Source organism: Strix uralensis, chromosome 3 (assembly GCF_047716275.1).
Source record: "Strix uralensis isolate ZFMK-TIS-50842 chromosome 3, bStrUra1, whole genome shotgun sequence".
In the NCBI taxonomy this organism is placed as follows: Eukaryota; Metazoa; Chordata; class Aves; order Strigiformes; family Strigidae; genus Strix; species Strix uralensis.
Window position 1 is genome coordinate 55,371,278 of NC_133974.1, and position 288,358 is coordinate 55,659,635.

Genomic DNA, 288,358 nt, shown 5'->3' on the forward strand with positions numbered 1-288,358 from the left:
AATAATACAGTGCAATATGCTTTGCTTTTCTTTAATAGTGTATATTGCACAATCAGCTTAACCAAAGAGTGTTTTTTACAAATTCAGCAGCAACTGCTTGTTCTGAAATGCTTTATCATTGTCTTCTCTAAAGACATGAACAATTGTCAGAATATGATAAAAACTTCAGACATTTCTTCTTCTTTTTTTTATTTGAAGAGTAGTTTTGTGAATAATCTTCAAGGCTCAACTTTTTTTTTAACTTTAGAAAAAGAACAGAAAAAACTTATCTCTCAGCATATCTTAAGCCTCTTTCACTCTGTGGGAATTTTAACCTTCCTGTAATAATATTGATAAAGAACTTGGGGAGGGGGAAGAAATAAAGAAGTTGTTGTATACCTGCCTTCTCACATATCTGCCTAATAGCAGAGTTTATACTGGTGAAAATAGTAGTGGGAGCCAAGGTACAATTTCTATCACATTTTTCAGTCCTAATGATATTTAGATCCAGGAATTGGCTAAAATTCATTTCTAGGATACAGTATGCTTCAAATGTACATTTTTATTTTCTCTATACCAAAATAAGGAAGGATTGAATTCTTCAGCACAGTGTAGCTGTGAAGATTAAAATGCCAAAGTACTTTTCAGTGATTTCCCCAGCTTGCTTATACATGTCATTGATTTTTTTCTTCTGTATTAGTCATTCCTGAGAAGCCTGAGAATGAAAAAATAAATTACATGGACTTGCTAATAGTAAGCGTGGATAGAATGAACTCTTTTTCACAGACCCTGGTTCAGTATTTTGTTCGAGCATATGCAGAGATTTTCCGAGCAAACTTTTGCAGCAGGTGACTGAGGCAGGCATCTGTCACACACTGGAGAACACATCTGGCCCAGATGTTGATGAAACAGAATGGAAGCCACACAGCTTTCCATAAAAACATACCACACATCTGTATGTCCTTGAGCACAGTGGCACAACTCCGATGTGCAGCATTTTTATCTTCTCCAAGATCCATGCTCTACAAACAGCTGACCAGTGAGTCGCAATGACCATGGGAGCACTGAGTGGGCATGATACTACAGCACTTTTTAAAGGCGTGAAACAGAAGCACATAGGAGAGCATAAGGAGCCATCACCTGAATGAGTCATATGCTCCATTTCTAGGCACTAATAGTTTGTTGAGCCTGAACCACAATAAAATAATGCACTCTGCTGGTTCAGTTCCTTGCATGCTATAAGTTACAAATCTACACAAAGAAAATTGCTGCTCATAGTCAAGTCATTCAGAGAGCAAGTACAAGATATAATGGACCAAAAACAGAAAGCACTACAAGTGATAGAAGGTTCCCTGTTGCCCTATCACGTGTTTAGTATCCCTGCATGTGTTCTTGAATACAGATTGAGCAAAGGTTCTCCAATAGGAGTCAAAAATAAACACTAGGGACTTCCTAACACTTACAGTTCAATTGCATTGCTCCATAACTTCCTGAAGAATGAAGAGTTTAAGAAAAATAGAGGTTATTTCTTTCTGGTTGGACATTTTCAAGTTATCTTTTGTAAGACCACATAAAATGATTTAGTTCTCAAAGAATAACTGAATTACATAAATAAAACATTACATAAAAGACGTCTCAGTACAATTTATGTGAAGTGAATTTCACAAGGACTGGTCTATTGTAGAAAACTCAACTTATCTCTTCCTGATCCTTTTATTCTATCTAAACATAGAAATTTATGTCAGTTCAAAAAAATCTATTACTGTTTCTCATAACTGAATCCATTATTTTCCCTCCATGATCCATCAGGTAAAAACAAGTGCAATAGATAGCTCTAGCAGAACCTTGAACATAAAAGGCCTCAAGAATAGAATGAGATAAGTTAAACCCATCTCGCTGTGCACTATAACTGGAAATGATAACCCTGATGTTTAATTTAAAACAAGTCATAGCAAAGACTTCTCAATATAATTGTTATCTGTCATATAAATAAAATTATTATAAAATGGAATTGGACTTGGAAAGGTATAGTTTTGCTTGTTGCATTGCCTGTAAGCAAATTGAACTCTGTGAAGGTTTATCACCCTTTGCTGCCTTCTTCCTCCAATCTTTCTCGGTAATGGATCCATTTGACTGCAAAAATATGGAGAGAAAGAGCTGAGAACAAATGATTAATCTTCCACATTTCTCTCTACTTCCAGAGCTTTGCTGATTCCTTTGTATTGCTGATTTTTCTCTCTCTTGTTCCCCTGCCAGCCCAGGGAAAAAGAGACCCTAAGTTAGAGCTCAAATGAAAGTGGCAGCACTTTCATTGGTATAACAGCAGTTTACGGACAGGCAAAATAAGGGAGTGAGGGCAAGTGCATGGATTTAAGCCAGAAAGAGGAACCACTGGATCTCATAGCAGCATCTATGGTTTCCAAGCTTGGCCTCAGCTGGATTGTTGATAGTGGCAAAGGGCCTCTACCAGGCACCAGACTTTCTCAGAGCAACCCAGTGCAAGATGAATGTCTGGGCCCCATCACCTACCTGCCTTCCTCCCTTTCCTTGCTTTGCACTTCTGCTAAGAAAAGAGGGTGCACTGGGTGCAGGACACATGGCAATGAGGTGGAGATGGTGTTCAGGCATGGAAAACAAAGGCTGACTGAACCTCTTCACCTACAGTACATCGCCTTGGGGAGGCCAAATATGCATATGCTACCTCAAAGATGAAGACAAATAAACTAATTTATTTGATGCAGTGCCTATAATGAGACACACCAAAGTAAATCTACCTCCTGCTTTAGCCAAAGCTGCTGCTTATCTCCCACCCTGGGCAGCACATACCAGAGACAGCTGGCAGATACAAACTCCATTAACTAGCTGCGGCTGTGCAAGCATTCAAAGAGAAAGCACAAGAGATAAAATGGCAGGATGCAGCAGCAGGGGAACATGCCTGCCGGCAGCAGCCTGGTGTGCCAGGCCACATCACCTGGAGGATATCACATGCGGGTGCCTGCTCCTCACAGAGCTCAGCAGGGTACAGCTCACTTGCAGCTTCTGCTCCTATCAGCTAAAGGTGGTTCCTGAGGTCACACTTGGTAGAGGGAGCTTGAAATAACTAATTTCAGTTTGCGCACACCCCTCAACAAAGAGTCTCATCTCTCCTGGATACCTTCACAGCATCAAACAGAAAGAAGCCCATCAGGAGTGCTTCAGAGGAGAAATGCAATTTTGACACGCTGATTCACCATCTCAAGGAGCCCTTCTCTCTCCTTTGACTATAGGAGAAGTTAAGGAGCAAGGTATCCAATTTAGCTGAATGAACAGATCTTCTATTCCCTATATGTTAGTTTAGGGAGATATTTATTGTATAGGTCTGCTTTCTTCAGAATTACTGCTGTCAATTCAGTGGAGTCCTACAAGATCCTGCTAGCTTCCACCCAAGGGCAGTGGCCAGCACACAGGAGCTTGGACCAGTTGGTATAATGCGGAATTCGGAAAATTGTTATTTCCCTGCTGTCAATTTTTTTATTTTTCCTGGCAAGTCATCTCCTGTGAACTGCATGCATCTGTGCTCTTTAAGACTATATTTCTTTTATCAACAGTTTTTTTGAGCTGGGCAAACTCAATTTTTATTTGCAACATTCTCAATGTTTTAAGTCTGAAACATCATGTTAGAAATAGTGCTTGAACACCAAGACTGCAAGTTTGACGCAGAGATCTTCCCAGATAACAGCATTCCTATTCTTATTAAATAAACCTACTCTGTGGGATTTGCTAACCTCATACTGTAACAGTGTTAAACACAGCTCCCAGCCAGATGGGAGATGCATGGATTGATGGAGGTTTGATAATCATAAATAAAATCTTGTTGGGGCCATGAGCCAGTAGCTAGCATGAGTTTCAAAACAAATATGGATGGAGGACAGTAGGAGACTTTGCCTGGGAGTCTCCCAGTTCCTTCCATGCCAATTCTTATCATGATGTGTTTGGCAAACCCATCTAACATCTTCTTTTAGAGTGGATGACTACTTTCCAAAATTGCATGGATGCTATGACAGCTAATTAATTATCGCTGTGTTGTGCTTTAGAAATGTAATTAGTATAAAGAGGGTTAGTAAGGAGAAACACTGCACAGAAAATGAAGGTGAACAGAGACAGAATGTTAGAAAGACTCTAAGTGTAGTAAGATAGAAAGAGAAGAATATATAAAGAAAGGAGTTTTGAATAGCAAGTACATAAGAGATGTGTATGAAAGAAAAAGGTGTGCTGCCTTCCAAAAGTAGAGGAGGGGAAAAGGAAATTAAAAATTAGAAGCAAGGCACTGAGATGAATGGATTTAAAGTATAAAGAGAAGAAAAGAAAATGAAAAAGATGTAATAAAAGCCACCCAGCCTTTAAAGTAATGAATCTTTTCATTTATTTATACCTTTTTGATATTAGAGGAAAATGGTAGCACACTTACACTGAGCTCACACTATGTTAACACAGTACAGCTCTTAATTCATGGATTATGTTGCTAAATAATTAACTGATGAATCATAAGTAAATAATTAAAACTTGGTTCTCTAAGCCTCACAATTAAGAACATAAAACTGTCACAGTGATATCAGATTTTAGCAGAACTACTATTGTAGTTAATTAGAAAAACTGCAAAAAAAATTGTAAAATCTGTAGCTGTAAAGACTGCTAGCAGAAGCACCTGGGTTCCATTTCCCCATAGAACAAAATAAAATGGATCATCTATTATTTAAATCTCCCATATTAAAGTTACATCTGGAGAAGATGGAAACATGGATTGTTACCTCCTCTGAAAAATACCTAGACCTGCCCTGGGCCTTGTCCTTTTCGAGTGGATCTATGATCTGGGCAGCAGGATAGGAAAGGGTGTCACTCTAAAAGACTAAGACATTAGACTAAGACCTGTCAGTCTGACCTCAGTGCCAGGGAAGGTCATGGAGCAGGTCATCTCGAGTGCCATGAAGAGTCATATAATGGACAACCAGGGGATCAGGCCCAGTCAGCATGCGTTTATGAAATGCAGGTCCTGCCTGACAAACCTGATCTCCTTCTATGACAGGACGACCTGCTTATCGGATGAGGGAAAGGCTGTGGATGTTGTCTACTTTGACTTTAGTAAGGCCTTTGACACCATTTCCCACAGCATTCTCCTGGCAAAACTGGCTACTTGTGGCTTGGATGGGCACACGCTTTGCTGGGTAAAAAACTGGCTGGATGGCCGGGCCCAAAGAGTTGTGGTGAACGGAGTTAAATCCAGTTGGCGGCCAGTCATGAGTGGTGTCCCACAGGGCTCGGTTTTGGGGCCACTCTTGTTTAACATCTTTATTGATGATCTAGACGAGGGGATCGAGTACACCCTCAGTAAGTTTGCAGATAACACCAAGTTGGGTGGGAGTGTTGATCTGCTCGAGGGTAGGGAGGCTCTGCAGAGAGATCTGGACAGGCTGGAGCGATGGGCTAAGGCCAACTGGATGTGTTTCAATAAGGCTAAATGCTGGGTTCTTCACTTTGACCACAACAACCCCCAGCAGCGCTACAGGCTTGGGGAGGAGTGGCTGGAGAGCTGCCAGTCGGAGAGGGACCTGGGGGTGTTGATTGACAGCCGGCTGAACATGAGCCAGCAGTGTGCCCAGGTGGCCAAGAAGGACAATGGCATCCTGGCTTGCATTAGAAATAGTGTGGCCAGCAGGGACAGGGAAGTGACCTTACCCCTGTACTCGGCACTGGTGAGGTCGCACCTCGATTCCTGTGTTCAGTTTTGGGCCCCTCACTACAAAAAGGACATTGAATTACTCGAGCGTGTCCAAAGAAGGGCAACGAAGCTGGTGAAGGGTCTGGAGCACAGGTCTTATGAGGAGCGTCTGAGGGAACTGGGGTTGTTTAGTCTGGAGAAGAGGAGGCTGAGGGGAGACCTCATTGCCCTCTACAACTACCTGAAAGGAGGTTGCAGAGAGATGGGGATGAGGCTCTTTAACGAAGTAACAAGTCATAGGACAAGAGGGAATGGCCTCAAGTTGCACCAGGAAAGGTTTAGACTAGATATTAGGCAGCATTTTTTTACAGAACGGGTTGTTGGGCGTCGGAATGGGCTGCCCAGGGCAGTGGTGGAGTCCCCATCCCTGGGGGTGTTTAAGAGTCGGGTTGACATAGCACTGAGGGATGTGGTGTAGTTGGGAACTGTCACTGCTAGGTTGATGGTTGGACTGGATGATCTTCAAGGTCTTCTCCAACCTAGACGATTCTGTGATTCTGTGATTATTGAGTTCATGTTAAAATACCTTTTTCTCCAATATCCCTAAGATTAAGAACTATAAAACAAAACCTTACACTTCAACGGACAATAACTCATCAGTTCTGTGGCAGTATTTAACAACATTAAGAACAAACAGCCTCAAAAAACTAGTAATTTGTTTATTCTTGTAGAAAAGGAAGAGTAGACAAACTAAAAAAAAAAGATCACTCTTTACATCCACCAAATAAAATAATTCCTTTTCTCCCATGAACATCTGTTTTATTTTCCGATATAGCAAAAGCACGTGTACTTCAAGTCTAAGCAAGGCAATTAATCTCGATTCTGCCATCATCATAGTCACAGTTATTTTTTTTTACAGTAAGAGGAGTCTGGAAGCACAGATCCTGCTGTGCAGAGCCATCACATTCCTTCATGGCATCAACCTGGTAGAAATCAAAAATCTAAGGAAGAGCAGATAATTATTCCAATAAAGAAATTACAAAATGCTACAATGGTTATTGAACAACACTCATTTAATTTGTTCATTCTTGTGATCTGTTCTTTAAAAAATAAATAGAAGACTTTTTATTTTTCAGAAGCATGCAGCCTTCCAGCTTCCTGATGCTTAGTCTTGTGGAAGACTTGCCAGCAGCAAAAATTTTTAGTGTCTTTGAGTATCTGCGTGGGGATGAAAATGTAGCAGAATTTCTCAGCACCCCCTAATAACCTCCACACCTGAGGTTAGGCTGATTTCACAGGCCCCCACCCTTCAGCCATGTTGGCTAGCATCTGCCCCCAGACCCAGCCTGGGGGTTCATTTCACCACGGCCTGAGCGTGAGCATAGGAGGAGGAGTCGGTCTCGAAGTAGCACTCCAGCTGTCCGCAGAGGGCCTCAAAGGTGGGCCGCCCGCCCGCCTCCGCGCTCCAGCACTGCAGCATCAGTTGGTAGAGTGGTGCCGGGCAGGTCTCTGGCTGAGGAAGTCTGTACCCCTTGTCCAGCATCTGGATCACCTGGTGTCCTGGCATACCTGCAAGCCAAAAGGAGTTCATCAGGATACTCGGGGTCTATTAAGTGACACTGTGTGTCCCTATCTCTTACCAAGAGGATGTAATGGGATGCTCCCCTGCGAGGTGCAAGTGCAGGCTGAGGGCAGAGCTGGCCTCAGCAGGCCCCCTTCGATGGCAACAGCCCACGGGAGTCACCAGAGGACCCCAAACCAGCAGTTACAAACCACATGCAGCATTTCCCAGCCCCCTCACCTCGACTGCACCACATGAGCAGCATAGCAAATGGGTTCATCTGGGTGTGAGGCTTTTCCTCCACCACCTGGGTTTGCCAGAATTTTTCTGACATCTATTTCCCTTAAATTGTTCCTAAATCTCTTTAGTTTCAGCGACTCCAAAATCTCCCAAGAAAATCTGTCCTGCTGCTGAATTTTCCTCACATTTAGAAAGTTTTCCCTAATCTCAGCCCTAAGTTTCCTCTGGTGCAGCTATGTAATGGCATTCTGCCTGCTCTGTCACCATAAGTCGTGTAGAAGAATCCATTTCCCTACCTTTGCTATACCTTTATATATTAAGACTATTGTTCTGTTCTCTTTCAATTTTCTACTCTGTAAATTAAATCTTGAATTGTGTCATCTTTACTTCTTTTCCCAAATCTCTGAATGGTGTTTCCTCTGTACATTACCCACTGCCACCGTAACCTCTTCTCCTAAGTGATTACCAAGGACAAACTCCTGAAAGTAATACCAAATAAGCAAATACCCATGGCAAAAGGATATTTTCGACTGTAAAGTTACAGATAAGCTATGCCTTTGCAAAGGAATAATGCTGAACATACTTTCAGACAATATCAAGAATCATAGTGTTACATACCATTTATACTTGAATAGCTTATTTATGCACGTGTGTGTGCTTATGCACACACCTATAGCTTATATTAGAAAGAGCTGATGATTTTTTGCTTTGGTTTTTTTTTTTTTTTTTCAGAACAGTTTCACAGGAGGTAAGGGTGGCAATCAAAAAGCAAGATCAATTTTTCCTTTTACAGGAAATACCAGTTTGGGACCCTGTGAAATGTAGTTTATGGTGAATGCAACACCCCTCAGGCCTGTACAGATGCAGCATAACTTTTTTTTGCTTTAGTCCTTCCCTTGTGTTCTCCTCACCAGCACAAAATGAGTCACAGTCAATCATCTCACTGATACCTCGTGTTATTGGAGCCACAGTTCCTTGAGCATTTCTCACAGAGCTAGGAATAATAGCTCCTCTCATACCATTAAATCTGCTTTTGAGGTTGGTGACATTCCTAATTCTTGTGATCTTTCTCTTTATGAAGACTCCACTGCAATAGTCAAATATGAAGGAAGGGGGTAAAAACACCCTGATTCGTTTTTCAAACACCTTCTTCCTGAAGTGCCTGTACAGCACTTGACACATAATAATCTGTTCTTCCATGAGATATCCTCAAAAAGATAAATTAAAAAAAAAAAAAAAACAAGGGCAGAACGGGGGACAGAAAAACCTTCCCTTTTTACACATTCCAAAACTTGGCATCTTTGATCTGATGCTGGAGGGAAATAGCCAGTTGGCTTAGGTGTCTGTGCAATGCATGTTGACTCCATTGAAGGGAAGCTTGAATGGCTGCTAATCACAGCCTTTGGAAAGCTTCCATGGAGCCTGGGGCAGCCAGAAGGTCTGACCCATTAAATGGACCTCAACTGAACAGCCTTCTTTCTGTATTTACAGTTTTAACCCTTTAACATGCCTGTAGTACAGGCATTTAACATTTTTGTGTGCCATTCTTAAAGCAAGAAAACATTAGACATCATTCTTTAGGTAAAAGCACTTACCAGCATAAGGCATCTTTCCATAGGTGATTATTTCAAACAGAAGTATTCCAAATGACCAGACATCTGACTTGACGCTGAATTTGTTGTAGCGGATTGCCTCTGGGGCTGTCCATTTCACTGGGAGTTTTGTTTCATGCCTAGCTTCATATACATTTTCATTTTCTACCTGTCATGGGTAAAACGAAGCAAGCCTGATTTCAGATCTGCTTCAGCAAAGCACTTAAGCACCTGACTAAGCTAAGCATGTGCTTAATCTTATCCTCTTTTAGCCAAGCAGTTGCCTTTCATGGTATTAAAGCACGCACTTTCTGAAGTTTATTGTTGAATTGGGCTTCACAGTTGAGAAATGCTACAATTCATCAGAGGCTTTTCTAAAGCATTTATCATTTCAAGAGAGCACACAGCGTTGGAGTGGCTTGTGATTAATTATGACCTGCTACTGTGAATTCTGGACCTGGCATGAAAGATTTCAAAAGTCTGTCAGGAGTGGCAGTGTAAGCATCCTGCTGACACTAGAGACCAAATGGCTCCACGTTTGGTCTTCAGTAAACAGAGAAGGCAAGAGCAAGAGCTAATGAATTTCAGAACCTTTCTTCTGTGATTTATTGCGGTGTTGAAGGGCCATTGACTTTTATAACAATCACTTAAGCAGCTTTCGGGGACCAAAGAACAAACTCTAAGTGATTCCAATTAACATACTAGCTTACAGTGGGTCCAATTAATTCAAGTAAAGTGAAGATGAAAGACTGAAAGACGTGAAGAAAAATTATTTACTTGCAAATTTGTAGAATCACATCCTTGAAGTTTTATAGCACAGACATCTAAATTTTGTGAACATTTATTCTCTCTTTAATTCCTAAATGTAATTTAGTGTACATCATTCACATCCAACCCTTGGTCAGGTTTTTCACATGCAAATCCAGGCAAAGCTGTACAAGATTTTGTTTGTTTGATTGTTTTTAATACAGAATGTACTTTTCCCAGCTGTAATCCCCTATAGTTTTGAAAAGACTGGTTCTTAGTTTGTATCTACATACTGATACAAGTTGGCATCTTGACCATGTTCATCTCTGAAAACAAGAAATTATTTCATTATGCTAATTAACGCACACAGAAATGCGGATTTCATTTCTCACACCTACTTCTTTGGGATCTTTGCATGTGACCATGTTAGTGCTTTGGCTTAGGAGACAGAATATTCCTAAGAATGTCTGCCAAGATGGCTCTATGACAGAGTGTTTTAGTAAAGTTCAGTTTTAACAAGAAATGTCAACAGCTGTAAATTATTACCCTCTCTAGTGAGGACAGAGGAGAAATATCCATTGTAAGCATTGTTCATTTAAAAATATATATTTTTCATGTTAAAAAATATGCAATCTGAACTTATGCATAACTAGAAGAATCAAAATTAAGCAAAAAGCACTTTCAAAGTCCCTTGATGCCATTGTCAAGCCATTATTCTATACCTCAGTATGTAATAAATCCAACTCTCTTATGAACTTCAATTTCTGCTGCTTGAATGGAAAAAAAACCAAACAAGAAGCAGAAGGCTTTTTAGTCTGTTTTTCCCTCTCAGTGCAAGAACATAAATCAATAAAAACAATAATAAGACCTCAGAAATTATGGATTACATATTGAAATCCATAAAATATGGCAAATCAAATCCTTCCAACCCTGATCAAATCATTTTCTGAGGTAGAAAATCTCATTTCTAAACCACAGCTCTTTACTTGGGCGATCTTGGTCAGCATTTCTTGGCATTCCATGTCCTCAAGGGCTAGAGAAAAAAACCAGTGCAATGGCAAAAAACTTGCAACTGCATCCGATTTAAAGCTCTGAGAGCTCACTTTATGAACTCCACTGTTAGTCATGGAGAGACATAAGGACCTTTTAAGATTGCTACCTGCACTCCCAAACATCATGGAGGCAATGGGGAAGTGAACAAGGAGAGAATAGCTGTCAATACATTTTTATAAGCCTTCCCTTACAGGCTCAGGAATATAATTTTGCCGTCATTCCTGTGATCTCACTCCATGTGGCAGACACTAGTGCTGTGGATAAAGGTTGTGCAGCAAAGGATATTGCTTGCCAGGCTCCTTCCTTGGTGGCTGAGTGGGAAGCAGACACCAGGATGCCATCTTCAGACTGACACCAACACACAGGCCAGCTTCTAACTTTGCATGGGATAATGCAGGTAGAGGTTACAAGTGAACAAGTTAGGGGTCCTTTTCTCCCTGGGCATGCCTTTCGCCATAACCCAGCAATCCAGAGGCTACAGTTCATCCTTTAGTTGACCTCTTCCACCTTGTTCCCCAGAGTTAAAGTAAATGCAATTGACCCTCTCACAACCCACCTTAAAAACTCTTGCAAGTCCAAAGTCTGCCACTTTGTAAACACTGTGTTCACCAACAAGAACATTCCTGGCTGCCAGATCCCGATGAATATAGTTCTGAGATTCAAGGTAAGCCATCCCGGAAGCCACCTGAGCAGCCATGTCTACTTGATGTGGCAGAAAGATTTGGGAGCCTGCATCTTCTGTTTAAAAAGAAGATGACAAGGATAACATAATATTTACAGTATTCAGATATAAATAACATAACAGCTGGATGGTTCAAATAGACAACACAAATCAACAAAACCATGCAATACAGTAATGTAACAGCCCAACCAAATGACAGAGGTTAGTGAATGACACTACTTAAAGTCATTCAGCTAGTTTCACGATAACTGAGTAACAGTGCTTGTCCCATCTTCTCTAAAGGAGTATATACTAAATGCAGCACTTGATCTAGGCCTGGAAAGAGCTTCTGACACAGTCCAAAGAAAAAGACATTTATCTACCGATAGTAATGCAGATGTTTGCCTTTCTGACAAGTACATATCCTGTTCCAAACTGTGAGTAAGAGTTAATGTCAGTACTCGCTGGGTGTAGCCAAAGCTGACTAAAGATGGAAAAGCACAAAATCATGCTGGTTCCCTGTTCTCCAATGATTCTTGCTAGGAAATATACCATCTGCTGTCAAGTGTAACTCTCATTTTCACTTTCCAGTCCACTTGACTGCTTCATGCTGTTATCTCTGTTGCTACTACTCAACAGCAGGACTCCTTGAGCTGCTTTCAAGCTGCCTGCTCCTCTTGTAGAACTTTCTGAAGCAATGTGCATGCCGTTCCCACAACTGTAAGATCAGCAAGTCCCAGAAATAGAGATTTGGCAATCAAAGATTGGCTGTTCAAACAAAGTAGTAGAAGAAGTTTGAGCAGAGGAACTTGCCTCCACAAATGAAGCAAAGACCCTTAGGCCATGAAAAACTGCAGCTAAAAATAGTAAGACAGGTACTCAGAAAACAGTCATTGGGCTGTAACACATTAGAATTCAAATTCAGGGTCTTTGTGGCATGTTGGGGACAGTTGACCTCATCATAGCAAAGAATTTGTACCGCAAGGTAATCTGGATAAGCCAAATCAGTGTTATAGGCAAGCACCACGGTCACCCAAACCCAAATACTGCAACACTGAAGAATGAGTGTCTACCACCGTGGCCTCTAATACTCAAAACGGTTTCTGTTTCAGAAACCTAACAATATCAAAAAGCTGAGTGCTTGCTGCTACATTTATTGGTAGTTCTCCTTTCTCATTGAGGATGGTGACTTTTTCTTACTGCCTCTGAGTTAAGGAAATAAAACATTTTGTAGCTGGCAGTTTTCTGTTCCTTATTTTGAATTGATTCATAATGAAAGTGTGTCTTAGCATTGTTTTGCATAGCCTGCTCCAGTTCTGGCATTTTATCTGACCTAACCTTGCAATCATTCCTTATGAAGAGTGTGAAATTTTAATTTACTAATCTAATTCTAGTTTACTAATCTATTCTGCAATCTCCAGGCCTCGAATTTCCTGCTTATCTGGATGTTCTGAGAGGCATAGGTAAAAGAAATGAATTTTAAATTATTACATTTGCCCTGTATGTGTATTGTCTTACTTCCTTTTTGAAGATAAACTCATTGTTATGATAATCCAGCACTAAGATTATTTACTTCTATTGTTGACTCAGAAAGTCTTTTCCTCTCCCACACATACGTTTAATAGCTGCCTTGACCTTTTAAAGAGAGAGGAAGAAAAATGAGGCTATATGAAAATCTATGGTTTAACCATCAAGAAAACCCATCACCAGGCCACAGACTAATATAATACTTTGAAGTTTTGCAGTTCTGATAACTGGCAGACATCAATATTTATTATTCATCTTACTGGACAAAGATATAAATCCTCATATGACACTTATGTTGTATTTCATCAGAAAATAACTACATATGTACAAGTACTTTGCATGAGTACCTGGGTTTTGGAAACTAGCTTATGTGACTGAGTTTAAAATCCCTCTCTCTGTGTTTCCTCTCACACTGCTCCTTCAGCTGCATAGGCTGCTGAAAGCAGACAAGGACGCAGACAGATTTGAGCACAGGTTTGTCATTGCTCTGCTGATGCTCCAGGCTGGCCTGACATAAGCTTGCTCCAAGAGGCAGAACACAGCAATGTCGCGGCAAAAAAAAAGGATGACTCATAAGCCTCTTGTTTAATGAGATGCCTCAGTACAGAATAGGAGTTAGAGCTGCTAAACCCTTCCTGTCTTATTCCCTGCAGGACACATAGGTGGACTGTGTTAAAGGACAAGGACAAGATCCACCTCTAATGGTGGAGTTGCAGCTGAAGACTATTTCTTCCCCTGGGGCCTGTTTGGGATCCCAGATCAGGCTGATCTGCATTTAGCATGTGGGCTGAGGGAGGGGAAGAGGCCATCATTGCCCTGGCTGCTGCAGTATTTCTTGGAGGGTTTCTCTCTGTGAGCTGGTTCTGCACTGCTGCTCTTATGGAGCTAAAGAAGGGCAAGCTGTAAGGAGGAACCTCAGCTGATCAGGAGCTGCAAACTGTGCACAAAGATGAAGCATGATCTGAAGTGCACAGAAGTGCAAATCATGTATGGTTGTTTCATAAAGATTTCTGACTATATCTCCAAAATCTGTTAGGCCAGTCAAAGCATGCAAGTTCAAGTATGGCACTGTGTTAGTACAACTACAGAGGTTTCCAGGCTAGCTCCTATCTGGCTGGTTGAGAGCAGGTTGGAAGAGTTTCCAGCTGTATTCATATGGGTATACATGTGCTTTAGTCTGTTTTAAAGTGTTTTAAAGAAGGAAAAACTACAACAACAAAAAAAAGTTAATATAACTTCCACACTCAAAACCTGGCACTACCAGTGAATTTATAAAACCTTCCCATGGGTTATTCTTTATCCTATGAAGAAAATGTAGTGCCTCCATGTCCTTTTTTTACTAATATTTTTTGACAAAACTATCACCCTTATATGAAAAATTTATTAGAGAAAATATTAAAGCAGGCTTAGGGTCTGCACCCTGTTCTAAGCAATCAATTACAACATCTCATATAGGAAAGACAGGAAAATATTCTCATTGACAGATGTCTGACAATAAATAAATAAATAAATAAATAAGCAGCACTTTCCCCAGTTGAGAGCATTGCCTCTGTAATAATTCACTGAACTTCAAGACTACATCCCTGCCAAAACAAACCCCAGGTCTATCAGAATTGATAAAAACACTCATACGTTTATGACAATTTCATTCACATCCAATAACAAAGAAAAGTTTTCAGTTGCATTTTTCTCATACTGGTGGCAGCTCAATAACTCTGCATAGCAGTGTTCATCAAGAAGTGTCCCAAAGTACATTCACAGGGTGCACAGGGAATTCACATGCCCATCATTATTAAGTTGCTGTCATTATGGTGGAATGTGATAGTCATTATGCATTAAATATTAGGGATTTTTAAAGATGGGAAAAACATACTATGCATTTCTAGAAAGGGAAATTCAACCAAAGAATGATCTCTGGACTTCCCCTCTGTTCCAGTTTGCCATATTTACCCATAGTGCACACAGAGACAGCAGCCTTTTGGAAATGTTTTCCTGGTTCCTGCAGTGGCTGAGTCTCAAGAATGCTTATCAGGAACTGTGCACTGATCGCCAGTCGATACAGATCACTTCCAGTCACAGAGCTCTACACAAACTTTAAATCACTTTCCTTATTACACTGATGGTAATGACTTTTCTCTGAGCAATACCTTTCAAAACACCTGGATCTCTGCTTCCACCTCCTAGTTCTGTTTATCCCCCTGTACATAGGCCATCAGACATGGGGATATACCACCAGGCTGTGTTTCAACTGGCCATTTTTATGGTTATCTTGACAGGTGCCTGGAAACCAACTGACCTTCCACAGTCTCTCTGATGCAGGACTACAGGAATGAGCACTTAGGCAAAGACCAGGCTGCACACGTGCTGCTCACAGCAAGGGGCAGCTGCTGTGCATATGCTGGCAACTGACTCACACACAGGCTACAGTGCTGATGTGTCCTGGACACGTTGTGCTCCGTGCACAAAAAGGCCAGTTTTCACCTCTGCAATAGCTGTGACTCATCCTGGCTTTCTCAAAGATATTTCTCCTGTGCAATAAACATTTTCATGCACAGCAATCATTTCCTGATCTGCCAGGCTTTAATCAGATAAACAGCAATCTGCACACAAAGGCACCAAAGATGAGAATTTAAAGGAAATTTGTGCTTTGCTATCTCTGGCCACTAAATGTCTACAAAACTGTAGATGATCTGGCCCAAGATTGTTGCAGCCCCTCTCTGCACAGTTCCTGGTGGGGCTGTCCGTCTACCAGAGATTTCTTTAGCTGCGATTGTCCCTGGACTGAGCCTCACTTTAAAAATGGTTCCACAGAGAAGATGGGGGAAGGCATGTGTCATGGTAAATGCTGTCTGTGGTACTTCACAGGGCTTTGCCTTATGGGCTGGAGACAGACAAGGAATTTAGCAAGATGATCACAGTGAACATTTTGTCTTCAAGAGATCATTACAGCTTTAGAGACATTTGGCATCTCAGAGACATCTACTAAACTGAAAATGGGTAACAACACTAGAATCAAGCATTTCTCAATAGCAGGGGTGAACTTAAAGTGCAATCATTATGCTAGTCTGTTCCAGGCTGTACAACTTTATTTTTAATTATTATTTGCCTTCAAAAGAGCACTTTGAAGTGCTGCTGAGATAAAAGCCCTGATGTGATAGGCAAGGGACAAATTCACAGTGAAAGGTTATCCCTGCCTAGTAATAGATTTCAAAGCTGTTAAGTATGTTTTGTGGAAGTGCCTCTATTTCATGTCAAATATGATGACCCATCCTTCTGGATGCTTATATTTTTATTCTGTCGGTGTATCTTCCCATCTACTCATAGAAATGGATGGAAAAATGTGGGTCGTTATAAGGCAAGAATCAAACTGTGAATGTGATTCTCTCCTACTTCTCAAATACTTTGGCACGTCAAAAATTCATAAACCTCTTTCTTCCCTCTTTTCTCATCCTCATATGTGACAAATAATGTAGCTTTTATATTAAACCAGAGTGCTGTACTTCTATACTTTATGTTAGTGTATTTACTAAACTGACAGCTGTGGCACCCCTTGAAATGAGTTTATAGTCATTTGCTTACTTTGAAGGTATTCTAGAAGACTTCCATATCTCATCAGCTCAGTAATAATATAAATTGGGTCCTCCAAAGTACAGACAGCATAAAGCTGTATAAGCTTCGGATGTCTCAAGTTCTTCATTATTTGTGCTTCCCTCAGAAAGTCCTTTGGATCCATTGAACCTGAAACAACAGCATATAACAAAACAAAAGCTGAGGTTATTAAAGGCCTTCCTGCCAGCCTGGCAGTCTTAAGGGAATAACTGAGATTGTTTTCTGTCTTTCAAAGTACATTAGCATCTCAAATCTTCACAGTTCCCACAGAAAACAGACAGTGCAGCTGAAATAAACAGTTAATGAGTGAAACATGCCAGTTGCACAGGGACAGAGAACATATGTGTTCCAGTCACCAGAAATATAAAGGGTAAAATTAACTGCCCCCAGGCCTCCCCCAAACAGAAAAAAGTGAGGCTACAATGTTAAATGATATAATTTAAGCAAACAATTTTGTTACAGCTGGTTAACGAAATGACCAGAAACTGAGGCAAGAGTGCCTAGGTAATGAGCATAAAATTTCTGACAGAAAAATGGTGCTGCAATTTGTTGTACTGTTTTTTCAGCTTCAGCAATCTAAACCTGAAAGCATTGAAATCACTTTAGCATATAAGGAGTAGATGTGTGCATTTTATATACATAAATACAAATAACTATTTATAATGTTCACATAATAGCAACCTTATTAGAAATACCAATGTATGCACAGATGTAGCAGTAATTTTACATTTCCTTAAATGCAGAAGTATCTTAACAGCTAACGATCCCAAATTTTAAGTGTTACATAAAGTCATAATATCTCTAGTTCTATTCATATACACAGTGAGCCAGTGCATAAACTATGTCAAAGAAACAATACAGAAATGACACACGGCGCTAGAGTCAGTGGCAAATTTAGGATTAGAGCTCATATGTCCTGAAAAGGGGATTTATTAGGAACAACATGCACAAATGCACAAAGTTTCATTAAGAAAAGATTACAATAAAGGTTGGGGGGAAAAAAATCTACCCATCTAGTCTGCTCTATGCCATGTTTAAAAACAAACTCTTTTCTTAGTGTAAGCAGACTGAGTCATTTGAGAAGCCAAGGCTGCACGAGTAAGAATCTTTATTTTATGTTTTCTTAACATTAGGTAAATGACAAGGTTCATTGGGAGTTTGGCTCTCTTCCAAACATGGATGTTTAAATGAAGTGAAATGCTGGGAGGATGCTAAGTGGCTCAGCAATAAAACTGCACCAGAAAATCTGTTCTACAGAATGAACTGGCAAATCAGCCTGGGCCACCTTCACCCAACACCTACCTTGAATGTCACCTCCTGAAAAGTGCTCCAGCCTATTTCTCAAAACATAGCAATGATGTGTGATTTCATATCCTTGCATCAATGCGGGAGGAATGACTCAGAAATGCTTCTGACATAGACTTTATGAAAAAAGAGCCACTTGACATTGCAACTTGTGAGAGCAAAGATTATTGCAAGGGACAGTTACCCCTTTCCCCCATGTCTTCATACTTTCCTTGTCAATCCCATGGGGTCCAATTTGACAGTACTTTATAGGATGCCATTAGGAGGGATGGTGAAAGTTAATGGATTTCCATGCCATCAATAAATGGATAGCAGCCAATAATACATCTACTCAACAGGTACAGGCTATACCCATTTCCTTCTGTCACTGTCAGAGGAAAGTGGGGGCCTGCATGAAAAGTAAATGACTCATACTTGGTCTGGATAAAGCAGAGATTATGACAGTCAGGTGGGGGAAAAAAAAATATCTGTAATGCTAACGTTATGTCCTTTTCCTGTTTAGAGCAACATAATATTTACAAATTTATTTGAACTTTCCACCAATCATAGACTTCAAAAAACAAAGCCTAGGGTTGTCTTTATAGGGTTTAGACTCACTTTGATACTCAGGTCCATTTGCTTACTCTTTTCAAGATAGATGCATTTGTTGTTGAAATCATCCTAAAGTCTACAGAGAAGCTGCATGGTGTGAAATATTCTACCTCCAAAGGTAAATGCATAAGCATGACTAGTGATTTAGCATTGCTGCCAAAATCAGACAAGTCGATCCTAAAAATGGTAAATTTGCTAACTTGGGGTCTACCAAATCACCTGTCCTCTGGATCATTATACAGGATTTCTTCACAGAAAATAACAATATCTAATTTGTTCCCATCATCAAAGTTTATCTACAAGGAAACTCGCAGTTTAATCATGCTCTAAACTTCTTCCAACAAACTGAAACCAAGCAAAATGTTTTTCAAATATGACAACTTCCAATAAATTGACCAGGAAGGAAGTATCCTATTAGCTGAATAGCAGCAAATCCTTCTTTACACTGTAAAAGTAATTAATAATAATGATAACAAATCAGTGACAAAGATCAATAAGAATTTCCTGTATATTTTAAAGAGCATATGTAACCTTCAGTTTTACTTAGTTTATATCTTTAAATAGCACAAGTAGCAGATAGTGCTCAAAACCGGCCCAGAGCCCTGTAGCTCTTATACTGTAGTTAGTAAGTGGATTGTATGCTAACTGAAAAAAAATAAAAAGTGTCTTTATCAGTGTTTTGTCTAAGATTAGGTTTGAGCAACTAGATAAACAAAGTAAAAACTGCCTCTAAAAACAATCTTGCTGCAAATTAGTTAGGTAAATCCTGTCACAACAGTGGCAAAAATGTTACAATACATTTCTTCGAGGAAGTTCATATAAATGAAATATATAAAATATATGCCACAGAGTTTCAAATAACTGGGATTTTTTAGTCTGTAGTTGAATTACATGTGTTTTCAATGAAAACTTACATTTTCAGCTGTAAGTGGTAAAAACAGTATGAAGAGCAGATTACTGTAAGTAGAAACAACTTGATCAAAAACCAACTAGTTAACAGAAGCCTTTACTGAAATAAGTGTCCCTTCTGTAAGACACCAGTTTGGGAGTAGATTGATCAGTACCTGAAGAAAATACAGTTTTGATAATTTGTTTCTTGAATGAAAAAAGGTTTTGTAAATGTCAAAGTCCTTCTTAAGAATAAAATGTAGTATGTTTCTTTGATGTGTTCTGTGATGTGCTGCTTTGACAGAAACTACCTCTAATTTAAGCCTACTTAAAGCAGGTATATCAGTTCTGATTACTTTCTGAAAATATTTTGTTCTAGAATTGAGGAAGCTTCACATTGTAAGATAAACACTGATAATTTGAAAATGAGTTATAGAGAAAGGTCAGGTTTTTTCCAGTTTCCACTGGCCTAAGTGTAAGTGGCCCTTAAATATTTGATAAACCCCTCCAGAGACCCTTTGCAACTTTCAATAAACCTTCCCAAAGGGCTTCAAAGTAACCTTGTACTTCAGAGCAACCTTGTCTTCTGAATATGTTTATACAAAATGAACTTATGTACAGAGTACATTGAGCATATACTGTGATCTTCTGAATAAGTTTATGCATAATAAAGAAGTAATATTAAAAAGACCAAGTTTTTGGTAACACAAGAGACTGAGTGTAAACTATTCACATTAACAGGAGAATGAGATAGGTATCTGACAATTCTCAAGCAGCTTTCTCACCTACAGCAATGAACTTACAAGTTAGTGTAAGGTTATGTACTGAACTAAAAGGAAAAAAATAATTTCTTTGTTCAGGGAAATTGGGAGACTTTCCTGAGTGCAAAGCTTTTTGCACTGCATATGCACTAAAGACCTGACATACTAAAGAACTGAAAATATTGTTAAAACCTCCACTGACAATACCAACCCAGAGATTATTTTAAGAAAGCCTCCTGAAAAAAAATCTTGCTCAGGCAGCTTCCATGCAAATAGAGAAGCTTGGGAGATGCTTTACAATATGATAATGACAAATGCATCTGTCAACTTGAACAGGCATGAGGAACTTTCTCAGATACGATTAATTGGTGATGATAGATGTCTGCTTTACATGCTGACAGTTGGAGAAGCAAGCTAGCCCAGACAATAGGTTCTAGAGAATCCATCACACTCAGCACAGGACAAAGTGCAAATCCCTGCTGCAATGATTTCCACTTAAATAGAAAAAACAATGTCTCAGTGAAGAAATAAAAACAGAAATGTGAAATGACATGTTCAGGGACCTACAGCAAGAGAGTGCTGTCCAGAGTCAAGAATAGCAATTGCTGGCTTCTGGACCATTTTTCTATCTGCTGATCCCTACACCCCTTTGATGACCATGGGTCAACAACTCAAAAGTCAGAGATGTTCCTTAAGGTAAAGATGTTCTTGTGTTTTGTTTTTTCATTCACACATCCGTCACTATGTTTTTGGCTGGTAAAATATCACATATGTCTCCAAAGCAGAATAAAACACCAGTGAACAAATAAGAGAATTATCTGAATGAAGGCATCACATTACTACTGCTTTTTGTTTATAGTCACAGTGATCAACAAATTGTAGTAAGAATGAGGAGAGGTAATGGGTAAAACATGGACCGAACAATGTTAAAGAATGAAGAACGGAATGATCGTGGGGAATTTTGACTATTGTAACTGTGACAATGGGTGAATTGTGTGTAAATTGTCCACTTTGGTGTTATGATGATGTTTTTCTGATTTTGGTGTGAGGAATTATTTTTGTTCATGTGACTGAAGTTTGTGTGATGGCTGTGGATTTTAACAATAACTCTTAAAATATGTGATTCACAGAGGTGAGGGGTGGAATGTATTGGGTTCGTGTGGCATGGTTTTGGTAGCAGGGGGGCTACAGGTGAGGCTACAGGCTTATTCTGTGAGAAGCTGCTAGAAGCTATATCCAATGGACCCAATGCCATCAGCTCTAAGAAGGACCTGCCGCTGGCCAAGGATGAGTGGTAGTGGTAGTACTTTCTGGGATAATGTATTGAAGTAGGGGAAAAAGTTGCTGCACAACAGCAACTGCTGCCAGAGAGAGGAGTGAGAATATGTGAGAGAAACAACTCTGCAGACACCAAGGCCAGTGAAGAGGAGGTGGAGAAGGTGGTCCAGGCGCTGGTGCAGAGATTCCCCTGCAGCCCATGGTGCAGACCATGGTGAGGCAGGCTGTGCCCCTGCAGCCCATGGAGGTTAGCAGTGGAGCAGATCTCCACCTGCAGCCTATGGAGGGCCCCATGCTGGAGCAGGTGGATGTGCCTGAAGGAGGCTGTGACCCCGTGGGAAGCCCACGCTGGAGTGGCTCTGGGCAGGAACTGTGTCCCCATGGAGAGAGGAGCCCACACTGGAGCAGGTTTGCTGGCAGGACTTGTGACCCTATGGGGGACCCACACTGGAGGAGACTGTTCCTGAAGGACTGCACCCCATGGGAGGGACCCACACTGGAGCAGTTCGTGAAGGACTGTCTCTTGTGGGAGGGACCCTACACTGGAGCAGGAGAAGAGTGTGAAGAGTCTTCCCCCTGAGGAGGAAGGAGTGGTAGAGACGTTGTGTGATGAACTGACCTCAACCCCCATTCCCGGGAGCAAAGATGAGCCCGGGAAGAAGGGAGGGGTGGGAGGGAGGTGTTTTAAGGCTTAGTTTCTATTTCTCATTACCCTATTCTGATTTGACTGGTAATAAACTGATTTCCCCAAGTCGAGTCTGTTTTGCCTATGACGGTAATTGGTGAGTGATCCCTCCCTGTCCTTATCTCAACCCATGAGCCTTTCGTTATATTTTCTCTTCCCTATTCAGCTGAGGAGGGAAGCGATAGAGTGGCTTTGGTGGGTACCTGGCATCCAGCCAGGGTCAACCCACCACACCAAAGGACTCTAGTTTAATTATGAGTCCCGTGACTCTTCCTGCAAGGTTAATAGAAATATTGTATAAATATAAAGATCACAGACTAATCCTTCTGACATTTTGAAGGTCTTCATAATCCACCACTGCCTCTGAAAAAAGTCTCCAAAGAGTCAGGGGAAAACATAGTTCTGGATCAATAGATTTAATCTTCTGATATTTTTGATAGTGAAGTATTGAACATTCTGTTAAGAGACGAACAACAAATGCTAGCAGAAACAGGAATTCATTGAGAAAGGATGGTTCATTGAATCTGAAAACATCTCTGGTTGAGTTGTTTATCCTGCAAAATCTGCCATATGGTCCATAAGGGCTGTATGTGGAGCCCTTTTGTCCATAGCCAGTGGACATACACTAGATACTCCATAATCACAAAGGTAGAGGGTAACCCACCATCAGGTTCATCAGAAGGTGGACATTTCGTATGGCCTCCTTAGCAACCCCAATCTTTCTGCAGTTCTTGGTCAGAGGGCTCCCAGGCTGACCAGTTTAAGATCTCATAGGCTCCACCAGTTTAATATTTTCCTTAGTTTTGTAACTGTTCTAAATTCTGTGGAATTACAGAATACTGCAGGTAGCTGAATTCACCTTCTCCAACTGTAGGCAATTATTCAGGCGTGTAGATCTAAATTAGTTGTCCAGACTTTACAATCAATGGAAAGAAACATGCTTTAATAGCATGTTATTCTCTCATTGTAATGTACATTTCTAACCTACAGTATGATTTATCTGACATGCAAATTCTTATTTCTTCCCACTAATTATTAAAAAAGCCTGATATATATAAGATGTTAGATGCCTAAAAATAGGAAAAATGTAGCTAGTATGCTACACATCAATGTTTCTGAAAGAAACACTTATGAAATTTTCAGTTTGTGTGCAATATCTGAAAAATTGGCTTTTGCTCCAAATTGGAATGGAAACAGATTTCTGAATACCCTAATTACTCACAAGTCAGGAATCACACATTTGCATCAAGGGAGAACTGGCTCTGGGAAAAAATCCATCACTGCTATCTCACCAGAATTCTGGGAGTTTTATTCTTCCTACAGGTTGGAAGGTCATCTACCTAAACACAATGATTTTAAGACTTTTAGCAGCAATAGCTAGAATTAGTGTAAGTTCAGGAAAAGTATTTGAGAAAAGACAAGAGTACCATATAACAGGAAACTATATTTAGCCTTTCTAAAGACAATTGAAAATTGGTTTAACTTGCTCTGTATGTACCTCCAGAATGGAAAGAAAAAATAATGCATACAAGGAGGCTTTTATTTTATTACAGGAAGACATAGCAAGAGTTTAAGAGAAGACATCAGGTAAATCCAGATGAGAAATTAGCCCACGTTCTTACAGATATAGTGATATGCCATTAATAGAAACTGTCAAAGATAGCAGAGGCAACTTCTCTCTGTGTCTTCATCTCAGGACTAGAAGACTTCTAGTTATTATCTAGTCAAAAGCAAGCTGTCTTTTGATTAAATATAAATATGCTATCTCAGCAGAGGGGTGAAATCTAATGACATATAACAGCAAAGTATTTAGACTATACATGATCTAGGACAGGTGTACACTGTAAAACAACGCTCAACAGAAAAACTCAAACTAGCAGAAATCCCTTCTGGCCTTCAGGCCTATAAATCTATGACAAACTGATTGCATTACGCTCTTCTATATTGTTTGCTATGTGATTACCTTACTTGATTAACCTGCTCCTGCTTGGTAATGAGAGCATGGTTCCATGTCACAATTTCTCTGGTGGTAAAGCCATTTTAACAGAACCCTCTCTATCTCAATCCCCTGTATTTAGCAGATCACTTCCAGTTTATCACGCTTCTCTACTGTTTTGATGACTTCTCCAGTGGGTCTACACTGTGAAGTATCTTAGCAAAAAGACTTTGATTTAAAATATGCCCCCTCCTCCCCCAGTGTAGACAACTTATTTAGATCTTTGAGACAAGCAAAAATTGTGCTGGGTCCTGCACTTGGGTCACAACAACCCCATGCAACACTACAGGTTTGGGGAAGAGTGGCTGGAAAGCTGTCTGGTGGAAAAGGACCTGGGGGTGTTGGTCAACAGCCGGCTGAATATGAGGCAGCAGTGTGCCCAGGTGGCCATGAAGGCCAAGAGCATCCTGGCTTGTATCAGAAACAGTGTGGTCAGCAGGACTAGGGAAGTGATCATCCCCCTGTACTTGGCACTGGGGAGGCCATACCTCAAACACAGTACTCAGTTTTGGGCTCCTCACTACAAGGATATTGAGGTGCTAGAGCATGTCCAAAGGCCAATGAAGCTGATAAAGGGTCTAAAGTGCAAGTCTTATGAGGAGTGGCTGAGGGAACTGGGATTGTTTAGCCTGGAGAAAAGAAGGTTCAAGGGAGACCTTATCACTTTCTACAGCTACCTGAAAGGTAGTGAGAGAAAGAAAGCGAGATGGGTGTTGGTCTCTTCTTCCAAGTAACAAGCAACAGGACAAGAGGAAATGGCCTCAAGTTGTGCCAGGGGAGGTTTAGATTGGCTATTAGGAAAAAATTCTTCACTGAAAGTGTTGTCAAGCATTGGAACAGGCTGCCCAGGGAAGTGATTGAGTCACCATCCCTGAAGATATTTAAAAGACGTGTAGATGTGGCACTTAAGAGACATGGTTTAGTGGTGGAATTGGCAGTGTTAGGTTAACAGTTGGACTCAATGATCTTAAAGGTCTTTTCCAACCTAAATGATTCTATGATTCTAACAGGAGAGGATCGTTTTATAGTGTGTTACACTCAAAGCCTGAAATATTGCCTATGTGAATATTGGAAGCTTCAATCTTGACATGATGTATTTCTTGATTATTCATGAACTACTATGTTTTCCATTCATTTATCTTTATATTATGATGAATGAAGTTACCAGACCTAGCCTTTGTTGTAATTTTATTAGTACCAACCTAAGCATTTATTACTCAGATTAGGGTAAGAGTATTGGGGGTTTTTGTTAATTATTGAAATGTTATTCCTCATGAGTAATGATGAGAACAAGCTATGGAAAACCAGTATGCTAGCTGATTACAGTAAGGCACTCCAAATGGTGAAAAACATTGTGGAGAAGAGGGTAATTCCCTAGAGAAGTATATGACAAGGTTAAATACTTCCATTTGAGACTGAACTGTTTTTGTAGATTGAGATAGTTCACAAAGTACAGTGATAAGAGATTCAGTATTACTTATATAATTTATCAAGATGGCTTTGAGAATCAAATTCTTCATTCTGAGCATCACTAAGTGCAATGTATGACTTTCTTATCACAGTATCAGATCACAAACTCTCTGCTATCCAAGCATCGCATCCAGGTGGGGCTTGTGTCTGCCCTAACTCAATATAACCCACTGTGAAATCAATGAAACTACTACTGTTGACCTTAACAGGAATCAGACTAGAGTGAAAAAAACAGAGATAGAAAAAGTATTGATTAATAAAGCCTTTTTTCACAGCCAAACTATGATATTACAAAAAGTATCACAATGGAAGGCATTTATTCCACTGTACTGTGCTAGTCTGTATGTAATAACGAGTTTGTAGTGAATATTATGTTTATTCCAGTGTAAAATTTAATTTTTAGCTAACAAACCTATTGAAGAAGTTTATGTGATCACTTTTTATTGTTTTATAGTCTTCTGTATGTGCATTCTTAGGACACCCTATTATTATAGAAACCAAAAAAACCTTCTTTTCCTGCTCACATCACTCTAGAAGTCTTGTGTTCTCTGTGTGCTTTATCAGCAAGATATTAAAAGGATACTGAGTTGAACAAAGAACAGATCTCCATAGATCAGTTTGGCCTTAAACACATAAAAATCTGTTTCAGATATAAAATTAACTAACTTTTCCATTTCTTCAGGTGGAGTATTAGTAGCAGTCATTCAGCTAATCAGCATCAAAAAAGAAAAAAAAAAGAAAAGAGAAAAAAAAAAAGAAGGCAAATTGAAGCTGGAACTTGCTGCTAGTGTTTCACATATTTCTGGGTAGTCTTGTCATTCTGATTGAATCCATTATTAAAACAGAAGTTTGTTTCACAAAGAACTGATAATATGTACTGTCCCTATTATACAGAAGAAAAAGCTGAATTGGAGTTTTGTAATGAGTTATTAAGAGGAGATGAGACATGATTAAGATAGCTTCCCATTTTTGCATATGCCATACCAGATAAATGTCAGCTCCACCTACCCACTAAAGAAAATAAGTAGAAATGTGTGCACTGCAATTTGTTCAAAATCTAATTATTTAGTTTGATGAGAAACAAGTTTTTTCCTAGGGTGCTAATTGCCACATATTTTCTTAAAGAGGAAAGCAAAAGACAATTTCTAAAAGGAAACTTAATATAAAAATTTAAGATAGTTTACTCTTGTTCTTCATTCCAGCTTCATTTATTTCCTTCTTTAAATATCATTTAAGAGATTTCGCACTTTAGTAAGGACCCTTCAGTCTTCTGCAATAAAACAGAATTGTCCAGATGTTGCATTAAATCATTAAAGGAAAGTAAACTCAGACGGACAAATTAGGTTCTTGACTTATGGAGAAGAAAGTCAAGTATCATACTGGCCTGTTTAAACAGAGGTCTAGCATGACAGAAATGTGAAGCAAATATATTTCTTTACACATCTAGACTTGTTCTTCCTTTTAGCATCATTCTTGGAAAAAATATGGTTACCACCTCGAAACAGCCCAGTAAAGATCTTCTGAAAACAGTGGAACATCTAAAATATTTGAGCTACACAAAGAATCTGGTTGAGCTGTTTAACCTAAAGAAGAGAAGACCAAAAAGGAACTTGATAATAGTTTTCTAGTATGTATAACACTGCGTAAAGAGGAAGAAAATAATATATCCTCTTTAGTCATGGTGTATAAGACAAGAGGTAATGGACTTGTACTGCAGAATGAAAGATTCAGTTCAGACACAAGGAGAAAAAGACTGATTGCAGACTTGTGGTTTCAGAAGTCAATAAAAATAGGCATAGGGATCCCTGTCACAAAAGCTATAGGCTTAGTGGATACTGTCTTAGGAAAGGGAAATGGACAAAGAGATTTCAAGATGGTTTCTGTGTTTACTGGGTCACAAGGGAGATGTATCAGTTCACTGAAAAAAGTATGCTTTCACATGAATTATAGAAGGCCCTTAGTCTGAACAGTTTTTCTAATTTCAGTTAAGCAGAGAAAAAAAGGTGCTTATTTGCTTTCAATTTGCAAGTCCCAAAACACAGACGATATCCTGATACAAGATAGCCCTAAAACACATGCTTAAATTCCTCCCTGTTCAGGAGACCATTCAAGCAGGACTCAAGCATATTGTTGTTATTCTGAATCAAAGATCTGAATCTGTTCTGCTTCCTGAAACATGATCACTAATGCCCAACACAAGCTTTTTCAATTAACCACAACTCATTATACTGATATTTCTTTTTAAAAAACATGTATATCATCCAGGCTACCTTTCTTATCTACATGGTTCTTGCCATCTGCTGGTGGATACTTTATGTTGTCAACTTAAAATGTACAAATTACTTGAAGTTAATGAAAAATAATCAAGAAAAATGTTTAAAGCTGTATTAGTAACAAGCCTGTATTATATGCAAATACTGGATGTTAATGTTGTGTATCAAAAACTTTGAGAAATTTTATTCAATCAATATTAAGATTAAAGCACTTCTTAAATACAAGCTTAACATTGTACATATTCTATATTACCAATGAATCATTACAATATAGCATCTAATCACTAGAAGAAATTCTAGAGATGACAAACCAGTATTAAACCGATTACTTCACCTACAGATGAAATGTAGTCATTCAATTCCACACAAGCATTATTGTACAAATAGATGTCCTTGCTGGAGCTGCCTTTTTATGTAATATAGATGTTGAATGAGTTCAGCTCATATGGAAACAGAAGACTGTATAAAATTGTAATTCAAAATACCAAAGAATATCTGGATCTTGAGCTTTACTAACCTTCATGTTTAAGTGCATGGATTTTAAGAATGATTGCATATATGTGTAGGCTCTCTTTTCATTAGCATTTAAGAAATAAAGGAGCACCCTTGCTAACATTTCACTTTATTAACATTTCAGAGTAATTCACATACCTGGTTTTAATGTTTTGATTGCCACGGGGGTGGTGTTATTCCACAGTCCTTCCCATACCTCACCAAACTGACCAGATCCTAATTTTTTCAATAATTTCAGAGATTGTCGGTCTATCTCCCATTGATCGACAGTTTTATATGACAAATCAAAAGTAGTAGGACTTTGTATCTTGTAAAAGAAAATAAATAATACAGTAATTGAGACTTCTAGTATTTTTTCAACAGCATATACAAGTAATTGTTAACTACGTCAGGTAAAGTTACAACCGATATAAATAATGTTTCCTTAGAGTACACACATGTCATAAAGTGAGATGAGAATGTAAAATACAGACCACATCCAGAGTATTTTTTTTTTAGAAATAAGAAATACTCTAAGGAAAATATCCTGCCATTAAAACTAAAAATTAGAAATCATCTTTCTAGCAAGCTTTTTGAACAGTGACGTAGTGCTTGCCTGAACCTTGTGGTTTTGTCTCAGTAATTACTTCTGGACAGCTAGAGTTATGAAGTTGGAGATTTCATCTCAATATACATTTATAAAAAGGTATTCATAAATCATGATTTGGCATATTTTCTCCTCCAGCGACATGATGATTTGTTAAAAATGGCACACTATTTAATTATTAACATGTCAGCTTCAAGAATGAAACCGTAGCGCTACCCAGAACTTCCTGAAAATAAGCAGATCATCAACATTTTGAAATGGTAGAAGCAGATATGGGGTTTACATCTTCTGACTGATATCTAATGAGTTAGCGTACAAAAAATAGTGCACAGCATAGCATCCACTCTTACCTTTAGGCATGGCTTTCCGAGCACCACACAGAGGCCATCACTGTTCTTACTGTAATAGTCAACAAACTCATTCAGAGTTTTGAAAGTTTTCCTTCTGCTTAGGAAAAATCCTCCTTCATCGAGCTTTCTGATCCTGTAGTGCTTCACAGATACACCATCAAAAACTAAGAAAATTTAAATATATTAAATTTCCATGAATTATAGCAGTGGTACAGTATAGCTTATGACCAATTTTGAGGTTCTTAAATGAGGACCTTAAAATAAATTATTTTAGATTCAAAGATGACAACTATAAAAAATCTCTTTCAAACTAAAGCCCACTACTTAGATAGCTTAACACATCTAGTCTATCAGTCTTCAAACATTCACGTTTGGAGATTCTTGCTTGCACCATAAGAACTGACGTAAAAATACATAAATACATCTTCCGTGAGGTAGCTCATATGTTCCATCTTTTAGAACACCAAAAACAGCCAGGAGCATCTAATTCACAGTAATCATTTAATCAGTTTTTAATATTTCATTTATCAGCATTAACATTCCAAACAGCAGCTGCTGGGCTGCCAGGCATTTTAAAGCAAACAGATATACCCTCCACATGGCCATGACTCTCTGAAAAGCACTCACATCTTCCATGGGTTTCACAGAGTTTTGTGCATGTTTAGAAAATGTAAAATTCAGGCCAATAATGTTCTGTTTCGAGTAGCCGATGACTCCCTTTCCACTAAAATGTGTTTTATTTTAATCTGTTGTTTCCTAATCAACAAGACTTTTCTCTCCTCACCTCCTGTAGGCTATTTACCTTCATGTCATGATACCCAGTGTCCTTCTCTGTGACCATCAGAGCACTCTTTAGAGATGTCAGAAAGAAGGCTGGGGCTAGACCTGGACCAGCAGCAGACCAGAGATGGACAAAAAATGCACTATCACTCACCTAGTGCATTATTTAAGGAATATTAGGCTGTAATTGCCATTTCTCACATCTCCATCATACATGGCTTAGAGCAGTGGTCTCCAAAGCAGAGTGTGCAACTCAGGGAGTGCGCAAGACAATCCATTAGGGTGTGGGAAAAAGTATTTTTTGTACCATTAATAAGTAAAATAAATATTTTTAAAATACTGTTTATTTCATCTTTATGTCATCCATTTTTATTTTTTTTTGTTTATGTTTGTGGTGGTTTAGGCCCTGCCAGGATCCGAGACCACGTTGTCACTGCCCCCCCCCCCCTCCAACCGGATGGGGCAGAGTGAAATACAAACCGCCGGGGCTGAGATAAGGAGAGGTTTAATACAGCAGTGCAACAGCAACAAACTGAACAACAACAAGAACAGTAACAATAGCAGTAATAGTAATAACAATAAACAGAACAAAAAATGTACCAATACAGCAGTGAGGAGAGTGACCGTATAACACGCGTGTTCACCGATTCTCCCACGCTTGGGCGTCCGGAGGTGACGTCAGCATGGTATTGAATAACCCGGCTAGAGCTTTCCCCCACTGCTGGGGAAACTTAACCCTATGCTAGCTGAACCAGGACAATGTTCTACAATGTACATAATTTATCAGTACAGTATATATACGTATATAGACTACAAACAAATAAATAAATAAACATATATTGAGGGTGAATGCTCAAAAATCTTTTTACTTGTGGGAGTGCACAATCAAAAAAGTTTGGAGACAACTAGCTTAGAGATCTCCTTTATAAAGAAATATCAGTAGTAGCAATGGCAGGCTGAGCATCAGCAGAGAGGGCAGTTCCGAAGAGCTGGAAAGGGATTTAGTCAATTATGTGGGGTGTCATTTAGCATGACACTCCATGACTGAGACAGAATCACAGAATCATCTAGGTTGGAAAAGACCTTGAAGATCATCCAGTCCAACCATTAACCTAGCACTGACAGTTCCCAACTACACCATATCCCTCAGCGCTATGTCAACCCGACTCTTAAACACCTCCAGGGATGGGGACTCCACCACCTCCCTGGGCAGCCCATTCCAACACCTAACAACCCGTTCTGTAAAGAAATACTTCCTAATATCCAGTCTAAACCTTCCCTGGTGCAACTTGAGGCCATTACCTCTTGTCCTATTGCTTATTACTTGGTTAAAGAGACTCATCCCCAGTTCTCTGCAACCTCCTTTCAGGTAGTTGTAGAGGGCGATGAGACATCACTGTCCATTTCCAATGGGCAATGGAGAGTTTGTTACATACTAAAGGGTAACTGATTTAGCTCCTATCAATGACACAAATGTTAATTCTAATATTAACAGTGTTGCACAATGAACCTAGCTGGCAATGAGGAATTCTGACCATATAAAGCATAACTTAAGAGGGAAGATGTTTAAGTAGTAGGATCAATTTTCTGCATCTCAGAAGATACATACATCAGTGGAAAAAGGTTTTCTGATAGGAATTTCAGGTGGAAACATGCTCAGAGCTCAAGGAGTGGTACCAAGCTGTAAGGAGATTAAGTGAGGGGCAAGTATTTGAAAGTATAGACATGTGTTTTCGCCACCTGTTAGAGATAGTGTGGGAGCAAGGTGAAGGGACACAGGCTGACCAGTTAGGGTGGGGGCCAGTGAAATTCAGAATTGAGCCAAAAAGGAGAATGGGAAACATCTAGTGAGTCTGGGGAATGGTCAGAAGGAGAAACACTGGAGCAGTAGTAAATATGAAGCACCACATTTTGGAAAAAGACAAGTGGCAATAGGTAAAAAAAGGGGAGAAAAATCAGAGGGATATCCCACCCTGCATTTAATGAAGTAACACAGTGCTTTTCCATAACAAGCGGAGAGAGATCTCAAGAGGAGGAGTATGCTCCAGTTGCCATCCTGGTCCTCATCACCCAACATTACATCTTTCCAATAGGCCAGGTGGCTCCTTCCACACCCATCGATTTAGGAAATTACCATTGTCCCCTTCTTAGGATCCTCGTGCAAGACAAAAGCCTGAAAAGCAAAAGGGAGGCATAGGGGAAAGGCCTTCTGCTGTTTACTTCTAGTGTACCTTTTAGTAGTCAAAATTCCAGCAAACATAGTCAATTTGATCACGCTGACTAGTGGGTACTCTTAATTAAATAATTTAATGGAAATATTTTTCAATCCTAGAAGCAGTCTCAGTCTGTTACATTTGAAAATCTAATTATCAAAAAAATTGTTATGGCTCTCCTCTGGAGACATTATAGCTGGTAAATCCTTGATACTGTAACACTGCATGAATTTTGGCAATCACTTTGGTCATAATAACAGAAAAATATGCAGCTACATATTGTATGTAGAAAAAATATAGAAAAATTTTAGTTGCATGCAATTAAAAAATCTGATGTAAAGTATAATTTCTCTCACCATTTAAGTGATTAAGTTAAAACGGAAAATCTCTCCTTTCTGAAGTACTGTCATGTATGATCAAATATTTTTCTACTGTACTGTGCGATTGTCATCCCAGGCCACCAGAGGGCATATAGGAGCTGTTGAAAGTATTAGGGGATTTTATATCTGCCACAGGCAATATTTTTAGAGAGGTGAGAACTTACAATTCTGCATCAGGATCAGAAATAAGAATATTTGTAAATATAACTCCAGAGTATAAAGATAATAATGTCACACTTTTCAAATGACATTTCTTTTTAATTTAAGAACCATAATTGGTAATTTTAAATTATAAAATGCATGTATATTTTTGTGATGTATCATTTGGAAATGGGGCTGAAGCAAAATGAAGGAAAGAGCAATTCAGTAATAACAGACTGAAAATATAATGACTTCCAAAGTTCACAGGAAAGTGCATGTGGCCAAATGAATTGCTATTTATGATGCATTGAATAAAAGGCCAGCAGGATGACTGTGTTAATCCAGTCTCAGTTGTATATCACAAGTGATAGTAGTTTGACTACCTGCTTTATCTATTAGCAGTATTATAATTATTACTTGTGAAGCAGCTAATGTTAATGCAAGAGTTGGTTTGAAGGATGTGCTCTAATTTCATAAATGAGCCTTGTATGAAGCCTTATGATTGGCAATATCCAGGTCAGATGGTGATGTGAGTGGAGAAGCTGGAGAAAATTTCTGTGCTGTTACCATTTCTTCTTGTGATAAGCAGCTGAGATTAGTACAGTATTTGATAGGGGGCTGTTTGCTTGTATCCCAGGGCTGAGTCTGGCTGTACAGGTTCCACACCACATACCCACAGTGCTGCAACATGGTGCTGCTCTTCTGTCCAACACGACACAGAGCATGTGTCACTCAGGGAAGAGCTAGTCATAACCCCCTCAGAGCTTTCAGTCATCCCAGTCTACACCAGACTGCTAAATAGGACAGGATCGCAACTTCAGCTTCACACAGCTTGACAGCAGCTGGGTTTGAAGACTGCAGTGGTTTTCTCCCCAACTTGCTCTTCACAGAAGAATCACAGCTCCCCATTAGATTTCTTCATGGTTTCAGTTTAACAGAAGCATTCTCCTCTCTCTGTTTCCCATCTTCATAATGCTGGGCCACATAGAAGTAGATTTTGCCACCCCAAGGATGAGAATAAAATAATTTCTGCTCCTTCCCCGGGGCAGCAAAATTTATGGTGGCATCATGAGAGTCAACATCTTCATCAAATGAATCATGGAGACACTAAGGCACCATTAGGGTTGTCAGCAGTCCTCCCCCAACACTGGCAGTGCAGCGCTGTTGGCAGGAGCTGTGCTCAGTCCCCATGCCCAGGATGGATGTGGGAGGAGGGTGGCTTATGGGATTACCCTCACCAGCACAGAACGGGTGCAGGGGCTGATCTAAAATCGTTCTCCTGCTCTGGCCATGATTTTGCCACTCCTATCAGTCTGCTGCCTTAAACAATTACCTATTTTTCCCTATGCTGAAAGCCAATCTGGCCCAGAGGAAACCACACAATCTTTTTTAGGACCATGGAAAAAAACTTGAAGAAAACACAAACCATTTACATTGTCATTTAATGCAATCAGTCTTTCAGATACCCCTATTCAGTGAGGGGGGAAGTAGAGAGCCTCCTGCTATCATTGGCAATGACACTCAATTAAGCTGAGCACATCTAAATTATGGCTTTTAATTAAAAAGAGGCAATGTCTAAGATGGTACCAACATGTTTAAAATTTAATACATTTCACACCAGATGCTGGAGTCATCAACATAAAAATCTGTCAACAACATGTGCATTTTTGAAATGGGAAAACCTATTTTTAAAATGTCAAACACTTTAAAATGATAGCAACACATCTCAGTGGCCTATTTGGTTTGATGAGCTTTCCATTTAACCATTCACAGATGAGAAAAACCTTTCTGAACATGACTTTTTATTTTTAATTTAAATAGTCATTTATCTTCTAAATCTTACAAATTGTGAGTTTTCCCATCAAGGCAAGTTAGAAGTGAAAAGTGTCATTTTAATGAAAGGTAGGGTTGTTTTTTTTTTTTCTTTTTTTCCTCCTAAGAAGCTCCATTTATCTCCCTCGTTAACATTAAGTCTCTTACACATTGCCCATATGAGTACGAAATCAAGCATGAAAGTCATAAAATCAGTTTATGGGTACTTGGGTAAAAATCTATCTTCCTTTTCTAGTTCTTTTCCTTTTTAGCTTTATTACACTTAAATGTTAGGCTGGATACAGAATTACAATATTTTCTTAAAGACCTTAATTCTGAAAGCCAGGTTGTCACTCTTCCAGCCATTATCATCTACTCTGGAATGAAACCAAAACAGCGATAGAAGGTAGAGCAAACCCAACCACTTCTACAGAGAATGGGAGTTGGGGGGGGTCTATTCTTTCTGCACTGGAAAAAAATGAAACAGAAATTAGGGACATATTCCAAAATATCAGGTTGTGACTTCTCCCCTGTCAGTGTATCAGCTACCATGGAGATAGAAGCCATCCAAGACCTTTTAAAATAAATAGTTCTGAACCACTATTCCTCAAGAAAATACTGCTTTTCTGCCTCAGCTTTGAGCGTCTTCTGATGGAACAAAGAGAAGAGAGTCAGAAAAACTTCTCCATAGCATCTGGTGGACTAAACAACCTTCCTTCTAATTAATACTCCCTACAGTACAACCCACTTCATCATTTGCTTTAGAATGCACTAGCTCTCCCAAAAGTAGACATAAGTAATGAGATTATGGACATACAACGTCTAGACCATTATGACTACTATTAGGTTGGAAGCAAAAGAGCTTGCATAACACAAATAGACGTGATCCAGTCAAGCCAATTCAGTAAGCAGCAAATAATATTTAGCTCTTCAGGATGAAGTAGCATGTCGAGGCTAAATTACATTCAAGTCTGGGAAGCTGCTAAAAGATCTAACAGCACTGGTAAATCATGTCATTAATACTCACTGTCTACAGAGTGCTTCAGAGTTTACTCTCTTTCTTTGCCTAAAAGAGCACAAATGTTTAATGAATCTGAGATGACACATATACATGCATATATGCTAAGAGGACAACCCATGTTTGTGCATGAAGGAGGGCTGGCTCCTGTAGCTGAAGCCTTGCCTCTGCCTTGTGTATTACGTTCTTCAGCACCACTGTTCCCTTGCTTCATTAAACAAACCAGCATGGAAGAAATCCACACTGATGGTTTCATATCTTGCTGTTATCAACCATCATCAAACCTCCTGTTCCCAAATAAGCTTATACAGAAACCTGAAAAATGTCTACCACAAGCTTTTATAATTAAATCAAATATACTAAATCAGATAGAATATAGTTTCTATCCATGATTTGTAAGGAAAAAATTAAACAGCAGCATCAAAGGATGACCTCATCCTACCACCAATGCTGGTCTAATATTTATTTTCATTCTCTTCGATTTTTCTCTGCAGTACTTCATAGTTTAAATACAGTACTGCTGCCTTCCTGTTAGAGAAATAGTCAGGATGCAGGGTAAGGAATTAAGATTTTTAATCTTTCCTAGAAGGCTACACTTGGAGAATAATAAAAAGAAATTGCATTTCCACCCCTAGGTGCACAAGCACAATCTTTTCCATTGATTTTTAGTAAGGTGTCGTGTATTCAAATGCCAGTATTAAGCAGATAATACAGGCCTAACTATCCTTCCCTGCATTACACCACACTGTTATGGGTCTAGCCCAGTCTTTGGATTAAATCAGTTCACTGATGAAGAACACTTAAAGGAAGCTGAAACCATGTAAGACAGGGCTAAGCTGGCATATAGAGGGAAAGCATTTTGAAAGGTCTGCGGCTATAATACAGTCTTTGAATAAAAGGGTACACACACGGGGGTCATTTCTGTCACAGTCCAGAAGCAGTCTGATTCCTTGCAGTTAGTTTTCTTATCAGTGCTTCTTGGCAAGAGCAAACTTCCTTAAGGGCAAACTGAAGACTATGGAATGAGCTCTCCCAGAACTGTAAATATCATTTATTTCATAAACTTCCCTGTATTTCACTCCACAGGCAACATATATTTCTTTGTCTTGGCAATAAAAAGGAACCCTCCCATTACCACAAGACATTTCAAGTATATATTCTTTCCTCATGATTTGGAAAGAGAAACCAAGAATGTGTCAGAGGTTCATTAAGCTGTTTAATGTGTCTCTGTGTAATGCTTAGAAGGTGACTGACACATAAACATTCAGGCAGAAGAGTATCAAAGAATCTGGTTATGCACAAAGTGCCTCTCATTTCACTGACATAATGCTGCACGTGACAACTTATGGTTTATTCACAAACATCAAGCGTCTTTACTGACATACGGAGTTATACAGGTAGAGCACATTAGGAAGTTTGGGAGTATAGCCCTGTTGTCTCTGGGACAACATTATTCTCATCTCACACTTTGTAACAAGTTTGATAGAAAATGTTCATGGTAAACAACCACTGAACAATCACATTTACTATCTAACATGGCAAATATCTATGGCATGAAAAGATGACATGTACATATATGTAAGTAAAATTATTATCAAATAATGATCCTTACGTGATAGTCTTTCAGATTCAAATAAAGGACTTTAAGTAAATTTCAAAACCCACCATCATCATAAATCTAACTTTTTACTGATGTTTACAACTAATTTTTCAATGAAATATGACTGATTCTAAAGCACAGTTTTGAAGATCTTCCTATCGTTTTGCCTCTGAAAACAAATAAATATAAACCTAAGGGTCTGCTCTAGCAGAAATCTCATTTTGTTAAACTGCAGGTATCTGCCAACATGATTTAATTTTTATTCTGCGTACTAATCAGAAGAGTAGTGTACAACTGTAATGTATTTTTTGGCATTTTAATCATGAAAATAGTTTTTATTTTAAGGCGGCTGGCACACTGGAAGTACTAAGCATAAGAAAGTTAATTTCTGCACATATTAATAAAAAGTGCCTATAAAATAAATGTTAGTAAAAGCTCAAACCTTGCCAAGTTTTCTTTATACATCTCCTGGGAAAGAAATATTATTATGAACTTAATTTCATTTTCATGCCCACCGTTTATCGTTCTCAAAAATGAAAAAGTCCAGGTCACCTGAGAAATTTTTAAAACATTGCTTAAGATTAAATACTAGAATATACCTGAAAGTGAATATTCGCCTTTTAGACTTTCACTTTCTCGGATTAGGAAGGCTCCTGCCTGGTTTCCAGGGTATGACAGTTGTCTCTCGGCATCTGCTCGTTTGATTGGGCCAAAAAACCATCTGAACAAATAAAAACCATTAATTTTACCGGTCAGTGAAACATACCAAGAAGACAATTTAGCTTTTATAAACATGCTGCATATTTACTAAAAGATAATCTGTGCTATGTTAATTAAATTCCAATAGCATAAGGAAAAAAAGCCAACAAGAATTACACAACAAATTTATTGCTAGAAAATATTGCTTACACAGTTGAGTGAAATCTGGATTTTACTGCTGATGGAAAGTCCTACTGATTTCAAGGGAACAAGAATTCAGAAGTGACAGACTGGTCCTGTCCCAGGAAAAATTCACCAAGAAATTTTGCCAAGGCTACTGTGGCAGAAACTGATGCCAAGTCCATTGATGCCACTTGAACTACGTGGAGGTGCAGGTATGTGCTAACATCCTGACATTTTAAAAGTCAAAAGATCCCCAAAACTGCAGAAGGGCTCTCAGTAAGATGTAAACCACCCTGCAGCCTTCCGCATTCCACTGCCACATCAATAGCTCACGAGTTACTGGCAATTTTTCAGCTGTGCTGCTGTCAGACAAACAAAACCACTATGTCCCTCAAGTCACTGCAAACCTCTCAACATCCTTGTTCTGTGAAAACCTACTCCTATCTATGCCTTTTAAAACATATTTTCACTCTCTCACTAAACTCTGTAATTTACAAGGACTTGTTCATGCAATAGTTTTAGTTTGCTCCTCTGACAGTACTATTTAGCTCTTTTGCTGCTTTGTGCTTAGTGTAAATTAAATGGAAATAAGACTGAGATGAGTCAGCATTTTCAACTGGGGCAGCATTCAGCTTCCATCCAACAAACATACAAAGCTCTTTCCAAGATTAGCTCCACCCCTTATTTGAAGCAAATGGTGATAGATACTTATGAGAAATATGGCATATACTTATGGGAGAACTTTTAAACTAATCATAGCTAAACCTATTATGCAAACTTTTAAGATAAATCAGTGTAACACACCACACGTAAGTTGCCTATTCAGTTAACTACTTGATTTGCCAGTTACTAGTGAAAAGTACAGAAGGAGTCATCAACAAACTACTTTACTATCTGGAAGGCTTGTAATCATCAAGAGGAATGGAGAAAATAAATGAGAACATTGGGTGACACCTTGGCTGAGCAAGCATGAGGAATGAAAAATGGTTTTGTATGAATAAAGAGGAAATAAAAAGAGGCAAATACAGATGGTGATAACCCACACTGAATATGGTTTGTTAGCAAAAGAAAATTAAATCCAGATATTCTGGACTGCATTCCTGTCCTCTGACTTGAAGATGATTTGGATAAAATAGGCCTTGATACATATTTGGCAAGGAAAGGAATCTCATTAGAAAGCCGGAATGTGTTAGTAATCATTTTAATTAGTTAAATGTGTTCATTAATTCAACTAATTAATTAAATTAATTCATTAATTAGATTGTAGAAAACCAAGTAATCGATAAATGTTCAAATCCTCGACTGAGGTTCTTGTCAAAAGAATGAGGATAGAGTATAAGTTCAACTCTATTCAAGTCCCAAACAAAATTTGTCTGCCTTAAAAAATGAATTAGAATCTTTCTGAAATGTCTAAATACACCTGCTCTGGGAATAATATCTGGAAACTAATGAACTACATGATCTGAAAAAAATTTCAACTGGTATTTTTCTCCTTGAGGTATGAGATATCACTTAGTAATGTCCAAAGTGACTGATTCTCATCAGTGTATAGAGGTGTTTAATTTTGTGTCTCCTTTCTTCATGGCTTAAGAGGGTATGAAGTCTCTCAAAAGGGTTTAATTTTGTACCAGAGCCAAAAGAGCTTCCAACGCATTGTTAGCAAGGTTGAATTTTATGTTAAGGATAGTCAAAAATATAGTCTTTGTACATACACTGCTAGTAATATAAATTGCTACAACTGAAAACATGAGCCGTAATATAATGTATGCAACAAGAGGAAACTGTTGGTTTATTTGGGAAATAAAATTTAAAATAGTATTACACATGTGTATGTAAAATCATGTCTACAATATAGACTACAGTTTTGGAAAAAATACATAAATGCATATTGTATTTAGGCATATGTATCTGTTCCTTTGACTTCAAAATATTTCAAATCATATATTTATTTTTATTAGGTTGGAAAAACTTCATTTAAATCAATATGAATTTAGCATTAAAGGTTATATGGAGGATGTGTAATATGTAGGTTCTGACTCCAGATAAAATTACCAGTTAAAAAGATCCTGACTTGCAAAAGAAGATAATTAGAGCAACAGTATTTGAGAAGGTAAGTGTAAGTGAAGCAATTATTATGGAGAGTGAAAAGTGGACACGTATTGTATATTGCTTTATTTGTCTCACTTTATATGATCCGATTAAAATGTTTCAGAAAAATATAATGAAAATTACTTTTAATAGCACTTGAATATGGGATTCTTAGTTCAAAGTCATCAGGTTTGCAATAATAATCATACAGTACCAAAAGCAATACTGATTGTGAAAAATAACCCCTTAACCTCAAAGCAAATAATTTAATTTGTTATTCACTTTTTTTAGAAAAAGCACATCTGACTTTAAAGTACTATTTTCATTACAAATGGAAGCTTAAATTCCTTTTATAATGCATGAAAGGCTTATTTCAATTTCTAGCGATTGAACTTATGCTTCAAAAGGCTTAATATTTTACTTCATCCAAAAGTGTGTATCTATCTTAGAGGAAAAAGTATTCTAAAGAGTAATAATGAATCAAAGTAATTGCTCACCATGAGATATGGTTCTGCAGCATAGGAAGGTCAGACCAAAACAACACCCAATCCTTAGTAAATCTATTTGTGTCTTATAGCTCAAAGATAGATTAAGGTTTTGAAACAGAATACTTGGAAAAACAGAACTAAACCATCAAGCACTATCCATTGCACAGGTTACTTAACCAGCACTTTCTCTGACTTCAGCGTGCTATATTGGTTCAGGAGAAGGTTGAATTAGCAATTCATACACAGTTTCACTCTGACCTTCAGCTCACAGACAGATCACTTTGGGTTACAGTTGTCAATGCAGGATCAGTAGACTACCAGGTATGGCACAAATGAGCGCATTCAGACTTGGGCATAAGTTTCCATTTCTAGAAGGAGTTGACTAGTTAGCACAGCAATAGTGTTCTTCTGTCAGTGAGACCCAGGAACATGCTTCCTTGGCCAGAATGAACCCAACACCCCAACTCCCTTTTCAGTGTAGGATGACAGATCTGCATTTTGGGGATTGTTTCTAGCACCTTCCTCAAAATCCCTTGTTTCCACCATCATTCATAGCTCTCAGGAATCCCTTCATTAAAAATTCCAGGCTACTTCCAGGTCACTTCTGGCCACCACATATATGAGGACTTTGGGGACAGAAAATATGACCTTCATGTAGGTCCATAACAAACACAATCCTTACCTGGTGCAGATGATGCCCAATACTAGAATACCAGTGAGGTTTGTTGTGGTTATTCAGATCATAGTAATCCCATCTCTATTGACCATCAATTCCATTGGCAGATTTTTGATCACAGGATCATCATCATGGATCACAGGAGGCTTTGTCATGGGATGTTCCCTGACTGTTATAGTATCACTGCTGAGACCCATACTCCTATTCTATGAACCTTTTCTTCCATCAAAGGGTAGATCTTATCAAGTTGAATGCTGGTGGTTATATATGAAGGGCAAATGTTTTAAGAAACAGCGATCATGTCACTCCTGCCTCCCCATTCAGTTCAGCTTGAATTAAAATGGAGTCATCAGTTCAGCAGAAGTTGGTGGTGTTACCTGGCTCCATCACCACCTTTTCCCAGAAGCCCTCTGTCCTCCAAGGTGCAATGCACTGCTGATCTCTGTCTAAATGTCAAAGCCCCATTTACCTGGCTCTGCTTTGTGCCTGTGCTTTACCACACAAAAATCCATTAAAATAAATAGTTACTTCTACTTCTGCACATTTTTTCTTATAGCAGGAAGATATGGCAGGAACTTTTAACCTGGAAAATACAAGACAGGAAGAGTAACATGGGCCAAGGGTTGTCACATGCTGCATAGCCACTGACAGAATCACTAAAGCAAGGAAAGATAGAGAGGCAAAGTTCTGCAATGCTATACCACTGGTAAAGTTTCCAGTGCCTGGCAACATGCTTAGAAGACAAAACCTCGATGTAAAAACAAAAACCACAAATATCCCCATCCAAAAAAAGAGCATGCAAAATGAGTTTTCTTCCCTCTGTTCCCTCCTATTAATGCAATATCCCCTTCTGATTGTGTCAGTGCAGTGCACTCATTTGAGGTAGAGACTGAAGATTTAACAGATCTCAACTAACCTGGGAACTACAGGCCCTTTTTCTCTCCTGAAATTAACTCTATCCAACACTCAAAGTTAAACCCAAACAAAAGGATTCCAAGCCACGGTCCAGATGAAAAAGCTCTCAGGGGAAAGATCTCTTTGGCAGCCTACCATTCCTTGGACAGCCTTTTACAGCTCCCTGCCCCGCCCCCCCCGCCCCCTTACACTGGTACACTGGAGCTCTATGCTTGGTCTTTCCTAAATCTCTAACACGCTAACTCCTGACTAATGCAAGGTATGTGCTGAGCCTTAGCCAAAGCCCCCCAGTCATGGGCCAGACAAAATACTTCTTGGGAAACAAGTCTTTTCTTGGGCAGAACTGTGCAGCTTTATTCAACCTGGAGCTCTAGGGTTTGTCATCCTCCTAACCCTAAAACTAACCCAAGACCTAACACCTGGTTTGAGCCTTAGCCAAAAACCTGCTTTCTGCAGCTTTGATCTTCCTCAGGCAGTCCCTCAGCAGCTGTAGTCACAGTGGAACTCTAGTATCCATCTCTCTCCTTATCCTTATCCTGGGCATGGGCTGACCTCTGCCGAAGATCTTCAGTCATGCCAAATGAACAAGCAACACAGCATGTGACCCCTTGGCACAGGCCAGAAACAAAAGTCCTAAGGAACCTTTCTCTAGCCCCAACCTTCCTTGCATGGCCACTGTGCCACCCCCCTCCAGCAGGAGCTCTTTTTCTTTCTCTGAACCCAGCCTCTCGCTTTTGCATTGGAGGAACCACAGACAAAGATCCCCAGCCATAGTCCAGGTGAAAAATTTGTTACTGGAGAAACATACCCTTTCCTTGGGCAGCCCCTTTGCAGCCATACTCCAACAGAAACTCTAAACTCATGATTAAGGACTCTGTGTGCATTCTCCTTTGGGATGTGGGTAAGATCTTTATCACCGAGCCAACAACCAACTCTGAATTAACAGCTATGATCTTTGTCTTACTTGGAAATTTCAGCAGATCTCCCACTGTTCTTTTGTTATCCACACTGAAGACCAGCAGAGAAAATGATGTGGAAGTTCTGACTATGTCATACATTTCCATTAGGGCTCACCAGAGCACAGCTTCCCACCTTTATCCTCTACCTTTATTTAGATTTAATATGTAGAGGAGCCATCAGCCAGAATGAGCTCCACATCATATCTGAAGTCACTGAATTTGCTTTAATAACTAGGTGTAGCCGGGATAAGGAGGGATTATTTCAGATTCTCATTCAAGTGGCAGGACACTGGAGGTAAGATAAGGCTAAAGGCAGAGGTCTGAGACATACTCTGAATTTTGTGAATGTCCAACTGAAAGGGAAAATCCTGAGGCCTGAGTCAGCACTAAGGTACAACCACATATAGAATCCATGATCATTACAAAAGGAATGAGGAGGGAGGAGAGGGAGGAAAAATTGACGAGGACTACATGGCAAGGTCATTCAAAGAGCATGGAGACATAACAGAAGACATAGCAGGAAATCAGTCACGTGAAATTTATTTTCAAAAATAACTGAAGACATTAAAATGGACAGCATGATCCTATCCTGGATCAACACTTTGTGGCATGAGGGCATCTCACTTCTCATTTTTCGTAAGTGCTTGCAACTGGGATCTACCCTCTCATGTTAGGGTAAATCTCATGAGACCGCTAAATCTCATCAGCTGGGAGGGTTTGTTGAGATTCCTGTGGTTCCCAACCAGAAGTCTCCAGAAGAAATAATAATGACAAACAGATTAGCTGGCCCTCCAGAAGATTGACTGGAGTGTATTAACTGTGTCTGTAGTACGAGGCTATGAGGATAAGAAAAGATTTCTTAGACTGAGAAGAGCAAAGAATTACTGCAATTAGAGTAAAAGCCTTGGGTGAGGACAATGAAAAATAGATACTATATATATTGAAACCAAATATATCACAGTTTCTTCTGGAATTCAGAAAGCTTATGCAATACTAAAACAAATAAAGAAAAGCTTCACCACTATATAAAGATTTAATTTTAAATGCCTCAAAATCTACAGTCATAGAAAGCTGTAACTGCAAAGTCAGAAACACCAAAGGTAGGAGATGCCAATGTTAATATTGCTTTCATGGCATCAACTCAGCCATTTTCAGGAAAATCCAGTATGATACCATCTTTAATTACATGGCCACATCCAGTGCTTCCTACAGTGTTAATATGAATGCTGCTCACTAAATAGTTAGCCTTTATTTTGTTTTGTCATTGCGTAGATAGAGTTTATTTACTGTACATTGTTTAGTCTCTGCTCTCAATACAAGTTATAAAATTACATGAATGGCTAATTTCCTAGCAGCCTCTATTATAGTGTTCATGACTCTAATATCTGAATGCTTTACGAACATTCATTAATTTCTTTTTGTGGCACTTCAGCTTGTAAAATATTTTTTACAGTGGAGAAACATCACAGAAAGCGGACTAAAGCAACAAGATGTTATTATAAGCATTTTCTACTAATTTTGGATGACCAATTTGAAATGCCTAGGGCCTACCTTTCAGGGAATTTAGCACTGTGCAGTATGTTGTAGTTTATTTGGAGAGCAATAGCTGCTAACTTCTGTGTCACAGAAGACAAGGAAAGATGCATTGAAAGTTAAAGAGACAGAGAAACAGAGTGATCCTCCAGGGTCTTATTCAATTACTTACATCATATGACCATCCTGTGATCACTGTCCTTACTCAGCACATGGAAGCCTGAACAGGCTTGCGTGTGCCACTCTTCACTGCCATCATCCGTGCAGGACAGAGGGCTGCTGAGCCAGCTTTTAATGCATGCCAGGTTTGCAGTCTGGTGTGGGTAAACAGTAGTGCAGAAGCAGTTCAGTTTAGCAAGGATGCCACAAGCATGTCCTCTCTGTGCTGAGAGGAAGGCTCCAAACACTGGCTGGGTTTCCCAAAATAAAAGAAAATATAGAATGGAGCTGTCAAATTCTAATGAATATATTATTCTAATGAAGTTACCACATATAAAGTACAATTTTATTTTCAAAGGTTCTGTTAGTTTGAAGCAAAGTTTTCTTAGATAGCTAAAAAGCACACACTTTTAATATAGCAATCTCTCCTACCAAATAGCAAGCCCTTCCTCCAAAGTACATGCCCAAAGGATTTCTCAAATTGTTCTGAGATACTTTTTTTGCTTTCAGGGAGAGAAAAAGGCAGCCTGTGCCTGGTATCAGCCCTGGAAAATTCACATCCAATCAGGTAAAGCCTGGAAAAATTATAAGCAACTAAACAAAGCTCTTCTGATAGAAAATATTAGGCTGCCTTAATTATAAGACTAATGAAAATATATAATAAAAATATAATTTCTCCAAGAGCTGACGTTTCAAGAAATTAGGAAATATCACTGCAAAGATGAAAGCCTTCCAAATATAACAAATTATGAATGGCATGCAAGAAGGAGAGCGTGGGAGATGAGCACTGGCTGCTTCAATTTTCCGTTTATAGTCTACAGTGAACCTGATGATGGCATTGGGAAAAAAAAAAAAAAAAAAAAAGAAAAATCTGTAGTCAGGCTAAACTGTGAAGACGAAAACTTGCAAAAGATTCCTTTCATGAGCATTTTCAAAAACACAAGCCTTCCCAGATCTGGCACAAGAATCTACGGAGTGAAAGGTCCAGGATTACTCAAGGGCTTGCAAACTTTCACTGTGCAGAGGCTGGAAAACCTAAGGTTTAGTTTCAGGCCCTTTGGGAACTTCATTACTTCCTTCTACAGGCTTGACTGGGATTGGTTATAATGCTCTGTGTCTGTCATTGTCATTTATTATCAGATACTGAAGGATGCATGGGACAAGGACAAAATTTAAGCAGAAGGAATTTAAAGCTAATGATAAAGGAATGCATAGGACACTGCAGGAGGGAAGAACAAAACAAGACAGTAAAAATTCAAAGCAGAGAGACAGTAGAATATTACCAAGCAGATGGAGAGAGAAGGGAGAAAGTCAGAGCTAACAGGCAACAATGAAGAGAAAATAAAGACAAGACAAAACTGAGGACTGCATTTATTGCCCAAGGGCTATAACCTGCTGCTGCCTGAGCTGCTGCACCTGCTCAGCAAATGCTGGTTTCCAGCTTATCCTGCTCCCACAGGGCATGTGTCTTTGGCAGCGATTTCTGTCTTACTTGGGGAAATAATTTCACAGACTAACTCTCTCTGTAAGGATTGCTCTCTGCACATCTTTTCCTCCTCCCTTTTGTAGTTCATCACACCACTCATGTCTGTACTTGCCAAGAGAATACTTTAACATTCATTTTCATCATATATTTATTGTCTAGAGGTCACTGCTAAAGGTACTGGTTTAAACTTTACCCACCAAAGTACCATCAGCAACAAGTCAGTCAGGCAAAGTCTTTAAAAAAACGTTTAGGTAACAACAGCCTTCTGTATCTACGTAAGTAAATCAGTTAAAATCTTAACACACTGCAAGTACCTGACTTGGGCAATACATGAAGTAAAATATCAGTTAAACTGTACTTGTATAGTGACACAGCTCAGTTCTGATTACTTATTTACTGTAATCAGAAACTAGTTTCCTCCAAGGGAAACTAGAAATTCAGGTTTTCAGGGATGGTTATGTAGGGCAGCACACTTAACCTTTCGCAAGCACAATGAATTTGCTTCATACGTAAAGATCTGAGTCATGTATATTGCTCAGATCCTTGTTGTTGAATAACTTATCACAAACTAAAATGAAGACTATCTGGATGCATTATGTGTGGGACCTGGAGTTTCTGAGTCTTTTCACAATGACAGTGGATGGAATAAATCTGTTTTTCTTTCCATGGGAGAAAACATAGAACATGTGAACAGCTATGAAAAATTAAAGGCTCATTTCTACACTATATAAGTGTCAGAGATCTATCAAAATGACAGAGCAGCACTAGTTTATGTTATGTATGTATGTATGTAATAGTCTGCCTGTATGTTTGAAAGTGAGAGTCTGTAGCAACACACTGTAAGTTCCACTGTATTTTCTGTATTTCGAGATCAACAATGTGATTTTTCTTTAAATAACCATTAAAATGCAAAATACAGTTTTGGAAAACCCCATTTTGCTCTTGGATTTTGGATAACATTTTGCTAATGTTCTTGTCAACAGATTATAGGTGACTGGTTAGCATTTTTCTGCAAATACTAAATTTATGTTAGACTTTAGAGAGTTTTATCGGTGAGATGGCAGAATATAAGCAGTGATAACAGAAGAGACAGAGAAGCAAAAAAAAGGGAATTAAAATTAAGTTATCCTTCTCTATATATTTTCTAATCAAAATATTATAGTTTAACTTGTGAAGGTAATCAATTTGAAAAATTTTCAAATTTAAAGGGTTTTTTATTTCTGTTTTCAAATGGAGTTTCCATCAAAATATTAGCATTTCTTCTTTTAATTTTATTCAGAAAGGATTAACTTATCCGAAAACAAGATACAACCAAACAATACCCTTCATTTTGTTTCAGGCCATGTTAAGTATTTTGATTTGATACAAAACTAAATCACTGCTTCTTTCTTCCAGGAGAGGGGAACCATGTTTCCTTTCTCTCTTCCCATACTTATTTGATCATGAACATGAGCACTAGGACACAAGTGATACATTCATCCACAGAACAGGGCATCTTTAGTTAAAATGAGGCAATTTAAACCTATTCTCTAACATACCCTATTCACTGTTTTGCTGGAATATACAACATGCACAGGTGCTTACATATAGCATTTGGAGAACGTACCACTGTTACAATAGAGGTAATCCTTTAGGGACTGAACGTATATTAGCTACCACCAAAACTAGGCAGAACCTTTGCTACCATTTCTTTTTAGCAAGATGGGAAATTGCAGGTTATTGCCAGAAAAAAAAGCTTTATACTTCTAGACTCAAAGACCAGATTCACCACACTTACATTGCATAGTGCCTTTAAAAAAAAAAAAAAAAAAAAAAGGTTGTCATTTCATAACTTGTCGAAAACTTGCCTCTAATGTTGAACAGTATCATACTCCACAAAATCCCAATGACCGCAATGTAACCATAGAAAATATGTGAAACACCTACCTGGTAGACTGACCTGGTGTATGTATACCTGACCCAAAAGGAGCCCCAGGTTGCACTAACAAATCACTGGGGAAGCCCAGGTGAAGAAACTGCTAGAGATTATAAACTTGTAAGAAGAGGGCAGATGTGTCAAGAAGGACTCTAAGCCTCTAAAGTTGGTGTTTTGGCCTAAGAAATATCTTTGTTTTGTGTTACTCTGTTGTTTTTGTTAGAAATAATAAGTTGTGCCCTAAAGAAATGGCCTGCCAGGGCTTCAGGGACTTTTACAGTAAGTACCTGTGTGGGATTGTTTGGATAAGGTAATCAACAGTGAGTAAGTGTGGTAAAACCCACCACAGAGGTAGGCATTTCCTCTGACAGTCTAGAACAAATTTACTGTCTTATAAACATAAACACAAAGATTACTCAGGCATTAGTCTAAAAAATCGATGACACGCTGTGTATAAAACTTTTTAGTAGGCATTTCAGTAGGCCATAACTGTACTGTCATGTGATTCCATTGTAAGGGATTTTGCATAATACTACATTAATTTTTCAATAGTCAATAATAGCAGTTGGCTGAGCTGCAAACATGGAAACTAATTTGCTCTGAGTTTGCTTCAGGATGACAAACCATTGCACCTTTGGCTACTCTTGCACTCTGTAATGACTGGGAAGTAACTATTCCTCCTGTAGGGACAGTATTACAAGGCCAAGTGCATGAGTTCTGTAAATTAGCATAGCTCACCCAATACTAGTTTCACTGCACAATAGGAACAAAAGATAATAAACCAGCAACCAAATGACAATCTGATAGAGTTAATTTGCGGAAATCTCCATAAATAAATCTCATCCTGTGAGCCTCCACTTCACTATTGTGTAATTAATTTCAACATTTGCATTCATTCTCCACAGTATTGGTCATCTGCATGCTGTATTATTTAATCTGCTCTGAAGCTCTTCTGTATGAGAAAATAAGCAGTAGATGAAAGGGATATCATATTACTTCTTCTGTGGTGATTTAGTTACGTAAGTCCCTGGTATTTCTCCAATTTAAAGCCAATCATCAAAGTTTGTTCCCAGTACTGGTTTTGTACCTGGATAAGAACATCATGGCATTTAAAACTTTTTCTAAAACAACTTGTCTTTGGAATCAACGAAAGGCTACCATTGGCTTTAATGGGCATTACTTTGGGATGATGGGTGTGAAATATAGCCATATATTCACCTCTTTTTAAAAAAACTTGCAATGTGTTCCTCAGACCCTATTTCTGCTGCATAGTCTTCCAAACAGCGTTGTAAAATCTTCCATCAATGCTAGTAGTACCTGTATGCATTTGTTAATACATACATGAACAAAAATACTGATATACTGCCATAATATACTCTAAAAGTAGCAATAACTCTGCTATTCATAACTACTGAGGAACAAAGTTGAAACCTTGAGGTAGCCTTAATGTTAACATGGTACAGAGAACACTAATAACACCAATTGATTTAACATTAAGGGAAACACAAAAGGACAAGAAAATGTTCAATCATACATTCACTTAAACCATTACAGCTTCCAAAAGCACTCAATTGATTTTCTTGAGAAAATCATTCCTGAGGAATTACTTTCTTTTCTCACAGGGTAACTCACCTCAGTATAGAAGTAATACAGAAACTCTCAGAAACAAAAAGTCCCCCTTGCCTGCACAGGACACTGGTGGCAGAGCAGATCTCTCCATCCATTTTGGGCAGAGCTCTTTTGGACATTCACTTCAGCACGTACCTCCTCAGCCTATTGCCAGCAGACTGAGCAGACTTGTGCCCTCACTTTCAGGGGAGAACAACCAGGTCACTCTGTCCCCAGGGGGCTCGGAAAGGACCTGTGCCATCTGGCACCCCCAGGTGACCTTGAGCCCATGGACAGAATGGTTCATTCACAGGGGGACCAATTTCTTAACAAAAGGTTTTCTCAGTCTGCAGGGCAACCTTTTCAGGGTGACATATGGGAAGGGTGACACACTAAAGACACTTTTAACTTCCAGAAGTAAAGCTAGAGCACATCAAACTCTATATCAGTGTGTATATTATCAGCCCAAGACCCACACACGTGGTTTCTTTTGTGAGAGATCACAACACCATGTTAAAAAGGTATGTCAGCATTAAAGGAAGTTTCTAGGTGATTTTTCAAATATTTTAGCTCTGTAATAAGAACAAGATCTTATTTTCTTTTTTCTTTCCTTGCGGGTATTCAGAAAACTAATAATTATCTTTCCAAACTAATCAAGTTGTCATTCTGGAACAGAAAAAAACATCAGGTGACTATCTATGGATAAAAATGATACTGATTCATCTATGTTAGTGGCTGAGAATATATACAGTCTTCTAAACATTCATAAATCTGCAGTAGTTTGGGAAAAGCATACAATAAAAGGAACAGAAAGCCAAGACTCGCTTTTTTGAAGTAAAGGAGACCACTAAAGGGATTTAGAAGTAGCTGATGGAGCCCAGCCTGAGGACACAGGGTCTCTGCCCACACTGAGGTGATGTGGTTGCTGCTTTCCCATTTCCAGGTTTGACCAGCAGTGAAGCTAGCATGTGTCTCAGAGACACACAGACAGAGAGGACACTGGCATGGCTGGTCACACAGACTGCTACAGACAAGGTGCTGCCTTCAACAGCACCCATGTACAGGACTCACATAAAACACAAGCACAGTCCCCTCCTCCTCCTCCTCCTTCTCTGCTGGCAGAGCCAGAAGGTCACTAGTGATGGCGCACACACACGCACATACTCTCTACATTCACAAGCACAGGGACATTTGCAGATCCCCCCCTCAAATACTGGTACAGCCTGTCTCTCCATCCAGTAACCCTGCCCTGATCCCAGTCCCCCTTACCCACACTCGCCTCATGCACACCAGCCCCCCCCCCAGCAGCTGCTTTCAAGACGTACCCCAGTGGCTGGTGGCCAAGACCCCCACCCACTCCAGCACCTGGCATTGAGACACCACTTGCTCCAGCAGTTGAGACTATAGGCCAGCGACACCCACACCCCAGTTCTGACTCCAGCTGCTGGCCCAGTACATAGTCACACCAGTCCAGCTTACACAGAGAGAGAGTCAAGAAAGGATTTAGCAAGATGACAGGACAGAGTGTGGACAGAGTCCAAACGCAGGGCTCAGCCAGACAAGTGTACTGACTGGCCGTGTTTTACACAAGAACAGCACCTTTCACACCCCTTTCTGCCTACACCCTCTTTGTTCCTTCCTGATCCCTTTCCCCTAAACCTTGCTTCATCACCTGACATGGCCCCACAGACCCTCCTCCAACATCCTGGACCCCCATGTTTGCATCCTTATCGGTTGCAAAGTCCGAGTTTACCTGCTGTTTCTTGATAGCCCATCAATTAGTGTGACCAACTGGATTTATTTCTGATTATCGTCTTTGTTAACATTAATCAGTCAGGTAAGGCATCTCTGTGTGGTTGTCTCCCCTCCCTTTCCTTATTGGCAAGGTCCTTTCTCAATAATCTTCCTGAAAAAGAATCATTCCCACACCTCGTATACCCTTATCGGTGAGTGCGACTGAGCAGGCTCGTCCTCATCACCACCTCCCTTCTCACGTATCCCTCGGGTTTGTCTCTGCATGTTCTTGTGTATGGCTCCTTTCACCACATACCCTTCGATGAGCAGAGACTCCTTCCATATACCCTTACAGAGACTTCCACTAACTGAAAAGATCAGTAGTTTCAAAAGGAAGACTGAGGTTTGTGAGTTCTCATCATTTCTGAAATTCATGGTATATATTCATTTCCACATGTCAGTCTCAGATTTCTTTTTTCTCTTCTTTTGCAGTGAGGTTTGAAAAGGTGTGCTGCAAAATCTTTTATGCTATGAATACAGAAAAATGTTATTAATTAAACTAGCAATATATCTGCTTTAGTGAGAGAAAGCTAAGGGAAAATGTTTGCCAACGTTACTGCAGATAAATTTATGATGTAAAATATTATAGATTATAGAGTAGTCTGCACAGAAGTAATGAAAATGTCAATTAGTGCAATCCTTTATGGAACCATCACTTATTATTTAATATGCTGCTTTGTTTTTCTGGTTTTCATTGATTAAGATTAGTGTACCAGCACAGAAAAAAATATGTATTTCTCTTTGGTTTAAGTGATAAAGAAAAAGAATGTATTCATGATCAATATTTTGTTTGATCTTCTGAAAAGCTATTTCCAGATGAATTCTAAGCATGTCTGGAGAATTGAAAACTGTAAGATGTAGGTTTCCATTCTAATTTCTTGTAACTCTTAGGGGGTTTTTTACACAGTTATGAAGTGCAAACCTGAATGTCAATATTTAAGAAAACACTGATGAAGAATAAGCTTCTTAACTAAAGAAGTTTAATGTCTTATATTTAAAGTTCAAACATAAGAAGGGTCTTCAAATATGTCCCATATAGTACTATTTAAAAATCACTGAAAATTGTTTTTTCCTCTTACACGTAGTAGTAAATATGTAATAATATTTTGTCCTTTTTCAAATATCACCTAATAAATTATATTCTTTCTTTGCTATGCATACTTTGCTTGCATAACTTGAAAAGGAATAAAGTATTTTATTACAGAAAAACACCTGAATCTTGATTAATAATATTTTCTCTATTAATCTGTTTTAAAATTAAAGTGCAGGTAGTGGAAAGCTGCATCATTATTATCTAGTCTGCACAAGGCACCTCTGCTGTAGCCTCATGCTAGAAGATAATGTCTGTAAGATAATAAATAACAGGACACATCGTGGGTTTAGTTCTGCATCTTTGGTAGGTAGCACAATGAATTCATGGGTAAATATGTCAGGGTAAAGTCACTGAGGTCTGCAGTCTGGGCTGACACTGGTGCATTCAGGTAGAAAGGGCAGATAGGTGTGGTATGTAGAGGACCGGTCCCTGAATTTCACAGGGACTTGTGAAGCTCTACCATTTCCTTTTGTGCCTATTTATTTTCAGTGTGGGTGTTTTTGAGTCACTCATGACTAAACAATCACCAATCCAGAAAAAAAAAATCCAAGACTTGTTTAGGAATACGAAACTTTCTGCAGAGATGAGAGGGGTTTTTGTAGGTTTTGGTTTTTGTTTTTTTTCCTAGTAGCTTGGTCTTTGCCCACAGACAGAAATAAAGAATTGTGCAGGGTCAACACTTATACTTTTGCTAAACAGACTTGACAATAGGCCCATAATTAGACATGGCAGTGATGTACCCTCTGACATTGCTTATACAACGGTTCCAGCCTCTGGTGAAGTACAAAGGGAACAGATCAAAGAAAATGGATGGGCCTGTGCACTTTTCATAATATCCTTTCTGAAACAAAATAACGGGGCTAGGGGGGCCATTGGTTTGACCTCGTGGGGTATCTCTTATGTTTCGATGACTTAATCTCTTCAGTACAGATATCATCTTACACAAAAAAAAGCCCCAAAGTCTTCTATAACCAACAGTGCTTTTTACATGTTACAAAATAATTCTTCACAGAGATACCTGACCTAGTTTGTTTAAAATCAGCCCAGCTTTAGGACTTCTTAGCCTGGTTGAACTGTTGGTTACTATTTTTCAGTTCTAAACCTGCTCAGAGGTCACTCAGCTCTGCACAGCTCTGTATTGTGCTGCACAGAGAGCCATCAAAGACAACTTTTGAGGAAACAGCAACCATTGTACAATACTTGGCAAATGTTTTTGCCACCAACGTTGCTCAAAACCAACTAATCTAGGCTAGCATGCACAATGCTTATTCCTACTGAGTCTGAAGAAAAAACATCAAACAGGACTATTGAGTTATTCTGACCAGTATATGGGTTTTGTTTTAATAAAAGGCACTGTAAAGGCCACCTGGGTTTCACAGTGGAAACTAGTATATAATGATTATAATGTATAACATACACACTAATTTCAAATAAAGAAAAGGCAGGAAGAAATTTCTTCATTTCTCAGAATTTGAACAATGTTGTATATTTATAAAACCAAATCGCCAGAAAATAGGTGACCTAAATTAGACAAGTTTGCATGAACTGCTCATCTACAATGCCATAATTCCTTCCATCTTTCTGAGCAGACACACATATTTTCTGGACATGGATGCACATGGATGTGTCAGTAAAGCTGTCACTTGACAAAATCTGACATTTCACAGTTCTGTAAACCATCTCCTTTTGTGTTCAGTGTATTTGCATATTTAAGAAATAAGGAGAAATGAAGACAAAATTTGAGATGTGCTTGAAGACAGCACTGGAATGCTCAATCAGAACTAAAGAAGTTAAGTGATTAAATTCATGATCTTTCTGCAGCATTGAATCATTTAAATTCAAGAGGGGCACTCCAAAACACACATGGCAGTTCCAAACTTTGGGTATTTCAGATGCTATGAACACAAGGTCAAGAAAACATGAATAGCATGATCTTCGGGCTTTGCAATACACACCTTGTCTACAGGGCTGTTTTGCACGGTCTTAAAAGCATCAGCCTTATAAACTTTCTCTATGTTGTGTGTGTACATGTGCATGCACACACAAAAGCACATACCTAAAGTATATCAATTGAAAGAAAAGATGGAATTTCAAATGAGTTCACATACAGCCATTTCAATCATTTATAACAAATACATATTTTAGTGATAAAGAAACCTTTTATACCAAAAACTATATGAAAATAGCTTTTGTACTTAACGTAACAGGTTCCAAGAATGTGAGAACAATCTAATACTACTTTGTGTAGTTGTGTTAGCAATGAACAGCTTTTACAAGTTCATTTCAGTACAAGGGTTACTGCTGATTCTGGTGGTGTCTTCAGGAGTTTGTTCTGTAATAGAGAGAGGAATGTGAGAGAGAGAGAGAGAGAGGGAGCACACAGAAACCACAGTGGATTACATTCAGTTTTCTGAGGTGTTCAGCAGAATCTAAGGTTTCACTTTAAAAAGAGACTTTAGACATTTTGGCTCTAAATACTACTTTGAAAAATGACCCACATGAACGAAAGAAACCCCATAAGACTGACTTTGCAGAAAGTCTGAAACAGCTCAGCCCAGGGAACACTTTATTGTTCATGTATAGTAACTCAGATTCAGTCAATGTATGAAATAGTTAAAGCTGAGTCAGGTCACAGAAGGTGAAGGAATTATGGAGATTCACAAAAATAACCTACAAGCCACTTCTGCTTTCAAAGGGCTGTTTAAATAGCTCATTGTGGAATTGACTGGTGAGCTTTCATTGATTAGGTCTGGGGCTCAGTTTCCACCAGCTGGGAAATACCTACATAAGAAATGTCTCTGAAATAAGGAATGTTTCTGAAACTGGCAAAAGTTAAAAGTAATTGCTGTGATCTTCTTTGACCTACTCGACTAGGAATTTGTGTGGATTTACTTCCCTCGGCACAGCAGTCTTGTGTCAATAATGTTGGCATGAACATATGGAATGAAGTTGACTTTCCATAAACAACCAACAGGTCCATCAGGATGGCAGGTGAGAGCCCCCCTCTACGTACACTCTACCTTTCCTCTAGGAAAAAAAATTCATGTCACTCCAACAATGAGGTGTTCTTTTTTTCATTCTTGCCTCATTAAAATTAACTGTACAGCTGGGCTATATTTGTTGTCCATAACAATTTGCACTATGTCATTTTCTTGTTTAGTTAAAACAACTGGCAGTAATAAAATAAGAGCAGGTGAATGTGTTACTATGGTTCCTGTTTATATCACAGAATAACAGGCACAGAAAGAGCACAGAAACAGGAAGGTCACACTCCTTGCCAAGGAAATTTATATCTTTTAATTCAGATTTTAGTATTAGTCAAATCGCTCTTTCTCATCATCTTTTGCTGGACATGCAAGTTAAATTGTGTGACTGTATCTCAAATTGCATTTTTTGCTTTCCTTTTTCTAAACATAATGTGTCTAAACCCAGAAGGAAGAGCTTTCTGAAGTCATGAGATGCGGCAGATACAACCTCACTCAAGTTCCTTAGAAATGAAAAATCTGTCTGGCTTGTGGTTTTGACTGTTACCTGTTATGCAGAGAGAAGAAAAGCACCAAGTGTTCTTACAGTTGCTAATTTATCATTAATGTAGTCTGTGTCTGCTTTTGGTCAGATATTAAGTAAAATAACATTTTTGTATTAACAGATTTATTTCCTCATGAAGTGAAAGTTCACTGGGTGACTACCGTTTGCTAGACGAATGCTTCCACTCCCCAGCTGCCTTATCCCACCTATCCCAGCTACGGCCAGGAACACACACCTGTCTGCAGAGACACTGGGCACAGTCCCTTCACAGTCCCTCCACCTGACAGGTTGTTGTTAGTATAAGGAGTACTGCAGGTGCTAAAAAAGATCAGCAATAAGAAGATGCTTTACTAGTAAATATAAAAATGAAGGGCCTTGTTTCCTCAGTCTGTCCAAAACAGACTTCATGGTAGCAGGTGTGCATTTTTTGGACATGTTTAATCTTATGCAGCACACATTTGAACTGCAATGCTACCGCAGGCAGAACCCAAGTCATGGATTTATCTTTTTTTTCCCCTTCCCATACTCACACAGATTGTCGCTGATTTCATTCAAGTCATTCACACACAAGCCAAAGGAAGGAAGCAAGAGAAGCCTGTTTTTAACAAGATATCGAGCACAAATAGGAAGTGTTTGGCTTTTTAGTTATTTTATATAATATTAATACATTAGCAAAATATAATATAAACAAAGTCTCCCTTCAATTTTAGCATACAATTTCTACCAGTAAACTCTGGTCTGAAGAAAGCAACACAGTAATCTCATTCTATCTGTTCTGCCTGAACATCCTGATAACCAAGGATACATGAAAATTCCCTTTGTTATAAATAGTATTTAATTTTTGTTTTCCCCAGAGTGGAGATATTGCACATCTCTGCTCTTTCATCCAGTTATTGATCCACCTTATCAGCACTAGCTCAGTCACATTGGATGGAGTCAAAGAGACTTCCAGGAAGAAAAACTGTTATCTAAATGAGGACGAGGAAGAAAAGTTTCTCACCTTCCTTCTTACTTTACTTCATTCTCTTTCTTACTAAGGAAAATTTCAAAAAAGCCTTTCTCCCTGAAAAAAATCACAGACACTTCAGCAGGAGACAAAATGATCTGCTGCAGCACTTGCCAAGAGCAAGCAATTACCTAGCGTTATCTTCTGCCACAATGGACAACACAGATTCAGATGGACTTTCTGATCTCTAACAGTCTCTATAATAAAGACCGTGTGAAAATGTTGATAAAAAAGGCCCAGATATATTTTGTTGCTAATAATCTTGTAGGCTACAGGCAAAACTGAGATGATTAGCAAAAGAAATCTGATTGCTTCGCATGCAGCTTTCAAGCATATATTGACTAAACTTACATAGTGGCCCTGTCATCTCTAAGTCATTCCATGACTTGTAGAGTATTTCATGCCCCTCTATCCCTTTATTTAAGTGAATTTATGGAGTATCCATGCATGCATATGAATGTCATTTTTTTAAGGTTTATATACAAACATGCTGAAATCAGCTGCTAAAGAATATGGTCAGTTTGGTTTTCTTCCCAAGCTTCCTAAGAGTCATACCATGACTCAAGTCTGTTTCCCAGAACAGTTTAGCCAGTTTGCCTTGATCTAGTAAGATGGTGATACAGTCCAGAAATAAGCTAAAATGCACATTGTCTCTGAAGATATACAGAAGCTAGCTGGTGCTAGGAAATGTGCATTCAACTAGCTCAAAGACTCATCTGTGCCTGGCAAATATTGCAAAGCATGAACAGCACACTTGCAAATATGTATATATGCATTTTGGCAGGTGAACATGAGATTGTAAGTCTTCCATTCTTTGTCAGTTCTGTGCTGGGACCATAAAGGACTGGTATAAAAGGTGCAAGGATGCAATAAAAACTTCTCCTGTTTCCACAAATGTCTACATCATGTCCATGAGCAATTGGCCAACACCAAAGGGGAGAGCTAATTAAAATCAAAATGGAAAGATGAATGAAGTTAAATTTAAAGTTTGGGCAGAGAATATGTTTAAAGCATTCAATTTTAATTAAAGAGATATTAGAATAACATTTTTCACCCTCATTCTTCTACTTTAGGAAAAACAAGGGATAATTCTTTAAACCATCATCACTGTTGCTCTTATTGTTTCACTAGCATAACAGGGGTGTGAAATGCAGAGGGTGAGTGAAAGGGAATTCCTGGAGGAAATTGTAGCAAGGAATATTCCAGTTCCATACAAGACAAAAAATCCTCACCATGAGGGTGAAAAGCTCAGCTGGAAAGGCTCAACTAAGCAAGTAGGTCTAACTTTATTTTGGCCATGTTTGAGTTGGGATGACTGCTTCAAATGTCCTTCAGAGGTCCTTTCCAACCTGAGTTAGTCTATGGTTATGTGTGTGGCCTGACAGCAGACAGTCTTGTATATATAAGAAGATCACTAAAGCCAACTGATTTAGAAGGAAATCTGAGAAGACAACATTTAACCAGATTAGTTTTGGTACAAAACTAAAAATTCATATTGGAGGAATGACTTCATCTGAGAGGTGTAAAAGCTCTCCATTTTCTCCTCTCCAGTGTTCTAACAGTCTATAAAGAAAAATCTTTTGCCAAAACTTAGTCTTTATTAATAAAGATATATAAAAAGAGTAAAATAAAATAAAATTGATTCTGTAACAAGAAAAAAACAGAGGTTATGCAACAATGCACTTTGGCAAACTTACCTTTGTATTTGATGCTGTAGGTACAAAAAGATAAGAGGGACCTTAAGAGCTGAGATTTTGTTGTATAACTGAGCAAAATTACTTTCAAATTATTAACAGCAAGCAGAAATCTTAGATGACTTGTAATAAAACTAGTTTTGAGAGCAAAGGCCAAGCTGAGTTGAATTAGAGTCTACCACCATTTTTCTTGTGGTGCAGAAAATGCCTTCCCTGCAGATTAATTTCTGCAATTGGAAGAACTCTTTTGAACATGACCACTGAAAGGGTTGACTGCCTGAATACAGAAATAGAAACAGATGGTCAGACTCTGGAAATTAAGGTCTTCAGGTTAGAGAGGAATCTTACAGTTGCCCTAAAATGCCTCTAGCACAAATTCTACAGCTGAGAAAAGACTGGCATAATCATATCTGAGCCAATTTTCCTAGCCCTTGGCAGTACAGTAGGCAGATCAGATTGGAGATGATGTTTCAGGTCCAAATGAGATTTAACTGAAAAGCTGCAACATCATCCCTCTAAAGCCAACATTAATTCTGAGACTAATAATGAATGCCATTTTTGCTGTCTCTTTCCACACTGATAGTTTCTGCCACAACATACCTCTGGAGCTGCAGTCAGACCTGTTTCAGCAAACGCTGCCTCTGACTCCAAACACACATAAGTAACTCTGCATGCCAGGCTGACTCAGACCTTACTTATCCTCACTAGGGAGCCAAGTAACTGATTTTGTGTGATTTCTGCTCTAGTTCAGAATACTAAATAAGATTGGACATGTTTTGAAGGGGTAGAAAAACATGGGCTGCATAATTAAACTCTGTACAAAGTTTAACAAATTCAATTTGTACTCTGTTGCTATATTCTCTCTTTTGCCCTTTGCAGCACTTACTCCAGTTAAGTTTGTCATGAGAGTAGAGATTTGCCTCCAAAGAAGAAAATGGAGAATGTAGAGAAAACCATAAAAAAACTTATCTGTTAGAGACTCACCCATCATTTGTAAGAAGATGTAAAGGTGCAGAAGTAGCTTCCTGAAACTGATTAATTTATAACTTTGCAGCTGGTTAGGCTGAACACTGTTTGGGGCAGAGGTCATATCTTTTCACTCTCTGGGAAACATCTGACACACACTTACTGGTATACAAATAAAAATAATGAACCATCACAGTGGTAACCAACCTGATATTTCCAGACACTTCTTAAACAGGTGATTAGGCTATATCAGAGAGAGAAATTATTTAAACCAAACCAAAACCCTCAACACTCTGCCTTTTGTAATTGATTTTCTTGTGACCATGGTGTCTCTTCATTGCACATGCCAACTAGTGCTATCACTGGTAGGACCACTGGAGGTTGAGTGTGGGCAGGGTACTACTCAGCAAGAGGAAAGGCCGTAACCTCCTGTCCCAAACCCATTTAACCTAACAGAAAAGAAACCGGAGTGCGTTATGTGGGTTACTCACGGCTCAGCTTCGATGCTCTGGTCAGCAGCTATGTAGTTGGCAGGGATGTAGCCCTGGAGCTTGCGGCCAGGACAGACTGACCCTGTTGGCAGGAGGAGCCTAGCATACCACCAGCCCTCATGGGACGCATCCAGCACTTCAAGCTTATCCCCGGCTCGGAAGCTCAAGTCCTCCTCAGTGCGAGCCTCATAGTCAAAGAGTGCTACAAATCTGCAGATATTCACCAGATGCTGGCCAGGCAGTGGAGGTAAAGGTTTCTCTTTTATCGTACTGTCTCCATCTTTCTGTCTTGCTTGTAAGTCATGCCTTACCACAGCAAGGTTGGCGAAGACTTGTCCGGCTTTCTCATCCTGCTCACCATCTCTCCCAGAGAATAAGCACGGGCTGTAAGGCTCCAAACAGGCACAGTGCTTCTGACAAAAGTTTCCCATCCTGTTTCCTTGTGCCTTCCTCTGATTCTGCTTTTCTTTTACTTTTCCCAGTTGTGATACCCTTAGACCAATTTTTGCGCTATCAACATTTTATCTTGTTGAAGGATTTCTTCTCCCCCTCCTTGTTTGGCACAAAATGAAACAGTTCTTGGCACAGCTGGAAGCTCCTCTCCGAGCCCCACTGAGAGCTCATTACAGGCGGCTCCTGGATCGCAAGTGAAACCTGAGTATTCAAGTGCCGGAGCACATGGGGAGGGAATTTCTCACTTCCTCTTCGGAACAGGAAAGCAACAGAACAGCTGTGCTGTGCTGAGCTCCGGGAACAACAGGGGAATGTGAAGCCTCTTCTCCCACAGCAAAACAATGAAGTCAGAACATCTGAGCAAGGGAGGCTTCTCAATTCTTACTGCTGGAGATGGGTGTTTTCTTATCTCAGATGGGGTCTTGTCATATGATCAGTGGTGAACGTGTCTGTCTTGGTAATGATTAACCAAGCTGACCTGCCTGTTTCCTTAGCAGTCTCCGACGTGGACAGCTTGAATATTTATTTTTGTTTCCTGGTTTGTGCTGGTTTCAGCCTTTGCTCGCCCGAGGCCAGCAGACGCCCTCACCTGGAGGGCACCTGCAGCTTCTGCTCTCGCCCACACCCAAGCGCTTTCCCCTGCCGAGCACCTGCCCTTCAAACTGGTCCTCTGGCTTTTTTTTTACTGAGCTGGGTTTGGCACTTCTTACAAGAAAGAATAAACATGTAGGGCTTAGAGTAAAAGGTTTTAATTCATTCTTCATTCTGCATTTTAAGGAACTAAAGGCACTAGCCAAAAAAATCACTCTAGGTGGTTGGCTAATTATATCAACAATATATAAAAATAATGGCTGTCTTCCAGCCACCATATAAGCCAGAGAAACCACATTGACCAGTATCTTCCTATTTCTAAAGCACGTATAACCTGTCAGTACAGATCAAGCACGGGTGTCTGGATACTGCTGTAGCAAAGCAGCCTGGAGAGCCAACTGCCACATACCAGCAGTGAAGCCCAAGCTTTCTAACACCTGGAAATCACCACAGCCTGGGGGACGCACAGTGACTGGGGCAGGAGCTGGAAGCACAGGAGAGGTGCCTGTCTGCACCACACAGCGGCATTTTAGTAAGAGGCAAACTCTTACAGATGAGAGGTCACACATGGACCTATAGCTTCCTGGTGATAAACTGGCTCCCATCTTTTTTTCCTTTCTTTTTTTTTTTTTTTTTTTTGGTCAGGAATAACTGCTGTTTCCCTAAACCATTTACATATGTCTCTGAGCTCCACTGAGAGTTCCTGACTTTTGTTGCTTTACTTTACTAGAAAGAAACCCCAACCAAGTAACTTAGAAAACCAAAGACACTTGCTTTTATCATTTCTCTCAGTCAGTCATTTGGATGAGGAGACCAGTGGAACAGGCAGAAGCCTACTGATGGACTAGGAACTATGGGATGACTGAAAGAACTCTCCACTGAAAGTTTATCACTATCAGGTGCATCTCCACTGAAGAGGGATGAACTGCTTACTCACTCCTCTTCTGCAATGCTGCAAAAGAAACCGAATAAAGGAGAAAGTACCATGCACATTAAGTGATCACCAAACCTTATAATCTGTAGTGAACCCTTTCGGTCAGACAAAAAATTGGCATACTGATTTTACAGATTATGAAAACCTTATTTAGTTTCTGAAGCACCACTGGAGATGATTTTTCTCCACAGCAATTATTAATCACTACCCAGATCACGACACAGGTATCACTACACAGGTATCCAAGAGTTACTTACTTTTCTTAGGTCTGATGGACCATATCCAAAGCCAGGAAAGGCCTGTGTCGAAAAAGAAACTATCTTCATTAGTCTTGTTTAAAGAATTATTTACATCTACTCAAACCAGAGAATATTAGAAAAGATGTATTAAATAATCTGTGGTTTTTTTGAGTTTGTATATTTGATTGGCTTTTCCTGTAATGTTTTGTGGTTCTGGAAACTCAGGCATTAATCTGCCAAAGATTTGCATACACATTTACTGCACAGAATAGTTTCATCATGATAGTGGAGCCACTTGCATCATAAAGAATCACTCATGCACAGCTCTTTTCAGGATCAAGACCCATTTTTACACTCAGGTACCAATATACATAGGTATTAGAAATCATACTGCATTCACTGAGATCACTCAGATAAACATTTGTGTATATGAATATCTTATCTCAAATAAACCCAGGCATTAAATTCATCTTCTCTCCCAATTTATGCCTCTGCTTGGCTTTACAAGACCAGAAAGACTTTTGCTGGAAGTGATCAATAACTATAAATCAGATTACTTTCCTCCCAACCAACTCTTCAGGATCAGTTCTATTTATGAAACAAATAGATTTCAACAAATAGCTATGAAATTCATTAGTCAGATTTAAAACTCTCTTCAACAAGAGAGAGGAGTGGGGTTGCTGAGAAGTGCTGAGCAGATTCCCAAGCCCATGTGGGGCAGGACCATGGCTGAGCTGTGGTGGCCACACCGCAGCAGCGCCTCTCCAAGGGTCTTCGTTCCCATCATGGTGACTTTATTGAGGATTCTCTGCATTTCTGGAAATAGAGCTCTTTATGTTTTAGAGGTTAGATAACTTTATCACAGGCAAGAAAAAAATTAACATGTAATAAAAATATTCTTACCAGTTTTACTGAAAAAAAAAAAAATAAAACCTGATAAATCCCATAATCCTAATTTTCATGCTCACAGTTTGGAACAAATGAGGATAATCATGCATATTGAGGGGCTTTTCAATATAAACTATTATCCGAATCCTCTGCACTGGTATTACATATAATTTAACAGGATAATCTTTGCAGAACCTGTTTCTTCATTTAGTTCTTTTGCTTTGTATCCCACTATATTTTCTTTCTGCAAAAGGAGGCCAAACAGATCTGTATTGCTTACTGGCCTTCTGTATCTTCACTTAATTTGTTTTGGAGGCTGAGTGTCAAACCAGAACTTGTCCAAATAAATAAGCCACTGGATGTAAAGTGACTGCGAAAGACTTGATCAGATATATTGATGAATTTTATTAGTAAAAATGCTTTGAGAAGGACACAAGAGTCTCACCTCGTTCTTACAGCCAGCAATAGCTAGCAAGAGTGATGAATTTATCATGACCGGAATGGCACATTTACAGTAGGGATACTGAAATTTAGTATTCTGGTCCCTATATTATTAACAAAAATCATTACTATTGCAAGTAGTTTCTTGAAATATGCAACACCTTAAAACAAAGATGGATCATTTACAAGCTGTGGCTGACAGGATCATGTAAACTTAGATTTCCGAAAAGGAAGCAAAGCTATTCAATCAAGTACTACTTTCTCCCTCCAAACTAGGTAATTCCCTATTGCTTTTAAAGTATATTTCCTTGTTCTATAAAGAAAAAAGTCCATACTGATGCTATAAGTTTGAGGATGATAGGTATATGAAGTTACTTTTTATATTCTATATGTTGCTTACAAAGTCCTACATAAGCAAGACTCTTGCAAGGAACCTTACCCCTGCTTAAAGGATGACTTTGCAGTCCTCTAAATCCATTAAATCAAATTCTAATTAACTTAAAGTCAGTATTCTTTAGGCCTTGTTTATTCTACAAACAATCATGTTTAAACATGGTGGTGAAACATATTTCTCATAGTTGCCTGAATGGACAGAAAAATAATGTGTTAATATGATATGTTTTAGTAAGCCTAGTACAAATGTAATCTGCAACACTGATATTAATTGAAGTGCTCTTGGAATGAGGTACTGCTCTGCATAAATTAAGGTATCAGACTGAGTCGTATTAAATAAGTACAGATAAGATTTGAATCCATAATATTTCAAGTCTTGTTTTGATAGAATTTTTATTTGTGTTCCAAATATGAGTTTTTGTATGAGTTTTCATTACAGATATTTCCTATGTTTATTGATTTGTATATGCTCTGTATGGAACTATTGGTATAATTACATAAGTTACCTTAGAGTTTTAGAAAAAATGAACTCTCTTCCACCTCATAAACATGCTGCTTCATATTTCAGAGACAGGGAGTGAACATCACTGAGCATCAGGCTTTGGTACTGATGATACATGATGTTTGAAACAATTCCCCTATGCCATGCAGAGAAAAATTACAGTCAGAACAGTACTCTGCTGGGGAAAAATGAATATTCCAAGGCAATATCCACCAACAGTTTCCTTAAGAAATATCAGTCAGTTCAAACTGGAAATTGAAAAAGAGGGTGTTTTTTCTTAATAATAAGATGAGATCACAACAGAAACAAACATTTCCTCTGAAATTGTTTCGAATTTTGTAACCAGGAAAAAACTCCATGTAGGAAAACGAGCAATTAAGATATACAATACAAGAATCATAATTAAATAATGTGTGAAACTGCTGCCTGTAGCATCCCTTTCTATATTGTATAATCTTTTAAAGTTAGTAGTTATACTGCTGCATTAATATATGCTAATTTAAATATTTGACATAATATACCTTGCTTAGAAAAACTTTTTAATGCATTATGATAAAGCAAGTCAAATGTTCCAGGAAAGTAAAATATTCAAATAATATGATCTTTAAAGAAATTAGGAAAAAAGCAAATACATACTGCTCTGAATCTGCACTTGAGAAATAATTTAAATGATTAAACATTTCAAAGTTGTGTTGTTTTTTTAAGGTAACAAATTGAAATGAATCACAGTGATTTTTTTATTACAGCTGTCTTTTCAGCTATATTTCTTTCCATTTGCACATTAGAATGGAACACATTATCACCACTTCGTAGCTTTTTTATAATCCTTTTAATCAGCACTTCCATTTTGTTTCTGTAATTTGCAACTTGCCATTCTTTTAAATGAAAATAAATTATGTGTGTAAGTTTACTCTTGACAAAATTGTTTACTTTTATTGATTAATCTTTTTCCTGGTTTTGTATATTATCTTAAACCATAAATCCGCAAAGACATAGAATTATACTTGATTCGGCATTTTTCAACCTTAAATTTTTTGCATTTGTTATGAGAAAACTCTGGCTATTTATTTTCATAATGCTGATCCAGTAATCCATCTCTACTCTAGAAAGCATTAAAAGTACATTTTCAAGTGCTTCGGTGATGAGGGTTGCTTATTTATTAGCTGAATTTGGGCCTAAAAAAGGCTACATCTGACAACAAATGAACACAGAGGAATAATGCTCTGTCAAGGATTGACAGAATAGAGACTTTCTCTATTTGTTCAATCAGATCTCACTCTGCTTAAATTTAATGCGAGTTTTGCCATTATCTGCAATGGGACCAGACCTCAGCCATTATTTTTCATTTTATCGTACATTATTCTAAATGATATACAGCACACACTGTTAAAAATTGTAAGTTAATTCGCTTTCTATGAAGCAGCCTTTCTGAATAAAACCATGCTGTAGCTCTCTAAGGCATGAAAAATACTTCTAATCAAATATATCTCTGTGTGGGAAAAAATATGGTAAGTGGATGACAAAGAATTATCAGCGAACATGACTTTGCCATTCTTTTAAGAAAATGTATTCCAAAACTGACCCTGTTATGCATAGTTTCTAAATTTAGAAAGTGTATATATATTTATGAAGATTTTATGATGGGTCAAGATAATTTCTCACATAACTCTATCAAAATCTGCATGCTATGCCATGGATGACTTATGAACATGTTTTACCATCTTTATCTTCAGCAGTTGTAATTGCATCAAGAGAAGCAGAGAAGTCCAAAAAGGGGTGGATGGAAAGGAATAGTGTATCAAACCCCATGAAAGTGGGGTTTCTTTCAAAAAAATAAAAGAAACACTCCCTCCTGACCTGTGCATGTGAGAGAGGCAGCATCTTAAAAGGTTTTAAAACTTACAATTAGAACATATTCATATACCATATAAAGGAATGTCTTTTTAATTACTTTAAATTACTGAAATATTACATGTAAAAACAGTAGAAAAACACATTGCTATTAATTTTAGAATAGAAAATGAATAGAATAGAATAGAATAGAATAGAATAGAATAGAATAGAATAGAATAGAATAGAATAGAATAGAATAGAATAGAATAGAATAGAATAGAATAGAATAGAATAGAATAGTTCGGTTGGAAGAGACCTACAATGACCACCTAGTCCAACTGCCTGACCACTTTGGGGCAGACCAAAAGTTAAAGCATGTTGTTAGGGGCATTGTCCAAATGCCTCTTAAACACAGACAGGCTTGGGGCATTGAACACCTCTCTAGGAAGCCTGTTCCAGTGTTTGACTACCCTCTCGGTAAAGAAATGCTTCCTAATGTTCAGTCTAAACCTCCCCTTGCACAGCTTTGAACCATTCCCATATGTCCTATCACTGGATACCAGGGAGAAGAGATCAGCACCTTCCTCTCTACTCCATTTTACTTTTATTCTTCCTGATAGATAAACTGTATTTATATAAATCGCTCCACATTACTGTAAATTGTGCACACACTAGGATTTTATGCAGCTAAAATCTCTCTGTAGAAAAGGGACTGGGTCTATAATCAGTTCCTGTGATTATATGAACACTGTGCACTGTCCATCCACCTTGCAGACTAGGTCTCCATCCCTCCTTGTATATTTTCTATATAGTTTCCTACGTCCTGTTTTCTTTCTGCTGTACCTGTCTTTCACATGTTACCCAACATGCAAGACATGGTCTTTATAAATGTAAGGAAAAGGGATACGAATTAAGAACCTGCAGTAATACACACTTTCAGTGAGCATTTGTGAGACAGATTTCTGGTTTTGCAGACAAAATAATTTACTCTCCTTCTCTGACAAGTTTTCCCAAATTCATACTCCTCTGTCTTTGTTTCCACAGCTTTAAACCTTATCGGAATTCCCCCTCTCCCTGAGAAGAGCACGAGGCTCAACACAGCAACACAGGTAAATGCGAACATACCATTTTCCTAAAAATAGAAGAGGTGGCTCTGACCTTCTTCACAAACCTACACAGAAACAGAGTATCTCAGATCTTTAAAAAGTTACATCAGCATGATGGAATCTTCTTGAGGCTTAGTATATACTTGGAGTTTTAGAATCACTTCTAGATCACTTCCTTCTTATCAAAATCCAGCATACAATTTATCCTTTCATCAGATCATTACTAGACACCCTCTAGAGGCAGAAGCAGAACAGTAAATATCAAATGCAATTTATATGCAAAATAAGCTCTTATATTTGAGATTTATAAGCATTACTATTAGCATTTTATTATTGCAGCTCCAAGGAACATCACTCAGTGTCCAGTATACTCAGCAATGAACACATACAGAAGAAAATATTTCTTAAACAGAAGATCAAGCACTCCTTAAGAAAGATGACATTGTTAAAAGAAGAAAAAAACCTTGATATTTCTACTCATGATAGCGATAGGATAGAATCTGATCTTAAAAATCCTAACATGGTGATGATTGTAATGAATTAACTTGTACGTTAATTTGAAAGCACAGATTCCTGTGTTACAATGCTGTGGGTTCATTACTTCTCTACAGCCCTAGTAAGGCCAAAACTGGAGCAATATGTCCAGTTCTTGATCCTGCATTCCAGAAAAAAAAAATATATGGACCAATCTGATAATAATCAGTGACGAATGAGTATCATCCAGACAGAATGAAAGCTAAGTGGGCTGAACACCCCTCAGCCTTTAAGGAAGGACATTAAATAACTAAACAAACTGTGGGAAAATACAGAGTAGAAGCCTTCAAATAGATAAAAGGCTGGTACACAATGACATTGTTCTCACATCTGCTAGTAATAGGACACAACATAAGAAAAAAAGATGCATTAGAGCAACAGAGGCTTTGTTTTGACATGGAGGGGGGAAGAAAACTCAAGTGTTCTGTGTTTAAGGAGTGTTAAACACAGGAAGAAATTGCCTCAGTGACTTTTTGGTCCTTTTTAAGAAGACATTAAACAACTGACTATTAGGGATGTTTGTAGCTGGATTGATCCTGCCCCAGGGCAAGAAGATGACTGTCTTCAAGTCTTTCTTAGTTCTGTTATCTTCAAGTCCATAGCTTTACAGTTGTGGCATTTCCCACTGGCTGTTCAATAGCTCTGTTCTTTTGTGCAGACTGTGTATTGAAATACATCAGATTTGTCTTTTATGCAATCTTTAGCAAGTATCAGGCTTGAAATGCAAGCCTGTAACCTACTTGAACAACTCAGAAATCCTCAGAATGTCTGAATTAGACATATTCCAATTTTACTCATGAAGAAATCGAAGCCATAAGCAATTAAGTTATCTGCCCATGAATACAACATGAATGAATGGGAAATGAAGACTGAGAATGTAGGATTCCTACTCTGCATTTTATGCTTAAAATTGTAAAAATAAAATAATGGTATGTTAAAATAAAAAACCCATAGAAAAAATAAGGCAGTATCCCATAGGTCATAGAAACTGCACAGTTCTCTCACCATAAAACACATACAGGTCTACTCTGGAAGTATAGCTTCCCAGAAAATCCATATTTCCAGTACAATTTCTTTTGACTAAATGTAGCATCCATCCAGCTCAAAAAGAAAAATCTTTCAAAGTACCTTTAGACAACTATTCAGAGTTTTAAAATATATACTCACTAAGGGTCCAGCAATCAGTCTTAGCTATTAATCACTCTGACAAAATAATTGATTTTCATTTCCTTCTTTCATGTAGCGTGGGAACAGCCTGAGTTAGATTACAAGATCTGAGAGAGGTGATAAGGACAATAAGCAGGCTTTTGAGAGATTCTGAGCACCTAGTGGATTACTGTCTGTTTAACCTTTTAATGAACTCTTGGGTTTAGTTTGGGGAATCTTGTCTCTTTAGCAGCATGAGTCTCATTTCTATGCTGGTGAGACAGAGAATGTAACCAATATAGTTCTGAGGTGCCAGATGTAATCAGATGTGCTACTCCCAGCAGGATGCTATAAATTGTACGTACGTGATTCTACTGAAAAAGTTAATGCATCCATATTTTGTGCCATATAAAAAGGCTACTAAACGATCCAATAAACAGTAAAACTTCTGAAATTGCTAGAATTTAATCAAATCTTAAATCCTGATCAATAGTCAGGTATGTTCACTGGGCTTCTCTACCTAGTAACAAGGCACCCTCTGTGTCACAGAGGGATGCCTTGAAGGTTACGTAGTATTTTTCTAAACTTTTAAAGGTCTACTAAAGAAATAGTAAGTGCTAATGACTGTTTTTCAAAGCAAGTATATTCTTGTCAGCTTTCATTCTCTCCCAGAGAACCAGCTTATCCTTGAAATGAATTAGTGTTGTTAGATCTATGTCTCCTAAAGCATCACTCTGTAATGGAAGTCAGAGGTCTGCTTCTGTATATTATTAGCTTATTCCTCTGATGGTTCCTAAACAAGTGTTTCCTTCTAAGTGGCCTAAACTTAAAACCAGAACTAAATCCGGCAATCCTGTTTAAACAGGTGGAGAATCTCATTGAAAATACAATTTCATGCAAAATCCCAGAAATACGTGTTATACCTGTGTGACTACCACCTACTAGCCAGTTTTTCTTTCAAGCTGTGATTGTGGGGTCAGGGATGAAGCTAGCTTTATGATCCCTAGGCCCTGTGAGTTAAATCGATACAGCACTGTCATGCCAAAACAACCGCATTGTATTTGAATCTGATTATTGATCCTTGCATAAGAGAGGAAGCAGAAGGGTAGTGGTGTGTTGTCAGGAACTGTCTGGAGGATGGGAGCTGCGTGGTGGCTTTCAAGTTGAGTTGTTAAGGGTGGTTTTGTGCTGTGACACACGGGCTAATACATGGGTCTACTTAAGATGGGAGTGAATTTAGGGCAACAGTAGTGTTTGTCTGGGGGCTACCCAGACTGTGGGGAGGATCAGGGGAGCTCCCAGGAGACGTGGATGCAGAGCTCCACGAGCTGGGCCAACTGAGTGAGTCTGAGGTGTGGGCTCCGTCCTCCTCTCAGTCTGGGATGGTAGTAACAGTTCTCAGATGCGGAGTTTGCGCTGTGACAAGCAAGGGAGTTATCCCAGCGGAGAAAGCGGGCATCATGCTTCGGGGAGGATGGAGATACTCTGTCAGTGCAGGATGGGGATGCTGGGCTGTGAGGCACTCCCCTGTGCACTGAACAACTTCATGGGTTAAAAGCTAAATCAAGTGCAAACCTCAGGTTCCAGTCCTTACCAGTGTGCTAAAATAAAACATAAAAAAAAAAAAAACAACACTTTTTGGTTTGACTTACCCTACTCCAAAAGTATTTTCATTTGTTTTGAAAACCAAACAGGGAAAAATCTAGAATGTTCTAAGCTTACTTTTGTGTAAGAAGATGTTACTTGTCTAAAATGAAAACGCTTCATGTTTATTCAAATTCTTGTTTTATTTCCATATATCACTATTGCATACTCTTCCATAGCAATATGAGGGACCCTTTCCTTTTTTTAACTAAACTCATAACCTTTCCCTAAATAGGCAAATGGCTCTAACTGCACAGCTGGGACAAAACACTGACAAAGTCAACTTACGCAGCCTTAGGAAAATAAAACTGAAGTTTAAGGAAAGTAAAACAGATTAAGGTGACGATGATTCAAAGTTAACTTGGAGGGATGCTCCATTGTATTGTAATGCTGCCCTCTTAAGGACAAAGAAAGTGGGGAGCTGGAGAACCTATCTTGCTCAGAGGCCTACAACTTCTGTGTGACAGCTAAGATTTATTTGAGGTATTTTGACACGGTTCTCATGCCTTTATGTATGTTACCACATGCTGTTACGTTCCTTTCGCCCTCCAGGGCATGTTAGTACACTCCTGCGCTCTCAGACTGCACAGCAGTACGAGCTTCTTCTTGTGGAAAGCACGCATGAGGCACAATGAAATCCAAAATGCCCCTCTGCATGTCTTTAAAAGGCTTTGACACGTGTATTTCCGTGCGGATTACTAAGTGCGAGGGTGCTGAGCGTGGGCAGCACCCACTGCTCTGTCCTGCCTGCTCCAGGGGGGTCTGCGCGCCCGCGGGCAGCCCCACCACCATGCAGTGCCGGCCGGGAGGACTGCGGGCTGGGGGCTGCGGGGGGAAGGATGCTGCAGCTGCAGGAGGTGAGCCACACCACAGGCAAATGTATCTCCTTCAGCATGACCAGTCAGAAATTTCCCCTGCTAGGACAGGATTTATGATTTTGCCCAATGGATTTTTTTACAATATAAAACTACTTACTGTGATGCATAAATTAACCATGGGGAAACCTAAAATATTATCAGTTACGACCCGACAGCCCAAAAGGTCAACCTCAGTTATGTGGACATTTCTCAGTGGCTCATGATGCCATCAAACTTGAAAGAAAGAGCTGAAAAAGTAATCTGAAAGGATGCTGTTAACACATTAAAGTGGTTCAGTTGTTACAGAGGATTTCGATTAAAGGCAGCTCCTTTCTGAGAAAGGCCCTAGAGTGGGATGTCAGTATGTTTAAAGGATTCATCTGAAAGGAAGAAATTGAGAGACAAAGCAACACTTTTAAGACAAAAGAAAAGGAAATGAAATGTGGGTGTTTTGTGCTGAAAGTAAACAGCCAAGACTTTCCTGTTATCAGGTTTGTGCTGTGAACTAAAGATGGTGATATTCTCTCATTTATCTTATTTTCCCAGAACTGAAAACCAATTCTCTTCATCAGCATTTTCTCTATTTCTAGTTGTCATACTTCTAATTTAATCTTCAGCATCATGTACTTGAAATTTAACTTGCTGAATCTCTCCATTCGTATTGTTTCTCACACAAAGTGGTTTAAGATTAAATATGATTAGTACTTTTCTGTTGTAAATTCTAAGATAGCTTGTCATTACTGCCAATATAACTGTGCAGCATTCACAAAATCTGAATGTTCAAGATTACATTCAGTTGTCTGAATAGAGTGACCAGAGAGTTGGACTAGATGATCTTTAAAGGTCCCTTCCAACACAACTATCCTATGATTCTATCAACAAATATCTGATTTTCGATATCTGTCTAGTTGTTTCAATACTACAGCGTGGTGTTTTTGTGGTGAGTTTTTGTACAAAATGTTTCACAGGCATAGCAAGAAAAGTTATAAATTTAAAATGCTGTAACCTAAACACAATTTTGGAATCTGCATGAGTCCTTGTGAGGAAAAACGTCATTCTGGAATAAGAGAGCTCTACTGATATAATCTGCAAGTCAGATATACTTTAAGTTAATGTGAGGACAGTGTGAAACAGCAGCTGTTGGGTAAACTCTTGGACCTACTGAAGTCGATAAAAATTGTAGTCATTGACTTCAGTGGGGCAGGAATTTGCTCCATGTTTCCTGAAGTGAGCAGCTTTAGGAAGGTAAACTGTCTTGTGCTCTGAGATCCCAGGCTGCTGCCTCATCTTGATAGTCATGATCCCTATTGTGTGTGAGATCCTGGATGTATCTTGCAGTATGTTCAGGTTTCACACATGTTAATTTGGATGTATTTAAGCATATATGCATATATTTATTTATTTAACATACATCTAAAACATATGTATGTATGGTTATGTATATATAATTCATAGTGTGTGTATATATAAAATGTATGGTATATATATAATATACAATGTACATATATGTGGTGCACATACATATACAGAATGACAGAATCATCTAGGTTGGAAAAGACCTTGAAGATCATCTAGTCCAACCATTAACCTAACACTGATGGTTCCCAACTACACCATATACCTAAGCGCTATGTCAACCCGACTCTTAAACACCTCCAGGGATGGGGACTCCACCACCTCCCTGGGCAGCCCATTCCAACGCCTAACAACCCGTTCTGTAAAGAAATACTTCCTAATATCCAGTCTAAACCTTCCCTGGCACAACTTGAGGCCATTACCTCTTGTCCTATCACTCACTACTTGGTTAAAGAGACTCATCCCCAGCTCTCTGCAACCTCCTTTCAGGTAGTTGTAGAGGGCGATGAGGTCTCCCCTCAGCCTCCTCTTCTCCAGACTAAACAACCCCAGTTCCCTCAACTGCTCCTCGTACGACATGTGCTCCAGACCCTGCACCAGCTTCGTTGCCCTTCTTTGGACACGCTCGAGTAATTCAATGTCCTTTTTGTAGTGAGGGGCCCAAAACTGAACACAGGAATCGAGGTACGGCCTTACCAGTGCCAAATACAGGGGTAAGATCACTTCCCTGTCCCTGCTGGACATGCTATTTCTGATACAAGCCAGGATGCCATTGGCCTTCTTGGCCACCTGGGCACACTGCTGGCTCATGTTCAGCCGGCTGTCAATCAACACCCCCATGTCCCTCTCTGACTGGCAGCTCTCCAGCCACTCCTCCCCAAGCCTGTAGCGCTGCTGGGGGTTGTTGTGGCCCAAGTGCAGCACCCGGCATTTGGCCTTATTGAAACCCATCCAGTTGGCCTTAGCCCATCGCTCCAGCCTGTCCAGCTCTCTCTGCAGAGCCTCCCTACCCTCGAGCAGATCAACACTCCCACCCAACTTGGTGTCATCTGCAAACTTACGGAGGGTGCACTCGATCCCCTCATCTAGATCATCAGTAAAGATGTTAAACAAGAGTGGCCCCAAAACCGAGCCCTGAGGGACACCACTCGTGACCGGCCTCCAACCGGATTTAACTCCATTCACCACAACTCTTTGGGCCCGGCCATCCAGCCAGTTTTTTACCCAGCAAAGCATGTGCCCATCCAAGCCACAAGTAGCCAGTTTGTCCAGGAGAATGCTGTGGGAAACGGTGTCAAAGGCCTTACTAAAGTCAAGGTAGACAACATCCACAGCCTTTCCCTCATCCAATAAGCAGATCGCCCTGTCGTAGAAGGAGATCAGGTTTGTCAAGCAGGACCTGGCTTTCATAAACCCATGCTGACTGGGCCTGATCATCTGGTTGTCCCACATGTGCTGTATGATGGTACTCTGGATGAGCTGCTCCATCAGCTTCCCGGGCACCGAAGTCAAGCTGACAGGCCTGTAATTTCCCAGATCATCCTTCAGACCCTTCTTATAGATGGGCGTCACATTGGCCAATTTCCAATCTGTCGGGACCTCCCCAGTCAGCCAGGACTGCTGGTAAATGATGGAAAGCGGCTTGGCGAGCACCCCAGCCAGCTCCTTCAGCACCCTCGGGTGTATCCCATCCGGTCCCATAGACTTGTGTGTGTCTATGTGATGCAGCAGGTCACTGACTGTCTCCTCCTGGATTGCGGGGGGGTTGTTCTCCCAGTCTCTGTCTTCTGGCTGAGGAGGCTGGATTCCCTCAGTACAACTAGTCTTGTTATTAAAGACTGAGGCAAAGAAGGCATTAAGCACCTCAGCCTTCTCATCATCACTTGTTACCATGTTTCCTCCTGCATCTCGCAGGGGATGGAGGCTCTCCCTGGTCTTTCTTTTGCTGTTGACATACTTATAGAAACATTTCTTGTTGTCCTTGATTGCTGAAGCCAGATTAATTTCCAGCTGGGCTTTAGACCTCCTGATTTCCACCCTGCATAGCCTCACAGCATCTTTGTAATCACTGTGAGTGGGTAGCCCCTTCTTCCAAAGGCTGTAAACTTTCCTGTTCTCCCTGAGTTCCAGCCAAAGCTCCCTGTTCAGCCACGGGGGGGTCTTCTCTGTCGCCAGCTTCTCTTACAGCACCTGGGGACCGCCTGTTCCTGAGCCATTAACACTTCCTTCTTAAAGAGTGTCCAGCATTCCTGGACCCCTATACCCTTCAGGACCATCTCCCAAGGGATCCTGTCAAGCAGGTGCCCAAGCAAGTCAAAGTCAGCCCTTTGGAAGTCCAGGATGTCAGTTCTGCTTAGCCCTCTCCCGGCCTCTCTAAGAATAGAGAACTCTATTATTTCATGATCGCTGTGCCCTAGTCGACCTCCAACCACCACATCATCCACCAGTCCTTCTCTGTTCACAAAGAGGAGGTCCAGCAGGGCACCGCCTCTGGTCGGTTCACTCACCATATATACATACGCAACAGCATTAGAAAATATATCGATGTCTGTGGGAGATACTGAGAACCTTTAAAAGAAGCTGTTATACAATGATCTGAGGTAAAATTATGCAATTCTTTCTTGCTCTGACACCTTAAGTGCCCATCCTGTCCTACTATTAGCATTAGTGTATTTTATGCCTAATTTCCATGTATTTTCCTGTCTAGTCCATCTTCTAATCTGATATTGAACTTCTCTGCAGAATTTTTAAACATATGTGATAGGTCATGATATTTAAATTTCTCTCATCTGTGTCTACTTGAGCACAGCAAACTGAATTTTAATGTAAAAGTACATTGTATCTCATTCAACTCTTTCAATGTATTTCCAAAAGCATTTCACTCTGGAATACCAAATCATCACTGAGCCATCCTGCAAAAATCAAATCATAATTTGATACAATCAAATCATAATTATTGTCATATTATCAAAACTGCTGCTGTGCACTGCTGCTATGGTTATGCACCCCAACTTCCCCACCTGCAAAGCACAACACTTACAGCTGTGCACAGGAAGGCAATGCTAGAAAAAATGACTTCCATTAAATGTTTTGTAACAACTGTTCTCAACTCAAATACTTTTTATATTATTCTGTTTATAGCCGTATAAGAATTTTTTAAAATGAGATTCATTTGCAGAGTAATTCAACTAGACTTTTTCAACTTTTGTGAATCAAAACAAAGTTTTGATGGTGTCATTGATCTACAGAGAGAAAAGAATGGCAGAGAGGAATGAGGAGGACCTGCAAACAAGGCTGTCAAGCCCAAGCATCCTGAATCTGGCCTAAACTAGACACAAGTTCAACCACAGCAAACAGAATTAAGTCAATGCAACTCTCATCCGTTTACTTGTCTCCAAACACAGTATGTCCTTTCAGACAGCACGCTCTTTCTAATCACACTATGGCGATACTTCTTGGGCAGGTACCTATCCAAATACCCATTTGATTATGTTATCTGGAGGCAGACTGTACTGGTCTTAATGTTATTATCTATTTTGATTACCAAAGCTGTGAAGAAATGAAAAGGTAGTTAGCTACCTCTGGTGTTTGGGGTTCTTAGCAGCTGTGTATGTACAGTGTTGCTCGCTTTATAGGGTTGCTTACACCCTGCAGGCACTTCGGTAAGAAAGCAGCGGTAGTGTCACTCTCCCTACCCAAGATCCGTCTCCCCAGCAGGGCCCTGACGGCGCGGCACTGTCTGACCGACCGCCCTCGCCCGGCCCGACTCCTCTCTCGACCTCCCGCCGCCAGCCCCACCACCTCTCGCTCGGCAAAGCACTCTCCGCCCGCCTTCCGTGTGCGGGGGGGCAGCTGCACTTCAGGGGGGCCCCGCAGGAGACACTCCGTTTCCACGCCTCTTCCCGAGCAGACAAAGCTTCGGCGGGAAGCGTCGGTTTTTAAATCCGGCGCTAAAACACGCTCCCAGCCAGCTGCCTTGCGCTCGCCCCCGGTTACTGCCGGGGGTTTTGCCGCCAAGCTCCCCCGCCAGCGACGGCCCCTTGAGCGGGCGGCGGGGTGGGGGGGACACATGCTCGCTCCGGGCCCGGCCCCTGGGGCGCCCCCAGACCCCGCGCAGGTGAGGGCGGCCCCGCCGGGGCGGGGGATCCGGCCGCTCCGCCCCGCCCCGCGCCGCAGGAAGCGCCGCCCGCCCCCCTTCCTCCTCCTCCTCCTCCTCCCGCCTCCCGGCGGTGGCGCGGCGATGCAGCAGCAGCAGCAGCAGCAGCAGCACTCCTTCTCCCTGGCCGACTGCGACGCGGTGGGCTTCGACCTGGACCACACGCTCTGCCGGTACCAGCTCCCGCAGAGCGCGCGGGTGAGTGCGGGCCGCTGCGGGAGCCGCGGGCCGGGCCCCCCCGGCCTGCCCCGCCCCGCCCCGCTCGCCGCTGCCCGCCCAAGCGAAAGGCGAAGTGCCGGGGAGCGGGGCGGCGGGTCGCGGGGAGCGGGACCCCCGCTGTGAGGGCGAGGAGCTGACTGGCTCAGGTACCCGTGGAGGAGCCTAAAAAGAGAAACCCAAGCGCGTGTCCCGCCGGCCGCATCCCCGGCAGGCCTCTGCCCGAGCAAAGGGGACTGCCATGTCTTCTTCCGTGAAAATGGTGCTTCTTGACTGCTTTCATAGCTGCAGCGGCGCTGAGAAAAGGTAGAGGCTCCCCCCGCCATATCGGAAGGTCCTGCAGACAGAGTTAGAAGCCCGCAGCATTTTCGGTGGGCGACCTTTGCAAACTTCCTGGTGCTTAAAATAAAACGCCGAGCTTAAAGGCACTCAGCATCTCTTCTTGCTGTTGTCCCTTACGGAGAGGAGCTACTCCCGTGTGCTGTGCCTTCCCGCCCTTGGAGCTTTTTTTTTTTTTCTGACGGGCACACTTTAAACTCCCTGATAATCTTTCATTGGCTCGCCCTTTGCTGTTGATGTCGGGACTTCGCCACGGAGCTGTCTTCTGTCATGGATGCTCATGATGTTCCCCTCGCATTTTATTTGCCTTCATTCACCTACAGTACGTTTTGCAGCGCCTGGTTCAGTGTGTCCTGTGTTGAAAAATTGCATTGCTTCCCTTAGCTGTGAGTGACTTTCTGTAGAGAGGCATCTTCCTTACAAAAAGAGGGTTCGGTAGTAGCAAGTTATAAAATGTATGTGCTCTTAAGTTCCTCCTGGAAACTGTACAACTCTAGGCATACCTTTCATGTTCTTTCTGTTATGCCACACACACATTACATCTTACACAGGCACATTCTTACTGATAAGAATTTTGTCCAATGAAGGCAGACATTAGACAATTGATAACTAGAAGAGTTTTAAAAAAAACCCACCAATGAACAAAATAGAGAAAAAAACCAAAAACACTTATTAAACCTAGTTCACTCTTCATCTTCTCATAGCACACAGAGGCAGACTGACACATGCCCATTGCATGCCTCCTTATCTGTTGGAAATAAAAAATTTAAAAGGCTGACAGGCACAGCTGAAGGTGCAGTTAGTTCTTATTCTTTTAGTGTTGGCCTTCATATTAGTCTTTCTCAGACATTATTCATATTCATTCCAAGAGCAGCTTTTGTAATTAAAAGCCGAGGTCAGGGAGCAGCTTTAATGAAAGAACCATGAGAAAAAGAGAGCAATTACTATTTTTGGATGGTCTTTAAGGACCTGGCAGCATCTACGTAGGTCGTCTTGTACAATCTTACCAGCACATTATGTTAATAAGGCGGTGACTGTTGTACCAGGATTTAACAGTGTTCTTTCTGGACTTAGTAACAAAATAGTAACAGTCTACTTAGTAGTTGGCTGTTTCCTTCAAAATATGCTCCTTTGAATACTTTTAAAATGTTCCCTGGTTGTTTATTGGTTTGGAAGCTGCTTGTTAAGTCTTGGTAACCGTGACATTTAAAATTAAAAAACAGAACAAAAAAAGATTGGGGAGATGGAAGTAGTGACTAGTTTTAAGTACTTACCATCTTGGTTTCCCAACAGTCTTGAAGCACAGGGGCCATAGGGTGAACTTGGTTATGCTGGACACATTGCACGAGAACTGTTGTGTGAACATCTTGAGCTCTTACCAGCTGTGACAGAAATATTTCCCTTGGGCACTATTCCCAGCATCAGAGGCCAGTGGGACAGTGCCCCTAGCTCCCTGGTTTGACTTTGGTTAGGAGGCACTAACACTCGCATCTTGCCGCTTTCCAGGGAAGCAATGTCTTTGGTCTCACTTAATACAATTAATGCATATATTTTTTTCATTCATAGCTAATATATGATAGTTTTGCCCAGTATCTGGTAACAGAGAAGGGTTATGACGAAGACCTACTGACTCTAGCTCCAGACAGCTTAGACTTCTGGTGAGTATGTTGAAAATAACAGAAACTTTCTTCATAACTTCTTTTATGCTGTAACTTCTACAAAACTTAGAAAACAGCTTCTGTTATTAGGTGGTTGTAATGATTGTCAAGCCCAATAGATAAATCCAAAATTACAGTTTTAAATACTTGTTTGAAGAAGTATTTGTCATGAGATACTTCTAATGTGGTATTTTGAAGAGACAACTGAGCATCCAAGCTTGCTTCTAGCTGTCTAGACACAAGCCTTTTACTCTGACTTACTCTCTTATTTTATATATCTTCTTTGTCTTCTACCTTCGATTCAACTGGTAAATCCAGTAGCCGTCAGAATTTAGTCATTTTTATCTCAATAGATGTGGTTTTGTTTGTGTAAGGCAGAACAATCCCAGCAGCCTTCCGAGGAACCAGGGAAAGGTGACATGCCAGGAGGTAGCCCTTGGGTGGCATGTCGGACACAAAGCTGTGGTGCAGAAGACTAAAATGCAAGTTCCTGCTCTGAGCTTAGTGGTCTCTCAGCAGGAGCTTGAACATAAATCTCTGATCTTCCAACTTCAGATTGTTACCTAGGCCATGGGGGTGAGGGCTTGAAGGCCAGGTGATCACTGAATTTTTTAGGAGAAAACAGGTTTTTTTAAGTAATGCATGCATTATCGTATAATAGTTTTGATCAGTTATTTTTACAAGTCAGTATTTGACTGGACAGTTTCCAACAAGATCAATCTCAACTTTCATGAGACAAGCAATGTATCTGTATTTCTCATAGTTTGAGGCTTCTGATGCATGAAATCCTTTGTTAAGATCTAAATATATTGGCCTTGGTCCCTTATTGGAGCAAGCCTGCAGTGCTGGTATCAGTGCTACTCACCCAGGTGTCATTCATGAAAGGCTGGGGTTTGCTCACTCCCTTCATGGCATATCTTCTTTCCTTTGGGTACCTTATAACGGAGGATGAAGGTGCCATTATTTTTTCAGTCTCATTTATTCATTATTATTTTAGCCACTGGACTCTGAATTAATTTTTCAAACAGCCAAAGTGAATGTAGATTCAATGATCTGGAAGGTACAGATTTACCAGGAGAGTTAGGAACTCCTCTCAAGTCGTACGCTGTCATCTTTTCACCTTCTTAGTGCTGGCTGGTGTGGCAATGCTTCTGCTTCACATGTTCCTTGGATACTCTGTTTCCTCATTTAGAACGATATTCTACCCCTCTCTCCCTTAATAATTGGTGTTATCAGTCTAGTAATAATAAGTAGGGCAGTTACCATCAAGAGAAAATATATTTCTTTAATAGAAGTGAGTTAAATATCGCATTTCTTAGTTTATATATTGGGACCTTCAACTTTATCTGTATGAACAGTCACTGAACTTACTGAATATTAGAACTGGATTTATTTAGTAGGAATTTGCTATGTAAGTGAAATCCAGTCCTTACTGTAGTAATATATACTTGCATATGTAGGGCATTGTTCAAACATGGAAGTATTTGAAGGCTTATGACTTTGTTGGTTTTGTGTAGCATCATAGTATAGTTTCTGTAACTGCATTTCACTGACATTCCTCTGAAAGTGTTAATTGTTTGTTTCTTCCTTAAAATAAAATTATTCTTAGTTGCAAAGGATTGGTGTTGGATATTGAAGAAGGAAACTTCCTGAAACTTGCAGAAGATGGAACAGTTTTGAGGTAATACTGACAATAAGTTTATATTGTTAAACAAACACCGAAATTTTATCCTCTTTCTGAAAGCCATCTCTCAGTTTTATTGAATAGTTAAAATACTAATTTCAGCATACATTCATTTATTAGATGCAAAAGTTTAACTGCTCTTTGATAATGTGGTGCTCAGTTTCTCTCAATGTTACATATGTAGTCTTTTTACAATATTTCCATGTTGGCTGCTAGTACAGAATATCTCACTTTTAATAAACATCTAAGACTCCGAGGGCATACTGATCTTTAAAGTGAGTTTACCTTCTCAGTGGCTACCAATGTAGTCTTTGGCCAGTTCTGCTAAGATACAGGGTAAGATTTTTTTCTTTGGATTGTGAGTAAACTGACTCAGAATCAGTGCTAATGACTAATACTAACAACGGGAGTGCTTTTATATTTGTACCATACGCATTCAAAATTCTGCAGGCCTACAACATCTAATTTAAGTAGCCTGAGGTAAGTTAAACACAGAAACTGACACATTTGCTTTCAAAAATCCTGTGTTTTTTTCCTCTTAAAAGCTGTATTTTGCCTTCAGTCATTTCAGTACATCCTTAGTTCCTCTGTCCCTCCTTTTTTTTTTTTTTTTAAACATAGAAGACTGCTATTTTGAATCTGAAAAGTAAATATATCTGAAGTATATCAATCCCCATCCCATTTCCCACTTTTTTAAATTAAAATCTGTGTAATTTAGTATGCAAGATACTTTTTTTTCTGATAGCATGTGGGAGAAGGAGCTTGAAGATGCTAGGGAAAATCAGATGCATTGAAAGAAGAGAAGAAATACCTGTGAGTCTCTGCTGTGTATCCTGAAATTCATTTAGTGCCATGAATTTTGGAGTACTAAATGCAGAATTCAAGACTAGTGGGTATACCACATTAAAGGGAGGAGTAGCACAGGATTACTTCTCCTAGCATTGCTTGCATTTGCTTCAAAACTGGAGTGTGCATTCTTTTGGGGCCCAAGCTGATGGTCAAGCTAGTTGATTTTTTTAATTCCTAAAAAGGCTTGTGCATACTTCTGTGTTACACAGCTGCTTGCAAGGCTCAAACTAGCACTTTTCCACAGTTCTGCCCTGCATTCTGTGAATGTTACCAGGCTTCAGAATGATGTATAGGCTTTCTGCACTGTGTTTTATTGTGCAGTGTATATTGATAGTTCACGTATAGCGAGTGTCCTCACACAATTGAGAACATTCGAGCAATACAGAGTGATTGTGTTAGCAGGTGAGGCACAGTAGCCATGCCCCCAGCCAGCCAAACTTCTGTGTAGTAAGGCTTTTATCAAGGCCTATAATGTATATGATAAAAGCCTAGGTCCTGGGAAACTTCTTAGTTATAAAGAGAGTTGCTTTTGATCAGCTTGCATGCACCTCAGTATTCAGTTGCAATGCATTACTTTGCATAAGGAGTAGTTTGGCCATTTTCAACTTTTTTCTTTTTCCTAAATAACGCATCAAACAGGGCAAGCCATGGTACAAAGAGCATGACATCTGAAGAGCTTCTGGAGACATTTGGAAGGAGGGAGTGGAAACATTTTAATACAATCAGTGGAATGGTTTCCCGCTCAGGTAGCTATACTGTTTGAAATTATAGCACTTTGAAATTGCTCTGGCCCCTTCAGTGCCTCATACTGTTAGTTCTTACCACAAATATTTAAAAATACTTGAGCTGAGAATTACTGGAATAAGTAAATGTTTTGGGGGAGAGTTGGGGTTTTTTTTTTTGTATTTTCAACTTCTAATACTAGAGTTCAACTTAAATTTACATCACCAATGATGAGACAAATGAGCTGACATTATAGGTGTGTTCTGGTTATAGGAGATGGGCACATCGTTCCTTGATGAAGTAGACTGAGATTACCAGCCTATCATTTAGGACATATTTGGCAAATCTTAAATTTTTCTTAATTGTTGACTGTGATGGTTTAGCCCCTGCCGGGGTCTGAGACCACGCGGCCACTGCCCCTCCCCCACAAAGGGAGTGAAATACAAAGCCCCAAGACTGAGATAAGGAAAGGTTTAATACAACAGAGCAACAGCAACACAACAAACAGCAACAATAAGAATAACAGTGATAACAATGAACAGAGCAAAGTATATACCGATACAGCAGTGAGAGGAGCAGATGTATAAAACCACGCGCCCCGCGCTCCCGCGCCAGGATGTGACGCGGGTGCATGGTATCTGAATAACCTGGCTAGAGCTCCCCCGCCACTGCTGGGGAAACTTAACCCTATCCTGGTTAAACTAGGACATTGACTTGTTACCATCAGTGCTGTTACTAAAGGCCTAGGTTCAGGTGCAAAGAACAGAGCAGGTCTGGAAACAAAACTCCTTCTCCTGCAATTGAATTTTCTTGGTTTTAAGATGGGAGTCACTTTGAAGGCACCATGGCTAGGTTTGAGTTCTGGCTCTGTGCTTCCTCTCCATTTTACTTTGATCTTGGCAATTGTGAGTAATACACATAAAGCGCTCAGTTAAGTTGCATTGTGCTATGTAATGGAGATATTTTCCTTGAGATTTTGCTGACATAAACTTGTTTGCGATGCTTATTCTAAACTGCAGTAATCTTTTGCAACAGGGTAGAAGAGCAAGATTTCCCTTGGTCATTAGCAAATGTGCCTTTCTTATTCATTGAAAAGTGCACTTGGTCTCTCTGAATATTAATCCCTGTTTTGCTGACCTTTTCTTTAATATACTTAAGAAACAGCACAGACAAGATCATGAATACCAGAAATATCACTGTTTAAATATCACCATTTAAATCATTTCACTCCTAGGAAAGAGTTGTTGAACGTGACCTTAGTCTCGGGGGGACATTTGTACCCACCTTATTTAGTTCTGGTTTGGGGGCTCACATAATAACGTGGGTGTGCTTCCCCTTGGGCTAAGGTGCTGTCTGCAGCATGTGTGTTCAAAGAACAAGGCTATGTGCAAGACCTGTCCAGATGTTTCTGACACAACTTCTCAAACCCTTTGTGTTTCCACTGCTAGGGAAATAGATAATTTGGAGGAGTTGAGTGATGCTGTCCTGACTCTCAGAACTCATGGTTCTCCCCCATCTCTTCCACCTTAACTTTTAAAACCTTAAAATGTATTTTTAAAATTTCACTGCCTTGATATAGATGAACAACTTTCAGTTGCCAGTTATGAGAATCAGAAGTGGGAATAAAGGCTAATGAAGATTGGGAAGCAGATAATGCTTATTACCAGTAAAATCCAAATAGGAGCTTCTATTATCATTTAAATGGGTTTTTTTTATTTGTGATTAAAGCAAACAATACAGATTAAAAATGTAGACTTTTTTTTTTTTTCCCCCAGCTCAGTACTATTTGTATGATAATTATTTTGACCTGCCAGGAGCTCTCCTGTGTGCAAGGGTTGTGGACAGCTTAGATCAGGTAAGAACTGGATTGTTTGAAACTAAGTATTGCATTTTCTTTCTCTTCCCCCACCACTCCTCTTGCATGCATTATGAAATGAATACAAATAGTACATTGAACAACATCAAGGTCTTCAGCTCTTTTCTTGTTTGGAATTTTTCATGTTGGACTTAAAGTTGTCTCCAGAGATAATTGTGAGCTACATGGCATGTTCAAAATAAATGTACTTCCACCAGAGGGCACAAATAACTAGGATACAAATAGAAATGCACTGTTTTTCCAAGTTTACTCTGTGATATGCAGAATATAGTTCTTAAAATCTCTTTTAATTATAGTTGATGATACTTGAACTAAATCTAATGTAAGTCTTCTGAATAACATGGTTTGCTAATTTGCAAGGTGTTAATGAGTTAATTCTATCCTTTTTTAAACTTGTTTTTGTCTTAAATATATTGATCTGTGTACACAGATGTAAATACACCTCTAGAATAGTATCCCTTTTTTCTTCTCTGCTAAACAATAGGTTAAATTCTCAAGGCAGAAAATAGAAGTGCTTGAACCTTTTTCAGTGCTTTCTAGATACACAGAATGTCCTAAATCCTACCTTTGAAGTTTGATGCTAATTGATTTCATTGTGTTAAAGAAGGCTTGAATGCATTGTGTTAAAGAAGGCTTGAAAACTTGTGTGCAGCTGGGGGTAGAAGGGGGTTCTGCTCATACACTAGGTAGGTTGGTGTCAAAAGAGTATTGATCTAATCCTCTGGCTAAAGGTACCAAAGTGCTTGCAGCACTGAAAATTGCCCATACTAAACTTTGTCTGCAGAGTGAAATTCAGAGCTGTGAGATGGGTATCTGGGTTCCCTTTGGGTATCAGCTGACTTGATGCTTTAGCCTCCCCTCCAAAGTAGCATGCCAAGTAGATTGCTGCCTAAGTCCAAGGGCTGCATGAAGAGCTAGCTAAAGCTAGTTTATCAGGTAGCACTGAGGACAGGTGTGCCATAAAACTCTTAATTTTCTGCCTGATTAACCTCCTTCTTCTAAGCTGTTCATGGTTTAGAACCCTGTCTCAGATGTAACACCTGTATTTCTATTACTTTATTTATATTTAATTTAGACTTGGCACAAATCATCTACTTATTGAGAGAGAAGGCACGTCATAGCATGTGTGTTATAAACTTTCACATTCAGTTACTAGTTCACAAGCTGGAGCACTGACCCCGGGTCAGTGGCATCTTCAGCCAGAGAGAATTAAGCCCATGTTGTTTCTCCAGAGAGCTACCAAAGTGGGTCATGTACCCTCTTTATCAGCTAGCAGTTCTTAAATATTTTACTATGTGTTGGCCCAGTTTCAACAGGAGAACTACAGTAATTCCCTGGAAGGTTAACATCAGCCAGATGAGAAAGATGCAAGGCAGGAGATAGTAGATGTCTCCAGCACTCATGCCTGTTAAATGTTGCATCCTAAGGGTTAGAAACCATCACGTTCTCTTCTACATTTCTAAAAGGAAGTAGAGGCTTCTGTTTCCTGTTCTGGGAGCCTGTTTAGTAAGGGCTGCTTTCTTACTGTTTCCAGACAACATTCTAGGATAAGAAAAGCTTTCTATAGCAAACAGATGGGTGAACTGCTAGGTTTGGCTTCAAAATGGATTTAGGCATGAGTTAGATGCTGGGTGGCTCTACACTGGTAAAAATGAATCTGCTTTTGCTGTGTCCAGAGCCAGAACTCTTATGTATTTTCAAAGCAGAGGAGCTTCTTGGTGTTTTGGATCTTTGCATTGAAGAGCTACACAAAATACTGCTTTGTTTGATAGTTCAGCTAATGAAATCACATTTGATAATCACACCAAAATCATGGTGGACTGCGTGGGCATGCAGAGTTTTCTCTCTGCTTTCTGGGAATTGGTCTGGTTTCTTGTGCATCTCATGCAACGGTTGTAGATTTGCAAGCAATTAGTTTGCAGTTATTTTAGTCTTCTCTGAGGTCAAATGTTTTGCAGGAAGTGTACCTAATTTTAAAGTAGTATACATCTGTCCTCAAAACAGAGCTCTGAGTAACTTAGTTCATTGCACTGATTTATTTTTAAAAGAAACAAACAAAAAAACCAAAACCCTGAACTAAGGAGCAAGTCAGCCATGTGGAGTATGAGGGGAGCAGACAGTTGAATCCATATGTCTTAAGGTTAGTGCTAGTGTCATTGCCACTAGACAGATAGGTGCTCCCCAGCATCTCTGGAACATGGCTTTGAATAATGACCTTGGTTAGCAGCTAACTGAAGTTTAACATATATGAAACATTTTCTTCTAGTTTTTTATGTATTTCTGTGGTAGTTTGCTATAGGAATGGATTAAAAATAAATGTGAGTCACAGCACTGTATCTTTCCTGCTCTTAACCTGTAGAGCTGGCGGATGATAAGCAGACTGCCATAGTGCTTGTCAGTCGTGCACAAAAGGACTGGTTTGTGTGACTTGCTGGTTGTGAAATTAAGGGCGCACTGTTCCTCTGGAAGCCTCCATAGCAGATTAGTCCTGAAATAGCAGTTTACTTCAGTACATATAAACTACATGTTTTTAACTAGCGATGTTAAGGGGTTTTTTTTTCGGTTTCTGAATGTTTCCCTCTCTAGAAAATGCTTTATGCTTACAAAATGGGTCGTTATTCAGGTATCAGTACAGTGGTCAGGATACAGAGAGTGGCAATGCTGTGAAACCTGTTAACAGTTGCCTTGAAACTTATCCTAATGTAGGTGTGGAAAGCCTGTAAAAACACTACAAAGATACTTTTCATGGTGTACAAACTCAGAGGCTATACCACCTGCTTTACTGCTGCTGGGTTACCTTATAACTCTGAGCACCTCTTGCAGACTCCGTAGCTAATCCTCTGCTCTGTAATATTGGCTGGCTGTGTAATTGCATCTATTTAATTCAGCACTCATAAAATTTGTGGCATTTGAGAGTGCTGTGAGTCTCAGCTGGTTGAGAAGCTTTTCCTCTTCCTTGGTGAGATGCTGGAAGGGTGGTTGAGGTCAGCTGGAGCTCTTCTGTGCCTGGGCAGCTTTCTAGGAACATCGAGAAGCTGTTCACAAGCACAGATTGCCTTCGCCTGTCCTTCTGCCAGAGCTGGGGTTTGGCAGTCTTCAGACTACAATGCAATGCAGTGCTGCTCAGCCTGTCTTCTGGATGAATGTTTTATACGTTGTTTGGGGTGGAGTTGTTGGCAGAAGGGCATTATCTCTAAATTATAGTGAAGAGTTTTGCCAGCTCTGAGGGTGGAAGGTGATACAAGTGCCAGGCTGTAGATAATGTCGACCTGCTAATTAAGTACAGTATCTGCAGTTCTAGGCACTTTTTTTTCCCAAATGTCAATGGAATGGCTCATTTAGTAAGTTGTTATTCTGCCTAATGCCCCCCTTTGCTGTAACATTTTAGAGTTCCTCACAAATATGAATCCTTTCTCCTTTCCCCTTCGTCCCCCCACCCCCACCATAAGCTTCTGAAGTAGGGAGATAACTTGTCTGCGATTACCCAAAGTTAAGCCAGGTTCTACTGAGTCCTGATGTCCTGAACCCTACTGTCTAAGACTGTTTTATTCCAAATACTTTTGTTTATTAATGGCTTTTCTGTCACTGTTTCAATATGAAAGCTCAAAATAGCTGATACTTGACATAATGACTAGGTTCCTTTTCACTTTTACAGCATCATGATCAGAAAAAATATGACTTCTGGAAGGATATGGTGGCTGCTATCCAGCATAATTATAAAATATCAGCTTTTAAAGGTAAGTGGGTTCACTGGAAACTGACCTGTAATAGCTGAAAATATTACATGTGCTTGCCAGAACAAATACATTTGCAAGTATACTGTAGGCTACTCAACACAGCTTTTACTTTTCAAGCCTACAAATAGTTGTATAGTAGACACATGTTTATCCTGGACTAGGATTCCTGTTATATGGAATAGAACATATTTGTCATTTCTATTTCATTTAGCTAAAACTGTTTTGCTATCTTTAATAACACTTGTGATGTGCTACTTCACTGAATTTAGAGGAAAAATGGTTTCTTACCATGATTAATATGGTAATGTGGACATCCTGTATCTGTATTTTGGTGCTATTCCGTATGTTCTTGTAATCATAACTAAAATCAGAAATGCATTGGGAAAAAAATTAAAGTACTAACTAATACTTGATAATTTTCTTTACTGCTCTAGTTTTGATGGGAATTCCTCATGTGGTATTGACACAATAGGGAGGAGATTGTTATTTTATTATAAACTTAATAAAAATTGCAGAGGATTTTTTTTAACAATAGCTTTTCTCCACCCAAAGCCGACCTTATAATACTGTAATATAAATCGGAATTGGAAAACATCTTGGATACCCTTCAGCTAGAAATTAATTTTATTCTTTCACGGATTTAACTTCTGAGTTTCTATTAGGCATATAAAATAAGTTGATAATAAAGGCTAACAGTCTTGTGTGTGCACACAGTTAATTGAAATTATTTTTAACTATTTTTTTGGTAAAAAGATTATGTGCAGCTCAGTTCAGAATTCTGTATCATTTTGCTGACAGTATTTTCCAATAAAATTACCTCTGTTAATGCAATATTCATTTGGCATGGATGTAGTTTGGACTCTCTTAAAACTTACCTTTAGCTGTACTACTTTCTGTATTCCTTTCAAATGTAATTGACAAAATTGTCTGAGAGGTTCCAAACAGAAATAGAAGTTGATGTCAGGATGCATATTGTAAAAGACAACAAGATATTCCTGAAATGTTTTGGTTGTTGTTCTTGTGTTTCCACTGGAGCTTGGAGTGTGACTGGTAGTTAAGAATTCCCCTAGGAACTCCTTCATACATTGAGTAAATGTATCCTTTGTTTTCTGCTGACATTAAACGAATCCTAATCAACTATAACTATTTTAACAAAAATACTAAGTCTTTTTTCAGATCATGAAAACTCTTTGTTTTAAAGGTGTGGATCATGCAGCATTTGGCAAAAAGAATAATTTTTAAAAGTCTTCTTTGGAAATTAATTAGATCAAACAAAAACTAAAGTCTGATCCTTGAACTCATATAAATAATTGCTCGGTTTTATTTATATATGAGTGTCTGCTTGTGCGTACATGTGTACGTTCATGCATATACCTACCTATCAGGTATATATTTTTATATGTAAGCATGGAATCTGCATACAAACAGATGTGTGATATGAGTTAATCCTTTCTAACTCTTATCAGAATTGGTACCTAATTTAATACACCTCATTCTCTGTTGTAAAAGTTATGAGGCACATGCACAACAGCATTGAAATATAAGAAAACGTATTAACGGGTAGGCATGAGTTATATTGGATAAAGCTCTGTAAAATCAGAAGTGAAACAATGCAGATTGTATACACTACTTAAATATTTTAATACACAGAGGTGGTAAACTCTGTCATGCATCACTTTGAAAGGCTTCATAGTGGTCTTATTTCCCTTTTAATAAGATGGTCCAGTCGATAAAGCACTGAACAGGGAGTCAGAAGAACCAGAGATACTATCTTCCTGTATCACTTAACTGTGATATTCCCATGGCTTACCTCTTTTTTTCTTCAGATCCCTCTGTGAAATGAGAATAATGGTACTAATCTTCTGTCACAAGTTTGTGCCAAAGAGATTTCCCCCCCTTCTTGGTTGTAAGCTAATAGACCTTCCTGAGGAAACTCCTAAACCTGGCTCCAGCCCAACATCTACATACCAGGAAGCCCCACCGTCTTTCTTAGCCCAGAGCCTGGCCTGAAAACCACAGCCTCTTGACTTAACTCCATGCCCTCGATGCCTTGTAGAGGGTTTAACCCTTCAGGAAAAGCAGTGATCATTAACAGTTAGTCAAGGTAAAATTTCAAAAGCACACTTATTAAGTGGTCAGTTGAGGAGACGCAAAGTTCCCAAGTTGAAATGCTGTCTTAGTAGTGCCATTGTCAGTGATGGAGCAGAACGACTGACCGTTTTATTTTTTGAAATCCATTAAGTGTTTGCAGTTCACTTTGGTTTGTCAGTATGCCCTTGTTTCTCTATGTCCCTTCTCTTTTTCACATGATTTCTTTGATCATAATCAGGTGTCTGGTGGATTTTGCTTTTCATTGTCTTAGCTATGGTAATTGCCTTAGATAATTGCCCTGTGATATTGTTTTTGGATGGCTCTTTCAGGTAGGCATGATTGTTCTGACTCAGCTTCATGAAGGTTATTAACCCACTTGTCTGCTTGTAAAGAAGTGAAGAACTGACTCTTGCAGATGAAAAGTAAGAGGGTTCCAAAATGATGGTCTTGTGTTATTCAGACCTTCCTTTGTAAAGAATAACTCAAAAAAAATGGGAGAATCTATTAAACAATACAATCAGAAAAATGTGATGTCAGATAGCAATGAACACAGATAGTCATATTTGCAAAATGGTAATTTCTTACCTGCCAGAATGCCCCCTGCAATTGTTATCTGAGTTGAGCATTAAATTAGTTGAGAATCCTTTCTGCAAATCTTTAACTTATTACTGGACTATTTTGCAACTTGAAGGTGATTAACATTACTTTGTACGTGTTTCATTTAGTGTACGTTCTAAAGACATTAGTAAAGAGCATTTTTAAAGGAAACATCATGTGGCAATGTATTTTACACCATATGAATACGTGGACAGAGGTCCACAAGACATCATGGAAACAAAATTTGGTCTTCAGAGGAGTAATGAGGGCTTGAAGTACTGTATAATTATTTCCATGTGACAAACTTCAGATCTAGTTATTTTTTCAACAGAAAAATCAATCATTTTTGCAGGACGAAGTTGCCTCATATAACTTCTTAAAGCAGAATTTTTTAAAATTTCCCTTCTTAAAGGCTAATTTCTCTATCTTGCATGATTGTCTTTCCCTGTAATTTCCCTGACAGTTCTGAAAACCATAGCATTGGTGGTTATATAGTGCAAATGATATATTTGTAATATTTTCAATCAGTTCATAAAATTATATTTCATTTTGGAAGTAAAAAGATCAAGGCTAATGTGGCAGCAGAGACTTTATAAATTTGAGGAACGAAGATTTTAAAGGACAAAACCTGATATAAAGTGAGTGGATGATAAGGATTAGTGAACTGTGCTTTTAAGAATATTGTCTGGGCCCAGTGCCTTTTGCAGAGACTAGTTAATTGGAATCACAGGACAGTAACGTACTGCTGAGCACCAAGCATCTCCAACAATTTGAAACATGTGCTTTGGCATACATTTCATATGCAAAGCAATTAACCAGAAATTTTACAACTACTGAGCAGTATTTTCCAGTTCCTGTACCCAGTCCCTCTATTTGTTTCTGAAACAAAAGTGCCAGATTGGTTGAATGTATGGGCAGCAGCACATGCTGTGTTTAAATACTGGAAAGTGCTGTTGAACTAATGCAAGTGACTGCACAGGAAAACATTTTCAGTGCAAAAAAGAGATAATTCTTAGGAGATGTGTAATTAATGTTTGGTCTAAAACAGGAAGATAGGAAAGTGGGAATAGACAATTCAGACTCAAGTGTCTTGAGTTTTATTTTGGCTTGAAAGAAAAGTATCGCAGGATTGCTACTTATAAATTGGTGGTACTGTCACTGTATTATTTCCATACAAACATTTGTGTGCAGTGTTTATAACAGTAGTACCAATTTGCTTGCCTAGGTCTACTTGGCTGCTAAAATAAGCAGATCTCGCGTTACACTCTCTACTTAAGCATTTATTATTTTACTGAAGTATAGCCGAAACCTTATCCAGCAGCACTTAATAAGGAGAGAAAAAACAATTCTGCAAAGTTCTTGATAGCTCTTTACAGTAGTTTCCAAAACATTATATAGTTTTGCTAATGATGGATCAACCTAAAGGTGTCCTCGCTTTTTTTTATTAATCCCAAAGTATTACCAAGTACTTAGGAAATTGCTGTTTTCAAATGTATACAACATAATAAACAGATTCTGCTTTCATGAAGAAATGGTAATATCACAAAACTTTTGAACATAGACCTATGTACTTTTAGTGCAAGTGATTAAAAACTACTGTTTAAAAAAAAAAAGCTGAAAGTAATAATTTAAAGAGTTGATAAGATCTTGATGTGTAAGATACAGTTACCATTCATGTGCTTTAAAAGTAATTGGAAGAAATGTGTGATCAAACTATTATAGTTTCATAATTTATAAGCACCATTAACTTTACATTAATCTATTATGGCACTATGAAATGTCTAATGTTTGTAAGACATGAGTGTATGTAGGTATGGTAAATATGATTATATCTACTGACTAATTACTGTCATCTGATAAATTTACTATGTAAGTAAAATACATTCCTACATTATTTTGTTTTGAGGGAATGAACTGTTCAGAGAAAATCAGTGCCAAAGTTGTCTCCAATTTTGGGTTGGTAAAGCTGTTCTGATTTTGTGAGTATCTGCATGCTTGTGAAGATATGTTGTTAATGTTTGGATTTGGTGATAGTTGTTTTACGGTACTCTGAACATTGTAGTTTTACATTAGGAGCTTAAAAATTATTGAACTAGTTTGTTGCTGCAAATTACAAAATGTGCATCAAACAAAGCTAAGTGGATTTCTAGGCTTCAAATGTGGTTGCTTTTTCATATTGTGAAAGTCTTAGATCTTCTGTAACAGGTAATAATTTGTAAATCTACCTTTCTCCAAGGTAGTTTTTCATTAATAAGAAAAGTGGAACTAAATTAAAACATTGACATGGTATGCACTGCATTAGAATTATTTTCTTGATGCCTGTTTGATAGTTTAAAGATGAAGCTGGCAGATAGCAGAATGTTCCTGTAGTATATTATCCAGCTGTTGTGATGACTGTGGTTTATCTGAGACTGTTTATTTTGAATAATACCTTCAGTTAATTCAAGTATGGTAAAGTATGATTTAGAGTCCTGAATTGACTACTTTCTATTATGAGAAGTGATAGAAATTTTTATTTTTTTTTTTTAAAAAAAGAGGCTGGTGCATTACATTAATTCATAAAATTTTAATGTTGCATTCAGTTGGACAATTGATCATCATTTGAAACATTTCTTATGACAATTCTCTAAAAACATACAATATTATTCTACTAGGTTTGAACCGATCTCTTCTACCTTCTCACTCCCTCCTCCATTTCAGTTGCAAAATTGAAGTTGCATGACCTGCTAATGACAAATGAGATCAGCACCTATTAAATGGGTCTGAAGGAGAGAGCATCAGGACAGTGTAAGTTGAATGTTGTTAGATATGAGCAAAGAGGAAACCTGAGAAAGAAGAGTGAACGTAGTCAGAGGAATAGAGACCATTAGATTCTGAATTGGGCAGTTGGAGCCATACTTGATCATTCTCCATGAGATCGATGACAGCACTGCCAGAAGCCTGGTCAAGGTATCCTTTCTTGTATTCATCATAGGTGTACATGAGTGGGGAACCATTTTTGTAGAGTGCAACCCAAACATTTGTTCCTTTTGCATGTACATGGTAGGAGAAATAGTACAGTCCAGGGATCCTGCAGGTGAAGATTCCTGTTCTGGGGTCATAGTGTTGTTGCCTATTGTACAAGATTTTATCAAATTTGATGGGTACTGTTGCTCCAGGGTAGGCTTTTGAGAGGATGACACTGAAAGCAGACACTGGCATCCCTGTAAGAGCTTGGTTTACTCCTCCTTTTATGAAAGACATTCCTGACAGCTCCCGAGACTCTCCTGCTTTAACATAGCTTTCAGGCATCTGTGGGACTACAGCTTGGCCGGGGGGACCAGGAGGACCTGGGGGGCCTGGCAAACCAGGCTCTCCATTGTTGCCTTTAGGCCCGGGGGGTCCAGGTGGTCCCATGGGTCCACTTAAGCCTTTAGTAGAAATACCTGCTGGGCCTGGCAGCCCTGGTGCTCCTGGCTCACCTTTCGCACCGGGGGCTCCTGGCAGGCCAGGGGGGCCAATGGGGCCTCTGATCCCAGGTATTCCTGACGGCCCTCGGGGGCCTGGCTCGCCATTGATCCCTGGCACTCCCTTAACTCCTTGCGGACCCACTGGACCGGGCAGGCCAGGTAGCCCAGCATGGCCAGTGTCACCTTTTGGACCTGGGAAACCTGGGTGTCCCTTGGGACCAGCAAGACCCTGCTCACCTGGGTATCCTGGTTTTCCCTCTAATCCTGGTAGACCTCGTTCACCCTTGGCCCCTGGGAATCCTGGGAGGCCTGCAGGGCCCATGTCACCTTTGGGCCCAGGTAGGCCATTCTCACCGGGCAAGCCTTTGAGTCCTTGAGGGCCCAAGTTCCCTGGTGGCCCAGCAGGCCCTGGTTCTCCTGGCACACCAGCTGGGCCTTGGTCTCCTTTAGGTCCTGGAAGGCCAGGAGGACCTTCAGGCCCTCTGTGTCCCTTCATCCCTGGCAATCCTGGCTTTCCAAATCCTGGAAGACCCGGGGATCCAGGCAAGCCTGCAGGTCCAGGGTGTCCCTTGGCTCCGGGGATGCCTGCTGCTCCTGGTGGTCCCATTGGCCCAGGCTTGCCAATGCCAGCTTCTCCAGGCTCTCCTGGGGGACCCTGGGGACCTGGGATACCAGCCGCTCCAGGTGCACCTGGTAAACCTCTGTCACCTTTCATCCCTGGCTGACCTGGAAGACCGTTTTCGCCAGGCTTCCCTACCCCAGCAGGACCAGGGAGGCCCCGGGGTCCCTGTGGGCCTGGAAGACCCCTGCTACCTGGGCGGCCTGGAACGCCAAATCCATTTTCTCCTTTTTGTCCATTTATACCAGGGATACCTGGCTCTCCCTTCTCCCCAGGGAGGCCCCTTGGTCCTTGAGCTCCTGGAGGGCCTTGTGGTCCTGGCTTGCCAGGAACGGACAGTCCTGCGGGGCCGGGAGTGCCGGGGGGTCCTTGTGGACCTCTTGCCCCTGGGAGCCCAACAGGTCCGGCTTCTCCTTTCTCACCATTTAGTCCTCTGTCTCCTGGCTTTCCTGGTAGACCTGGCATGCCTGGCTTTCCAACTGCAGAAAATCCAGGTGGTCCTGGGGGACCAGGAGGGCCTTGGGGGCCAGGACTTCCAAACCCTGGCTTTCCTGCAGGACCTGGTTGTCCTCTTGGTCCAATAGGGCCTGGGGGACCAGGGGGTCCTTGTTCACCCCTTATCTGCACACCTGTGAGAGAGAAAAACAGGTCAACCAGGGCAGCTGTAACAGATTTGCAGACTTGTAGCATGGTAGTGAAATGTGTGAAGGATTAACTTAACTTGAACCTCATAGAAGTCAAGTTTCTAATACTGTGTTTGGTCACTGAGAACCTGACTTTTAGAGCAAAAGTGTCTCAGAGCTTTTACAAGTAACAAGTGCAAATTTGATGGAGTTCTGTTGTGAGCTATAAGGCCGCTAGAATTTTATTTGGCTTCAATATATTTAGGGTCATCAGAGAGTTTAAAAGATGCTGTGCAAGTAGATGCAAGCTATTGAGGAAAGGGAAAAAAAAAAAAAAAACAGCTAAATGAATTAGCAAGTCATCAGACTTGTATCTTGAATGAAATTGGAGAAAGCTTCCTGCTTTTCTGAAAATACTTCATGCTACATTTAAGTACTGAGATTTTTGTCTTTTTCTCTCTCGCTTTCAAAAGTGGGCTCTGTTTTTTTGGTAAACATGTGAATGTTATATTTTCAAATACTGTCTTAAAGATTTTTGTTCGTCATAAAAATTTCACATGGTGGCAAGATCACAACTGATAATTCATCTTACTGCAGTCAGAATTCTATCATTGTTTTGGGTTTTTTTTAATAATACTTCATTTTCTTAGTTATAAAAACAGCAGGTGGAGCCACTTAACCAAATGTCACAAATCGAGATATAAACAAACAAGCTTACTGCTTAGTTTTCTGTGCACTTTGAGAGCTTGCAGCTTCATGTTGGAATTAGGATGCTGATTTGTGGGACGTTACAGACAAGATTAACATGGATATTGGGAGACTGCTTCAGTAGTTTGCAGCAACTGGCAGCATTATACGATTCATCATTATATGATGAATATTAATTTAAGAAATCATTTTAAAAATAAAAACAGGGATTTAGAAAGAACCTGGATTTTGTTTCTTGTGATGCCAATGTATTCTGTTTGATGCTTTTTTAGAAATGATTGATAATTGATCAACAACTGGATCAGCCGAAATGCGCATTTCAGTCTCTTACAAAGAGAGCAGTTTGTGTGTGTGTATATAGTTTATGCACTGACTATTCTAGTGTCTCTTCGATAATAAATTGCTTTTTCCAATCTGTGGCTAGTCTTGATGAACCAAAAATGAGATGGAGGAAGAAAACTGTTCTTGTACATATTGTATTTTAAAAAATAGAGGTGTGTATATGAAATACACTTGATTTTGGTTTGATACTGGATCTGCAAGGTAGCTTTCTTCCTATATTGCCAGGGAAATTCTTCTTATCTACCAAGTGTAGAGAGTTCACTTCCTTTTTTGCTGATGCATGAAATTAGCACAAATGTATATCTCCTTATTTTGCACACCTTCCTATCTCATCTTCCTTAAGGCAAATGAAAAGTTGTTAAAATCCTACACATAGAAAGCAAGCAATGTCTGTGATTTATTGAAAAACTTAAAATGCAAACACATATCCTTCTCAGCTGCAAAGGAGATTGTGGAATCTGTGAGTACCAGTGACAAGTCTAATATGCTTTGGTTATCTTACTGATATTGTTGGATTTCTTACTACTGAACTCCCAGATTCGGTAGGGTGCAATTGCACGTTGGCTTTCTTGTTATATAGGTGACATAAGATATGGCAAATTTTAAGAACTACATCTGTGAAAAAATAATCTGGAAAAGGCTTAACCCTGTTAGAATTAACATACCCTGCAGTAGAAGTGACATGTAAATGTTCTTTACATGTGACACATTTTCTTCACCATAGATAAGAGAGCTGCCATCAGAGAAAACAGCTTACTCAGCTGGAGGGCTTGGAATTTATTACATAGGTTCTATCTATGGATAGAACTTCAAAAACTTCTGCTCACATCAGAGAACACAGGCAGGTCAGATCAAAGCCTTAATACAAATTCCTAAACAGGTGCCTGAGCTAATCCTGTTCCAGTTGTAAAGCATTAGGGGAAAAATACAGATAGGTTTTTACATCAACTGCCTCAAATCCAAACCCAAGTATTTATGTGAGTACTTTGGCAGGAGACAACAGTGACCCCAGCCAGGTCTGCTTTTTCATAATGATAACTCAAGGAACTATGTCCAGGCCTACCAACTGTATTTTGTTCTTCAGCAGTCAGAGTGAGTTTAATTTCTGCACAGGGGGCCAACATTCATTTTATTCAGCTGTGTTTAAGTAACATGCAGTTACTTCACTTGATCTGATTTTTTTTTTTTTTTTTTGGTGGCAAATTGCATCAGACTCAAAGTGCTTGTCTTGCTTTTTACAATGTTTTAGACGCAACTTTCTATCGGTCCTAGTTCACAAGGTGGTGGGTGCTGCCTTTTTTGCATAAGATGCTAAGGGCTTTGTCAGTGTTCATGTTGTTATAGAGATTTTCTGTGAGGACCTACATTGTTTAAAAGTTGTGCTGCTTTTAGATTAAGATGTCTGGTAATTGTGCTGTCTAGAGACAATGGTAATTCCTCTGAGGAAAGGACAGCTGAACACATTAATGAAATAGGATTTTTACCAGGAGAATTGAAGTAGTGGTTGGGTATTCTTTTATGTGTCTTGGAACATATCTTGATGCAAAACTGGGTTTACGTTATCTGAGTGCGGTCAAACCCTATTTATGTATTGAATTAAGTGAAGACTTTAACATAACCTGCAATAATGGCTTATTTAAGCATTGCTGAACAGTCAGACTTAATTCAATGATTATTTGCAACTAGGACTTTTCAAAGATTTCAAGCCAAAGAGCTACTGGTTTAAAAATTATGTCCTGGTAGTTTTAAAAAATGGTAACACTAAAGAAAGTATGTGAAGAACAAGATTTGTAAAACTGTTAAAACAATTTCACCAAATTAAGTGAGGCTGTAATAGGTTTTGCTTGCCAACAGAAATTATATGATGTATACATGTTGTCCTGAGTCACCAGTTTGGGCCTAGACTGAAATTTTAGTTCCAGGCTGCTTTTTGACAAAACTGTACAAAACAAAAAGAGAATGTATTGGTAACTAAATCTCTAGAAGCCAATGTTTGTGACCAAATAGGAACAGTAAGTAATGATGAAAAGCTTGCCATATGCATACGGAAGAACTTACTCGACAATAGTTAGAATTTGGTTCTGTAGTCTCCTGTTTTATTCTTCCATGATTGTCTCAGACTAGAAATTGTTATCTAACAGTCTGCCCTCTTTAAACTCTTCTAAAAACCCTCCATAGGATGCTTGATTTCGAGACTGAGGAATAGCAATGGTTTTCCAGTCCTCCATTTTGGTGATTGTTCCCCAAACGAAGATTTGTCAAGCAGTTTTGACTGACTGGACTCCCACCTCTGTAAAACTGTAGGCTGTTCCTGCTTTTGAGGTCTAGTATATAGTCTTTATTGCCTTTCCTAAACAGACAGCATTTTACACCTCTCACATGTTGATATAATGATTTTCATTCTAAATATGAAGTTTCACGCACGTTAGATTCTGTGCTAGTATATAAAGTGAAAACTTAGTTCAGGACAATTCATTTTCCCCTTTTGCCCCATTTCCTGTCTACCCTGCTCCTTCCTTAATTTGCTGATGGTATTCCCCTTCCCAGATATTTTCTATAGAGGGGAAAAAACAAACACTACAAGAAGAGGAGTGAAGTATGTTAGAGGATAACCAAGTAAATATTGTACTTCACTTTAAAATAATACAAATATGTAAATGAATCTGAATAAAGTCATGGAAAAACACTGTGAAAAGTTAATGAGGGGAGAGGGAGGAAATGCAACTTTTACTCAGTGGAAATGCCAGTTAGTAAATCCTCAGATACATGGTACATAAACAGCTACCCTAAATTCAATCTGAGAGTGCTGGTAGGATTTCTGAAAGTCCTCATGCTGAAGGCAAGGGATGAAACTGTGACAGTGTTTTGGTACAGCCCAGAAGAACATTTGGGGGGGGGGGGGGCGTGATTTTTCCAGCCATGCTGCTTTCACTTGGCTCTTACTGCAGAGTGTTCTTGGAGCATGCGGGCTGGAGCTAGTTGGGGTGAGACCAGGGCTGCGTCTTTGGACTTGATGTATGCTGCTCATGAGCATCCAGTCCATAGGATCAGACTAGAGCTATTCTGAAACAAAACCTCCTAAATGAAGGTAATGTGGATGTCATGTCCTAAACAGCTATTCTGCTCTCCAGATCTGCTTCTGTTGTGCTACCTTATTTTCTAATGCAGATTTAGTGTAAAATGTCCTTTTTCTCGTGAAGAGAAGCTTATCTGCAAATGCTCTTTTGAGTCCCTCATTCAGTTTCCTCATTTCTGCCCAAGTATGATTATTATAACTAAAAGTAGATGGGCTACAGCAAATGTGAAAGCTATTCTGAATAGCCTGTTGATCCCTGAAAGAAAAGAATGTTGTTCTGGGGAGGGGGTGGGGGGAGGAGGGGGTAGTGTGGGATGTTTACAACGAAGATTCAGTTCTCCTAATTTTAGTGATGATTCTTTTGAATAGAGACAATCCATGAAATAAATATATCAAGAAAATAAAACCAGTACCTAGGAAGTCAGAAGTTTTGATTTCAAGTTTTTAAAAAAGGCTTTGGCCTAAGCATGGAAAAATAAAACAGAACTCAAATGGTTTCAAACCCTAAGTATAGCCATTCATTTGACTTAGAAGGACAGAGAGGGTACCCAGAAATAAGATGTCACAATATATAATACTGCAATTATATCTTGCCATAAGACTGATTTATGGAGAGGACTTTATAATAAAGCTAGAATTGTTATATTACTGTGAGATTAATCTGAAAAAGTATAAGCTTAAATCACTCATGGAAAAACTAGGTAGAGGTTTATGTCACATATTTATGACTATATATCAATTTATTTTGCCTTTCTAGACTTTAAACAGGTCTTCAGTTGGCCATGTGTATCAGGTACCTATTTAAATTCACACCTAAGGTCTGTTTTGAGTAGAGATGACAGAGTATGTAAAACATCTTTCTGAATATTGTAGATGACAGGTCTATTGTTAAATTTGAGGATCATTTGCATGTTGTACATAATTATGTACACAATCATGTTGTATTATTCCCACTACTGAAGCTCAGGGCTGTAGCTCTGATTTTGTTTCTGCTCTATATGCCTTTAGTGATTATTGTGTAAAAAAAATTTGTCTGTGACAAGTGGGCATCTTTGTCAATAGGAGGCAACTACCTGAGCCACTACCAGTTCTTTCTGCAGTGATGACATTATTTTAATAAACCTAAACTGTTAGTGAAAATTGAATACCAATAGTATAAACAAAGAGCCTATGTTCATGTATTGACCCACTAGGAATAACTGTGTTAGTTTATTATCAAAAAAATAGTAAACTTACCTTGACTCTTCACATTGAATGGTAGAAAATGTGGCCCCTTGATGCTGGATTGTTTCTGATATCTCTCAGAAAAATATCCATCGCTACCATGGACAATGTTCAGACAAAACAGCAGCAGTAAGGATATTTGTAAATGCATGTTTCCAAATCTGTTCTGTGTTAGAAAGGGAAGAAAAAGTTTGTATCAAGAAAAGCTGCTCAGTTCTGTTTCTTAAAGTTTCTTAACTTTAGAGTTTTCTTAAAGTATTGGTATTAAAAGTAACATTATTTTGTGCTTACTTCCTCCTGTTTTCACTAGCTGTGAAAAATTTTCTAAGAAAAAGAGAATCAGTTTTGCTGTCTCTTTGAATGATAGAACTCTTGTATAGATAACTTATAGGCAATGGTCTCACTCTTAGGAAAAGAATCCTTTTAAATAGATACCAGCTTGTTTAAAATCACTGTCTTCAGAAACAGTGGTTATTTTCCTAGTTATACTAGGGCTCCAAAAGTAAATTCAGGAATCGCATATATCTAAACTCCTGAAATGAAGTTTACAGTGGAAACACATAGACACTCTACCATGACCTTATTGCCTCTCTCTGATGCTATAGCAAATGAAGCATGAAGTCCTGGCTCCTTCAGCATCAGTGGCAAAAAATCTCACATTGCCTTGCATGAAACCATGCTTTTATCTGAAGCCTTTCAAATAGCCCCAGTGGCAGTAAGGATGCTGTCACAGGCCCTTAAATATCAACCCCCTTCCCTCCCCAGCCAGAAAGCATGTATCCTGTAGAAGTTACGTTCAAAACTAAATAGAATGAAATGAAATCATAACATACCAAAATGTTGTGAAGCTCCAATGGAGAGTGGTAGAGCAGTGAATCCTCTTCTATTGAGGACTACTTCTGCCACCGGTGAGTGAGCAGAAGCTGATGATTCCAAGTGTCACCCTTGAGTATTTATATGATTTTCCCCCTAGTTGGGTGACTGCTGGGCATAAGCTCCTCCCCAAAAATCAGTAAGCAGTAATTATCTGTGTGTATATGTGTGTTTTTTAGGGGTGGGGGAAGTTATTTTGGGCAGTCATCCTAGATCCTGTTAAGTTTTTTCTTTTTTTTTCTATTCCCTTGCATTTCTTATTGTTGATGAAATTGTATTGCTCACAGCTTGTGTTTTCTAAAATTTTATGACCCCTCTTTTTAAAACTGAGAAAGGTAACATTGGAAAAAATCATGAACTTGTAAGTAAGGTTGGTAATTAAGTCCTTCATTTGGATTTCTCTGTAAATGCTTTAAGGAAAGAACTATACATTTTGAACTTTGGTGAGCTGTTACTTTCAGGAGTAACCCCACTAAAGTCTGTAGAGACTACTTATGTGAGTAATTGTTCATTGGGATATGAGTGCAGAACTTAAAATCAATTAAAATGTTAATAAGAGAGTTGTGCAAGAACCTGAAGATTACTTTTAAGTCATTATTTTAGGGGATTGTTATCTTCACATTATATTTCTACACTTCTGGTTTTATGCTGAAGGTACAGTACTACGCATATGATGTATTCTGGAAGTAATGTTTTTGTATTATGAATTCTTGGAATGCAAACTTGCCTTATACAATGAGAACTTTGTTGTGTCTAGTTGTATCAAATGTATTGAAATCCATACTGCTTAAATTTGCAAGTGTTATACAGGTTGAAGTTTGGGGCTGATAGAGCTTTTTTGAGCTTTTCTGCAGTCAGCAATTAACTTCCTTTAACGTTTGTTCAATCAAATGCAGTTATTGCTGTACTTCTGCTAGAGGCATGTTTTTGCTATTAAATGATTTCAGTTTAGTAAATTTAAACTACTGCTGTTTTACTGTTGGTGGACCAAACTTGATTATAGCTTATCTCTTTTTTTTTCTTCAGATTATAAACTGGTTTTAGCAAATGAAGAGTTTGTTAAACCAGTCTTGCTTAATAGACTGTATCCACACATTGTAATTTCTTTTTTTTAAAATAAATAATGGAATCTTGCAGTGTTTCAGCATCACTTTGATTAGTATTCAGTATTAAATAGGCAGTAACTTTCAGTCCTTGAATTGTTTGGGACTCTGAAACATTTAAGATCAAACGGCAAAATAAGAGAGAAGAAACAAACCCTTCTCATTTAGGATGACACTGTAGAACTAAATATATAATGCACTTCACTTTTATCAAACATTTTCAGAAGAAATACCTACATATAAATTATCTGTGTATTGAAACTCCTTTGCCAATTGAAGACTAACTTGGCATTGTTATATGATATTTGGTCTTGTAGGAGTTAGATTTTTTGGATGTCTTTGAAATTCTTTGTTTCCCTTGCACCAAAGATTAGTGGAAAAACAAAAGATAAGTGATATGTGTTGTTACTAAAGGAAGCTGAGCATGTACTACAAATTACTGTCCTGATGAAGTGAGCATGTATTTCTTCTTCAAGTTAATTTATGCCATTTGTGGAAGCTGTCTGGGGAGCCTTTTGGTGAAATACAAGCAGTCTCTATGCAGAAGAACATGTATGCACCCATATCCTAATAACAATTGTTGAAATATTGTAATCAGGCAAGAGTACTGTCATGTTATGTTATAGGAATACTAATAAATACTGTGTGTTACTGTGAGTTCTCATGCATGGTAGGTACAGAAGGGACACCTGTTACCCTTCCGACCAAAAGACTGAGCTGGTGGCCCTGAACTGCACAGCTATCCTGTGGAATGACAGGTTAACGTGGGCTGAATTTTACCTGCTTTGTGTCTTTGTTTGATTCCACACTGTTCAAGTGACAACTTTTTTGGCTTTTATGTATTATGGCAAATATCCTAGAACACAAGTTACTGTACTGAAAGAGACCAATGGACCATCAAGTCTATTCTGCTTACAATTGTGCTAATACCTTTGCTTACTAGAGGGCTGTATTAATGTTGAGAGTTAGACTGCTGCAATAATTTATTTAATGTATTGTTGAATAGTTCTTTTCTTCTATTCTTCTTCCTAGCCATCCTCTAAACAACATCATGTTCCATTTTTGTAAATAAACCCTTTCCGCTGCAGGGGTCTTCAGACTGAAGTCTGCTTTCTCCATTAAGCTTGCATGCCTGATCTGGTCACTGGTTTTCAGAGAATGTTTGCATGTCTGAGATGGCATTTCTACTCCCCATATGTGCATTCAGCTCCTTTTAATCTTTTGGAGAAGGAAGCTTTGTCCTCAAGTTGTTTTTGTAACTTCTTAAGGTGCTTAATTTAAAAATTACTCTCTATAAATTCAAATGAGAATCCAGTCATCCACTTTTGACAGAGGCAGCAAACGTATGGGCATAGAGTTTATTTCCTCCTTGAAGAAATGCAACTCCAGCCCCTTTTTTTGGTTCACATAAATCCAAAAATAGCTTTTGATTTTAAAACATTTAAATATACAGCCCTCGGTGGGAACTGTGGTTGTTGCTAATTTGACAATATTTGGTTAAGAAAGTTAAGAACAGCAGGCAACAGTTTTATGCACACAGTTTCATGCTAATTTGAAGCCTAATTCATAAATACCCCCAAAGCAGGCACACTTATGTTACAAAAGCACCAATAATGTACACTGATATTTGCCCAGCAGCCTCACTTCCTGCCTTGGCTCCTTCTGACAGGAAGGTGAATAATCTCTGTGTGTGTTTCTGTAAAAACAGGGATGATTGTGGGGTCAAAAGGTATATACAGGCAAACCCGTTGTCCTTGTGCTTAACCTGAGCTCCACCCTATTGTGCTATCTTATGCTACTTCTTTGGTTTGAGGTTTTGTTTTTTGTGGGTATGGGAAATTGAGGTAGAATTGGAGTTCACTGCCTTTGTATGTTTTTCCTGTTGCTGTGGATATTTCTTATTGGCAGAGCACTGACACGCATTTAGCTCTAAGCATGCTTAAGAAAGGTAGGCTTTGGTATATATTTGCACGTGCCAAAATACAGGTAGTAGACATACTTGTGTATACCTATTTATGGTAACAGCACATTTTAAACAGGAAAGTTTATTTGCATACCTGTTTTCAAATTATAGACATTCAGATGCTTATGCATTTAGAAAGTTGTCTTTGCTTACAAATGAAGGTGTCTTCGCTCTGTCCTGCTCTCCCTGTCCCACTAGCATAATGGTCAGGGGTAATTGATCTGTTGCACCACTCCAGAACTTGCTTTTTAGTTATGTATTGCCTGCTTCTTCCCATGTAAAGGTAGCCATGGGAGATGTTATGGAGATGTAATAGTTGAAGTCCTAAGCTTAACTGCAATAAAAAGACTCAAAATAGAGTTTGTCTGGACCATATGAAGTAGGTACTGGAATCAGAGAGTCTCTAATGCCTTTCACAGCAGTCTTCAGTGTTTCATCATATTTGCTGACTGAATGTTCAGTTTGTTGTTGAATGTTGTTGGAAAGCATGCACTTGCACATGCTTTTCAAAACCCCTGCTCCTTCCGTGTCTTACTGCCACAAAGTCAGTGAAAACGCATGCATAAGTAACATGGAAGTGACACCATAATTTGGGAAATGGGAACTGTCTTTCATCACAATCCTGCAAATTACTTTCAAAGTGACTTGGAAGAGTCCCACAATAAGCAACTGCTTACAAGGAAGAAGTGTGGAACATCTTATTTAAGCTAAAATTGCAATAGAACAAGCAACCACTCCGTGTCACATACCTCATCCATTTCCCCCCTGCCCCCCCCCCCAAAAAAAAAAAAAAAAAAGGAAAGAAAAGAAGCAAAATTCGGAGAAAAGTTGGGCTAGGTCCTTGCTGTAGTTTGGAATGGCTAAATATGTTCCTGATGCTGAAGATTTTCAGTGTGAATATGCTTAGACTTACTGTTTTGACTTAGAGTGTGCAATCTTGATTTTTGCACCAAGCACAAACCGCGTGCTCAGTTTCAAAGAACTCAACAGTTCTTTGAAAGTAATAATTCACAGCTTTAACTCAGAATTTGTCTCAATTTTAGTTACTGTTTTTTAGTCTTAATTCTGAATTTTTTGTAGTTTATAATTACTACTTAATGTTAAAATATAGTACCCAAGGAACCTGGAGGGAGTTGTTTACTCCTTTTCTTTGGCTAGGTAATCTCTGCTGTAAAGAAAGAGGCAAGAATGTGTTGGTGGGAGATCTTTCCTGTGGTTTAAAAAGTAGTCTGAAAAATTGGGAGTAACTTTTTCTTGATGACATAAAACCTGAACACTGTTAAGAGGACACATTTTGCTGCTTCTGGCTCAGTATTTGTGACTAGTGCTTTCTGATGTTGTCAGTTCCAGCTTTGTTATCTGCTTGAAGTAAACTTTGAAGACTCTACCCTACTCTGTGAGAAGTTTTCCTCTATTAATGTGCTTATACCCAAAACCTGTGGTAGCTACTGTTTTGCAAAGGACTCTGATAGCTTGTAGCACCATCTCTGGTGAAGAAATTCTCTGGTCTCCAATTTTAAGTTCTCAGAGAAAGGCGCTTAGGAACTTCTAAGAGGAGTTTGAAAGCCTGCCATGGAATTAAAGGGGTAATTGGATTTCCTAGTTTGTGGTGCACTTTATGACACTCTAGAAACTCCTAAATCATCTCATGCTGCATGGTATAAAACTGTCCTCCTTTTTGTCACACAATGGTGAAGAGTGTCTTCATGTTCCTGTGATAGCGGCCAGGTAAGCCTTCAATGGGAGTGCAGAGGAACGAAGTGTTCCACTGTACCTTAACGGGGAAAGCTAATACAGAGGTTTTTTAGCTTCTTACTGCAAATTCACTAGCTGGGGGAAATCTGGGGGGTTTTTTGTTTATTTTTGTTGTTGTTGTTTCCTTCTTTTGTAACTATTGTTACTTTGTATTTCATGGAGGGTATTTTCTGTTCCAACACTAGCCTTGGACTGCATCGAACTAGAAAATGTGTTGGTGAAGAAAGTATTTACCTTGTTAATTGCAAAATAAGTAAGTTTTCTTTTGAGTTTCAGAATGCATGTTGTCTTTTGTAATTAATAGAGGCTTCTTGAGGTAATCTGCAGGGCTGTACAGTCCTATCTATATTCCTATTTCAAGATAACAGTAAAGAATTCTCTCTTTAAACAAACAAAAGAAACTGTGTTACTTCTACAGTCCCATACTAGTCTTTTTATAGAGTTAAAGTCCTTATACTTTTAACACTTGTAATTGTGGTTGAATAAATGTCCTACTTTCAAGTAGTAATGGAAAGATGGTCTGTATTTATTCTGGCACTGAAAAACTGACTGGTGACCAGTTTGTTCTTTTCAGCTCAGGTAACTGTTGATCACAAGAGCTCTATTTAGTATAGCAGTGTATTTGAACAGATGACACCCAGTTAAATATTTATAATTGTATTCTGACTGAATTAACTTGCAGAGACACTGAATAACCATGCTGAAACCTCAGGAAAAGATGTGTTCCACATAGGCTATAGAGAAAGCTTTGAGACTGACATGAATTTCTGATTATACATTCCTCAGAGTCAGATAGTATTGTTGATGAATGCTTTCTAACAATACTACATTGTCTGTGCCTCCATTTCATTATCCTTGTATGAAGATAAGGTAATCTTCATCCAATTTTAGATAATTTATGATGTTAGAGTAACAGATAACACCAGTACTTCTGTTTGGTAGGAAAGATGTTTTCCAGTACCTCAGATATGTTCCTGGCCTGATCTTATTCCTCCCTCATTTTTATTCCTCCTGCCCTTGCCTCTGAAAGTAAAACCAATAAATATTTTTCAAACAAATGCATTAATATGAAACTCATATCAGATGTGTGGCTTTAAATGAAAACTGATCAGTTTTCAAGATACTGAAAATGCAAAGCTGTTTTTATCTATTGATACTCATCCTTTCTCCCACAAATGCTTTTCTGTGTAAATGTTTATATATTTAAAGCTTCGGATTTTCACTAGATCAATTTAAAAGTGTAAACATGCAGGTGATGGCAGGACTTGCATCTTCCTGATGGAGGGGAGCAGAAGTATCCAGTTAACTTTGTGCAAAATTTAGGAAAAAAAATTTGCAAGGGGCACTGAATAGCCTAAGCAAATATGAAAAATTGACTTTGGATTTTGACAAGTGGGTTCCACAAAACTGTTTGTGGAGCTGTTTAAACATAGCCAGGTAAAAAGGTTTCCAGTTCCTTCTGGCTGGAGATGCTCACTTTCAGCCTTCTGCCTGATGTTGACTGCACTCTCAGTTGTGTCAATACAATGCTTCATGAAGCTTTTCTGCAAGCTGAATTAGTAAGAATTTGATTTGGAATAAAATGCAATCAAACTTTCCTGAGAGTGATGGAAGGAGTGAGGCTTGTTTTCCATAGGTCCAGATCATTTCACAGGATATGTTAAAATTATTTTTAAACACCTGAAATTTATAATTAGTCTTTAAAAATTACTGCAAATGTTCTTTCTTTTTTAGTAAGCTCCTGATGTTCTTGTTTAAAAACCTGATATATCACAGTAAAAAGAGCATTCACATAAAAACATAAAAATACAAAATACTTATATTTTCCTGGGGAGGAATACTTTTATATTTTCTTAATTCATGCTCTATTTTTCTCTGATTTTTATTAGATTATTTAATATCTTGTTCTATCTCTGTGCCTGATGGACTCGAGGTTTCTGTCAGACTCCCCTGGACCACAGTGAATAAAGGAGAAGCCATGGTAAAAGAAGAGTGGAAACTATTCCTACTTTCCCAAAGGTGAAAAAGTTCAAGCAGCTTCCTCAGGTATCCCATAATTAGGGGAATCTTCCAAATAGTTTGTGAAAAATAGGTGTAACTGAGCTGCTTTTTCAAGTGTACCCACTGGAGCAGGTAGTCAGCCTGCTGAATAGTCTTATTCATTGACTTTACTACCTGCTGTGGTTTGGACAATTGGCACAGAGTTGTTTTTAAACTTTCATGTTTAAAAACAGGTGCCAAAGGGGGCGTGAGGGGAAATCCAGACTTCTACAGCCAGAACAAATAAAAGTTGTCTGAGTTCACTTTAAAAATAAGTGATTTGTTTAGGTTTTTAAGTCTGGCATTTTAAATATTGCTGTATTCTTTTAATTTATTTAAATTGAGACTTAGGAAAGTTCTGTTGGTGGGTGCATATAAACTTTCTCTACTCTCTCCCTTATGCAAAATAAGCTTAAGTCCATGGAGCCTAATCATTTCTCATGATTATTAATAGGGCTGGTTTTAGTTTCACTTAGCTGAGATTGGATTTTCACAAGCATTACATTGTCATAAAGGAGAGTCATAATTACCCGCTTGTAATAAAGTGCTAATGAAGTGGCTACTTTTATTATTACAGAAAATTACAGGACTGCAAAGTTTTATAGGTGACACTTGCTGTATTACCTGACTCAAATCCACAGGCTTCAATATCTCCTGCGTTTCATAGAAGTGTGATAGGATTATTTTTTAAAAGTACTTTAACCAGTAGGCTCTCATGTTCAAAGATTTGAGGATTGAAAGTTATATAAAAGTGGTTCGTATGTGGAGCAGGTAAATGCTTCCCAGACTACTGATACAAAAAATTATCCATACACCAGGGAAGGATAGGGACTCCTAAACTCATGACAGGCAACCTGACCAGACTGCCAGCTTGTTTCCAATGGTGATACTTTCTGACCCTGCTGTCGCTGTGGTAAGTGGTGCAAAACTAGAACCAAAAAGTGACCTCCTGTCGGAGGTGATGTTAGCTGAATTCTGCAACCATTGATGGAGAGAAGTAAACAAGGATCTCCACGGAATTAACGCGTAAGAGCCCAATGTATTTCTGCTGCATACAGAAGTAAAAGTGGGTAACTTTCCAAGCAAAAATTAATTGCTTTGAGATTTTGAGTGTGTTACTCTTGGATTTAGGTGTGCAGGTTCCACTGGAGTCGTTAAACCTTCTGGACATTCACAGTAAATTGACTGTACCTTTGACTTTGTCACAGCTAAAGAATGTAGCTATGAAAAGGTAATGGCTGCTTGGATTGTATGTGCTTAAAGTGCTGTGTTGTGAATATGTTTAAACCTTAATGAATTTACTAAAGATGAGAGGTGGAGAGGCAGGGACCTGAATCCACAAATGCCAGATCCCCATCTGATTCCTTAACAAATGAGCCATTTGCTTCTGTGTGATCTGTAACCAATAGCCAGATTTTGTCCTTGAAACAGTTTCTCTAGCAGTCACTTAGTTAGGGATGTAGATAAAGGTAAAGTTTTGTTAAACATCTCATGGTCCATGAGCAAGGAGGAAACTGCTCTGCTCTCAGCAGCTGCTGTCGATGACATATGCTACAGCAGAAGGCTGATAGCGGATTTCAAGGAAGATTTTCTGAGATGCTGGTATTGCTACAGGTCTGGAGTGGAAGAAGTCTTCCACCAGTCTGCAATAACCAGGATAAAGAGTTAGGACCTTGAAATGGGGGTAAGAAAAAGAGAGTCTTATAGGAAATGGGATATGGAGGGAAAGAGTTATTTATATGTGTCACATAGTCCAGATTGTGATGTTAAGTCTGAATTTTATGGTTATCCCATGCAACATCTTGACAAATTCTTGTAGAACCTGTGGGTTTCTTCAGTAACAAAAGATAAAAGGAAGGACAACACTGCAACTCTCATCTGTTTTCTGATCAAACTTTCATGAAATGGGAAAGACATGAAATGGGAAAGAGCATTTCACCATACAAGGTGAATGGAAGCCCATGTAATGCACAAATTCTGCAAAATAAATGGTGTTTGGGTACAGCTAAGTTGGAAATTAAACCTCCTTAAATGTAGGTGCCTTAACCTGGGCCTGAACCCAGCCTTTCTGGCTTTATACAGGCTGTTGGACCGTAGTGCTGAAAAGCTGAAGCAGTTTTACTCAATTTAACAGTCTGGCTGCAACCTGTGTTGAGCTGCGACAAAACCAAAGGGAAAGGCAGGGTAAATGCCTTGTGGTTAACTTGCACTGTGCCCCAAGCTGTTGTGGGAATGAGTGATCTCCATCTACGACTAGTTTGAGATTGTGTACTCTTTGTTTGCGTCTTAGGCATGCTTATTTTGCTATATATTATACTGTTGTGACTGAGGTTTGAAACTTACTATAGTTTGAGTATGAAACTGTTTCATTTTATTCTCACTACTGAAAGGATTTAGTAGGTCTTTACAGCACTTGAAAGTCAACTTTAGAAAACTTTTGCCAAAGGAATTTGTTTGACCAAATTTCATCAGTTCTGTGTTTCTCATTAGAGCTTTAAAATGGTATTTTTCTTAAATGTATTTTGCCTGGCTAGGGAAGATATCTAATCGTTGCAGATATAGCATTGAAGTATAAAGGAGTGGGAGTTGATCAAAATCTGCAGTGAACATCTACTCCAAGTATCTTGAAGTTCTTTACAGATTCACCTCAGACAGAAATGAAGAGGGGTGTAACTTAAACAAGTGGCTGTCTTCCCTTTGGGCCACCCACAAGCTGTAGATTCGAGTTTGAGAGCTAGTATAACTACTTGTCCACAGAAGAAAAACATATATGATAATTAGGAGGGCTTTTTAATATGTAGAAAATAAGGGAGGGTGTATGCAAACCCCAAAGGTTCTGAGACAGCTTGCTATGTTATAAATTATTTTTCAACCAGAAAAAAGTGTGGAATCTGTGACACTAGGGCTAAAATGAATGCTCTTACTTGATATGAAATCTAGTTTTTGCTTGATACATTTTATTCATACTAGTTTCATCACATCATTTATCATTAAATCTGGAAGAGGCAGTTCAATCTTGCCTTATTGTCATTGCATGGCTTATTCAATTAGTATCTGGTTTTCCAATTCTGCACTAGAAACAAGGCAAAAATGCAATCGCATTCTGTATGCTAGCTAATTTTTTTAAAGGTACTTCACATTTTTTGGATAAGTGAGAAATGGACTTCAGTGTTAGATTTCGGTGCAGGAGAATAAAAAAGGATCCTTATATACAGAAGATCCATCTGCAAATTCAGTAGAAGTTATAGGAATGAATTTTGGAATCTGGTTTTTGGATTGAAAGCCTTTCATTTGCCAGCTTGAAATATTTTTATATAAAGCTGAGCATCTTTAAATGTTCTCCCTTTTTCAGGACCTAAACATAACACTGTTTGTCTGTTGAAACATTAGGTCACTGAGAATTCACGTTAGGTCATTCAGAGAGAGCTTATTGTTTCAGAAAATAGACCTCCTGTGTCTATAGACCTACGGTGGGATGTATTTTCTTACCTACATATTAGTAAGTAAGAGTAAAAGTAAAATTAACATTACTAGGATATTTTCCTTCTGGTTCCTTTTTATACCTGTCTAAATCCAGATCTTTTCTGGTATGTCCTGTGTACATAAATTGTATTGGTTTTGAGAGCTGGATTCCACCTTGGGCTGTGCTGATGACCGCAGGATGTTTATGTGAACTATGCTAAGTTTCTGGCAGACTTCTCCCTCTGAGGTCTTCATGCAGTACTCTGTCCCTGAGACACTCATGTCATTTAGGACAGGTTTTTTTGTTTGTTTGTGCACCAATAGTTTGCAGGTACTTTAAGGAAAAATATATTTAGGCTAGTCATGTAGGGAGTGTCAACACTGCTGGGAAACTGAGAGCTGGCAGGAGCATGAGCAGAATTCCTTTGATATGTGAAATAATCTCCAGACAACCCTAAAAAATCTGTTTAATAATAGTATAGGATAACTTTCATACCTTCTCCAGTTTCTAGGGCTCAAAAAATGCCAAATAAAGATAAGACAAACTTTTGCATTGACAAAGGAAGATCTATTTTACAAACTTAATGAGGGTAATGGACATGGTTTTGTCATGTTCTTTCTAAACCTACTTTGGGGTAAACTTCTACTGGATCACCTTTTAGAAGCAGAGAAACACCTTGCTGTAAAGATTCATATTCTGTAAGAAAACAATCTGTAGTTTCTAGAGAATTTGATGAGAAGCTGTCACAGTGATATTACCTATAAATCTCACACTTAGGGCTCATGGGAACTCAGGGTCTTTTGAAAATGAAAAGTCAAAAACAATCATTAGAGATAAAGGATCAGAATATCTATTTTGGTTGTGAGTTGACTTCTGCAACTTCAAGAGTAGAGATTAAGTTAACATTTCAGTATTTTTAAACTGTCCTTCTCTTGAAGGATAGCACAGGCCACACTACCATCTGGCTGTTCTGATGGAAAACTGCCTCAGGCTGTTTGTTCAAAGTCCCCCAGAGAAGCCTCTCTCCTGAATTGTTAACATGCTGTCCTTGGAGTCCTTCTTTCCTAGGTTACCTGAAGGACCAGTATGACATCTTCTTTCCTAGGTTACCTGAAGGACCAGTATGACATCTCGGACACATAGATGCACATGTTTTTGTGTCTAATAGCTGTGGGCAGTTATTTTGAATACTTACATGTATACAACTGCTAAAAAAGTGATACTTAACAAGACTACATTTTGTGTTTGGAGTTATTTTATGGTCTACATCTAAAATGTCTACTGAAAGGAAACATTTTTTGTCCTCAGTTATATTTATGTTCAGGAAAGGACTGTAGGGCTCTTCAGGTCTCAACAACCAACTTACTACCAAGGACTGATGGCATCTATTAAATTTAAGATGACTGCACAGTGGCCTGTGAGGTAGAATATTCCTTTTTTGACAGTGGGGTCTAGACTGGTTTATGCAAACGTGGATCAGGCCTCTGATGTTTTTTAAAGGGTATGTATGGCCCAAATCCATATTAAGTAGAAAATAAATTTATAAACAGAGTCTAAGAACATAGTTCTGAGTTTCTGCAGTCAAGTTTATAGCCCATCAAAACTTTACCAGCTCCTTGTACCCCTACAGCACAACACTTTACTTCTGCATTTATGCCATGTGCCTGAAAGGCACATAAGAAGCATCTCAAGCTTGTGTTCTTGTGCTTGGAGGACAAAGCAGCTGCAATTATATTCTGCACAGTCTGTTTCTTTTGGAGGGTGGTCCATTAAGCAGCTAAGTAGGTGTGAGGTCTCGGGCTGAACATATAAATAGGCTCTTTGGAGAATTTAGCTGCCAAACTCTAATAAGTCTTTATTGTGCAAATGAAATCTGAAATGTATAATAATTATATAGAATTTCATAGCAGTGGCAGAATGGATATTTTGCACGTTACACCAATATGTGACAAATTCCAAACCTATGGAAAGAATGGAGGTCTTGAAGCTGCTTTGCAAGATGGATGTACAGAATGAGGGTAGAGACTTTTTTCTTAGTATTTTTATTAAAGAATGGCCAAAAAGTTTTAAACACATCATTCTGAAAAAGCAAAAGCCTGGGGTATAAGAAGTTGGAGTTAGAATGGTGAAAATTTGACCATGTCTTAATTGTCTGAAAACCTAATCTTGAGGAAGCATCACACTTCCCACTAGAGATGGAGCAAACCACGTTATAACATCAGGTAATTATTTTAATGGTTAAGCTCATTTCTCTTATGCTTTTACAATTCAGGGCATCATTTTTTTGTTTTGAGAAAAACTACTTTCACAATCTTTTCATTATTATTACTATTAAAGACATAATATGACTAAAAGCTGTTTAATCTACAAAAACTGGTGTGGAAAGTGCTGTGTATTAAGACTAAATTACTACGAATTAAAATGAAATCTTCACAAGAAAAAAAGCCAAGAATACAAATGTTTCGTATGTGCCCTTTATAATTCTATAATTTAAAGCATGATCACTTGTTATCTCTGCGTTCTCTCTCCTTACTGATATTTGCCTTCCTTTGAGAACCTCTTGCCAAACAGTTCCTAAGAGTAAGAAACTAGTGCTTTGGAAAACTTTAAATTCACAAGTACCAGCTTCAGGCTTAACATCTCTTCCCAGTGGAATTTCTTCTCTTTTTCATCCCAATCATTTACAAGGTTTGTGTCTGGAGAACCTTTTAAAGATAAGTATTACAATGTTCCTGGCTCTTTTTAAAGAACTGTGTTTTTTACTTTTGAAGTATAAAAAACAACGCCAAAGTTGGTAAAAACTGGGGTTTTTTAATTCTGTTTTCCCAAGGTCTGGCATTTAGTTTCTTCAGTCTAGTACAGAGTGTTTGCTCTGAATTATAGTTGTTGTCCTTCAATATGAGGACTTAGAAATCCTTTCTGTATTCACTATATTTTGGAGCTGATTGGACTATTAATCTGGTATCCTCCTATATATATATATATGTATATCAAAATAATCTATAGAAGACTATAAATATGGTTAGGAATATCAATATATCTTTTGGGGTGCATCGCTTTGGGGGGTGGGATTGTAAGATGCTTTTCTTTTGGAAACTGGTTGGTCATTACAGCATGTAAGTACAGAGAGAGGATTAGAGTTTTAAAGCTCTGCACATATGTGTAGGTGATCACTCTTTAGCTTCACCTCTCAAAGTAATCAGTATATAACTATTAGCCTTTCTTCTGTGGTTATTTGTTGGGGGTTTTTTGTTTATTTTGGTTTTTTATTTGTTTGGGTGTTGTGTGGTTTTTTTTTTTCCCCTGCCCTTTGTTTCCTCCTGGATACTGTAGTTAGGCAGGTATTAAGGATTTTCGTGATTATACAGACCTTCAGCTTTTCTTAGTGCCCTCGTGCCAGGAATCATGGATGTCAATGGCGTGTATATATATATCCACTGCTGTTTCAATGGCAGTAGCTAAAATGGTAAATAAAGTACAGAAGATTGTATATCAGTGAGCTTGGTTCATACTGTAGTCTCTTAATCCATAGATCCAATGCTGTCCAAAGAGGTTTGGCCTTGCTGCCTGTGTGCTGTGCACTGTAAAGTCATGGTGCTCATGTGCAGTAAACACAATGCTTTCAGGAAGTTTTGTTTCATAGGTAACCTAAAGTGTAGATCCTCTCTCAGAGGCCTCAGGATTACTGAAGTGCTATGTTTGTCTGGGAAGCCTGAGTTGTCAGCCAGGATCAATAATTCGGAAAATTAGGGATATGTTTTATCTCCCCTTCCAGTCAGGAAGGAGCCATTGTCAGGGGGCCAGGGTACAGCAGAATGGAAGTTGCACCAAGGGCAGGAGTCGTGACTGCTCAGCAATAAATGGTAGAAGCAGAAGAGAAATGAGAGAGAAAATCGACTCCAGTCACATTATGAGAAGGTAAGAAAAGAGGGCATGCTGACAATTTTTAGCTACATGCTCATAAAAATACTCACTGTGTAGGCCTTAATTTCTCTAAGCATTGAAGTTCTTAATTCTGAAAACAAAGTGTGGATTAGTTTCTACAGGAAAACACAACACTGAAAGGGATTTGAGAGGGAGTGAGTATTGCAGAGTGCTGCCTCAGATCAGTAAAACTGATCCCTTTCAAAACTGCTGCCTTGTTAGGCACCACACATTTTGACTTAAGTTTTGTAGGTACTTCAAGTACTCAGAAAATTACCTCTGTTTAGGCAGTGAGGAGGCATTGAAGCCCATGCCCCAGATAGACTCAGTCCTAAATGATGGAGGCAGTTTCATGCTCTGAATACCACTTTTATAGAGGCAACTGATTGCTGTCCTTCAGCCTCAGGTGAGGCTGGAGATAAGATTTCATATGCATGCCTTTCTCCAGGTGGCTGACTGAGGCATTCTGGCAGTCAATATACTGACAGTTTTAAATCCATCCTTATAGGTGTCCCTTTGTACATTGTTCAGTGAACTGCAGTACTGAATGCTCTGTAATGCCTGCATCACTCTTTGCATCAACCCTTAGTGCCCACTGATGATTAATGGCAACAGCTCCCTGTAGGCAGAACCACCCAAAAGGACTAAATCATGGCAGGTGCTGTCCATGTTTCAGTCAAAACTTCCTAAAATGCAGTTGTAAGTAGAGTCATTGATGGAGGAACATGAGATCATACAGCTGACCACATTTGTATTATGGTTCGTATTTAGAACAGTTAGGCAGTGGAAGATGGGGGGGGGGGGGGGGTAATTTTATTTCTTTGGACTTCAGCGTTACGTTCTTTCCCTGTCCAACCCATCCCTCAGCATCTGCTTATGGCATCTGTTTGAGACAGGATAGTAGAATAGGCAGATGTTATGATTCAACCCATTTTGGTCACTTCTGAATTCTTAGTGTATCTCATTCCCCAGGATGTTTGCCTAGTTCCCATGCTATGGATCAGACCAGACTGGAGGCAACTATTCTATTCAGTTTCTGCTGAAGCTGGATCACTGCTGAAAACCATGAAAGATTCAGGGAGCCAGAAAATGTTTGCATAACATCTTGTTTGCACTGCAAACTTTAGTCTTGCTGCAAAGTGTAAGATCTTATTTCAGACGTGTTCTGTTATGCAAAGTAATTTAAATGGCATTTAATAAGTATATAAACTTATGTGCTGTCATATCTGTGATCCATGCTGATTCTTCACCTGTTGGTTTTGAGCGCATAGAGGGACACACTGCAGCAGCAGAACATTCTGATACGGAATCACAGAATCTGATCGAATCATACAACCATAGAACAGACCAGTTTGGAAGGGACCTCAAAAGATTATCTAATCCAAACTTTCGTGGGAAAGGGAGCCTAGATGAGATTACCTAGCACCCTGTCCAGTTGCATCTTGAAAACCTCCAGTGAGGGTGACATTACCATGTCCCTGGGAAGGTTGTTCCAGTGAATGATTGTTCTCACTGTAAGGATTTCTTTCTTAAGTTGATATGAATATACTTTACAGCAGCAGAGGATTTTGATTTGTTTTGCTTTGTAGTTGGTTGGGTTTTTTTTAGTAGAATATAATTAATATTAAAATAATACATTTTAAGAATAACCCCCCCTTTCCCTTTCCACTACTCTACTGCTAATTTTTTTGTCACCCTGTCAGTTCTTGAAAGTTGCTTTTCAGAGTTTGCAAAAGGCAAAATGGCAAACTGTAAGGAAACAACAAAGGAAACCTGGTTTGCTTTCAGGCTATTCTCTTTCCAACAGCACATCAGAATGTGTTTTCACTCCCATTAGAGCGGCAGGATTTCTTCTCCTGAAGACTGTCTCGGCTGGTGGAAGTGGTGTAAATGGAGAATGCAGTTAGGTTTTAACTAGAAATGTGAACGCTGCACATCTCATGCATAAAACATGCAAGCAATACATTTTAGAAGTGAAGGCTTGTGTCTGTCTTTCAGTGATTCTTCCTATGCATTTCTTTCCATCTTCCATACCTTTAGCTTTGCTGTCTGCTTCTCTGCATATTTGATGCTTCCTTGTACTGTTTACTATGTTCTATCTATGCCATTCAGCATGTCATGGATGGAGGAATGTGTTGCTGCTCCTTATATCAGCTCTTGATACTCTTGCATTATCAAGCAGGGTTTCCTTGGAGCCAAGCAGCATGAGTAGGGTCAGAGTTGTTTTTTGAAAAGTGAGGCCCAGACAGAGAAGGAAATACATTTTTGAGGTTGGCTAGAATAGAGGCTTTAGATAGCAAGACACTGCTGCATTGTACACTGTATTTTATTCTTGCTGCAGACTGTCTGACCATATTGTCATAGAATCACTGCTTTTAAATAGAATTTAACTAGCACATAGTTTAGGTCATATTTTACATCTCTTCAAAAACAGTATATCCAAAACTCAATATTTAATTATCGTTAGACCACCAAAGATGCTGCTCTGACCATTGACTCACTTTAAAATATGTTTTCATAAAAATGCAACCTGAGATAAAAGCAAACAATCCTGAAACTTCAGAAGGAACCACCATCTACTCTAGGTGAAAGCTTTAGATTTTCTAATTTTTTATTATAATTTCTGTCCTGCTGTCTTAAGAACAGAATTTTCAGCGTGTCTCGTCTTAAATAGCATCTTTCTGGTTAAGCAGAACTGAAGACCATCTGAGTTTGAGTTCTAGCCTGGATGTACCATATAAAAATTAAGTTTTAAATTTCTCACTCATTTTGCTTGTATGCACACAAAAAGAAAAATCTGCTTCTTGGCTTTTAACTCTGAGAAGGTGCAGAGTGATTCAGGCTTGTGATGAAATGTTTCTACTGTGATGACAGCCCAAGAATGCTGTCTGCTGGATCAGGTCAGCTTTGGAATTCAGGGCGCTTCTCTTTTGTTTATGTCTGTGAACTTGACAGGAGCTCTTTCAACAGGAAACAAACCGGATATTTTTATGATATGCCACTCATTTCGGGTTTCTTCTTGCAGTAGCTCAGTCACTTGTTTTCTTCAATTTTATTTAAACACGGTGAGACTGAAGAGCCTTCTTGCTATCTGAGAAATCACTACCAGGTTTCCCAGTAATTCTCTGGAGTTTTGACATGTGTCTCCAGCTTATTCTTCCTTGAGCAAAACATACTTTTAAATATTTTCAGTGGCTAAAGCCAGACTGGGTCATTACAATAATTCATTCTGACTGTCATAACAGAAGACAAAGAAGCTTGCCGAGTAGCTTCTGTTTCTGCCCAAAGCATATCTTTAAGGACATAGCATCCTAGCCTTTATTTAGCTGTGGGTTACTCTGGTTGCTTCACACACTGCTTCTGATTCTCGGGAGGAGAATTCCTACTTCAGACCACACAGGGGAGCTCCCTTTAGATGATTTGTATCACATCTTTCAAATGTTTGCCAGGAGCTTTTTTTTTTGCTTGCGAATTCTGCATTACAGTACTGTACAATACCTTTTTATTATGCAAGGAGAACTGAACTTTGTAAAACTATATGGCCTTGTTTTCATTTGGAAGAATTTAAGCATCAGGAACTATCATAGATGGCTACATCATCACACACAATCTGTCCTGTATCTCCAAGGAACTTGATTTTTATTAGTTTAAGTATTTTAAGAATACTTCTCTCTCTCTCTAAAATACTGTTTTAAAAATTAGTTCAGTGGTTCCATTTTCATATATTTTTCTTTTGATCAGATTTTTATCCTGTCTTCTTCCTGCTTGTTTGGCTATGATGTATATTCTGTCTTTTTACATACAGCACATGTGTTGCTATTAATATATACTTGTATATATCTGCATATAATGTCTATAAGTATACAAATTGGACAATGAACTTGCACAAATAAACTTTACAAATATGCTTTTTTATAAAAGACATCTTTTGTGTGTATGGATATGAAAAGTTATCTAGCATCACTTAATTTTCAGTATTTGTTTCCAATGCCATTTTCAGGCCATATATAAAAATAATAAATTTAATTTTTATTACAAAATATTTATTAATTTTGGAAAAGTGATGTAAAAAAATAATCTAGACAAAATTATGAAATTACATAGAAAATATGTACCCATTTATTTATAATCTGTGAATTCAACTAGTTCTGACTTAAAAATGCAACTTTTATACTAATTGACATCAAAGAGATACCAGGGTTAGGTAAGCTATAGCAAAACTTTGTAAAAACATTCCTTGAACTTTTCTTGAAACTTTACCCTCTTTACCCTTAGGTGCATCAAAATCTTTGCTTTTTTCAAGTATCCTTTCTTTTCTCTTTTCCAAAACAGTTTTAAACAATGTAATCATCTTTTGAGAATTATTAATTAATGCTTTTATGCTCAGCTAAGTCATTCATTATACTTCAGTACAGGGTTGTTCCCAAAAGCAAAATTACGAGTAGTTTCAAAATTATTCAGGCTCTAGACACTAAGACTCATCTCCTTTGTAAATGATGGGGAGCAGAATGACAGACTGTACTGTTCACTTGAGCAAATGTCTAGACTGGCCCCCTGCATCTCTAAGTAGAGTCTGTTGTATCCTGACTTTGTCCATATTGACAAAAGTCCTGCCCTTGTCAAAGGTTTTCTATTAGGATAGTCTGCTAAATTAGTCTGAAGTGCATCTTTCAAGCTGGAAAATGAGTTTAAACAGGAAAGGCCAAGGTAGAAATAAGGCTGTGGCAGCAAATACAAGTCAACAAAGGAATGCTGTCAAGCCCGGCAGGCCCAAAGCCTACATGAAGCATTTCACAGTGTTTCTATTGACAGATGCATGACTGAACCTGCATCTGGCAAGTTCTGCTGAGAGACACCAAAACAGCTCCTTTTTTTTTTGGCCAAAAGAGTGGATATAAAACCCTTTCTGTGACTTGCCAAATGCACACAAATAAATTTGGCATGCCAATTTCTATTTGAGACTGTGGTAGCAGGTTGTACTTTTCCTCTGACTGTCATTATTAACTCTTCATGAGTGCTACATCACATCTTCCATTGCTAATGTCTAGTTGACCCCATTAGATTTATTGTGCTTCCATTTGAGTTACTGGGAGGTTGCCTCTTTTCTAGCAGCTGCAGCTTTACAGGAGCATGCTCCGCAGCATATTTCATGCCTCTGGCCAGCTGCACAAAGCAAATTCTGCTTTTTGATATTTGGGCCTCTGAGCACATTGGATGTCTCTATGCAGCTGGCACCAGACTCTTGCACTTATGCAGAAGCTGGCTAGATGTGAATCAGTCCTCGACTGCATCACCTGAGCACCGATACCTGTGTTAGTGAGGGGACATCTGTGCTAATGCAACTGCTTCCAGGCCATGCTTTGTATGCAGCCAGCTCAGGGTGTAAGCAGAGTCTGGTTGCACCTGCCTGTGTAGATACCTCTGTTGTGTCCAACAGAACATGTAGAACTGCCAGTTCTGGTCACCTAAAAATAAATTATCAAATTACAGTATAAAGAAATAGTTGTACGGTTACAAAATACAAGAAGAGTGGAAAAATAATGCTGCTGCAAAGGGGAAAAAAATCTTTTTCTTTTACACCAAACTATTTCCATTGAAATGCCAGAGCGTACAAAACTGGGAATTGGCAGGAGACTCCTCCACGCAGCATTTCTCTGTTGGATGCTTGGGGGAAAGCGGCTTTGGAGCTGGATGAGTGGGGAGGCTGGAAATCCTATTGTGTGTGCTTAGGATTTTGAACAGGATTTTCAGAACTTCTTCATTCTGAATTGCAAAATATGATAGTTGGTATGTGCCAAATGGTAAGGTTTGTAACAAATATGCATAACCAATTATGGAGTATGCTATGAAGCAGAAAGAACAGCTTTGGTGCCTGTTATACTGTGTTTCTAGAACTTCACTTGGTGATTGAGCGATTTTAAAGTGAAAGATAAATACTTCCACACCCATTGGAAAAGCAGATATTTTCCTTTTAACAGAGAACATCTGTTGTAGTTAAACTTATATACGAAATACTTTTTTCTGAGAAATCAGAGCTACTGCAGTTTTTACAAACAGTAAAGACTGAAAAGAGGACAAGAGTCCTTATGAATTAAAGGTCCCCTTGTATATAGAAAATAAATAGGGATTTTACAATAACATCCATGATTCTCCTACATTAAAAAAAAACAAACAAACAAAAAAACCAAAACAAAACAACCCCCAAAAACAGAAGCCAGAAGTAAAAAAAAGCACAGCCTCATTCCTAAGACCTCTAGAGCTGTTGTCTTTCCTCATTTTACACAGATGTAGTTTGTTAGTATTCTGGAAATGTAGATATATCAAAAGCCCTGTTTTACACACTAAACAATGTAAACAGCTAAATATTTGTGTATGTGACATTAGGTAGCATTAGTCATTGTCTCCTAAAAAGGCTAGTCCAGATAATAGTATAAGGGCCACCTTCTTTAGCTCAAAAGTTGACTCATGCATTTAGTTACTGATTCAGCTGAACAAGTTCTGCTTACAGCACATGAACAGGCCCATATAGTTGCACAAACTGCTCACATGATTCAGAGAACAATAATCTTTTGAGTTAGTATGATGGTGCTTTTTTCCCCTCCATAAAGAAGGTTGAGAGTCACAGAAGACAGTTTATCTTTTAAAAATATGTTTGATGCTGCACTGATAGAAGCAATATTTTGGGACTGATTTACAGCAGGAGGAGCCTCTAAACATGTATTAGGAGAAGTAGTATCTACTATTACATCAGCCAGTGCTATTCTAAGAGACAAATTTTGGGACTCAAAAGTGAATTTGATGAGAATTTTAAAAAAACCAAAAAAAATCTAAGATAATCAGTCCTGAAGGCTTTTTTACTTTTTCTACCTGTTGCAGTTAGATAAATAGGTATAGTTATACACCAAAATACGTGGAGGAACAGAAAACACTGTAAATATGCCTTGTTTGAAGACTAACCACAGTTTTGATACTTTCAGTGTTGGCTACAATGAGGTATTTTATACTAGCCTGGCTTAATTCAGTAGAATATGGTTTTGCCCAAAGTAGGTATTGATTAAAAAAAAAAAAAGTGTCCAAATTGTTTAGTGCTACTACAATTTAATGCCTAGTTCAATCTATGAATTTCCAGTTCATATATGCATAATTTTCACCCTGTCATGGATTAGTTAAAGCTTCCAAAGTAGCCTAAGGGAAATGTAGAATATTGATTTACAGTGCTACTAATGCAATGCTAGAAATAAGCTGTTATGCCTTGAAAGAGCAGCCGAAGCAGTTATATGCAAGATCTGATCGTTTTTATGTGAATGGAGATAAAAGTGACATGGTTGATGAAGTGAGCTGAAGTGGAAAATGTCATTATATTCCTCAGTAACTAAATTCCCTCTGTCCCACACAAATGGAAAAAAATCTCAATAATATTTTAAAATCTGGGTTTCTTTTTAAAAAGTACTTTTCATTCAAAAAAGCTGTTGTTGGGAAAACTTTGTAATATGTTTTTCCCTGAAACCCTTTTTCTTCTAAATATTATTGTGAGAGGCTGGGAAGTTTGTGGCTCGGTTTCGTTATTTCATATGGTCTTCATTTTCTCTTATTGAAAGCAAATTAAATTTTACATGTATGTGTATGTGTATTTATAGTGAGAGAGAGAAAGGAGGTCAACCTTCAACCTGGAAAAGGTGGCAGAAGACTAAGAAATATTTTCCCATCATCAATTTAACCATTCCAACTTAGTTATATATGGTCAACTAGTAAATTTCTCTTTCCAAACTGGCCTTTGCTCATGAAACACAACATGTTTCCTTTGGCTGCAGGAGCTTTAAGTAGACATGGTACAAGAGGTTAACAGTGCCAAGTTAGCTGAAAGGTCTATTAAAACATTTTAAAGTGGGCAAGAAGGAACAGTGCTACTTATTTACTTGAACTCAAAGTATTAAAATATGGAACTGCGGTTCTACTACTACTACTGTGGTAGTAGAAAAAGTGTATTTTTTCCTAGCTGAGAATGTAAGATACCATTGGCAGGTGATTGTTGATTATTTGTAGACTTAAGAGAAATAATTATCATCTGAGTAGTACTATGTGAACTTACTCTCTTATATAGACCTATTTTGTTTACTTAGCAGTTCATGAAAGAAAGAGTAAAATTCATATTAATACTGAGGATGGAGAAAATATTCAAATTATTAACAGTGGTTTGAGTTCAGCCTGGGAGGATACTAGTTTTTCTGAAGCTGGAATGCAGTTTTTCTTTTGTTTGCCTGAGGACTGAAGTCTGCAAATTATGGCAGGTCAACTGGTCTGCAAATACTTTTTAATTTGTATTGCTCAATGCATAAATTGGTAGTTTTTCATTGCATTTTGAGCTTCATCTTAGATTTTCAAAAATGATGTGATGAAATATAAAAATACATAATTTCCACAAAACACATCATAAAAAGGAACAAGGTATATATCTGTCTAACAGTTTGCCCCTTCTATTTCTTCTTCCTTTGCACATCTTTGTTACTGTTACGTACATTCCACCTTTTGTTAGTCTCCTTTTGGCTTTCCTAATTTTGTTCAGATTTTAATTTATTATTGTCAGCAACATATTTTATTATAGCCTTTTTTTTAAATCTACACTTATTTTTTCTCACTTCCTATATATAAAATAATATTTCTGTACGGTATCACATAATTACTTATATAGTTATTGCATTGTCTGTTTGTGTATGCTTAAGGATAAATGGAAACAAGCCATATCTCTTGTAATCCATTTGGCTACATAGAACTAAATGAAAATAGCATCTGGTTGGAATTGTTTGTTGAACGCTTATGTCATTGTTATAAATATGAGAAGTCCGCTGCTATCTTCCATTGTTTTTAATTGTCAAAGGTTTATGTGTAATGGACAGAAGACATTATATTTTGATGAAAGCAGAATTAACCCTTTTCCAGAACTGGAAGAGCAATGTGGTTGTGAGAGTTAATAACCGATACGAAATTTTGCTTTAACCTGGTTCATCATAACAATAAAATTTCTCTGCATGACTTTTTGAGCAACCTTACATCCGGTTGCTTCTTTCAGTAGGACAGAGGAACTGCATAAAGGTATGTAGTGGACTGAGAACGCTATGATCATAAATAATTTTTTCTTATTGTAGCACACCCCAGCCATCCTATCACAGCAGCTTCAGCACCCTCCAGTAGCATTGGTATATTCATATTCAACTTATTCCTTATGTTCCTTTGCATTATGCTTTCTTGTTACAGTAAGAGAAATGAACAGAGACCTGCTTATACACAGGTCACCACAGGTGACAAATACGTCATGGGTTTATCTTCCTGCATCCACACTAGAAATCTCTCTTAAAGGAAAAAGTGTTTGTAAAGAACAAAAATAATACATACCTGAGAGCTAAAATTATTCTAATGTTTCTGTTTAAATCTAAAGGTGTCTCTGACTAATTCCCACAGATACAACATTATGGTTACCTTTAAAAACTCAGCCTGCAATTTCATATGTGTTTTACTACAAGAGTTTAAGTGTTCAGTCTAGCACAGAAAATGTCATCTGCATGGGACAGGAGAGACTGTATTTAGAAAATTTACCCCTTGACTATTGCAGTACCAGATTCTTACCCTTTTATTTCCCAGTAGTGCCTATTTTTCTGAGTAGTACTAGTTGGATTTAGATGTAAGGATGGCAAAAGGGGGCTCTCAGTTTAAAGTGTTGTATTGTAATCTGTTTCACAAAAAAGATTTTTTTTAATAAGAAAAAAACAGAAGTCAAAGGAAGTAATATCTTCAGCATTTGTGCATTTGCAAGTTACTTTCCCTGTTTTAAAAGTGTTCCAGCTCTTTTTCTTTGTAATTCCTAATTTAACAACTTTCAAGATAATCTTTGGCCAAAGAAATTATTGGAATAAACCTAAGAAAACTGTAACACTAAGGGACATTTTTGCAAAAGTTAACATCTAAAATGCCTAGAGGAGAAGAACTTTATTCCAGATTTGACATCCGTCTCTTATTTTTAACCAATGACTTTAAATAATTTCACGTTATGCATCTTTATCAAGTGCATATACCTCCTAAATTGTATCCCCTACGTTTCTTCAACGTGTGTGCTTCTTACTCAGTAACCTTTTTCTTTATTTCCTCCTCAAATTTGGTGTCATAACTATTGGAATGGTTTATGTGTATTTCCAGGGGTAGGTACTTGGAGGTTCACGTTTTATGAGTGATATGTGTTACTGTGGTCTGTTCATTCAAAGTAATTTGGAGGCAGAAGGTCAAGCCACCAGCATGTGGATAGAGTTCAAAGCACAATGCTAACTGTCATCCCTCTATTTCTGTGCTTTAACTCTGGGACATGCCACGTAATGAATTACCTTGCATCAAAACAGCAATGTGTGAATATGTGCTTAGCAGCCTGTGGTAAATGTGAAATCATGAGAGTAATTATAGCCTTTATCTTTATGGGCTAAGCCAAGGTTTCACAGCTGAGCCCATCTAGTGGGCTGCTGCCATCAAAAGGTCAGCTTCTGTGCCCTAGCTCTGTCTTTTTCTCCCCCTCCTGTGCTCTTCTCATTCCTTTACACCGTGTGTGGCAATTGTAAGGTTCTTTAGGACCTGCTTTAGCTGAGATAGCTAAAACTAATCAACCTTATTTGCTGGTTTAGTTTTCTCCCATTTGAGAAAATTAAAGAGCATTACAGAAAAGTTTCATCAACATTGGATTGAAGGAGTGAGCAGAGGAAGAACAGGTCCATAAATCACGTAGCATGTTTCATAGCCCATATTTTTAATTCAGGTCTTTGGCTCTGGCCATGAGCACAATAAATAGTTACTATGCTTTAGCTGAGTGGTGTGATTTTTATTTTTTTTTAAACCTGCATCTTGCATGTGAAACAGAGCCATTTGTTCCCTTATATGGTTAGAAGTAAAATGAAGTCTTGAAAATGAGCTATGTTGCAATTTATGTTTTATAACTTAAAAGGTCGATTATATCAGTGCACTCTAGATACTTGAAATCCTTTTGGATTACTTAGTAGTTTGGGACATCTTGAGTTAAAAGGTGATGTTCTGCAGCAGATCAAACCAGTCTGGGTTTAGATCTATGATGGTCAGTAATTTCAAACCACTTCATACTGGAAAACAAGACTGGAGAGAAGTGTATGTTGGAGGACGGGGTCCAGTGCTTGGCCGGTTCAGCTCCTCTTCTCCCTGGTACGTCTATGACTACATACAGCCACCACAGCAGCACCTGAACAAATCGGATGGCCAGTCCTCCAGTGCAGACATGCAGGAGCCCAGGCTGTGGCCACCCTCCTGCCCATGCCCACAGGTTGGTCAGGGCTAGTTGCAGGCAGCTGCAGGGGTAACCACACTGGTGGGTTCTGCTGGATGTGGCAGCACAGTGGCCGAGTGCTGAGGCTGGTCTCCCTGTGTGTATGGCTTGTGCCACGGCAGGGGAGTAGGACAAGCTCTGATCCTGCATTAGAGACTGCAGAAGTTTCAAACTTCGTAAATGTTGAAGAGAACTGTACCTCTTGCTACTATATGATATATTCTGCATGTTTTTTAAGATCTATGTCTTATATAATTCAAATATAAAAGTAGACTCCCTGAAGTTAAATTAATCTGAATCCTTCAACTTTTCAGTATTTTAATTAATTTTTAGTTTCCTGCCTTTAAGCTCAGGACATTTGCTTTACTGCAAAATTGTTACCATTTTCCATGCCTGTCCTTGACAAAGATGGACTGTGCTGTTCCAAGGGAAATGGAATGAGGTCACCTTATGGAAATGTTTGTCACATAATAAACATCACAGGATGAGAGTGTAAAAAAGGAGCATAAAATGACAGCAAGAAAATAGTCAGCTATTGGCAGCAGCTAAGAGGAGTAAAAGGAAGCATGTGGCAGCAGGAAAGTGTGCAAGAGGAAAAAGAGAGAGCAATGCAAAAAGAGGTGGAGTCGAAAGCTGGAAATGGGTTCCCATTGTTTGAAAAGGATAGCATGGCAACTTTGCATACCCCAGCAACAGGGGAAGGTCAACATCTGTGTATTCACTGGAACACAGACAGCGTGTTTAAATCTGTATTTGAAACTGAATGTTGGCTGTAGATGATCCTACAAAGAAACTGTCAGAATGCAATGACGTACTTTGTCAAGTAAATGTCCCTGCAGCCCAGTGTGCTGACTTACAATAGTCCTAAAAGAGGAGGAACAGGGCAGTCATCCTAGAAGATGAAAAGGTCAAAAGGCTGTTCAGTTTGGTTTTAATTTCATGTTTCTTGGGATTTCAGTCACAGTTTTTGAATACTTGGAGATAACTATACTTGTGTCTCTAAGTACACCTATTGTGCTGTCTCCTTTTTATTTCCTGATAAAATTTTAGTTTCTTGGTATGTCTTGATTTTGTTAGGAAAATATATTAAAAACAATTTTTAGATAATAAATTTTGTCTCTTCTGAACATTTTTCATGTCTTAGATTTTGAAAATGGGGACACTTTTACTTTTTCTACCAGAAAAAAAGAGGCTGACCAGCTTAACTTCAGCAAAGTATTATGTCTTTTCCGTCGCAGCTTTTTGAAAGGAATCTGATATTTGGGTAACGGTAGTGCTAATGTGCTAATAAGGATTTAATAGTCTTATTTCAGTTACATAGGTTATACTTAGGCAACCTTGACCCAGTGGATTGTTGTTTTTCTCTATTTCATAAAATAGGGTATGATTCTTAGGTACTGCTCATTTTGAGAACAGAGTAAGCTATCGATCGCTGTATTCATCCAGATCCTGATGTAAGATCACTTGCCAGTTGCTGTGTATCTTACTAACACATACACTGCCATCTGCAGAGTGGCCTAACAGAGGATTATGTTGTTCCTTAATGCCACCCATCTGAGTGGCTGTTATAAAAATAACCAGATAATGCTACTCAAGATAATGCCCCAAGCACATTGACTGCAACCATCACCTACTGCGCTTCTCTGTAAACACCAAGCTGTCATCTAAAATGCAGAGGAGTCACATTATGCTCATTTTAGTTCTGTCTGCTTTAGAGTTGATCATGGCATCCAGTTTTGCCCTCCGTGGCTTTTTCTGTCACTTAAAGAATCCAGCATGTATAGTCTTTTTCCTTTCACCTATTTGCCACATTATTGGGGAAGACAACCTCTATTATTCAAGGATCCATATATTGTTTGGTGCTGGGGTAGGGAGCTGTGAGCAGTGGCACTTGTGAAACATTACCCCCAAAAATTGCTACCTAACTGTATCCCAAGACTTAAACAGATTCTGTCCTAATGGATCACTTGGTACAGGCCCAAAGCTTGTCTTTGCAAAAGGCAGATGTTCTTTGTTAAAGATCTAGATGTTTCCCCCAACATTGTCATTATTCTACTTTTTTCCTTTGTGTAAATTGCTGAGTTTGATTTTTTTTTTTTTTGGTACTATTTTATTCTGAGCCACTGAATCATTGGTGGTTTCTATGCTGCATGTAAGTATTAAGTGTTAGAGAAAGATGAATACTGAGCTAAAAGATAGCCTTAATGTGATTTAGCCAAATTCTTGTTCCTCTGTTTCCTGTTCAGGAGTTATTTTCAATAGATTTAATTTTTTATACGAATAGTGTGCTATTTATCTTTTGCCACGTTTCACAAAAAATATTTGGTGAGCATATCTTGGAATTGTTGTTAGGGTTGAGTTGTCTCCCAAACACCACTACCACAATCTACATGGCTGATTTTTCCATGAAGGACCTTAAGTGCGATTTCATATTTATTCTTAACCAAACTCTGTTCACTGATTTATTTCTTTCTTTAATGTAAAGTGAAAGTTGATAGCATCACCATTGCTGGGCCATTGTGTGTGTGGTACTCATGGTCATCCTGTCCAGAGACAGGAGTCACCTGTGATGGTGCTTCCTCTCTCTGGTGGGAGAGTGGAGGACCATATCATGGCTAATGTGGGCCAGCCATGCCACCCAGACTGCAGGGGAACAGTTAGTACTGGAAGCTGTAAATGTAAGGTACTGCTGCAGTATTTGCAAGTTGAATTATTTTTACTTTCTGTAAAAATTTTCCAGGCTATGAACAGTTTTTCAGTAGTCACTTCTCATACCCCTACAGTCAAGATATGCAGAAAGTACTCTGGTGAAAGGAATTATTAAAATGACATTTTGTCATTCAAGAGGAGTAGTATTTATAACAGGTTTGTAAGTAACCTTTCCCTGAACTCTGTAGTAAATGAACATGACAGTGTACTCTTTCAAATGAAAATTAAATGTTTGAGAAGAGTAATTAAACTGTTGCAATCTATGGGTAGGGTAAAGAAGTGAGTGCTTTCAGAGTATTAAAAGTTGAAGAAAAATCACTGATAAGAGTCAGTGGGGAAAGCAATCATAGAACTATAGAATCATTTAGGTTATTTGAATTGGTTTAGTAAGCAACTAGTGCTTTTCTCATTCCCCCAAATAATTAACAATCAATTCCTTCCTTATTCTAATTTAATTTTGGCAAGGTAAGACAAATTTATCAAATCTTTAATAATCTTGGGGCAGAATTATGAAATACACATAGGCTTTGAACTTGACCCAGAAAATGACTTAATGCAAAAATAAATAGCTCTAATGCTGATTCTTGGAAAGTATTAAAAATGAAAATTCAGCACTTGGAACTACTGATGTGATTGGTAATAAATAATACACTGTCCTGGGATGAATTGTACATGGGGTATTGATAAGTGATTTATAACTGAAAGATCAGGCTGAGTCAACTGGAAAATGGTCATAATGAGGAAAAGGCTGGTGATCTGCAGTCTCCTATATGCTTGCAGAAAGTCACTGAGCTTGAAGAGAAGCTGAAAAGCAATTCTGGCACTGGAGGAGCAACAAGTAAGACTTTTTGCTGTCAGTTACTCAGACTTCTTATATTCTGTTTAAGTTCAGATTGTCCCTGGTGCAAGATTTGCTTACCAGAGCAGAGTATTTACATGAGCTATAATGATAGTTTCATTGTTTTCAGTGAAGCAGCTACGTTAGTTTGATCTTGCTAATTCCTTTATGCTATAAGCGATCTGCAAATCTGTTGGCATCCTTCTGAAATGTCATTGATTTGGTAATCTTAGGCTATGCCTTTATTAGTGCCCTGGCAGGCAAACTGTCCTTGTCCTCCCTGTGGCCCAAAGCAGCTCCCAGACAATCCTCAGGAACACTTCAGGAGTTAGGGACTTGGCCAGCCTAGCAAATGATCCCGTTAGGCATTTGGATGGAGCCTTTTTTATTATTTTTTTTCAGTATTTTACTTGTGTATGACCAGACTGTGTCAGTTGTGCTCAGGGCCAGAGAGTAGCAGGCAATGGCCCTCTTTGGCCTCCTGGCCTGAGAGGTAGAGAGGGAACTACTAAAACACACCAAAATGTTCTGCAACCCGTAAAAAATATGTTGACACCAAATAACAAGTACTTTAATGAAAAATGTTGTCATGTAAAAAAGATGTCCAAAGCCAAACAATATTTGATAGAATTATATTAATTTGGTGATTCCTAAATGCAGCTCCATATAAGTTAAATTTTATGTCAATCCATTCCATAAATATATTAGAAAACATTATTCATTATATCCTCAGATAATAGCTTGAACTAAGTTGAGGTAATAGCTCAAAGTTTTAGTGCATAGCAAATAAGTCCTGAGGTACTAGGACGATAAATGAAAATCTTAAGTTTTAACTGATGCATGCACTCATACACTTTGGAGATCCTTTAGGTTACCAATGGAAGATATACTGAATCTTTAAACATTGCATTCAGTAACTATTATGGGAAAATAAAGCTCAATCAGCAACATCTGTGTTTAGGAGAAACAATATTGTCTGGTACATTTCTCTCTCACTCCATCTTATATTATTAAAGATATTCTCCTTTGATTTATACCACAAAGTAATTTATGCCACAATTATTAAAATGCATAGTTTTCTTTCTCCAAGCTGCTTTTAAAAGGCAGAATTATCAATTTTCATGGCAAGCCATGCTAAACTCTTTCACCAGCCACAAAGTCTTAAGTCATTAATTTTAGGAAGGCCACGTGCTATATCACAGAGGAATTTCTGGTATATCCATTTTAAAATAAAGGAAGTGTTCTGCTCTTTCTAACAGGCTGCTTAGGTCTTCTGCACAAATAAAAATGATGATGTTACATTTAAAAATGTTTGGCTGCTTTATATGCAAAAATGTGTTAAAAAGTAAGTGCTTTTAAAATCCTTAATGCTATTGGGAGACAATGCTAATTTAGACATAAAGGAAGGGCATTTTCTTTGGGGTGCTTTCCAGCTTTCTCTGATTTTAATACTTCTCCTGTTGGTAAGGTGCATGAGGATGAGCATGGGGGTAGGTCTCATACTCAGTGCTCAGATCAGGTGATGACTACCTGCAGCAGACCTCCTGGATCATCTACCTCACACCTGAGGAGTCCCTCAGAACATGCTGGCATACAGGATGATGTGATCGAACCTCCTTAAAGAGGTGCTGAGCCATTACAGAGCTTGTATTATCAATATAACTGCAAATGCCTGGAATGAAAGACTACTAATTAGTTTTTCTGAAGCACAAATGTTAATATTCAGTCTTGAGCCCTGAATGAGCCCAACTAAGGTTAGGGACGTGCCTATCTTTGGAAGTACTGATCACTATCTAAAAGTGTCCTCAGTGTTTTTATATTGTTATACAGAAGTGGAAATACAAAAAGGATTGAGCATGTTGAGCAATATTGAATAATTCCAGTGTCAGAAGCTACGTGCTAGACTGGGGAAAGGTGGGTTTTGATATGAGCAGATTGCAAGTGCGGTGTGGAGTTGGAAGGAGTGGATCAGGAAAAGAGTAATTTTGGGAGAGTACGTGGATGACACAAGCTTCAGTGGGAGAGAGTTTGACAGTAAAAACTCAGAGGAGATGCAGACTTGACATTAGGAAACATTTCTTTACCAAGAAGGTAGCCAAACACTAGCAAAACTAGAGAGGTGGTCAATGCCCAAGGCCTGTCTGTGTTTAAGAGGCATTTGGACAATGCCCTTAATGATATGCTTTAATTTTTGGTCAGCTCTGAAGTGATCAAGCAGTTGGACTAGATGGTCATTGTAAGTCCCTTCCAGTTGAACTACACTATTCTATTCTATTCTATTCTATTCTATTCTATTCTATTCTATTCTATTCTATTCTATTCTATTCTATTCTATTCTATTCTATTCTATTCTATTCTATTCTATTCCAAAGGGATCGGAAATAATTTGGAAGTAGAGGGGGAAAAGCAAGAGGTTTTGGGGGAGCATTGTGGGGAGAGGAGATGGAGTTTGGTTGGAAATGGCAGTGGGTGACATGGACAGAGTTTAGGAGAGTGAAACTTTGGGAAGCAAAGCATTTGCACTTTGATGTAGGGAAGATTAGATTTGGGGGGAACTGAGACAAAAGAAGTAAAGCCAGGGGATTTAGGGGAGAGGAGTTTGGTGGAGGAAAACTGGAGAGATGGGAGGTTCTATGGCAAAATGGACCCTGAGTCAAGATCATATTCAGCTGCCAGAAGCCATTTCCCTCTCCCAGACATATGCATGGTTTTGAAATATCTTTGCCCTGACTTTCTGCCTTCATAAAGCCTTATGTTTCAAATTTCAGGGACCTTTTTTCTTAAACACCAAACAGCTTTAAGATTCGGATTTTCCTTGAATTCCAAAGCTAACAAACAAACTCAGCATTCATATTCTGTCCTTGATTCTCTCCTCCTTCATTCCTCCTATATAGAAATGCTGTGGAGTGTAATTGAGAGCTGTAGCTGTGACAGCTTTTAATGCTTTCCTTTTACAGACTTATTCTGGGCCACACTGATTTATGTGTGTCCTGGCGTGTAAGTTCGCACACCAGGCTAAGATACATCTGAGAATCTTTTGAACAAAAGCTCTGGGTCAAATGCGTTGAAGTAAATAAGCTAGAGATATAATGCAGTAAAACCAATAATAATTTAAAATAATGTGATATTAAAAAAATTAATAATCTGCAAGATGATTAGGTGTGAAGTACTCATTAATAGTGAGCAAGATAATGAGTTCTTTTGAGTTATCACCATGCATTATTTAATTTCGGGTATGATGGAAGTGTGTGGGCAAAGATAAGCCCATACTTCCACTTTAAATATGACCTATAATATAAGGCACAGAAGAAGTTGTATTGGTGGCTTCCTATGCCAAATTTGGACCCTCCTGTATTTATGTATAACACAGTAACTCTCTGATAAGATGATTTTTCACTTTATTGAGATGGTTACTTTGAAAGTATTGCAGCTTAGTCTAACTGTGTCTATAGAGCTGTAACAGTTGGCACAGTGAGGGCCATCTGGAATCTGCATTAAAAGTTAATTTTTGTCCCTTCAAAAGCCAGTTTTCAAATCTTAAACTTTTAAGAAAAATAAGGGCAACACCACAATTGGTTGCTGAGGAGCCTAATGTTCAAAGTAGGATTATGGGGTAAAATTTGTTCATTAAATGTTACTGGGTAGACTGTGAAAAATACCTAAAGCATTCCCCCCCACTTTGGCCTAAAAATAGCCAAATCAGTGTAGAGGAAATCTTGGGAGGTGGCAAGAAAGAAAAAAAAAAAAAAAAAAAAGAAAAAAAAAATGAAACTTGTATGCTAGGTATCTGTTCAAATCTTGTTTAAAGCAAAAAAATTAGACAGTTTTCAATGCAGCCTCAGTTTTATAGCTGTGATAAGCTGCTTCCCAAAAGAAGATGGTTATTTTTGTAACCCTATTTTTACACTTTTTCGTATAGATACATTTCCAGTGTATTTAAGCAACAAGAGCAGACATCAAAACAGATGAAAGTATTTGTTTTCAATCTACTTTTTTCAGCACTTTGTGCAACTCACATTTTTTTGTTAAGCTCAAGCAGTTTTGCCTACTGCTATTGTAAGTGTTACAAGGCTGCTCTGGAATATTTAAAACAGAAATCTTTTAAACACACAGGAAATATTCATTGTTAGTAATTTGTTAAATGATCAGGCTAGTAAAAATCTAACATATGATTAATCTGGGAAACAAGTAGTATTTCTTTCAGCTGGTTTAACAAGTAGGACAAAAACCCCATTCAGAATGCATCCCCTTGGAAATGTGAGTGAATTACAGCCTAAATAGTTTTCTGATTGTGTACATTGTATGAAGGAATATTAAAAGCATTTGAAGGCACAGCTAAATCATTCTGCAATTTGAGCACTGAATTTAACATGAGTGAAATACTTAGTGTTATTTTAACGTATTGTATCATTTCCCAAGACTTGAATGGAATGTCTTTTTCCGACTTGCAATAGTGTTTATTACTCAATTATTCAGTGCTTGCTAGTATAATCATAAAATATAAGAAAAAATGGCATATTTTATGAAGCATCTTGTTTTATATAATAAACATTTTTCCTCTTGGAAAACTCTATATTGGATTTTTTTCTTTAAAAGCACTATGGTTGGGGAAGGGTTGTAATTGCTATGTATTTTAATCATCGATCTAGTACCTTTTCAGCGTCCAGCTACAGGAATTCATGTTTGTCCTACCTTTTAGTTGAATGAAAGTGTCCCTCGATAGAGGGAGTGTCTGCTTGCCAGCTGTCACCGAAAGTCCCTGCTTTCTTAACTCAGAGGTCCTCCTCTTGCAGCAGGCATGATTCACGGGAGCGCTCAGCAGGCATTTCAGAAGAGTTAGGAGGAGGCAGCCTTCTCATTCAAAAACCCTTTTTGGTGGCTTTTGGACTTTTTAACTTATTGAAAAGCTGAGCTGAATCATATGTTGGCTACTGACTGACGGGTCTGCCTTCTGATTCGGTTCCAGGAGAGAATAATTTTTCGTTTCCCAGCAGAAATGGCTCTGTATGAGAGGTGGAAGGGGATTGGGGATTCTCACTCATTTAACCCCCGTGTTCTTATTTATCTGTGTTAAAGAGGAGCATGAAATTTATTTGACATGTCTCTCTAATAGGATGGGTTCTTTTGGAGAGTAGAAAACAAATTCCTTTATGTTCTGTAACCAATAAAAATTGCTTCTTATGAGGAAAACTTATAGAATTTTCCCATGTTTGTTACTCTATTCATATTCTTGTAGCAAAACTCAGATTTCAGAAAGGGGAGACAAGCTTCCTAGAAGATCTTACAAATGCCTTCATGTCTTCTGTCCATTTTTCTACTTCTGTGAATGTATGGGTCAGATACACTATCTGTGAATGTTTTCCATATTAAGAAATGATAGGTAAGTCTGAAGTATTAGTGTTTCCTGGAATTTAAGAGAATAATCTCAAATCAAGATCTTTTCTTCCTTTCTGTTACCACTTCTGAATCCATTAATCCAAGTGTTGGATTTGGATGATTTGGAAATTCCCTCTTTGAAACACTGGTTTCATGCCTATGATAGTCCCATACCAGACTTTCAAAGAAGATTATGTTGTACTTTACTGAATCCATACTTTATCTCTTGTTTTCTTGTTTCTATCTTGATGATATATCTTATGCTGACACTTAGATTCAGCATAAACAGTTCTTTGTTAAGAAAACCTTGCTTTTGGAGTATATTCAGTCACTGCCATAGCCCTTGGGAGAATGAAAAAAAGATTAGAAAATTAAGTGTAAATCTTGAAGATGACAGTGCAGTGTGTGAGTTATAATCATACCCGTTGATTGAGGCGAACACTTCTTTTTTGCAGTCACTGTTTCATTTTGATGTTTCTCTGATGTGAGACTTGTAACTACATTTTAAGAGTACTTCTTAAATTAAACACCATCAGAGTTACATTATTGTGCTATTTGAAAATGCAATGTCAGAAAAGTTATATACTATTATATAGACAACTCTTAATTGTCATGTTCCCTGCAGCTTAGGTTCAGAGATATTTCAAACCATTTTTCAAAATTTAGTGCAAAATACTTCAGAATTTAGATATCAAAATTATAATCAGCTCCATGGCCTTGAATTTTATCTGAAGTGATATAGGAAATACTTTTTATTTCTGATTTTTTCTGCATATAGCCAAAGTCTTGTGAGATTAGTTTGTCTGCAGCTTTTGATCGTGCTACATGGAACATATTCTTTAAAAGCTGCTTATCTGCATGATTTATGTCAGTTTAATATGAGCCTGTCCACTCTAAGGATGAGCAAAGCTTCTGAGATAATGTTAACTTCATTCAAATTGCAAGTCAGTTATGGCTCTAAACCTGAAATGAAAAACATTTGGCTGAAAGTTTTAGTTTAGTGCATAGAGAAGACTTAAGTGGGAATGCCAATATTAGGGCACTGCTGCTTTGGAGGCAGCGATCCCATTCATTTCTATGGCATCTTCGTCAATGATTTCCGGAGAGACAAGCTTTTCACTGAACTGCAGAACTTCTCTACATTTAGAAGCACAAGGCTGTCACAAGGTACATCTCCTTCCAGATGATCATTCATTTTTTGCTGTACCTTTCATCATCCTTCAGGGACTGAGGGCTTGACATGCTGAAGGGCATAGTCCCAAGTGAATGGGAGTTCTGTTTATAATTTAAAAGAAAGAAAAAATATGTCAAGGAAAGGGACACCCAGAATTAGTGGATATACATGCCACAGAATCTTTCTGCTTCAGGGAACTAGGAATTCTTGTAGGATGGGGATAATAAAATACCAGTATCTCATGGGAACCTCATGAATGTTCATGAACATTTGAAAAACTCTCAGATGCTTTGATGGGTGGTAATGATTACAGTCATAAGAAAACTAATAATAGATTTGTGTGCAAAGTATATGCAAGCATGTAAAAGCCATATACAAATAGGGTAGTGAGCCTGACATATTAAGAGGAAAAAGATGAAACTGCATGATTATAAAATATAAGGAATATAACATTTTTCTGGAACTTGAGTCTCAGCCGTTTGCTTCTCATAATGGATGCATGACTTGATTTTTATAATAGATCTTATGATGAAAGTGACATTTCCTGACCTGTATTTATTGGGCTGGCCCTTTAACATGTATCTGAACTTCCTTAATGCATCCCTTTAAATTCACAGTTTAGGACTGCATTATCTATAGTCCAGAGTGGAAAATGCTGAAGGAGTGTTGAGAAAGACAGGAATTGGCAGCAGGTCGGCTATTGATCTCCATAAGATAGTTTCTGTAAATGTAGGCCTGAATTCAGTCTGTCAGTTCTGAATTTTTTTGAGTTGAATGCACTTGTACGTGGCCTTTCACCCATCACTGCTGTGTAGTTAACATGGCTGGGATGAGGACAGGATAAACCATCATTCCTTTGCAGTAGATCATTACTTCTTCCCTTCTCCCTTCATATTTTCTTAGTCCCACTATGCCGTGTCTATTTCTTATAAATTTCCACCCTAGTTCTCTTCAGGGTTTGTCATTTCTTGGGAGACTCTTTTGTTCCTCTCCAGAATACCAAGGTAGCTGAGAACTGAGAAGCTTATTGCTCTCAGCTGTGGCTGGGGGGGAAGGCGTTGTCAGCAAGGTCCTCTTCGTGCTAAGGAGACTTGGAACAGGGTGCGTTGAGTTTCTAGGCAGGAATAATGAATTATGTAATCCTGCTGGAACAGCAGCACTACATAGGAATAGAAAATGCATAGGAAAGATGGAATCTTTGGACAATTTTACTGCCTAAATCCATAATGCAAATTTCAGAAGTGTGTATTTTAGATTGTTACTGAAATGTAAAAACAGAGCACTTTAACACCAGGAGACAGCCTGTGCTGTTACATAAATTTCAAGGACCTATATTATAAAAAGTAAGAGTTTCTTCTTAATGTGATTTTTAGGTTGTGGTGGTAGTGGTTGTTATTGTTATTATTCTGTGTGAGTAAAGCAGCTTTTTCCTGTTCTTTGCATTCACAGCAGTGGCTAAACCATTTTCCTGAAACTCTACAAATAAAATTTTTTCAGAAGGTAAAGAAATTGATCATGATGCAACCATCTGGTGTGGAAAATCCTGACTGACTGGTAGAAGTTTAGCAGTCACTCAGTTTAGGATTCTGGAATGGAAATGCCAACCCACCCTAGTTGTAGGTATGGTGCTTTATCTATAGATTCATTCTTTTCATGGCTTTATCACAGCAAAGGAAATCCTTGAAGTACAAATATTTTTAATCCTGTTTACAAATCTTGTTCTAAATGTAAACCAGACCTGGGTTCTTGTATTATATTACTTGTCATTGCAATACCTGTAATACTAGAAAAGACTTCCCAAATCAAATCATTGATACAAACTGACTTCATTGCAGTAAAGCCTACGTACAGCAAAGTGTATTTTAGCAACCATAGCTATGTAACTTTTTAATAGGCTTTTATTTATCTTAAATCAAATCATGTTGTTGTGAACACTGTAGTCGCATATTTCTTTTCTCAGTTCATACTTGACATTTAACTACACATTTTCTTTGCTGTTTTAATTTAATATATCATTAGGCCTTTTGATCAATATGAAATCACTGCCATAAAATGAACACACAGAGTCACTGTTCAATTCTAATTGAACATTGGCTCTTTACTCTGAATACCTAGTTACTAACCCTGTTATAATGAATTTAATGGCTCTTAGTTTTGTTTCCATTAGAGCTGTAGAGAGGTCAGACTCTGCTGCTCATTGTAGAATTCTGGGTATTGTCTGAGTTGTGTTTGTCTGCTTTAGAAAATTAATTTTGCATTCAAAATGAAGGTTTTTTTGGTTGACACATTGATACATACTTTTGTACATCTTCAAACTTGATTTCTGTAATTCATTCTTTTAGACAGGAATAATAATACAAATTTCAACATGTAAATTATATATCAGTATAAAATATTCCAATTTACTTTTGAGATGTTTTGTTACTAGGTACATTACTTATTATTCTTTGTTAATGGCATAAAATCACATGTGACTGTATCCCAGTTTTTGATAACATGAATATATTTAGGGTTGAGTTGGGTTTTTTTTCCCCAACTAAGTACGAGTACATAGGAGCCAATTCTGCTGTAGCGGAACAGACAAATAATCATAATCCATTGGATTTTAGTTGCTAAAGAGGAAAAACCTGAGGCCAGATGCTTAACTGAAATTGAGATGTTGTAGAGCTGTAGCTTTCTTTCGCCATCAGGTGTGTAATTCTGGTGGAGACACAGAGATAATCACTAAAGATCTTACACTGTTTAAACATAGTCTTTTTTGTTTTATGGTCCCCAGCTCTTAGTTTGTTTTCTGTGAAGCTTTCTGCACTGTTTCTGGATGTAGAAGAGCTGTTAAAACCAGATCATTATGGAAAACAAGCAAATAGTGGCCAAAAACCTGTGAGGCTGGGTAACATTGATCTAAAAGACTGGGTTTAGTTTAAATAGATAAGCATTGCATTTATAAGAAGAGGTTTTTTCACTTTTTCTGAATTAGGGTTTATACATTTTCCTCTCCCTTGACTATAGCCTTCTCAATTTTCTTTTTTTTTGTTTTTTTTTTTTTTTAAATACAGTGGTTAATTATGATGATAAATTCATTTCATCTAAAATGTTATTTGGGAGGTTTGAATATGTACAAATCCTCTTTCATCATTTAGTTTTCATCTTTCATCAGAGATCACTCTGCTTATCTTAAGATCTGCCTAAGAAAGCTTTGAATATATTTCTGTTTGGAAAGTAGGAACTGGTAGTATTTCAGTTTTTACTTTGCATTTTGTCTAGCCCAGAGTGCCAATAAATATTATGAAAAGTAAGAATAAAAAACCAGGAAATAAAAACAGGAACTGGTGAAGTTCCTCGCAGTTTTGGCATCTCAGTGTTTGACCTCTCTCTTTCCGTTAGAAAGACATTTGGTCATTATAATTTGCTTTTACAAATATTTAAATACACATTTCAAAAGATGTAGTATAAGCAGGATTTGTGATTTACTTTTTTAATACCGAAAATTAAAAGATAGCTCAAGCAAAGGATGAAAGTGGTATAACATAATCTGTGACAAACGATGATTTAGGAGACTGGTCATGTACTAACATCTGAGAATTACAATTTCTCATACAAATTCATCTGTCAGGTCATCACTGAAAACAATTATCATCTGACAACAATAACTTTTCATCAATCCATGAGTCTTATTTCAAGTTATTATTGGAAGTCTTGACCATACAATAGTTACAGCCTGGCAGACGAAAGCATTTTCCTTCTGTTACTGTCAAAGCGTCTTAGTGGGGAGTTTCTGGTTTTCAGTGGTTGTATCACTGATGGCACAGAGCTAATGCCAGAAGACAGTGATGTTCCTATTGCTGTGTTGTAAAAGTCACGACCAATAGTCATGCATGTGAAATTCCCTAACTGTATAGGAATACATACGGGTTTTTCATGATAGTCCCCAGACCTAATGACTTCATAAGTGGCTGTAGGCTAGGACAGGCTACCTATAACTAAGTGTTAATGCACATAATAACCTTGTTCACAATAGAAAGGGAAAATATCTTCCAGAAAATTTTGTTCATGCAACAGATTAGCTTTGAAGTGTATGATATAATTTTAACACATACGTACAGTGCAGTTCAGAATTAGATTCAAAATAGTATCTGTTCTTGCTTTTTTCCCAGAAACTGCTGCAGCTGAATGCTGCACACATCATACATCTTGCTTCATTTGGGGATTGATTTTCAACATCAAATTTGGAATTTCCTGCTTTTGGTTTATATTGGATCCTCTATGTTGCCTAGTCTTAGGTATTTTTCAAGTTTCAGGGTTTTTTAAAAACAAATTAGACAAAAGATTTGTTGTTTACTGATTTTTATGTTTTTTTAAATCTCATTGAGTTTTAATAGAAGTTGCTGTTACAAAACTTAAGAATCATCTAATGTCTTATAAATCTAGAAAAATGCTGTTTCTTGCAAACAGTAAATCTAAATATATGCCTAAGTCATCATAATTTTGAAATCCAAATCATGTTACTGTGCTTGAAACCTATCTAAATAAGGCAAGTGGCAAGGTTTGGATTCTAGATAAGTTTTGATCTAGATTGGGGGGGAAGGTTTGTTTGGTTGATTGGTTTTAATTTTTGTATGGTGCAAAATCTTGAACTTTCCTAAGGACAATATGTATTTAGAGTTTATAATCTGAAAGTTAGCAACATTACCTTGAGTCTTTAAAAAAGTACGATAAGGGCACATTTTTAATGTTAACTACAGTTTAATGGTTCCATTTCATTAGAGCTAGATTTGTGGAATTTTATGAATGAATTTCCATCCTATGTGAAATGTATTGCCATAAGAATTCTTCCTGCAACCAAAGCAAGTGGAAGGCCTTTCTGCAATTTATAAATCCACTTTTTAAATAGTTAGTTGCTTTCTCAGTGGATGATTACTGTCTTTTTGATGCTGATTAGCCCGTTGCTTATGGGTTCTCCCTCATATCTCATCTTACAGGCCCGTATTTAATTTGAACTGTTCATGAGTTTTCTATAATGTCTGTCATTTAGAGTGCCTAAGTGATTCCCAAGGAAACTAGAATGAAGCAAAACTAAGACATTCATAGTCATGTCTTCTGCAAATATCAATTCTTTATTCTTCTCCTTTCTCTGCTACATTACTCTTAAGAACTCATTTTTTCTTTAATTTTCTCTTTTGTTTCAAGTTTGCTTCATTAATTACACTTGCATTGTGCCTATTTACACCATCATATGGTAGATCAGCTAGACTATCTCTAGAAGCTTTTTCACAAATGAATGTTCTTGAGGTATATGGATTTGCCTTTCACCCATGCCATCAGCTGTATTTATTTTAACTTGGTACTCTTGGTACTCTTAGGTAGTATTTACTGATGACCTATTCCTTCAGCATAGTTTATTTTCTTTATACTGTTCAGAAAGGCAACAGAAGGCAAGTTGAACCTATATGGGGCACAGATGCCACATAATATCAATTATGTCATGTGGATTTCATGAGTACCTCTTGTATTCCACTGAGCATAAGCAGGGACACTGGTGTTGATCCTGTGGAGTACAGCCCTTGATTAGTAACTTCAAATACTATTAACATATAAACTGCATATTCTTTTCTGTGTACATCTATGTGACTTTGTCTGTGTTGCCTCTGCTAGTACTTACCCATGGATGATTCATATCCTATTGGTTATGAATGCCCTGTTCCAAGTCAGAATGCACCAAGAAAAGCCTTGCACTATAGCAAAAGCCATGTAGATTGGGTTTTATCTTCAGCCTGGCTCATCCTTTTTGTACGTGCCAGATCCTCTAAGCAATTTCCAAACACCTCAGATAATTTGCTGAGGATTCCCACTTCCTTGCTTTCCTTTCCTCAGCTTTCTCTTCACCTAAACAGAACATAAATTTTGTGCCGTTGTACCAAATTTTACTAGATTTTCATATATGGTCCATATGGTAGTTCTGTTGAACAACATAACTCACTATTATCATTTTACTCATTCAATTTCTATTACAATACTGGTATAAATAAAATGTGAGCCAAAAATCTGCTTTTAATCCAAAAAGACTGATAATTTTTCTTTTGGCAAACTAGTTATTGGAATAAAATCTGATGTCCACAATCTTAACTCAATTTTAGGTAATTATTTGAAGTACATAGTATTTCATTCAAATACTTAAATATTTTTCAGTAGACTAACTTCAGTAGAGGTTTGATCTTTCTGAAAAGTTATTTATAAATTCAAGAGTATGTGTCTTCTTTTCTGGATCTCCTTCTAAAAAAAGAAAAATATTTTGGTTTATATAGAATAATTAAAATAATGATGTCTTTGTACTGTGCTTTATTCAATAAATCATTTCAGACTTTTGTAGTTAGTCTGAAAAAATAATATTTACGATTGCTTACTTTTTTCTTCTTAAGAACAAAAATTAGTTCTTGAGCTGTTTTGCAGTAACCCTATCCCAGAGTTAACATTTATTTCTAATAGCTCAGAAAGCCATGAAACAAATGTCATATTGATTTCCTCAACTTTTGAATCATGATACATGTATTCTTGGTTTTGTATACCCTGTGTTTCAATGGACAGAGAATATTTTTACACAAAAGTTAAAATGGCATCTTAATAAAGAAGAGATTCTTTAATGTTCTGTTCTGTGGAAAAGAGAACCGGGTGTTTCTTAAACAGTGGAAAAACTTGAGGTCTCTTAAAAGCTCTGGCTTCAATTTTGTCCTCGACTTGACTTTCCTATACTTAACTGACACTTCTTTCATCGGTACACCTGAAGACTACAATCCCATTCATCCATCATACATGGTCCTCCCTTCTCTACGTTCCACTTCCTTCCCATACAGCCATCTGTCTTAAAACAAGCACCAAGCTATAAATGCATAATAAATTCTACCTTGAAAAATATTTTAGGTCCTTAGACACTCCTAGATCTTCTTAAAATGATTTAGCATGATCCCAGGCTTTAGCCTGGCCCAAGCAGCTTTTTAAGGCTTTGTGCCATATAAAAATGTTGAAGTAATTCTAAAAAGATAAATGGAGCTGGGGGAGGACAATGTTGTGTTTAGGAATGAAAGAATGTACAACATATATCTGCAACACATATCTGAAATGAGCAAAATAAAAGAAATGCACTCTTAGCTTGGTGTAAAAGCATTACTTTTCAGCATTTTCAGTTGCAAAATTATAGAAATTACATGTAAGAGGGAATGATACTGCAAAATGTTTCCAACTGTCTGCTTTGCTTAAAAAAAAAACCTTCCTTCTTGAAAAGTGGGAAACATTTCACCCATTAAAAAATCTGCCCAGATCTTGCTGTGCTCTTAATGAGCCAGAGTTTGTTTCATTAACACAGCTGCTGCTGCTGCTCTTGAAAAGGAAAAATAATAAAAGAAAAAGTAAAATCAATATATTTAAAGCTTATTAAGAAAAGCTTTGTAATGAATACTGCTCTGAATGCCAACTGACATATTACCAATGTGAAATGGGGATGTCGTTAATGCTCTGGAGCGGGAAGGCATGCCTGCCATCTGGCCTTCCTTCACATTCTGCAGATCAGTTATCTCAGTTATACCTTAGTCCCATGGGCACGAAATGGCTCCTACTGTACCATACAGAGCACTTAGTTAATGAAAATATTGAGCTGGATCTTGTAAGTATGATAAGCCTTTAACAGAGGAACAGGCAAATGTACAAAAGCTGAAAGAACAAGCTTGTCATCTTGGGAGAAGGGTCTGCGCACCTCTTGATCAGGCTGCTGAGCATCTTCTCACTACAGCAACAAGTACATTCGGCCTGAGGGTCCCAGTGCCCATTACGAGCCAGATTTCCATAGAGCCCTTGGCATGTTTGGAAAATAAATGCATTAACATTCATGAGAAACCTAGAAATTTCAGTGACACTCTTCATAGAAATAGACAGATAAGCAGGAGGAAACAAAAGCACTTGGAGCTTAAAACTGAATTTGTCAGTAGTAAAGAGATTTAAAGCTAAGGCTTCTTTCTTCTTCCCCTAATTAAATTACTACGTGATATTAAAGTATTGTAGAACTAATTAGAAAATATAGATATGTGGACAGATAGAAGATAGTAATGGCATATATAGTTCAGTCAGTTCCTTATTTTTCTATATATTTCTATTAAAATATGGAAACTATATTTTGTTTTGAATGTATATGAAATACAAAGATATCAGTACTCACAGTGATTTTCTGCTCTTCCAGAGAGTTTATAGCTTTGCTTCAAAAATTAACCGTAAAACCTTATTCACTTAGCATGTTACAACTAGGTTTCAACATACGTCATTAGTTCTGGCACAGTTTCACATGTGCTCTCTTTTAAAATAATTTATCTATGCAAGGTATACTTACTCAGTAGCTAATATATCTAGTTACAAATAGAGACTCAACAGTGAAGACTGATTCTCTATATAGGTTTTTATGTCTGTTTTGGATAAGATTGCCCCTGACATAATATTCTTATGTCTTCAACATGAAAGAATGATGCTGGAGATTCACGTAAAGGCACAGAGCAAGTTCACGCTAAAATCAGTCATTACCTCTTCAGTCATTACCATGTTCACATGATACATTTTTTTATTTATGTATAGCTGGCAAGATAATGTGTAATGTGGAAAGACAGTCAAGTTACTAAACATTAAATTAATGTTTATTGATCTCTGAAAGTGCACTCTTCCTGCACACTGATTTTTCAGGGAACCTCTGCCTGCTATTCTGCCCTGCTTTGCAGTGTTTGCTCTTCTTTATGATCGTATGCATTTGTCACATTTCTATACAATTTTGTCTTTAGGTCACAATTTCACAATTATACTGGTCCTTATCTTGATACCTTTTTAGGTTGGCAAAGCAATCCTGGATGATACTACTTGAGTTCTGTTCTATCTTTTGAATGTTTAGCTTGACTTTCTAAGAAAACACATATGGAGTCTATGTGAACACAGAGGAGTAGCTTGTGTGGGTGTCGCAGGGTAAACTGGAGACCTTTGGTAAATTTCAAAGGAGTTTTAGAAGTCCAAATTTAATTACATTCATAAAAAGCTTCATTAGAATTGCTAACCAGATGAAAGAAAGACGTTTGGTTTACTACCTTTTATGTAAGCTCATTTGCTTACAAGCTCTAGGAAATCCATGTGAGGGAGAGACCATATGAGCTTCAGCTCAAATTCAGACTCAGCCTATGCAACAGAAACCCATAGATGCCCTTGTTTGATCATGCGAGCAAAATTCCACCATATGTATGGAGCAGGGTGAGGATAAGCATGTAAGGGATACACAGCCACAATGCTCGTGAGTATGAAGAAAGCTTTCTTGCATGACAGCAATACTTCAGACTGTAGTTAGAGCTAATAGGCAATGTACCTACAGCTGCCATATAGCTCTGACTACATAGCATTAGTGCATCTTGTCACAGTGCAAGCAAGATCCCTGATAAAGACAGAAATTAACAGATTTTTTTTTTTATGACCAGATGGAAATAGTTTGTAGAACAGTACAGCTAAAATAATTTAAGATGTACATATCCTTATGAATAATACAATTTATATTCCTGAGTTTGTTGGACTTTTTTTTATTTGTTAAGACACAGCACAGAAAAATCCAGAGATGTCTTTATTTTAGCTGTATTTTTGGTTTTGCAGAAGGCTTATTGTGTGATTTTGTATAACCCACTTAAACTTTTTATTTTTGCATTTCCCTTATAAAATCAAGTTACTGTATGTTTGCTTCAAAGGCCTTTTCAAAGATGCATGAAGTGTAACATATTCTTTGTATGTTTAATTAGCTACCTCCTTTTTCTTGGGTGAGGAAATGCAATGTAAGGTTGGGAATTGAAGACTAACAATTTTATTTTTTATTATACATTTATATTACAATTCCAATATTTTTGTCATTAAGTGCTTGTTTCAGCATGTGCTACTCAAGATCTATACCACAAGAAGATATATTTATAAGAGAAATGTAGGTTCAGTCCATAGCTATTTGGTACTGCTACAATTATGTCTGACATATGGCAAAATGACAAAGTGAGATCTGTAGTCCTAGGGGAAGAAATAAAATCTGATTATTCACAGTTGTTGACTCTTTACTTACACTGATCTGATTTCAACTGTACATGCTACAAAACCATCTGGTGGCTATGTTGCAGGCTTTGTAAATTTAATTTTTTGATGAAACTCTTCGAGCTCTCTTTCAAATTTAGATAAGGACATCAGAAATGAAGTAGATTCATCTCAGAATGAATTCAAAACCTTCTATTTCATATGAAATTGCAAAAAGTTACTGAATCATGTTCACGTTACTTACTTTTATTATGATCTATATTATTTCATTAATGATTTAATCTGTTTAACAATGTGTATATATCAAAAAAACTCAAGAAACAAAAAGGTGAAAAAAAGCTCTATAATAAAAAAGTCATGTGCTTGATCTGTCCAAATGAAAAAAAAGTGAAGAAATAGTACATTTGAACATATTTCAAAGGAAGGCTCATCTCTATTGTTCAAATCACTCTTTCTTTGTTTCTTTCTTAAAAAAAAAAAAAAATAAAAACAGAAAACCAACAACTAAATGTTTGATATGATTAGATTAATATGCTCCCATAGAGAAAAACATTAGCTTTGGATTCAGACAAAGTTCTGTTACTGTCTTCAGAATTGACAAATCTTGTTATTGCCCTCTGAAAACCTGTATAAATGTACTGAGGTACACTGGAAAAATATTTTAAGAGCTTGGGAGATGGCTTTTGGGTTTTTTTAAAGTTTAAAGATTTTCCAGGACATTTCAGCCCATTTCCAAGTTACAGTTAGGAATTTAGCTTCTTAAATCTTCTTTCAGGTATACATAAAGCTAGCAAGATCCTCCCAACACACCAAGTACAGCCTCTTCTTTTCAGGCCCTGCATCATACAGTCTCTTTCATGATATGGTTCAGCTCACTCTGAAAAACTCTTCAGGTTTCTAGCCTTCAGTAGCTCTTCTGGAAGCCTGTCCCACAGCCTCACTGTTTTGATTGTTAAGAAAGTTTCCAGCCTAAATCTGTCTGTGGCAAGTTTATAGCCTGTTCCTCTTGTGCTTTTTTAAGATTAAGTTGTCCTTCTCCCTTGCAGGGGAGGTCTAATGACATGATGTATTTAACTATTCGCACAATTATTGCTCTTACAGTGTTTTTTTGCAAGACAGGCTGTCTGTGTTTGGAAAGACCTCCTCAGAATATGGACAGCCAGATATTTACTCAAATGAGATCTCACTACTGTTTTGTACATTTGTATTGACTCTTTGCTGTTTCAGTTGAATTTACGTTGTGTAGTATGTCTGAAGAAGTTATTTGTGTTTTACGGAGTCCTGGGTCATACAAAAAATGCATGTTTTCCTCCTGTTCAATTTGTGGCAGATGAGCTACTATACTGAAAATTTGTAAAAGTCCTTGGGGAGATTTTTCTCATTAGATTTACAAGTTTAAAAGTTAGGCACCTAAGTGAATCTTCCAAACATCCTCCTTTATGAATGACTATAGAAAGAGGGAAGAATCTCCAAAGAATCTCCATTCATCCCATTTAGACGTGACCAAACTAGATAGTATAAAATTACCAGCAGACTTGGTCACATCTTTCCAGTGATTATACAAGGAAACTCAACAGCTGTGAAGATACAAAGTTTTTAGATGGATTGGATGAGATTAATCCCATTTTAACTGCAGGATGCTGTACTTTGTACTATTATATTTCATCCCGCATTTACTATTCCAGTCCATTTTTCCCTTCACATGGTGTTCTCCCCCTTCGCGCTGGCAGTGCTTCTCATTTTTTTTGAACTTCTTGCATTCATCCCTATTTTGGGGGTGAAATCACAAAGTAAAATAGTAAACAAAGTGAATGCCAAGGCTAATCCAGGAGGAGCACTACTGGAGTAATCTGTTTTCAGCTCAGAGGTTCTCCTTTCAGCACAGTTCATTATCATTTCCTCTGTAACAGTCACTTTAGTCAGCACCTTCACAGTCTTTTTCTAATCTTTTTTTTCCAGTTTACCTAGTAACGCCCATTGTGACACCTTACCAAATGTTCTGCTGAAATTCAGATAACATCTAATCTCTCTCTGCAGTTCTTTTGTCTGGAAAATCAGGTATCCTATTAAAGGAGAAAATCAGGCTAGTCTGACATGACCTGCCTTTACTAAAACCATGTTACATTTTATTCTATTGTCCATTTACCTTCAAACCATTAATTATTCTTTCTTTCAAATTTTATCCTAAGATTAACATAGAGCCTGAAGCATAAAAGGATAAAGAGTTCAGAGACGCTTTTTATTCTCTGTTGTTGGCACAAATCCTGTTACGATTTGAGGATTTTTGCAGCTCTGCCTAAGTAACATCTTCATTAAAAATCCTTTCTATTGGATCTGATATTATATGGCCATTTTTCAGAGTTCTGAGATGAAAGTGGGCTTATGAGTAGACTTAAGTGCATTAAGCTGTTTAAGCTTTGCTTGTGCTTTGACTATGATTATGGGCATATACTTATCTCACCATATTGTCTTCACTGAAGACTTCAATTTAATTTGGGCATCACATGTTGATTTCTACTACGGAATTTCTACTTCTTCCCTAGAGCTACTTTATTTTTTCCAGCTAGATAAAGGAATTCTTAGCATTTCCTTGAGCATCTTTTTTTCAAGGAGTAATTAATTTTGCTATTTGCAAGTTCTTTCTTTTCCCAGTCATTTTAGGCTCTCTGCTTTTTCAAATGTCATTATTTGTCCATTTGGATTTGCAGACATTATGTAAAAGGATTTCCATTTCCTTGACATGCAAGTTCCAATTAGTATATGGATATCTGATATAAAGAAATCCAGGTGTCCTTCATCAATGTGTTGGTCTTTTCAGCAATTTTTTGTCTGAGAGGACTAATATTTTCAAATACATCTCAAGGGAGCTCTTGAAAAGGTGCTTTAAAGTATGTCCTCTCTGCTGAGTAGTTTGTTTTGCAGGTAAAATAAATAGGTATGCATGTTTAATAGCAAAATTAAGCTCATATTACTTGAACACTTTTAAGATTTTCTAGTTAATCAAAGCTTCTTTTCAGTGACTGTGTCATTGCTTAAGTAGGAAAAAACAGGCTTTGATTTTAGTGACCAAACAACTTTTACAAAACATTTAAGACTACGATATAAAAACACTAAAAACACAGTCATTAAGAAGTAGTAGACCGAAAGACATTTTGCAAAGGAAATGTAAGAAAATAATGCAGTGGAATTACATCACTCAGTAACAGTTACAGAATTATTGTGCTATAAGTTCACCAGAAGGATGTGGAAAGGCAGAAAGACCAAATGCCTGTAGACGTGCCCTACAGAGTGACTGTGGCAGCCCAATGACAGTATGGGGCCTTTTGCTGTCTAGATTTAGAAGTGCTTTGAGAGGCCAACATGTTGAGCCATTTGCTTTACAAGAAAGGAGAAATACAATTGAATAATGTCATTTTGGACCACAGCTGCTTTGTTTGCTCCTTCATTTGTTTCTCTGAACTAATTGGACCATGATCCTAGCAACTGGTTCAATAAGCAAGGCAGTACAATTACAAAGAATATCACAGCTGAATATTTTCCTATAAAGTCAAAACACCTCACCATCAATGACACTTGGCTGCATATTTTTTTCTTCCGTATTGGAGAGAAGGAGGATTATTTAGCTCAGAGAAAGAGGATTATTTAGGTAGTTTGTTCAAATATTTAGTCAATGAGGTTTTGGAAAGTTGCTAACTAAGTACAGAGGCCAATATTCTCTCTTACAGATGTGAAAGGAGGCTGTGTCCCACTGGGAATACTCTATGCTATTTGCTGTGTGCAAAAGGCTTTTTGCATGACAATCAGAGGTCACTGGGAGACCTTTTTTCAAAAATTCTCACATTACCAGTTTCTTAATCCAGGTTATGGAATGAAGCAGAAACACCTGTTGTTACCCATTGTAGTATCCTGATGTTTAGGATTGGGATCAGCTAGTTACCCTGGGTTTTTTCATTCAGTTTAGCCTAATCTAAAATGAAATACAGATAATTAATGGCAGAATTTGCCATAACGAGCATAGTTGCAAAGTTTTATGAGAAAAGTGAATGCAAGCAAAAGGAGAAAACCCACATAACTTTGCTTAGCATAAATATTAGTTTAAAGGTTTTCATCTCTCTGCCCTCTGACACTGGCTATATTCAAGCTAAGATATCTCATTTTCCCCAAATTATGGGTATTTGCAGAAGACAGTCAAGATTTGGGATATGTCCTTTTTATCTGCATAGTCAACATTCATCTTTCATGAAAGAGGAGGAAGAGGATTGGAAAGGAGGTAATTCATATTCAGACAGTCTTCTGCCTCTAGTCATTTGATATTCGTTAATCCAATTCATTCTTGTCTAACCATTCTTTGCTATCTCCTGTTTTAGAGATGTTCATGTTTAATTGGCCCAGCTGAACAAATCTCATCCTCCAGCCAGACTGGGTTTCATGTGACTGAACACTGGACATCAACAATTAGGCATCTGTTGTCTAGATTCCTTTTTTAAGTAAAGGAAATAAATGGACATTTGTAGCATGTGACTCACATGATCTATTTTAGACATCTGTGTACACTGGGATGGGAGGAACAGCATGCTAGAGACACCCGTTTGTCTCCACCGACTATAAAAGAAGCCTTGCCATCCTGCACCAGATTTAGGGATTGTCAGCCTTAGGTGGGGTGATTCCCGTCCTTAAGGACTGTTCTCGTACACCAGGCTAGGTTTTACCAAAGTACTGATTCATGAGGAAGTCCTCTACTCTTGCAGAGATGGGAAATTTCCATGTCCCAGAGAGAAACTTCTCCCTCTTTTCTCAACCCACAATTACGGTGTAGCTGTGCATTACGTAGCTGGGGACTCTGTGTGCATCTCAGGGGAGAGCTCTTGTTTAGGACCAGTCCCAGAAGTGACCTGTCAGTTCTGGCATTAACTGCTTTGGGAGCTTCTGACTCATCTTTATGACACTGTGATGAGGGCCATGAATATCTGCCTTGGACGACCTTGGGAGCAGACAAGAGTTCCCAGCACTGCTCCTCTCCGTGATCTCATATGGTTTCAAGACTTTGCCAGCATTCTGCTTGCACCTTCAATTGTTCCTGCAGAAAAGGGAAACAGTCTACATTAATCAATATGGAAACTCAGAGTAAAGCTTTCACAGAAAGTGTTTGCAGGAAGTAGAAAACATTGTAGGTGTTCTAAAACTAATGTAATTGTGGACAACTGTAAAAGGGCAAATTTAGAAACATCCTTAGTGTCCGAGTATTAGCATCTTCAAACACTTTCTTTTGACTTGAACCTGAATGCATGTGCTCTTAGGTTCAATGATGAACTGAATCTGCCTTAATGTTCCTAATGCCAGATCCAGAACACCACATGGCATAAAGCACTGGTGTAGGGTAAAATCACTTTGCTGGTAAGATTTCTCTCCAGAAATATTATCAAGTTAACTTTGTCTCAGCAGGCTTTCTTTGAGGCCTCCACCACTCCAGCTTTATAAAGGATCAGGTATTTGATCTGCATTGAGCATAAAACCCGCACAAAGTCATAATGTTGGCATAAAGAGCTTATTCTAGTGTGCTTTACAGAATGTGAAAGTTTTGTGATTATGTCCACATCTGACCTGGTGCAAAATTGGGTGATCAGCTAAAGCACAGAGCTGATATAAATGTCTGTGGAGCTTAGATTTTATCCCGCTACACTTCTGTAAACTTACCTGTCTATTCTAAGGAGAATAGAGTGATAAAAGAGAAACCACCTGGTGAAGGTATTAAGATGACAAAGGTGCTTGTATTGCAACTGCACTAGTATTCCCTTTCCTAGGGAAAAGTGAATATTGTTCTAGTTCCTGGGAGCAATGACAACGAGGCGACATTCTTATGGTAATTTTTTTTAAAAAAAAAAAAAGAAAGAAAAAAGCACATTTTAATAAGACAACACTGTTGGTGCTTGATGTATTTATTTTTAGTTCTAGATTTCCTAGTAGAAAAAAAGACAAAAAGAATAAAGAAGTAGAGATACTGAGCCTTTAGTATCCCTTTGTGGTTCAAAGACTATTTCAAATTTTTGCTGGTGTAGATTTTTAATTAAGAAAACAGTAATATCTTCAATATCATAGCTGTTCCTCCATTAAAAAGCACACTAGGGCTTTGGTTTTGAAAGCTAAAATATAGCAAGCTGTTAATGGAATTTTATATTTGTTCTCCCAAGAGATTTAAATGAAGTCTTGAGGGTAACCACAATCCCTGGCGAGAATCCTCTTTCCTATTAAAGCTGACCTGGACAGGACTTGCTTTCATGCCACATTTAAATTGTCCAGAGAAAAGAATCTCTGTGGGAGACATCACACATTCTTCTTGCCTCCCTGCCTCTGACCAGCCCAGCAGAGCCACTGCATCTTAGTCATTAGCAGGGGAGAGAAGGAAACCGATACTTCCCGGTTCTGGAAAAGAAAACTCTTCAAGAAAAAAATACTTACTAGATCCCACAAAATAATAATGAAAGGTCTGTTTGATTGCCAACAACTTACTCCTGACCTCATGAACTGGAAAATATTTTCTGTTCTCCTTGGGTAAGTCTTGTCAGTGAATTGTTTCAGGATTTGTTGGGATGGATAAAGTAACTTAAAAGGTGACTTGTTTAGGTTTTTTTAATATTTATTATTTATTTTTTCAGTACATTTCAGTTTGCTAATTATTTAGCCTGAGCAGAAGCAATTAGCTGCCAGTAGAATATTAGCATGTTGATGTTCCCTCTACAGAGTTAACACCTGTATTAAACTCTTGTTCTAAATCACCACCTGGACCTGCCTCAGTCTCTGCGATAATAAATTAAGAAAATTGGTTTAGAGAAGTTGAACATAATAAACAACTCCCCTACGAAAAAAAAAAAAATGTTATTTGCATATGTGTTTATATCACGTAGATACTTTACGGTACATTTATTTTTCTGTTTACATAGTTTGAAGCTATTGAAACTGCTTTATAAGTCCAAAGCATAGATTTGCTAAATATAAACTTGCTTGGTAAATATGTACCTGGAGTGAATTTTTATGGTCAAAATTATAAAGTTCTTTGAAGTGGGATGTATAGTGTTGTTACTATATTACTTTTTAAAAAGCTTAAAAACAAAAGAAAGAATACTGATGAGATACGGGATCTAACTCTGTACGGGATCTGACTCTGTGCAGTGCCAGCTACTTTATAACTATCAAACTTTAGGAAAAAGACATCAACTTCTTTTTAAAAAGAAAAAAATCCAAAGACTTAGAAAAGGATAGGAGAGGAAAAGGAACTAGAAGTTATGTGTGCAGTTTAAGTAGGCTGAAAAAAAACTTAAAATAATTTCCATTAAAAGCAGATAAGTGTCTGCTAAATACTGACACTGGTGGTAACTGATTTTTGACAAAACTAAAAACAAAAAATTATGCACGATCATGTGCTATTTTTGGAGAATTGTAAGTGACAAAAATCCTTTAGGAAGCCAGATAACTACTTTAACCCAGTAACTTACATCAATCTTAGAAGGTGACTTGAACTGTCATGCTGGTAAATTTGAAAACAATGTCAAATATGTCCAATCACTGGAGATATGGCATGCATCCACCTTCCAGCATGAAAGTCAGTATGTGGCATTAATGTGTATTTCAGAGGGAAACGTAACTTCCAAAGAGCTGGAGGATACCAGCCAGCTGCCTGCAGGGAGAGCAAGAGAAACCAAAACCCAGAGGGAGCACCCTACTGCTGAAATCCTTTAAGTCTCCTGTGCCTTTGCACCAACTATTTGCCTTATAGAGCTCTGAGCAAGACCAAACAGGAAAGGTCTTAGACCTGTTGCACTGCCAAATATTTCGTGGTCTCTGGGAGCTTGAGAGTTGAGCTACGAGACCTGTGTGATATGTGAGAGGGCTGGAAAGGATCGTTTCAAGTAGGGAGGTAGTGACGGTGCTGCTGGATCTCAGTAGCCTGCATAGGTGCCAGAAGGCCTCTTCCCTGGAGTGATCTGACAGCTAGTAAGTTTATCCAGTAAGGTCAGGTCAAGTACAAACTCCCTAATTACAGTGACCTCTCTACTTAGCACAAGGAGGAAAAAATGCTCTGTGGAGTTGATGAAAGCAGAGCTGTATTTCTTTCATTCAAATATACCCTCCAGTCTTTAAAAGCTCACCGTTCTTCCATAGACCTGGTACACCAATTTTGTGATGGAGTTGTACTACTTGCAAACTATAGTCGCAGTATCATTTCATTGAGAAAAAGATGCATTAGAAAAAGCTGTGTTGCAAGGCTGTCCCACCCAAAGGTTGGCTGTCATGGTATGAATGGCCTTTCTTTGGATGAGGGTTGCCTAACAGTGCTGGCCCGGAGCCCTATCACTGCAAGCTGCCACTGTACCAGATCAGTGAGCAAACATAAGAGCTCCAGTTGAACAAGGTAAATATCAATGATCCAAAGAAAAAGAGAACTCAAGTGGCTTCTCATAGAAACTTTAAACTCACGTAACTGCACTGAATCCCTGGGAATGCATGAGCTTGGTACTTCAGCTGGAAAGGTAAATCCAGAATGAAGAGCTGCCGTGCCATTTGTGAGAGCTGAAACATTGCGGTCCCTGGGCTATAAAAGCCATATACTCTTTTTACATGCTGTGAAGTAAATCCCAGCACTTCAATCTAGTTATGAAGGCAAGTCAGTAAGAAGAAGTTCAACACAGTGTTTCACAGCATAGTATTACCTTTACAACACGTCTTCAGGTCACAAAATACCTAGAAGGATGTAGTCTGCGGACAGTGTCCAGGAAGCCATGACTTATGTTCACTTTGAGTTTTTTAAAATCTCATTTCAGGACCTCCCTAGTTTCTAAGCAGCCATGTGGGCATTGTAATGGTGATGTACCCTGGGCAGAGAAATGATGTAGCCATGAGGTGATGAGGGATGAGGTTCTGAAGATCTCTATCAGAGAGGGCAGGCCTGGCAGGGTGGGACCTTTTCCATGTATGTGTCTGTCTCCTGTACTGCCAAAGTCATGAGGCTGTGCTTGCACCCCAGCAACCCTCACATTGCCAGATACCGTGACAGTTTTCCTTTTTTTCAGCCTGTGCTTTGGAAGCAGGAGAATACTTTGGGTCTAGGCATTAGAAATCCTCCTAATGCTGCTTAAAGGTGGCTAGAGGCAATAAGGCATTCTCTGATACTTTTTTGTTTGACAGATTTTTAAATTACTTAAATACAGCTACAGGGCCTGTTGCAAAGTACTGTCTTTCAGCCATTCTTTTTGCTTGCTCATTGCACCCAGATCTTTGCATCTTGCAATAATTACGATGATCAGATCCTGGGATGATTAGTGCCTTTCTCCCATGTGATCATAGTGTTTGGAGTGAATGTAATATGAGCTGGTTTGCTACTACAATACCAATTAGATCAGCTCCAAAAAAACCTGTCATGAATTCTTCTTTCTGCTGCTGTTGCTGCTCCCTGACCAGAAACTCCCCTCACTCAAGAGGCAGGTTTTTTTCTCTTTCTCCCTCCCCTTCCCAGACTTGGCCCTATGACTTCCTCCGCTCCTCCTCCCTCTTTTCTGAAACTCATTGTTCTTGGATTGAAAGCAGACTCCAAAACCACCACAGACTGTTTTCTTCTGTTTGAAACAGCCATTCCTGTGCATACTGAGTATATACAGAGTGACTTGCTAACGGTTTGGATTAGACACCATTCACCAGAGAAAGCAGGATGGAAAAAGGTGATGTGCATGCACATCAATCCCTCTGTCGCACCAGAGTGTTAAAAGCACAAGAGGATATCTTCTTCAAATATTTTTGTTTCACTTAAAAATGACAAACCAGATAAAAGTTTTACTTCTAATTTGGCAAAATTCTGATGGATAATCTTTCTTTAAGAATTTGGACATAACCATGGTCAACAGTGGAATGATTAGTTTAACAAAACTATATTATCTTCCCTTAGAGTCACTAAGCTACTAACTCCATAAGGGTTGGTTTTGACACTTAGCCACTAATACATTGGTCATAGAAAGTTTTATCTGCTGAGCATGAAATATTAGAATTATTTACAGCTTTCTAATTCTTCTTCTATTTATTGGGTCAGGTCAACAGCTAGATATAAAGCTTCATAATACAAGTATGAGGATTTTAACAAATTTGTGATCATTAAAGATGTTTCAGTCTGCTACACTGTGTGAAATATTTGGTTTCTTATATTATTTAGCTTCTGAATCACATAATTTCAGTACCCCAGACTATTAGATGCTATTTGATTACTCAACAGTATACATTACTTCAAGCCTGGGTTTTTGTGTGAACTGTGTGGACACTTCTGAAAGATTTTCACCATATGTCAGGATTTCTAAGTGAAATGCCACTAGAAGACGAGAGGCTATATAAAATATTATCAAGGTTTAATTTTCAGGCAGGTATATGACACAGTCAATTAAGCAGATGAATAATCTTTTCTGTATAGCAATAATTACATCTGCCCACTGTGGATACTAAAAACTCCAGCAAAGAGCTCTTGGCCACCCAGTCCCAGCAAACCAAGACTACTTTCTGCATTACATATAAACCTATTACTCAGTGCCTATAAATTAATTCTGATGGAAATGGAACATATCCTGACATTTCTTTGTAAATATGGATTGGGATTAAATTATTACGGTTTGGCAAAGGTTAGAATCTATAATGTATTTCAGGAAGGAAAGGGAATTAAAATGAAAATACTGTATTTTAATCTAAAATGAAAAGCTGAAAAATTATCTATGAGGAGAAATTGCACTAATGGTAATGAAAAGACTACTTCTGACTTCAGAGGTCGCTCTGGAGTAGGGCACCATCAGCAACAGGACAGCAGTTGTGATGAGAATCCCTTGGGATCTCACCATGTAGTGGGTGACAATGTCTTCTCATCAAATCTGGGCCCAATGTAATGACATAGAAGGATTTTGATCATTGCAAAATTTTAAACCGTATTAACAATGCTGGTGTGCATTGTCACTTGGTCAATCCTGAAGAGCAGCTGAACAGTTTTAGTCAGTTCTCAGGACTCGGCAGCAAAGTCACCTCTGATCCAGGTCTAGGTTTTTCAGATGTGAATCATCAGAGAGACAACTGATTTAGGGTTTTTTTTCTTCTGAGCCTTTCCTAGGTTTAGTCCCTAATGGAGGACAAGAGAATGGGTTTTTTCCAAGTAATTCACTTCATTGCGTAGGTGGATTTGACTTTGATAATTTCTATGGCTTCTTTTTGATCTTTTGGAGGAGGTGTGACTCACAACTGAATCTGTGACTTTGTGCAGTGAAGGTGGAGTGTGAGTCGATTTTTAAAAACCTGTCTGTACCAAAATAATCTTTGTTAGACAAAGACGGCAAGGCTGTTAGTTTTTCATCCTATACTCAGAAGATTTTTAAATGTGTAAAAACCTGCAGCTGTTCAAATGAAGCACATCCTCACTTTTTCTGCTGTTTCATGGCTCCTTGTTACATATCTCACCACAAGTTGAAGGGCTTTGCTTCACTGGCATATCCCCAGCTATTCCATGTAATCTGACTGAATTCTTTTGCATCCTACTACATGATGAAACAGTTAGTGGGGAGAGTCTCAGGAGTCTCAAGAAAAGCATTCACTCCTCTGTGAAACTTGCTCCCTCTGGTGTTTCAACAGCGCCAGTGCTTGGTGACATTTGAATCCAGGTTTATAATTTAATTACATCCTAGTAACGAGGAAATCTTTTCTTTACAAGATCTGTAAAATTATTAAAAACACTTATTGTATCTTATTGTAAAATAAGATTTTAGTCAATCAGTGTTTTCACAGAGACACTCAGGTGTCACTGCAGTGAATACAAAGAGCAATACACGTCCTTCCCATATTGCTCTGAATGCTATCTTCCCTATTAGTAATCCTTCCATTTCATTATATTATTTCACTGTATTCCCAAGTTTTATGCTTATGGAATTAAAGAAAAATAATTTGTCAGTCTCATTTTGGAACCTTCGTGTAGAAACATAGCTTGTTGTGGGTTTTGGGTTTTGTTCATAAAATAAAGCTATTTGTATCTGTCAAGCTAGAAGAAAAATGGCATGTAAGCATGCTTCTAATTTAAATTGTTTCCAGACTATTTCTAGAAAACCTATTTTGGGAACATAAATTATCCTTGATACTGAACTGGAATTATATTTTAAGAATACCAAATTGTGGAGAGAAGGCAACTTTCTGTATGCAGCTGATGTGAGGTGTTTCAAGGGTTTAATCCTACTCCCAGGGAAGCTGATATTAAAAATCCCTTTTACTCTTTGAAGGATCAGGACCAGGCCATCATGAGTCAGTAATATGGATAGCAATGGAAGTGATAGAAAGTATTTGAAAAAGCAGGAGGTTGACTGATACCTGGGAAAGGCAGATTAGAGATCGTGACAGAGATACTACAAGCTCCCTCACAGCTATCCAAAATATTTCTCTTGTATCAATTTTATTAGATTATTACATATTTTGATTGCTCTCTCACTGAGATCAGAAAGGTGTTATTACTAAAAGCATTACTGGTGAACAACCAAGTTGAAATTTCTCTTGAATTTTTAGCAGTTTCGGTAAAAAATGAATTCCTGCTTCAATTTATCAGTAAAAGACATATTATGGTCCTTCAGTTCTCACCTACTACACAAGTACTTGATATTCCATATTATGTCATTATTTGAGGAAAAAAAAATTTCTACCTTAATGTGGTAGAAAACTTTGAATAAGCCAGTTTTCTGGTTTTTTTATTCGGAGTGATGTAGTTCTGCTATGTTAGAATTTGCATACGTGCTTAAAACTCAAATAAGGTTGACTGAGTAACATGAGAGACACATATTGTATAGACAAACTTTGTATGTAGCAATTGAAATGTTTCTTGTATGCCTAAGATTGTAAGTCACTCAGACAGGCTTCTTACTGCCCTGTGGGGAAATACTGTCACCTGTTTGGTTTAGCTCTCTGCATTTAATAAGCCAGAGTGCTTTTCCCAGTCTTGGACTCCTGCAGTCATCTCTATATCCATTGTGTTTGGCTCATATAAAGAACATTTTAAAGAAGCTGGAAAGGAAGAGTTTAAACTTCCCAGATGAACAGTGTGAAAGGTGTTTTTAGATTGGCATTTTACATGGGGCATGTTCCCGGGCTTGCAAATGGTATAAAAAGTTACTGCCTGCCAGGTGAGATGGAGTGACTGATTGTATATGTGCACATTAAACCTGTCCCCACGGTGAAATAAAACATTTGCCTAAATGAGGGAGAAAAGGAAGCAGGTGTGCAGGTACAAGTTCTCAGCTGCCAGATGGCAACTACTTTGATTTGCTTGTTTGATCACTTGCAATCATCTGTAACACAAAAATTAAAATGAGAGCAGGAGTAGGAGCAAAATCAGCTTGTGTCTGTTGAGTGTATTAAATTTTGGTAACATGCTCAGTCTGTCTCTTGTCATATTTAGGAGGATAAAGTCCTTGAAGACCTTTATCTCATTGAAGGCAGTGAAAATTTTGTCATGGGAATATGAACAAATCCTTAAGAGGCATGCTTTTATCAATCTATAAAATATCTTTTAGTAGTACACAGACAGCTATGTTCAAGTACCAGCAGATACACACATATCAAAGTGTATTTAGCTAGAAAGAATCAGGTAAAGTTATTTAGACAAACTATGGCATGACACCTTTTGTTTCTGTATAGCATTCCCACTCTTCGGGCAAAAATATTTATGCAAGAATGCATCCATAGATCCAGGATAAACCAAGAAAGACTTTCATTAACACAATGATTGTGGTGAACTAACCGTGAAAGAGCACGGAGTTAAATAAAAATTCCAAGAAAATTTGTATTATAATCTTTCTATACATTTCCATTCATAACAGCATGTGCTGCTGTCCTCTTTTTCTGACAATGCACTTCTGTAAATTAATGATTATATGCTATGAATGTAGTCACATTACTGTTTTTATGAACAGCAGCCAGTCTTACTATAATCACACACTGGGCATTCATCTTTGGCATCTGAATAGCTACCACATCAAGGCATCTCACAGTTGACTAATTTTTCCAGTCATATTGCAGCTTACCTAAATATTGACTGTTGTTCCAGTCCTGCCTGTACCAAATCCATCCACAGAAGACTATTCTTGGGTGGATTTCTGTTGTTCTCACTTACAAGGATATATTTCATTATTGTGTATTTTTCCACTTGACTATACTGTAATTGCTATATTGTCTTATACACTCCTCTGTTTTACTTTCTAGTATAGTTTTTATTGTACGCTTAGTCATTCTAGCCAGCAGTAAGATTGTATTACCACAGTTTGAATGTCTGTGAAAGGCAGGTTTAAGTTTTAACAGCTGGATGCAGGCACTGTGTGTCGATCCTTGCTTTGTCACCTTATATTTGATTATGTTAATACAGAAAACATACTGCTGGCAAAACCTCCTACATCTTTGATTTGTTAGAGACCTTATTTCTTGTATGCGATGAGTGAAGGTAATAAACATTAACAGCATTACATTGGATTCCCTGGCTTATCCCGAGATACTGATGTAAACCATAGGCCACAAGTTCTGAATTTTCAGAGAAAACCAGCATCACCTTTTGCTGTCACCGACACTTTGTCTGTCTAACCATGGGAGGAGTATGAAGGCAAAAGAGAAATCCAAAGACAATTTGATACTTTTTTTTAATACTTTTTCATTATAAGAGAATGTGCAAGTGTATGTTCCCAAAAAAAGTATTTCTATAAGTAATAATACCAGAGATTACATATTATAAAGTAAATACTGTGATTGCAACTTGTACATGCAGCTTTGCCAATTGGGTAATTTATACTACTGAAGCACCACAGAGTTTCATAGAATCATAGAATGGTTTGCACTGGAAGGGACCTTTGGAGGTCATCTAGGTACTCTTTTTGGTTTTCTAATGTATTTATGGCACTCCAAAATGCTTATCTACTGGTCTGACTGTTCATACTAAGCTGTCCATCTCATGGCAGGATGTTCTTGCATGGATTTCATATGTTGTTACACAGGTGTGCTTCCATGCCTTCCATTACATTAGCTCTTTCTTGCCTGCAGAGACTTAGAATTTCCTGCAGCTAAACTCCTATATGAAAATTATCTCTATTTGCAACTAAAGATATTTTTGTCTCCAAGTTTGTCCTCCATCATTTTTGATGTTATTGTGTTCTGTGTTCCTTTTTCCATTAGTGGTAACAATACAATTTTTAGAAATTTTACATGTGGAAAAGCCATAAGTAATCCAAATGTCTAACAATTACATGAACACATAAGAAATCACAGTCCTTCCTCTAAAGATTCTTAAAGTCTTTATGTATACACAGACCTGAAAATTTAAAATTTCTTTAAGTACAGTTCCTGATTTATTCTATCCACTAGCCCATAACTTTGTAATTAATTATAATGGTATAATAGCATTTTCCCTAGAAATATATTTATCTCTCTGTACAAATACATCTTACATATATAATATGTGCACATATGAATTTTCTTTTATAGCAGCCTTTACCAATAAATACAGATTCCTGAAAGGCAAATTCCTGAAAGATTTGCATATATCTGGTATAGTATTATCAGAGTTAAGTCTTTGATACTGAAATGGGTTTTGATGCCTCACAATTTCCATTTAAAAGGGAAAAAGAAAACCTTATTTCTACTTCTATCTCTTTTTGCTTATCTTGAGTCCTTATGCAGCAGGAAAATTCCTTTTAAAAAGCAATTGTGACATAGCTACTATTGCTAATGTAATTTAAGATTGGTCCTGATAGGACCGTTTCAATGATAAAAATAGAGATCTCTAGTTTGTGTCCTATATCACTACAAATAGTCTGAGACCAGCATTAATCATAGATACATTTTCCATACTCAGTTCATATCTTCTAGTAGAAAGAAGTTAATAAAAGAAAGCCCATACGACACATGACATTAACACAAGAATCTGACGTTAATGTTCATATGTCAGTCAAAAAGATAAGTGAACAAAGATTAAAAAGTTAATATCTCTCATTATTGCAGAATGCATAGAGCTGCGTGAAAACATGCTGTATATGTCATTGTCTTTGGCATGAATGGAAGTTTAAAGCCTAAAGCTGAAGCGGGACTTCTTATGTGTCTGTTTTCTTGGGACTTAATAACCAGTCCTGCAGTCTGGAAAACAAAAGAGCTGTTTGTGTGGCATCTGGATTCTTCATAAATATTCAGGGAAGAGTTTTGTTGCTCTGTGGAAGCTGCCTCTACAAACATTTTAAATGTACCATACTTACAAGCCCGAATTGTTCATGCAGTCTTTAATTTCATAAATACTCCGTCTTGTTTGGCTTAGCCCCATGTAAGTGGGATTTGAGTGGCAGGGCTTTCTTCCTTGCAGCCTTGTGAGGGTTCGAGCGGAAACCAGGCCCCTGCCTTTTTTCTCACCAAAGAAGTGTTTAGTTGAGGCTGTAGTGGGAGGAGAAGAGAATTGGAGCAGGGCTGTTGGTGGTGGAGTGGAGGTCTGCAGAAATTCTCTTGCTCCACAGCCCACCCACCCAGGAGAACAGCAGGAGCATGCCCAGGAGTGTCCACTGCTGTAGTAAGCTGTGTGGGTTCCCGGCCACCCCCTGCCAGCCTGGCAGCCACTGCGCAGCGTGCAGGGGCTCAGCCACATCCTCTGGCCTCTGCTGTTATCCCTGCAATTGAGGTGCTGTAATATTGACATTATTCCTGACTTCTGCCCAAGGATGTAAGGCAGAGGCTCCTTCTCATCAGCACAAGGCAAGGCAGAAATGAGCCCTGAGCTTTACAGCGCTGTCACCGTGTAGAGGAGAGTCCTGAGATTAACCAGCTGTTTGCTGATCAGGGGACACCGTGCATTTCTTAGTAGTTTTATAGCTCTGCAGTAATATAGGTATTTTCAAAATACGAACCTCTACATCCTTTGTAATTGGGGTTTTTGGTGTAAGCAGGTTTGGAATGTTGGCTAGCAAGAGAGAATAATGTCCAACACTAAAATGGATGTATTGTATACTGTTGTAGTTGATGAACCACATGCAGATTAGTTACAGACAAATAAAGAAATGTTTTTTCAAATATTCTGCTCAATAAAAAGGTATTATGTTACTTCAATAGACCTGAGAGATTGAGCCCTGTAAAGTTTGCATCAACAGAAACAGCAAGAGCATTTCAACAGTGCTGTAAAAGATATTCTGTTGTCATGTAAATATTTATATCAAATATATAAATTGCCTTAAATTTCCAGAATTTCCTGCTACTAGCTGCAGACATCCATACAAAAATGGCCTCAGAAAGCCAAGAGTTCTCACTTGATAGAGCCTATAGATGACCTGAAATGTCCAAGTGGTCTGTCCAAATACACATAATCTATTCAGAACATGTTACCATCTGCTTGCTGCAAGAGGTCTCTTTTAAAGCCAGAGCACACCTGGCCTTGTATCCAAATGTGTCTTCAAAAAAGTTTGGGCTCCACTGTCCTAATTGTAAATGTAGCCATTTAACATGCAAGTTTCTTCAAGCTTGTATGCTAGTTTGCGATCAACTTTAATTGGCCATGCTAGCATCTCTTCATAGAAAGAAAATCTGACAAAAAGTTGAGATAAATCTTACGAGAAAATGGCAGTGGAATGGGCTGTGAGAGTACATGATCTCACATTAACAGTTAATTTCTGATCAGAATGAGAAAAAAGGAGAGATCAAGCATAGCGGGTATCCTTAGTCAGACATTTATGTAGCATGTAAGAGGGCCTGTGTCCCCATCATTCCTTTTCTGTCAGATTTAGGTTATAATTTTGGACTAACTGAGGTTTCCAAAGGATAAGTTTGCAATACAGAACCAGAGACTAATTCCAGGTTTGATGATTAGGACACCCACACGCAGAGAGGTATTGTAAAGTTTGAGTCCCTGTTGCCATGTGAAGTGGAGAGGGTCAGATAAATGAGATTAAAGCACAAAAACAAAACCATGTCAGCACCAGGATTCAGCTGACTGGACCCATGTTCCAGCAAGGCAGAGACAGTACTTCTGCCTGGCTTGCAGAATGGACTTGCGTGCAGTAAGCGACTGTCTGTTCATGTGCATGTGTGTTTTTCTCCCTTATTTCTTTTTTCTTTTTTTTGAGGAATTCTGTTTAATCCTGATGCAGGAATCCCAGAGAAGTTCAGGAGCTAAAAATAATTGTTTCTTGCAGAATTCTTCTTACAGAAACCCTTTTTCCTCCTGATGCTCACTCCTGGAATTAATTGGGCTAGCCACCATTCATTTGGGATCTATTTTACATTAAGTGATATTTACAAGTTTACTTTTCATTTGTTTGCCCTTCTTTGGATAGTGATAAAACAGAAGATTCAAACTAGGTGGTAAAAGAATTCATAACTTTTAAATACAGATTTCCCTGGGCTCTGAACTCCAAAATTCTTGTAGACAGACTGACCATCAAGAACCTTTCCAACAGCACTTTAAGAATAAATTTATATAATTTCTTCTTTTCCATTCTCCCTAAAGGAGTGATGAACTTCACACAGGCTTTGCCCAAAATTAGTTAATTTAGTTTTGCAAATTTTAAAATATTTTTAATGGAGACTGTACATCTTGTTAAATTTCCAGAAAGCACCCTTTTTTTCTTTGTTCTTAAGCTGATAGTGCTGTAGTAAGACTATACAGGTCTTCATGCTCAAAAGAACGGCATTAGAAATTGAGTGTTCCTCTCAGCCTTCCTATGGCAAGTTTGGTGGTGCAAATGGGGAGGGATGGTGTGTAATGAAAGTAGAATGAAGGCAACAATCTGTCTCTCTTGTTTTGATGAAGTTTTCAGATCAGTTTATACACCAATACAATTTGTGTATTGTTCAGATTGATGAAAGCTGTGTTACTAAGAGCAAGAAGTCAAAAGCTGTGCTGCTGCTCCTTGCTGAATTCATGCCTTTTACTGCTTACACAGAAATTTTGTTTCTGACATGATCATAGGCATCGTTATCCACAGGTGAGGTAGGTAAATATGAACACTAGCACAACTCATTAAAGCAATGGGTGAAGAAGGGAGTGCATATTCATCTGTGATAGGTAATCACTGTACTTTAAGAAACTATAGAAGATATCTTGCATTTAGCCCACCACTACTTAAAGGGTGGGTTAGGCATTCACTTCCTAAGGGATCATTTTCTAGCCTCTTTTTAAAGATCTGCAATTACAAGATCATACAACCTTCTAGGCAGCTTTTCCAGTGTGTCAATACCCTTAAAATTAGAAACTTTCTTATCATTTCTAATCTAGATTTACTTGCAGAAGCATAAGCTCACTGCTTCTTGACTCACTGACACTGGTCTCAGGGGACAGATGATTCCTTTTTTCTTTTTTTTTTCCCCAAGCAGGAGCTTTCTACATGTTTGAAGACTCTTAGATTTATCTTTAAGCTCTCAAATCACCCAGTCTTTTCCATCAAGCCTTCCCCCACACCCACACCCTTGACCTCTGATGGTTGCTATTTGCAGATCATTGCCATTTGGGGTCATTTCTGTGGAAGTGCTCGCTTTAGTTCTGTTCTGTCTTTTAGAAGTTTTATCTAAAAATTGTAGGGGATTTCCCAAGGCCCTCCTGCCTTCCCGGGGGCCAATAAATAGAGAAAATGAAAAAATTAACAGAAACAATGAGCAGCCCAGGGAACAGCAGGGATTTGTCCTCCCGACACCCATGTTTGGATGGATCTTGACAACAGAGAGGCTGCGGCGCTCCGGCGTGGCGATGCCGCTCCCCACCCGAGGGCACCCTCCTCCACGCCGCCCGCGGGGTGCCGGGGTGTTGGGGTGCCGGGGTGTGGGGGGTGCCGGGGTGTTGGGGTGCCGGGGTGTGGGGGGTGCTGGGGTGTGGGGGTGCCGTGGCCGGCGGGGCCGCGCTGCCGCGGGGTTCCCGGGGAGCGGGGCCGGTCCTCTCCTCGCTAGATGGCACCACCCGCGCGTTGTACCGAAGAACACCGCCCGAAGGGATGAGTTCCCGTCGGGGAAACCGTTTTCCTCTTCCCAGTACCGCACGGCTGAACTATTTATATGGCAAACAAATATGCACACATGGAAGTTTTGTTTCCTCCAACTCTGCTGGCTTCTTAGAGATAAATGAATGCCTCTGTGCTACGTCCCACCACGGTGTCTAAATTCTTGGCGTCATTTCAGCTCTTTGGGTCTTATCCTGATGGCCCTTCTTGGTACCTCTTCCCATTAAGATTTCTTTAATACATGGCGACTGAAATACACGCCTGCAGTCTAATCCAGGAACGGGTTTATGGAGCACTATGGGCCAGAACCATGAAAAGTACTTCGTATATATGTGAATTGAAAGCTGTATTAACAGGTCAGCTAGTGTGGGATCCCAGGCAAGAAGAGTAAGACTTCCATTATATGTAATAAAATATGATGATATGTAACCGAAGGTGGTACATCGTCTACAGTAGAAGTAGTTATTATTGAACACTCAGTACTGGTAAGTTAGAAAAATCATGAGATCACAGAAAGCACACAAGACTTGTAACTTGAATTTTCTGGATATATAGGTTAATCATAAAGATGAATGGTGAATAGCCTGTTACAAATCTCCCTTATTGCCACGCTCTTCTGTATTGTCTTTTATTTTCTGATATCTTTTTCTGATACAATTTAAAATGCCTCATTTTACGCATAATTGTTCCCCCTACCCCATTCTTGTGATGCTTGTTGCTCGCAGTTTCCCATCGTCCATCAGGTTTTTGTTGAAGTAGCAAGCAAAACTGAAGTCTACGTACAGCTCTTGGTCCATCTGTACCCATTTGGAAATTTTGCACCTGTAGACCCAGAGGTCAGAATTAACACCATTTGTTATTGTCAGTGCACAGTTCCTTGGGAGACAGAAAAAGATTACTTCTTGGTTTAGGAAAAAATGGGGTTTTTCTTTACAATGTGTATGCATATATAAATACACATGTCTTTGTGTATGTGTGTTAGTATGTACATATGCATATATATGAGGTATATGATGCTACTGTTTGCAATAAAATATTTCTGAGAACTTTAACTTCTTACTGCAACAAGTGGCTCAAAGTAGCTGGTGCATTCAAAGTTTCAAAAAGACTTTCAGTTTCTCTCCAGAGCTATTTTAATTTGATACCTACAGAAAAGGGGATTACCTGTAATGTCTTCTTGATAGAGCAGTACAGCTGAGTAGGACTTTGTTTATCAGCAACCTGTAGTCTGGGTGTCATTATAAAATATCTATGGACTGTATTTTATTTCTTCATTATGCATTCCATTTCAACACCAAACATAACAGCATGTTTCATGCAAGCCAATGGACTCAAGTAAGCCTCATCAGATGTATAAGTAAAAATGTACTCTAATATTTGACTTCCTGCCAAATTAGGTGCCAGCATTTCTTTTAGACTACAGCAGCATCCTGAACAGATCCCATTTCCCACCTTCTTAGCTGTATTCAGCTGAACAAAACAATTTACTCCTCCTTCTTAAATTGTTTTGCAGGTTTTTTTATGATGTGTTTACCAGGGGATGTATTTTAAAGTTGTGTGAATTGACTCCAGGTAGGGTTTAACAGGCATTTAAGTATCTAAGGTTTGTTGGGGAAAGAAGGTGTTGAGTGCAAATAGCTGTAATGTGTATAGAAGAATAATCTCAAATATACTTCTGTAGCAAAGAGCAAGTTTGTATTATAAATTAATGTATAAGGATCAGTCGCTTCAGCAATCTGAGCAGAGATGAAGATGGAGATCTCCAGAATATTTATGATAATTTCCCACTGATAGGTTGTCTCCCTATAAGTATTAACACCATGGCAATACTTATATAACAAATGATCCATGTAAATCTTTAACAGGAGGACAAAATGTGGATTTTGTTGCTTTGAGGGTTCACTATATCACCTGTCTGTCTTTTACTTCTAAGCATAGGTAGGTGTGTTGCATGAATCCTATGAGAAGACATTCTTGACCATGGAACAAAACAGATTTTTCCACCTGCAGAATATTCACTTTAGATGTTCATACACTACAGTAGGGATTATGAAGTTCTAGAGAATCAGACTGATTTAACTGAATATGTTTGTCCAGCAAATGGTAGTTACTTCTGCATGACTTTAGTGCTCAGCTTGTGGTTTGCAAGAGTGTCATCATAAATTAATTGATCTGATACAGTTTGATAAATCTGGTTTGTTACACTGCAAATGTAAAGCAAGGAAGTGAATTATTTTGAGAAAGAAATAATTTCCTCTAAAATGTAGCAACAGATCCTGTCCTACCTCCAAAGTACATCCTTCCTGCTTTGTAGCATACTGTGGAAACATTGCTGTATTGATGTAAATATTAACATAAAACCAAAAGGAAAAGAAAAAACAAGGAAAGAAAGAAATGCTGTCTCCAAGTTTCGTGTATACAAAACTATGGAAGGTCATTCAAACTACCCACATCTAGACACCTTTCTAACATGTGTCATGTGTTAGCAGTCCTCATTTAGTCAGGCTGCAAACTTTGCCACGTACCATGTGCTTCTCATTACCTTTTTAAATTTGTGTTGTTACCCGTTACTAAAGGAAGGAATCTGCAAGCATGAGATGAGACAGAGCAAGAATTGCAGACTGGGGCTAACTCTGGCAGTGGGAGCAGTTGTACCCGTAAGGAAGAAGTGGTCAGGGCTGGTCTCAGCCATTTGGGAACACTTAATAAGAACAGATAACATATGAAAATAGCCTGGCTCTCTTTTGCAGTCTCCATGGACCTCAACAAGAAGCAAGAGTAACTCTACATGCAAAAAAACCCATGCAAGCATCTGACTGTGGCATTGCACTCCTAGGAGCCTTGACTGTTCTTCAGCCATGACACTGCTGATGGGATGGGAGATGAGGCAGGACTGGAAGCAAGAGGGTGAAGATTAGGGGCAGACCGAAAGGGGTTGTTCTTTCAGATAGGAGGCGGGGGGGGTGTCAGGAAATGGTAGTTTTAAAGCTTGCTTGAAAGACTTTGGGAAAAAGGAGTTAACCAGTTATGTTTTCAAGAAAAGATAGCTCCTCACGTTGAAGCTGACTTTGGTTAGGGCCAGCCCTGAAACCTGCAGCCTCTTGGTTCTGGGCTGGCCATCATAGGTCTTTGGTCCAGTGTGAAACGCAGATAGTGGTGGGGGTGGATGATGTTCAGCTGAGAGATGGCAGAGCAGCAATAGTCTCTAATTTTGACATTATTACTTCCAATTAAACATAACTAAAGGTCCCATGCTGCTCCTGACAGCCTTTGGCATGGGAATCTCACCTCGGAAACGCGAGCATGGGAGGAAGTGTGGTGGTTCCTGCCTTGTTATATCAGACCAGAAGAAACAACAGCTGCTCTTGGCTTTATTAGAAGAGTTTCTAGTCATTCAGCCTCCTTTTAGTTTGAGACCTATCTTTAGCTACCAAAGCATTTTAATTTTTGCAGTAAGCTTCTTGTAGGCCACAGGAGTAGAAAGTGAGTGGAAGAGGAAGTGACCCATGAAATATTTGCAGAGGTGATGTTTTGTGTGTGTTCTGCTAAAGTGTTTCGTTCAGTATATTAAATATTTATGTAGCCCTCCAGTCTCTATTAATCCAAGTAGTCATGTTTTCCATAGCCCACCACGGATCCTTACCTTATGGTCACCCCCTTGAAATTAATCAAGGTGAACATAGAGTTGTCATCACTGGAAAACAGTTTATTATTTTAGAAAATACAGTCTATTTCTGCCTGACCAGAGCTGCATGTTGCTAAAAATACTGAGAAGGTTAATGTTACATGAGCTGTAAACATTTTCTTTAACAGATACACAGGCAAAAGAGGCAAATAGAGGATCAGTTGATCCTGTATTTCCACTGGTAATATGTGATTTTTTCAAAACTGAAGTGCCACATGCAAAGCATTTACTTTGCAATCAAAAAAATCCTTACTTTTCTGAGAAAAATTTGATTTGACATACTGATACATGTCCCCTAATCTATGGGTATGCAATTATTAATAGAATACAACTTATCCTTAATACTGGTCTGTTTGTCATTTCTTCTCCTCATATTTCCTAGCTCCTCTCTTTTGTCTGATTTCTCATTTTTTCCCTTTTCTCTCATGTTCTGTTCCAGTTGTACATACAAGAGTAGCTTGAAAGATACTCTGCTTTGTAGGCAGCCACTCATATATCCAGGCACACAAGCTAATTCTTAGCTATGACAAGCAGAGGTTCATCATGCTGCCAGGTTCAGCCTTGTGACGGATAGCGACTCACTGAGGTGTCATTCTGAATTCCTGGTCTCCACTGGCCAACCCATCCATACTCCTTTTTTTCCCTTCACTCCTCCCAGAAATACTGCTGCTCTCCTTTTTTCAGGTGAGAACAGGAATTTGGTACCATAATACTAACATCTTCTTTGTCTCCAAACTCAGTATCCTCTTTTCATGTCTGCTCTTAGTTAACGAAAAGCTGTAAATAGCTAGTATTCTTCCTGCCTGAACTGGACCAGGATCCTTAACCCTTTGGTCTGTTAAGAAACTGCACAGTAAAGAATTGAGACAATTGCAGAAAACATAAAAATAGAGAATATTTGATATGCGTCACACTTCTTTTTTGCTCTTATGACATTTGCCTCTTCCTAACCTCCTGTCTTCCTAGACTCTCATCCTTTTATTCTGTTTTGAAACATCTTTATCTCCTGGGGAAAGGAGAGGGATGATTTATCTCTTCCTTCTGCTCCCTGTTCCTGATATCTGCCTGAACCCAGGCCTCCAGAATGTAACCACATTTTGCCCAGTCATCCCCGCTTCATGCTTCACTCTGCTTTCTTATCTTGCTTTATTTAACATTTACTTTCCTCTGTTTCTCATTTTGCTTCTGCTGCTCCTACTAGAATATACACTTCAGCTTAAATGAAAGTCAACTTGACTAATGTCATTTTAACCCCCCTTCTCCTCTACTTGCTCTCATTAGAGGAAATGTAAATTCTTTGGCGAAATCGTCTGCAATTAAGGTATTTTTCTTGTGCTTCTGTTGAACACTCATGTTAGTTGTTGGATATGTTTATTTAGACAAGAAAAGATGGCAACCGCAATGGTCAAAGTGTCTCTGTTCACTCTAAAAAACTGAAGTGCTATAAGACTGCAGTGGAAAGCGATATGCAGTGAATATAGTTGTCTGCATCATTGTTGATAGTAACACTTCAGCTCTACTCTGTTTATCAAATTAATAACTGTTACCTACAAGCCTGCATTCAGACAAAAATTAGGGAAAAGGTATATAAATTCTTACTCGCATCAGAGCTGCAGAGAATCTGACTATGGGTATTGATAGCTAAGCTATCAAATTGCCCTTGAATTTAAAAGAGAGAAAAGTCACATTCCCAAATACTACTTACATTGTAAAGAGATGGTTAGTTATTAAAGCCACTGAGTACAAGCTACAAATTGGCAACTGAAATTTTATTTTTCTTGGCTGAATTCTAGGGATTTTTTTAGCCTCATACCTCTCTGCTTAGCTAAATCGTATAAATAGCGGATAAATTGTTTTTAATTCAATCAAGTAGGTGCCCCTTAGAAGCAGTGACAATACTAAAAAATACACTGTGTTCCTGTGTTTTAGTTCTGGACTGAAACCTTGCCAGAAACATGCCTCTTGAACATTTGCCTTTTTTATAATCCAAATAACAGTTAAGGGATGAAAACTGCCATGCCCTGGCAGTGAGGGTTTACAGACATTGAGTCCAAAGCAGTCCAGAGCCAGTGGGGTGTAAACTGACCCTGCCAAGGAGAAGTGGTGTAATAAAGAGCACAAGAGAAATCCACAGTTATTTTTTCCCCAAATAGAGGTATTATATTAGAACATCAAACTGCATACTTCAATAAAGTATATTATAAAGTGTAGTATTTTGTGACTGTAGTAGAGGAGGGTGGTTGGATTAAAGACTGGATTATTGTCTGTGCTGGAGGACTTCTGCCAGTCATGGCAAGTATCATACAGGCTCTATCTGAGTTTGGTCTGGGGGTTCTGCATTTCCAGCTACACGTAATTCCCATGACACTTGCTATCACAATTGTACTACAAGCAATTAAACTGTAAGGCAAGACGATGCAAAGAACATCTTGATCAAATTACAATGTCAGATGAGACTAGAAAAAAAAAAATCCAAACTGGACACTAAGGGAACCTCTGGTAATATACATAGAGGAAATTATATTGCTTTGAAAATACAACAGGGTGTAGATCTGATAAGATCTGGCAGGACTTTGATATGTGGCAGTTTTAGGCAACTCATTTTAATTGCTTGTATTTCCATCTTCTGCTTAAAAAGGAAATATATTTTTCTGAAAGCATACTTAATGGACACAAAGGCAATTATTATTTTTGAAAGTGTATTTAGAAGGTGATTATAATTCCCCTAGCTAGTTGCTAATTTACTATCCCAAGCTGTATTTCAGAGATTTCAGGCAAACTTCAAGTTGTTTATTAACCAGAATGGAAATTGAAAAACTGCATTTGCTCCATGGCGACATACATGTAATAAATTACAAAGTTGTGCATAAAATGCTGGGATGTTTGCTTTCCTGTTCCACGTAATTGAATTAAGTTTTCTCATACAATCACAGGGGGTAAATATGTTGATTGTTATGCTGATTGTCACAGTTGTCTTTTTTCCATTTTTTTTTATGAAATGCTTTCTTGTATTTTGAGAAAGTGTTCACACTGCCAAAGAGCCAGAACTTACTAGTGCAGGCTTTGGCATGCATGCAGATAACTGAAAACAATAGAGAGACATTGGAGGTGAAAGCTGTTTTGCTTTCACTGTTTTGTGGATGCACATTAATACATGTCAATGTCCATATCGCTGTATGTTAAGTGATACTCGTAAAACAGAGACCTAAAAATGCAGACCTTTCATTTTAGGCAGTGTAGCAAACTGTCAGTTGTGGATCTGGTGGGGACCACAAGTTCCCCATTTTGATAGTGAATTCGTGGATGAACAAAGCTTCTGTAAAGCTTGCTTATAGTTCCATTTGTGAGGGTATTTTGGAACTTGGATGGTCCATAACCATTATCAGGAATGTACTGCAGGCTAGAGACATTTCTTATTTCTCAAGAGTGGTGTTTGTTTGAAGAATTACTTTTTTGTTTTTCAAGAACAGAGCTGTATGACAGTTGCATAAAATCACTCTTATTACCATTAACTCACTTTCTCCTTTCCTCCGTTGGCTCTGGTATAATTAGTTCTTTTCTGATTTCTCACTGACTCTTTGCTCAATAGAGTTTTATTATTTTTACAGTTTTCCTGCTTTAGAAAAACAAAGTACAGCATACGGCATAGTGGTAATATATACCCTTGGAAAAAATGCTTCATTTCTCACTGTCAAATCATTCCATTTGATTGTGAAGGCTTGACATGATGCTATTTCTCCATCACAAGTTAAAACTTCCACAACAATTTTTGTCTACAAGGTGCCTGTGGCTCTGCTGTCCTCAAAACTGGCTCTTGGCCTGGGATAATGAGCAAGATTTTCAGCTTTTATTTTATTTGGTTTTCAATGGTGGTTAAAATTCTTTACAGGTATGAGTATATATTCAAGCAAACTGTCTTCACCAGACGCAATAGTATGTTAGGAATTAAGATAAACTCTAATTCCTGGGCCATGTTGGCCTAATTACAGTAGAGTATGCTTTAATGAGGGTTCTTCTAAGGTACCTCTGCCTGATCTGGCAAACAGCCCAGAGGCAAACTTCAGATCCTGGTGTCAAGAACTGATTCATTGCTTGTCTGCAATTAACAGTTGGGCTTCAGGGTCTGGATAGAAAACTGGAATAAGACTCTCTTTCAGATCATATGTTGAGTCCAGAGTTATTGACCTTTTCCAATGCAGATGTAACTCAAAGGCCAGATATCATAGATTTATCACATAGCAAATGCTGCACAGTGTATGGACAAAGAAGACAGTGTTGATTACATTTACTCGAAGTCTTTAAATTAGTTGCACATCAAAGAAGGGTCAATGGAGGGTGGGAGGCATTTGATAAGGAAAGAAAAACAAAGAGTGTCCAACAGTAAAGTTCATGTAAAACAGATCTTTTTATCTTAGGGTAAAAAGAGTGATAGATCACTGTATATATAAATGAACTTTGCCATCTTTCAATTGTTTGAACCTGTGAGAGCTAATGTCAAGACTCCTTTGTTTGTGTCCCTCTTCATTCTCATGTAATGTTGTGTGTTTTCCAAAACAAAAAGAAAAATTGTCATAGCATAGCATATGAAATATAGTTACTAGTGATAATACTAAAAGAAATAATGCAGCTTCTATATCACTCATCCCAAGCAATATTCATGCCCCGGGAAAGAGGGGGGAAAAGCACTACAGGAAACCATTCATAAATCTGCTTCATTTAATCAAAAAATCATTGGTCTCAGCTAGCTCTCAAGGCAAACATCATGGCATCCCATAATGCTGGCTGCAGGAACAGGCTCATATTCCCCTAGTACAGGCTGTTACGTCAGCCTAACCTAAATACTATGAAGAACTGGAATAGTGACATGGTTATGAGTTGGGAGATTTTGTTTGACTTTCCTCAGATACAGCAGTCCACTCCGTAGCTTTTGGGAGGAAATCTGTCAAGTCACAGTACAGAAGATGACATTTTTGCCTCCTGTCTAGTTGAAGTGGTACAGCCATTTCAAAACTTCTTTTGGGAAACATTTTTCCCTGCCATCTGTAGATGTTTGAATGTGTAATTTATGAAATAGTGTTATGTTTAGCACCCAGCATCTTTCAGTCTTTCTTTGATACTACTGTTTCAAACGTACATGTTCTCTTTCATTAAATAGCTAAAGTTCAAGTGGTTTAAATCTTATTTTTTCAAACTAGAGAATAGCATTACTCACATACCAGAAGGCTAAGTAATGTCTGGGATTTATTAAATCATTCAGCAAAGTTGACCACAGACAGTTGCATATAGAACAAATGCTGGAAGAAAAATAATCTTCTATGATGATGTTCATTATACTATAACACACACAGACTGAGAGCCAAATACTTGGTATCATTTCTGTCTCTACAATTATTATATTTCTTTTTAGACCTTTAACGAGCTTGACATTTTTGGTTATAGAGGGTTTGAGCACAGAGGAAATGTGTAGTCTTAGATCATAGGAATGGTAAAAAAAGGTAAGTTTAATGTTAATGTGATGTCTTGGTAAAGCACCTATGGGTTATAACAAGATAAATATTGTGACTTTAATGAATAGGTAACTTTTACTGCCAAGTTAGTGTTATTGCGCACTTTTTAAAATCTTACGTTCCAAGTGTATTTGCAAAATTCTATTGCTGTTATATTCAGCAAAAAGCATTATTGAAGCTGGAGCTGGAATTGGAGGGTTTTTTGCATCTGTTCCTAGTATTCCACATAACTGTGAGTCTTTGCCAGTTTATCAATCTTTTGTAGATAAAGTGCTAATTGTGAAAAATGCAAAAATATTAAAATGGATGTTACTGATCAGACAATGCTAACCTAAAGTATCAGAAGTTACTGAACAGATGTTCAGACCTTTCAGGTCCTTACCATTTTCTAAACGTTAAACTAATTTTAAAATCAGAAACTGAGTATCCAAAAATTGAGCAAAGGTAACAGTAAGTAATTATTTGCTGTGTAAGACTATAATCTGTAATTTATGTATTATTTACTCTTCTGAGCAAAAGAACATCAAACAAAATAACTATGAAAATTCCATAATAAAAGAGAAAAGTCATACAAGCATATTTCTGCCACAATGTATCCTCTTGGATCCTTGTTTTTTTTGGTTTATATTGAGTTACAACCAAGGGAGAATTCTAAACTTTGTTTCGCCTTTTTAAAATTGTATTGTTTGCACATAAAAGGATATTTGCTATGTGGATTAAGTGGTTTGTGAGCAGGATTGGATAATACATAATTATGTTTTAATTTTGTAGAAGACTGTGGGACGTATTTCCCAGAAGTGAAAAATCATCCAGACAAATATTTACAAAGATGTCCCGAGTCTGTAAAAAAGTGGCTGAAACAACTGAAGAGTGCTGGGAAGATTCTGCTATTAATTACTAGTTCTCACAGTGACTATTGCAGGCTCCTGTGTGAACATATTCTTGGGTAAGTGCAATGTCCATTTCAAATTATATCTGCCAGACAGCAACTGGAGATAAGCCTGAGCTATAGGGAAGTTAATTTGAGTTTCTTTATGTGTTGTGAATTATTTGGATCTGAGGTTTCTGGTAGGCATCTCTCTAGTAGAGTGTTACAGGGCACTCGAGGCAAAGTAGTCCATCTATGAGCCTGTGAGATGTATCTGACCCACAGCACACTTATATCCTGCATCTTTTCTGGGCATCATGATGGGATTGAAGATGACAGGAAATACCTTTCAGGCCAACACCCAATACATCATCTGAATCTCAATTTTATTGTAAGTTTTTGCTAGACTGTTTTATTCAAGCCACTTCCTTTCTGTGCTTCTCCAGTGGTGAGTGCAAGTAGTAGTAATATTTCATTTCCTTGCAGTAAACCTGCTTACAAATACTTCTTCCCTATGGTGGTTTCCAAGAGATGGCTGTGTATAAGAAACGTGCATTTACAGATCACATCAGAAAAGATAAAACAGGTAGTTCGTTGCACTTGGCAGTTGGTTGAGATCGCAACAGCTGTTTTTAGCTGTAACGTTAAGAACATGACTTGTCAAGTCAAATTCAGTGAAATTCAGCAGAACCATCACTTACACCCCTAGAAACAAATTAGTGATGCAAATAGCTAGGTGGGTGACGTGATGAGACTATTTAATAAATGAATCAAAAAACCCAAGTAGTGCAATGCGAGCCAACCTTGGCTATCTGGATATGCAAGGGAACAACAGAGTGAATACAGCAACACACTAAGAAAACCACAGGAAAGGTGAAAAACAGAGCTACCTTCCAAAACCTGTCCTGCCAGTATCACTTCTCTTTTGTACTCTTCTGAGCTAAATGCTAAATGGAGCATCAGCTGTGCCAGTTCTCACTCCCTTGCATGAACATTATACTTGCTCATTTGAGGGGAAAACCTACCTCCTCACAAAAAGCAGTTCTCCTTATGAGTAAGATGCCTGTGAATTAACTCTTTTGTGTAGATCTGTCTAGTTGTCTTCTGAATGAAAATTCAGTATAAAACTAAATTCTTGGCCACATGTAATGATTTTGGCTTTTTTTTCCTTGGTGAATAATGTTTCAGATGTTTAAGGCAGCTGTAGAGATCCTGCTGGAAGACAGTAAACAAGGTAGCAGAGAGGGTCGGTTGCATTTCAAAAGACAGACAAGAGATTTTCTGCTAGAAGGTTACTGGATCACTCTCTCTTTCCACATAAGTGTAGGATGTTCTGCAGTGTTTACTACAATCATATTTCCCAGTGACTCATTCAATGTGGCTTCCAAGATATCTTCTGGAGAACTGAGTACTCCACTGTCCATTAGACATTACTGAGGTATTTTTTTCCTGAAAATAATTCTAAACTTTTTATTGCTTTTGTTTTTTCCATGCCTCTTATACCAGACAATAAGACTCTACACAACCATGCTGCTTTTTGCAGGACTGGAATATAGTCTAGGTTCGCACCCATTATCTCTGCTTCTAACTTCAATTTGAGCAGGCTAACTGCATTTTATTCTTGACATCAACCCTTATGAATTACATCTATGTAGTCCTTCAGTTAATCAATATGATACTGAGAAGTTCTGAACTCTATATAGTGTTACATCAGAAAAACCCCTAAGCATAAAGATGAAAAGCGGAGTTGTGTGTGAAGTTCTAGCCTCTTACTCCTAATATCCTTACCTTTAACTGTTAACTTTTTTGCACTTTATTTAAAAAGTTCCTTTTTGGCTAAGAAATTATTGTCCACATAAAATCAGCACTGGAAAATTCATGCTTAAATGTATCATTTACTATTTCAAGAGTAAACTATCCCAGTTGTGTTCATCTGACCAAGTTGTCCTTAACTGAAAGACATTTTGGTAAGGAGAGAGGAAGTCTAAGAAAAAATCTCATTTTGAAATAAAATGAGAACCATTTCCCAGCCAGACCACACACACATTGCTGGGATCAGTGTATAAGGCATGTAAACCTACAGAAGGAAGTGCCAGTTCATTCACATAAGTAGCAACATCATGGTGTGACTTTTCAGGCTTATCTACCATGAGAATTCACATTGAGTTAACTGAATGTTTAAGTGTTGGCAGGAGCACACCTAAAGATGAATCAATCATCACATAGTCACTGAAGCTGAATGTCATTCCACCTTTTCATGAGTGTTACCCACCTAAAAGCTAGGAATTTTTTGAAGCTGGTCATTTTGATTCCCTCTGCAGTCCGTGCAGAGAAAACACTGGACATCATCCTTGGCAATTCATTCTGTACCATAGAATTATGTCTGAAATAAGTGGGATGAATTGCCTTCTGAGAATGTGGATGTTTCTCCACTGGCTCTGTCTGTGGTGTAGATCACCAGCTGTGAATTCAGTGTGCAATTTTTAGATGGCTAAAGTTATGTGAGATACATCCTACCCTTTGTCTTAATCGTTTACAGTAACCACAGGCCACTATACCAAGCACAAGCAGTAACTGGAACAGATTTTATCATGTGAAGTGTTATGTGGTAATGTAACACAAGATACAGGCTCTCGTAAAATCAGTAGCTTTGTATACGAGATTTACTGTTGGTCAAAAAAAGCCATAGATAACACCTCTCTTCACATAAAACATGTTTTTTTCTTCAACAAATCAATAAAAAGTTAGATGAATCTTGTGAAAACTATTCATTCTGTTTCAAATTTTTACATAAAACACTTGCTTGTGCTCCTGAAATGTTGGCTTTATTTTGCAAGTTCAAGCTTAACTTACCCACGGAAGCATTATTTGCACCATATGCTAATTTGAAAGGTTTACCTCTATCAGTACTTTTCACCTAAGGACAGAAGAGCCATGCCTGTTTGCTGAACTTCTGGAATCTTCCACACAGAAGCTAATTTTAAAAACACACCATTGTCATATTTGATACTGGTTCTTTTAAAAAGGTAGAGGTTTACATATGGTCACAAGTGAAGAAGAATAAACAAAGCTAAAATTTCATTAGAGGAAGAAAATTTGAAGATATTCTACTTTAAGGCTGGAATGTAATTTAGAGCACAAAATAAAAGCTTGAGGATGAGCTCATAGGGAGAGAATTCAGTTTTTTAGTTAAAGTATCTCAGTCTTATGGGAGATTGTAGATTATTTGAAAATGACACATTTAGCTAGTTTGCTTCCAGTAAACTTCCTCTACTGTTGATAGTATTTTAGTGCCTGTACACCTCCTGGATTTGCCATCTGTGACTTCTTTATTCTATGCAAGAGAATCCATCATTTTTTGGATGTTACATGCAATAAAGTCACCTAAGCAATGAAACATTTCTAATAAAATAAAATACATCACAGATAGGGAGTGTTTACATTTTCCAATAATAAAAAAAAAAACCCACTCTTTAAGCAACGTTTGTCTTATTTTATATTTTTGTAACTTCAAAACTTGTAGGTATGCATTATTGTTATTATTTCTTGCTATGGTTCCCAGCTTGATGGCATAATAAGTGAGGTTAGATTCCTCAAAATAAAGACCCTTGCTAGAGCAGGAATAACTGCCACCTCCAGAAATAGCCCATCTCACAGTAGGATAGGTGGCATGAATGTTCCCCAAGGTTGCCTATTTTTCCTATTGGCTTTGTTAATGTTACTGACTTGAATACAGGTCTCTAAAAAATACCTAAATATAGATAATTCCCACTTACATACCATGCTGAAATGTTCAATCACATTTAAATTGATGGGATTTCCACAGTTCAGTTATCAATCTGTATTCTTATGGACCTAATGATCTTTGAAAAATCTGAATTTAGTAGTCATATTCAGCTGGCAGATTAAGACTCAAACTTGGTAGAGGTTTATTTGTGAGCCACATGTCTAACCTCCCTGTAACCAGCAGGGATTTAGTCAGAGCAGACAGTGGAGTCTGAAGAAAGAGTTCAGCTAATAAAATGGCATTTCAGCTATGTGAAACCACCCTTTAGACTTCAATGGCTGTGTTAATTAGATCTCTGTTGACTACTGGTGGCATCTTAGACACCCCATAGGCTTGTGCATACATACAGTATGGATACCAACAGTATAAGCACCTGTGTTTAAGTGTTTTCAGTCTTCAGTTACTTCCTACCCCATCGCTTGACTTTATATATTCTCCTTTATAAAGAAAGTCCCTCATTTATACTTTTCTATACTTCTCTATGCATGTGTTGTCACCTGAGATTAAACTATGTAATCTGTTATATGTTCTCCTGAGATTTAAAAACTCCCTTGGCCAAGGAACATCTTTTTACAAATAATGAGTGATCCTGAAGGTACAGCACTGTGGGTTCTCAGCCAGCTGTCTTCTCACTTTTGACAACCTCAGAAAAGGACAGTAGTGACACTGAACAAGCATTGAAAAAAAAAGTGACAGAAGGCGGCGCCTTAAAGAAGTGTTTTACTATTTTCTTAAATCCTAAAGAGTCCTAAAGAGTAAAGTGGCATTTTAACTAATCCATTAGATTAACTTATTCGATTTCCTTTACTTTCTAGGAATGATTTTGAAGAGTATTTTGATATTGTGATCACAAATGCTTTGAAACCTGGTTTCTTCTCCCATACCCCAAACCAAAGACCTTTCCGAACTCTTGGTAAGTTGCAGTCATGACTCCCTTCTCATTTGCTTATCTCTATTAAAAAAAAAAAAAGATAGAAATAAAAGTAAGAGGACTGGACAACATATTTTGTGAAAATCTAGTGCTGAAGGGAAAAATGGACTCTACACAAGACTCTTCCAGAGATACTAGTAAAAAATTCTCTTAAGACAGAGGAGACTGAGAAATTAAGAATTACAGTACTGAGGACGATGAAAAAGCAGAGCTGTGACAGTAATTAAAAATGACATTGGGGCGCAAATATTGCATTGTTAATGTAAAAGTAAGAATCCTTTTCTTTATTGTGCTGACAAGGCCATACACAGAAAATGAAATTTAGTTCTGGGAAAAAACATAGCAGAAATATTTCAAGAATTTAAAGGAGATTCAAAGAACGGTACAAATAAAATTGTAAGGCTGAAAGAAATGATTTATGATGGAAATCTGACAGTATTAAAAGTGTGTACTTTGGCTAAATAATGACAGAGTAGGTAAAAGGAAGTGCCCCTGTACTCAATTTAATTAAAACAATCTGAAATGTTTGGCAATGTTGTCCATTAGGTAATTAAGGTTGTAACAAAAGAGGTTTATAAGAACGGTGTTCACTGAACTACAAATAACAATAGTAACGTGGCTGAAGACAGTTATTTTTTCCGTATTCTGGTAAATACCTTTATGATTAAGTGTTACCTAAAAATTAATCTTACATCCAAAGTAGCATAAGTCAGCATATATTGAACTGTATTTTAGCATTTTATGACAGGAAAGTCGGCTGTTGCAGCCCAAAAGAAATTTTGCCTGTGGAACTTTTACAGTAAAATTGAGTAGCAGAAATACATATTGAAAATGCATTTTAATGTTTCACATATTTATATAGGAAAATAAGTAAGAAATATCTTAAATGTGATTTTTAAAGGATTAGTTCAAATAGGAAACTGCCAAGTTGACAATTTGAGAAAAAATAAGCTGCGAAGGGAAATTGAAGCTATTTATATGGGGGGGGGGGGGGGGGGGGGGGGGCAAAAACATAAAGGGTGAAAAAGGCTCAGTTCTGCAAGCATTTTATTTAGTTTCATACAATGCAAATTGAAAATAAAATGTAATTCACTCTGGATATTTTTTTAAACAATCTGATTAGCCTGACTTCCTAAGGAAATCCTGCTGTGTCCCTCTCTCAGTAATCCAGCCAGCAACTTTTGAACCTGTTGGCCATTTTCAGTAAATTTAATAGACAGCCAAAAAGCTCCAAGATATTTTGACAAGGGTTTTTTGTGCAAAAAAGGGCAGAACACAGGGAGAAGCCTTGAAATTACTATTTCCATAGAGAAATACTGTGTAGTATTATCTTAATCACATTATTAGATTGTAGGTACCAATTTTCATGAAGCTGTTTCTTTCTCATGCATTCAGACAGGAACAGCATTCCCTGGAGTCCTCTTACTGACTTACTGGTTTTCATTCACTTTATATTTTGACATTGCAAAGAGGCTCAAGTGAGGGTTGCTCACTCATTACATGAATACCTGATTAATGGAGAATAAAATGTAGTTTCTGTTCTGGAGATCTCACTATCTTTACTAGATAAGGGACATGAACATAAGTAAAGCAATCATCAGATAAATAATTTGCTGAAACTACTAACCTGTGACTGGATTTTTTTTTAATATATATTTGTATTTGATTGACTCTTTGTGCTTTAAGAAGTAACTGATTTCTTCTGAAACACCAACCAGAACATTCAAAGCAAAGAATTATACATATCAGACAGATTTTTAGAGACATGTTTTGAAGTAGTGAAGAGCTTGTTTAAGAGTACATGAACTTTAAACCATCAAAATAGGAGGAATTATATGAGAAAATGTCTGAAATAATAATATATTTTTATAATGTATCTTTTACTGCCCTCCCTCTGTGTTCCTCACAACCACTGTATAGCTTCAGGGTAGGCACTGATAGTTTTACCCAGTCACTGCAGATACCAAGGAACACAGTTAATTTCTGAAATAGAATACAGCAGAGCTTCTAATACGTTGGGGGGGGCAGCAGTTTTGCAGTTTCCAGAATTTTTTTAAGGCTTTCTTTCATATCAGAACCACTGAAAATTCAAATTTTTTTTCCAGTTTCTATCTTCCTTTTGCCACTATAGATTTCGGGCAGAAGAATTTAGCCACTGTGCTTCAGACCCTCTCTTCTCTGAGAGCACCGGACATAATCAGGGAGACAAAATGTCCTTATTTTTGCTTTGAGATAGGGAAAAAACTAGAGGTGGACATCATAGTAAATATTTTCTGAAAGCACAAAGAGTAAACTTCTGTTACTGTAATTTAGGGAAAAAAGCTCCCGTAAGTGAAACAAAGCTTGTTCCATGAAGAAATCTGTTGTGGAAAATGAACTGAAGTAACTGCTTATCAGTCCTATCCAGTTCTCCAGGGCTGCATTTCAGCCGTGTTCTTCCATCCATCAGTGAGTCTGAATTACAGTAAATTCCTAATAATAACGTGTTCCCTTCTATTTCAAGGGAATTGTGTTATAAATGGACTTAAAGCACAAAGTATGGAATGTGTTCTTAATTTCAAACACCCCAAGTGTTGCATTGTGTACTGGAGCTAAATTTTATTTATTAGCAGGATTTTTGCTGCAGATTTACTAAGGGAAAGGTTTTAAAGTTTACTAAAGAGAAGGGTAAATACTTTTCAGTGAATAATTTCAAAAAGGCAACTGTGTTCAGTAAACATTTGAAGGAGGACGAGAAACAGGACAAGATGACAAAGAAGGCATTGTCTAGAAACGTGATATCAGATAACTGCTCTGCAGAAATGGTTTTTCAGTAGACAAGTAATTTTAGAACTAATCCATTTAGAAACCATGAAAAATTATTTTAATTGCACAATTAAAAATGCATCAGTACTTCATTTGAGTTTCAAGATATGCATCATTTAAAGGAACCAAAACACTGTTTGAAATCTTAAAAGATTCATGTGACTGCTTTTTACTGAACTGGGGCATGGAAAAGCACAATAATTAATTACTTAATTTGCATAATTGTCTTTCAAAGTACCATTCTTTTAAATGGAAGAACAGTTTATATGTATCTTTACAGATATTAGAACAGCTACGTTTATTTTTATCTGGCAAAACAGTTTTTATAATTAGGACTAGCTTATGTAGCAAAGCACATAGTTTATCAGAACAGTGTTATACAAAAAAAAACCAACATACCATAATACGAATACCCCATAATTTATTTGTTATTCACAAGCTTACATTTTCTTTTACACATGGAAATTCTTTACATGGTTCTTGAAAGTACTAATAATATCTTGAGCTATTGGATCTAAGGATCAGGTCAAAAATGTTTGTGTAAATCCTGTGTTAGGAATGTAGGATTTTCTTTGCTTTCAACAGCTACATCCATCTTAAAATATCATTCCATGAAGGACTTGAAAGAATACAAATAGCAGATACAGTTGTGACTCATCTGATAATCTGCAGTGCACCAAGATTTCTGTAACATTTGACAAGTGCTTTCCCTTTATCACATCACTTGTTAATATATGTCAAATTACTATCCTGACTGCCAGTTCTGATCATTGTCAAATATATATTTTTAGAATGCAAAATTAAAATAGAAATGCTAAAGATAACCCTAAATTCCCTGAAAGCCTTCTGTAAGTCTGTACACACAGGGAATACTCACTTGGTCCTAAATAAGATTTTTATATCTTTTATTTCCAGCTCAGAAACAGTTACTGTCTTTTTTGATCTGGTTTTTTTTTTTGATAAACTGAAAATGTGTTGCTGATTGTTCAGTGTCTGAATGTACAGTGCATATTTGAAAATGTATGTGTGTATATATATCTGTACACATATGTATAGGCCAAAAACAATCTATATATGGCAAGTGGATGCCATATTTCTGTGAGATCATGTGCCCTTATCCAATGCCCAGAGAAACAACCGCTCTCCTTCTGCAGAGAGCCTCAAATTTTTCAAAGCCCCCTTTCAATTGCACTTCTAGGCTGTCTTCCTTATTCCTGCACTTGAATTTCTGTCCAGCTTATGGTGCCTCTGCTATGTGATTTAGCCCCGAACTCAGGAAACTTTTTGAGTCCTCCAGTTTTTTACAGTTCTCTGGTAACTGCCATTTTAACAACTCACTGCAGAAGCTCCTTCAGCCATTCTTTCCTCCTTCAGTCATTCTTCTCTAGCCTTCAAAAATACAGGAAAATGCTATAAACTGAAAGGACCCATTAGAAAAGAAAATAAGGGGACAGGATATAAAATTACATACTTCTAGACTGAAGACTGTCTTTGATTATTAGGGGCTGCAAGACTTCAGAAGGAAAAGATCCCATGTCTGCTATTTAAGTTTTTTTCTGCCATCTTCTGTGACATCTGGGCTTGACTATTGCCAGAGATGGGATACAGATCTGGGTGGAGAATCAGGGCTGATCCTATATAGCTATTTTTATGCATTTATATTCTAAGACCTTTTAGGCCTGAGGAGTGGGATCAGGAAGGGAGTGCCTTCATTTTCCTGGAAGTTAAATGTGTAAGCCATATAACTTTTTTTTAGGTCATTCTTTTTATTTGAGACTTCTGTCTTTACCACCAGAAAAATACCAAAATACTACCTAGTAAATATTTTAAAGACCTTTAGTAAAACTGTAGAGTATCTATTAAAAATGTGGAAATTTTGAAACCAATTATATTGCACCTTTATAAGGGAATATATCATTTAAGTATTCTTGCATTGTTCACATAGTTGAAGAACATAAATGCCATCTCTATAAAATTCTGGTTAAATTTTCAACCAAAATGCGTTGAATTGAGTCTACAATATAGCTCAGTTGCTATAATTGCGATGTAATAGGTATCTCAGTTGCTCCCTCTACAGTGAAGGCTGCATCAATAAGAAAAAAAAATTTTTTTTTTTTCTTTTACATCAGTGTGAGAGGTTAAAACTCAAGAAAGCTTGTCTACTCTTTTTGGCTATTTCACTTGTTCCAATCACCTCTTTAACAATCTTGTCTTGTTTTAGATCACCAGAACTTCATGTTTAAATGTAGATTCAAATTTCAGTTTTAAAGTAGTTTTAGATTTAGCCTTTAAGTCGTCACAGATATGACAGCACAAGTGTTGGTGTTTCCATGCAGAGACTTGGTATTTGGCAGAGAGCTCACTATCCTGATAGGAACCTCGTCTTTTGCTGCACCTGTGAATCCTTACCCAAATATATGGGTTGTGGTCCTCAGTCTGCAAAGACTGTCATGTTTTCCACAGATGTGGTCTATACTGAACTCCTCCAGACACAGGTCGTTGCTGGGATTAAACAGGACTTCTTCTTCCATCAGATGACATGGACTCCTGGTACATCCTTATCACTGAACACTGAAGCTCAGATGTCCCCTGCTCCCCCATCACCAGCAGAGGGGGAAGGAAAACCTGACCTAAATGCAGAGGCATGTGTGTGAGACAAAGATGAATCAGAGAGAGGCTGGGGGAGCCAGGTGATGGAAAGGGAGAGCAGGTGGAAGCTCCAGGTGAGAGGAGGCAGAGTAAGAGCAGAGCAGCACATGTAAACACACAGGAGAGGGATTTCACTCTGATAGGGTTTTCTGAATTTCAAGTCTTAGCTTTTTGATTTCTATCATTGCCTTATTATGGAAGACTTTTGAAATAAGTCCACTGTGTCAGATATCTTAAACTGATTTACCCACATACTGCACAGATTGGTGCTCTCAGCTTGCCCTTCAGCCACAACAGGGGATGTGGTGCTGCCCTCCCAGAGGCTCTCTGGGCTCAGGAAGCATTCTGGGGGGAGACCACAAAGAGCCTCTCTTCCCACTTCTCAGAAAACACAAACAGAATAACAATACCATCAGCAAAGGACACCTGTGTAATCTACTCTTTCAATGACTCGGGGTGTTTCTTTACTTAATGCAGCTGTGCTTGCTGCCTTTCTTCTGGAGATGGTACCTCTTCATATCAGCCTGTCTGTAAATATTCTATAATGTGAGGCCACACAATAATGCATATTTGCTGAGAGCTTGTGACAGAGTGTCATGTAAATGTTGCACTGGCTGAGGACTGCATTATTCAGGATTAATAAAATCCATAAATGTTTCCTATATGTCTTCTAAAATGACTGCCTTTATATTGTTATAACATCCCACAATAGCCTGTGAAAGCGCTGTAATTCTTTTCAAGGAAATCTTGTTTAGCAATTCTTTGTAGTGTATTGGCACTGTTTTTCATGTATTTTCTGTCTATTTAGGAAAGAACAAGAAGGGTTATAATAATAAATAATCATATTTTGTGCTCTAGTTTTCAAAACTAGATTTTTTTGTACCTCATGAGATCATAATGTTAAGATCAAGAGTCACCTAACTCTTTAATACCAGAAACAGGTTCTGTAAGTAGCTGACAGTAGGAGGTCCACTGTTTTAAGGGATAAAGTATCTGGTTCTATACATATCAGCCTCTCAACAGATTTTTTTCTGACAGTGTAAACAGCTGTCTCAGGGGCTTCTGGTTTCCCAGTATCATTTATGTGCTGTAGGTAAACATTTAAAACATCAGCGTAGGTTACCTTGTCATCAAAGGGGTTTACCAGTTAATCTTTTTAAAGTCTGCTAGATAGTACCTATGTATAGTTTGGAATCAACAGTTTGGGAATCATTTGACAATAGAGGTGATCATTTCCTGTTGTGTCATCAACATTTGTAATTAAGCCATGGGATAGGTAAAGTGGGAGACTGTAGTTAAGGACCTCTTTTCTAACAGTTAAATTTTATTTCGTGTTTGATAAACATAGTTGATAATAACAGTCTGGATTTTGTTTTTTACATATTAGTATGGTGGTCTACATGAAAGCATCTAAATCAGATGCAAAAAGCAAAATAAAGTTGGGCCAGCGCATACCCTCATCCTTTAGCAGAGTAGACTGTAAAGTCACAGAGTGACACAATATATTTTTAACAGATTATAGCAAACTGTTGGCATAAAGCTTCATTTTTTCTGATAGTTTTCAAAGTCCTTGGCTACAATATTTGATGGTCATTGCCTCATGAAAGCGTTTTGAAATTGAGAAAGTACTTTTGTATTACTAATTGGCAGTGTATCATTTATAACCCTTTTGTAAAATGATGCAAAGGAGCCACTCTGCAGTTTGCACTGATGGTACATGTATCCGTTCCTACAGTGACATAATTAAACTGCTGTAATTTCTGTAATTTGCCACTCTGTAGTAGTTAGGCTGTGTGGTAGCCAAAGAACAAGCAAGCCAAACTTTCCTTACAGTACATCCTTTTAGGCAATCTGAGCAGAGAGGCTATTCCTTTCTCCTAGGGAGAGGAATGGAGCATTTTTGTTTTGTTCTGTTTTTCTTGGAATGGGCTTTACTGGTTTTTGCTTCAGAAGTGTTGGGAGGCCAGATTTTCATTGCATTGTTTAAACACACTCTCCACGAGGACTGGTCTCACTCAAGCACTTTACAGCACATCAGAAGCTAGAGGTTGAGTGACCACGTTTGGTTTCTGTTTCTACTAGGAGGGCACAGTGCTGGCTTAACCACAGCAATTCACTGTAAACCTGGAGCATGGGCCAAGCGCTGAGATTTCAGCTGGTGGCCCCTCCTAACTGTCATGGGGGGTACCTGGTTATCAGCCAAGCCAGCTGTTGGAAATTGGGTTGGATTGCAGCTTCTTGAGCTCCTTTGGCCAATGCCTTAACCATATTAGCCAAAGGAGCTACCAGGACACAGGATAATTCTTTAACATTTAGTCTGTTTTCCTAAACATTGAGGCTTAAGCAATCACATGGCATGTGTGAGTAGGAACTTCTACCCATTCCCTACTGCAAAACTCTAACAGTAATACAATTTCAGCCACATTTGAGTGTGGCCTAGTATTATCAGAGATATTACAGCCTCTACAGGCTGGAGAGGAGCAAATGGGTCTGTCACTGCCAGCTCAGAGAAAGGCTGCAGTGTAAAATTACCCCTTATTAGATACTGAGTATCCATCCAGGAGATCCTGGCCACAGATGACCCAGCTACTGGAAGATCCATGAGACTTTGCACCCTATTAGACATTCAGTGAATCCAAGTGCAGGACACAACTTCGTAGGAAGATAGGCCCCAGTATTTCCACTGTTGTTCATAAACAACCACTTGTTTATTAAAAAAAAAATATATATATATATAGTTTTTGAAGTGTGGCGTCTCTCTGTTTCTGAGTATTGAGATGAATACTGAACTGTGGTTGCATTCTCCAATGCCTATCCTTCTTTAAAAGAAAAAATTAAAGTAAATGTGTCAAGCCAAGTTCTTTATATGTTTGCATAGTGTTCAAAGTATCTCGAAGGATAAAAGGAATAAGAAGTTATTCATCCAAAAATCAAAACAGTGAAAAACTGCAAAGTGCTTCTGCATAAAGACAGCAGGGGTTGCTTCAGCTGATTACCTTTGATATTAAATAGCATGTTTGGCACAAAGCTGATAAGAATATTACAGAAAGCTAGTTCAAAGAAAGCTAAAGCTGCTACTTTCAAAAGCTGGATATCAACAATATTCCTTTTGTTAAAACTGAAAAACATGTTTAGCATAATTGCCAAGTACTCCAAAACCAGAATTCTCTGTGTATGGAAAGTATATTTTCATTTTCAAAAGGAGTTGCAGTAACCTACACTACTGCAAAATCCTAGTTATTGATCACATTACATTATATCAAAGGCCTGGATAAAACTCAAAACCCCTTTCTTCAACGTATTGTGCAAGCACGTGATAAGAGTCAGTCTCTGTCTCCAAGGAGCCCACAGGCAGAGCAGATAAACAAATGGTAAAATGACAAAAGCACTGGCTTTTCTGTTAGAGACAAGGAACTGAAACACCAAGAGATTGACCAATTTACCCATAATCGTATCTGTGGCAGATCTGTGTATTTAACTAAGATTTCTGATGTCCTAATCCAGCAGCAGTGAAGAACTGTAAACTATGTTTGCATAAGGACTCCATGAAAGTCTTGACTGTGAAATCCTTTTAACTCTTTCCAAAGATTTATCATAATGCGGAAATTAAGATAACGTAATTGCAATTAATTCTGCTGGATTTACTTTTTATGGTTCAGTGATATATCCTTTATAAGTTTAAGGAGATGGACCTCCTAACTTGATGTGTTCTACACTGAAATTATTCAAATTATACAATAATTATTTCAAATTAAAGAAAGCCATAAGCTAGAGTAGTTGTTTGTTTTGGAAGACAGTTCTGTAGTAACGAATTCTTGAAATTGGTTATCGGTTATCAAGTCATGTTTATGTTTAATTTTAATGGAAGGAACTTTCTTCATAGAGAAACATGTCAAATGCTTCTTAATATGGTGAATTATTTTAAGTTTTCCAAGCCTGTGTATTTAGTAGTAGTCTATCAAAGAACCTATTTCTGTGAAATAGGTTGCAAAATCTGCAGGTCATGATGATGCTTTAAATGTGGTTGCCAAAGAGGTGACATCAGGAATTAAAAGTAACATTTGTTTTAACAACAATATTTAGTAACTGTATAAACTGCAGATAAAGAGAGTTAACTGTAATAGCTATATATAATTCCATTTAAACACATAGACCATGTGATAGGGAGGTTGTTAAAAGTTAGGAAATCCTCAATCATAGTTTTGTGACCACCTTCTGGTGTTGCTATTTTCTTTTATTTCAGGAAATTAGCAGAGAATGGAACTGTGATACAGTCTGATCTGGATTGTACCTGCAGTACCAGAGAAAGAAGGCACGAAAGCTCCCACAGTTAGGAAGCCCGATTCATCCAAAAACTGCAGCTTGTTTTTACAGCAGAATGAGCTGCTAAGAGCCTTTCAACCCCATCCTCTCTCTGTAGTGAGTCCCCACAGAACTTGTATTGCCATATCCTAGTCTGTGTTTTCAAAGCCAAAATACCTAAATGACCAGTTTGTGTTCCAGGCAAATCTGTGTTCAGCAAACAGACTTCTCTGGCTTAAGGGAATTCTCCTCCAACACATTAAAAGATTATTAAGAGGAGATGATTTTTTCCTCCATAGTCCCTAAGAAAACACAGCCAAATGCTATGCAAGATTTAGAAGCAAAGCGGTCAGCACTCAACTTAGATCACATTTATAGTTTATACTCTAACAATGTGTGATGCTGAAAAAGACTTGGGATTTAAGCAAGATTTCTCACTGATGTGAAGACCCAATTCTGTGTGGAAGACAAAAGTAAATGCACATCTACACAAGCAAGACTTGCAACATTAATTCTCATTGCAGCATTAGTAGGACCCTTTCTGAAATAATACCTTCAGTTCTCATGTTCCTTCAGTTCTCTTCCATAAAGATGCTGAAAGTTCAAAAGTGTTGGCTAAGCAACTGTGTCTGAGGGACATGTAAGCTCACTTAATTTAATTTATTGAAGAGAACATTAAGATGTAGTCTTAATGTTGAAGTAGTTTGTGGCTCCTTTACGTTGGATGCATGGAAGCTCAGACTAGTATAATATAATACTTGAAGAATGTCTAGCAATTATTTATACAGATAACTCAATATCCAGAATTTTAGACTAGAAGGGGTTTTTAATATTGCTTCTGGTTATATGAAATATTTCTTTTCACCTTCGTTCTATTTCCCAGCACACCTAAGAGTGTCCACCCATGACTGGGGGAAAGAGCTAAATTGGAAGTATCAAAAGACTGAAAGGAACACTAGGGAAACAAACTATGCGCAAGTCAGCAAGCTGTTTTGGCATAAAGAGAATGCATGTTTCCTCTTGATCTGTCTTGTGCATTTTTAATATAAGATGATTAAACAAATACATTTTATTTCATCCACGGAATAAAAAAGGTCTCCCTGGAAAGTTTATTATCTCATGCAGATTATTACCAGGCTCTGCTGCTGTTTACTAGTAGGATGTTACACCCTTGATAGCTTAGTTCAAAAGCTGGCTTCTCTTCTTGCCAAACCTGTATCAGAGAGATGGACAGTTTTCAGATGCTATCTTTTGCCATTTAGTTGCAAGCCTCTCCCTTAAGCAAGAATTAACTTACAACTACATTGTAAGGGTGATGCCATATGTCAGAAGTCACAGAGGTCCATCTTGAAATAAATAAATAACTACCAGGAATGGATATAGAAACAACAGGGTATAGAAACTCCTCTGGCTACCTATCATTTGGTATTCCTCAGCCGAGTCCCATTGTAAGCGATGAAGAGCCAGCCAGCACGGTCAGTGGAGGGCTGTACAACTGCCCAAACAGCAGAGCCTACTCTCTGCTCTACAGAATACATTGGCACCATTGACGCAGTGCTGCAGCCTGCAGTGGCTGTGCTTCATATCATAGACCCTTTACATTATATTTCTGCATCTGGAGCTGAATCCCAACCATGATGCACTCGCCTATTCATAGGCCTCCAGTGCTAACCAAGAACCCCAGGGAATCCAAACACAGGTCTTACAGAAATGGCACAGGACCTATGGAAGACCCATGCCTTCCCAATTTGGACTAATATGCTGGAGGACCTTAGGGCATCTCAGATGTGTCTAGGCACCAGTATATTAGCAACTGAATAGGCTACCTGCTGGTTAGAAATCTGTGATCTGTGCATGTCTACTCCTGTGCCTACAGCAGCCAAGGTCTGGCTGCCTGCAGGATGGATCAATACAAGTTCATAAACTTTACCACTCCACTATGATTTGGTGCAAACCTGTGTGAATTAGGTTGGTGGACTTTTAGTTTAAATTTCGCATTATAGTTCCTACACAGCTGTCACACAGAATTTCTGGAAGAAAGATTACCTGCGTCACGAGGGGACTTATCAGTATGACTTTGCAGAGAAAAATCATTCTTTGGCATAGATGATGTATGTGTAAGCAATAAGTGATAGCATTTGGGGTTTTTTATTTATCTTTGTTCTCCGTGTAATTGTTTTCTTCTCTAGGATTCAAAAATAAGTAGATCATTAGACAGAGAACCTCATAAGGAGTTACCTTGTGATTTGATTTTTTATTTAATTGGGAAATTGGAATTGAGGTACTTTGTAGTAGAGCAAAAACAAAGGATTGTGTATGGTACATTCCTGGCAGAATGAGGGCTGGCAACCATTGCAGAAAGCTTCCCTTCAGCATAGTTTCCATGAATCTGTATGTGCTGGTTTTCATTAAGAAGCTTTAGAGTTCTCTTGTGTGTTCTTCCAAAATGTCAAGCTTTTATTAAGGTTAGTCTGCAGAATTGTTTTTCACAGAAAGCACATGTTGATTTTTGTACTGCAGGCATCAGATCTGCTATTGGAAGCAAGTAGTGAAAGGAGCTGGTTAGGAAGCCCTAGAAATGAGCTGGGAACATGAGGAGGAACCATGACCAAAGCCTGGGCTGAGGTCTGGTTCACTTTGATATGACACTGAATCTCTGCCTCAGTTTCCCAGTTTCTAAAGACCGAGGCTTACCTAAAGTTTATGAAGCACCCAGGAGAACTGCAAAGCTATTAGTGGCTGAGGAGAGCTGAAACAAATAGCAGGTGTGGATTTATTGCGCATGGGGGAAATCTTAGGTGGCTAGATAATTACCTGGTTCCACAGCAGCTCTGCCTCTCCTACCCAACAAAAGTCAGAGAACACAAAACTGGACATTTCTTGGATGGCAAGCGATCATGGGACACTGCATTGTTTAGATGAGTAGCAAGTCCTCTGCAGCTGATGTTCAGAAGAGAATTACTTCTTGCAAGCTAAAAGCTCACGAAAAGGTAAAAGTCATGTGCTGCCTTCTTCCTTGCTCTCTTTGTTCTTCAATTTTTCTTTATTATTCATATAGGACTCCAGATGTCTTAAACTTCAATATGTATGTTGTATGTTTTTCTAGGTAGAGTTAGTGACCCCAGGACTTTTTCTCTTCATTAGTAAACACGTTCATTTTAACCTGATTCTTATCTGCTGTGAAACCACTTTATATATTATTACTGTCCACAGATCCCAGGTGTCTCTGTGATACTGCCAGATTTAGGCTGAGCCTTCCAAGATGATTATTTTTTCTGGAATAATAGTAGTGAGAGATTTTATCTGTGAAATTCCTGCATATGGATATCTGGCACAATGCTTTTGGTTCTGAGAAAAAAGGTAAAGCGCATTTTCATGTAGACACTAAGTGGTTTTGCAAACCATGCAAAGTCCACCGATAAGGAACTGGAAAACACTATAGGAAGTGTCATGGGGATAATTTCTCTTTTACTTCTTCAAAAAACTCATTACTACAAACCTTTCATGTTTGTCCTCCCATCAAAGAGTAACTAAGCTTACTTTGCCAGAAAGGAATAGTTTCCATTTTTCCTTGCCATCTCCAGGCCGGTTACATTGTTCTGAGATTTACAGTGACTGTTTCACACATAAGAACTTTTCCTCTTTGTTAGAACATTAATTTCCTAACATTTTTAATTTTGTTTGTTAAATCTGAAGTCCTGCTATAGCTCAGCAGATCTAATTCAACAGGGTTTCTTGTTATTTTTCATTGTGGTGTTCCCTGACATGCCTGACCCTGTAGCAGACCTTAAAAAGCATCTGAAATCTCTGCCAGTTGTTCTAACCCCGTCATGTTCTTTGTCCCTTCTTTGAATTCATCCATGACTGTGGTCCACAGGGCCATGAAGTTGTCCCAAGACCTCACAACTGAACTTGCTGTCACCTCTCTGCCTTCTGTCACACACACACGCCTTGTTACTTCCCTTCTGCTCCCCGTCTGCCACAGGTTGTAATGCTCAGCAGGGAGCTCGGTGCGTACACCCTACATAGACAGGAACTGCAAAGGGGCAGGAGAGGCACAGAGCAGTGGAAAGAAGGTGAAAAGATTTCTTAGCTTCTGTGGCCCCCAGGAGAAGTTTTCCCGCTGTCCCTTATCTCTGCATTCATGGCCTGAACAACATCATAGAGCAGTTATTTCTTCTTTTATGTAGAGTCTACATAAATGCAGTTCTACCTCTGTCATCTTAATCTCACTTTGCCCCCTAAGCCGCTTAAATGGCTATTGTTGCCACTGTGCAAAAATACTTCAGGAACCATAATATATTTACACTCGTAGGACTTTTGCATTAGAATCAGGGGGAAGGCCAACAGGGCAGATGTTGTAGTAGGAGTCTACTATAGGCCACCCAGTCAGGACAGAGAGGTGGATGAAATATTCTGTAGGCATTTAGGAGAAATCTCACGATCGCTTGCCATTGTTCTTGTGGGAGACTTTAACTTCCCAGACATCTGCTGGAAATACAACACAGCAGAGTGGGACCAGTCCCAGAGATTCCTGGAATGTGTGGGAGATAACTTCCTGATGCAACTGGTGAGTGAACCGACCAGAGAAGGTGCCCTGCTGGATCTCCTCTTTGTGAACTGAGAAGGACTGGTGGATGATGTGGAGGTCAGAGGACGACTAGGGCACAGCAATCATGAAATAATAGAGTTCTCTATTCTTAGAGAGGCCAGGAGAGGGCTAAGCAGAACTGACATCCTGGACTTCCAAAGGGCTGACTTTGTCTTGTTTAGGCACCTGCTTGACAGGATCCCTTGGGAGATGGTCTTGAAGGGTATAGGGGTCCAGGAAGGCTGGGCACTCTTTAAGAAGGAAGTGTTAATGGCTCAGGAACAGGCGGTCCCCAGGTGCTGTAAGAGAAGCCGGCGACAGAGAAGACCACCCTGGCTGAACAGGGAGCTTTGGCTGGAACTCAGGGAGAACAGGAAGGTTTACAGCCTTTGGAAGAAGGGGCTAGCCACTCACAGTGATTATAAAGATGCTGTGAGGCTATGCAGGGTGGAAATCAGGAGGTCTAAAGCCCAGCTGGAAATTAATCTGGCTTCAGCAATCAAGGACAACAAGAAATGTTTCTATAAGTATGTCAGTAGCAAAAGAAAGACCAGGGAGAGCCTCCATCCCCTGCTAGATGCAGGAGGAAACATGGTAACAAGTGATGATGAGAAGGCTGAGGTGCTTAATGCCTTCTTTGCCTCAGTCTTTAATAACAAGACTAGTTGTACTGAGGGAATCCAGCCTCCTCAGCCAGAAGACAGAGACTGGGAGAACAACTCCCCCGCAATCCAGGAGGAGACAGTCAGTGACCTGCTGCATCACGTGGACACACACAAGTCTATGGGACTGGATGGGATACACCCGAGGGTGCTGAAGGAACTGGCTGGGGTGCTCGCCAAACTGCTTTCCATCATTTACCAGCAGTCCTGGCTGACCGGGGAGGTCCCGACAGATTGGAAATTGGCCAATGTGACGCCCATATATAAGAAGGGTCGGAAGGATGATCCGGGAAATTACGGGCCTGTCAGCTTGACTTCGGTGCCCGGGAAGCTGATGGAGCAGCTCATCCTGAGTACCATCATACAGCACATGCGGGACAACCAGATGACCAGGCCCAGTCAGCATGGGTTTATGAAAGGCAGGTCCTGCTTGACAAACCTGATCTCCTTCTACGACAGGGCGACCTGCTTATTGGATGAGGGAAAGGCTGTGGATGTTGTTTACCTTGACTTCAGTAAGGCCTTTGACACCGTTTCCCACAGCATTCTCCTGGAAAAACTGGCTGCTCAAGGCTTGGATGATCGCACGCTTTGCTGGGTAAAAAACTGGCTGGATGGCCATGCCCAAAGAGTTGTGGTGAATGGAGTTAAATCCAGTTGGAGGCCGGTCACGAGTGGTGTCCCCCAGGGCTCGGTTTTGGGGCCTCTCCTGTTTAACATCTTTATTGATGATCTAGACGAGGGGATCGAGTGCACCCTCCGTAAGTTTGCAGATGACACCAAGTTGGGTGGGAGTGTTGATCTGCTCGAGGGTAGGGAGGCTCTGCAGGGAGATCTGGACAGGCTGGAGCGATGGGCCCAGGCCAAATGTATGGGTTTCAATAAGGCCAAATGCTGGGTGCTGCACTTGGGCCACAACAACCCCCAGCAGCGCTACAGGCTTGGGGAGGAGTGGCTGGAGAGCTGCCAGTCAGAGAGGGACCTGGGGGTGTTGATTGACAGCCAGCTGAACATGAGCCAGCAGTGTGCCCAGGTGGCCAAGAAGGCCAATGGTATCCTGGCTTGTGTCAGAAATAGCGTGGCCAGCAGGGACAGGGAAGTGATCTTACCCCTGTACTCGGCACTGGTGAGGCCACACCTCTATGACTGTGTTCAGTTTTGGGCCCCTCACTACAAAAAGGACATTGAATTACTCGAGCGTGTCCAGAGAAGGGCAACGAAGCTGGTGAAGGGTCTGGAGCACATGTCGTACGAGGAGCGGCTGAGGGAACTGGGGTTGTTTAGTCTGGAGAAGAGGAGTCTGAGGGGAGATCTCATCGCCCTCTACAGCTACCTGAAAGGAGGTTGCAGAGAGCGGGGGATGAGTCTCTTTAACCAAGTAGTGAGTGATAGGACAAGAGGGAATGGCCTCAAGTTGCGCCAGGGAAGGTTTAGACTGGTTATTAGGAAGCATTTCTTTACAGAACGGGTTGTTGGGCATTGGAATGGGCTGCCCAGGGCAGTGGTGGAGTCCCCATCCCTGGAGGTGTTTAAGAGTCGGGTTGACATAGCACTGAGGGATATGGTGTAGTTGGGAACTGTCAGTGCTAGGTTAACGGTTGGACTAGATGATCTTCAAGGTCCTTTCCAACCTAGATGATTCTGTGATTCTGTGACTTCTGCTATGTGGGAGCTTTTAATGCTTCTATTTACACGTGAAGCACCTGAGGTCAGGTAGGAAATCTGTGGCAGAACTGATGACTCTCTGTCCCAAAAGCCAGACCAAACCATGGGTGCAGCAGCCTCCCCACATGCAGCTGACCATGATTCCCCAAATACCAGCTGCATTAGGATGCTTTTTCCCTGCTGCGCCCCCAAGAACGAGCATCCTTCCCAAAGACATCCTCAGGCAACAGCTTCCCCACACCTCTTGGCAAGGCGCATGCTCAAGAAGCCAGCTGCAGCTTGGCCATCCTGCTCCCCAGCTGGCCCACACTCCAGCACACCCATGGTCTGGGGAGGTTTCCTAGTTTACGTACTCCTTGTTTAGCTGTAACTTGGCGTAATGCCACCTAATTACTCATCAGCACAACTCCAAACAAGTTTCTTTCTCCAGCATTTTCTGGTAAAGGCTTTCTGTGGTGGACCCTAATGTGCACATTGCTTGTGACAAGGGCACTGCACAACCCCAAGTCTTTTAAGTTTTGGGGTTTTTTTAATCTAGAAGGGCTAGTAATTATATCAAATACAGTAGATAATATAGTAAAGGCATCTAGGGGTCCTCCTTATTGCAATAATATTTCAAAGTCCCCATTGGGATTCTTTGATGATGCATGAACAGGGATATGTCTCCAAGGGGAGATTCCCTGAAGCTAAAATCAGTGTTAGGCCCCCAACTGTCTTTTGGTGCTTCTTGAACATTTTCTTAAGCAAAGGGAAACAAAATACAAGGCAGAATGTATCAGGGAAAAAAAGTCTATTTGCTACTGAACATGACCACCCACTATGATTGTTTTGATATTTTATTCTTTTCTGTTATATTTGATATTCTGTCATATCTATGATTTTAAACCATTAGTAGCAGTTTCTATACTTTCTAATAGAAAATGGTCCTTAACTATTTAATGTCATCATATTCTGATTATAATTAAAGATTTTTTTATGTTATTACTTGAAGTGGTAATAACCTATAAAAATACTCACAGTTTAGTACATATATGAAGCAATGCTAAGGTAGTCTCTTCCCTGACATCCATATTCAAATGGTTTTAATATCAGTATGATTTTTATGCATGTAATGTAATGCTTCTACCATGCGATAAAAAGAACTTAGGTCAACAGGAGCAAGAACCCCTCTCTCAGTAGTCTCAGTTGTTAGCTTTTATTTTCATGAAAAACTGATTATTGTAAGGCATCCAGTTTTATTCAGAAATATTGGGAATGAGAGTACTTCACAACTTCTAAATAGCAGGATACCTGTCAAGCACTGAGAGAATAAACTATTTTCAAGTTCTCTTTTTTTTTTTTCTTTTTTTTACAAATTTCCCCTTTTCAGACAGAAAAAAACATGTCTGGGTTTTTAACCTCCACACAGCAGGGAAATGCCCGGGCTCCAGTGGCCAGGGCCCTGCACCCTCCAGAAGCTCTCACCGCCACTTGCTGACCTTGCCAGGCTCAGCAGCAGCACTGTGCTAAGGAAACTCTTGTGGGTTGGGGTGGGCTGCTTCTTTTTTAATTACTGAGTCAGGGGAACAGTCTGAGAAAGGTTTTAATAACCGCTATCTGCAGCTATGGAATTCTTGTACAGTAATTAACAGAGGGCTGGGTGGATTTTATTTTTTTGATTCCCAAATTTCATCTTTTACCTGTGGAATTTTGAATCTTTAGTCTTTAAAGGTTGATGTGAAACTGCCCCCTTCAGAGGCAGCTGACCAATATTTGGACAGCTGGAACTTCAGACAGAACTAATTAATAAAATTAAAGTAGGGATTTTAGATAGTGTAATAAGTTAGGAAAAAAGAATGAAGCTTTCTTATAAATCATAACTCAACTTGGCTGTATAAATAGCTTTCATATAAAAGTTAATGAAAATGTCTATTGTGTATTCCAGGTGAATGAGTATGTGCAATAATTATGCATGCTCATGTCTACTTTGCAATTATTATGCCCTTTGAAATAACATATTTTAGGGAACTGAAGACATTAAAAACAAAGGCCCTTTGCAGCAGTGTCCATATATTGCTTTGTGGAGATATGTTTGTTCAGAATCAAATGGTCTGTTTTAGTTTATGTAATTTATTTTACACCTGAAGTATTAAGATGTAGGGGGAAAAAATTCTTAGTCTTTCTGTAACTGAGGATTAAAGAACTTTTGTTCTTTTTTTTTTTTGTTCTTTTATTTAATGACTGAGGCCAAAGTAAATGAATGGCAGGAAGCTTTTCCCCACCACACTGCAGTGTCAATTTTCAGTGTGAAAGAGTATGGTCCAAGAGCAAATTCCAATGTGCCTTATTTCAGTAGGCATTGCTAGAGAGGCTTAGAGGAGAGGGTTAGAATAAGATGAGAGATTACAGTCTGCACAGTGCAAAGAAGATGTTTTGTGTGTCTCAGTTTCATTTTAATTATGAAAATGAATGGAGACATTTTTCTGAAGTGACAGCTCAGGTCAGAACTGACTGGTGGCCCTCATCTTCTGTGCTTCCCTCCATCTTCTGTTTCCATCCACTCTTCAAATTTTTGTATGGCAGTGAAGCACACCCTAGTAAGAAAAGTTACAAACAGTTGCTTGAACTGAACTGCATATTCCTGAACTGATTATGTTTTGGGTTTTTTTTCTCAATTACCTTACCTCTCCTAGCTTACTTCAATTTGAAATGCTTTCTGGAAAAGCCTGTCTCTCTCCATAATTATATACGGATATGAAGGATGACTATGATATGGATGGGATTATTTGGGGACATTTGTCTGGGTATTGGAAGTTCCTCATTTATGAGACTCTGGAGTCTTCTTACAAAACTAATGAGGTCCACAATAAAATTATTATGGGGAGATAATTTATTTCTTATTTTGCCATTTTGTACCACTCCAAAGATCCCAATTAAAAAAACAACGCACACTTACAAAGTATGTGCAAGGAAGAAATTAAATTCAGTATTTATGTCCCTCTTACCCTTCCAAAATAGAAGTTCTTTGAGTTATAAATACAATTAAATAAAATTACTGGAAAAGCTTCACTAAATCTGTGTGTATACTACATTTAAAAAAGAACTTGCAGATGAATCATTTTCCAAGAAAAGTGATTTTCCTTTTCTAAGGAAGAGTCCTTCCTTGTACTTCATCATATCAGTGTTTTAAATAGAAACACTTTGTTCATTAGCCAGACTGTTATGGGGAAGGTATAAAGTCAATGCTTTGACAGGTTTGAAAACAAATTACTAAATCTGTAGTGAGCTGTTCTTTTCAGTTCCTGTAACACAGTAATCAAAGCTTCCTAAAGAAACTTACTTTCTGACTTCTCTGAAGGAAATACTGGTTTTCTTACTAACAAGTAAAACTTCAATCTTGTCTCTAGATAGCCTGTTGCTTGGCAAAATTAAGCAGTAAAGCAGATTGTAATAAAAACTGAAAAGGTTTTAGTAAAACTAAAAATGTAATTTTTTTTTTTATTTTGTTTTATTTCTCTTCTCTAAGGAGTCTGTAGTTCTTATATGCCCAGGGCAATTTGAAAATACACTATCTTCTACACTTGTCTTATCAGGCCTTATAAACAAGTGAAAGAACAGAACTCCGTTGTGAGAAAATAAATTGTTAGTAATTGGATAAGTAGCACTTATGAATTGTTATGAAATAGTTTATTTTTTCACAGGATGGCATCGGTACTTTTCTCTCAGCTTTATCTGTGATGTTCTTTTGGAGTATTGCCGGCTTTTAGTAGTACTGTTATTTAGTCCTCCATATGAATGAGCACATAGATGTTGGGACTGCTAAACATAAGAAAGATATATCACTGCCTATGAAAAATTAAAAATCATGTTCCAGTTTTCAAAACTGAATTTTTACTTTGATTAGTTCAGCCTTTGTCTCACCAACCATAAGCCACCCCAAAAAAGTCAGAATGATGCAAGGGCAGGAAGGGGAGCTGATCTTCAGGTTTTTTCTGAAAAAAATCAGAATGGACAGCCAAAAATGGAGACAGCCAAAATCATTAGTCACTTTGGGAAGCCTTAACCTTTCATTTCAGCCCATCATGCTAAGGGAATAATTTGTTCCTTATCACTTCCCTGCAGTCATCCAGTCAGGCAGGAGCCTGGCAAGCGCTGGTGCACGTGCCGGGCAGATGGATTTCACAGCTGCTTCCAGGGCACAGAAGTCACTCAGGGATGGCAGAACACACGGTAATATTTGCATGAATCCTGGAAACCACCCAGCAAAGGTGGCTGATCTATAAAAAGGAATTTGTGCTACCCTACAAAAGGGTGCCCATAGGGTATGAAGTTTTGCCCCCAGCAAGCTTTTAAGTACTTACTTTCTTCATGGAGAGTATGCCCACAGGGGAACTCTACAGCTTATGTCATCCCGTCTCATTACCTTTACAACTGGAAGAAGCCACCAGAAGGATTTTACTTATTCAGGTCCCTTTGTCTCGACTGTAAAATGATGTGCTTTCCTGCCTCAAGTCCCCTTCTAGAAAAGAGTTTGTTTTCTTAAGTGAGCTCAAAATGCCATCTACAATCAGACTGTGTTTGCAAGCTGGGCTGGAACATACCCCGGCTTTTATATTAATGTCCTCAGGGCCTGAAATGACATTATTTTAAATTGCAGAGAGGCATATCAGTATGATAGTAGTGGATCATATAACATATTTGTTTTACAGTAGCCCCCTGAGGCGGTAACCAGGGCTTCGGCGTGCTAAACACATGGGCCCATCCACACCAAGCACCTGCATGCAGGGAGAGCCTGCAGGAGCTACCCATGGGTCAGAAGAAGCGGGAGCAGGTACAGGCACAAGCAGTGACAGTGTCACCACATGTTTTTATTCTATTGCCCAGTTCAAAGGAACAAAAAATACCAACAATTCTAATAGACAGTCTAACTAGATTTGTATGGAAACGAGTAATAGGCTATCAGGAGAAAGATGGGAAGACAGAAGGGGATGGTGGGGAGCTGTACACATACCTCAGTTACACCTAGCACATCGTCAGCTGTCATGGCCTCCGGGCACTTGGAGTTCCTTTCTTACACCCATCTCTGGTCTCTGCACAGTCAAGTAGGTACAAGATGTCCTCATGGTGAGTCACTGGTGGGTCCTCGCCCCAGCACGTAACCAACACTCACCATAGGGCACGCAACCAGAGGAGCAGTGCAGAGTGGTGGCCTCAGGGGTGGTGAGCTGATGAAAATTAACCTCGGTGTAGGTGTGGCTGAGTATAGGTGAATAAATGTTGAAGCGTAAATTTGCCCTCACCTCTTAGCTTCTCTCTTAACCTTGGGCTTCTCAAATGAGACCCCTTTCCCAAGGGCTGGAGTTTCACAGTGTAAACACCAGCCAGGTTAAAGATAGAGCTCCAGGTTCAGACCCTGGGCTGAACGTGCAGCATGGACACAACCTCAGCACCGCATGTGTTCAGGTTTCCATCTCAGTGGGTATAACTCATAAACAGATAGCAAAGCAGACGGCAGTAAGCAAGCATGTGCAGAGTCTTTCCCAAGGAGCGATTCTGTGCCAAAGTAAATTACCATCAGTTGTCATTTAAATTAATATAAGCTTCACTGATTGCTTTTTGCATATTCATTCAGAATGAAACCAGATGTTCCTCAGCCCACATTATAAACCTGCAACTCACTTTTAAGGGCAGGCAAGAAAATTCTCACAAGAAAAAGGATATTGAGTCTTGTTAGTGAAATGGTTTAGCTGAAAAAACGTGTCTGCTAGTGGTGATGGGAGTACGGTTCTGAATCAGAAAACATTTCCCAAGGTGTTAGACACAGCAATATGCAAATTACCATTCCAGCGATATTAATATTGCCCCAGCATGAGTCAAGCTTCTGTTGTTTTTAAAAAGGAAGAGTAACTTCCCCTCAGGAAAATTGCTTTGAATTACTGTTAAGGTTTGGGTGAGTGTTTTAGTAGAACAATTTTCTGGGTTTAATTATTTTAACTTTACTTGCTTGCTACCTTTACATTTCTTGTTGTGGCATGTTTTCAGTCTACAGCCAGGAATCCAAGTTGCAGTGATATATTAGACTTCAGAAGGAAGCAAGTTGCTCTATCTAAATCATCTGAGAAATTCTTTTGGGTTTTCCAGGCTGTTTGGAATTGTCAGGACATCTTCTTTTCCTCCCAGCTTGTAAGACCTGAAGCATTAGCATCCCCGCCTATATATATATGTTGCTTCCTGCTGAAGGAATATTTATAGCATTTCTGACCTTTGAATGAACTTTTATGAATCAATAGCAGCAAGTGGAAGGAAGGTCAGTGGCAGTTTTCTTCTTGTTTGAGTGTAGCCAGTGTTATGCTTGGAATATCTAAAATATATTAGGAACTATCATAATCACATTTACGCAGCATTTTTGCAGGAAATTTGCAGATTTCTTCAGTGCTGTCGTGTAGCTGCTATCAGGATACATTACACTGCCAGAGCCAATGGTATCATTAATGAGTTTTTAAGTTGTTGTGTATCAAGTTTTACATGGCAGAACTACTACAAGAGGTCTTAACAGCAAGAGCTGAAGAATAGTTTTCTTGACTGTATTTTATCACACGGAAAGTGTAAGTGGCTTAGAAACCCTTTTTGTTAATGACTTACTGCAGCTGAAACAGCATTAATTTCCTCCCACTTCAGATTACAGAAATAGAATTGACACAGTCACCCCTAATGTGTGAGCACAAGCAACCATATGAGATGGTTCGAGACAAGGTTTGCCAGTTCAGAGTCATTATCCCTATGACCCTACAACTCAAATATTACAAAGGACCTTTCTTAATTCCTCGGATTTCTAAAGGTACTTCCAAAATCAAGGTGTTCCCATAAGTAGACATCTCAAAGCTGTTTGCTGCCTCCAAGCAGAGGAGGAAAACAGGCTTCAAAATTTCCCTTCATTTCACTGTCTAAAAGTGAAGTTCCTAACTTAATTAAATCCTTTCCTTCTCCAGAGCTGGCACCTCTAGAAAGTGCTTCTTGCATTCTCTTTTGCCTACTGAGGGAGCCTGGCCAACTAGTTCAGATTGTAACTGTAAATTAGAAACCTAAAATCCGGATGCATCAAGTTAAGTGAGATGAATCCCACTGCTAGGGGTGACAGTAATAGATCTCACAGAGCGAAAGATCTTCTACCTTGTAATTAGAGTGAATTTTTTCAGTCAGGACTGCCCCTCATGCCTTTCCATAGAGGTAGCAAAGCAGGGTCTTGCTCTTTGCTGGAGCCTTCTGTTGCTGCTCTAATATGTAGGGCTTCTATTCACAAATGCGATGTTGTTATTCTGAAAATATCTCTCATAATAGCTCCGTTTTTCTCCAGTATGTTCCTGATTCACTGAATGTAGAGACAATGATAGCTATACAAACCTTCACAAACTTCAAAAAACTTTTGATAGCAGCTGAAAAGAGTTGTTTGTTGTTTTCATAAGTTTCTTTTTCTATGTCCATATTGTTTGAAGATTGTGTCTACTTGTTCAGCCAGCCTTATAAATATGTCTAAGAATACAGGGAAAATGAAACAAATTTGCTGAAGTTTGACAACTTCTGTTTGATCAAAAGTTGTTTGGTCAAAAGTATTTTAAAAGTCAGGAAATTAAGATTTTTTTTTATGGATGCTATCATACTTATTATTATTATAGTTAGGTTTCTGGAGAAGAACAAAGGAAAAGACATTTCCACACAAGTTCTACATGAATTGTTAGTGTCAACTTTGAATTTCCTTGTTTTTTCCTAGTTTATAAAACACCCTTAATATAGAATAGTTTTGTCTGAGAATAAATCCTATTCAAATTCTTAGATTCATAATATTAAAGAATTATTTCCTGCCTCTCTCCACATACCTATTTCCCTCCTTTTGCTTTTTTTATTTCTTTCAAGGACAAATGTACTGTGCCATGTACATCTTCAGTGCTCTTAAACATAAAACTGTCTTGTCATTTCACGCTTCTCCAAAATTTTCATTCCAGCTTTTAGCAGTCTCAAACCAAATTAATTTTGCTCTGTCTTAGTCTTCTTCCTAACCCATTTTAAGTACTTCAAAAAATTCCATAAAGCAGGAAACTGAAGTCCTGATGTTACATCTAAGTCAGATCAAAGTACTGTGTTGGCTTCTAATCCCTCTGTCTCTAGCATAAAAAATAAGACATGTTTGACTGAGACTGAATAACAAAATAACCCTTTTGTTTAACCACTTCAATAGACAGAGATATTAATATTTCAGATGAAATTCTAGTTTATCAGTTCACTAAGGCTAGTATTTTGGCTCCAGCAAGGAGCTAAAAGGAGTTTATCTGGCAATAGCACATGGATCTGAATGGACACCAGGACAGATCCAGCTGCTTTGGGATCAGCTAGAAAGGAAGCCTATGGCACAGTTGGGTGATGACTGGGGAGTTTCAGCTTCTACTGATTTTTCCGGTTCACTGAGAGCTGCCAGTGTGGATATATGCCAGTGTGGATTACAGCGCAGCAGCAATATTGTCCGCTCATCATTTCTCCAAAAGTGGATGATAACTGGAACTTCTCATTGCTTGTGCTGATCTAAGGCTGGCAAATGCTTGTAAGAGCTACCTCTGTCTGTTTTATTGTATTTATGTCAGTGTTTAAAAGCAGTAGGTAATTTGTGGGGAAAGGTACATGCTGTCTCTTACAGTGTGTGTTATCTCATGGTTTCACCTTAGATCTGTAGCAACTCCTCCATCAGTCTGGTCCACGTGGTTTCCTGTCTTCACTGCGGCAGTGTTTGGGAGGCAAACTCTATGACTTTTTGATTCCTCAGCTCTTCTGTAGCCCTTGCAGATGAGGCTCAGCTGCTTCTTTTTTCACAAATGTCTGCCTACCTCCAGCTACTGAACACCTTGACTGAACCCACAGTCAGTACCAGGACTTCAGCCAGACACTGGAGCTGGTTTAATGTCAAAATAGACCACGATCTCCAGGCTGTGCACAGGCAGCTTCTCACATGTCTCATGAATACAGGAGCATGAGCTGCTCTCGCTAACAGTGGTTGATTTTGCTTGGTGATTTCAGAGAATGATGAGGAGCAGGAGGCTCTGCTATCACTGGACAAGCCCGGCTGGTATTCCCAAGGCAATGCTATCCAGCTTTATGAACTACTGAAGAAGATGACTGGCAAGTTGGATCCCAAGGTATGTTACAAGTGAGAGTAAATCTTCCTGAAAATACCCTGTTTCAGCCAAAAATTCACCAGACAAGCTTTCATTAAAGTTATTGATGTGATCGATCACAAATTTTTGTTCTGGTTACACTTGCTGTTGTCTAACAGACTGCAGTCCAGAACTGGAAGTAGCATATTAGTCTTCTTATCGGTAGAATATATAAACTTTCTAGATGTTTTATTCTGCGTGCACAGTCGTGCATTTCAGCAGCTTTGGGGAGAATCAGATTGTAATCAGGAGATAAACAATCTCCCTGAAGAAACACATCAGATAGATTAAAAGGTGGCATCAGTGAAAACTATGATCATGTTATTTTAGTTACAGGTCTGGATGGGTGAAAATGCCACTGAAGACGGTGAGACCACATTTTCCCTAGTGGGTAAACTACCCTCTGGGCACAGAAGAGATTCTGAGTCACTGAGAGATGCTCCATGTTCTCTCTTGTTTCCAAAGTTGTCCAAAATCCATTCCCATTGTTTACTGTATTTTCTTGGTAGCCACTGCTTCCTGACAGGCTGTTTCTGTCAGTGAAAAATCTCGGTGGTGTCCTCTGAGCTGGTCCCAGCCAGGCATCCCCATCCAGTGCCCCTGAAAGGTGAGAGCAAGGAGGCTGTCCAGGGCCAGCCTTTTCCTTACGGAGCTGGTTGAAGATAAAACCCCAAACTGTGACATTAATAAGATCTGTGTGTGTCATGACCAACTAAATACAGAATAATTTTTATTAGGTTGTTTTAAAGCTCTTTCTCTCTCTGTGAAATACAGTTTGCTTGTGTTTTCCTCATATACAATGAACTTTTAATTTGCTGCTTCCCTTGTAGGTTGTTTATTTTGGTGACAGCATGCACTCAGATATTTTCCCAGCTCGTCACTATAGCAACTGGGAAACTGTCTTCATCTTAGAGGAGCTTCTAGGGGACAAAGTTACAGTGCCTGCAGAGACTGAATCTGAGCCCTTGGAGAAGAAAGGAAAATATGAGGTAAGGTTTCCTTGCAGATGTTTCCTGGAACAGAAGAAAGTAAGTTACAAAAAAGCCTCGTGCCACCTGCACTGAGAATGAGCCGGCTTATCTTACCAGGCTGCTGGCAGTGTCAGCATCCCTTGCAGACATAACCTCCTTGTCACCATTCTGTCCCAGCTCGGCATTGCATGGGTGACACAGCCTCTACCCAAAGCTAAATCACAGATCTTGGAAAAAGAGCTGTATGCGCTTTACCTTAACAAAAAAGCATAGTCTTCTCAGTAACAAGAACCTGCCCTCCATCCTACAAGGAGAAATTTCATGGCCGCTTATCACAAGTCCAGCACCTGAACTCTGCTGAGTTCATGACGTTTCCCTGCATGTCGTGGGCAACTGTAAACACAGAGGAATTTTTATTAGGCTGTTTTAAAGCTCTCTTTCTCTCTTTGTGAAATACAGTTTGCTTGTGCTTTACGTATATACAAAGAACTTTTAATTTGCTGATTCCCTCTTAGGTTGTTTATTTTGGTGACAGCTGCGCTCAGATAAGAGAGACTGCTTCAAAATCTGGTCCAATGCGACTACTGATAGTTACCTCAGATAAATAATGTGATTTTCAGATTGATCACAGCTGGGAAGCAGGGCCTTAGCACTATTGCCACTCTTTAATTCTCCCACAGAAGGTGGAAGGTTATTATGGTTTACCCTTTTTCTCCACTGCTGAAGAACAAAGTAGATAGGGAACAGTGCTCAGATAGCTGATGCGGCAGTGTTGTACCTCCAGCGTGTCCTATGTAGGAACTACAGTGCAGCTTCACTCTCCATTTGGAGTGTTTCTTCTTTTCTTATGTTCCTAAATAAATAGGTCATTTTCTTCTAATTGCAGAGAGATAGATATGCTTTTTGCACTTTGCTTTGTAAAGCACTTTTTTTCTCTTTTTAAATAATTAGTCTTTGTGATTAAAAAGTTAACTTACTGATATGAAGATTTTTGTAGTGTGCTTTTATGCTAGAGATGTTTTTAATCTGACTAAGAAGTGTTTTAAAAGCCCCTGGTTTTTATGGGGAAAAGGCTATCTTCAGTGGGACTAAAACAATATAGATGTGACATCTATTTCTCCACTTTTTTTAATAGATGTATCTAATATTTTCCCCCACTATCCCAATTTCTAAACTAAGGTCAGACAAGGACATTTCAGTTACTGAAATAAGGAAATATAATCATTAGTGTTTAGGCTTTTAACTGTGTTGTAGAAAAACTAAAATGAAGACAAACAAACTGAAGTCTCCTATCAAGAAATATGTGTTTCTCACTAAGAAAGGAGGGTAAAAAAGGAAGGGTGAGTAGTAGTGCTATATAGGTTAATCTAATTTGATTTAATTAATTAATGCTATAAAAATAACTTACTCTCCTCCATAAATTTGTCCACTCTCTGAGTGGGGACTCTGCTGCATTGCTGCGTAGAACTTACTTCTCTGTAAGGTTTGGGGTTTTTTTATTCATCCATAGTTTCTTAAGCATGTTCAATATATGCTTTTGAAGCATGCATATGTAAACAGACATGTTTCTTTTCCTGGAAGTACAAAGAAAGAGTTACTGAGTGATGTATTTCTAAGCCCTTGATGATGATTTGGTTTTCTCTTGTTGCAATACCTCTGGTCAATTGCTCACAAGATCCATCTTCTCTATGGCTGCAGTTACCAAATAGGAAATTGAGACTTTTAGACAGATGTTTGACATTTCACTAATGCTGTAGTATTCCTGATAAGAGATTGCAGTATCTCGGGGAGACACCACCCCTGCCACACACAACCCCTGTTCAGTTTACATCCGCTACCAGTGACAGCAAGCAAGCAAGGGAGAAATGAATTGCGTTGATTAAAGGAATCTGAACCAGGGGGGCCGTGGCAGGTCAGTGGTGTTATTTCATTACCACGCTGCTCACTGGAGTCTGAACAACAGGTCACATCCATATCTCTGCAGTTGACTGGACAGCACTAACTTAACAGGACTAGTTCAAAGGGACTCCCTTTACAAGCCTATGAAAATTTTATTTTCATTCCCCTAATCAACTTCTCCCATTAACCCTTTGGTTAAAAGGGGAGAAAAGCCAAATCAAAGGACTGTACAAAGTCTGGTGTTTCTGGAAAATTAGGCACTAACAAATTAGATTTAGCCTTATTCATCAGCCTTCTCATTCATTGGCGATAAAAAAAATACACTAGTATTGCAGATTTTCCATGCCATGTTGGGTGTGCAGAGAGGGACTGATTTAATACAAGATGCAATCCTCCCTTCTATCAGTCTTTACAAAATATTATTAAAGAAATAAAGTATTGCTTCTAATTTGCCATTGCATCTTTCAGAAAGAAATTACAAAAGACTGTTTTCAGTTGTTTGACTGGTGTTTCATCAGTAACAGGGAGAGGGGAAGAAAACAACCTCCTCACACACAAACTGGGAGGCTAGTAATCTCCATTTTCATTAGCAGTTTTTGTCTTTTCCCTTCAATTAAATGCATGATATAAGCCAGATACACATAACTGTGAAATTATGATAACATCTGCAGTTCTTTCAAGTCCATGAGTCATAACCAAATGAGCAAGAGAATAGCAAACTAAAAACTATTCATGCAATTACTCAGCTCCTAAGTGAATTGCAGCATGCAGGGAAAAAAAAAATACCAAGCATTGTGTTGAAATGAGATTCCCCCCAGATTTGGGGGTTTGTTTGCTTGGCTGGAGGCTTTGTTTTTGCCTTCTGTTCTTTAAATGTGTGATCAACTCCATCAATGAAAACTCGAAGAAAAGCTGGAATTCGTCCCAGGATTTCGAGGGAAATGATTACAGAGGAGCTAGTCAGCGTGTAAAAATCTTGGGCTATAGGAATGAATGGAGAATAAATCAAAGGAGTTATTGGCAGATATAGATGATATTTTTTGCAGTTAGAAGGAAAAACTAATTTTTACAGTATTACCTAGTGGCTTGTTGGTTGCGATAGTCAGGGCCCTTACCCCCCTGCATTTCCCTAACTCCCTCAGCATGACCTTAGACAAGGACTAATTATTCTGTGCGTTTTGTCTCTGTTTGTCTCTTTACTCCTGTTTAACACAAATCTAACAGTATTTTCAGGAGCAACCTGATGGGCTGCTCACAACATTTAACTGTCAAATTAAAGCCACACCCTTAAAGCAATATCCTGAAGTGAAATTCATTTTATTTTAAAGGAAGTCTGCTTATAGTGATCCATGTTGAAGTTTAGCTATAATGATCACGGGTGAAATGTTTTATATTTGCACGTGACTTGTGGGGGGCAGGTTCTGTGCAAAAGTTAGACAAGTAGCAGGTTTGCACACCCAGCATGGCTGTGTTATTCAGGGACATCTGGCTGTAACCAGCACAGCTGTGCTGACAGAAACACCTCAAATACTTGCTGTTATGCTGGCAAAACTGTATTTTGAGCATCGTTTTTTCTGGCACTAAGAGTTCTTGGTGGTGTTACTACCTTGGCACAAAGCATGCAGCCATCAGTACCATCCATTATACTCAATGCAGGATACAGGATACAGTACGCAATAAAATAATCCTAGTGTCCCACGTTTGGTATAAAGATGATGGCATAGAGGGCAAATCCCATCTAAAAATACTAATATACTGCATGTACAATGTTTTTCAGCTTGATTTTTCGCTCCTGTCTCCTTTACGTCCTTCTTTCTTCCATCTCTTTACCCAACATAGAAAAACTTTAGAGCCCAGCTCCCTGCCTATTTCAATTTTAAATAGGTCATTTGTAAGCTGACAAATCAGTGTCACCCAAGGGTCCTAGTAAGAGATTCTGTCTGCTCTGTTAACAGGCTCTATTTGTCTACAGTTAATAAAGCAAAGGTTACAGTGGTTTAACGTAGTTGAAAGCCTTGGGACTTGGAGAACATTCATAACATCATTATTTGTCTGAAGCCTAGATTTAGTCTTTGAGGGTTTGTACCCTTAACTGACACAATCAACATCCAACCTGCTACTGTCTGACCAATATACCTGAGAGCAAAACCATACACTTGGGAGTTTTTCATACAAAAGAAGGATTGCTCAGCACTTTCCAGGACCTACTGTCCTGCTTCAAGAGCAAACCCCATGTTTGGGGACTACAGGAGAGGCTGGTGCACATTCCAGAGCTCCTCAGCCCCACCGCTGAATATGTGTCTCCAGGCATGTGAGGAGTAGCAATGTCACCAGGGGACTTTTGCCTCATTTCACAGATGCATAGACTTCATGGTATGTGACCTCTCCTTCACTGCAGGCTACATATGCTGCAGGTGAGATACGGACACCATGTAGGCAGCAGTTAGGGATGGCAGGGGGAGTGGTGTCAGATGCTTCCAAAGGATGTGGGCAGTTTTTACAGCTCTTTTCAGACTTGAGATCAAGATTTAGTGTCGCTACCAAACCACTCTTGCCATGTGGAAATAAGCCAGTAGCAAAATGAAGAGAGTTCTTTACCAGATGACTTGAAGACAACTCTCATGTCTAACTGGCTTTGATTTTATTAAGGGCTTAGGCTGTAAAACCAAAATGTAACTCCCTCGTCCTTAACAAGGAAAAAATTCTCACTAAGAATCAGACCTCTGAAAAAATCAATTCATTTCCTCAGATTTCAATTTTAATTGCCTATTGAACCAATCATACATGTTAAAAGCAGAAGCCTCAAATTTTTTCTCTCATCAATAGGCCCTGTCTTGTGCAAATGCTTGTGTGGGCCAGTACTGGGGTTACACATTAATCACCTGAACAGCTGGAATGGCCATAAAGAGTTTTCTGCATGTGTCATCCAGCTGACAAATGGATTTTAATTCAGCATAGCATCTACATTTAATTATAACTGATGTAAAGCCCTGGGATTTGCATGGAAAGGTAAGATTTGGGGGAAAAAAAAAAAAGTAAGGTGCCATCCCTGTGAGGCAAAAAAAAACCAACACAAAAGAGCCCAGCTCTTAAGTGAACTACTGGTTTTGAAACAAAAGATATGGGGTTTTTTTCCAACCTACTAACATCAGAAGACAGAAACCAATATCTATGTTTGTCCAAATCAATACTTCCTCTCCACCCTCAGCTATGCTCAGAGAAAAAAACTGTTATGCAGAATCACAAAAATAATGGTTCTGTGTTTACTGACATGGTCTGTTTGGCTGGATCAACATCTTTCTTGTGATCAAAAACCACGGACCTCTGTCATAAACACAATTTATTCCAGCAGATTCTTAAAACTATTAAGAAAGGGGTTAAATGGAAAATAAAGTACAAAAGTTCACAAATCTGGAGGCACATACTAGGATATCTGTTCTTCTATGCTTTGCTCATCTGAAAAGATACTTCGCACACAAATGACTTTAACAGATTTTCTATAGTGTCGTTCACAGTTTTGTTTTTCACTTTTTCGTCTTTCTGTAGAGGCCTCCTGGAGCTTTTTCTGGCTGCTCATGGCAATATATGGCAGATTTCAAGATGAACTGCTAAAAAAATCAGTTTTCCCAATGCTGCTTTAATACTTTCTTTCAAACATAACGAGTCTACATGTTGTTGTCTGAAAATATACATGAAAAAATGTCAATTTTTCACAATTTGCTAGGCAACTGAATGGCTCTCCATGGATCCTGCGCCTCTGTTCTCACTCATTCCTCAGCTCAGAAACAGATAACACAACACAGGTGGCATGATGCATTCTTCACAATTACTCCATCCAGCATCGGGACACTCCTTTCTCCTGGGAGGAGGTCCAAGCTGGATTACGGTCTGTGCCACAGCTATCCAGCTTCTCCAGCACAGAAAGGCAGCAGGCTATTCACACTATTGAAAACAGAAAAATGGAGAAAAGAGTAATTTTTAAGGGAAAAATATTTATAGCCAACTTTTTATGTCCTAGGGAATCCATAAGTTGCATTAAGAGAAGCTTGGGGACTTAAAGGAGGAAGATTATTATTGGGTTTCTTTATAATATTTTAAAGTCACATTGCTCCTGAGATACAAAACAGTTTTCCCAAAAAAATCAGAGAAACACTAGAGTTCCTTAAACTAATGCTTGTGATTGGGTAGAGAAAGAAGATTTCTTTTTTTTTTAAGATTATATATTTATTTATTTTTCTTTTAGGGACATCAGCTCAAAGCTCCTTACTTTGTATCTAAACAGTGGGGCTCTTTCTTCGTGGACAGATTGCCAGGCCTGGAAAATGCAGAGGAAACCTTAGTTCGCACATGGTCCTGTAGATGTATTACCACTTACAGCACTATTGCAATCCCTAGTCTTGAAGCAATAGCAGGTAAGGAAGACTGCTTTTTTTTTTTCCTAATGAACATGTAGTATTCGTAGTAACTTTGTCATACTGTAGATCTATTTTTGAGATTACGTGTATCTGAAGTACATTCGAAAATACTCTTGTTTATATCATGCAGCAATTAATGCTAGTGGCTATTAATTACTTTGACATTTATGCTTTTAATAGTTGTCTGCTAACACCAGTTCAGTTTTTTTGTTTGTGCCTGCAAATACTAGATGCTTGGTTTATCCTATGTTAGAAATAGGATGCAACATTTAACAGACTGTAGATTAGTACCTGAATTTTGATTCTGGACGTCCCCACAGTACTTTGCTGTGTCTACTTTCAGTGGTGAATAACCTTAGGAAACAAAGGCATCCCAAGCTACTTGGGTTTTTTAGACTTCCAAATATGTTACTCTCTGATCTGGCTTGTTATCCTTCCTCAATCAGCTCACCTGTCTCTATAGTTGAAATGGAGATGAATGAACGCAGGAATGTAATGAAGCCAAGAATGTCTAGGACCGTGCTTCTCTCTTTGTTTCTTTTCAAATGTGTGTATTGCTTTTGAAATGGCATCATTATGGACAGAGCTGGAGCCTAAAATATTCTCCTTATCTGGAAAACAAGGCGATCACAAGCAATGTCTTGTTCTCCAAAAATTCACCTAATTGAGAAATCAGCTTAGGCTTTCTACCTTCTTACTTCAAGGCTGCATCAAAGGTACAATTATGGCTGATATTCTGATTTTCACTAATGTTTATCCCTGGAGGGATGATACATAATTTTGGATGGTTTGTAGGAATAGCTGTAGCAGTAATACTGCAATAACTTTGCGTCTGCAGTACTTTATCGATGCACCGTATCTAGAGGAATAAACAAATTACTAAATGAATGAGATGCTTAGCTGTGTGAAGAACACAAATATTTAGTTTACTAACACCTCTGTTCAGCATCTGTTGTCTACTTCATGCATAAGACCAAGGAATAAAAAGTTGTCTCAAGAGAGCATTTCAGATTTGCACAGCAGTTATTTCTGCACCAGAACACGATAGATCTGTTCTTTGCAACCATATTCTACAGATGTATACACATTATAAGGATATCTCAAAACAGAAAACTCATACAATGCCACATTTATGCATCTGATATTTGCCATGTTGCAGTCTGTATTTCAGCCTAAAGGTACAAAGCCCAAATACAACAAGGGAAGTTGCCAAGAGAGAGGTAACTTCTGTAAAACTCCCTTCTAATACCTTTTCTGAAGTCATTCTGCGGCTTTCTTTGGAAGTGTTGACCTAGGAGAAACACGTCAGTCAGCCGTGCTCTGTGACGCTCTGCCTCCCAGCCAGCTTCCCCCAACCACACCTCAGTTTGCAGGGCTAGCAAAGGCTTTACACCACAAACATGCCACCAAGTTTACAGCTACAGATGAAAGGGTGAGAACCAGAAAGGCATATCCGTGTAAATTAGTGAGTAGCATAGCTGCCTGTCATCGGCAGTGGAGCCCCTGCAAAGTCTGTTCCTCCATTAGGAGCGATGCTGTCAGCTGTCCCTCGCTGCATCGGACCAGTGCTGGGGCAGAGGCTGGTGTTTGTGAAACCTATACCCCAGCGCTAAAGGACAGGGGAGAAATAACGTTTTTAACTTGCAGCTGTGCGCCTGAAAGCAGACTCAAAGCTGAAGGTACGAGAGCATCTCTGGTTTCTTACAGAGAGAGGTATTTCTTGTTTGTTTGTGGAGAAGAGCAGATGTTCATTATTATGGATATTGAGGAATTCCTGACTCCTCTCGAATACCTTGTCTGACTCCTGTCACAGCAAGCTGTGAGAGCCCCTGCTTTGCCAAGCCCTGAAGTTTTTGGCTGCAGTTGTAAGTTAATAGCTTAGCTGCAGCTATTTGGGAATAACTAGCTAGAAGAGATTCAAACAGGTTATGCGAGTTTGATGCACTCCAGCTTCTCCTTTTCTATGCCTCTACTTTAATTACAGGAGAGGACTTTCCACTGCCAAGCTGCAAAAACACAGGCCTTCCCTCAAGACCCCCAAGCCCAAACACGCAGCCAGGCTGCCGGCGTGCTGGCTGTACTAGTCCAGCTCCCGGCTACCAGCTGGCACGGCCCCGGCAGCACCCGGCTCAGCCTGACCCAGCCAAAGGAGCTGCTGCCTCCTGTGAGCTGTGGGCTCACCAGGGCTTCGTTGTTAGCAATGTCTGACCTGGCCTTTGTACATCTACATGAGCAATAGTAAGTGCCATGCACAAGTAAATATCCCAACAGCTTGCGATCCGCAAAAATATTTGGTGAAAGGCAGACAATTGCTGCTGTGCTAACTTTAAAATAATTCTTGTTGTTTGGATGCAACATATATCAGTGCATAAAGAACAGCTTGGTTTACTTCTCAAAATACATTTTTCACTGAAAAAGATCATTCCAAAAATTATTCACTGTTATTCAATACTAGTGATGTTTTACAAAAATAACTCCGTTTCCATCAAAATTCATATGACAATTCTTTTGAGAGAGCTATCAGAAATTCATTTTGGGTAATAAAACCCTTCAAGCCTGTTTCCATTTTTTTAAAATAGAGGAAATATGTAAAAAAAAATAAAAATAAGCTATAGATCTGGATTGAGAAGTTGGAGTAGAAACAACTTTGACAGTTCTCTTTTCACCAATATGTTGTAAGTTTGGTGCAGATGCCTTCTGATAATTTGTACGTGTAACTGAAGGGAATGATCTGATACTTGCCAAAGAGCATTGTAGGACAAGGATTTCACAGGGAATGCTGCTGTTGCAGTTTTTGGCCATTCAAAGTATGAAATGGCAAAGCATATACACAAAGTGTATGTGTAATTAGTAAAATGACAGCTTGGTGAAAAGAGAATCCAATCCATTCTTCATTAGCTTTCTGTGCTAATCATATGCAGTCATTCTTCTACACTTCTGTCTCCATCTTTACTTGAAAATTCAGTATCTAACTCAAAAGGGGTTTGCATTCAAAGATGCATCAGAAATTCTGAACTTTAATCTCACCTCTGGCAAGGAAAATATTAGTGGGATTTCAAATTACTGTGTCACAGTTTGTCATCTAAACTCCCCTGACAGTCCCTGAAGAGAAATTGACATTTTCCTTGTGCATGAAAAAGGACATTTTGTTTATTGTTAAAATTGCCCAAAGGACAGAAGGGATGTTCTATAATACCTTCTGTGTACTTTCCTCAGTTTGGATTGGAAATCAGATAAAGGTCAAATAAGACTCTTCATTTAAGACATTATCACCGTGACATTAAGATGACATTAAAAAGATTTAACTGAAGAGCAGCATTATGGTTATATCTTTGTAATATTAAGAGAAGATGAGTTAAGTTGCAAGTTTTCTAAACATTTCATGTGAGCTAATTCTCCTTACCACTTTCAGTAAGCAGAGAAGTTTTTCTCAAGTATTGGAAAGCTGATGAGCTCGTGATTATATTGACAGTACATGGTTAATAAAATAGTGGAAGCCAATGTCTCTACTCCCATTCTACATGCCTCATTCACAAATCCATCTGTTTCTTCACTTTTCTGCTATTGAATCTCTCATTTACAGCTCCCTTACAGATTTTGACTGTTTTCAAGCACAATGATATCATAAGCCAAATTTTCCAAACCAGGATCCATTACTATGGGAATGTTACATTCAAGCTCACACATGGAAATGAAAAGGTGTAGGGGTCTGAAAAATGGCTTTTTGCATAAACCACAGTTTATCATACATCCTCCTCCACTTCAGAAAGTTTGGTATGTGCCAAGTAGAGGCAGGTACTCTATCATACCTGATATAATCTGTCATACCTGATTACTCTGAACTTTTCCTTCGAGGAGCATGCAACTGCTACTCTGGCCATTTGATCAAATTTCCAGATACCCATGTAAATAATTGTATGTCCTACATCACATAGGTATTCCAACAATAATTACAGAAGATGTCTCTGATTTACAAAGAAGATCAAATACAAATAATATCATATTTACTAAGAAAGTTTTTGTGTGAAAAAGTCACTAAAATAAATAGCCAGTGCTACCATTTTAGATGGATATTTGATTAACAATTCTTTGATCCCAAAGATTATATGTATATTTCAAGCTAATGCTTTTCCTTTGAATCTTATTATGGTTGGTATTGGTTTAAAAGACCCACTTCAAAAATTCCGTGATGAGTAACTGTGGAGTTTTAGAGCTTACAGGGGAATTTTGGTAAGTTTGTTTTGTTCTTCATTGCAAAAAAGAGCTTAAGAATGTGGGCTTTAAATCCTAGGAAGGAAAACCCAAAAAACCCTTTTTTTAAATTTCATGATTGCTAACCTAATCTTCTGAACTTGTCTCATAACCTCTGAATGGTGAGGCTTGTCATAGGATTAAAAATTACTGCAAGCAAGAACAGGAGATTGAGCTATGTTGCAGCTCAAGAGAGTTGCATTTCAGAGAAGAATTAGTGCAAATGTAAATGTTTTATGGAGATGGAGTTCATTTCACACTTTGGAGATTTGATAACCAAGCTTGTGTCATGCATGAGGATAAAGCATTTTTTTAAATCTTGCATGCTATATGAAATCTTACCATGTTTTGCCCATATGGGTGAATAAGTTTTTCTTCATGCCTTACTGTTACTTCAATTAGCTAGTACAAGAGAAAAATCTCCATTATAATTTACCGAGACTGTCTCTTTAAAGACGCCTACAGATCTGTACCCTGCCACTTTCTGCAGGAGTGTAAGTCATCAGCCTGCTTGCTGTAGAAATATAATGATAAAATTGCCAGTGAACCATGGCAAAGCAGTTCATGTTTCTGCTTAGAGTTGCAAATTATCTGCACAATGGAAAGCCCAAGGCAGCTGTGGCTGGGGCATCCAAACTGGCAACACATGGGTTGCAGATACACGGGTCTGCCCATCACAGATCAACTACAAATTGCAAACCTCACACTCTTTCTTCGACATGTATTTTAAAGGTGAATGCCCTTGAAGAATCAACTATTACCACAGAAGTCAGGAATTTCACTAAGCATGTAGCCATATACTCACTTCTATATCCTGAACAGTATCATTCATAATTATTGCTGAAGTGAAACAAAAAATCCCCCATATTTTAATACATCAGTTGTATGGGGTTTTTTGACATTACATCATTTAAAGCCAAATCCAGCTCCTATTAAAATTAAATTAGTTGTTCCTGTAACTAGAGTGATAATTATATGCTCTTACATATTCAAATAATGCAATAATAGCATATAATTTCCTTAAACATATAGATCCATATTATAATTACTTGTTAATTAGCAGTAATCTTTTATATTTAATGCCTTACCTTAGAACCATGCTTTTACTTAACAGCTTCAGTGTAAAAATGTATCTATACAATATCATCTAAAGACTAAGTTTTATCAAAAAGCTTTGAGGATTTAAGCTGCTTTGGGGCTTAGCTGCTATGAATAGTAGTTGCTACTAAAAGGCCAAAGAGGTCATTTTTGTAATGAAACTTTTAATGCAAGAAATGTATTTTTATGTTTGGTGTAAATACATATACAGCAACAACATTTCTGAGGTTTTCTGGTTCTGAGGTTTTGATACAAGTAAAAAACCAGGTAGTAAAGGTAATTGACTAGAGAGAAGATACATGTTCTGAAGGTATTAACAGCATCTTGCTCTATGTGTGAATTGAAAAGTGTCAAGTAATGTAAATCTGATTCATCTGTTCCAGGAAACTAGTTTCAGTGTTCTGCATTTAAGAGAAAGAAAAACATGCTCAACAGACAAATAAATGCAGTTATTTTTTCAGCTGCAAAATACAGCTGAAATCAACAATAAACTGCATTTCAACCATAACAATTTATTGTTCAATAAATAAGAACTAGCTTATAAAAAGTCTTCAGGAGCCAGTTATTTCCCAAAGGGTCTGAGACCCCAACGTTCCCAAAGGATTTGACTACTTGGTAGTAATTTTCAACATAGAAAGGACAGCTTGCAATGTATTACAATTTGTTCAGCCTTTCCTTCCTCCTCCAGAAAGGTGTATTGACTTGTGCCCCTGAAGGCCGTGTCAAATCATGCAGAACCCAGAAGATTACTTCCTAGCCAATAACTGACAGAAATGTTCCTGCCATCGTTATTTTGCTCTGTGTGATGTCAAAGTACAGCCACCTCTAAAAGATTAAAGGGAGAACTCATGAGCAACTCATTAAGAAAGGGGGAACCACTCAGTCATTTCTGCTTTAAAGTTATCCTTCAACCCAGGCAGCATAATTTCATTTGCAGGCTGTAATTAAAGCTATAATTGGCTTTTGACTAGATCGCAGATTTACAGGGTGAGATTAGATTGCTTCTTTAAAAACACTGGTGGTAATACAAAGTGTTGATAATTTTTGAGTGTGATAAACAGTGAAAATAGGTAAGTCACCAAGTACTGGAAATATTTCTTTGACCAGGTTGGAATTCTACATAACCTGCCTCACACATACAAGCAAAAGTTGCTGGAAGCATTTATGTGCTCTGGATTGGTGCCTAACATATTCCCTCTGGATTGAGATGGTAACACACACACAAAAAACAATGTAGGCTTTGTCTTCACTGCTTAAAAAGCTTAATGTGTGTCTGCATGTGGCTTTTTACCTTAAGGTAAGCAATATTAGTCACCCATCCAGAAGAAAAAGTAGGGAAAGGGAGAGAAAACATTTGTTTTACAAGAGAGGGGAACATGACAATGGAAACATGACATTAACCCAAGAGTTTGAAGAGTAAGGTTGATCTTGGTGAGTTTACCTCAAAATGAAAGTAAAGGGGCGTATCATCACTGCACTTATCTTAATATAGCTCCTTCACAGTCTCAAAACGCAACTTATTTCTTTTTCTTAATCAATCAGAAATGCCTGTCATCTCAGAGAATTGCTTTTTTTCAGGCTAATTCCTTCAATTTACCACAGAAGCCCTTCCCACCACCCCTAGAGCCAGGATGAGTCATTCAGACAGAAATTAATTAACAGATCCCTGAAAGACTAACACCTGCTAGTAGGATCTTGGAATTGTCTTAGGATGTTTTTTAGATTAAGTCTTCATGTAAATATTTAAAAATATTATAGTCCAATATTTTATTTTGATCGGTTCCAGATCAAGCAAATAACCACACAGAGCTATCTTCTCAAAGGATCTCCAAAAATCACCATTTAAACTAAAACAAAAATGAGAGAAATTTCCCTCACATACAAATAATGAGTTTTCTCGTATAAACACGAAACAGCAAAGGAATTTTTAAGGCTTTTCTTCCCTGCAGACTCTGTCAGGCTCAGATGCGAGTGTAGTGCACACGTTGTGCACAGCCGTTTTGTTCAAGCTGGGGTCAGCAGTCCCTTGGCCGTAGGGTAGACCCAAAGTAATATGAATTGTTAGTCCCAAGGTAATTGCGGTGAAACTGCATGCCACAGGCAATTGCAACAGCCATGATGGGATGATCTTTCTATCCCTCAGGCACTCATCCCTCTGTAAAACTCTGACAGCAAGGTTGCTGCTCCACATCTCCCCACAGTTTGCCACTTGGGTTTTCTCCAGTGTCACCCTCTTCCATGTCAGATACAGCAGAAGAGTAGCCAGTGATAAACCCCAGTGGCAGTGAAGCTCTTCCTTGGGCTAAGCTCATGCTACAGATGTCTACTGGCAGAGCCACAGGCATGGTCTCCAGCCAATACACCTGTGTTGGCAAAAGCTCTTAAGTAGGTGCAATTAAAGCAGCAAACCTGCACTTTCAGGGAGGCTAGTTTTAGTCTTTATTCCTGGGTGTCCAGGAATAAACAGCACTCGCTCATATAGCATGTTGCAAGTGCCAGCTACATCCAAACTCAGAAGTTTTACTAACCTCCTTCTATAGAGCGTACCTGTAGTGAAGAGCCTCCCCTTTCCCATATGACACCGCACAGATGCCTTCCCTCCTCCTCTAACTTTTGAATCACAGAGTATGTAGACAGCAGCAGTGATTCTCATGTAACAGAGAAGGAACGCTTTGCTCATGCTGACCTCAGTTATTTCGGCAGCTTTGTTTTAGTACAGCAAACATCTGACCTCCCTCTTTAGGAAAATCAGCCTTGGAAGTTTTGCTAAAAATAACTGCTGTCAGATAAATCTGCTTCTGACCTTGGGTTTTTTTTCTTTTTGCATTAGTATGATCCCTCACACTCCGAGGTCTTGCTGCAAGAGCTGCTTCAACTGTTATAAAATAGAAATGGGTCAGGAGATAAAAACATTTAGTATTTTAAAAAAAACAACACTTGTTATAGTTTACCTGTAGAGATTACCTGCAAGTCAGGTAGTAGATCACTCGACAGCACAGCCAAACTGGTGAGCTCTCCGGCAGCAGTTGTGCTTACTTCACTATTAAGAAATTATTATTAGAAATCATTACCATTAAGAAATCAATACTTTCCTCTTTCTTCAACAGCAACTTTGAAATATAAGCAAAGTTTCTAAGCCAGTGTAAATTACTGGAATTCCTGTAAAAGCAAAAGAATTAATACTGCCTGACAGTTTGCCCCTATAGTTATACCACCTGGATGCTAAGCTGTACAATAGAGCTCTGTCTGTATTTTCTGAGATTTGCCACAATTAAGCAGTTTAAGAATTTTTCAAGTTAAAATTTGGATATCACTAATGAAGGTTTTCCTCCCTGCGCCTTTTCCTTGGTGGCAATCAGGAGGACATATTTGCATTCACTTAAGAACACAACCCTGCTGTTTACTCAGAGGTTTCTGCAGCGTCTGGCTCCAGCCATGCTGACTGGAGGGAGCAGACCTCAGGGAGGGGATGGGAGTTGTGCTTTCTGTAGGGTTTCTTACTCGTCACAAGGATGCTGCTGTGGTGTCATGATTAAAAAATGTTGGCTTTGCTTTTGTTGGTCAATACTGCAAAATGATTCCTGACATTTCTGCTGTGTATTTTGGGAGAAATCTGTTTCAGTCTTGGACTGTGCTTTTAACTGAAAAAAATGCCTTCCATCTAGAGAGCTTAGTTATGATTACATTTGCTTAATGTATTGGTTTGTTCAAGGAAATCTCAAAAAGCAATTAGACGTGAGTATTGAGTTTATCAAGCAGGCCTGTGTCTGGATTAGATTATAATTGTCTTCCATTCAGTTACTCAAATATTTTCCTGATCACTCATCAAGAATATTACGTTTTCCCTTCTTCTTGTGGTTTCTTTTTCCTTCCTCGTGGCTGGAACTCTTATTTTTTCTTCTGATAAAAGCTTGTGGCTTTCATTTAGTTAGCTTACACTAACTGAACAGCACACAGACATTGAGATGTTGTCAGCTTAATAACTATGAAATAAATCCATCCGTAAGACCTAAATACATGCATGGATACGTGTGGCAACTGAGGCACGGACTCTCCATTGAAGTGCAAATGGAAAATCCTTTATTATTAAAATAGCGCATACTTATGCTCTCACTACCTTAGCTCTTACTTCATAATAAGCAAATCAGCAGCTAGAGAGTCATCAACACTTTTATCCCACAAACAGTTCCATCCACCTTAACACTGCCTTGCAGTCTCTTATCTCTCTTGCCTCAAAGCCTTGCTGCTTCTCCGAGCCTGTGCAGAGCAGAGCTGACACTTCTCCAAGCCAGCGCAGGACAGAGCTCCTGCCTGTCTCGCCAAGCAGAGTTCTCTCGAGCAGAGCTCTCCACCTTTGCCGAGCTTCCCAAACTGAGCTCTCTGGCTGAGCTCTGAAGTATTGAATCTCCCACAGCTGTGCAGGGCTGACAGGCCAATGCCAACTTGCCTCTTAATCATTTACCAGTAACACATGATTTGACTCTTAACATATTGAATCTCCCACAGCTGCACAGAACTGACACTCCCACAGATATGGGTATACATAAGCATCAGAACACAATGTTGTAATTAATGGCACATGATACCTGGATCTGGATAACTGGAACACAGCAGCTGGAACACAGTAACTGATAGTGGTTACTGTTCAAACATCATTATTGCCGTTTTATTCACACCAGGGCTGCTGGAGTCCTGCAGGTGAGGTAGGGCAGGGCAGGAGTCCTGCTTCTGAGCTCAGGCTAAGGCGTATAATCCATGAGGCTGCCCAAGCCACTGGGAAACACTAGTAACTCTGGTCACTGCAAAGGGAACTGGTTTTCATCACTCACTCGCGCTCAGGCTCTGGTGTGGGAGCAAAGAAAGGAGTGGGGACAGAAATTCAGGGTGATGCATCTAATAACTGACATTTCTGTAGATCTAGAAAGGGACATAGACCTCTGTGTCTGACTTCTAGGAGTCTTTGGGTTTAAAAGTGAATATCCTATTTGTCTTGGGAACAAAATGAGTCTGGGTGGAATTACCTAAGTATGATAGAAAAATTCTGGGATTGTGGTCCTCAACCAATTGGGTAGAGCCAGCTAGTTCATTCTTCCAGCCTCAAGCTGTTTAGTTTGTTCAGGGTTTGGTGGTTTTTTTGGGAGAGTGGCAATACTGGATGAGTTTTGTGTTTAATTCATCATCAGTGTAGTTTAGGACTGATTAGAGCCTCGCTGTCAAATTATATCTCAGAGAGGACTGGGTATCTGCCCCCTGCCTAATTTATGACTCCCCATCAGGATTAGATGAGAAGTGTGGTGTCAAGATGCAAAGGTCAAGAGAAGAAGGGTGTCAAGATGCAAAGGTCTTCCACAAGAGCAGCAGTTGTGAGCATGCACAGTAGAAGAACCTGGAGAAATTTACTGGCAAAAACACTAGGAAAGCAATCAACTCCAAAATAAGCAACTGTTTTTTTCCTGAGACTGGCTTTATTATCAAATACTTCTTATTTTGTGCATGCTTTTGCTGTGGCCTGTGCAAGCATTTCAGTTTAGCGAATGTCATCAGTGATAATATGGAACAAGACCAGAAATGAACTGCTGCTGTGTCCAAGAGGCAGGCTCCAGACCTGTATCACTGTTCTTTGTTGATGAGCCAGTCAGTATTGCTGAACCTAGTGACACCATTGCCAATTACATCAAAAGAAGTTGGTCTGAGCTTTGGTGTACAATTCACATGATACTTTTGCAATCCAGGGCAACTGCAATTTATTTTAAGTTGCAAAGTTTTCAATGACCTCGTTTTAAATGAACTTACAGCAGTCTTCATCTATGACATTTTATGGATTTTCATTTTTTCATAAATTTTGCATTATCCCAGTAAAAAAATCTTCGTTTTCTTTCCCTGTATACTAGCCCTTCGTCCTCACTGTGTGTTTATTTATAGCCACTAAGATGCCTTTCTGAATCAGTCCAGAACTTTCTCATAAATCACACAAATATAGCAATAATATAAAATGTTGCATATTCCAGTCAAAGCAGATGCTGCAAATGCAATCATTGATTAAAAAAAAAAAAAACACAAAACAAACTAACCTGGAAATACAGGAAGATTTTTCCTCTGTGATACTTAAAAGCTGTTTCATGAGTGAAGAATAGTAACTGCTTCATGCAACTTTCAGTGATGCCTTGGCCAACATTTTTAAATACAAATACCTTATAGTCATCTTCCAAAGTCAGATTGCTCAGACAAAAGCAATATTTAAATGGATAGATTGGGGTTTGTAAAAAAGTGATTGCTCTCTTTTGGAGTCTTAGGCATTGTATGTAGGGTTTGGTGTTTAAGCTGATTGTGTAAAGCCACTTTACCAGGAAATAGCAACAAAATTACCATTTTGATCCAACTGGTTCTTTTCTTCAGCATAAGCAACTCTGCAGCAAGTCTGCCCAATTTGTGCTGCTCTTTGGTTAACTACTCTTGGGAGACTCCAGACTGCTAGACTAAAAAGCTAGTGAAAGCTTTTATATAAAAGTAACTATATGGCATTTGATTTTTATAGCTCATAAAGATATTTAGAAATATTTGCTTTCTTTTTTCTTATTATTTGTTACTTTGGAAACCTTTGTTTTAAACAGGCTTTCATAAATAGACTCGGCAGCCAGTAAATCCATTGGGCCCTCTGCAGACTAGAAAAACATCTGCCTGTTCTGCTGTGCTTCGAACGGGCTCCAGAGATTCCCCTGACTCAGACAAAATGAGAAAATGTACTTCTTTGACAAGCTGGAGTAACCCACTTCATAAAGCATAATTCAGTTCCAATCAAGTCTCCTCCCATTCCTACTTTATTCCAGCCTCTATCTGGTTTTTCAGCTGGCTCTAAATACTAATTTGCTTGCTTTAGTTATGTTTAATATGGTTTTAAAGCTGAGGACCTGGATGCCGTCCTGATGCCTGCGTATGAATCTCTTCTGAGACAGACCTGAACTTCCCGTTGTTTGTGCCAAAACTGCTAAGATTGTGTTTTTCTGTTTCGCAAAAGCTGCTAGCGAAAAAAAAAATTGTAGCATATAGTGACAGGATACCATCACCCGAAACTGACTCTAAATTTTAAAAAAAAAAAAAAAAAAAGTTGTCGTTAATAACTTACTGTTCAGATGAGCTGAGTGATAGTTTTTATGTTTTGCTTTGGTTCTAAACAGACAACTTGGGAAGGAGCTAACCCTTTTTTTGTTGGGTTTTCTTTTTCATTTATTGGAAGGATAATTGTTTCTTGAATAAAGTTCTATTTGTATGGTTTTTTAATTTGGTTTCTTGAACTTTAAATAAGAGGTGAGCATGGGAAGTATCAGTTTTCTGGCTGTGAGGGTGGGCGGGTCACTGCTGGCAGTAAAGACTTTTTTAAAAAGTTACAGAAAAGAAAGCTTTGACTGTTCAGAACTATTTTAAAGCATTCAGTGTTTGTTACAGACTGGAAGTGATGACTATGCCAAGTTACAAGTGCAGATTTCTAAGAATGATTGGTACAAAATGATGTTGTTAACACTGCAAGGAAGTCTAAGAGCTGGTACCTTTGGGGAATCTTGCTATAGTAGCCACAAAAAAAAAAAAAAAAAAAAGAAACAGACTTGTTTTAAACGTAGCCCTTTTGTGAGTAGATTGCTGAGATAAAAGAAGAAGGTGACAAATTGAAGAATGAACTTGAAAGTCTTCTAGTGGAAAAATTCCATCTAGGCTCAATGTAGATTTTTTTTTAATTTTTGAGCATTAGTTTAACATTTTTCTATGACTAGCATTGTTTTAGCAATCAAGGAACTGAATGTCCTTTACTGCAGTTGAGTAAACTCTGGAAGTCAATCCCTTGGTCAACTGACGATGTCAAATAAATATATAATCACGCAATCTGATTGAGTTCTAATGCTGGTAAGCAAACAGCTCAAGGGCTTAAGAAGCACTACTATTCACCACAGGCTTATTTTTTATGTGATATGGGCTGTGTTGCTAATCAGATGTGGTATGTTTCTGTCTTTCAGATTTGCCACTGGATTATAGATTTGCACGATTTTCCTCAAATAGCTCACCAACTGCTGGGTATTACCCAAGCCCTCCAAGAGCACTGCTGTCAAATGAGGAGTCAGTGACTATGAAATAGGTTGTCAGCTTTTTCCTTAAAAAATCCTGTCACCCTTACTTAAACTGCTATCAAATGCTGATTGGTGAAAATGCTGTGTGATGCTTCATAAAATAGAATGATGGGTTAACGCAGACTCCTGTGTAGACTTGTGTTTCACTTGTTGCTCTAGTCCAGCCGGAACGGGTGAGCACTGCTTCCTCCTCTAAATCTTCTGACCACCACTACCTTTCACAAAGTGCTATTGGCTTTTTCCATGCACTGTCCAAAGCCTTCAAGAGAAATGTAATAGTAATAACTCATCCCAAGTTACACTCTACATTTTCAAGGATATTTTCAGTACTATCCCTATGTAAGGTAATGCTGTTGCTACTCTGTAAGCCCCAGGAAAGATGAACCAGACTCTCAGCCATATTTCACTAAGAGTTACCGTGGACAGACCAGGTTATCACCATAGATCAGTGTTTTGCAGGCTCTGAGGAATTTATTCTCTCACTGTAACAGTTCTTGAAGATACAGAAAGACTGAGGCCCAAAGAGAAAGATGTATCACACCCAAAAAGAGACTTGAATGGGATTTAGGCAACTAAATGCAGACTGATAGTCCTGAAAGCCTTTGTCAAATGTTTTGTATTCCTGTAAGTGCCTAACCACTTCCATTCAACGGAAAGGTTCCCTACATGCCTCTTCCTCCTTTAGTCTTCAATACCTCAAGAGTCAGAGCTCTTCTGTGGAAGGAGGGAAACCTGTGTACAGTTCCCTTCTTAGCTTGAGTGGATTCAAACCCACATTCTCCACCTCCCTGGGAAATCCTTCCAGGAGTAGGAAGGATATAGCACCCAGCTATATAGAGCCATCTATGCTAAGTACAGCCTCAGCCCAGAAGAGAAGCAAGACTGAAGACATAAACTGAATATGTGCTTTCTTATCGTCAATTTAAGCAAACAGGCCTCCTGTTCTCTGCAGATTCAGTTCCAAAGACCCGTTCTCCGGCGCTTTGGACAGGGAGCATTCAGTAACTAACAGAGGGTAGCAGATGCAAAAACATGTCAAAGATATTTGTTTAGTCAGCAGTTTTGTCACACTGGGATGGCAGAATTTTGGATAAATTCTCCTCAAGTTTAAAGAACAATAAACGGAAACTTTATTTTCTTATTTTCAAGAAAAATCATTTACCTTCTTAGGCCTAGACTACCAGAATGGGTTTAACTTGTGTTAACACTTGTGTCACACAGCTCACTCCATATTTCTGCAGCTTCACCAGTTAAAATATTTGGTGTCAGAATCAGATGCAAACACCATTTCACCCTACTTCAGAGATAATCAGCTTTTGTTTCCATATGTTTTTCCTACCTTTACATAGGATGTTATTTTTACATTCTTGTGGTCTAGTATACTTACAAGTAATATACAACATTTCCAATTTAACACTAAGCATTGGTTTTTTTAAAGGGAAACATAAAACACATGAGGAAAAAATTAAGAAAAGCTTTCCTTAAAACAAGGTGGGTGAGGAAGGAAAATGAAAGTGATATTCTCCTCCTTATAACCTATAGGCTGAAAAATATTTGACTTAACAATAACTAATACTTGAGTTTATTCTGAAAATTTTAAATTATCATCAATGTCTTGGGCAGCAAATCTGGCTCATGATAAGGGTATGGTTTGTATTAAGCCCTGATTACGGGATCATTTGAAATTCTAACCTGAATCAAGTAATGCTCTGCAAATAATTTCTAACTAGGTTATGGTCCAAACCAATACTGTGTACCCTCACACTTCCGGTGTTCTGAATGTGGAACTGATTTTTGTAGGTTGGGGATTTTTTTCTTGGTTTTTTTAAAGAAAATTAATGAAAAATGAATTGTTAATGAAAATTAGGCTTAAAATCATCTAAGTCAGTCCTTGGTTCCTGGCATCTCAGTGGAGAAGCAGTATTTTTTTAATGGAAAAGTGACAGATTCTAAGGACAGCGTGAACACAAAGCTCACCAGAAGAAGTACATATATGGACTTGCTCAACTGGGAGGTGACAGTACCCATTTCTGATGAAGGCTGTCATCAGCCATTTGCACTTTCTGCTGGAAGGACCACACAGTAGCAGAGAAAGAAGTGGACAACAGAAGGCTACTGTAAGCATGACTCCATGTGCCACCAGTCTGTGGCTGCAGGAAGACTTAGGAAAAATAGAAGCATTTGCCCAAAAACCAGAGTTCCTGTGAAATCACACTTAACATCTCTTACTCAAGACTCTTCTTTTTCAAGAATCCCTGCAAATTATACAGGTCTTCTTACAAAGCAGAGGTTGGCAATGGAGGAAATTTAGGAGGGCAATCAGTGCTGTGCCGATAGGAGAGCTCTTGGAAGTGAAGGTAGCATGGAGACCAGGGAGAAGAACATGGCACGTGGCAGAGAACTGGTAGACAGCTGGCCATATTTAACATGACACAGTAAAGACACCATCTTTGCTTCTGCCTTCTTTCTCTTTTTGTTTTTTTAACCCCTGGAAATCTCTGAAATTTTTTGGATTCTGTCATTGAGAGGCCACTGACAGAAAGATCGTTGAAGTGCCTGCAAAACTATCTTGAGTATCGGCAGGGAGACATAAAGTTGTAAAGATTCATTAAAATCACTGTGTCTGGTTATATAGCACCACAGTTTTCCTTAAAACCAGAGATGAATATCAAGTCTCTTTTGGTGTCTGTTTTGGTTTAAAGCACATGTGTCTGAATTTTAAAATAAAGAGAATTTATTTCAGAAAAAAATACATTTCTCTGAATTTACTTCATAGCTGAGTAGCAAAAAGAAAAAAGGGACACAAGGTCATCACGAAGCAGTGCAAGGAGAGGTTCATGCTGTAGCCTTGAACAAAGCAAAACTTGACCCACTCAGAAGATATATAAATCAACCAAAAACTAGTATAAATTCATACCTTTAATAAATTAATACTTTTAATACCTATAGGGAAGTCAGCTTTGATGCAAAGCAGAGCTCGCTCCAAGTGTTTCCTGAATAGGGCCTGTTCCTGGAAACTAAAGGCTTCTTAATTCCTAGTGAGTAAATGTTAAATAAACAAATGCAGATAGCTTATCTGTGGTAGATACGGGGCACTACTGGATACAGGCCTTTTTGAGGCTGGTGCTTTTCCGGCTCATCTGAGTCCCAGGTGTGTGATAGTGCAGCAGTGCTGGAGCAATTCGTAAAGGAATTCCCAGGAAAAATTGTCAGATGATAGGCACCAGGAACCAAGCACTCCCCAAACTGGTTTAAATCTGTGTAAGTAGCAAGCAGCCATTGTCCAGCCTGGTGTGACAGCCTACTGAGGGAAAAAACATCTCTAAAACAGGGATGCAGTATCACGAAAAGGTAGGTTCATACACAGATGTGCAATAGGCAGATCTTTTGGGATGCAGAGGGGCTCCAGGCAGGGTGGCTGGACTGGCCCTCCGGTGTCTTAGGGCTTGAGACACTGTGTAACCACTGATCTCACCCATCCCCTGCAATGACCTGTAATGCTCCAAACATTATCTGCATTCAAATAAAAAACCTTCAGCCATGCCCATGTTGCCTAGCATGATGTTTTATAGCAGCAGTTGGCTATGACAATGGAAAACAATATGACTGTTTCACAATGACAAGTGAAAATAATGCATGCCATGTCCTCCTAGGTCACATTCTGTCAGCAGCGGTACAGGCTTTAGGCTTTTTAACAATCTTTTTGACAGATACTTTAGAAATTGAAGAAATGTAACATACCTCACTGGCAAGTTGGAGATTACTTATTGCTGTATTGTAAAATAGGATACAGAAAATCATGTGCCACACACAATAGACAACACTGATCTTTGAGGGAAAATAAATATAAACTCTGGCCCAGCTCCAAGTCATTGGCCCTAGCACACACTCTGGATCAGATCTGTCTACAACCAGGTTGCAAACCATATAACCCTCGGTAAAGGCTGGTTTATCATGAGGTGGCTCTAATTCAAAACTGTTTGCTTGTGTTTTCCTGAAAAACAGTCATTGTCCTGTACAAACCTCAATTTTTTTCTTTCCAGGATTCCTAATCCAACCTGAGAGAGAAGTGGGGTATGGCCAACACCTATTGCCCTAGCAAAATGAATGGTTTCCAACCTGGCCTTGGAGTGCTTCTCTTTCCTGTAGATGCATAGTCATATCTTCTAGCTATGTAGAACAATATACAATTTTTAATCATCTTTCTTACCATCAGTAGAGATGTGATTTTACATTTCTCACTTTGGCCTTGTCTGAAGTGTTTGGCCATGACTTGTCCAATCACATACCAGATAAATATTGTAGTTTTACCTTTAAGTCTTTCATCCTGGGGCCAAATATGCATTAAATCATACCAAGGCAAATGACAGCAGAGTGTAAGAATATATAAATTACCAGAGATGCCAACAGTGTGAAGGCAGTGTCTGAGCTTTCATGTCAACCTTCTTTTGCCACCACAAGGAACAAAAATGCAGTAAATGTAGAACACGCTTTTGTACGCAACATTGACATTTTACTGTACAGTCTCTCAAAAAGTCAGGTTTAGAAATAGAGTCATTTCTGTCCAAAAAGGTCAAAGTCTCACACACTACACCATACAGTGAGGGATTTGATAGGAAGATGTTGCTTCTGACTTCCCTGGCAAGGGGGCATAGCATGCAGCAGCCTGCTGCTCCTCAGCATCATGGAAGGAGCAAGACAAGCTTTCTGGTACATTTAAGCAACTGACATTTAAAACAAAATATGCCTCTTTCTGTACATGTGCTTGGAGGCAGACAGTATTTCAGCTGAAGCATAGCATCAGATTTAGGAGGGAAAGCACGCAGCTAAGCTACAGGAACCTTATCTCTGCAGAGAGTGCCAGCTATAATGGTATAATGGCTATAATGGTGTAGCCACAGACATCTATTGTTAACAGCTGCCCACAAACCAGCCCTTCCAGCAGGCATGTAGCTGATCCAGAACCCCACAGGGGAAAGGCTCAATCCCATGATAAATCCAGTTGCCTGTAATTTTGGTTTCTGCAGTTCTGAATAAGTGGAATATCAAACCCCGTTGGTGAGTCACAGGAGAGAGAAAAAAAGAAAAAAAAAAAAAAAGATTTTCTTCTGAATGCTTTCAGTGCAAGAAACATCCTGCTTTTCTGTAAGCATTATAAACAGAAGTGCTTAACTGGAAAACAGCCTGGACTGGGGCCAAAGTAAGATGGAATCCAGGAAGTTAAAGAGACTTGGAGATTTCCATATCAAAAAGCTTGCCAGCATCTTTACAGGTCAAACTGGGGATTCCTATCTACAGGTCAATGGACTAGTACTGTGGCCAGCATGACTGATCATTTTCTTGAATATAGGGCAAAGGTGTAAGGGAAATCTTTTCAGTATGAGGTGGGTACCCACGGCATTTCTCTGGCAAGCATGGCAAGACCGCAGAGGTTTTACAGCTGACCAGATGTCACAGTTCACAGAAGGGCAAACATCTGAAGCACTGCGTCTAACTTCTGCCCCCGCTGCAGCTAAACTGATTTAATCAGAACTGTGCTAAAAATCCCTTGTGCTTCCCACTCACGCTGCCGGAGCACATACGTAGTTCTCTCACACATGGTCATAATGACTTTTAAATACTTGCACGGGTGTGAGAGACCATCACAGCCACTTCAAAACGATCTTATGGCTTCCAGCCCCTTTTGCAAATTGCAGGGTGCAAGACACAAAATGGCAGCAGCACAAATGGAATAGCAGCCTGCACAGCACCCACCATAGCTCTGATGGCTGCCAAGCAAAGCAGATTCTGACAGCCAGAAAGGTATTTCTATTTTCCATTGACTACTAAATGTTGAGTACAAGCACTTGAACATTCATTTTGATTTTCTCTTACAAAGTTGAAGAATTTACGTTCTTTTTAAGAGTGAAGAAAATCGTAAAATATCTTACACTGTAAACAGGAGGAAAAAAATAGATGTTCTTGTCCAAAATTTATGAGAGTAGTATTTTCAGGGTATATTTTAGGAAAACAAGTCCATTAACTTTCAATAGACCTTGTTCTGTCACAACACTAAAGCAACTCTGAAAATTGTGACTCCATGTGCCCAATAAATTTGCATTTAAAAGATTAATTTTTAAAGCCTCTACCATCTCTGAGTACAGGCAAATATAGCAACTCTTTTCTTGACTTATCTCAAAATAATACCTGAGAATTGTAGTTTTCTTGCTACACCTTCCCCCAGGACCTCAGCCCACACTGAGAATTTACATGGGTACTCCCAGGTGCTGAGCAGCCTGCAAATTATATTAATCCAGAGAAAGAAGAAGCCATTGTAAATTTTGCAAAAGGAATCATGATGTTACGGAATGGAGAGATAAAGAATTCTTTATTTTATACTGACAGAAGGCCTCAAAAATATCTACTGGAGGGCTGATGTTGAAACAGCTGCAGTGGTGTTGGAGACAGAAGCAGTGAACTTCTATCCCTGTTTTCTCCCTCAAAGCTGCCCAGAAAATAGGGCATGAGTACTCATATATATATATACACATGAACAGGCAGCAATTAAGGGCTAGGATCCCATGACATGGGAACCCAGAGACTGTGGGAATGAGGGAATTACCTGCATTTCATAGGAGCTGTGGGTCAATTGAATAAACTATGCACTCTTAGGCAGTAAGCACAGCAATCTCTAGATCAGTAGTGGACAGGTGATGGAAAATGGAGTATAGATGAAACTCAGGATAAAGTGGGTGGTCAGCATGGGCTGACATACATTAATAGCTCGACAGGGCAATAGATGGCTAGAGGGTATCAGGGAATGGAGTTTACAGGTATTACAGTAAATAATAATTACCAAAATATGTACATTGTGTGGGGTTTTTCTCTTTCCTCTAACCTTTCTCCTGTTATTACTCAGGACTTGGAGATACATGGTACATTACTGATATTAATCCATACACAAAATTAGAGAAAAAAATTGTAACCTGAAGACAATTATTTACATTTAAGAAAATAAATTTAATAACCATTAATATGACCATTGTTAGATAGTAGTTATTAAAAGTAACTGTAAAAGTATTTGTATGCATGTATACATATATGTGTACACATTTAGAAACCATTGCTGTGTAGAGTGCACTGCCAGTGACTCACGAATATGGATGTGTGTATGACTGAGCAATCATGAGGCAGTTACAGGGGCCCCTGAAGTACTCAACAGCAGTGCCCCAAAACAATAAACACAGTAACCAATTACTGATGCAGACTAGTGCAACAACCTCATGAAGCCCCTAAAACTAAGAGCAGAGACGGACCTGTCTTTAGGGAATATATATGACTACAACAAGAGCAACCAGTTGGTGAGCACCATTGCTTCACAATCAAGTCTGCAGAACTGATTGCTACGGTATCCTCTAGTGCTGCGTAGGTAAGTATTATTTTTAAGTGGAAATTAATTTTTAATACATGTGTTTGTGTTCGATCTAATATCCCACCTTTGAGTCTTGCCTGCAACTAGGATGCAGCAAATCAGAGTGAGATGGTCACAAAGAGAAATGGAGAGTCAGCAACAAGTTCAAATACAATCTCTAAGACATACCTTTTTCATTTACACATCGCTAGTGTAAGGAGGAAACACAAGAACTGGGGTGGGGATAAGGAAGCAACTTGTAAATATTTTCATGAATTCCAGCAGTTCTTTAGTTGTCTGCTTGGCTTTCCACTTATCAAGTGACTCCACAAAATAGGTGGATTCTAGGCTTAAAAAAGCCATTCACTGAAAACAGTGTGTTACAAATGGAAAATATTATTGCAACATATCTGGCATCCAGAGAGAGAGATTGTGGCAATCAGCTCTAAGGGAGCACTGACAAAGTCGGTCTTTAGAAGTTTTCTCTCAGTATGAACATTAATGGTTTGTGCTCCCAGGGGATACTGCTCAGTTTATAACATTGCAGAAATTTGGAAGGAAAGAAGTTGACATGTTGAGAAAGGTCACACATTTGAGAACACCAAGTAACAACCAATTCAGCTGAATGAAAAGCCACATGCTGCTGGGTGCCCCCTCACTCCAACCTGTTCAGTTGCCATCAGAGAAAAGAAAGGGTAACTGCTAAAGAAGGAGCCGGCCAGTTAGGCAACGTAGCAGCTGCTCAGAGATACACATAAACCCAGCTGATGTCTACAGTAACGTAACAGCAATAAAAATTATACTGTCCTACTGCTGTCATAATGGATTCTGCTGTTGAAAGGCACAGACCAGATGATATACATAATTTTTTATTGGATCCAGGTATTCTCTGGTGTTTCACAGTAAGTGCATATGTATCTGTGTGGTGGGTTGACCCTGGCTGGACACCAGATGCCCACCAAAGCCGCTTTATCACTCTCTTCCTCAGCTGGACAGGGAAGAGAAAATATAAAGAAAGACTCGTGGGTCGAGATAAGGACAAGGAGAGATCACTCACCAAGTACCGTCACAGGCAAAACAGACTCGACGTGGGGAAATTAGTTTAATTTTTTATGAATCGAATCAGAGTAGGGTAATGAGAAGTAAAAAATAAATCTTAAAAACACCTTCCCCCATCCCTCCCTTCTTCCCAGGCTCATCTTTGCTCCCAATTTCTCTACCTCCTCTTCCCGAGCAGCACAGAGGGACAGGGAATGGGGGTTGCCGTCAGTTTGTCACACATTGTCTCTGCCCCTCCTTCCTCCTCAGGGGGAGGACTCCTCACACTCTTCCTCTGCTACAAAGCGGGGTGTCTCCCACAGGAGACAGTCCTCCACAAACTTCTCCAACATGGGTCCTTCCCATGGACTGCAGTTCTTCATGAACTGCTCCAACGTGGGTCCCTCCCATGGGGTGCAGTCCTTCAGGAACAGTCTCCTCCAGCGTGGGTCCCCCACAGGGTCACAAGTCCTGCCAGCAAACCTGCTCCAGTGTGGGCTCCTCTCTCCACGGGTCCACAGGTCCTGTCAGGAGCCTGCTCCAATGTGAGCTTCCCACAGGGTCACAGCCTCCTTCGGGCACATCCACCTGCTCCAGCGTGGGGCCCTCCACGAGCTGCAGGTGGAGATCTGCTCCACTGCTAACCTCCATGGGCTGCAGGGGCACAGCCTGCCTCACCATGGTCTGCACCACGGGCTGCAGGGGAACCTCTGCTTTGGTGCCTGGAGCACCTCTTCCCTCTCCTTCACTGACCTTGGTGGCTGCAGAATTGTTTCTCTCTCATATTCTCACTCCTCTCTCCCGGATACAGTTGCTCTTGCCCAGGGTTTTATTTTTCCCCCTTCTTCAAGATGCTATCACAGAGGTGCTACCACCGTCACCAATGGGCTCAGCCTTGGCCAGCAGTAGGTCTGTCTTGGAACCAGCTGGCATTAGGTCTATTGGACATAGAGGAAGCTTCCAGCAGCTTCTCACAGAAGCCACCCCTGTAGCACGTGCGCACACACACACCCCACACACACACATACACACCCCCACACACCCTGCTACCAAAACCTTGCCACACAAACCCAGTACAACCTCATTTATGGTTGCTGTCTTCCTGACATGACTATGGACCATGAATCTGTCTCCACTCACCACTGTTCTACCTCTCCTTGCTGAGGTTACTGATGCTGCAACATCCCATTCACTAAGAAATCTGCAGGAATTTTTTCTCATCTGTCTGCTAGCCTCAGGCTAAACCAGGCTGAACACATGGCAGGAGCAAGAAAGAGGGAAAGAAAGGAAATGTAAAGCAGAGAAAGATATTCCATTTACATACAAAGAAGAGCTGTTTAGGAAACACGCCTAGTGCTTTCTCCTTCCAGCTACCCTACTGATACGATACTTCAGCTACTAAAACGCTGCATCTGTGGGGAAGAGAGAAGCATTTCCAGTCTGTAGATGCAGAAGCATTTGTTGCACTAACGCATCCTTCCAGTCCCACAAATGTACCTTGCACCTGACAGACCCATAGGAAACAACTGGCTAGATCTTTCTTTGAGAGAAATTGCTTTGCACCACACTAAATGTGCCCCAGGCAGAGAGGTATCCTAACGAGCTTAGACAAGATTTCCAGATTTCCAACTGTTTCTGATTCTCGGGACTGATTTCAGGCCACTCCTTTTCATTTCCTCGTTTTGGACCTGTGACTATTTCTGCCCATTGCCTGCACAGTGAGCCAAAGCCCCAAATCCCCAAGTAGTAAATGGTATGAATCATGCAACACTCTCATAAACTTGAAGGACAGAGTAGCAATAACAGCGAAGTTAGGACACTGTCTGGTCCACACCCTGGCTGGAAAAAAGGACATAGCTAACATTCCCCCATATGAGGCTGGAATTGGGATAAATTTTGAAAATTAGAGCTGCCTTCATGTGGTACTAATAAAGTCCAGGGGGAAGAGTTGGGCAGAGCAGCCCAGATCGAGGAGGGCAGGGTGAGCATTATTCAAGCATTCAGATTTGTAATTCTGCAGTTCAACTACAAGAAGAGACTGGCCTAACCTCTTGTCCTAAAGATTTCAGCTCACAGTGCTAAGATCAGAAATCATCACAGCTGGACGCAAAAGACAAAGGGAACACAAGGGTTACAGTCATAAGAAAATTGACTGGTTTGGAGAATTAGTGAAAGAATCTGGAGAATTTTGCATTTTTCTCTCTTTTCATTTGAAGAGTTTTGTGACTTAATGACAAAAGTAGAAGTGCCTCTTACATGAAAATTAGAGACCAAACAGATCACACAGAGAATAGGACTTCAGTGATAGGAAGGTACTTAAAAAAAAAAACAAAAAACAAAACACCAACCAAAACACACAGAGCAAAGATAAAAGGAGATGAAAATGCTGTTGCATAGGCTGGGCGGGAAGAAAGAACAGAATGGCCAAGGCTGTGTATGTGGAACAGACTGAATAACATACAGCTTCCCTCTTTAGACTAACATCTTCAGTCACAAAGAAAGAAAAAGGAAACATCCCCCCATTTTCACGACTAAGTGAGAACCAAAGGCTTTAAAATGTATGAAGCATCAGCAGACACTTGGTGTCTCCTCCAGAAAGGGTGAGCCCTACATCACTGGCTTCATGCAGCCCCCCTGCCTTCTTTTCTCACTGCCCTAGAACAGCAACAGGGGCTTGCTCCCTTTTCACATCCTCATGACCCAGCTTGTCAATATAGCAGGAAAATAAAGTGCATTTCCCTTCCCTACAAGCCAGATAACCACGGGGCCTTCTTGGAAGATTTCACTTCTCAAACATCATTTACTATAAGGGGGAAAATAAGATGGATGTTATCAAGACCTCGTAACCAAGAGCTGGCTGCTCACAGTGTCTCTGATGTGGCGGACATTTTCAAGATGTTCACTGTATACTTTGGTGTCTAGGACAGTGGCTTCTACGTGTGTGACCTAAACAAACTGTCACTGCTGGAAAAGGGCAACATTTCCCACATACATTTGGCTTGGTCACACAGACACCAGACATTTCATGTTCCTGGTAATGTTGCTTGCCATAAAAGCCAAGGAAAAGTAAAGAACATGTGATATATGAGTAGAACAGTGTCTGACTTGAACAGTTTTCAAACAATTTCCATGGAACATGCTCTGCACAACCTGGCCAAGTCAATGGTCTTTTGCTCCAAAAGGTAAATTTAGCTCCTCTCCTCAATCCATTCTGGATCAATGCCACCTGAAAGGTCAGTTTGCTGTACATTTCAGTGTCATATGATGTAATTTAAGGGAATGACAACTACAAAAATTATTAATCTCAGTTGAACCCTCCCAGTAAAAAAGAAGAAAGGAACAAATGAACTGGGGTTCTGATACTTGGGAACAGTGAGGGAGTGAGAGATTTCAGGGACAGAAGCACCAAGGGAGTGGAAATTGTATGATGGTATGTTACTGAGTCAGTCATTTAAACCAACTTTATGGTTGGTGGCAAGAATAGGTAGCTTGGGGACATGATTCATCACATCCTAAAGAAGATGTCTAAAACAGCTCAGATGAATTCTGTGATGAAAATATTTATTTTTCTCTGTGGTTATAAAGAGAGTCTAACGTGACTAGATCAGAGGCAGTTATCAGCCAAGCATAGAACAGAAGTGCATGACATTCGGATGGATCCTACCAAGAATTTCTGCTTCAGCTTGACATTATTTTATTGTTTAATTTTGTTCTTCTAGCTGTCATTAGCAACAAATGCACTGGCATGAAGCAAGGCTAGCAAATCACCGAGAGAATCTCAACTTTAGCAAGGGAGGTTCCACCCATTACTAAAGTGGTGAAGGGCACAGGAAGATCAAAGAGGAGGCATAATTTTGCCCGTGCAAGTAGCATGGTAAACATAATCATACAAAACAAGACTGGAAAGGACCTTGACGGGTCATCTGGTTCACCCTTTGCTCTAAGGCAAGATCCATCTGACTTTTTAGACCCGAACTGTTCTTGCCAAATATATGTCCAACTTGTACTTAAAAAGCCTCCAGGGAGAGTCCTTCACTCCTGCTTTATTTACCCTTACAGAGAGGTTTTTTTTCTGTTTAGCCTAAATTTCTCTTACTGCAACTTACATGCAACTTACATGCTGTTCTCAGAGGATGTGGATAAGAGATTATTATCTTCTTTTCAGCAGCTTTTACGTAGTTGAAGGCTGATATCACATCTTCCTCCAATATTCTCATCTCATTTTTTTCAGTCTTTCCATATACATGATGCATGCTAAACCTGGGGTCATTCTCATTTCAAAATTATTAGTGGCAATGCTGAAATTAATCTAGAATGGACAACTCTTGCTTCTCTTAGACATCGCTGAATCGTCCTATAAATGTTATTTTATTTATTGAGCCTGACAAGCACCCTGTGACTTACTGAGAAGTAAAATGAGCCTCACTTTACACAAGAGGACATAAGGCAGAGAGGATTTGTGGCTCTCCTCCCTGTGCGTGTATCTCCACCACAGCCAAACTGCACACCAGAGCAAGATCCAAGCACATCCAAGCTCATCCACCCTTTATGAGGCTGAAATCCAAGTACACAAGCTACAGGGAAGCCACAGTGTGCTTTGTCCAGGTATTCTGACATGGCAAGGCAGCACAGTGCTGTTTCTTTACAATATAGATAGATATAAGCACAATCTAAGGTCAGGATTTCAAAAGCCGTTTGGGCATTATGCTGTTCAGAATTGTAAGGGCAAATTCCATTTCAATTAGAGTCAGATACTTAATATATTTAAAAACCTAAGGATGCAGACACATGACTAGTACTTAGACACCTCCCTCCTCATCACTTTAGGCATCCTGATGATTTTAGAAATTCCAGCCGAATTGTCCTGTTAGCCACATCTGGTCTGACTGGGGGAGTCTGCAGCTCTTCTCGTGCCTATTTGTGTCACAACATTAATATTTTACAACTCTACTATGAATGCAGTATAGCATAATACCATTCAAATAGGTGTTTAGAAGCATACCTTCTAATGATTAATCTAAGTGTTTGCACGACTGAAACTGAAGCACTTAGTGCTTTTAGGCATGTCATTACTGGTAAAAAAGCAAGGCTTCATTCCAGGCTCTGGTGTTGCTCTCGGAGTTTGCAGCAGCAGCATGTGGATCCCTGTTCATTACACTGAGACCGACAATAGATATTGCCGGGAAATGCAACAGGAGTGAAGGGGTGAAGGGAAATGTATAGTTTCTAGTTTTGTCTGGTTTCCCCAAGTTTATTAATCTTGATAGAACAGCAGGAAATCACGGTGTAAACCATCCTCAGAAAACACAGCTTTTACATTTTAAAGCCAGTGACCTGAGCACTGAGAGCCCGCTAATTGATTCAGTAACATCAGTGAACACATGATTAAAATGAAGACTGAGCTTTGTGAAATGTAAACTTCAGGTAGTTGGACACCCTCCTGATCTATCGCATGCAAATATTTTTATTTGCATTTCATCAGAGTAGTCTGAAGATGATAAAACATGCTCAGCTTTCGGAACCCAACAAACATTTGGAATTCTTCATATTTTTTCTGGGTTACAGTGACTGAGAAAGCAAAGAGAACTGTTCCAAAGGATCATTTATTTTATCCTCTTTTACATTACTTTCCTAAGTACCTTCAACTGAGTGGCTGCAAGAAATGTCAGGATGATTGGCTTGAATGGTCCTGGTGTTTCAACGTTTTTGTTTTACATGGGAAACATTTACGGGAGTAGTCACGCCATACTTAGCAGATTGACAAATTGGCTTTTTGTTTCTTTGCTGGCTTGAGGGAACTTCGGATGGGAGGTCCTATTACTCTCCTGAGGTATGGTGCCAGCACTAGAGATGGATAATGCATATGAACGGGTCACCTTGGATGCTTTAACCTCCACAGCCCCCTTTGCCCGAACCGTGGTACCGCGGCCACACGCCCCAGGTGCAGAAAACCAAACTGCCGACGCTCGGGTGTCGGGGCCAAGCGCGTTCCCTGCAGAGAAACGCGTCCTCCCGCTAAAAGGGAGAATTCGGGTATTTCCGTGAACTACGGGCCGGGGAGGAGCGCGGGCGGGGGGGGAGAAAAAGCCGTGCGTACGCCAGGAACCAGTAAATCCGTGAGCACACGGAGAGCTAAAGGAGCGCGGCGGGCCGGGCCGGGAGGCTGCGCAGCCCGGGTGAGCGGCTGCCGGCCGCGGGGCCCTGAGGGCCGGCCGGGCTCCCCCGCCCCTCCGCGCCCGACCGTGCGGGCCCCCGGCGGGAGGAGCGGGGCCGTGGCGCTGCCCGCCGCCGCCATGGCGTGAGGGGCCGGGGTGGTGGAGGAGGAGGACCGGGGAGAGGTAAGGAAGGAGGGCGGGGAGGCGGGAGGTGGAGCGGGAGGGGGGAGTCACTTTCTTCCTGAGTTGAAAAACGCGCCCCCCCCCAACCCGCTCCGTCCCCCGGGGCTGCGGAGGAGAAACTTTTTGGCTGCCGAGCGCCGGGTCCGCGCCGCGCCAGGCAGGGGCCGCCGGCGGTGAGTGCCCCGCGGGGCGGGGCAGCGCTCCCCCCCGCTCCCCTCCTTCCATCCCGCTCCGCTCCGCCGGGCGGCCGGGCCCCGGGGCGGCTGGCGGTGGGGCGGGCCCCGGGAGCGCCGGTTACCGGCGGATTTGGGCAGGGGGAGATCGCACCCAGCGCTCCCCCCACCCCCTCCACGCGTGTCCCCATCCCCAAGGCGCGGGTGGCGGCCGGCGGCGTTAAGCGGGCACCAGGTACCGGCGGGGGCCGGGGCGCGGGGCGGCCGGGGTGGGGTGAGGTGGGGGCCGGGGGCGCCCCGCGGGGCGCAGCCTCCACACACGGGCTTTTCCGGGCCGTCCGCGGCGCGGCGTGGGGGTGCTGTCAGGGTGCCGCCGCGGGGACACCCGCAGCCTCCCGGAGGTGCTGGGCCGCCCGCAGCATGGGCCCCGCGTGTCCGAGGGAGAACCAGCGTCTTGTGTTCAGAGCTTTGCCTGCGGGCGCCGTGGGTGACAACAGCTTTCTGCTCTGCCGTAGCACCGTTACCGCAGGAGCCTCCGAGCCTTTTGCTGACGAGTTAAACGCCTCCCAAACATGCGGGTGTGAAAGGTAAGCGGTAGCATCCTCGTCCCGTACCTAGGGAAGCCGCGGAGAGGCAGGAAAAGAGCGATTTGCCCGATGCAACTTCCTGCCACTTTTCGGTTTTTGTTGTTGTTGCTGGAAAAGTCCCGAGTGACCTGGGACCGCAGTTGTTAACTCCCGGAGCTCCGTCTCCCCAGCCCAGGACGGCAAGTTGCGGTTCCTTTGGCTAGCAGTGCATGAAAGCCATGCAGCGTCACTTCGGTGCGTCTCATGCCAACTCTTAAAATTCAGTTTGGTATGAATGAAAGCAGCCATTCTCTCTGCTTTTCTGTCATTCCCTCTTGAAACAGTATAAAGCTGTGATGTTTTCCTGCATTGTCAAGCTGGAGTGGCTTCTGGCCATAAGCAATGGCAATATAAGAAATAGATACAATTGGGAATGAAATACAGGAAGTATTGCTCAACTAGTTGGAGATTTTTGGTCATCCTAAGAAGATCAATTGCAATTTAAATAACACTAAAGTTTTAATATAATCTAAACAAAGACAAAGAAAATCTCAGCTAAATATTGCCACATTATGTTTATCATGCCAACAATTATTATAACTCATTTCAGCCTTTCAAAAAAGGAACAATTCAGCTGAAGGGCAGCAGTGGGAATCAATAATTCAGATGCTGTTTATTACTCTGAAAGACTCTTGCTGGGTAGCCTCGAGCAAGTCACTCCACCTCTCCATGGCTCTGTTTCCTTCCTCATAAAACAGATAAATGTGCTTACTTGCTTCACAGGGGTGTTGAGAAGTTTAATGGATTAATTTGTTTCATAACTACTTGGAGATCCTTGGGTGCATTTTTCTACAGAAGCGCTAAATATAATTTCAACTACAAGTTCTTTTACTGTGTGTCATTGCTCATATGTGTTTCTTCAGTGATCTAAATTAGCTAAATTTTTAGAAGTCGATAAAGTAGCAGTTCTGGATTGGGATTTTCTTGACTATCTGTAAACATCACTAGGATGCAAAACCAACACACACTAATCACAGCGTATTTTACTGGGACAGAGCTACTGGTACTTTAAGAAGTTGCAATTTTCTTGTTATTCAAAACAAGAGCTTGATTTTGTTGATTTGTTTGAAGCATTGTGATACTCTGCATAATTTTGAATTGCCATGAAAAAAACCAAGTGCTGTTATTTAATAGAAGAACAAGAGATGAGAATAGTTTATAAACATATCTGTATCCTCTACAGTGGAGACTGATCTCAGAAGACACTTGGTGCTGATTTTTCACTGCATACTCACATACAGTCTCTTTTAAAATCTGTTCTTCGGCCATAGAGAATATGGGTTGCAAAGGAAGAAATAAATTAACTAAACAAATTGATTGCCTATGGTAGTAGTTGATAGATCTTGGTTGCCTAAGTGAGCTTGATTTTTATTACAGTGTATATTAGTTATTCTAACTAGATATTTAGTAAATGTCTGCACCACAAGGAGAGGAAAATGTTTTAATTACCTGGATAAATGTGAGATGTGATTTTCATAGGTTGCATACAGTTACAAGTAAAAAGGAGTAGCTGAAAGCTAGTTTTAGGGTGACATCTCGGGTTTGGTACTTTCTAAAGGCTCATGACTTTACAAACACTGCGCTCATGAGGTCTGTGTGTACCATTGCTTTTCCTCAAGTACAATGACTGCAAGCACATAAACTTTCTCAAAACAGAATTCAAATAAAGCCTATATCAGTGGTGGTAGAAAGTAATTGCCATCACTGGGCAGCTGTTGGTTTGTGAATGAACATAGTGAGTTTATATGTTGGTGGAGAAATGGTCGCATCCATCAGTACCCAGCAGTCTAAGCAGTGAGAGCTGGGCTTAAATGAGGCTGTAAACAAGTCTGTGAAACTGAAGTGTCCCTTCTCTCAGAAGTGATTGCATTTAGCTAAAACTGAGTCACATTCTTAGGCTTGTGTGAGGAAACTTGCACATCTGGCACCCACAACATACTCTAGCAACGAGCAAGAAAGAAATCTAGTTACTACTGCTATTGTCCCTGGACGTTTTGCAAGAAATAAAGCCTGTTTTCCCTGTTGTGTTTTTTTTTTTTTTTCTGAAGGGATTAAAAAAATAAAGAAGGAAACAACTTTCCGTACCCATTGTTTCCTTGTTTAGACTTGGTAATCCAAGCTTCTGGTTAGTGAAAGAGAATATGACTTTTGATTAGCAAGTTGTATTTAACTGGTAAATATGATATCTCAGCAGCAAGTTTGTCCTGGATGTTGACACCTTCTTTGCTGTCTCCATTCAGCTGAGGTAGATAAAAGAGCTTAGTTACAGTAGTGTAGTCCCCTAAAGCTGTTAAACCATGGTGCCAGTTTGCGTTCAAGACTGTAGCCATGTATTTATTATAAATAGACTCAATATTTGGGAGAAAGCCCTTCTTTTGAGCTGCTTTTCTGTTTAGATGGGTGAGCTTGTTCTGACGTCTGTTAGCCCAGCTAAGCCCAGGTGGGGTATGGTGAGGTGTGAGAGAGCTGCATTAGCAAAAACCCCAAACTCTTGTGCGCTGCACTTTGGCTGGACGCGGTTATCTGCTCAGGATGGGAACAGAGCAGAGGAGGGGATTAAAGCCTGCTAGGAAAAAAGGAAATTTAGCTGATGTCACCTGGGACCTTTCTCATGAGTGCTTTGTCAGTAGAAGTTTAGCAGAAGTGAAGTGTTGGACATGCAGAGCTGACTGGAGGAGTCTGGTCATTTTGGGAGTCACATGAAGGACAGAGCGCTGGAAATAGTTTCTCTCATCAGGTGCTGACATCACACTTTCATCTGCTCTTGGGACGTGGTCAGGTGTGAAATCCCAGGCACAATGCGGCCATTATGTACGTGGTCTGAAATTACCTTTGTTTGGTCTTTGTTTCTGTTTTTGCCCTTGCTTAGACTCAGAATATGCAGTAGGAATCGGCAATAACGTTGTTTAGAGCAGGCGATGTGTTGTAGGGACCCACTCACTTGATTCCAGCGGGTATTGTGTCTCAGTACCAGGTAAATGTAATTTTAACATAAGAGGTCTTTCACCACAGTTGTCCTGGTTTATGTTCTCACTTTGGTTTTGTTTTTATCAGAAATAATAAAAATGAATATTTTATATAAACCTGGTATGCCCTCTTAAGTCTTTTAATCAAATGGCTGCCTTGAGATAAAGTATTTTCAAAAGTTGTTTGAAAGTATTTCTGTGGATATCATGTAATTTTAAAGCATTTTAACCAGATTCTTGCAACCATGGTGCATCACACTTTTTGCCAAAATTATCTGTCAGGTTTCAGTTCTGCTGCAAAAGCCATGTTTGCACAACTCAAGGTCAGAAATGAGATTTTATGATTCTAATATTCAAAATTAACCTGTAATTTAATGGTTGTGTTGACACCTACTCACACAAAATGCTCATGCCAACTGTGAGTAGCTAAATTTTGCAGGAATAATGTAGCCTCTTAACTCCATCTGCAGTTGAGGCTTCTGTCCATGAAAATGTAATTGTCGCTTTTTATCAAGGGTATTCTGCTTTTATCAAGGGAATTCTATGAAGCAGCGAGGACAGTAATAACCCCAAAGGAACCACAGGACTATACATTTTACTGTCTCTTCAAGTCTGTACCTTGAAAAAATCAGCTGCAGCTGGGTACATATGTATTATCTATGGGGAGAGAGAGATATCTAGATATATATATATATATATATATATATATATAAACTGTAGATAATGAGTTAACAGATGAAAGCAGCAGAGGTAACAACAGAGTTGTACCAATAATAATGAACATCATATTGATCTGCAGGGAGATGTAACTACCAGGTAGGGTGGTGCAGTTTAGGTCTACAAATACAGAGGCATTTATTCTGTAGCAAACAAAAGAGTAATTCTTCTATGGGAATACACATTTGGGGCCTGCGTACACACATCATAAGATTGTATGTAGATAATATAAAATCAAGTGTTGATTTAAATTGCTTAGATTGCAATCTTTTTAGGTTTGTGAATTGACCAGCATAGGTGCCTTTGGACTTTGCTGGTGCTCCTACATGCTGTCATAATACTTTAACATAAATAATAAATAAAATTTTATGGATGCAAGACCGAGTCATAAACAGGATATGGAAACGTAGTTAAAATGAGTTTTGATTCCCATAGCAACTGAAGGATGTGATGCATTTTAAAATTCCTGTCTGTTAATACGATGTCCTGTGGAAATGCTTTACAAATAAAAATACTTATTTGATGTCTTCAGCTACTGAAGTCTGTAGATAGATACAGATATACAGAGAGTGAGAACTGGTTTTGTAAAACTTCAGTGGAACCACTTCATTTGTTTCCAACGTCTTGGATGCGGTTGAATGAAGGACAACTAAAACAATAAGCAGGAAAGATTAAAACTGTTAATTATACATAGTAGAGGAGAACAGAAAGCCAGGGGACTTAAAACATTTACAAGTATTTGGAAGAGTAAAGGTCAAGGCTAACAAAGAAGTATTAGCTAGAAAAGAGGACAGAAGTTAAGGTCAGAAATGGAAGCACTAGTCTTGGTATCAGGAGTTTCTGGTGCTGTAATCGGACTCCTAAAAAATGAGGGAAGCTCCATGGCATGCAGCAGTCTGAGCGGACTGGATTAGGCACAAGGAGGAACACTATTTTGACAGCGGTAAAATTGGCTTTCCCCTTTTGCATGTATGATTATTTTTTTCTGTCCTTTGTTTGCATGTCCTGGGCATTGCAGTCACCCTCTGAAGGTTTTCCAGCTCTTCCTGTGCACTGTGGTTGTACCACTCAATCCACACAGAGACCACGCTCTTGGTTACCTCAGATAATCTCTTCCTTTGCTAGCTTCCTCTTGGGAGGCACAGTTGTGCTTCTGGGTTGTAGGCTGCTGTCAGAGGAAACCCTCAGCATGGTTTCTGATACCCCACACCGAAGGGTTCGCTGCCTTACAGACCCCCTGCATGGGCCTACATGCGTGGGCCGGGAAGATGCATTACTTCTTAGCAGCTGCCAAACAAATACTGTTTCAGCCCAAATTCACAGAATGGTTTGGGTTGGAAGGGACCTTAAAGATCATCTAGTTCCAACCCCCACTTGTGACAGGCGCTTTTGTTCTGTGTTTCTGCAGTGCCTATTACTATCATAGCCCTAGGCCCCAAAAGTGCCCTGCATGCTGTAACAGTATAATAGATGGATGAGATTGACTTCTGGGACATTAATGGAGTGGACAGACGTAGTTAATATATATTTTTGGCCCATATGAAAATTCTTAAACAAATTCTTCCATTAGTGTTAGCATCTGTGTAAACATTTCTGAAAAAAATAACTATATTTTTAATGATCAAAATGGCCTTTTAAAAGTACTTCAGCTCAGGATAAAATGCTGGTGCTGTAAAGGAAGTCTTTCTATGGTGGCTTATAGTTTTATGCCTTTGATGGTAAAAGTGACTGAGCTTTCATTCACTGAATGTGGATGCCTTAACAGGCATGTCTGTACTAGTTGGGAATGATTGCCTTCAGGATTCTGGATATCAGAATAACTTTCTTACTCATTTTATACAGTGAAGTACAGAACAAAAGCTCACGGTAAGGGTTAGGAATAGTAATGTTAGTGCAACCCAAAAATTGAGAAAGTGTTTATACAGTAGGGTAAATTATAAAATAGAAGAAAATTTCAAATTCCCAGATTATGGTTTGGGCATGCAGACAATTTAACTCTTTGTTTTTGCTTGAGGCAGAGAGAAGGTTTTGCATTGAGTGTGCGTGTGTGTATGCCCTGTTAATTTATTTATACAGTGGTAAAATAGACAAATAAGCGTTCTTCCAGAATGATGGTCTCACACGGCTGTGTACTGCTCTAAATAGATGTATTGAATTTTGTGCATAGATCAAAGGACAGGCACAAGTTTAAATCTTGACTGCTGACATGATCTCATGTACTGATAATTCCTATAGGAACTGGTTGTTTCTGGTTGCCTTTATGATTTTCATAGCACAGCTGTTATTCAGACTTATGAGTTGTTACAAAGCTTCTTTCAAGGTATTTCACATCACTTCAGAACAAGTGCAATACTAACACCTGGGTATCTGAGCTATATTTATTGTAGATTTGATTCTGAATTATGTTTGGGATCTCAGTATTTAAGCTTTTAAATACCTTTGACATTGCATAATTGTGATGTAGTGTATTTCTCATAGTGAAAAAATCAGAGGGAGAAATGAAGTGATGTCCCCTGGTGGTTAAGGTCGTAATAGGTATTTTTCAAGTCGTAAGCAGTGTTTTTTACACCTTTCTAGCATTTTTATTGGAGAGACAGAGGGTCACTGGTTTTATCTCACTGACCAAACGGTGTGTGGAAGAAGGACTCCTGACTGCTCTTATCTTGGTACACGGGAGTTTCCTGCACTGGTGTCCAGCCTCACAGCTTTGAGAGGGATTCAGTAGTACTGCTTGCTGATGTGGGAGCTATGTAGCTTGGGACTTTGATCAGTAGATTTATTGTGTTTCTTACAGTACAAAGATATGTTTATAGTTTTCTTGGTCTCACTCCATCTGCCACCTAATCTTGCTATATCAGATATGTTTCTGTGAGTCAGTAGGAACCAAACGGCAATATATATGGGAATTAGTCTCTATTGACCCTTTCACCTCTCTGTTTTCGTGGACTTACCCTGCATTTTTTAGTACTTAAATGTCATTGGATTATTAGAGAACTTCATTGCTCTCCTATTTTTAAATATGTTTCCAAAATATTGGGATCAGTGGTAAAACTGACGTTGTTGGACAAAATAGCTCTCCAGTTGATGGTCATGATTTTAAAACACTACCATTTCCAACTGGTTAATTCAGTTTTATAGATACTGCTCCTCTTATCAGCAGCAAAGTCAATTGCAGTGTGTACAATTTAGACTGGACATTAGGAAAAAATTTTTCACAGAAAGAGTGGTCAGACAGTGGAATAGGCTGTCCAGGGAGGTGGTGGAGTCACCATCCCTGGATGTGTTTAAGGGTCGTTTAGATGAGATGTTGGGGGATATGGTGTAGGGGAGAACTTTGTAGAGTAGGGCTGATGGTTGGACTCGATGATCCCAAGGGTCTTTTCCAACCTGAAGGATTCTGTGATTCTGTGTGAAAAGGTTTGCTAATTATTTGAGGTATTTGGACAAAGTGCCGAAAAAGAGTTCCTACAGAAGTTTGCTTTTTTCCACTGTGATCTAATGTAGCACTGCTTGTGGCAAGCAGTTATGTTTTGGCAGCTGTCAGCATCGGTACAAAAATACACGCCCATCTCCATTTAATGAGGCAAGATACCATGCACATCTCATTGCAATGTTACCTATTAGTTTCACGGTATTGGTATGGCAGCAGCTATGCTGGTGGCTGACCATTTCTTGTTAAAATGTCTGTGACTCTCTTACCTGTTTAAGCATTGGGTGCTAAAATTGCTTATTTTCTAGGACTAGTACTTTTGAGTGGCTTAAAAAAGTGATCTTATCATGTAACTGAAGTTGTGACAAAAGTATAGTGACAATGTTGTTCAACATGAAATTAGCATTACAATTACAAGCATTACAAAAAAAATGAGTAGAAAAAGTTTGCTTTCACTTTCAATAATTTACCAGGAAGTAATGCCAAAAAAATGTGAAAATTAAGTCTTTGATGATTCAGAGGTCATTGTCTAAGGTTGAAGTTTGCAGGCTGAACCTGAAGATTTGCTTTTCATCAGTATGGTGGAACACTTTTTTCCATTAAATATTTGAACACAGTTCTTATCCAAACACTTGTGGAGGTAATTCAGGTAGCAATAATGAGAACTGTAGCCTTTGTGGAAAATAGGAGCTGCCCAAAAGAAGACGAAAAGTTGTAAAAACTATGGAGAAAAGTCTTTAAATTGTAATTTTGAGTTTTAAACTAGTTAAAATATTTTCTTTTTTCTTACAGGCAAAGAGATTGGATACTTGAGCAGAGTGACAGGGCTTCTTTTACCTTCTCTGGAGGCAGCTAGGCAGTTTGCAAGGGGTTTCAAAGGAAAGCCAGCATATCTGCAGCAGAGATGCCAGGAGTTTGCCTGGAGTATCTCCTGAGCAAACTAGAAGGAGAAGACAGCATGAGAGTTGGAAACCCAGCTCTCACTGAGGGTGAAACTGCATCCACCTTCTTCTGGCTGGAGACTCCTGTTCCTGTTTCAGCATTAGCCTTCTTCAGGTTACGCAGTGAGGTAGAGGAAGGGCTATGACTTCAGTGGGTTGTGCAGTGAAGGAGGGCCCATGACCTCGATGGGTCACACAGTGAGGTAGAGGAGGGCCCATGACCTCAGTGTGAGTAGGCAAGAGTTGTGCGCTGTGACAGTCACTCCTGGTGTGACTGAGTGGGCAGGTCTGACTTGTTCATGTCCCAGCCCTGAGCTCTGGGAAACTTTCATTCAGAAACCTGAGTAATCTGTGGTGTTGCGATGCCTCCAGTTCGTGGAAGTTTTAGTCACCAGAAATCCCACCTTTTCTGTTCCTGGCTGTAAATGTTGATGAGATACCCATGTCGGAGGTGAGTCATGGACTAGTGTTGGAGATGCTAGCAGAGACACCTGTGACTTCTGCATTTTAAGAAGTGATACAAGTGTTGCCCCAGCAAAAAGCATCCACAAAGCATAGTGGCTCTTCAGAACTGCTATTGCAGAAAGCCACAATTCTTTACATGTTTTTATTTTGTAATGTTCTACAAGAAGGTCAGATTGCTTTAAGGATAGCCATGCCAGCTGATGGTCCTTTCCTCGCCCCCACTTCTGCTGCCCATCTCCCACTCCTCTGCTCTCACTGCACTGTGCACAAGTGGCAGGAGTAAACAGGACGTCTCCTTTCCTTTAAACAGTGTATCAAACGAAGTTTATTTGGTGAACTTACTTGTATAAACCGGTGTCCAGTTCAGTTACTAGCATCAGTTCAGTTACTAGCATCAGTTCTACAATCTTTTTTTTTTTTTTTTTTTTTCCCTGCAGTTGAACATTGATGTAGATGGGGAGGACTTAAATAGTTAAGATTTAGTCTGCTTTTTTTCTAGAATAATCAATGTTCTTTACTGTTTGTTTCTGCTGGCAGTGGAGTGGAAGTCATGGCAAATGCTCTTTCAGTCTAGGACTGAGTGACAACCTTTCCAAAGCACATTGTATATTAGCCTTTTCTTCCATGGGCAAGCATCCTTCACTCTCCTTTTAATCTTTAATACTTTATCAGGTCATGGTTTCCAAACTGAAGAAAACCCCGTCATTTTCAGAAAAGGTTGAGTTGCTTAGTAAAGTTTTTCTTGGAAGATGTGGCTGGTAATGATGTAGTGTAATATGAGAGTAAGAAATTCTTTTCACTCTAAAAAATGGTATTGTGAGTGCAATTTAAGTGATCAGAAGGCCCAAGCTCCTATTCTTTTGAGCCCTTGTGTATCAAACAAACTTGTAGCAGGATCACTCACAACTGGTAAATTGGAGCTTATGTGGCCAGTTATCTATATGTGTCTGGCTTCACCTAAGCTATGCAGATAATCAGGGTTCATATGTGTGTCTTTGAACAGTGCTATGTGTTTCTTTAGTTTTCAGTATGCAAGTAAGTTAACTAAGGAAACCTCGAAGTATAGAGTTCAACACAGTTGAATGTGCATTCTGCTTCAGTGTTTTTGGCTTGGTGTTTTCACCCCCGCCCATTTCCATTACCATTGTAATGAATTCTAAATAATCCCTAAATGTTACTGGGTTTGGTCACATTCTTCTGCTGAAGGTTCTTTGGTTCTTTTGCAACCACCTGATGATTTTTGAAGTGATTTTTATATATATATTATCAATCAGTGTAGTTTCTAAACAGCAACTGAACTGAGGAATGGTGGTCATGCCCATTAGCTCTACGGAGTTACCTGGGCGAGTCAGTAAGGCAATGAAGTGTGTGGTCAGGTCTGGTCCTAGTCAGCAAAGTGCTTGGTGGTGTGTGTAGTTGAAGGCAGTTCTGCTATTTGAAATCCCTGCGGGGGTGGTTTGTCATGGCTGTATCCAGAACCATCCAGTTTGTATTTCCTCACTATCTGGGTGATAGTCTTTATTGCAAATCCACATGTTTATTCTATTTGGAGCTTTGTGATTGTTTTCATTATTACTTTTGCTGGTCCTACTTTTAAGGACATCACAGATGACAAAACGTGGAACATCTGTGTCTCTCCTCGCTCTCTGTAGCACAGTTTGAGCCGTAGTCATGCCATCCTGGGGCCTCTCCACATGGTTGTGGCTGGTGCCTCCACAGAGGTTTGCATGGGAAGGAAGGTGGACTCCTTTCTAGCTGCCTCCTCCCATCCACCAGTCACACCAGGCTGAGCCCTGCAAAGTTATGGGGCAGGTCTCATTGGCCTTATTAATCGTGACTGCCATGGGTTATTGTCTTCATATCGTAAGATGGGCGTCAGTGTGATTTAACCAAGAATAAATAAGAATGACTTTGTAGTCCTGCTTTTGTCTCTGCTAATTGACTTTCTTCCAGATCTTGACTCTGAATATGCTGCCTGTGAATATACCATAGATTGGTTTTTCAGTTATGCTGTTAGTCTAAACAATGTGCTATGGTGGTTGCTTCTCATGTACAAGGTAAAATTAGGGTTTACCTTCTCTATTAAATGCACACATGCATGAGGGGAGAAAATGAGGGGAGTTATTGAATTCTTAAAATACAGACTATGAGTTTTAGACAACACTGGAGGTGTTTGATGATGGTGAAATGCTGGGAAATGTGTGTCCAGATTTACAAAGAAGGAGTTCTGGGAAACCTTACTGTATATTCCCTAATCTCTGGTCAGAAAGACTCTAATTTAAGGAACTCTTAAAACCATCCCTAAACTTATGTGTGTGCTTAATTCACTGATGTACAGAACTACTTAGAGAAATCAAACGAGAGAAAAGAATGCATGAAGTCCTTAGTGCTAGCTGGCATTTTTTTCTGATTGTGTAAGCCAAGAAACTTCTTTCAGTGTATGATCATCACAGAAAAAGTTACAGGCATTTTTGGGGGATTTTTTTAGGGTTTTTTTTTTTTTTAGTTTTTTTTCCTCTGCCCCCAGGTCTAAAGGATCATAGAGGCTTTAAAAAAAAATGGGTTTGTTGGGGTTTTTTTAATTATGAAAAAGCAGCTCTTCTCAACCGTTAAAAAAATGACATCATGTTTCAAACGTAATGTACTGGTTTGGCTGGTTTTTACCTTCTTCCTTTCTAAATATACTGTTGTATGGTTTCCTTATTTATAGATGAGAATATGAGTAGACTTGAGTATGTTTGGATAAACAAGGGTGCATGTTTCTTTGTATGTGTATATGTGGTGAGAGACTATGTAGATATAGTAAAAGTATTACCAAATAAACCACCCTGTGATCTGCGTAATGTGTCCTGTAATGATTGGTTTACATCCTAAAAAGGGCAAAGCTTACTTGCAAAATGCATTAAAATACTATGAAAATGTCATCTTCCATTACGCTCTGTTAAAGCAATTATGCTATGGACTGTAATATGTAAATGTAGGCAGTTATAGGGTGCAATATTATTTTTACCCTAGGCAGGAATGCACAAGAAAAGAAGTACTTCTTGGCCAAAGATGCTTGCTCCCAAATTAATTTTAGGAGCTGAACACAAGCATCTAGAGGGCCTGTGTACCCAGTAGTCATGGAGGGACCCAGTCTGTCAAGGTTGTCTCATTGTCTGTGCACATATTAATGACATTGTTAAATCAGGATGTGGGTCTGTAAGGTTTTAGCAGCCTAAGTTTCTGTTAGAAAATTTTGGCATCCATAGGTAGGGAGCTGTGGGGAGAAATAAAAAGGTTGCTTTGTATCTCAGCTTCTTATGAGTTTTATGACTGAATCCTGTGAAACAGGTTTTCCATGGAAAAAAGCTTTTCATATTTGTTTTTAGGTTTTCTTTCCTTCTGTCTATTTCTCCTTTTAATAATTGAAAACTACTGTTCATTATTTACATAAAACTGTCTCTCTTGGGTCTGCTTTCTGTAACCTTTCCCCTCGGAAGAATTCTAGGAATTTGCTGGCTTTCCTCAGGGGGATCCTGGCCTTGTTTTATCTGAGACTTCAGGCTAGATAGTTGGTAATTTTTACAAAGTAATTTACTATGTTTAAATACTTGCATTTAACCTCTGCATAGATTTGCCATTTGAGCACATTTTGAGAAGTCATGTACATAGGAAAATATGCGCTTTAATTCAGTGTTCAGTCTTCTTAGTAGTTGACAATAAATCTCCGCATGCGAAATGGAAAGCCCCTTAGAAAAATAATAATAATAATAATAGTAATAATAATGATGATGATGCAAAAACCCTAAACGCCGTGAAGACAAGGTATTTCAGCTGTTTTTCTAAGGCTCTGCCACTTTCTCTTTTTTCTTTCTGACTTGTTCTTTTTAAAAAAAAAAAAAACCACAAAAAAATAAAAAAAAAAACGAGGACGTGTCAGAACCAGAGGCCTCAGGCACAGTATAAAATGACCCCAGCACAAACCTTCAGCATTCCTCATCCTTCCCTCTCCAGCTGCTAACATCAGCCAAGGCAGCACGCAGGCTTGGCTGCCGGCAGCACAAGCTCCCTGGCTCTCCCGCTTCCTCCCCTCCTCCCGCCCTTCTCCGCTTGCCAGTACAGTCAGCACTGCTTCATATTAGGCATGCTGCAATTATTTGAAATCTCAAGTACAAGAGCTGTCAGTGTGTTCCTTCAGCTCGTATCAGCTACTAGATGGAAAGATGTGGGAAGGAGGGGTTTTCTTCAAAGTGTACAGGTTCTTCTTTGGGATGAATTGCTCAGTAGGTATTTTGTCTGAAGTATTCATATAAAAATGATTTGAAAGCCACCTGGACAATACATGGGGTTCTTTAAGTCTAGATGGAATCGTATTTCCTAGACAGCATCCTGAATTGTAGCGTCTCACGGATTAATTTTCTAACTCTCTCTTTCATGTCCGTCTGCCTCAGGATATTTCAAAGATGGTTTGGCTGCCATTGAGACTTGGAGATCTGATGCCACAATGAGGACTCACACACGGGGAGCCCCAAGTGTGTTTTTCATACATGTGGTTTGCTTCGCCTTTGCCTACGGTGCCAGGGAGGACCCAGACGCAATGGTTCCTTTTGTCAATGCCAACTATGACAGCTACCCCATGCTCTACTTCTCCAAAGGGGACGTGGAGGCTCTGCGTCTTCAGGCTGCCACCACGCACCAGCACATTGCGGCTCGTCTGATTGAGGCAGTGCAAACGATGCTGTCGAATCCGCTGGACTACCTTCCTCCCTGGGACCCGAAGGAGTTCAGTGCTCGGTGGAATGAAATTTATGGCAACAACCTCGGTGCCCTGGCGATGTTCTGTGTGCTCTACCCTGACAACATGGAGGCCATCAACATGGCCAAGGATTACATGGAGAGGATGGCGGCTCAGCCTAGTTGGTAGATTTTTGTCTTTTTTTTTTAAGTTGTTCTTATTGTATGAACTGCTTGCAGTAGGAGGAGTGAGTGGATGAGTGAACTGCTTAAATTATTTCAGATGTTCTAACATTCACTTTAACAGTGACTAACTTGCCGAATGCATTTACCCACATCTGGGCCAGCAGTGACACACAGCTTTTCACCTTCACTGGACTTACCCTGTGGCAAATTAATGATGAAATAAGGAGCAGGGTTCCAAATCTGATTTGTGGTGAGAAGTGCTAAAAGTGTTATTTTTTAATGTCTTTTTTTTCCAGACTCCTACATATCTTTCAGGTAATTCTTCCTTAGGAAGAATTCAGGAAAGGGGTACCTTTGAAAAAGGTATAATTAGGTGTAGATAAAAGCGACACTCTTGAGTTTCTGCAGTCTGCTGTAACATCTGTCTGAGCTTCAGTTCAGACTTGCGGTTTCACTTGACTGTATGGTTTGTGGGCCTCTCCTTAAGACATACTAGGACATGATAAAGATAGTTATCCATCTGATTACTTTACTAGAACTTCCTGAGTAACTGGCATTTTGATGACGACCTCCTGGATTAACTTCACCTGGATGTGAGTTGTCATCCACAAGTTATTCTGTTCTCACTGTGCAGCACTCTTTCTCTGTGGACAGAAGTTAATGTTCTCTCTTTACGAGTAGGTCTAGTAGTTGGGACCCTCTCCTTCTCCTCATCTTCCTTTTTGATAGACACCAGCAATTTATCTCCCTTTTTTTTCAGGCAGACACATTTCCCCTACCCCGCTGCAGCAGTTGCCACTCGGTGCACCTTGCAGACTGTGGCCCGAGGTTGCTGCCACTGTGAGGAGGTCAGAGGATGAAAACATGGGCTTTGCCATGACAGTGGCTTCTGTCCAGGCCAGTGAGCTGGAGCTCCGATGATGCACTGCTCCCCTCTGTCACAGCTGCTGTCCTACAGCTTCATGGTGGCAGCAGCTCAGCAAAAGTCTGAGTCAGGTTTCGAGTCAGCACAGTAAGAAGCATTAGCTGTTCAGGATGTATTCATTGCTCGAACTACTATTCCTCACCTTCTTTGGGTTAAGACCAACTAGTAGTGTCCTATAAATGGCATCCATCCATGGACTGTCATTGGAATTACGCTGGATTTGAGCTAGCATAACTTGGGATCCATATCCTCCTGATGGGCATGATTTAAAAGGCATTGAAGTGTTGGGGTTCCACTGTAACAAATATTAAAATGGTGAATGTCACAGAAATACAGGAACTAGAACAAAAGAAGTGGTGGGAGACAGAAGGAACACTCTGGGCTTAAGTTGCGTGCATGTCACCGAAGAGAGAACACATGAGGGTTGGGAAGAAAAGTATTGGCACAACGGGATGGTGGTAATTTCCAAAATCTTGCACTGAAGCATAGCAATACAAAGCTTCAGTCTTACCTCCAGAGGCAGTCTGTGTGTTCTCCTGGCACACTGGCAGAGGGATAGAGCCATACAGAGGTGAATCCAAGAACGTGTAACCATCTCCAACAGGACCTATGGACTGCTCCAAAGTCAACATCCTCCTCCTTAGTTTCATTGTTTGCACTCTTTCTTAACTTGCTTTGGTTAGTGTAAACACATAGTTACATGGCCATCTGTTTTAATGCAGTAACAAAGAGGAATAAGTAATATTTTGATCAGTGGAATTTATTTATGTCTGTCTCCAGTTTCCTATGTCTCACTCACTGTCTCAATAACCTCATTTCAGTTCCATGTGTCCTGTGATTCCTGCCATGGATTAATTGTGGTTCCTCTGCCCCTTGCCATAATGCTCTCCTTTGTCCCAGCTGACCAGATACCAATCAGAACTGAGCAGATATCTTATTTCCACTTGGCTTTGATGATATTTACCTTCTCCAAACTACTGTTTTTCTCAAGCAAGTATCTTGCATTACCTCAGTGAAAGAGAAGCCATGCTTTCCCATCTTTCCCTTCTGATGTAGACATGTCATTCAGCAAACAATCAAGGTTTAATTAACATTGTCTGCTTTGCAAAAGAAGTGGGTGCAATGTGCTTAGTAGGGGAAGTATAGAAGGAGGAAATCAGAAACATAGGCAACAGGGCTGGGGTAAGCTGCCCTTTGTATAACCTCCAACTGGCCACTTTTTCAAATGCTGTGACAGAAACAAGGATCTGGTTTCCATTTTTGTTTTTCCCCTGAGAGATTATGGCTGAATGCTGTCAACATGGAGTTTACGCTATAGGCCCCAGTGATGGCAGTAATATAGATCCCTCTCCCTTGTCCAACAGTGGTTTTCAGGAAACCGTAGGAATGTAACATCTGAGGCATGTACTGCTCTGCCTGGCTTTGCCCAAATAGGTCAGCAGGTTCAGAAGCTGAAGGAGTGGAGAGACAGATTAGGTAAATCTGTTTTTCCTAAGAAACTCAACTAAAAATTACCAGAAAACATGTTCCTGCACACACTTCTCCATGCAGGAAGAGGCTAGGAGAACAAACATGGCAAATAGAGTTGTGGCCTGAGCGTTACTAGCACGTGTTTAGATGTTACAGCATCTAAAGCAGTGCATAAGACTGTACATGAAATGTTCTGGCAATGTCACAGTAATGGAATTAAAAAAAAAAAAAAAGTTGTCCAGTCTATTTAGGCATGTTTAGTTTCTCTCGGACTTTGGGGAAAATACCATTCTCGGTGATATATTACAAATGTTATCCTTACTAAATAATTTGAGGGCATGCATGTTCTGATCAGTAGGGTGGAAAGGAGTGATTTTGATGTTGCCGAAGTTTGGAGTCTTGAATGTTCAGAGACTCATCTGCCAAAACTCCTTATGTCATCAGTAAAGAGGGCTTGTCCAGAGAGGTATCAGTAAGATAAGTAAATTGTTCTCTCCCTAGACTTCTGCTATAATGTAGGTGCCTAGACTGCCATGTAAATTGCCCCAAAATGTCTTTTTATCACTGACAGATTCATCAATGTTTGTTGGAAAGTTAAATCTGGTAGTCATATAGATTACTTGTTGGCAGCTTGATTGTTTAAACAGTATAATCTGGATTTCTTTTGACTTCTGCTGACATTGCATTGACTCTAAAATAACTCTAGAATTTAAAAAAAAAAAAAATCCAGTTGGTTGAGTTTCTTCTAATTTTTGTGGCAATATTAAACCAAATTTAAGCCTTACCAGAAAACAAAAGTGTATTTTGGTAGTTTGTGCAGTAGTTGGATAAAATAAATATAGTTTAAAATGTCACTGATTATTTGTCCCAGAATGCCAGGAGATTGAGACTGACATTTTAGATTTCATCTCTACATTAGCGAGAATCCTCAATAATCCAGATATGGTTCAATATCTCAGGTTACAATTATGAGAAAGTCTTCTGGTAATTGATACATGTATGGAAGGGGCATGTAATTAAGCACTTTTGTCTTTTCTCATCTATTGCAATAGTTATATCACATAATAAAGTACACTCTTAATTGAGTTCCCATTCATGTAGGCTAACAGCTTGAGCCGTTTGTCATAACAAGCGATGTTGATAGGCGTGCTGCTCATAACAGAGCATCCGTAATTGCTACATCCTGGAGTAGGTTTACATTTTAAAATAAACAAAGGGGCAATGGCTAATGGCTAACTATAACAATCACCCAAAATAATATGGGAACGGACAATGTTTTGGAGACTAGCAAGAGCAGGAAAACGTAGTGCATTAATGCTTCTGTAAAAATAGATGAACTTTAATGGTTCTCCCTGTAAAAATTAAAAGCTGGTGTTAAATAACTCGCTTAGTTTTCCTGGGATTTGATATCTAGATGCTGCCTAAAATCTTAGGGAAAGTTTGTCCTTATATTAATGCTGTATTATCTTATTTTACAGAGAACAGAGGATATAAATGCGTTTTCTGGCGTTTTATCTCTGACTGGCCCCTAGAGCACTCCCCACCAGAAGTGTGTTTTTGGCCAAGGCGATCTGTACTCGTGATTCTTTCCATATGCTGCCTCAGCCCGTTCCTGTACTGAGCAGAGTGATGTAATCGGAGTCACACATCGTGCAGAAATAAGAGTCCAGTCAAATCCTGTGCTTTGGACAAAGCAGTGAAAAACTCTCTTCTTTACTAAGATCACCTTATAAGCAAATGCCTTAGAAGTTCACAAATTCTTCACTCTTCTTACAGCAGGAGAGATATTCCCATTTGTAATTGCCAGACAAGAGATTTCTGTACTTTTTTTTTTTTTTTGCACATAGTTGACACACCGTTTTTAAAGTCAAGTATGTTACCAATGTGCAGTAAGGTGTGGGATTTGACAGTAAGCCTGGCTTTGTGGGCTTCATAGGACAGATAATTGCTGTCAAGCACGTGCAAACATTCCAAGGAAATAGCAGCCAGTAAGGAGAAGCTAACAGGAGTCTTCAGCATAACAAATCTGTGACCTTTCTGCTATTTCTTATTAACCAGCAATCCTTATAGCCTTCTGTTAGTCCCTGTTTATTAAAAGTATTGGAGCATGCTATGAGACCATTGCTGTTAGTATCCAGATAGTGATCAGTGTTGAACAACATGCGTTACAAAGTAGAAATACATAAATATAAATAATTAAATGTGTAGATAAATGTATAACTAAAATAAATTCACATGAGCCAAGCTGAAATCAAGCGAGTCTCTGTGCTGACACCACAAATTTAGAACATCTGTTTGACTCCCAATAATCAACCAGTCACATTCAGAGAAAACTTAGGAGGGTTTTATAAGACTGTGGCATAGAAGTTATTATCAAAGAAGCTTGGGGGATGCTGAGATAGTCTCCTATAAGGAGGAAGAAAAAGAAAAGACAGGGTAGGAGGATGCATTTGCTATCTGGAATATATAAGTATTATTAAGTTAGTAAGTGAAATATCAAACCTTCATACTGTTTTTATCTTTCTCACATGTAGCATTTAAAAATAGAAATTGTGCATGACTGAAATTAAATGACTAGCTGGATTTTGAGGAGTTTCTTTTATACCTTTTTTAAATGATAGGATCTCTAGGAGATAAATTGGCACTGAAGTTCTGTGGTAGCTACAGGGAGTTCACTTTGTGGCATGCCTGGTATAAAAATTTGCTGCAACAAGAGCTGTAGGTAATCTGTTGAAATAATAACGAAATTTCTGTGTCTGCTTAATATGGCACTGAGAACTACTAAACCAGACTCAGTTCTTGTTTATTAATGTGTCAACACAGAAGGATCATGATTGATGCTGAGAGCGAGCCCAGTGTGAAAAGGACTTCTTGTGATCAAAGCCAAAAATGAGAGAAGAGGATCTGAAAGAAGCTTTAGAAGTGGCAGAATGATGTTTATAGACCTATGGGGGAACAGAGAAAGAGGATAGAAAGTAGATGAAGGTTCCAAAGGATTAAACTTTTAGTTGCCTCCTCAACACCTAAGCAGTACAATTCTACTTTTATAGTAAGCTCTTAAAACTTCTGAAAATGTTGTCTATATGTTACCTCTTTTTTCCATATTGATATGAATGTAGCCGTTTACGTTTAACCGCTCCTTTGCCTGTCTTCCTGTGAACTGAGCTGCAGTGAACACAAGCATGTCAGAGTGGCTGCTGCCGAAACATGGCTGGTAAAGAGATAGAGGCATACTTGCCATGTTTTATCTTAGACACTGGAAATATAAATCATCAGTTTTTCAAGGACATTTTTTATTCTTATCATTTTTGTTGTTGCAAATGACCGAGCACTTAGATTGTGCAGATAATGGGGTTTTTGGTTTGGCAGACAACCAGAAAAATGTGGAAAGGGTGAAAGCTGAGAGGTTGTTTTGGATGAAACAGATTTTTTCAAGGATTCTTCTTCTTTCTTTCCAAAACAAAAATTGGAAGATATTGTTCCATTAGTGAAGAAAAAGTCCCATTTGAGCACAAGTAAAATTTTTGGTTTGGAGGCTTTGTAAGAAAAATACTGAAAATTGAGTCTAGTTTATAAAACAAATGTTGGTGGTCTCATTCCCCTTGGTAGGTGTGTATACTCCCTCTGGCCATGGAAGAATAGTTCTCTCCTTTGCCTGACAGGAGGTTTAAAGCCGTATCTCCTTCCCCCAGAAGTGGGTCAGAACAATAGCAAGGGTCTGTGGAGTGCCAGAGCATTGGCATTCGGAAGTCTGTACAATTACACAATCGATTTCAGGATCAAGAGGTCAGTTGGCGCCATTACATGACACATTTGCATCCACACTTGACATTTAATGTGCGTTAAACTCAACCATGCTGTTAGCTATGTACCAGCTCTAAGACAGATTGCAACAAAATGTCCTAGAGGGCTGTCCTCGAACTAATTTTCACCTGTAAGCCTTTAAAAAAGAGCCCTGACTCATTTCCTTTGCATCCACCTAGTGAGAGTGAACGAACGGTTCAGTACTAAGGAGGGAGTACTGGCATGCTTCCTTCAATCATTAGCTTAATTTGCCCTCAACCTCCAGGAGTTACTCTGCAGTAAGTAATTTGTCATGGGAAAGTTTGGAGCATTAAACTTTAGGATGTGGATTACTTGTGTAATATATGTGTCAGGATGTGCGTAATGCTTCATTTTGCATGCAGTGATGCCATATTACATATTGACATAAAGGTTAGAAATCAGATCTCACATTGCCTGGAAGTGTATTCTATTTCTCAAGTTAGAGAGTGTTACTTTTCCTATTTACTTTGATCTGTTTTTAAGAACTGGAGACAAAGTGAAGGGAAGGCAATTCTAAACATCCCACAGGCCATGATCAGGGAACTCACTTAAGCAGGAGAATTTGATTTAAATCCTGCCTTGAACTGGGCAGATAGTGTTTTTTTCCCTCTTGGCTTACATTTCTTAGAGAAGTGCTAGTACTTATGGTTTCAGTAAGGAAGTAGTTATTAGTAGGGAGAAATGAGGGAAAAATACAGAAAACTATTTCTACTGAGAGAAAAGACATTAGTAGCATTAGAAGTGTTGTCAGGAAATGGAGAGGTTGTGGTAATCTTACCACAGTTTTTCTTGTTGGTTTTGTTGTTGTTGATACTGCTTTTTACTTCCCATCCAAAATTTTATACAATTGTTATACTTATTTAGAGCATGGAATCACATTTAGTGAAGGTGGTATGTACACTCTTAGTCTTGGACAATGCAGTGCATGAGTGATGGTTCTTGATATCATAAATTGATGACTGAAGAACTGAGTGTTACCGCCCCCCTCCCCCTTCAGATTCCTTGTTCATTGTAGAATGACAAAGGTGGCAAATGTAAAACAGAGAACCATGTTGCACCATGCTGAAATTCTCAACACATGTAGAAAAACCATACTACTTATCCATAATACCAACCTTATCCATGATGTCTTTACTTCTCCAGTTTCTTCGTGGAGGATTTATATCAAACTCTAAATGTTTAAAATAAAGTAACAAAAATATTTTATATGACACAGATGAAGAGAACTTAAAAGAACACCCCAGGCATGTAATTTTCCTGTGCCATTCACAGAATTTGTCCAGACAGCAGTTTTCTGTGTGGAACGATGCATATGGCTTTGGATGTTTTTGGAGTTCAATCATTAGGCAGCAAACCCATTCAGCACTTTTTGCTCCTTTATAAACCTTCTCAAATTTCCAGATAGACAGCTCTTCCAAATACAAGTATAGGTATATAAGCATGTAAAAAAATTTCTTTTTTTTTGTACTATCTGTAGGGATGCATTTATGGTTTAGCTGTTATTTTAAAATGTGTTTTTAGAATTTTTAGAACAGTTGCCTTTGCTGAAAGTGTTTGTTTGCAACTAAGTAGCTGCTCTGTACTAAAGAATCCATTATAGATATTTTTATTTACTTTGGATTCTTCTTTTTAGTATCTGATGCCTTTAAAAGACCAAAGAGGCTAATGCAGCATTGAGGTAAAGGTTACTTGCTGTCTTCAGACACAGTTAATTGCTAAGCTGAGGTTCATACTATGTGATGCCAAGTTTCACTCCTGAGACACTTAGGAAATAGCTGGTTTTCAGTGCAAAGTTTTTACTTATCTTTATTTGTATAAATACACACAACTTTTCTCTAATATTTCAGAGCACGGTAGTTAATATCCCTGAAAACTCTTTTTCAGCATGTTTGGTGCAGGCCTATGGTACCATGCTTTCCCACTGTTTATCAGCCAGGCTGTTTACCAAATCTGACACTGGAGATCTGTTTGAAAAATGAGAGCGTAATTTAGATACAAAAAGCATTTAATGCTTGCTACTTGACCATTTTTCTTGTGAATCATGTTCCACATTGTTTGGTGTACATTGCTTGGTTCCACTGAAATTCAGTTAATGGAGGTGCACTGATTTATATCAGCTAAAGAGTTAGTACTTCAAGAGAGCTTAATTTTAGGAACAGATGTGGACTGTGGTTTTGTATGTTTAGAAATTAGGATCTTTAAATCATCATCTTTAATTTTCTTTATTACTTGTGTTATCACTGTTAAATTCTATGCAAGACTTAATACACAGAATTGCAATTCAAGGGAAGTTATGACAAAATTACTTTGTCTAACCTGAGCTGGGTAACCATGCCAGTATGTAGGCTTAGGATGCCCAACATAAGGTTTTTTACACTGAAGGGTTGGGGGTTTTTTTCTGAAGAAATCAACAAGCTAAATGCAGTCATAACTGATGGATTTAGCACTTACCATGTAGAAGAGTGCTTTCTGTTTTATCAGAAGTGGTGCGACAAGGACTAATATACGCTCTTATAGTATAGAATTTGATGCAGTATTGCATTCAAAACCAAACATAAAGTTAACATAGATCTTAACAATGAAAGTTACAATAAATCAGTTCCACTGACAAATCCCATTTAAGATGAAGTCAGGTAAAGATCATTAAATATCTTTAAGCACATTCTAATTAGCAATTTGTGTGTTGTCATAAGGATACAGAACTTTGAATTAAATGTTTTAAATTAACTCAAATTCTTTCATTGTTCTTTTCTTCCCCCCTAATGTATGGCTTAGCTTCAATCACTTTGTAACTGTTCCAGGCAGAGGCCTTTAAAGTGGTATTTCCTGTACCCATTTGAACTCTGATTTCTGAATGTGCAAAGGTTTAGTGAAAAGCAAAACTAAAAATACTTTGGAAATTAGAATTTGTTATATAGCTGGTCAAACGTATGTTCATGTGTCAGAGGATTTTTGACAGTAATCACGGTGTCAGGGTGTTGCGTATAACAGGTGTAGAATGCAACTTAACTTTTATGTATAGGACTAACAATATTTTAAGAGCTTTTTCAATGATAAGGAAAGATGAAAAGGCAGAAATAGAGATGCAGAGAATTAACAGAGATTGACAAATAATCAGTTAACTCAAATTTCAATTTTTGTGCCTCAGTGACCAGTATAAATAAATCTGGAGAGTCGGAAGAGTTTCTTGCCCATTTCAGCTACGTTTTCTTCCAGTATATCTGGAGGTATGGAAAGAACGAGCATCTAGGAAAAGCATGCAAATGTTTTGGCTTACAGGTCTGTGATTTTTGTGCACAACAATTAAGTGATAACATAAGTAAGAAATTTTACTATACCTGGCTGGAAGTCTTCACTGATAAGTTTAGAGTTTGAACCAGGAAAAATATGACAGAGAAATGTTCCCAGTATTGATCATAGAGAGCAGCATGCGGATGTGAAGATGATGAATAGTAAATTTCTAGGACTTTTATTTCTGATGCTTTGACAGTTACTTGTTATCACACTTATAGCTGTCTGTCTTAGTATTGTTCACAACCATTTTCTGTCAATGACTGTCTGCTAACCAAGAAGCAAAATTGTGCAAACAAAATAATAAAAACCCTGGTTCAAAAAAAAAAAGTCAAAACCTGCTGCTCAATGCTGAATGCATTCATGTATTTAATTTAAAACCTGTGAGATAAAGATTTAACTTTAAAAAAAAGAAAAATGAATTTATAACTTCACCCAGCAGAAGTTGGGATTGAAGCTGAGAGAAGGTGAACAGTTATAACTGTTGGAAATTCAGCTAATCAAAAAGCCTACAGAGGCTTTCATTGCATACAGGTATAAATGTGCCAAGTTCAATGATTCTTCCGGTGTTGTTAGATATACTGAAATAAAAATTACAAGTAGTTTTTCTCACTTGAACGTGTTGCATTTTACCGTAGTTGCAGTGCCCTAGGCTGATGGTCATAACTTCTATGCGGTTTGTTCATGCATTTTTGAATGTAAATAAATTCTCCTATAGCAGAATGAGGATTTTTTAAAAATCTTGCTCTTTTGGTATTTTTTCCTCATCTGGTTGTTCACACTACTGCTTACATGAATTAAGTTGAAATCATATTTATAGAATCATAGAATAGTTGAAGCTGTAAGGTGCACATCTTAAGGAGCATGGCACAGTTTCCACTGATTGCAGTAGGACACTCTCTCATCTCAACAATTTAAAATTCATTTCCGAAATAAAAAATATATTGCAAAGAAAGTGAAAGAAGAGAACAACCATGAAAACAACTGATGATTTTTCAGTTTATCAAAGATTTTTTTTCACTGTGTATTGCTTCACATTTCCCTTTCTGTAGAACCGTGGCCTGAAAGTACTTGATACACAGCATATGCTTGATTTAAGAGAAATACTTGTTCTACACTACCTCTACCTCCATTATGAATTTTCTTGGTACAAATTTGTTATTTGTTATTTTTTGTTCAATGTAATTATTGGATACAAGCCGGTAGTTCCTAGATAATTTGAGTAGTGGCATCATTTTACCTCTGTTTTATGTTAAACACTGGTTTTTTTAATGCTATTAATTTCATTTGAACTGTAATCATGAAAGCAAATTTCACCATCTCTGCTTCTATTCTTGAATGCATGTGGGAAATGAAGGAACAGCATGGTGAGTTATTTTATTATACTTGCTTTAAAGACAACTTCAGTCCCATAGCCACCGTTCAGGAATTTATCAACATTTGGCTCCTTTGGAAAAGAAAAAGTTTGTTACAGATTTTTGAAGGAGTATAAACTATGGGATATTGCTTTCTCACAAAAATTATGTGAATCTTGCTTCAGATAAATAGATTCTGTTTCTGTACAAACAATATTCTGCATATCTGTTTCTCCTAGCAAAACCCAGAATATTGCAAGCACTGTTTTAATGTTTAACAGCTTAATCCTTCTAATAAAATTAATGAGCTTTGAAGGTTAACATTGTTCATACTTAGGAAAGAAAAAAATGGTCTCAGAGACTTGGTAAGTAGCTTACTACTGTGTTAAAATTCAACATGAATTGTCTAGCTTCAGAGACATTAAGTCATACACACCTCACGGTTCGGTAATGGACAAAAAATAAGTCGGTGAAACTCAATTAATTGGCATCTTTCTTTATTGACAGGCTAGTGAAGGATGCCCCGTGGGATGAGGTCCCTCTCGCTCACTCCTTAGTTGGTTTTGCCACTGCATATGACTTCTTGTACAGCTATCTTAGCAAGACTCAACAGGAGAGATTTCTTGAGGTAATTGCCAATGCCTCGGGATATATGTACGAAACATCATACAGACGTGGATGGGGCTTCCAGTACCTTCACAACCACCAGCCTACCAACTGTGTGGCCCTGTTGGCTGGAAGCCTGGTTCTGATGAATCAAGGTATGTGCTAAACCATAGGAACATTTTCCTGAACTGTTTCAACTCAATCAGCCATTTATGCAGCAAAGTTCAGGAACTGATAGAAATGCTTCTGAGAGTACAGCAGTACTAGGTTTGCCCTTTTGCTGCCTAGAAAAAATTAATTTACTGAATAGAACAAAAGTCTGTGGGCAGATATACAAGGTATAATATATATGCATATGTACCTGTGTATATAAATTTAGTTATCTAACTGATTCTGAAATTCTTACCTCGCTGTTTGTAAGAATTAAAAATCCCCTCGTGTATAGTCTATCCAGTCCAGATTTACAGACAGTGTCTTTCAGGGTTGGTTATCAGTAAAGAGCAATGCACCTGGTCTTCTTACACAATGCATTGAGAAGGTCGGCCGTCAGAAACACCCCGTGCTCTGAGCTGCGAGATATACAACAGGGTAACCTGAAATTTCCTGTCCTGTCTCCCTGAGAGAGCTGCTGAGGTGTAACTTTATCCACCCAAAGGCCACAGCTCAGGACCGTTCTTTCCAGCATCCTTTTCTGTGGAGATGAGCATGGCTTTACCTTTTTACCTCTGAACTATGCCCTTGCACCCCACAACCTTCATCCAAGAGGTGTCTGTGCCAGGTATTGTCGTCGTCTTTGCTTCGGGGACTTAAATCTGCCCTTCCCAGTTCCTAGCTGAATAACCTCACCAGTTCCTTTTGGCTGCTCTGCCTGTGGGCTATCCCTCTCCTCCTGTCTGAGTGATACACAGTGTAAACAAAAGTGCAAGTCACAGAGTCAGAGGGAGAGAGCAGATAAGAAATCCTGACTTGAAACCCCAGTGGTACTTCAGCTGAAAGGTAGAAGTCATGGAGTCAGCTTCTGCTTTTATAAGAATGTGTCAGTATTTTATCAAGTGATTATTTAATATATGCTAGAAGTATTTTGAAAGCATGGTGCCCAATGGAACTACTTACTTGCTGCAAGTCAAGGAAAATCGAGTTTCTAGATGCTGATGGCATTGCCAAGCAGTTCCGCCCTGCCAAGTAAAGGCACATCTGTGCAGTGTTGGAGCTTTCAGATGCCCAAAGAAGTGTGACAAAAAACTGTGCCATCTACTGTGATTGGGAGATCATCTTTTTGTTAAGTGTTTGTCAAAACAAGCGTATTCACTGATGTGCCTATGCTGAAAAGCAGCAGGAGTATGTGTGGAAGTTATTGCCTTTCCTCCTATCTTGCCTTCCACAAATTGAAGACTCAGACCATGTTTATTCAGTGGTTTTTGCTAAATTACTCATAATTCCATCCTTCTCTGAGCCTCCGTTGGTGCAGAAAGCTGGCAGTTTGCAAGATGACTCTGCTTTTCGTTAAAGTATAGGCCATAAGCATGCTTTGTGCCAAAAAATGGTAACATCACAAAAAAAGTTGGGCAATATTTCTTTCATCAAAGGTTGGTGGGGGTTTTTTGGAGGAGAAAAAACCCAAGCAAATTCAGCAACACTTGAGCAATTTGAAAATAGTGGTGATACTTCAAATGAAAATAGGTCAAAACAGACTGTATATTTCTAAATAAAAATTAAGTTTTCAATATAGAGCAGCTTTATTTTTTTAAAAATGGAAATTTAAATGTAGTTTTTCTGTTGGTCTAAAATTTAAAAAAAAGGTTTTTTTAAAAATTCTCATTCCAAGATTAAAGATTTTGTGTGAAGGAGAAAAAAGAAGGGAGAGAGAAAGGGAGTGAACACATTATTCTTCCTGTATCAGATGCTTAGCAATTACAAATAATGTATCCCCATGTAGACCTTTCTCCCAAAAGGTTTAAATTCCAACTAATAATTTTAAATACAATTCAGCTATTGAGGCATGCAGAGACTAACTAGCCAGCTTAAAAACATGTAAACATTGTCGTTGGACTGAAAAATGGAACTAATTGAAAGGAATTCTAGGCACACACATACATTGAAGTCTTTGTAGTTAAAGTAAACATTCAGATATTCAAAAAAGAAACTTGAGTAAGACCTAACTTGATATAGATACTGCTAATTTTGGGTGAGATTTTTTTCTGGTTTGTTGTGTAGCCTGACAGTGTGTTGAGTCTCTTTTTTTCATTCTAATGTATCATTATTCTTTTATCGTACTACAAGTATAGGCTTATAGCATAGATATACACTAAGTAAACAGAACATATATGCATATATGTGCATATATATGTGTGTACAGATAAAAATACAATGTTAGATTCAGGTTGTCTGTTTAACTTAGACATTGCAATTTTTTCTGTCTCACATAACTGAGCAGGATTTGACAGCCTTGACTAGTAGGATGTCTGAATTGCTCATCACTCTTCTGAGCATAAATACAGTAATTGTGGCAATGAAATGAAACAGTCTTAGTAGTGGGTTTGAATGTAGCTCGTACTCCCTTGCCCCTGGCACGTGCACTTCATTCAGCAGGCACCGCTTCACCACGTAATGGGGTGTAATGTATGCCAGCTGAGCTCTGCTATATGGTAGAAATAAGTCTGGTTAAATCTGTGTCCAGACACTTGAGTTGGGTAGACGCTAAGTTGCCATATAGAAGTCCAAGGCAGTTTGTCTGTTTAGTCATACCTCTCTTGCCAGTGATTCCAAAAGAAAATAAGAGAAAGCGCATAGCCTTTCCTCTGCTGGGATCCACATGCTGACTTCTGCAATATATAAATGCAGTGCTGAGGCTCTCTTGGTCCTTAGTGGAGGCAGACAAACCCTGAGAAAGTCTTCTCACAACCTCTTCCCAGCTCTCGATTTGTGTAGAGCAGACCAAAACAGTAAGATCTCTGAAAGTCTTTTCTTTAGATGAAATATAGCTGTTTAGGTCTTGTATATGTGGAGACTGAAAGTTAACCTAGTTAGAAGATTAATTTTATTCTGGAGTTGAGGAATCTGCATTTTGAATTAACCATGCAAAACTTTTCCAAAGTAACTTCTATTTGGATAACCTTTTAGGTTGCACAGGAAACTGAAAATGTAAGTAGAACAGAGCATGATTAAAATAGAGGATGAATTAGTAGAATATCAGTTAACTGCAGCTCAAACGTGAACTTCTTTGTATTTTCAAGCTCTGAGGATCTCCTTGCCATGCTGGTGATCATGCCAGTGAAAAATGACTGATTAGAATATTTGCATTATTGGAGCCCTCTAGTGGGGACCGTAAGATTGTTTTCATATGGTTTTAATTTGAAATACAATAAATAGTTTTGGCGTGGCTCTTCCCCTTTTGCATGTCCTGAACGCATTAAGGAAATTTTCCTTTTAAGATGGAAAGTAAGTCCCACATTATTAGCAAAAGGTGTTTCATAGTTTTTTCTTGCTCATGTGACCTTGCTTTGCTGTGTTTAAATACAGTGGCTTATTTTTCACCCTAGAACTACAGAGACGCTGCAGCATTAGGTCATATTATAGAGCTCTGGATTGCAGATTCCTTACTGTAAAGGATCCTGCTGTAGGAGTACAGATGATATAATCTATGATCTATGGTGTTGTATTTAGATTTGCCAACATCTTTTTCTTTCAGGCTACCTTCAGGAAGCTTACTTGTGGACTAAGCAAGTGTTGGCAATCATGGAGAAGTCAGTAGTCCTGCTGCAGGAGGTCACAGATGGCTCCCTCTATGAAGGGGTGGCCTACGGCAGCTACACGACCAGATCGCTGTTTCAGTACATGTTTCTTGTCCAAAGGCACTTTGATATCAATCACTTCAGCCACCCCTGGCTCAAGCAGCACTTTGCATTTATGTACAGGACTGTTCTGCCAGGTAGGTCCTTTGGGTAAATGAAGGTGAATCTTCCAGTTCTTGCAGCAGCAGTAAATTTCATACTTGAAGTAGGCCATTTTTAAATAACTTGGATTTTTTAAAATAACCTTTTCCTTGGATTTTTACCTTCATCATCTGTCGAAACAGTGACATCCTTGTTTATCACTGCTTATTAAAGATCATTGTTTATTAAACTCTGGCTTTTAAAACCAGTCACAAGATAGGAAAATCATTTGGGAGAAAAAGCAATGGTTCAGAATTTGATTTCTGGTTTTCAGAGTTTGAAACAGACCTGTTTCTGGGGTTTTTCATTTGAAAAATAATATTCTTTGAGATTCTTACTGACTTTTGCCTTGCCAGAAATCATCACACTAAAATACTAGGTGAAAGAAATAGAAAATTATGAAGCTAGGGTAGAAGTATCAACAAAGTATAGACAAGTTTTAGATGATCACCAGTTTTCCAAAAAACATTGAAATAGAGTTTTATACCATTTTTATTAAAATATTTTTCATATGGAAAATGTAATTGACTCAAATAATAGGTTTCTCTGGGGGGGGGGTATATGAGCCATTTTCTTTTTTCAATGTGAGAATTAAACAGAAATAGCCGATGTCACTAATGGGTCAATTTTCCAGACTCTTTAATATTTCTGTTCTTTTGCTGGTCTTTCACAGTGTGTTTTAGCATCTCTGATTTCCAGTCCTGGTTGTAACTGAAAGATGGAGGTATACAAATATAAAAACCATTATAAGTTAATAAATATTGCTGACCCCTTCTAGCTTTCAGAAGAGATCTAGTTTCAGGCAGCCTTGCAAGTTTTCAGTTATGGTTTTCTGTGGCTTATTTGCAGGACAATTCATTAGGAACTTATATTGTTCAACTTCTGTTGAAAAGACAGTGATGACTTTATTGGCTATAAGAACCCCAGATCTAGTCATGTATGTAAGCAGGGCTGAGCGCAGCTTTGACATGCCAGCATAGGCATGTAGGGAATTGTGGTGACCCCATGTGAAACCTTGGGCATCTAATGGGGAGAGGTTCCTAAGAGCAAAGTGAACTCATGCTAGCTGTTTCAGGGTGAAGCTGATTTTTTATTTTTGTTTTCCTTGGAGGAACCTCTGTTTTCTTGCTTTAGAGAGTTTGGATGGATGTAGGAAGAGTGAAAGCTGTAAAGAGAAAGTTATCTCTGACAAATTTGAGTGAGGAGAGGAATGGGACATTGTTGCTTACATCTTTTGTAGTACTTTGACTGTCTGTAGCCCACAGCTGAAGAATAAAGGTGAGTATTCAAGTTAGCTACAGTAGAAGGAAACAGCTCCTGTGTAACCTGTTTATGGCTCATTTACAAGTAGGTCTATAAACATCTGAAAAGACTGTTTCTATTTGTGTCTGTTTGTACTGCTTGGCTTCACCATCATGCTCTACAAATACATCTTTGTATGTTTATTTGTTCTTTCTTACATTCCTTTTCACTTTTTCCCAAGGGTTTCAGAGAACTGTGGCCATCGCAGATTCCAACTATAACTGGTTCTACGGGCCGGAGAGCCAACTAGTGTTTCTTGATAAATTTGTCATGCGTAACGGCAGCGGGAACTGGTTGGCAGAGCAGATCAGAAGGAACCGAGTGGCGGAGGGCCCAGGGACACCATCCAAGGGGCAGAGGTGGTGCACTCTCCACACTGAATTTCTCTGGTATGAAAGGGAATGAGTGGGCTCAAAAGGAACCTGACAGCTGTTTGCTGTTAGTGATAAATTGTTATCTTTAGATTTGTACTGCAGAAGCAGAGATCAGGCTGGCCATGTGCAACCCAGAGAGCCATTAGGCTCAGAAGAACTTCTTTGCTTGGCATAGATGTGCAGTATGTGTTGCCACAGTGAACACCTTGGTCTTGTTCTACATCTGCTTTTGTGTTTTCCCTCCATTGTCTACTGCTTTTATAGAATACAAGCAGTTCCAAAAGGACTCAGAATTTACCTGCATATGTTCTTTGGTTTATTTGGTCTATTCTAATGGTTTTTAATTCTGTTGTGTTCTTTAATGATTAATTAGGTGAATATTTAAACCATAGTTTTATTCTAAAAGCTAGAAGTAATAATATAAGCTTTCTTTTAAAAGCTAAAGTAATGTAGGCAGGAAGGCTACTGTTAATTGGTTTTACATACTAACTTGCAAGTTATGCTTAGAAAAAATACCATGATAGATGACTAGATCCATATTTTTCATGTAATTTACAACTCTGATAAATTGTATGTCAATCTTCTAAAGGTAAGAAATGAAAAGACCCAAGAGACTTTAGATACATATAAATTCCCTCTGTGTGTGGAGACAAGTACATTTTCGAGGAGTCAGTCAGCTCTATTTCTCTCTCTTACAAGAAAAATGTTATTGAATATATACTGTTTTGCATTTATGATATGCAACTTTAGAATGCATGTTTATTAGGCTTCAAGCACCCTTCATCTTGTTACTTGCAAAATACAGAATCTCTCCTCTACAACCCCATTCCGTCATTGTTTCTCCTGTGTCTCCATGGAAATCTTGGGAATTTATACTTAGAAAATTCTTTTTGATGTCAGAGGGAAAGAAAATTTTTTAATAGCACCTGAGTTAAAAAAAAAAAAAAAAAGAAAATTATCTAAATATTCCAACAATTGCCTTTTCCTACTGCTGCAGTGTTGCTCTTGTGATAAGCATGTCCACTTGCATTAGAGTCTTAGGAGAGAGGTCTGCTTTTAGGGGAATCTCCATCAAGGACCACTAGGTATAGAGCAGGCTCCTGGTGTTGGTTGGAATTACCCGAAGCCATACGCAGGACGTGAGATGTGATTGTCTAGGCCATGACGGAGGCCCCTGGTTAGCTGTAGAGAAAAAATCTGATGAGGAACTGTCTAACAGAAATATTACTGGGCTTGATGATGCTTTGGTTTATTTTGGTTGCTTAAAAACAGTGCCAGAAGGTTAGGCTTTGTTTGCCATAGTTATGCGGTTTTTTTAAATTTGTTTTAAATTCTGTAGATCAAATAAAAAAATATAAGCATTGTAACCTTTTCTGGAATTAAGACCTCATTTTAAACCTTATTTCTTACAATTTATACAAGAAAGCCATGCAAATTTTTCTTCAATCTAGTTGGAGACGGCAAGTAACATACACTAAGTGACATAAATCATAAAAATTTATCCTTTGAAATGCCTTTTCATTAATTTTTAGGTTATTGCTGATTCTGTTTGGAGACTACAGACCTCTATAATCGTCAGTTTGGGGAAACAGATATTCTGCTTCTCTTGGTTAAGTAGTCAGAAAATAGGTGCAAATGTTGATGTCTAGTGCAAAACAGACAGTGTCTACAACCTGGTCCTAATGTGCCTTTTTTAAAGATTTGAGTTGCAGTCGGTAACTTTATATCATCAGACAAAACACGACTAGTTTGAAATTAGTGGTACTCTTATTTTTGGACTGCAGAAGGATTGCTTGCTTTAAATCTGGAGTAGATGCTTTCAGCTATTATTCTGTAAAAAGCACACAACAAATTTGTACAGGGATTAGTATGATAAATATTACAACTGTAATTAGTTCGTTCAGGAAGCATATGCATGGGCTTTATATTGTTAGTTTGCTCCTTGATGTAAATACTGAATCAGTTTTTCAGTTTTGTACAGGTGCTGATAATGGAATCAGTCAAGTGATTTTTAAACCCATTTTCCTCATCTTTTTGGCAGGTATGATGCAAGTTTGCACTCCGTACCTCCGCCAGACTATGGGGTTCCTAAGTTGCATTATTTTGAGGACTGGGGAGTGGTAACCTATGGAAGTGCTTTGCCAGCTGAAATCAACAGGCCTTTCCTTTCCTTCAAGTCAGGAAAGCTGGGAGGACGTGCAATATATGATATTGTTCATAAGAACAAGTACAAAGAGTGGATCAAGGGGTGGAAGAACTTTAATGCTGGCCATGAACACCCAGACCAGAACTCCTTTACTTTTGCTCCCAACGGTGTACCTTTCATAACAGAAGCTCTGTATGGGCCAAAATATACCTTTTTTAATAATGTGTTAATGTTTTCCCCTGCCGTATCCAAGAGCTGCTTCTCCCCATGGGAAGGGCAGATTACAGAAGACTGTTCCTCAAAGTGGCTTAAATATAAACATGACTTGGCTGGTGACTGTCAAGGACGAGTGGTTGCCGCCATGGAGAGAAGCGGGGTGGTTTTTATCAGGGGAGAAGGAGTGGGTGCATACAATCCTAAACTGAAGCTGAGAAAATTGCAAAGAAACCTCATACTTCTCCATCCCCAGCTTCTTTTGCTAGTGGACCAAATCCATCTAGAAGATGACAGCCCCCTGGAGGCAGCAACCAGTTTCTTCCACAATGTGGATGTGCCTTTTGAAGAAACAGTTGTTGATGATGTCCATGGGGCCTTTATTAGGCACCGTGATGGGATATATAAGATGTACTGGATGGATGACACTGGCCACAGTGAGAAAGCTACCATTGCCTCAAGGATGTATCCCCGGGGCTACCCGTACAATGGAACAAACTATGTGAATGTAACGACTTTCTTGCGGCACCCTGTCACGAGGGCCATTTACCTTTTCATTGGGCCCTCCATCGACGTGCAGAGCTTCACTACCCGTGGAGATTCTCCACAGCTGGATGTTTTTGTTACCACCAGTGAGCATGCCTACACGGTGTACCTGTGGCCCGTTGAGGATGGGTCCCGCTCTACCTTTGCACAGGTTATTGCAGACCGCCAGAAAATTGTCTTTGATCGAGCCTCTGCCATTAGGAGCTCCGCAGTGCCAGAAGTGAAGGACTATGTAGGGATCGTGGAGAGGAACCTGCAGCATTTTAAGCCTGTTTTCCAGCAGCTTGAGAAGCAGATCTTGTCTCGTGTACGCAACACGGCTAGCTTTAGGAAGACTGCTGAGCGCCTGCTGAGGTTTTCAGATAAGAGGCAGACGGAGGAGGCCATTGACAGGATATTTGCAATCTCACAGAGGCAGCAGCAGCAGCACGGCAAAGCAAAGAAAAACAGAAAAGTAGCCAAAGGCTACAAATTTGTTGATGCTGTTCCTGACATTTTTGCACAAATTGAAGTAAATGAAAGAAAAGTGCGGCAAAAGGCACAGACTCAAGCACAAAAAGAGTTGCCTGTAGATGAAGACGAGGAAATGAAAGATCTTCTGGATTTTGCAGATATCACTTATGTGAAGCACAAAACTGGGGTTTCAATCAAAGGCCGATCAGGGCTGGCACAGATGGTGACGACTGCTCGAAGTAGTGCCCCATCAATATCAGCTTCTTATACCCGCCTCTTTCTAATTCTCAACATTGCTATTTTTTTTGTCATGTTAGCAATGCAGCTCACATATTTTCAGAAGGCCAAGAGACTGCATGGCCAAAGATGTCTGTATGCAATACTTTTAGTAGACAGCTGTATATTATTGTGGCTGTATTCTTCCTGTTCTCAGTCACAATGTTAGCAGAAGACCTCTACTAGTCGACCAGTTTATGGTCATATACATCTATGCAAAAGCATTAACCCTAATAGGGCCAAAGTTTATCTTCTTTTTTCTGAAACATTCCAAAAACAGCTGGGGAAAGATTGGTTTCAGACCAGAAGGGATAGAAGAATAGGGCAAGCAATGAATATCTCAGAAAACTAAGTACTTAATAAGTACTCTTCCTTTGTGTTTTGAGTTGGGCCTCACATCTGAGGGAATGTTACGCTTTGTTATCAGAGTTCAGTAATGTAAAGTTGTAATTAATTTTTTGGTGAGGAGAGCCCTCTTCATAGATTTGTTTCTAAGGGCTTTCTTTTTTATACAGAATTGGGTTTGCATTTAGTGGATTTTCATTTCAGGCTGCTATGGATGTCTCTGGACATTCTCGTAAGAACAGGACATTCAAACACAAGTATGCAAGGCAGATCTTTGCAATAGACTTCATTTCTCTCTGCCAAACCAAAGAATGCTTCAATATGGGACGCTTCTGTATAATTATTGCAGACCCTTTCATCATGTCATCTCTTCCATGCTTTACAACCTGACACGGTGGGAAATGGCAATCATGTCAGTACTTGCCAAGTGAGAGGCACAGTGCTTAGTAGGCAGAAGCAGAAGGTAAATACGGGGCTAACTCAAAGTATAAAGGAACACAATTCTCAGGAAAAAAACTCCTTATCTTTCAGTCAAGTGTAGACTGTAGAAGGATGAATGCCATAGGGTCTGCTTTCAGTTTTACAAGGCAGGGTTTCACAAAAGTTTTCCATAGTTTGAAGCATGTCTTAGTAGGGAAATAATGTCCTAGATCACTGCCCTTCCATATGGAATTGTAAAAAATACAAACAAAAAACCAAAGCAATCCTATGGTAACCTCAGCAATTGCCAGTATGGAAAAATAGGTATTAAGGATGTATTTAATGTCTTTTTTCTGTTCACATGGCTAGAATCACAGGACAGTTAAAATTGTGTGAACAGTGTTCTCTATAAAGCACCAGAAGGGATTCTGCAAGCTCTTGGTGGCCTCGGGTCAATTATTTGGGGATTAGTGGTAAATGGAATCATGTGGTTTATGACAAAAATAAGTTTGACGTCTCCACATATATTCCCTTCTGTTAATTAAACTGATTTCAAAAAATCATAACTATTTGAGAGAATGGAAGCTCTATGGAATTGGGGTGTATCTGTCTGTCTTTACAGAAAAACAATTCTTCCAGTACATTTGCTAAATAAAAACATATAATTGTTGCTGTGGAACAGTTGTTTTTCTTTGATTAAAATATTTTTCATGATAATTACAATAATTATGTTCATCAGCACTTTGTTCAAACCACAAACCTTTGTTTTCTCTTCCTTACACCCGTTTGGGTGTTGGTTATCTACATTGCTGCTGTTAAGCCTTCTTTGAGTCTGTGTGTTGAAATTTGATGAGCTTTCCTTATCTAAACATATTTTCACTAGGTTCCAGCTACTGAGCCAGTCCTGAGCACTGTATTCACATACAAAAGCCCTACTACGGTCTCCAATGCCAGGATTTATCCAAAGAAATTTGGAACATTTAATCTGAGTGAAGATCTAGTCAGTGGAGAGAGAGCCTTCAGATCAGTCCACTTGGTTCATCTGAGACCTTGAAACACCTTCAAGACATACCTTTTCCTTTTCCCTAACTGCAAAAGGCATGTAGGGTGGTTAATAACCTATTTGAAATCACCTACTTAATTGCTTAAGGTGAAGGGAGCTGAGCCTGGGAAGTGTTGCCCAGTATAGCTCCATGTCTGTAGTGGTGTCTGTTGAAAGTACGACTAGATTGTGACAGGCTGCATATCACTGGAAATGTCCTTATTTCTCCCTTTGCACTGTGATGACATGAAGACATGCAGCAATAGCTGTTCAGTTATGTTTAGCTTCAAAGACACTGTTGGTTAGTTTTTCAATATTAGATGATACTATTATTGACCACAAAACACTGAAAACTCAAGATGCCGTTTAGTTGAACGGCCTGTCACATCCCTCCACTGGGGGCCGGTGCCATAAAATTACCCCAGGATAATTCAGGGAGTCATTATGTCATAAGCAAATAGCCTGTGCTTGTGTCTTCATGTCCTCTTTGCAGACATATGAACCTCCAGGAAAATAAAGAGCTGTGGTAGCTTTTAGCCTTTATCAGGCTAATGTCAACATGGAGTTCATACAAATATTTCACTTTATTTCATGTCTATGTACATTTACCCTGTGTGAATTTGCTATTGCTTTCAAAAATCAACTATAGAAAGCCACCCTATAGTCTAGAAGGCTTTTGAGAAATAGCTTTGTAGTGTGGCATCTGAATTCTAGCATGGGATTTGTGTAGCTGTCAAACTGCAGAATTACAGAGATTAGAAATTAAGGTATGGGTGTGCACATTAGCTCTCATTTACACTACACTTCTCTGCATCATTCTACAAATGCAAAGGGAAAGATGTGGTTGCAAGAGCTGCCCATGCTTACAGCCAGGTCTTAAAGCAGCTTTTAAAGCAGACCAGCATTCAAATGAATAGTGATCATGTGATGATGGATTGAAAGGAAATGAAATGTACCAGTCTGTCCTCCTGACCAGACCCACTTCAGCATAAAGTGGGAATCCAAGGGTTTTCTAGCCTGTGCTTGGTTTGCATCTGATACCCTTCTGTTAAAGATTTATGAGTTACTTGAATGTGACTGTCATTACTGGCCACTCTGAACTCCACTTACACAGATGTAACTTTGATTCAGATAGGGCAACTAAAGTTTGCTTCAACTAGTGATGAAGCCATAACTGTGCCAAGTATATTTTGGATATGAAAGGAATCTTGTGTACTTTCTTACTTACTATTTTCTAGGCCAGAGCCTTTAAAAAGTCCCTCTCCAATGGTTGTGTAAGTTTTGTTTCCATTCTTTTCTTCCATTCTTCTTGTCCTTCTCATTCCTTATCAAAGATCATAATTTTTTCATGGAGTTCAAGCCCTCTGATGGCAGCATACACTGAAAAATCTGAGCAGCCCTTGCTTTACTAGGAAGTGTGGTGAGGAAGAGCAGGTGAATGGGATCAGTCCAGATAGCCTTACTGGCTGGTGGGAGGGCTGGAGAAGGTTGGTGTTCCTCAACACTTGGTGGCACAAGTGAGGATGCTGTCCTCACCTTTGTGTCCTTTGAAATGCAAGAGAGAAGCAGTCTCAGTGAGCTCTATGTCCACGGCAGAGGCATTTAGCACCAGTTTTATCTGGATTGGGTATACTGAACAACTTTTGAAATGTCACTGTATGGTACCCAGGAGTGAAGTTGTTTTTCACTCCCTATTGCAAATGGAGTCACAACACAAGTGTTTCTGGCACATGCCTCTGCTCGCATTCTTATTCTCCTTCTTTTTGATTTTTAAAAATATTAATTTTCTGCATCTCTGGCCACAGGAGAAGATGGCTATCCTACAGCTGGGTGTATGTGGGTGGGTCTGTCACGGATGAAAGTATTAACACAGTAATGATTTAACAGGAATTTTAGATTTATTAATAAATAATGGCAATTGATCATTTACAAAATAATTTAGAAAATGTTATAAAAATAGTGACTTATTTACAGATTCTAGGATGACAAGATTCACACTAACTTACTTCATGGTATCTTAATTTATACATACGTACATGCGCATACACAAACACAAAACGTACAAACACACACAGAGAAACAAAAGTATTTGGATCCAGTAGAATAAGTACAAAATGTACAAACACACACAGAGACAAAAGTATTTGCATCCAGTAGAATGAAGTATGTACCCACACACACCAGTAAGCAGAGAAAGAGCGGGTGAAAGAGAAGCTAGCTCAAAGAAAAATTTCCCTCTTCTCAAGTTTAGAGTAAATACTCAAAATGCCTTGGCATTCCTCAACAGGTGATAATTGAGACTCGAGTGGGTTGACTTCGTCCTGGTCTTCCATCAGCTCTGGCAGCAGACGACACCTTAAGGATTTTGATACCTGAGAGGCGTCCCAGCTCAGGGGAGATGCTGGTCACAGGCCCGCTGCGATCCAGGAGAGCTCAAAGGGTCTTCCTTGTGGTTGCAATTTATAGGGTCCAGGATAATTGACTTTTGTCAGATACCTTTTGCTCCCGCCCAACTCAAAAAACGAAGTATTCTGGTGCCTTCCAGCAGTTGCACAAGAACTTGATGAATGTGCAACTCTGTTATTGTTCCCATTTGACCACATCCCAGGCACAGGTGTGCCAGGCCCTTAGGAGATGATGGGCTGTTATAACCGTTTCAGAGCAATCGGGAGGGGCAGGAGCCAGGCTCGTCCCCTTAATATTAGCAGTTCCTATCTCCACAGATTGGTGTATAGCTCGGGGGAGGTGGGTGGAATCACACCTAGCACCAAGCAGCCCAACAAGGAGGGGCGGGGAGGGGTAAGAATTGCACCACCACAGGGTCCCTGTATTCATCTGAGACCCCACTGATTTCACTCAATTTCTCTTCAATAGCCGATGTTCAGTCATGCATGCTTCACTTCAGGGCTGCAGTCTAAATTAGTTTAAAGTTCATTTGGTGTATTCTGAACAAATTGAATGGGAATTCAGCCCACAGGTACTGGTGTGTATGTTTGAAGGTGGAATGTGGTTCTTAGATTTTTTTAATGATTTCTTGAGTACAGCTAAAATTTGGCCATGTATGTTATATACATCATTGTGACTAAAGGAAGCAAAGGGAACGGAGCACATTACCTCATTTCTTAGAACTTGTAAGATCAAAGGTTATTCTGAAGAGTTATATGCCTGAAATACATCACATTCTTCTGATGGCCTATGTATTTTCCACTGATGAGAAAGTTTTTTTCTTAGTGTTTGAAAGCATATAGCATTTGGAAAATAGCTGTATTTCTGCACCGGGACATTACATTCACATTTATTTGGTCTGCAAAAGTCTTAGTTGGGACCAAACATACTTTTGTCTAACTTTAATCCCTTTGCTCTGGCTACTCTGTTAAAATTCTGTAGAGTAACTTCAGGCTCTTAAATCAGACTCAGCTAACGAAGCCAAGATGTTATTTTCTGTCCTTTCTTGGCAATTGACTCCAGGAGCACTCTGCAGCAGGAGGCCTGTGTGATCCAGTGATGGATATGTCCATACTGTCATCAGTACACAGACTGTTTTCTTGAAACAAGTAATGTCAAAGCACTTCAAAGTGCTTTGACAGGATCCTTTCAAGGAAGGAACATAGCTGTTGTCTGCTTGAGGCAGGCAGGAGAACTGGACCCAACTACACAATATATAAGTGCATTCCAAAAAATACTCTGAAAAACAGGTTTATCATTGGGTCTTCCTCAAACCTGGCATCAGTTTTTCTCCTGATAATAACTAATACAGATGGGTGACTAATTTAAATTTATGCTTGCCTTGGTTGCTACTCTACACTGCGTAGTGGCTGCAACAGGAAATCTAGTAATTTAATGAGAATTTAGATTTTTTCTTCAGTTTTCAGTGAAACTGAACATGACTGCAGTGGCCGTGAGATACTAAGGAGCACATGAATCCATATATACAAGGCCATATCCTCTCTGCTTTAATTCATATTAATAGCAAGAGAACAATATAAATCATGCGCTGTGATAGTGATGTTCTTGTGGTAATGGAATTATGCAGTTAAATTCCACAGATTTGTTCTCAGTCAAATTCCAAAAGGCAGAAAAAAGCAGGAGGAGAGATGTTGTTGGCATGTCTTTATATTTCCATGCTCTCCACAAGAATGCCTGCAACACTATCAGAGTTACTGTGGGAATCCTCATTATACTGAAAGACAAACGGTGGAATCCTAATAGTCCCCCTTGGCCTTGGTGATGCTGTGAAACCTGTGTTCTTCCCATCTGTTCTCAGGTAAGCTTTAACCTTTGGGGGCAAGGTGAGCTGGGGCTTTAGAGCTTTTCAGCTCAGCATCTAACTCAGGGCTGCCCAACATACAGCCCCAGCCATCTGGGCTGCACATATTCACCAGTCACAGAAAGGAAAAGCACTGTGGGGTCCCCTAGGAAAGATAGTCATGAGGAATGGGCTGTGACCACCATTTGGCTGGCTGGTAGCCTGCTCTGTGTATGAGAGACCCTTGGGGAAGACATCAGTCCGGACAGGATCTCCGTGACTTGTCATGGTGGTGACAGCCCACTCCCAGCGTCCCTCTTTTCTAAGGACCTCTGACGTGGGCAGACAGCAGCATACTGATGTTCATGTGCACAGCATACACACAGAAATGTGTCAAGCCTACTACACCTGAGTTGTATCACATTCATTCATTTGACAGGACAGGGTCCAATACGTATGTCCTCCATGACATATGTAGTGTATCCCACTGCAACAGTAAAGTTGGGCATTGCCACCTAAGCAAGGGGCACTTGCTTTTTCCTCATACATAAGTCTGCTGTAGGCAATGAGCTGTGGCACTGGCATATGCCTCTGTGAGGAAGGAAGATCCTAACCTTGTTACCTTGTTTGCCATTTTATCCCAGAGTATCTAGCCATTCCTTCAGCTAAATGCACAGGTAGCATTTCCCCCAGTGCTATCTTTCCTGCCAAGTTCCTCAGGCTGATAAAAGAAAATGGCGTTCATAGCATTTGTGATGAGTTTCCAGAAGTTTAGGGACTCAGAGAAAAATTGCTTAGCATTTAAAATACTTTGTTTTGTAAGATATTTAGCGTGATATTGCAGCCTTTTTCCCCTTTGACTTGTGCCCAAAACCACCAGTGATTTTACTGGTTTCACTCCTGACTGAGCCTGGGACAATCAAGAGGAAAACTGTCTCCCTCCAACCCCCAGGGTTGGGCTACCATGAGCAATAATCCATAGCAAAATGATATATGAATTTGTGACTTTCCCCAAAACATTAACACACATTTTTTCACCAGTACGCACATCTACTTCAAACATTACACACTTAGTCTAGCTATGTACCTACTACCACTTGGAAGGCAATCTTCAAGGAGGTGGAATAATTCTAAAAACATGAGTATAAAATCCCTGTTTTCCGCTTTGTCTTCATAAAGGTTGTAACACAGGAAGTTAGGAGTGCCAGGAAAGATGTGCCTGTTGGATCTGCCCACACGAAATGCCAAAGAAAAAACTTGAGGAGGATGGAGCACAGAAACTTCCCTACATTGCCACACTGCTGTGAGAGTAAACTAGATTAATTCAGCCTGTTGCAAGAGAGAGTAGGTGATCAGCATATGCATTTCTTTTTCTTCCTAAAGAACAGGACTATCCTTCTGAGGAACTGAACTCTTCAGGACATGCTAAGTAAGGCCAAGTTGCTTCATGACCTAGTAAAGATGCTGATAATTGTAGTCTAGAACTATATTCACTTCTCATACTTGTCTTTTTTTATATCTCATAACCCTTATTTTGATCAAGTAAAGTTACTGTATCTTTCATTTATTAAGTTTGTCAGGTAATGAAGGTAACTGTGATTGACCCATTGGCACTGATGAGATCACATTTCCCCAGTGAGTGGCAAACAGTATGCAATGGATTAGCCTTAAAACGTCATCTATCTTACCCTGCCTCAGGGGGCCCAAGGCTTCATAGGATGTTCCTCCAATAAGCTGGGTGGAGGATCTGGCTCTGACAGTTGAAGTGGTAAACTCTGGTAAAACACAATCTTGTAAGTCTCATGAAGTTTCCTCTAGTAGACCCAACAGCAGATTGCTAGCAATGGGAAAATGGGCAGAGGACCAGAGGTCCCTGGGAGGACACTTAAATAACTCCACCTTTATGTAAGGCAGAGGAATATAGAATAATAATTCTATTCAATAATGTTATAAAATACTTACAGCTGTAAGTGCCTTGCAAATAAAATTACAATGATGATGGAGTTTTTGAGCATTGCAGAATAAATGAGAGCAGACCCTGAGACTTGGAAAGTTATGGCTAACATGAAATATAGGCAAATGGGAATGCTTTCTCCTTATGTCCTATCATTCTTTCCTTTCAAATCATATCTTCCTATCAATTATCAAAAAAAAAAAAAAAATTTCTCTGCCAGTTACAATGTCGTAGTTTCTCCCAAATGGCAGGACAGGCTGACAGCAGGACTAGCTACGTATAAAAGGCAAGTACTGAAAGTGCACACTCAAGTGTTCTTGAGTCTAATAGAGTTCAGCCTTTAATACAAGCCAGACATAGGGACCATAGAGTCTGACAGCTCGTACGTTTGTGTTAAGCTGAAACAGTTTGGGTATTCTGCAGGTAAGGAATGAGATTGATTAGAAAAGTTACATGAGCAAGTGAGGTTCAAGACCAGAAGCCAGAAACTTTTCAATTCTGTAAGAATAAAACTCAGTTACAGGAGACTGAGACCATTTCTAGACCTCCCTTGTGGTCATCATTGCTGAATGAAGAGCGGGATGAATGTTCATTCTGCAGAGAGAAATGTATGCTAAATTTTAATTATATACTATATCTAGTATATCATGTAGGTTGTTTGGTGAAAGAGGGGTTGAAAAATATGCGGTGAAGTCTAGTCACCCATCATTTCCTTTGAGAAAGTAATGCTTCCTGGTGAAGTTATTTTCCTCCGGGGTACATTAGAAGTAGTAGCTGTTGCTATAAATTTCTTCTCACAAGTAAAATTGTATTCATATTTTTGAGCAGTTTCTTCCATATGGGTGATTGGTTTGCCTGTCTTCTAAACTTACTAAGAAGAAATTACTATCATCCCTCACAGGAAGATTCATTAGGTTTGTTTTTTCCATTCTTAACTTGCTCACCTGATTTTTGCCCAGAGAAGGCTGTGAACTTATTGGCATAACTAAGATAGCTGCACGTGGACAGCTTTGAAAGGGATAAGGGTCTCAGCTCTTGCACTGCCTTACTGTTAGAAAAATATTCTTTAGGTAACAAAATTTGGGCAGCAAAGGAGCCCAGGATGGGAAACTGGAGATTGGGGAAAGGGGCATACTACCATGAACTGAAGAACTAGTTAATTAGTTAAAGTTTAAAAAGAGG

At 39.0% G+C, this 288,358-nt stretch overlaps 4 protein-coding genes across 8 annotated transcripts; 2 read left to right on the top strand and 2 right to left on the bottom strand.

The window, feature by feature from the left end:
• Window positions 1-6,379: 6,379 nt before the first annotated feature.
• On the bottom strand, window positions 6,380-61,577 carry FRK (fyn related Src family tyrosine kinase). The gene is made up of 8 exons (XM_074862335.1): window positions 60,586-61,577; window positions 37,904-38,025; window positions 29,361-29,524; window positions 28,563-28,731; window positions 16,635-16,793; window positions 11,424-11,605; window positions 9,071-9,236; window positions 6,380-7,243 (listed from the first exon to the last, which is right to left on the bottom strand). The coding sequence occupies exons 1-8, from the start codon at window positions 61,014-61,016 to the stop codon at window positions 7,029-7,031; spliced, it is 1,608 nt and encodes a 535-aa protein (XP_074718436.1). The 5' UTR covers window positions 61,017-61,577; the 3' UTR covers window positions 6,380-7,028.
• Window positions 61,578-77,740: 16,163 nt separating this feature from the next.
• Window positions 77,741-229,592, top strand: NT5DC1 (5'-nucleotidase domain containing 1). Its single transcript, XM_074862336.1, has 12 exons — window positions 77,741-77,856; window positions 79,780-79,871; window positions 81,481-81,552; window positions 83,044-83,150; window positions 84,903-84,982; window positions 88,659-88,740; window positions 178,051-178,225; window positions 182,750-182,847; window positions 208,582-208,700; window positions 209,549-209,707; window positions 215,832-216,000; window positions 229,359-229,592. Exons 1-12 carry the CDS (start codon window positions 77,743-77,745, stop codon window positions 229,475-229,477), a joined length of 1,386 nt encoding a protein of 461 aa, XP_074718437.1. The 5' UTR covers window positions 77,741-77,742; the 3' UTR covers window positions 229,478-229,592.
• On the bottom strand, window positions 94,212-102,397 carry COL10A1 (collagen type X alpha 1 chain). The gene is made up of 3 exons (XM_074864751.1): window positions 102,303-102,397; window positions 101,482-101,635; window positions 94,212-96,125 (listed from the first exon to the last, which is right to left on the bottom strand). Exons 2-3 carry the CDS (start codon window positions 101,618-101,620, stop codon window positions 94,231-94,233), a joined length of 2,034 nt encoding a protein of 677 aa, XP_074720852.1. The 5' UTR covers window positions 101,621-101,635; window positions 102,303-102,397; the 3' UTR covers window positions 94,212-94,230.
• Window positions 229,593-244,001: 14,409 nt separating the features above from the next.
• Window positions 244,002-280,613, top strand: DSE (dermatan sulfate epimerase). Of its 5 annotated transcripts, none has more exons than XM_074862330.1 (7): window positions 244,002-244,235; window positions 244,924-244,995; window positions 257,987-258,455; window positions 269,829-270,082; window positions 273,616-273,855; window positions 275,343-275,550; window positions 277,577-280,613. In XM_074862330.1, exons 3-7 carry the CDS (start codon window positions 258,040-258,042, stop codon window positions 279,336-279,338), a joined length of 2,880 nt encoding a protein of 959 aa, XP_074718431.1. In that variant the 5' UTR covers window positions 244,002-244,235; window positions 244,924-244,995; window positions 257,987-258,039; the 3' UTR covers window positions 279,339-280,613. The 5 variants fall into 5 exon arrangements, with proteins under 5 accessions (XP_074718431.1, XP_074718433.1, XP_074718434.1 ...); XM_074862332.1 differs by lacking the exon at window positions 244,002-244,235 and adding an exon at window positions 244,366-244,408; XM_074862331.1 differs by lacking the exon at window positions 244,002-244,235 and adding an exon at window positions 244,494-244,643.
• Window positions 280,614-288,358: the final 7,745 nt, after the last annotated feature.

Coding starts and splice junctions, on each gene's coding strand:
- FRK (XM_074862335.1), bottom strand. CDS start 61,016: ATGGGAAACTTTTGTCAGAAGCACTGTGCCTGTTTGGAGCCTTACAGC. Junction 38,026..60,585: donor CAGAGCATCGAAGCTGAGCC/GTGAGTAACCCA, acceptor TTATTTGTTCAG/ATGGTTTTTTGGCCCAATCA. Junction 16,794..28,562: donor AATCAAAACATTAAAACCAG/GTATGTGAATTA, acceptor CTGTTGTTTCAG/GTTCAATGGATCCAAAGGAC.
- NT5DC1 (XM_074862336.1), top strand. CDS start 77,743: ATGCAGCAGCAGCAGCAGCAGCAGCAGCACTCCTTCTCCCTGGCCGAC. Junction 77,857..79,779: donor AGCTCCCGCAGAGCGCGCGG/GTGAGTGCGGGC, acceptor TTTCATTCATAG/CTAATATATGATAGTTTTGC. Junction 88,741..178,050: donor TAAAATATCAGCTTTTAAAG/GTAAGTGGGTTC, acceptor TTAATTTTGTAG/AAGACTGTGGGACGTATTTC.
- COL10A1 (XM_074864751.1), bottom strand. CDS start 101,620: ATGCATTTACAAATATCCTTACTGCTGCTGTTTTGTCTGAACATTGTC. Junction 96,126..101,481: donor ATTCAATGTGAAGAGTCAAG/GTAAGTTTACTA, acceptor TCTCTCTCACAG/GTGTGCAGATAAGGGGTGAA.
- DSE (XM_074862330.1), top strand. CDS start 258,040: ATGAGGACTCACACACGGGGAGCCCCAAGTGTGTTTTTCATACATGTG. Junction 258,456..269,828: donor ATGGCGGCTCAGCCTAGTTG/GTAGATTTTTGT, acceptor CTTTATTGACAG/GCTAGTGAAGGATGCCCCGT. Junction 273,856..275,342: donor GTACAGGACTGTTCTGCCAG/GTAGGTCCTTTG, acceptor CTTTTTCCCAAG/GGTTTCAGAGAACTGTGGCC.